Source organism: Lithobates pipiens, unplaced genomic scaffold, assembly GCF_037356315.1.
Source record: "Lithobates pipiens isolate NorthernLeopardFrog02 unplaced genomic scaffold, aLitPip1_a1.2 Scaffold_27, whole genome shotgun sequence".
NCBI classification, from domain to species: domain Eukaryota; kingdom Metazoa; phylum Chordata; class Amphibia; order Anura; family Ranidae; genus Lithobates; species Lithobates pipiens.
Window position 1 is genome coordinate 46,226,340 of NW_027507788.1, and position 288,358 is coordinate 46,514,697.

The 288,358-nt window shown below is 43.4% G+C and overlaps 1 protein-coding gene and 1 pseudogene across 1 annotated transcript; both read right to left on the reverse strand.

The window, feature by feature from the left end:
* Window positions 1-10,552: 10,552 nt before the first annotated feature.
* LOC143932952 (uncharacterized) lies at window positions 10,553-167,160 on the reverse strand. The gene is made up of 28 exons (XM_077455884.1): window positions 167,092-167,160; window positions 157,161-157,322; window positions 154,817-154,999; window positions 150,351-150,462; window positions 132,881-133,157; window positions 131,422-131,515; window positions 130,960-131,110; window positions 121,720-121,812; window positions 117,887-118,007; window positions 109,215-109,377; window positions 88,393-88,581; window positions 84,385-84,583; window positions 77,577-77,713; window positions 76,591-76,728; window positions 75,512-75,732; window positions 60,514-60,671; window positions 46,333-46,557; window positions 45,217-45,546; window positions 42,500-42,910; window positions 33,867-34,037; window positions 25,719-25,870; window positions 25,492-25,632; window positions 22,837-22,975; window positions 22,308-22,495; window positions 17,300-17,425; window positions 16,168-16,348; window positions 13,330-13,483; window positions 10,553-10,817 (listed from the first exon to the last, which is right to left on the reverse strand). The coding sequence occupies exons 1-28, from the start codon at window positions 167,158-167,160 to the stop codon at window positions 10,553-10,555; spliced, it is 4,950 nt and encodes a 1,649-aa protein (XP_077312010.1).
* LOC143933856 (barrier-to-autointegration factor A pseudogene) lies at window positions 153,365-153,663 on the reverse strand (annotated as a pseudogene).
* Window positions 167,161-288,358: the final 121,198 nt, after the last annotated feature.

Below are 288,358 nucleotides of genomic sequence, written 5' to 3' on the forward strand. Positions count from 1 at the left end.
ATGTAATTCACAGTGTGAGTGAATTCTCCCATGTTAGCTTCAATGTGGGAGACTCTATTCTCTAGCACCTCTATGTTGTGGCCAAATTTGTGCATGAGAGATAACATGTCAGCTTGCAGGGAGCTTCTTAGAGACATTAACATGTCTATCAGTGTATTGTCCATCACAGGTTGCCCCACAGAGGGAAATGTAGCTATAGAATCGTGCTGAGGTGTTTGCAGTGGCAATGTAGTGGTTAATGAGGAAGTGTGGCTAATCTCATGGTGGTTTGCATAGGCTTCCAAGCAAATTTTTGCCTTTGCAGGGCTGCTGGAGGTTGGAGTGCCTGGTGGGGATAGTGGGTGCTCCATTCCAGTATGCAGGGAGGCATCATGGTTCTCCTGGGAGCAATCGAGATGCTCTAAATACAGCATCAGCGGCTCTCCTCTTCTACATCCAGTGTTCATTTTGGCTGTACCTCACAGTTGGCTGGAACATGTAGTCCATCAGCTTGTAGGGGGAGCCGATATTCCTTCATTTTTGACATGGCCGCTCTAGTGCAGCGGTGATGAGAAGCAGGCTCGGGTCTGCTGTGATAGACAGCGGGAAGCTGGCGGACACTCGTGATAGCAGGCCGGTGTATGGAGCTCTGTCCTTATGTGGCCATCTTGCTTGAAAGCCAGTCACGCCCCCTCCGTGTTGGATTATTATTATTATTTTTATTTTTTACTATATGATTTAAACATTTTTCAATAAAAGTACAAACAGTGTGGATATATATTAAAAAGTAGGAAACGATAGGTGTAATCCACATAAATACTCACCTGTTATAAGAGTCAGTATGAAATATTTAATTAAGAATTTTTATCAGTTTGCTGGAACAAGCTAAATCCCCAGGTGAACTGGGACAGGAATTATACTGTAGCAGGAAGCGCTTACTGTTAAAATATTCAGTAACTATAACTAGCCTGGGTTGACTAAGCTTACTAGGTTCCAGCTATAAAATAAAATACCATCTTTGGGTTGCCTGACGACATAAATAGCATTAATATGGGTGTAAAATCTGGTTGACTACATCACTGACACAAAATTACATGAAAAAAATCTCCCACAAACATTTGTCAATTCAGAGCTAGACAGTTAATTCTGTTAAATACATTCACCTGAACCGCAGCGTAGGCGTCGAGGATATTATACATGTGAATCTGGATGAGCAGCTCTTGCCTTACAAACTTTGCAGATATGGTCTGTAGAAGTACATTCTGGCAATCTTTATTATCTGTAAACAATTTACTTTCTGTTGAAGACATTCCCTGGCAAGCACAAAAGGTTAAAATGAGCTTATGACACCAAAATCTATTTTAATACTTAAAATATCAAATAACTCTATTACTTTGTAAATTAAAATGTAAAAACCTTTTGAAACACAGGCTTCACAATCTAAAGAACGATGGGTGAATTTAAAAAAAGTGGAATAGGTATAAAGTCTGTGCCAAATTTCTAAATTGAGAAAATTGTGCAGCTCTTGCTCCTAATGCCCCGTACACACGTTCCGATTATCGGACCACAAAAGTCGCTTTCGGACAGATCGTTCGATAATCTGATCGTTAGTACGCAGCTTTCGACAGCCGATCACGACAGTCCGTCCAACCAAATCCGAAGGGACAAACAGGAAAACTTTGATCGGATGACAGCCCATCGTACGACAATCGTGTAGTCAGTACAGTATGCATCCGATAAATGTAGTTCAATAAACACCACGCATGATCACAAACACAAAAATAAACCAGAAGCACACACGGGTCACACGTATTTGACATCATTTAAAATACGTAGCTACGCACAACGGAAGATTTTTCCAGAATCGTACGACAAAAATCTTACACACATTTTGCACTGTTGTATTCGATCTTAGTTGTATGCAACAAAATGTGAACGATCTGTCGTACGATAATCGGAACGTGTGTACGAGGCATTAGTAACAAGGCTGCAAGTCTGTTAGTTAATTATAAGCAATCTGTTCCGTTTTATTTGCTGTGTATGTCCCAGACATGGCTTAGAGAGTGGAAGAGCTCCCTATTCCCTACTCCCCCTGTTAAGCAGAGAGTGGAAGGAGGAAGGCTGTTATACCTATGTATGCCAGGGTTAACATCCAGGCATATAGGTAGTTTGCCCATGTAGTGTGTTCACTGCATGGGCAGAGAGAGGCAATGTGCGCTAGCTGCAAGGTAACCTGCGACAGTTCACATTCCAAGTCCAATCTGTTAGGGATATGTGTCAGTTTTCTATATTCTATATTCAGTTTTCTATAGTCAACTCTGACACAGGTCTATCTGCTTTGTAAACACACACCCTACTCACACCAGTTTCCAGTGACATTAAAAGCTTTGTCAATTCACTGCAAATTTTTTGTAAAGAAGTCATATTGGCTTAATAGTCTCCCATATTTTGGACTGTCACCATATCCCAAAATAATTAAATACATTTTTATGAATCTAAAAAATAATGATTTATTAATATCAAGCTCCATTTTTCTTATCATTTTACAATCAAACTGTTTTTCTGCTGCTGAATAATCAGTACCTGAGATTTTTCAGAAAGAAGCTGTTGATAAGTGGTGAGTATTTCCATAGCCAACTGTGAAATAGCAGACTTAACATCTCTGTTAAAGTAGTCCCCGGGTATCACTGTGTTTGGATTAAGTGCCATCATTTTTACTTCCTCTTGATGCTTCTCATATAGAGCTTTGAGAGCTGTTTTATGTGCCTCCATTAATTCCTCAATCAGTTTTTCCCATTCTACATTCATAATAATTTCTGTGTCATTTTTTGGGTGCTTAATTGAAAAAAAAAACAAAAAACATATGTGATGTTTCTTGTAAAAAAAAAGTATTACAATAAACTTATTAGCTTTTATATATATTACAATATCTCACAAAAGTGAGTACACCCCTCACATTTTTGTAAATGTTTTATTATATCTTTTCATGTGACAACACTGAAGAAATTACACTTTGCTACAATGTAAAGTAGTGATTGTACAGCTTGTATAACAGTGTACATTTGCTGTCCCCTCAAAATAACTCAACACACAGCCATTAATGTCTAAACCACTGGCAACAAAAGTGAGTACACCCCTAAGTGAAATTGTCCAAATTGGGCCCAATTAGCCATTTTCCCTCCCCGGTGTCGTGACGTGTTAGTGTTACAAGGTCTCAGGTGTGAATGGGAAGCAGGATTGTTAAATTTGGTGTTATGGTTCTCACTCTCTCATACTGGTCACTGGAAGTTCAACATGACGCCTCATGGCAAAGAACTCTCTGAGGATCTGAAAAAAAGAATTGTTGCTCTACATAAAGATGCCTAGGCTATAAGAAGATTGGCAAGACCCTGAAACTGAGCTGCAGCACGGTGGCCAAGATCATACAGCAGTTTAACAGGACAGGTTCCACTAAGAACAGGCCTCGCCATGATCGACCAAAGAGGTTGAGTGCAAGTGCTTAGCGTCATATCCAGAGGTTGTCTTTGGAAAATAGATGTATGAGTGTGGCCAGCATTGCTGCACAGGTTGAAGGGGTGGGAGGACAGCCTGTCAATGATCAGATCATACACTGCACACTGCATCAAATTGGTCTGCATGGCTGTCGTCCCAGAAGGAAGCCTCTTCTAAAGATGATGCACAAGAAAGCCCACAGTTTTCTGTAGACAAGCAGACAAATGACATTTATTACTGGACCCATGTCCTGTGGTCTGGTGAGTCCACGATAAACTTATTTGGTTCAGATGGTGTCAAGCGTGTGTGGCGGCAACCAGGTGAGGAGTACAAAGACAAGTGTCATGGTAACCAGGTAAGGAGTACCAAGACAAGTGTCATGGTCTGGGGCTACATGAGTGCTGCTGGCACTAGGGAGCTACAGTTCATTGAGGGAACCATGAATGCCAACATGTACTGTGACATACTGAAGCCAAGCATTAACCCCTGCCTTTGGAGACTGGCCTGCAGGGCAGTATTCCAACATGATAACGACCCCAAACACGCTCCAAGATGACCACTGCCTGGCTAAAGAAGCTGAAGGTAAAGGTGATGGGCTGGCCAAGCATGTCTCCAGACCTAAACCCTTATGAGCACCTGTGGGGCATCCTCAAATGGAAGGTGGAGGAGCGCAAGGTCTCTAACATTCACCAACTCCGTGATGTCGTCATGGAGTAGAGAAAGACTCCAGTAGCAACCTGTGAAGCTCTGGTGAACTCCATGCCCAAGAGGGTTGTGAACAAGCACCAGTTATCCATGTGAAACCAGTCTACCAATGTTCCTGTAACATCCTGTCTACGTCCTTTGGCACTTTGACAATAAAGCAACTATTCTACAGAAGTTCTACCTTCCATGGTGTGTGACCAATTTTTCTTTTTCTTCAAGGATTACATCAGTGCTGGAAAATAATGGTGGCCACACAAAATACTGACACTTTGGGCCCAGTTTGGACATTTTCACTCACTTTTGTTGCCAGCGCTTTAGACGTCAATGGCTGTGTGTTGATTTATTTTGATGGGACAAGCTGTACAAGCTGTACACTCACTACTTTACATTGTAGCAAAGTGTTGTCACATGAAAAGATATAATAAAATATTTACAAAAATGTGAGGTGTGTACTCACTTTTGTGAGTTATTGTATGCAGGCTATTTGGTGGAAGTGATGCCAGCTAGTAGAGGAGTGTGTACATTTCTCATTAATAAGGTTTCAAGAAAAGTATAGGATATCAAGATTATCTGGAGTGTATTTCCACTTTTGCAGTCAAATTGAGATAGCACATACCTTATATTTGTTACATGTCCCCATTCACATAGCATAACTTAAAAAAAAAAAAAGGTTGCAGCTTACCTTACATACTTTGGACCCTTTAGTGAGAAAAATCCTAGGCAGTTCTCTTTGTTTATGAGGGGGCTGAGCAGCTGTGTTTGCCATTATTAGCCCAAAAATGATCCCTTGCAGTGGGGCTGTGCCCACACTGCAAGAATTAATAGCTCATTTTACTTAGAGGAAAGGAGAAACAGTTTTTACTACCTTATCCTCTGCTCCCCCTGAAAATGGCATTCCCCATGCTCCAACAGTGGACTGTCTCTAGGTGTCATACCTCCACTGCAGGGGTTATGGACTCTGATTTGGTCTTGATGATGTCAGAACCCTATACTGCTGGAGCATGGCGGAGAAGAAGCTGCGGGGTCTGGTCCAGCTGCGGGGTGGAGCAGAGAATTGGGTAAGTAAATCTTTTTTTTGCTCAGCTAAACCAAAACACGCAATTAACCCTTACCGCACAAGCACATCCAAACTCAAGGGATAATTTTTTGGTTGTCTAGAGTTTGGCTTTAACCCTGTCTATACTGTGCAGGCAGATCTTCAATATCAGTTGTAACTAGAAAGTGTTAAAGTTGTAGAGGCTGGGCTTCTTGCATGTTAGAGAGGACAGACTTGGGACAGGCTTACTTTAACATATCACGTTATAACAGCCATGACATGGAAATAGGATAGTGATTTTGTGATTTTCAAGTTGTATCTAGTACAACATGCACATCTATAGAGTTGTATTTCTGTCATCCTTAACCACTTTCAGACCGGACCATTTTGCTGGTAAATGACCAGAGGTCTTTTTACACTTTGGCACTGCGCTGCTTTAACTGGTAATTGCGCGGTCATGCAATGTTGTACCCAAACAAAATTTGCGTCCTTTTCTTCCCACAAATAGAGCTTTCTTTTGATGGTATTTGATTGCCTCTGCGATTTTTATTTTTTGCGATATAAACGTAAAAAGACCGCAAATTTTGAAAAAAAATGATATTTTCTACTTTTTGTTATTAGAAAAATCCAATAAACTCAATTTTAGTCATACATTTAGGCCAAAATGTATTCAGCCACATGTCTTTGGTAAAAAAAAAGTCAATAATTGTATATTTATTGGTTTGCGCAAAAGTTGTCACATCTACAAACTAAGGTACGTTTTCTGGAATTTACGCAGCTTTTAGTTTACGACTGCCTATCTCATTTCTTGAGGTGCTAAAATGGCAGGGCAGTACAAAACCCCCCCAAATGACCCCATTTTGGAAAGTAGACCCCCTAAGGAAATTGATAAGAGGCATGTTGAGCCCATTGAATATTTTATTTTTTTGCCTCAAGCGATTGAATAATGACAAAAAAAAAAATTTTTTTTTTTTTTTACACAAAGTTGTCACTAAATGATATATTGCTCACACATGCTATGGGCGTATGTAAAATGACACCCCAAAATAAATTCTGCTGCTTCTCCTGAGTATGGGGATACCACATATGTGGGACTTTTTGGGAGCCTAGCCGCGTACGGGGCCCCGAAAACCAAGCACCGCCTTCAGGCTTTCTAAGGGCGTAAATTTTTGAGTTCACTTCTCACTACCTATTACAGTTTTGAAGGCCATAAAATGCCAAGATGGCACAAAACCCCCACAAATGACCCCATTTTAGAAAGTAGACACCCCAAGCTATTTGCTGAGAGGCATGTTGAGTTCATGGAATATTTTATATTTTGCCACAAGTTGCGGGAAAATTACAAACTTTTTTTTTTTTTTTTTTTTTTTAACAAAGTTGTCACTAAATGATATATTGCTCATGCATGCCATGGGCATATGTGAAATGACACCCCAAAATAAATTCTGCTGCTTCTCCTGAGTACGGGGATACCACATATGTGGGACTTTTTGGGAGCCTAGCCGCGTACGGGGCCCCGAAAACCAAGCACCGCCTTCAGGCTTTCTAAGGGCGTAATTTTTTGATTTCACTCCTCACTACCTATTACAGTTTTGAAGGCCATAAAATGCCAAGATGGCACAAAACCCCCACAAATGACCCCATTTTAGAAAGTAGACACCCCAAGCTATTTGCTGAGAGGCATGTTGAGTCCATGGAATATTTTATATTTTGCCACAAGTTGCGGGAAAATTACAAACTTTTTTTTTTTTTTTTTTTTTTTCACAAAGTTGTCACTAAATGATATATTGCTCACGCATGCCATGGGCATATGTGAAATGACACCCCAAAATAAATTCTGCTGCTTCTCCTGAGTATGGGGATACCACATATGTGGGACTTTTTGGGAGCCTAGCCGCGTACGGGGCCCCGAAAACCAAGCACCGCCTTCAGGCTTTCTAAGGGCGTTACAGTTTTGAAGGCCATAAAATGCCAAGATGGCACAAACCCCCCCCAAATGACCCCATTTTGGAAAGTAGACACCCCTAAATTTAGGGGTACACTAGTGAGACTAGGTAATAAATGGCGGGTGCCCTGAAACTATAAAAAAATAACTAACCAACCAGCGTCACCTGTAACAGTTATATGGTGATCACTGGTGAAAGGGTTAACTAGGGGGCAATTAGGGGGCTTTATGCGGTAGTATATGGGGGTCCCTGGCGCTATAAAAAGCTGCAGCGAACCTAAATACCTACCTGCCTAACTAGCGTCACCTGTGACACTAATACAGCGATCAGAAAAACGATCGCTTATTAGGCTGGGTTCACACTGGAGCGATGCGGGAACGCCACGAATGCGCGTCGGGTTCCCGCATCGCATGCCTCCCGGCGGCAGTTCACACTGCCCTATGCGAACTGCTGGGAGTGTCAGTGAAATGTTACTGACACCCCCAGATCAGTTCGCATATCGCAGTGCGATCTGCAAACTCGGATCGCATGGTGTGAACACCCATGCGATCCGATTCTGCTGCGGGCCAAAAAAAGGGTCCCGTGCGAATTTGCGGCGGGTGCGGCGGGTGCGGCGAATGGCTGAACTCGAATCGCACAGAGATCGGATGTGATTTGCACTGCAGTGCGGTGCGAATCACATCCGTTCTCATAAACCGCTGCAATGTGAACCCAGCCTTAGTGACACTGGCGACGGGGGGTGATCACGGGGTTAAACCTTTATTGGGGGGGTTAGGGGGGTACCTTAGAACTAAAGGGGGCTAACCCTAACTGCCCTAACAGTTATTAGTCACAAATGACACCCGCCGGGTGATCAGGGGGTTAAACCTTTATTAGGTAATAAATGGCGGGTGCCCTGAAACTATAAAAAAATAACTAACCAACCAGCGTCACCTGTAACAGTTATATGGTGATCACTGGTGAAAGGGTTAACTAGGGGGCAATCAGGGGGCTTTATGCGGTAGTATATGGGGGTCCCTGGCGCTATAAAAAGCTGCGGCGAACCTAAATACCTACCTGCCTAACTAGCGTCACCTGTGACACTAATACGGCGATCAGAAAAATGATCGCTTATTAGGCTGGGTTCACACTGGAGCGATGCGGAAACGCCGCGAATGCGCGGCGGGTTCCCGCATCGCATGCCTCCCGGCGGCAGTTCACACTGCCCTATGCGAACTGCTGGGAGTGTCAGTGAAATGTTACTGACACCCCCAGATCAGTTCGCATATCGCAGTGCGATCTGCAAACTCGGATCGCATGGTGTGAACACCCATGCGATCCGATTCTGCTGCGGGCCAAAAAAAGGGTCCCGTGCGAATTTGCGGCGGGTGCGGCGGGTGTGGCGGGTGCGGCGAATGGCTGAACTCGAATCGCACAGAGATCGGATGTGATTTGCACTGCAGTGCGGTGCGAATCACATTCGTTCTCATAAACCGCTGCAATGTGAACCCAGCCTTAGTGACACTGGCGACGGGGGGTGATCACGGGGTTAAACCTTTATTGGGGGGGTTAGGGGGGTACATTAGAACTAAAGGGGGCTAACTCTAACTGCCCTAACAGTTATTACAGTCACAAATGACACCAATGCAAAAAAAAAAAAAAAAAAAAAAATGACATTGGTGTCACTGTGACTGGGGGGCAGGGGTAATTGGGGGGGTGATCGGGGGGTAAAGGGGGGGTGTGAGTGTGCCTGGCATGTTCTACTGTGTGTGTGAGTGTTGGTGCAACTTAATGATCCGCTCTCCTCCGTGTCGGAACGAAAAATACCGACACGGAGGAGAGAATACATCACTTCCTCTCCTGTGTTTACATTACAGGAGAGGAAGTGATGTCACCGGGGATTTCTATTCGTCGGGAGCGATCGCGAGGGGGTGGCCATGAATGAATGGCCGTCCCCTCGTCCGGGATCGCTCCCGCACGAATACCGACCGCCGCAGGCACCGGGCGGGGGCCCGATCGGGCCCCCGACCCGCGGGAGGCAAGGGACGTACATGTATGTCCTTATGCCTGCCCGTGCCATTGTACCGACGTACATCGGCGTGCGGCGGTCGGCAACTGGTTAAAGTGGCATTAAAAAAAGCAAACATTTAGAATACTGCAGCTTACAAATTTGTAGATGTGATGGCTGCATTCATTTTCTTTTTTAGGTTTTTCTTCCCTTATTTGAACCTGGTGATCTGGCTAGTAAGTTTATTGTTTTTCAACAGAATAAGTGCTCCTGCAAATGTATCCATTAAAGAGGAAGTAAACCCTAATGGGTTTTACTTCCTCTCTTGCTTGCTGCAAAGCCTGCAAATGAAAAGCATAATGGGCTAGTATGCATCACATACTAGCCCATTATGTGCCACTTACCTGCAAAAGAATCCAGTGATGTCCCCTGTGTAGGCAGCGTCCATCTTCTGGCCCCTCTCCCTTCTGAGGCGGGGACTCCGGCTCTGCCATTCGCCAGAGCCGTGTGACGTCTCTCAAACGCATGCGCACGGGAGCCGTGATTAACGGCACAGGCTAGGGAAGAAACGACACTTCGTTTTGTTTCTTCCCCGGGCATGTGTGGTTGGAATTTTTAGCAGACTACAAGTGAAATATCTCCTGTGCACATTTAGGAGATATTTCCACTACCTATAGGTAAGCCTTATTCTAGGCCTACTCATAGATAGAAGTCCAAAAAGTGGGTTTACAACCACTTTAAAAGTGTTGAGACAAACCTCAAACCTTAAACTACGTAGAGGGTTCTTTACTGTAAGAGTGGCAAGGATGTGGAATTCCCTTCCACAGGCGGTGGTCTCAGCAGGGGTCATCGATAGTTTCAAGAAACTATTAGATAAGCACCTGAATGACCGCAACATACAGGGATATACTATGTAACACTGACAAATAATCACACACATAGGTTGGACTTGATGGACTTGTGTATTTTTTCGACCTCACCTACTATGTAATTATGTAACAAACTATTTACCACTGATGGGATGCTTACAATGATCAGCTTTTATTTATTCATGTAAAACCTTTATCCCAAAAGAAAACAACTGTTGCTTCTGTAAATGCAGTGGGAGCTGTAGTTTGGCTTCAATTTGGTAGTGTATTTTTAATGTGTTAGTACACCCAACACTCCTCTTCCCCCCAGAATAAAAATGCCATTGTCTGCTCTGTGCCTGTGCTCATTCATCCAGAGTAGGGGCACTCTAATTCAGGAGGTGTGCTACTGGCCAGATCACCAGGTGAAACCAGAGGGAAAAATTAAAATAGAAAATGAATGCAGCCACACCATCTAATGATTGGTAAGCTGCAATATATTACATTTTTGGATTTGGGTATAAGTATTGTTGTTATTTAAAATTACTGCAAAGTCTGCTTAAAGGTGGCAAATACAGTGTACTATATCTGATGTTCTATACCAGTGTAAATCGTCTCTTTGGTGTTCAAGATACATTTTTTGATTATAATGCATAATGTATTGCTGTATGATAACCTGGTTATCTATATCTTGAGGAGCCAAGGTCCAAGAGTTTGTTTTTACTTTGTAAAATTCATAAAAACTCCAGATTCTGCTCATCTCTTCACTCAACAGTATGCACTCCAGATGGACAAGTTCACTTGCTTGCTTCTCAGTAAGAAACCTAAACACATAAAACAACGAGCTTCAACATGTATAACTTTAGAAGCATCAGTAGAAGATTATTATTATTCAGGATTTATATAGCGGCAACAATTTACGCAGCGCTTTACAATATAAAAAGGAGACAATACAGTTACAATACAATAAAATACAAGAGGATTAAGAGGGCCCTGCTCAGAAGAGTTTACAATCTAATAGGGTGGGGCAGGTGGTACAAAAGGTTATAACTGTCGTGAATGAGCTGATGGAAGTGGTAGGAGATTAGTTTGAGATGTGATAGGCTTCCCTGAATAGATGAGTTTTCAGGGATTGCCTGAAGGTAGCAAGAGTAGGGGATAGCCGGACCAGTGGAGGAAGCGAGTTCCAGAGGATGGGAGAGGCTCTGGAGAAATCCTGGAGACGAGTGTGGGAGGAGGAGACGAGAGAGCTTGAGAGTAGGAGGTCTTGAGAAGAACGGAGGGGATGATTTGGGTGATATTTGGAGACAAGATTGGTGATGTAGCTCGGGGCAGAATTGTGAATGGCTTTGTATGTTGTGGTTAGTATTTTGAATTTAATTCGCTGGGGGATTGGGAGCCAGTGTAGGGATTAATGGTGTATATGGTGTAAGATACTGTATTAAAGACTAATTCTGGGCACAGATAATGTGTTTCTCAATAGCTAGACACTACACCTATACTAATATATATATATATATATATATATATATATATATATATATATATATATATATATATATATAGTATGTATAGGGTCTTCAAAAAGTTTTTGCACTTTTTTATATTTAATAGACTTAAAAAAATGTGGAAACTTTTTGAAGAACCCTTGACTATATATATCAGTGGTCAGTGCCTGACCTTGTTATGGATTGATTAATGCTTTGATAAAATGACTATTTTCTATTATGTACATATACATGCTGAATATTCTTACTCAGTGAGGTAACTAGAGACCCCCTTCCATCGAGTGAGACCAGTAGTCCACAAGCCTTCACATCAGCAGAAAACCTGGATAAAACTGGCCAGGAGAGCCTTAGATAAGGGTCCTCTAATCCACAGAAGACAGCACAGATTGCAGTTGTGATGCTGCTTTGCAAATAATGACTCATTCTTACTATAAAGCAGGGATATGCAATTAGCAGACCTCCAGCTGTTGTAGCACTACAACTCCCATGAGGCATAGCAAGACTCTGACAGCCACAAGCATGACACCCAGAGGCAGAGGCATGATGGGACTTGTAGTTTTGCAACAGCTGGAGGTCCGCTAATTGCATATTCCTGCTATAAAGGGTGCTATACGTCCAAAAGCAATAAAGGATGTTTTTCACTGAACATTGTGTGTCAGTGTACTGCTTCTAAACGTGCACGTTTTACATCTGAAAATCAGACCGGGTGCAGATAACTCGGTAAGACATTTGTCTGGATCCAAAACAACCTCACAAATGCTCTTCTGGAAAAATGGCCAAACATTCCCATAGAATTTCACCTTGTGAAAAGCCTCCCCAGAAGAGTTGAAGCTGTTATAGCTGCAAAGGGTGGACCAACTCAATATTGAACCCTACGGACTACGACTAGGATACCATTAAAGGTCATGCACGTGTAAAGGCAGGTGTTTCAATACTTTTGGTAATATAGTGTAATTCTCCAATACAGTTGTCAGGAGAAGTGTATTCTCTTGTCAGATAACAGAATACTAAGATTTAATTCTCAAATGCCTTCATAATAAAGTGTCTGTGCCTCCCATAGCACATGATAATCTCCCTTTCACTCTTGCACTGAAAGAATGAGAGAGATAAATCTGAATACTATGGCCAATAAGAGCACAATTACCTTCTGACACTTTGAGCATTGAGGCCCATAGTACTATTTTTGCAGATCACATTTAAATAAATATATTAATAAAGATAGAGTGCGTCAAAACAAGGGTATTACACAATGGGGGTTATTTACGAAAGGCAAATCCACTTTGTACTACAAGTGCAAACTACAACTGCAAAGTGCACTTGAAATTGCACTGAAGGTGCACTTGGAAGTGCAGTCGCTGTAAATCTGAGGGGTCGATCTGAAATGAGGGGAAGCTCTGCTGATTTTATCATCCAATCATGTGCAAGCTGTTTTTTTTTATTTCCCTTGCATGTCCCCTCGGATCTACAGCGACGGCACCTCCAAGTGCACTTTGCACTTGCAGTGCACTTTTAGTGCAAATTGGATTTGCCTTTAGTAAATAACCCCCATGGAGTTTGACGAGAAGGGGAGTGCAAATAAAGTTCCAGACCTGTTTCCTTAGCTCTAGGAATCATGAGTAGTGTTGAAAGAATGTTAAAAGCTGAGGTTTAAAAAGGTTATGCTACTACTGTATGATCATCTCCAGAATATTAAACTTGTACAAAGCTTTTTAAATCCCAGAAGAAACCTTTCTGTGTATGATAACTTAATGACCACAGCATGGAACTGAAGCACAATGCAATTTAAATTTAAAAAAAATATTAATTTCCTTACAAATTATTCACTTACCTTAACAAATAGCTTTGATGTTTGTGACTAATTTCTGTGCTGTCAAACATAGGAATGTTTGTTGTATGTTTAGGCTTTTTGGCAGCACTGGATAACATCTGAAGTTTGTCTGAATTGGCAGCTGATGCTTTTAGAGTGCTCCTTGATGAATAACCTGGAATAATATGGTATGTAAGTTTTTTTTAGTTCCTTTGCAGTGTTAAAGTTGTATCAATAGAATCCTAAGAAAATACAGGCTAATACACCACATAAACTGCTGCTCATACGACATCAGAGTACTAAAGGAGAACTCCACTCACTACAAAACTGCCAGTAACTTTAAGTAGCACCCTCAAGCTAATGTGCTAAGTGTAAATAGGTTAGTTGTTAGTGTAGGCAAATTGGCTTGGCTGAGAGCCAGACCTGCGTTGTGAATCTGGGTCAGGGATCAGTGACCCAGGGGGGCTGGATGATTATCCCCCGATAGCTCTTCTGGTACCTCCCCCTGTTCTCTGGAACATTGGAGAATGTTTTAGATACAGTGGGTGGAAGCTAGGAGGGGCTGTCATGCATATTTATGAGGGGGCTCAGCTAATTCACACCAAATGGGCTTGCAGGGGGCAAACTCCCCTTATTAATCAGCATGAGTCATGCCAGAAGGGGCAGTCAAGTTAAAATGGGTATTGGAGTGCTGAGGAGGCTGTCGGTGACCCTTGAGAACACCCCCTAGTCTGGGGGGGGGTGACTTAGGGCCTTGGGCTCGGGTGCTGGAGGGACTGTCTACAACACAAAGAGGAATCCTTTTCTGAAAACATGGGAGCAAGTGAGAGGACAGCAGGTCAGCATGTCTATGAAATTTCCTGAGCAGTCAGACGGGTGGGCTGGTGAGCGATCAGGCTGGGAGGACTGTGGAGAGATTGTCAGTCTGGAGGACTGTGGGAAATGTTAGCTTGGAGGGCTAGTGAAAGGAGCTGCTGTAGCTAGGAGGGCTGGCAGGGCTTGAAGAGGTGGTGCTGGGAGCAGTTACCACAGAGAGAAAGTGCTGGGAAAGTGTGAGCTGTGTCATCGTATCTGTTCTCCAAGTATAGGGGCTGTGAGTCCCTGCCTGTAATGGGCCTTTAATACAAAACCACAACAGGGTGACATAGCTGAGTTCTGCAAGAAAGAGTGTGCTGGAGGAAGAAGAGGAGCTGTACATAGAGACTGTATAAAATAGTTTTCCTTGAGGTTTGTTTGAAGTCAAGTTGACATCCCATGAACTCCCATCCCTATCCAAGTTTATTACCCTCAATAAAACAAAAACAAAGACTGTTCTCTGACTCTGGAGTGACTGTGCAAGTTTGGTGTGCCTGGCTGTGTAAGGTGGGGGATCCTGTATTTTTCAGACTATAAGACACACTTTTTTCCCCGCAGAAATATGGGGGAAAATGTGCCTGCATCTTATGGTGCGAATATATGATTGACAACCCGCCCCCGCCACGATCCGGAGCGATCCGTGGCCTCGGCCTTAGGAAAGGCTGTGGCTTCGGCCTAGCTCCGGTGCGGCGGCCATCTTGGTGCACCCGCCGTTTGCAATGTGATCGCTCCGTCATGATGACACCGGTTCCTCTCTCCCCTCTGTGTACAGATCTGTACAGTGGAGGGGAGAGATCAGATGGCAGCAGCGCTGTGGGCTGCATCTGTAGTGCCCACAGTGCTGCTCTGTGACAAGTGCAGTCACAGCCATCACTCCATAGCCTGCCAATACTCTGCAATACTCTGCCATACCCTGCCAATACTCTGCAATACCTTGCCAATACTCTGCAATACCTTGCCAATACTTTGCAATACCCTGCCAATAATCTGCCATACGCAGCCAATACTCTGCCATACCCAGCCAATACCCTGCAAATACTTTCTATGGTAATGGTCACTCTGCATTTTCTATGGTAATGGTCACTCTGCATTTTCTATGGTAATGGTCACGCTGCATTTCTTGGGCACTGGAAAATATTTTAGTACACCATTTGGTTCAGAATATTTTTTTTCTTGTTTTCAACCTCTAAAACCTAGATGCGTCTTATGGTCAGGTGCCTCTTATGGAGCGAAAAATATGGTACTTTCGGCTCCTTAGGGGGTGCGCTACATTTAATAAATGGTTACATGTAGTCAAACGTTCTTCTTACATAATTAACCATTTACTGCCTGACATATAGCAAAATGAGGAGGCAAAGTGGTTTCCATATCCTGACCGGACGTCATATGACATCGCCAGGTTATCATTGCGGCGATCGTTGTTCCGGTTTGTCAGTCTGACACACCATAACACCAATCTAGGTAAAGAGTCTCTGACAGATACTCTTTACCATGTGATCAGCCGTGTCCAATGATGGCTGATCGCAGTGTAAACAGGAAGAGCTGTTGATCGGCTTTTCCTCACTCGAGAGTAGAGGAGAGTGAATCGGCTACTCCTCTGACAAGGGGGGTCTGCGCTGATTGATTATCAGGGCAGCCCCCCCCAGGATGCCCACACTGCAACACTAGTGTAAGCATGGTCCTAGTGTTAAACTGATATCATTAAGCAGAAATAAAGCCCTGACTGGCTCAGAGAGGTGAATCTTATGTTCTTAGTCTGAATATTTCTGTTCAAGAGATTTGCTCTCAAACCAGATTTATGTTTTTTATGTGCTTCTATGCAATAATAAATTTAAGGAATTTATTAAACACATACGGTAACTCAAATAAATTGCATTTTCAATAATATGGTGCCTGGAACAACTTTAATAATAGAGCATCATCAAATTTGGTCAAAGCATATCAACTTTTCTGCAGCAACTGGTGTGGGATTACTATCTGGGAACATCAAAGTACTTGGCATACCTGATACAGGCGGCTGTCTCTCTGTCAGTGATGTAGACTTTTTACTTCCTTCCATTGCTTCCATTAGGTGTTTCAACATAGGAATCAACATTTGTCCAATATGTCTGTGGTCTTTCCTGCTCACATCCCAGTATGATCTTTGTGGGTTTGTATAATGAGGGGATGTCCCTAACAAATTTGACTAAAACAAAAATGACTTTATTGCAAATGATAACCTTCCACTATTTGTTATGTTTTGTTTCATTTAGAGTCATTCATTTCTTTATTTAGTTTCATTAAATGCGGTTGATTCACTCAATTTGTATTCAGGATTTGTATTCCGAATTCGTATTCAGAATTCGTTTTGTCTTTTTTAGAATTTTCTTTGAATTTACCGATTCTTTTCGTTTCGAAGCGTTCAAATCGATAAATTGCAAACAGGTTGAAACTAATTTGTTATATTAATTTTTTTGTTCAAATACGTGAACAAACAAAAGTCAAATCTGCACCAAATGATTACAATGACTCTTTAAATCACCTTTGGCTTAACAAAAACAGCAATATTTTGAATTGGTACTCTAATACCACACAGAAATATGATTTCAGAAATATGTTTACAGTTGGAAATTGAACTATACATATAGCAAATGGAATTTGATATACAATTTGATTCAAATTTCAATTTGAATTTAGAAAATTCAGACAAGTTTCGTCCCGTTATTTGGAGCATTCGGTAAACTTCATTCATTCTGTAATTCGGATATTTTCAAATCTCAGAATAACAAAAAATTCATCCGAACATCAATTTGGAATGAAACAAACTACACATGTCTACCCTCCACTGAGTATATCATTTAACTAGGCTAAACATAGCTGAAACAGTTTCTCTTCTATTTGATAGGTCCGAAATTTATTTTCAGTGGAACTTCAATGTCATTGGTAATACACTCTTCTATAATAAATGGTCTCAATTGCATCAAATGTAAAGCACATACATTCATATCAAAGCTGCTTTCTTTGGATAAGTGATGTTGTATACATGAAATGAAAGCTCCAAACAGTAAACCCAATAATAATTTACCTTCATGACATAATTACTTTTTACATAATCCAACCACTAAAATATTTAGTAGTTTCTGTAAATGGTCTATACCTTAGCCAGAAGCCCTTGAATTTTATTCTGTTCCCTCACATATTCCAGTCTACAATAGGCAGAGTCTACTCCTGACAGTGTTTTCATGATGTGATCTTCAAACTCATCAATGTATTTCATCATGATCTGCAAGAACACAATTAAACCATTATATGTATTAAAACTAAATGTATGCTTAGGTTTAGAAGTACGCAAAGTAAAAAAAATTGAAGCTAAAAACTTATGTAGTAAATATATTATTTATGCACTCCCTGCCCTTGGTTGTTGGCTTGGAAGCCCCAGAAGGAGGAAGTGGAGAGAGAAAGAAAGTCTCAGCCACATGTCCAGTCCATGCTCCTAAATCCTGTACCAGGAGAGACTAGGAGAGGGGGGGGGGGGAGACTAAAGCACAGAGTAAATCAGCTGATTCTGAGTTCCAGTGCCACACCATAGTCCCTGGCAGTGAGAGGCCCCATTGCAGGCTGATCGGACTACAGTTGGAGGATACCTCCGTGTCTGCTGATTTTGCCTTCAGGTCTCCGACACAAAAACAGATGCTGAATCATCCTCAGGGTTCTCTGCAAATGGACTTTGTTGCAACATTCATAAGGATGCAGCTCTATGAATAACTACATATACATGGGTATACTGTATATGCACAATTCCACCAATCCTCCTATTGGGCCATTTTCTGATAATGCATGTTTGTACATTGAATATATGTACTGCTATTAATCTCTTCTTATATAAAGCTTGTAATATTTCTATGCTTGTGTGCATCTATATGCTTATGGTTAATGGTATACGCTGGTTGTAGTAGTTCATCTGCACTCAATTAATTTGTTTAGATTACTAATTCATTTCCCAGGAATGGAATCCGCTCTGTTCACAGAGGCTCTGTCCTGGGTGGAGGCACAACCAACTTTATTATCAAACCCACTCCTCCACTTAACAAAAATTCTAGTTCTCTTACAACGCATTTACCTATAGGTTTAGAGCACTATCATGTTTGGGGAGGGACATTTCTCATAACCCCTCCCAAAAGAGGGCTACATTTGCATTTCTTATCACTTTATTAAGGCATCTATGTACCTACCAATTTTTACCCCCCCCCCCCCCCCAAAAAAAAGCAAAATGCGTACTATTGTTTTTGGTCTGTACTATGTGTGCAAACAACAAATAACATACTCATATGTGGTATAACTGCAATTGTCAGAAGCAGGAGAATTTTTATTTGGATTGTTCTTTTGTCCTTTGGAAGGTTATGGTATCAGCAAGAAATATACATATTTTATTTTTTTACTATTTTGGGGCAGTGTTCCTTTGATAATAAAAAAAAAAATCAGGAGATATCCATTACTATTTACCACCAAATGAAAGCCCAATTTGTCCTGAAACAAATGTGGTATAATCCACCTGGATGCACAAAGTAGTTGTGATGATATGTACAGTTTTACTAACATATGTCAAAGTTGCAAAATTGTGCTTAGGCATTAAGATTTGTTTTACTTTTAGGAGCAAAGGGGTTAAAAGGGGCAGTGGGCTGAATAAGGTAGAATAGCTCGTCTACTAAGGGCAGAGTACTGAGGGTACTAAATTCTAGAGAAAAGATTATAGAACAGTAAAGTAAAAATTGTAATAATTTTATGCCAGAAATGGGAGACTTAAAGTGGTATTAAGTCCCAAAACAAAAATGTATTATTAAAAAACTGTCTTATATTGCAGCTTACTAATCCTTTAATCATAATAAATGCCACTTTTTTTCATTTAATGAGCCCCCAGGAGTGGTTAGCCATAATGTGCTAATATGCACCACATATTAGCACACTATGGCAGACTTACCTGTCAAGCGATGCCCTCCAGTCCTCCGCTGTTAGTGCTCCTGCTGGTTATGGGTGCTTCCATCTTTTCCTGGTCTTCCTTCTGGGTTGAGTCTGTGCAGCTGTTTGAATGGTCATGCTATGATGACGTAACTCACGCTCAGTGTACATTGGCAGTTAACATCAGTGAGAAGCACATATGACATTAGAGACGAACAGGATCTCTTGTGTCATACAAATTTTACCTGCACGCTTTTTTTATTTAAATTTTGAGTTCAATTCCACTTTAAATGTTGGGGCTACAAGTATTTTCTTTTCTTAGGTTTTTTTAGCCTGGTTATTTTATCTGTTTTCAATCAGTGTGTGGCATTCCCCGCTCAACAGAAGTCGTTCATTTGATCAAATTCAGTCGAAGGGATATGGTACAGCCACTGATTAGTGTATTTTGACAGCTTAAGGTGCTGCTGTCAAAATACAATATACCGGGTTAAACTCGTTTGTGTGGATGGAGGAATCTGTACTAATTGTTTTCTGTTCATCTCACTGGCTAACAATGACAGTGTATGGCCAGATTTAATTTGGTATTTCTCAACTTTTTTAATAGGCTAAGCTGTCAAGCAAATGTGCAGGTAGAGGGTGGAGACAAATCATTTAACACTGACAGAGGTGCTTACAATTGTCAGATTGTATTCACTGGTGTTAAGCCTTTATCCCACAAGTAAAAAAAAAAAAACTGTTGCTGAAGCTGCCTAAAAAAAGTCTTAACTGGAGTTCAGAAATGTGCTAGTCAAGTCCATCTAAATATATTGGTGCATCAAACACTACCCTCTCTCCAGACTGACAATGCTGCTGTCCAAAGGTGTCTCCATTGTTCCTCCATCCAGAGTGGAGATAACATAAGACAGGAGGTGTGTTACTGGCAGGAAAATAAAGAAAAAGTCTAAAAAAGAAAATGAATGCAGACATTGCATTTAACTACTTCAACCGCGGAACAATTTACCCACTTCCTGACTAGGTAATTTTTTGTGATACGGCATGGCGTCGCTTTAACTGACGATAGCATGTTCGTGCGACGTTGTAAACAAACAAAATGTATGTCCCTTTTTCCCACAAATAGAGCTTTCTTTTGGTGGTACTTGATCACCTTTGCGCTTTTTATTTTTTGCACTATAAACAAAAAAAGGCAAAGAATTTTGAAAAAAAATACAAAATTTTTGCTATAATAAATATCCCCTCCAAAAAATAAAAAATGTCTTCATCAGTTTAGACCAACATATATTCTTCTACATATTTTTGGTAAAAAAAATTATATTGATTGGTTTGCGCAAAAGTTATAGCGTCTACAAAATAGGGGATGGATTTATGGCATTTTTATTATTATTATTTTTTTTTACTAGTAATGGAGGTGATTAGTGACTTTTAGCAAGACTGCAACATTGCGGCAGACAGATCAGACACTTTTGACATTTTTTTGGGACCATTGACATTTATACAGTGATCAGTGCTATAAAAATGCACTGATTACTGTGTAAATGTGACTGGCAGGAAAGGGGTTAACACTAGGGGCAATCAAGGGGTTAAATGTGTTGCACTAATATACGAATACTAAAGAAAAGCCGCTGACACAATATTGTTGGGTGCAATAATATAAATACGGGGTAAAGGTGTAGTGCTAGTCAAAGGGTGGTAATAAACATATAATCAATGATGAAGAAAATTTCAGGTTATGATTTGATTGAAAGTCTGTCAAAATGGAAGATTTGTGATGAGATGAAAGGCAGAGGATCCGTCACCAACACCCTAAAAAACTGACCCTTACCATCAGCAAATGGGTCATACAGCAATTGCTTTAACTGCTTAAGGACCGTGCTTCCTACTGAGCCTGTCACTGATCGTCGTCAATGTTCCCTGTTATAGGGAAAGACAATCAGTGACGTCAGACGCCAAGCCACGCCCCCTACAGTTAAAAAAAAAACTACACACACGCTTAACCCCTCCCCGCCCCCTAGTAGTTAACTCCTTCACTACCAGTGTCATTTACACAGGAATCAGTGCATTTAAATAGCACTAATTGCTGTATAAATGACAATGGTCCCAAAAATGTGTCAAAAATGTCCAATGTGTCCTCAGTCCACAGACCTGGAAGTACATGAGCCTATTCCCAAGATGGCTTTTGCATGGAAGCAAACTCCAGGGGCATAGCCCAGTAATCACATATGCAGGAGAATGAAAAAAAAAAAACAACCTCATTGCGCAGATAACCCAGGAAAAAGTGACTTTAATCTTTTAAAAGCTCACAAATAAAAACTCACAAGAAGTAAGTATAATTCAGACAGAAAGGAAAGTGACCAGCGCTTCCTATCAGTAAGATCCTCTGTTCCCTCCAATGCGTCACTCGTCCCTTTCTCTGTCTTTCATCTCATCACAAATATTCCATTTTGACAGACTTTCAATCAAATCAAAACCTGGAATTTTCTTCATCATTGATTATGTGTTATATGAACTTTTGTTTATTACCACCCTTTGAGTAGCGCTACACCTTTACCCCGTATAAACATTTTCTGATATACCGAGCTGCAAAAAAGGAATTTTAGCTTTTTTGCTAGAGAACAGCAAATTAAAGGATAAGTTCACCTTTGTAAAAATATAATAAAAGCACATCTTGTTTGCAGGTAAAAAAATGCGCATGCATTATTTTTTTACTATGAGCCTGCTAAGCATTGCACCCACAATCAGTGGATCATGGGTGCAATGCAGAGTTCTCTGCAGACAGTCTGTATAAGTTGTCTGTTTGTACCTCCAATGGGCAGGCAGTTAAACATTGACAGGAAGAATCAATGAACTAGCTAGAGCACTTACAGTAACAGCGTCCTGATAGTCCACTGGAAATTACAATACGACAGTCGCAAAGGATGTCAGTACTTGTAGCTTTCGCTTTCACAGAACTCTGTAAATGAATGACGCGGCTGGGCAGGCTGATACTTAAATTGTGACAGCAAGCAGGTGGGAGAAGATCCCCTGCTCACTGTCAAAATAGGAGATCAGGAATGGGGTGCAGGGGCTGCTGAATCTGTAATATGTTACATGTTACACCAGGAATATCATAAACTTATCCTTTACATTCTTAAACAGCTGAGGGTCCTGTGTGGCTAAAAAAAAAACTGCAGAAATGTAGTCTGAAAATCAGTATCTGTGTTAATATCACTTACAGTGGTTTGCCTTGCTTTAACTATAGCTTCACTAGCTGGTTCTCTACTCTTCATCCACTCCCTCAATTGGTTGACCTGTCTCTCAGACTCCTGCTCAATTTTCTTAGCGAATTCCATTAATTTTTCTGTTGTTTTCTTAATAACTTGTGAAAATGTTTGCTGTTTTTCCTTCTCTTCAGTGCTGCCTTCTGCCAAAAAAGAGAAAATAGACACGTTTTGACAGTTTTGCATACAAGATCCCAAAAGTAAAATTTTGGAAGGTGAATAGTGTTCAAACCTGACATAAACAACTGTTTTCACTAAACCTCTCAATATCTTTATAAACCAAGGCTATCATCCATAAATAGCTAATGGTTAGATTCACAGATCCACATATACACCCAAGGCCAAGTTGTAGTTAGTAGTTACCTATAATCCACAAAATAAACACCCTCAGAACAGTCAAGAACTTGCAACCCACACTTCATAGGGACAATAAGGGGAACGCATGTATAGAAGGCTTAGTTCTAAAAAAGTGATACCCACTTACCTCCAATTGGCAGTTGGCACATCTTGATAACTAAACTGTTTAGGTTGGAGCATGCTCTTCTCTGGACTTCTCTCAAAGAATCTTCTTCCAAAGACTGGCACGATTCGTCCATTAATGCTATTCTTTCTTTAAGCTTGATCTAAATAAAAAATATAATTTGCAGAAAAAAAGAAAGATACAATAATCCACATATTTGAAAAAAAAGTCCAGTCTTTCATGAAAATAAATAAACCAGAATAAAAATAATTAAATAAACACTTTTATTTATATTAAGGAATGGTAATAGAGGTGACTCTAGATGGCATACCTGCGTTTGAGACCATACAAAAATGAACCCAGGACTAGAACATCTCTGCACCTTTCCCACCTTTGCATCATTTACATTAATATGCCTGTGGGTGGGGGTGGGTAGATGAGTGACATTTTCTCCCCCCTCGTTGGGAGCCAAGTAAGGCTCACATAAGAGACCTGGGGTGGGTTCTTCTGGACTACGCTAGGGTCACTGCCTTACACATGGGGAACCTTTACTTGAACAGACAACTGAAATCTAGTAAACACTCTCAATGTAATATACACCACCATGGTCTCTGATGCATTTAGGAGGGATAAGCAGAGTCAATGCCCTCTCCACCTGACCAGCGTGTCTCTGCTACCTCACTCTCAGTAACAAAATAGAGCCCTGTCATGCATCTAGTGCTGACTCCATGCGGGCACTCACTTAACTCTTCCTCTCCTGTACCTGTGCACCAGCTGAGGACTCCTATTGCGCTGATCTGCTCCTGTTGCTGTGGGAGATGGACGTGCCCATGAGGAGAGAGCAGACAACAACTCCCCTGCAAGAAGCTATCTCACCTGTCACATGTACACACTAATGACAGAGTGCTGGAGAAACCTTTGTTACCCTTGGTAGCAACCCTGCATTAACTCTTACACTGCTGTCTTCATGCCCCAATGTGTTTAGCTGACCCATACTGTGGGTTATGCATTCTGGTTACTTGCATTACACCCCTTGAGTAACTTCAGACCAGGCAAAGGCAAAGTTTCAAAAGCTTTACCTAATAAACATGGCATGACAGTCAAACAGAGCCAACAGTCTTTCCCTAAAATAATACTTAATTCAGGCTTGTGGCTTCCCCAGTGTATCTGCACAGGATAGAGTTAATAACCGGTTGAGTCCATGATGGTGTTATCCAGGATTGGCATCTGCAGGGTGGACCACAGGTCCCAGCAATCCAGTTTCGGCATATTTCAGCAGTCTATCAGGACGCAGCAACTGCTCTCATTACTCAAGTGCTTGAGTCCAGACCCCTGTCCTTTTTATAATTCACAGAACCACTGGGTCAGACTCAAAAAGCCCAACAAGAAAAAAATCGGGAAACACAGTTAACATTAACCCCCCTGACTGGGGCAGCAAAAAAAACTCTACCTGCCTACATGCCTAAAACCACCAGTCACTAACAGCAGCTTCCAATGTATACCAACAAAAAAGTTTTTTTGTAATCCCCTTTGTGCTGCTGGGTTTTAGTGCAAAGCGCTTTCTTTGGGTAGTGTGACTGCTTAATGCTAGATTCTAATTGGACCACATCTACAGCTAGTCAAAGTTCAGAATTAGGCAATCACCCCCTACCTGCACCTTAAGCTCAAGAAGGACCCTAATCTAGAGTGCTTTGTATGCAAAGGTATAGTTATTGAGTTATTTAATTTAAGGTCATCACAGAGGACAGGGGGGCACTCTTTAGGCTTGGAGGAAAAGAGATTTAATCTCCAAATATGGAAAGGCTTCTTCACAGTAAGAATCCCTCAAGAGGTAGTTCTGGCCAACTCAGTATATTGTTTTAAGAAAGGCCTGGATTCTTTCCTAGATACACATACTATAATTTCACATTTTTTTTTACCAAGCGCAGATTTTATAATTTATTTTATAACTGGATATTATATGTATTTTTTTTTCCCCTGCTGGAGCAAATTTGATCATGCATTATTTGGGTTTTTGCCCTCCTCTTGATCAACTGTGGATATAGCATTGTACAGTATATATAGGATTGTTTATACATATATATTTTTTTCCTTCTATTGGTTGAACTAGATGGACTTGTGTCGTTTTTCAACTAGACTAAGTAACTATGTAACAATAGTAAAGTCCAAGCTCTGCCATCACCTTGGCCTGTGTCCCTTTCTGACTTATCCAAATATGTGTATCATAAGCATTTACTTCAGCAATAGTAAAAGTTCCTAACATTGAGAGCCATCTGTATCTTTAATAACTGTGGTGAATGAGACCTGCTATGTTTTTACTCAGTACAACAAAAGAAAATACATACATGACATTCATGCCCTGCTGAAGTTTATTGGCGAACAGCCATAAACAGTACAATGAAATCTAGTAGTGGAACCTTTGCACCCAAGTAGCAATATATTGTTGCTGACCAGCTGTTTTGGTTCATAAGCCTGAAAAAAGTCTAGAGGTTGAAAACATTTATACCTTTGGTGATGGTGAGCTGGAATGAAATATTCGTTTGATCATGCTGGTGCATTTTCCATACATTAGTTTACGTAACAATGCCTTATAAATGTCAAATAATATAAAACCACATATAGCTCTGCATACCAGTCAAATGTATGATAGTACACACAGTATGATAGAGTACACAGTACCTTGTGTAGTTTCCCTTCTCTGGCTACATCAAGAACATAGAGAGCAAAAGCGCTTAAATCTTTTAGAAGTTCTTCTTCCTTTGTATATTGACCTTGCCAAAATCTCTCTCTCATAAACAACTCATTCTGTAGGGCTTCCAACTAAAACAATCAGACATTTATTTTGTTAGAATTCAGATGACTAGTCCAGTGTTCAGTCAGTCACAATTTTCATTCTATAAACTTACCGGGTAAGCATCTTTATCTTTCAATGGCCCCATGAGTTGCATAACTGGAGTTATAATTCCTGTCACCAGGCTAGTTTGGACACCTACTACTGTACAACGGCTCCCCGTGATTGGATCAATTGCTCTGGCTCCAATTTTAATTGGAATAAGTCCTTATAGAAATAAAATAAATTAAATTGAATACTGTACTGTTTAACAAACACAGCATTTGGAATGCAAAATGCCCTCCTAAACCCAGGTGCTTTCTGCAACAACCTGAGGGACTTTTAAGTATATCTGAACCCAATAACAAACATGTAACGTACAGTACTGCAGCTTATTCATCCTCAGATGTGGTGACTACATTAGGTTAATTTTTTAGGCTAAGTACATTTTCAAAAGTACAGAAAAATACATGTTGATTGTTCTAGAAAGACAGTGTTCTTGCAACTTCATGTTCATTAACCACTTCAATACAGGGCATTTATACACCTTTCCTTACCAGACCAATTTTTAGCTTTCAGCACTCTCATACAAATAGAGCTTTCTTTTGGTAGTATTTAATCTCCACTGGGTTTTTAATTTTTTGTGACATAAGTGAAAAAAGAGTGAAGATTTTGATAAATAAGTCATTTTTGTTCATAAATTTGGGCCAAAATGTATACTGCTACATCTATTTGATAAAAATAACCCAAATTAGTGGATATTATTTAGTCTCTTTGAAAGTTATAGAGTCTACAAGCTATGGTGTAAATCATTGAAAATTGATCACATCTGATCACACCTGATGCACTGACAGCCTATCTCATTTCTTGAGGCTCTGAAATGTCAGGAAAGTACAAATACCCCCCAAATGACCCCTTTTTGAAAAGTAGACAGTCCAAGGTATTTAGTAAGAGGCATGGTGAGTTTTTTGAAGGTGTAATTTTTTCCCACAATTCTTGGGAAAAAGAACAATTTTTTTTTTTTTCAAAATTGTCATAATAACAAGTTATTTCTCATACACAGCATATGCATAATTCCAATTACACCCCAAAATACATTCTGCAACTCTTCCTGAGTATGGCGATACCACATGTGTGGGACTTTTACACAGGCTGGCCACACAGAGAGGTCCAACATGCAGGGAGCACAGTCAGGGGTTCTAGGAGCATAAATGACACCTCTAATTTCCTAACGACCTATTACATTTATGAAGGCCCTGGAGCACCAGGACAGTAGAATTACCCACAAAATGACCCCATTTTGGAAAGCAAACACCCCAACGTATATTCTATGAGGCATAATGAGTCTTTTGAACAGTTAATTTTTTTCTACAAGTCTTCAGAAAACGTGGAAAGAAAATGAAAACATATTTTTTTTTACACAAAGTGGTCAGTTTATAAGATATTTCTAACTCAAAGCATGTACATAGCAAAAATTACACCCCAAAATACATTCTGCTACACATCCTGAGTATCCTGAGCACCAGGACAGTAGAATTACCCACAATTTTGGAAATTTTGGAAAACAAACACCCCAAAGTATATTCTATGAAGCATTATGAGTCTTTTGAACAGATAATTTTTTACACATGTCTTCAGAAAACGTGGAAAGAAAATGAAAACCTTTTTTTTTTTTTTTTTACACAAAGTTGTCCATTTATAAGATATTTCTAACACATAGCATGTATATAGCAAAAATTACACCCCAAAACACATTCTGCTACTTCTCCTGAGTATGGCGATACCACATGTGTGAGACTTTTACATAGCCTGACCATATACAGAGGTCCAACATGGAAGTGTTACCTTCAGGCGTTCTAGGAGCATAAATTACACATCTCATTTCGTTCCTACCTATCACACTTTTGAAGGTCCTGGAGCACCAGGACAATGGAATTACCCACAAAATGACCCCATTTTGGAAAGCAAACACCCCAACGTATATTCTATGAGGCATGGTCTGCAAATAGGTTCTCGGGTACTCTGAGGGGCTGGTGACAGGTACTCCGTTACTCCGACGGGCTGGTGACAGGTACTCCGTTACTCCGACGGGCTGGCGACAGGTAATTGGGTACTCCGACGGGCTGGTGACAAGTACTTGGGTACTCAGACAGGTTGGTGACAGGTATTCGGGTACTCAGATGAACTGTGACAGGTACTCAGATAGACTGTGTCAAGTACTCAGGTACTCAGATGAACTGTGACATGTACTCCGGTACTCAGATGGGCTGTGACAGGTACTCAGGTACTCGGGTACTCAGATGGATTGTGGGAGGTACTCAGATGGACTGTGACAGGTACTCAGGTACTCAGATGGGCTGTGACAGGTACTCAGGTACTCGGGTACTCAGGTGGGTTGTGACAGGTACTCGGGTACTCAGATGGGCTGTGACAGGTACTCAGGTACTCGGGTATTCAGATGGGCTGGGACAGGTACTCGGGTACTCAGATGGGCTGGGACAGGTACTCAGGTACTCGGGTACTCAGATGGGCTGGGAGAGGTACTCGGGTACTCAGATGGGCTGACAGGTGCTCAGGTACTCGGGTACTCAGATGGGCTGACAGGTGCTCTGGTACTCGGATACTCAGATGGACTGTGACAGGTACTCGGGTACTCAGATGGGCTGACAGGTACTCAGGTACTTCCGGTACTCAGATGGGCTGATAGGTACTCAGGTACTCGGGTACTCAGATGGGCTAACAGGTACTTAGGTACTCAGATGGGCTGACAGGTACTCAGGTACTTGGGTACTCAGATGGGCTGGGACAGGTACTCGGGCACTCAGATGGGCTGGGACAGGTACTCGGGTACTCAGATGGGCTGGGACAGGTACTCGGGTACTCAGATGGGCTGGGACAGGTACTTGGGTACTCAGATGGGCTGACAGGTACTCAGGTACTCGGGTACTCAGATGGGCTGACAGGTACTCAGGTACTCAGATAGGCTGTGATGGGTGATGACAGGTACTTTGATGGGTGATGAAGGTACTTTGATGGGTGATGACAGGTACTTTGATGGGTGGTGACAGGTCCTCTTTATTGGGGGGGTAATCAGTGTGTGATTGGTGTACACTAGGCGGTAACGAGATGTTACCGCAATCTACTTCTCACACACTATCAGTGTGTGAGGAGGAGAATCCGGTAACATCTTGTTACAGTGGTTTGTTTATGTTCTGTGACCGGCTGTGATTGGGCTCTTTACTGTGATCGGGGTTGGGCTGTGTCAGGGTGACAAACGGCATCCCCGATCGCCGTTCTGCACGCGCCCTAGGCACGTGCATGAGCGCTGTGAATGCACAGTACATGTGACCGGCTGTGATTGGACACAGCTGGTCATGTGTATCGGGGGGGTGGATGGGGATGAAAGATCGGGGGTGGGCTGTGTCCAAGGGACACACCTCATCCACGATCGCCGTGCTGCGGGCCCCCGGGGGCCCGCAGGAGCGGCAAAATACCGAGGCTGTCATATGATGTCCACCCAGGATGAGAGATCCCATCTGTGGGAGCGTCATTTGACTATGGCCCGGTATTGAAGTGGTTAAACTGCAATCCTAAATTATGTTATTTACTTTCACAACTACTTTCTGTAAACTATAACAACTGCTCTCTATGTAATGGAGACAAGCAAAGGGGAAGATGTTTGCAATTCAAGTTAGGAAAACAACATAGAGTGACAATGCACTTTTTAAGAGATACAATGGTGAGCATTGTTACTCTAGGGCACTGTCTCAATCACCAGGTGTAAATAAAGGAAAAAAGAATGCTGATGCAGTCACCACATCTAAGGTCTAGTAAGCTGCAAAATATAACATTTTTGTTTTTAGGCTTAGATAAGCTATATTTTTTACCATTTCCACATTTCAGATATTGGGGTTTTCGGCACAAAAAAATAGCAGAAACAGATATAATGGCAGGATCAACTGGTAATACATCTTTGTTACAAGGAGCACTCAGAAAGCTATAAACTGGTGTCTTAGTGCTATTGACATACTGCACCATGTATGCAATTTTTTATTTTGACCATGGTTAAGCTTTGAATAATGACCCAGTGGCATAAGTGTAGCCCTAGCAGTTCACATAGCTGTTATGGAACCTGGGGTAGGAGGGGGTCCCATTAGAAGTGTTGTTAAGGAAAACGAAACTTTGAAGTTTTCTTTATAGAAGGACTAAAGTCAGAGCTCAGGATCAACTTTGCTCTTCACAGATTACCCTCTGTGTGTAGGCTGCTTTTCCTGAGGAACAATGGTGCCACTCCATTGGCCAGTTCCACAATTCTGTGATAAAAAATGACTACCGTCTCTACTCTTAGTAGTAAACAAAGCTGACACATGATTGCTACTTATTACTGGCGCAAAAAAGAGCCTGACATATAACTAATGTGTGCCCTGACATGACCTCCAGATATCATCTCCAGAGAGACTGTGTCTATATTTGAGCAGCCACTTTGAGACACAGGCAGTGGTGAAGCTAGACATTCTTTCAACCAGGGCAAAGATTCAGTTCAGTACCCCCCTTCCTGTAAAAAGGACAGTAACAGTAGGGCATTGTCATTGGCTTCCACTGCTTTCAATCAAAGCCAGTGACAAGGGACAGGGGGCAAGGGTCCCGCTATCTGTGTCAATGGATGCAGCAGTGGGACTCGGGTGCAAGCACGCATGTGTGCCCCCCATGGGAAGGGGCTTCCCATGTGGGAACTGGGCAGAGAGGAGGGGCCAGGAGCGCCATCAGAGGACCTGAATAGAGGAGATTTGTGGCCACTCTGTGCGATTTCATTACACAGAGCAGGTAAGTCTACATAGTTACATAGTTAGTCAGGTTGAAAAAAGACACAAGTCCATCCAGTTCAACCACAAAAAAAAAATATAATAAATATCATACCAGCCCATATACCCAATTCTATACCCACAGTTGATCCAGAGGAAGGCAAAAAACCCCAGCAGAGCATGATCCAATTTGCTAAAGCAGGGGAAAAAATTCCTTCCTGATCCCCCCAGAGGCAATCGGATTTTCCCCGGATCAACCTTACCTACCTAGACATTTAAAAAAAAAAAAAACTTTTACAATCACTTTAAGAGGAGTGGTTGGGATGCAGTACAAACATGGCTCAGTCACATGTTTTTACACCCCCCTTTCCCCACCACAATTGTTGAGGAGCCCAAAAAGTGAAAGCACATAAAGTACAGTGCCTCCTGAATAATCTATAAAATAGCCAGAGAGTCATTTTAAGAATTTTTACAATGATCCACTGAGCATATGCAAGCAAATCCTTAAAGCAGAGTTATACTCAAAAGGGAAACTGCCGCTTATCTGATTCCTCCCCTCCTCTGGTGCCACATTTGGCACTTTGGGGGGGGGGGAGTGGGTACCTGTTTTCGACACCCTTACCCACTTCCGGCAGATGCCCCTGCGGTGGAGTCTGTCAGAAGTTAGGCCCCACTCCTCCCCCTGCTGTTGGGATATTCAAATGCACAGTGTACTTCAGGCATGAGCAGTGGGGACCTGGCTGTGCTGTATTCCCTTGCTGGCAATGGCAGTGGCAGCACTCAAGACCCGATGGAATTATCAGCTGAGTTGCTGACATCACTGGACTCCAGGACAGTGTCCTAACAATAAAAGTCAGCAGCTACAGTATTTGTAGCTGCTGACTTTTAGACCCCTTTCACATTGAGGCAGTTTTCAGGCACTTTAGCGCTAAAAATAGCGCATATAAAGCACCTGAAAACTGCCTCCCTTGCCGTCTGAATGTGAAAGCCTGAGTGCTTTCACACTGTGGTGGTGCAATTGCGATTTTTTACCAAAGATATGTAGAAGAATACGTATCGGCCTAAACTGTGTAAAAAATATGTTTTTTTTTAAATATTTTTTGGGGATATTTATTATAGCAAAAAGTAAAAATAATGTGTTTTTTTCAAAATTGTCTCTCGTTTTTTGTTTATAGCACAAAAAATAAAAACCTCAGGAGGTGATCTAATACCACCAAAAGAAAGCTCTATTTGTGGGAAAACAAGGACATCAATTTTGTTTGGGAGCCACGTCGCACGACCGCGCAATTGTCAGTTAAAGCGACGTAGTGCAGAATCGCAAAAAGTTGTCTGGTCTTTGGGCAACCAAATGGTCCGGGGCTTAAACAGTTAACTGAGTATAGTAGAAGATCACTGCACTGTACCTGTTACTCTGTGTGCTTCAGCAGTAGGACATCCGTATGGGTCAAGTCCTGGCATCTTCTGCCTGCTTCTGTCCCCGCCCATTGTTCCACCCACTCACCTATCAGACTTGTTCCACAGAGCTCAGGAAGTGCTCTAAAACCTCCTTAGTGCTGTGTATAGGTTGTGAGCAGCTAGAAGACACATAATCTGAACGGGGCGGCACCAGTACAAGTCCTCTGCATGTCACAGTATGGAGCAGGAGAAGCCAGAAGCTCAGAGTGTGCCCCCTCCCTCCTTTTTCCCGACCCTGGCTGGGAGCAAGAATGCTCAGCTGAGCTCCCTCCTCCTGTGTAGTGAAGTCTCACACCAATTCCCCCAAGCATCAGTATTGTTTGCTTGTGTTTCCTTGTTCTGCAATCACAGGAGCGCAGCGTTGCCCTGGCAGGTAGTGGGGATGGCACACTCGGAGCCTCCCCCCCGCCTCCCCCTAGTTTCGGCCCTGGACACAGGTGTGTTATAAATGGCATATTCTGTGTCAAAAAGGGGTCCTAATAGTTGGTAGGTGTTAGATAGTGACAGGACCCTGTTGGTGAGGGATAGATTGTTTAGTGCTGAATTTCTGCAAATTGAATTGGAGATTTGGTCAGCATTGATGTTTTTCTCAATGCTAAGAAATACAGGCAGATACTTATCCATCAAGCCATAGCATCAGGGAAGGTTGTGATTGGCCCCAAATTTATTCTGCAGCAGGACAATGACCCCAAACATGCAGCCAATGTCATTAAGAATGATCTTCAGTGTAAAGAAGAAGGAGTCCAGGAAGTGATGGTCAAGTCTGTCTTGGATAACATTAAAACATATATTTTTTAAAGCATTCTTACCATGTTTTTTTTTTTTTTACCCCAGCTTACAAAGTTTGCACAGTACTATATATATATATATATATATATATATATATATATATATATATATATATATATATATATATATATATATATATATATATATTTATTTATTTATTTTTATACATTTATTTATTTTTTTCGTGTTTGATTAATTGATTTATTTTGATTAATTATAACGCGCATACAGATCCAACTACTTTTAGCTGATCTCCTTGCATTGCAACTCTGCATTAGTCAGTGGTAAATGTGGTATACACTATATACAATCACCCGACACTAGTTAGTTTCAACAATCTATGGCTTCATGGATTTCACAGTTCACACAAATACATTTTAAATTGAAACTGTAGTACTGACATAAGTATTTTTTTTTCCACAGTAGCATGACAATCCCTCCACCTCTGGTCTAACTAATTACTCTCACCTTATGGCATGGACCCCTGTGCAAACAGGTGGTCATGCAAGAGGGTATCAAAAGGGTTAACACGGACCATAAACTTCTCTCACGTCTCCTTAGATCTCAGTAAGGATGCCAGGTCATGGGTAGAAAGAAAAGATCTAAGTGCTCGCCGCTTAAGTATAATATTTAATTTTTGTGTTCAAACACAAACTACTCACATAAAGATGGTAAAAACACAGCATGTAAAACCGACAATCGTGTTAGTTCTGTAAGGCAGCAGCGGGTGACGTCATTTGTAGCTCCTCCTCCATATGCGTTCAATCAGAATTTTGACATCACTGGACTCCTCCCCCCTTCCCTTCATTAGCAGACGGAGGCACTTGGGGAAGGGGGGGAGGAGTCTAGTGACATTGATGTCTGTGACATCACTGTATCTCCGACTGAACTCCCTGAAGACCCGGAAGATGGCAGAGAGGTGAGTACCGGTCAGAAGAATTTTGATTGATCAAAAAAATAAATCAATTAATTGAGGGATTAATCTTTAATGTTCACAGCCCTAATATATATATATATATATATATATATATATATATATATATATATATATATATATATATATACACAGTACATAAGATGGTTGTCACAGGTACAGTACAAGTTGGACGATATGTTCTAAACAGTCTTGACAAAGATATAGACATACTATATGCTTGATTGTGGTTTTGTCATTTTACCTCGACCATCTGAATCCTCCATTGTTCCTGCCAATGGAATTAAGTGGCCTTTAATATAATCATGCTCAACTCCAAGGATCGGAACCATCAAATCTGAAGGTCCAGGATCTGGGATTTCCATACCAATAACCGCAGGAATCCACAGCTCTGTCTTGTGATACTTTATCATTCCTGAAACATTCAATGAGAAATTAAGTGTAATTCACTAAACAAAATTGCTTTAATGTCAAACAGTGTTTACTGGATTGGTGTTCCATAAAGAAATACATTTACTGATTTATACAAAAGTTATGTCATGAAGCTGTTTTGCCTATCCATACACGGGGCTGCTTTTCTAATTGGAAGTATTCAAATGCTGCACAGCAAAATGACTATTCCTCTGTCAATGATCTAAAGCACCATGCATAAGCACAAACTTATGAAAATATATAGCATAAGATAAAATCCTCAGGTAGTTATGTTACAGTCTGATTGTATATGAGCGCAGGTAATGAGAGATGAGTGGTAACTATTAGAGTGTTAATGGGTATGTTACGTCTCTGCATGGGGCTTCAGTGCAGATAACAGTCAGATAAATGGGCAATACTGTATAAGCATAGTAAGTAGTTTTCAATCTAGTTAGCAGGTGTCCCCCTCATTTCTGTTTCCCATTGCTATGCTTCCTTTTTTGAGAAGATCAGTAGCTCAAGATAAAATTTAAACACAAAAAGAATACATCAAAACAGACAACTGTGGTGTCTCTTTAGCTAACTCATAACTCTGGGAATCATTTGTCATGTTATAAATGTTTATTTGTAAGGCTAAAAGTATAATAGTCATCAACACTAAATCTGTAATGTCAAGGGCTAGAAAACTGACAAATATTATTTGTGCCCAGGTAATTAAACATAATTGTACCAGCACCCCACACGCTCCTATATGGAGTGCTCACCATTAGGGATGAGCTTCGTGTTCGAGTCGAACATATGTTCGACTCGAACATCGGCTGTTCGCCCGTTCGGCGAATTCCGAACGTTATGGGCCGTTCGCGCCAAATTCGTGTGGCGCTCGCGGCCCACAATGCACTGCGATGGCGCAGTGCATTGCTGGCTCATGATTGGCCAAGCATGCACTGTGACCCCGCATGCTTGGCCAATCACAGCGCCGGCAGCGAGGAGAGCCATGATTGGCCACAGGCAGGATGCCTGTGGCCAATCATAGCTCAGGCTGTGTAGTACACGCCCCACACTATATAAGGCCGCCAGCATGGCGGCCTTGTGTAGTGTGTTGGCGTCTGTAGCAGTTAGTGGGTGTTCTGTGTACCTTCAACACAGTATACACCGATCGTGATCGGCCGATTTTTTGTTCTTGCTCTTCTGTAGTGGTTGTTGTCTGCGTGCCCTGACCGCAGTATACACCGCTATATTCACCTATATAGCTAGCGATATATCTATCTTTTAAAAATAGAGCTTGCAGTCAGTGTTAGGAGATTGTGCGTGCTGTCTGCGTGCTCTGAACGCAGTATACACCGCTATATCCACCTATATAGCTAACTATCTTGCTCGTTTTAAATAGAGCTTTCAGTCAGTGTTAGGAGATTGTGCGTGCTGTCTGCGTGCTCTGAACGCAGTATACACCGCTATATCCACCTATATAGCTAACTATCTTGCTCGTTTTAAATAGAGCTTTCAGTCAGTGTTAGGAGATTGTGCGTGCTGTCTGCGTGCTCTGAACGCAGTATACACCCCTATATCCACCTATATAGCTAACTATCTTGCTCATTTTAAATAGAGCTTGCAGTCAGCGGTAGGCGCTTGTGCGTGCTGTCTGCGTGCTCTGAACCCAGTATACACCTCTATATCCACCTGTATAGCAAACTATCTTGCTCGTTTTAAATAGAGCTTGCAGTCAGCGGTAGGAGCTTGTGCGTGCTGTCTGTGTGCTCTGAACCCAGTATACATCGCTATATCCACCTATATAGCAAACTATCTTGCTTGTTTTAAATAGAGCTTGCAGTCAGCGGTAGGAGCTTGTGCGTGCTGTCTGCGTGCTCTGAACCCAGTATACACCGCTATATCCACCTATATAGCAAACTATCTTGCTCGTTTTAAATAGAGCTTGCAGTCAGCAGTAGGAGATTGTGCGTGCTGTCTGCGTGCTCTGAACCCAGTATACACCGCTATATCCACCTACATAGCTCTTCTCTATTTGAGCCATCTGCCATCTGCAGGAGTTAGTGGATGTTGTGTGTGCCTCCAGCACAATATACACTACCCAATTGCTGGTTTTCCCAACTCCCTTCAGGCCATTACCATGTCTGAAAGGCCAGCAAGGAGAGGCAGACAGGCGCGAGCCGATAAAAGAGGGCAAGCAGGCTCTGTGTCTAGAGACAACAGTGCTGGTCGTGGACGCATGCATCGTCATAATCAGCACGTGGCCATGGGACACGCTTGTCCTTCTTTTCGGCAGTTGGACATGTTGAGCCGCAACATGCCAATGACTTGGTAGAGTGGATGACCAAGCCCTCTTCATCCTCCTCATCCTCTCTCACTCAGTCTCAGGGTACTAGCAAAGCAGCTGCCAACGCATCGTCTTCCCTCTTCTCAATGTCATCATCAGTGACTCCTTCCCTAGACCCACCACGTCCTCCTGAGGAGTCTCCTGAACTCTTTGATCACAGTGTTGGGTACATGCTCCAGGAGGATGCCCAGTGTTTTGTAGGCTCTGATGATGATACTCAGCTAGAGGAAGGCAGTAGCGTGAATGCAGAGAGAGGGGATGCTCAAGAAGGACAGCAATCTGGCAGTCATGTTCCACAAGCTGCAGCATACTGCCAGGTTTGCTACAGCGATGAAGAGGGAGCGGATGATGAGGGCACTGACTCCACGTGGGTGCCTGGTAGGAGAAAGGAGGAGGAGGAGGAGGCACATGTCCAACGAGGCAGGATGCCCTCCGGGGGCCAGCTTAGGGGCAGCACACTGACTGAATCACACCGCAGAGCTCCGCCTGTGCAGGGCGCGGCCTCTGCACGTTATTCTAAAAGTTCTTTGGTGTGGGCCTTTTTTGAGACGAGTGCATCAGATCGCACCGCTGCCATTTGCAACATATGTCTCAAGCGTATCTCGCGTGGCCAAAACATCAGCCGCTTGGGCACCACATGCTTGACCAGACATATGTTGACCTCGCTGGCAAGCGTACCTCAAAGACCCACACCAAGAACAAAGCGGACCTCTCCTTGCTCCTCATCAGCTGGGATCTCCAACCCCACTAGACCTTCAGTCCTCTCTGAAACCTGCTCTGAGAGGAATGAAGGTGTAGAATTAGGTGTGTCACAGCCAAGTGCTTCTGGGCACTCTGCTAGCAGTACACCCACGTCCGATTATAGCAGGCAAATGTCCCTGCCCCAGCTGCTGGACCGGCGAAAGAAGTTCACTTTCAGCCATCCACATGCCCAGCGGTTGAATGCTAGCTTGGCTAAATTGCTAGCACTTCAACTGCTGCCTTTTCAGTTGGTAGACTCGGCCCCCTTCCGTGAGTTTGTACAATGTGTGGTTCCTCAGTGGCAGGTCCCCAAACGCCACTTTTTCTCACGGAAGGCGATTCCGGCTCTCTACCGGCATGTGGAAGGCAATGTCCTTGCCTCGCTGGACAGGGCAGTCAGTGGTAAGGTGCATATTACCGCTGACTCATGGTCCAGCAGGCATGGACAGGGACGTTACCTGTCTTTCACGGCCCATTGGGTTACTCTTCTGGCAGCTGGGAAGGATGCAGGACAAGGTGCAGTAGTGTTGGAGGTTGTTCCGCCACCACGCCTCCAAAATGCTACTATTGGTTGTGACACACCTCTCTCCTCCACCCCCTCCTCTTCTTCTTCCTCCATGGCCTCTTCCAGTGCTCTGTCCTCAGAACCAGCGGTGCTCCGTAGGCGTTCCAGGGGCTAAGCAAGTACGCAGGCAAAACGATGCCATGCCTTGCTTACGCTGGTTTGTTTGGGGGACAGGAGCCACACTGGGGCAGATGTTTTGTCAGCTCTGCAGGGGCAGGCCGAGAGGTGGTTGACGCCACGCCAGCTTAAGCCAGGAATGGTGGTTTGCGACAATGGCACCAACCTCCTCTCCGCCCTCCGACAGGGACAACTGACCCATGTGCCCTGTGTAGCTCACGTCCTTAACCTGGTGGTGCAGTGGTTCTTGGGCAGGTACCCAGGCTTACAGGATGTCCTGAAGCAGGCCAGGAAAGTCTGTGTGCATTTCTGCCGATCATTTAATGCCTGTGCTCGGCTGGCTGAGCTCCAAAAGGAGTTGAACCTCCCCAAGAACCGCCTTATATGTGACATGCCCACCAGGTGGAACTCAACTTTGGCCATGCTGCAGCGGCTGCACACGCAGCAGAGGGCCATCAATGAGTACTTGTGCGACTACGGCACCAGGACAGGGTCAGGGGAGCTCAGTTTTTTCTCACCACGCCAGTGGGGCATGATCAGGGATGCATGCACTGTCCTGTCACCATTTGAGGAGGCCACAAGGAGGTGAGCAGTGACAGTGCATGCATCAGTGACACTGTACCTCTTGTCCACCTCTTGGAGCATATGCTATGTGGAATAATGGACAGGGCACTTGAGGCAGAACAGAGGCAGGAAGAGGAGGACTTCCTTGCCTCTCAAGGCCCCCTTTATCCAGACAGTGTTCCTGCTGTGCCACCCATCACACAGGAAGAGGATGAGGAGGAGGAGGAGGATGATTGTGTCAGCATGGAGGTGGAGTCTGGCACTCAGCATCATCAGCAGCAGCAGTCTTGTAGGGATGATTTACAGTCCCAAGAAACACGTGGACTTGTACGTGGCCGGGAGGAGGTAGCTGCGGATCATGTTGTCCTTAGTGACCCAGAGGACTCCGGAACGAATGCCTCAGCTAACCTACGCTGCATGGCCTCCCTGATCCTGCAAAGCCTGCGGAAGGATCCTCGTATTCTTCGGATCAAGGAGAGGGACCATTACTGGCTGGCCACTCTCCTTGATCCACGGTACAAGGGTAAGGTTGCCGACCTTATCTTGCCGTCGCAGAGGAAGCAGAGGATGAGACATCTCCGGGAGGCCTTGCAGAAAGGTCTGTGCAACGCGTTCCCAGAGACTGGGAAGTTATAAACTCCTGGTCCTGGACAACGTGTTGCTGAGGCATCGGTCAGAAGGAGCGGTGGAGAAGGTGGCCGCCTGACTGATGCTTTCAGACAATTTTTTAGTCCGCAGCCCCAAGGTATGATCGGTTCCAGCAACCATCGCCAGCGTCTGATTTACATGGTGCAGGAATACCTAGGGGCAAGGTCAGACTTGGACACCTTTCCCACCGAAAATCTTCTGGCTTACTGGGTCTTGAGGATGGATCACTGGCCAGAGCTTGCACAGTATGCAATTGAGCTACTGGCCTGTCCTGCATCCAGCGTTCTTTCGGAACGCACCTTCAGTGCTGCTGGTGGCTTTGTTACCGATCACAGGGTGCGCCTGTCCACCGAATCAGTTGATCGACTGACCTTCATCAAGATGAATCAGTCTTGGATCACCCACAGCTACCAAGCACCTGAAGCTGATGTAACCAAATAATTTTTTTTGAAATATCACATCCCTTCAAGACTGCCTATGCTGATGCTGAGTGACTGTCCTGTTATGTTGATTGTCTATCCTCTTCCTCCTCCGCTGATATGTTGGAAGAACATTTCTGGTTCTGGGTGATGCCATCAGCCCAATTTTTCTGCCCCTGTTTAACAGGGGCATTTAATTACAATTTTTGATGCAATGCTTTGCAGCAGGGCTAATTCCTGCACTACAACTAGAGTATATGGGAGAGGTTGCAGTGTAGTGGCACCAGCACCAGTGCCTAAGGCCCAATTTTTCTGCCCCTGTCTAACAGGGGCGTTTAATTACAATTTTTGATGCAATGCTTTGCAGCAGGGCTAATTCCTGCACTAAAACTAGAGTATATGGGAGAGGTTGCAGTGTCGTGGCACCAGCACCAGTGCCTAAGGCCCAATTTTTCTGCCCCTGTTTAACAGGGACATGTAATTACAATTCTTGATATAATATTTCACAGGAGGGCCCGTTCCTGTGCCCACCCAGAGTAACTGTGAGGACTTATAGTGTTGTGGCACCAGCACCACAACCACCAAAGGTCAATTTTTCTACCACTGTTCAACAATGGCATGTAATTACAATTCTTGATATAATCGTTCACAGCAGGGCGCTCCAGTGCCCACCAAGAGTCACTTTCAGGGCTTACAATGTTGTGGCAAAACCAACACCTTGTTCCGCCATTTCTGCAGAGCATATAGGGCAGGCCCCTACTTTCAAACATCCAACTTACAAACATCTCCTACTTGCAAACGGTAGGGGACAACAGCAAGTGAGATGAAAAAAGATGGACGACAAAACAAATTATACAAGGGTGATAACCCTTCCCTATGTTTTCCAAAAAGCTTAAAAATAGATTTTTTGATTGGATCTACACTTTAAAAATGTACCAGTTGAAAATTACAAACAGATTCAACTTAACATAACAAACCTACACAGTCCCTGTCTTGTTTGCACCGCCTGCTGTTCTGAGTATATAAGGCCTGGGGGCCACACGTATTTCCTTTTTTTATTATGGGTACGGGGTTTCCCTTAATATGCGTACAAGACCCAAAGGGGCTGGTAATGGGCAGGGAGGGCTACCCATGCCATTTTTCTCAATGATTTTCAATCATATTGCAGGAACCAGATATAACATTAAAACCGCAAGCAGTTTTAAATGATGTTATTTCCATTAAATGTCATTTTGTGCAGGGACTGTTCTAAACACGGGAAACATGTGACACTTCACAGGCATACTACAGACACCCCCCAGGCACGATATTTAAAGGAATATTTCACTTTTTTTTCACTTTAATCGTCATTAAAATCAGTGCTCCCGCCAAAACGGCCATTTTTAAAAACATTTTAGGCATTGACCCATGTCCCCTGGGGCAGGAGCCAGGTCCCCAAACCCTTTTTAGGACAGCATCTTGCATATTAGCCGTTAAAATTAGCACTTTTAATTTCGAACGTTCGAGTCCCATAGACTTCAATGGGGTTCTAAAGTTCGTACGAATTTGGGGTCCGTTCGAAAGTTCTGGTGCGAACCGAACCGGGGGGTGTTCAGCTCATCCCGCCTCACCATTACCCAGTAGACATGTGCATTCGTTTTCGTCCGAATGCATTTTGTCCGAATTTCAGGTATTTTCGTTATTGTATTAACAAACGATAACGAAAGATCCGACATAAACAAATGCTTTATTTTCGTTTTTGTTGTGACAACAGTTCGATATAGATAGGAGATTCGACATGACGTTGACAATAACAATCTGTGTCTATCGAACCTGTGGTCGAATGTGCCTAACCTTAACTCTATTAGTCCAGGATTATTTGACATAGAGAGAAAAGATTTGACATAGAGAGAAAAGATCACTGCTGGAATTGGGTGGGGCAAGTAAAATAAAAATAATGATGATGATGAATGTTATTGGCTGATTGTAACCAAGGGGGAGGACCAGTAAAATAGCTAGAACTAAGTACACATGTACAGCCAACTTACTTTCACTTACGAATGCTAGCAGAGAGAGACACACACTGAATCACTTCAGAAGACAGTAAATCTTAGCTGGTCCGTTTGTCAGAGAACCTAAATTATTTAGCAATTAAGCATAAGCACAGCAGCCGAACAATAGTGAAGCAAGCTACAGCTCAACTTAACTTTTTCATAATAATCTTCTGCTATTGTATTAGTGTTGTGAACCTGATAGTGATACTAGTGTTGCTAGTGTTGTGATAGCCTCAGAGGCTGCCCATGTTGTGGGGAGGGGGGGGGGGATTTATTATTATAGATTCTATATTATAGATTGAGATTCTATATACCCTATCTTGTTACCTGTCTGATCAGTGATCACTATCACCAGTCCATTTTCAGTTTGAACTATATACATTCAACATGAACGACAAAGATTTGACAAAGCAGCGAAAAACATACAAACGTTGAATCTTTGTCTTATGGTGTCTGTCGAAAGTTCTAAGAAGTTTTGACGGAGCAGCTAAACTATACTGAGTCATACAGTTTAGCTGCTCTGTCAAATCTTCTTCGAACATCCAACAGACACCATAAGCCTTCAATGACAGATTCGACCTTAATTAATTTGGATTTTCGGACAAATGCAATTTTTTATGAAAAATTAAATAAATAAAAATGTATTTCAGGAGTAACTAAATAAATGTAATTTTTGGATGAAAATGAAATTCCAAGACAAAATATTTCAGTGTGCACCTGTCTATTACCCAGTAGATGTGAACATTGAACAGAAAAGCATTCATTCCAGGGTCTGACCACTCGTCCTAGTTATCGTGCACAACCCCAGTCCATGTATATACTACATGGATCTACATGATATTTAATTTTCTCTACTGATATAGAATGATAATTTTTCTGAAATTTTTTTTAAACTACTACACCACACTTGTAACAATAGGAAATATCTCTGCTTAAAGTTTAAGCTCCATGTTAATCTTAAAAAAGGACACTTACTGTTTCTGAGAACTAGAACATAAAGTGGGATTACAGAATAATTAATTTGATCAATGCAGGAATATAACTCACCTAAATTTCCCCCATATTGTTTAATGTCTTCTGCCATTTTTAGCTGACTAGTAACGTTGTAAACTCGAGACATCACATACTGGTTCCTTATTGTAAGGGCTTTCTTCATTGTTTCTAAAACCTCAGTAAAAACTGCATGAGTATGCTCAAAATCTTCTTTCACAAAAGGCAGCTCTTCTGAGAATAATTCCCTGTGTGACTTCAGAGCATCAATGACAGCAATCTGAGCCATCATCAGATTGGAGTCTAAAAGAGCCTGATACCCCCCTCCATGGGGCATCACTCTGTCCTGCTGGAGAACAGCTCCTTGTGTTCTGGATTTTTTTCCACTCAGAGGTTCACAGAAAATATCACCCAGAACAGATACTGCACCCGAAGCAGACACCAGACCACCCAGTGGAATGACATCACCTATCAATGAATAAATAAAACAATTAAAGATAAAATGTTTAATTTTTTTTTTTTTTTACATCTCCAATAATAAGTTAGTACACACGATTGGAAATTCCCCCAGCAAAAGCCCAATGTGAGCTTTTGGTCAGAAATTCCGACCGTGTGTATGCTCCATCGGACTTTTGCTGGTGGAATTCCCGAGTTTTTTTCCGACGGAAAATCCGCTCAGGTGTACGAGGCATCAGAGCACAAATATTGGAACAACTGGGTTTTAATAATATTTTGCTCTCCTGTTGGTCACTACCACATTACAGACGACCCACCTATTTTCTAACGCATGCATGGGTATTCTCATTAGGTTCTCAAGCATGCTTTCCTCCTAGAAGGGATTGGCCAAACACACCCATGCCATGGGGGTTGATTAGTTACACTGGCATGTTTAGAAAGGCTACTGGTTGAAAGGCAGAAGGATAGGTAATATCTACTCTGGACCATACACCCCAGACAGAAATTTGTTTCCCAAAACAATTTTTTTTAAATATACGCTACATGGTGTTTTTAAACAAGTGTTAACCCCTTTTAAGCACAAAAAAACTGCTGTATTGACCAACGCACAAAAAGGTGATGCACTTCTTGACCTTTTCACAAAAGCATAAATGGTACTTACAAACAACTATAAATAAGAACAAACACATGACTAACTAGGATGGTGGTTCTCAACTCATGTCCTCGGGACCCACTAACAGGGTATTTTGAGTAGCAAATGATATCACCTGTGATGTATTTCACTTATCTTGCAAACCTGGCCTGTTAGTGGGCCCCGAGGACAGGATTGAGAACCACTGAACTAGACGATCTCTCCAGCAAATCCAATCTGTGGCCAGCTGCCAGATAGATATTAACAGCAACATGTGTGCTTGACATGGATCCATCAGTGTCGTTGCCCCAGATCAACTAATATTTCAGTATATCAAGCTGTGCTAAAAGGAAACTATCAAAGTTCCAAATGCGTATATATATTTAATAGTCAAATGTGCAAAATATACATATGAAAAAGCAGATGTGCTGAATAAGATACATATGAAAAAAACTCAAACATTTGAAAAATATCATTTATTTTAAAATAAAAGTCCATGTGACAAAAAGTCCTCTTATTGAGTGCTCATATCAGAATCAAAGCGATGGAGGATCTGTGCATAAAAACCGCCAACTCAATGGTAAAAATGCAAGCTTACCAGCTAGAAATGACCTTCTGATTAAAGAAAGGTCACAAAGAGCTCATGGTTAACAGCTGTGTAGAGGGTCACCACATGATTGTTAGCACTTTCAAAGGGAAACAAGAATTTATACAGAGGTCCTCCGCATCTCACCATCCCAACAGCACTTTTATAACAGTATGGAAAAAAACACTTCAGATAGTATAATACCTTCTTACATAATTTATTAAAATGAGAAACTTACATCGGAATATTAAGCACTGTGCAATACAAATATCCCCTCACCGCCGATTACAGCAAAGTGCACGCACTAACAGGAGTGCAGAAATGTGATGACCTCAGCACATAGCTCCTCCCTACGTGATTCGTCATACATGACGTTGTCTGGGCCTCAGATCAACTGTAAGGCTAGCCATACATCATACAATTTTCTTGTACAATTTTAATTTAGATTTACCAAAACCATATATTATGAGATCAATCCTAAACACTTAAAATTTTTACGCAATCAGGTAGGCCCCTGCACTACATAGTTGAAGGTAAATCTAAAGGAAATTGAACAAAAAAAATTGTATAATGTATGGCCATTTTAAAGCTGATCCATCACCTATTATTCTACAAATATACAAGGCTGAACTGTTACCTGTAGCTGTGTTGGTAGACTAATTGTTGCAATCAGCTGTGCATTCAGGCCCATTGTTAAATGAGATCCTCACGTCTCCTTGTGTTTCCTGCATCCCAGGGCTACACAAGCTTCCTACCCCTGCATTCCCAGCAATCCAGTGCTGCAAGAGATCTTCAGTCTGTTTCCTTCTGTTCCTATCTGCCTTGTTTTTCAAGAAACCATTGTACTTATGTCTTGCTCAGAGCCCAGCACAATCTCCATTCATCTATGACAATCAGTAACCATGCATGACAGTTGTTAAAAAGTAGTTTGTCTGATGATTGTTGTGTTTGGCCAGCACTAACCCCTACAGATTCATCAGCTGGTCGATACTTTAAACTAGTGGTGGTCAACTTTCATGGCATAGCCAGACTTAATTGTGTTTATTATACTAGGTAATATCAATTACTTTAGATTTTACTCCAAAAAGGAAATTTGTTTACCTGTGCTGCTGTCCAGCCCAACACCCAGAATTGGGAAAATCCTCTCTCTGGAACCTATCATAGGACCTCCAATTTCTATTGGTGAGAGTGTGTTTGTTAGAGGATGGAGGTACGCGCCTCCTACAGCCAACCATTGGTGTGTTTTGGGGTGTCTTGTTACAGCAAGAAGGGGGACTTCCAAGCCAGATACTGGATCAACCATTACTGAGAAGTTTTGATACTGAGCTTGATGTATATCAGGAAGTTTGCAATCCAATGGTTGACCTGTACTTGAACTTAGAGGGTATGTAATATATGGCAGTACTGGTACACCTGTTTTCCAAATTTCTCCTGTAAAATAACAGAATATAACAAATAGTTGTTAATCCTAAATGTATAACAAATAGACATGTGCAGAAGGAAAAAATTTGTTTCGTTTCGTTTCGTTTTAATTCGTTAATTAATTAATTTCGTTCAGTTATATTCGTTAAATTTGTTTTCGTATTTCGTTTAGTTTTCTGCCGAATTCGAAAAATCGGTCACATTCAAAAATATTTCAACCAAATTCGAAAATATTTCTACCGAATTCGAAATGATTTCAACATGATTCGAAATTATTTCAACATGATTCGAAATTATTTCAACCGCATTTGAAAATATTTTGCGACCCGAATTTAGGGCCATGTATCTCGGGGTCACTTGGTGCTAGAAACCCCAAATTTGGATATGTTGTAGTGCTAGTTCTACTTTGATGTAGGAATTTGATCTGAGCATGCGTGGCACTTTGTCCGATCGAAATTCTCTACACATGATCGGAGTATGTCCTATCGGACCAGTTTGTCTGAAAATATTTCCAGCAAGTTTGAAAATTTGGTCCGACGGATATTCCGACGGAAACAGTCCGATGCCTACCACACACAGTCGGATTATCCGACAACACCGTCCGATAGGACACATTGCGATGGATTCTCTGACCGTGTGTACGGGGGCTAAGAGTGTTTATGATGTGCAAAGGGCTAAATGCTGGAGATTATGAGGCAATCAAAGTTTAGCATTCAGAAAAAGGGAAGGATTTTTCACTTCAATGTCGTATCGTGCATAGTTTAGGATTTATCTATATGTGTTTTTCATATTTACCATAGGCTGAATCTGCAGTTGAAATCAGTTGAGAGGTAGTAGGATCATAACCAACATTTCCAGCTATAGGAAGGGCCTTTCCCGTGTCACTATGTACAAAGTAGTTGTCTGGAACTGGTGTCAGATAATGACTAGAAAGCAGCATAACAGAATGTGGTGTTGGAGTGATTAGTCCAATTACTGGATCCATACACACAATGTCACTCTGCAAAGATCCATCTAAAGCTTAGAGATGAAAACAGTATTTAAATGATCACTATTCCAACGTTATAAATGCAATTATTTACAGGCAAAATGACTCGCTAAAAAACTTTAAACAATTAATATATATATGCACTGAGCAAAATTATAAATGCAAGCTGAACTTAAATATCTACGTCTTTTTCTTTGTACACAAAAGGCCTATTTCTCTCAAATATAGTTCACAAATCTGTCTAAATCTGTGTTAGTGAGCACTTCTCCTTTGCCGAGATAATCCATCCACCTCACAGGTGTGGCATATCAAGATGCTTAATTAAACAGTAAGATTATTTCACAGGTGTGTCTTAGGCTGGCCACAATAAAAAGACTAGAGAACAAAAAGGAAGCGCCACCTAAGTGCAATAAGTTAATTAGGATTTTAATGACACAACAATTAATGCACTTACAGGAAGGTGAATAAAATCAGGCTCATCTGTGTGTCAGTGGTCCGTAAGGAAGCCTCATATCCGGATCCGGTTTTCTATGCAGAGATGGGAAACTGCAGTGGTTGTTGCTGCTCATCCTGGAGAAGATCTTGTGGCCATCAGGAAGAAGCTGGGGCTGAGGTCATGGGTCGCGGGATCACTTCCGGGGGAGGAGCACTCCACAGAGTGAGAAGGGTTGAATAGGCAGGCTATGAGCTTGGGGTCAACTGCTCCTTCTACAGGCCTATGGGAGTACTGCTAATGAGGCGATATTTATGTGCCAAGCTGCCTTCTCACTCTGTGGAGTCCTCCCCCAGAAGTGATCCTGTGACTCGTGGCCTCAGCCTCAGCTTCTTCCTGATGGCCACAGGATCTGCTCCAGGCTGAGCAGCAACAGCCACTGCAATTTCCCAACTCTACATAGAAAACCGGATTCAGATCTGAGGCTTCCCTACGAACCACTGACACACAGATGAGCCTGAGTTTATTCACCTTCCTGTAAATGCATTAGTTGTTGTGTCATTAAAATCCTACTTAACATATTGCACTTAGGTCGCGCTTCCTTTTTGTTCCCTTGTCTTTCTATTACAGAGCTGGCTTCTCTCTAAGGATAGCTGCCACCCACCACCATTTATTTTAGGACTCGCTATCTGTTCAGTCTATCATATGGACTAATGAACTGTAACTGTGCTCTTTACAGACATTGTCTGTTTCATGTATAGAGGTACACGTATCTTTGCGCTCACAGTCTTCTTTTTTCATTGACCACAATAAAAGGCCATTATAAAATGTGCAGTTTTATCACACAGCACAATGCCACAGATGATGCAAGTTTTGAGGGAGCATGCAATTGGAATGCTGACTGCAAGAATGTCCACCAGAGCTGTTGCCCTTGAATTGAATGTTAATTTCTGTACCATAAGCCATCTCCAAAGGCATTTCAGAGAATTTGGCAGTACGATCAACCGACCTCACAACTGCAGACCACGTGTAACCACACCAGCCCAAGACCTCCACATCCAGCATCTTCACCTCCAAGAGCATCTGAGACCAGCCACCTGGACAGCTTCTGCAACTATCGGTTTTCATAACCAAAGAATTTCTGCACAAACTGTCAGAAACCATCTCAGTGAACTCATCTACATGCTCATCATCCTCATTGGGGCCTCGACCTGACTGCAATTCGTCATTGTAACCGGCTCGAGTGGGCAAATGCTCACATTCAATGGCATCTGGCACTTTAGAGAGGTGTTCTCTTCATGGATAAATCCCGGTTTCCACTGTACAGGACAGATGGCAGACAGTGTGTATGGCATCGTGTGGGTGAGCGGTTTTCTGATGTCAACGTTATGGATTGAGTGGCCCATGGTGGCGGTGGGGTTATGGTATGGGCAGGCATATGCTATGGACAACGAACACAGGTGCATTCATTTCGAATGCACAGAGATACCGTGACAAGATCCTGAGGCCTATTGTTGCACCATTCATCCACGACCATCACTACATGTTGCAGCATGATAATGCAATGCCACATGCCATTATGGTCCAGTTTATTGAGGCCCCAACTTGGAATGAAGCTCTGTTGGACCTGGTAATCTCAAACCATGCAGAGCTTATTACTAATGTCCAGATAAAGGAACACCTGGGTAGCAGTGATCATAACATGATTTCCTTTGATGTTAGTGCTAAACAAGAAATACATACGGGTAAGATAAAAACACTTAAATTCAAGAGAGCAAATTTTCCAAGGATGAGGGCTGCTCTCCAGGATTTAGACTGGGAGAGAATATTCACTTCAATGGGCACAGAACAGAAATGGGAATTCTTCAAAAAGACTGTTTTGGACCTCACTGCAAAGTATATTCCCATGGGCAATAAGTTTAAAAGGCTAAAAACAAAACCTATGTGGCTCACAACCAAAGTTAAAAAAGCTATAAACTATAAGAGAAGAGCTTTTAAAAAATATAAAAATGAAGGAACACTAGTGTCATTTAAATGTTACAAAGAATTTAACAGAATATGTAAAAAGGAAATCAAGGATGCAAAAATTCAAAACGAACGACAGATTGCAAAAGATAGGACAAACCCCAAAAAATTCTTCAAATATATTAATAGTAAAAAGGTTAAGTCTGAGCATGTAGGCCCTTTACAAAATAATCTAGAGTGGGTGACTGGGGACAAAGAGAAGGCTAATTTATTAAATAATTTCTTCAGCTCTGTGTACACAAAAGAGCATGGGGGAGCGCATGTCCATAATGGGGGTGATAGTGACACAGCCCCAAATGATCCACAATGGCTCAAAAGTGATATGGTCCAGAAATATTTAGACAGAATAAAGGTGGATAAAGCACCTGGCCCTGATGGCATCCACCCACGGATCCTAAAAGAATTGAGCTCTGTAATTTCAGAGCCATTGTATCTAATTTTTAGGGACTCATTAATGACAGGAATAGTCCCACTGGATTGGCGCAGGGCGAACGTGGTGCCTATATTTAAAAAGGGATCAAAGTCTTTACCAAGTAACTATAGACCTGTTAGCTTAACTTCTATAGCTGGGAAGATACTGGAGCGTTTAATAAAAGACCATATTGACGAGTTCTTGCTGAACAAAAACACTTTAAGCAACAGACAACATGGATTCATGAAAGACAGAAGTTGTCAGACAAATCTGATTTCTTTTTATGAGGAGGTAAGTAAAAACTTGGACAGAGGGGTGGCGGTGGACGTGGTATACTTGGATTTTGCAAAAGCGTTCGATACAGTTTCCCACACACGGCTCATGTGTAAGGTAAAGTCTACAGGTTTGGAAATATCAGTTTGTAAATGGATAGAAAATTGGCTAAAGACAGAATTCAGAGAGTAGTGATTAATGATTCTTACTCTGAATGGTCTAAGGTTATCAGTGGTGTACCCCAAGGTTCAGTGCTGGGACCCTTACTTTTTAACATCTTTATAAATGATATTGGGTCTGGGATTAAAAGTAACATTTCTGTCTTTGCAGATGACACCAAGATATGCAGTGGAATAACGTCCTTACAGGATGTCTCCAATTTACAAGCCGACCTCAATAAACTATCTAATTGGGCGACTATGTGGCAGATGAGGTTTAATGTTGATAAATGTAAAGTTATGCACTTGGGGGCTAAGAATATGCATGCATCATACATGCTAGGGGGAGTACAACTGGGGGAATCCATAGTTGAGAAGGATCTGGGGGTTTTGGTAGATCATAAGCTCAATAACAACATGCAATGCCAAGCTGCTGTTTCCAAAGCAAGCAAAGTCCTTTCTTGTATTAAGAGAGGTATGGACTCCAGAGAGAGAGATATAATTTTGCCCCTGTTTAAATCATTAGTAAGACCTCACCTGAAATATGCAGTTCAGGTTTGGGCACCAGTTCTCAAAAAGGACATCGGGGAACGAACTGGAGAAAGTGCAGAGAAGGGCAACCAAATTAATAAGAGGCATGTAGGAGCTCAGCTATGAGGAAAGATTAGAGGAACTAAATTTATTCACTCTTGAGAAGAGGAGAATAAGGGGGGATATGATCAACATGTTCAAATATATTAGGGGTCCATATAGTGAACTTGGTCTTGAGTTATTCTCTGTACGGTCAACCCAGAGAACAAGGGGGTACTCTTTACGTCTAGAGGAAAAGAGATTTCATCTTCAAGTACGGAAAGGTTTCTTCACAGTTAGAGCTGTGAAAATGTGGAATAGACTCCCTGCAGAGGTGGTTCTGGCCAGCTCAGTAGATTGCTTTAAGAAAGGCCTGGATACTTTCCTGAATGTACATACAGTGGTGTGAAAAAGTGTTTGCCCCCTTCCTCATTTCCTGTTCCTTTGCATGTTTGTCACACTTAAGTGTTTCGGAACATCAAACCAATTTAAACAATAGTCAAGGACAACACAAGTAAACACAAAATGCAATTTGTAAATGAAGGTGTTTATTATTAAAGGTGAAAAAAAATCCAAACCATCATGGCCCTGTGTGAAAAAGTGATTGCCCCCTAAACCTAATAACTGGTTGGGCCACCCTTAGCAGCAACAACTGCAACCAAGCGTTTGCGATAACGTGCAATGAGGCTTTTACAGCGTCCTGGAGGAATTTTGACCCACTCATCTTTGCAGAATTGTCCTAATTTAGTTACATTAGAGGGTTTTCGAGCATGAACGGCCTTTTTAAGGTCATACCACAACATCTCAATAGGATTCAGGTCAGGACTTTGGCTAGGCCACTCCAAAGTCTTCATTTTGTTTTTCTTCAGCCATTCGGTGGTGGACTTGCTGGTGTGTTTAGGATCATTGTCCTGCTGCAGAACCCAAGTTCGTTTCAGCTTGAGTACACGAACAGATGGTCGGACATTCTCCTTCAGGATCTCTTGGTAGACAGCAGAATTCATAGTTCCTTTTATCACGGCAAGTCTTCCAGGTCCTGAAGCAGCAAAACAGCCCCAGACCATCACACTACCACCACCATATTTTACTGTTGGTATAATGTTCTTTTTATGAAATGCAGTGTTCCTTCTACGCCAGATATACTTGGACACACACCTTCCAAAGAGTTCCACTTTTGTCTCATCCGTCCACAGAATGTTGTCCCAAAAGTCTTGGGGATCATCAAGATGTGTTGTGGAGAAATTGAGACGAGCTTTGATGTTCTTTTTGCTCAGCAGTGGTTTTCTCCTTGGAACTCTGCCATGCAGGCCATTTTTGCCCAGTCTTTTCCTGATGGTGGAGGCATGAATGCTGACCTTAACTGAGGCAAGTGAGGCCTGCAGTTCCTTGGACGTTGTTGTGGGGTCTTTTGTGACCTCTTGGATGAGTCGTCGCTGCACTCTTGGGGTAATTTTGGGCGGCCGGCCACTCCTGGGAAGGTTCACCACTGTTCCATGTCTTCGCCATTTGTGGATAATGGCTCTCACTGTGGTTCGCTGGATTCCCAAAGCTTTGGAAATGGCTTTATAACCCTTTCCAGACTGATAGATCTCAATTACTTTCTTTCTCAATTGTTCCTGAATTTCTTTGGGTCTCGGCATGATGTGTAGCTTTTAAGGATCTTCTGGTGGACCTTACTGTGTCAAGCAGCTCCTATTTAAGTGATGCCTTGATTGTGAACAGGTGTGGCAATAATCAGGCCTGGGTGTGGCTAGAGAAATTGAACTCAGGTGTGGACAACCACAGTTATAGTATGTTTTAACAAGGGGGGCAATCACTTTTTCACACAGGGCCATGATGGTTTGGATTTTTTTTCACCTTTAATAATAAACACCTTCATTTACAAATTGCATTTTGTGTTTACTTGTGTTGTCCTTGACTATTGTTTAAATTGGTTTGATGTTCCGAAACACTTAAGTGTGACAAACATGCAAAGGAACAGGAAATGAGGAAGGGGGCAAACACTTTTTCACACCACTGTAATATAACTGGATACTAACATAGGTAAAGTTGATCCAGGGAAAATCCGATTGCCTCTTGGGGGATCAGGAAGGAATTTTTTCCCCTCCTGTAGCAAATTGAGCATGCTCTGCTGGGTTTTTTTTTTGCCTTCCTCTGGATCAATTGTGGGCACAAAATTGGGTATTTGGATTGTACGATTATTTTTTATTTTATTTATTTGTTTTTAAGGTTGAACTGGATGGACTTGTGTCTTTTTTCAACTTGACTAACTATGTATTTAACTATGTTGCAAGGATCTGTACACAATTCCTGGAAGCTGAAAACATCCCAGTTCTTGCACGGCCAGCATACTCACTGAAAAAGTTGTAGATCTTTAAGTTCAGCTCATGATAAACAGGGGCAAACACAAAAGTGTTGCATTTATAGTTTTGTAAGTAAGTCATTACAGATTGCGAAATATCTTATTTGCAAATGTTGTTGGTCTGCTCTACAAATACTTTAATTGAACAAAAACCGATGATTATCAAGTTCAACTCTCCCACACTTGAAGTACCACCACTGCGCCTCGGAAAACATAATTTCAAATTGTTAGAGCTTCTACTTTAAAAAATATCTAATGTGAATGGTATTTTTACCCCTTAAAGTGAGAAAAATAGTGGCGCTTAAATCACAGCAATAAACTCATACATACATGCTCAATGCAGCAACAAAAAATTTGAAAAGCATATGAAAAAAAAGTATATAATTTATCATTACCAGTGACGTGTCTGGGGGGCAGTGTGACTCTCAGAAATAAATGCACACAAGTACAAATCATTTTACAGATAAAATAGCTCTCATATAATGTATTTGATATGTGTATTTACCTTTTTGGTTGAAGTTCAGAATGGACTTACTGCAGTATGGCAAACAATGTGTAGTGCAGACCACTAGAACGTTTAAAGAACATATAAACTATATAGTGGAAAACAGTCTGATGTCCAACAATGTGTAACATTTTGAAGATAATGGAGTTCCTTTAAATAACTGTATTTCATGTTTGGGCATTGACAGGGCTTTTGCTACATGGTGAGAATTTAAAAGCAAGTACTTGCAGCGTTCACCCTTCTATACTGGGCCATTTGTTGAGAGGTTATTTTATCTCCACAAAGTACAGATATTTGTGTTCCTCTCTACAAAACACTACCTAGAAGAATTTTTAAGAAACATCACATCTCTGTACCTTTCAAGCCCAGCAATACACTAGGGTATGTTAACATCACACTTAACTCTTTATACAACAAATAGTGAGGCCCGGAGTGCATGACTGCAAGGAAACTAACGGAGGGCCGGGCATGACAGGGATGTATAAGGGCAGCAGGGGGTTAATTGGGAGGTAGGCAGAGGCCGGTAGGAGGAGCTGGGAGAGTCTGCTGTATGGAGGGGGCGGAGCCGTATAAAAGGTGGAGGGGGCGGAGCTGAATTCAGTCCGACGGAGGAGAACCAGAGAGGAGGCAGTTGTTTCGCTGCTCCTCTGAAGATGTCTGAAGTGGACCGGCTGTTGGCGGACCTGCGGCGTCAGGCGGAGGAGCGTGGACTGGACTGGCTGCGGGCTCGGCTCGGTGGACTGGCGGGATCGGTCGGATCGGACGGAGCAGACGTTCGGAGGGGTGAGGTGCTGCCGCGCGCGTGGAGGTCTAGGCCTCCGGCGCGTTTTTCTCCCGGGCCTGACCCTCGGCCGCCTCGTTTAGTACGCAGCCCTGGGGAGGATCGTTCCCTCCCACCGGCGAAGAGGTCCCAGGGGACTTTGGGGGGTGCTGAGCGGTCTTCACGCCGCGTACCCGGGGGGGAGGGGCGGGCGGGCCTCGTGGACTGCGGGCGGCCATCTTGCCTGCGGGGGGGTGATGTTGTTATTGCTGCTGGACGCTCTGCTGTGGGGGGGAGGGCGGCTCGGGATGGCTCAGCTGTGGCTTCAGATGCTCGGGACAGGGGGGGGGGGGGTTGCTGGGCCCGGGCAGGTACGAGGATCGCCTGCGGGCTGCTCTTCCCAGCTTGGATCAGGGAGCGCCCCGGGGGTCTGCTGCTCAGGGGGCTGGCAGGGCTGGTCCGCATCGCCAGGCTGCCGTGGATGGATCGGCCGTGAGTACGGCTGCTCCCCTGCGGGCTACTACGTCGGCCTCCGGGGTCTCTTCCCCCGGGGGGCTTACACCCCCGCCTACGTGGGGACCGGATGATCGCTCGGAAGGGGAGGTCTCGGACGAGGACGAACTGCCGGGTCCTAGCGGTGCTGTCGCCGGTCCGGCTGTGAGGAACGCCCCTGGGCCGCCAGGTGAGTCCCCTGATGCGTTGTCCTTGTCGCATGCATTGCAGGGCTTGTTGGGGGTGGTACAGGCGGGCACGGGGTGGCCAGGGCCGCCGGTGGGGGGGAGCCGGGGGGGCGGGCGTCTCGGGAGGGGGGGTGCCGGGGGGGGAACTCTGCCGGGGCTTTGCAGGAACTGATGGATGGTCTGCGGGCGTTGGTTGGTCGCTTCGACCGGGGGCAGGCCGCGCCGCCTGTGGCCCCGTGGGTGGCTCCCCCGGCGGCCCCTGTGGTGCCCGCGTCGGCGGTGGTGGCAGCTGCGGACGGAGGGAAGAAGGACGCGGTTGTGCGGGAGGACATCGTGCGGTTGGCCGACGCGGCGCGGTGCGAGGTTAACGTGTGTTTTGAGGGCCCGCTGGGGGCCCATTTGAAACAAGAGGTCCGGGATAAGATTTGGAAGGGGGAGTTTGTGGAGATTTTCTCGCTTCTCCCGTTGGAGAAGTTCAACTTGGATAGGGTCAAGCCCGACGATTCCAAGAAGGAGGACGAGGAGAAGCGGCGGTATCGGCTGATTCCGCGCACGTTCTCCAACTGGCTCCAGGCGTTTGCCATCTTGGCGAGTGTCATCGGCAAACGCCCCGTAAGGGGAAGCGGGCCGGGGATGCCGCTCAGAAGAGGGAGGACGCCGGTGATGCTGGCAAGGATGCTCCCTTTTCTAAGTAGGTATCCGGATAGGGCGGCGGCTCGGTTGTTGGAGGCGGGGTTTCGGGATGGCTTTCCGATTCCGTGCTCGTTGCCGGGGGTGCCGTGGGTTGCCAAGAATTTGAAGTCGGCGTTGGAGCGTCCGGGGGTGGTGCACGAGAAGCTGCGGAAGGAGGTGGCGCTGGGGCGCATGGGGGGGCCGTTTGCGGACAAACCATGGCCCGACTTGGTGGTTTCCCCGTTGGGGGTGGTCCCCAAGAAGGAGCCGGGGAAGTTTCAGCTCATTCATCACCTGTCCTTTCCGAAGGGGGGCTCGGTGAATGATTTCATCGACCCTGAGGTGTGCACTGTTTCTTACACGTCGTTTGACGCCGCTGTTTGGTGGGTGCGGCGGTATGGGCGTGGGGCACTGATGGCCAAGGCCGATGTGGAGTCGGCTTTTCGGCTGCTTCCGGTTCATCCTGATAGCTTTCGGCTGTTGGGGTGCTGCTGGCGCGACGAGTATTTTGTCGACATGTGCCTGCCGATGGGTTGTTCGATCTCCTGTGCGTACTTCGAAACGTTTAGCTCCTTTTTGGAATGGGTGGTGCGTGATGCGGCGGGTCTGGAGTCGGTCATTCATTATTTGGATGATTTTCTCTGCGTGGGCCCCCCTGCCTCCGCTGTGTGTGCGATTTTGTTGTCCACGTTGCAGCACATCGCGGGCAGGTTTGGGGTTCCCCTGGCGGCTGATAAGACGGAGGGTCCGACGTCTGAGCTGAGTTTCCTGGGGATCGTGATTGATTCCCAGGCTATGGAGTGCCGGCTGCCAGAGGCCAAGCTGTTGGATTTACAGCGGGAGATTCGGGGTCGGCGTAAGGTCCAGTTGCGGACCTTGCAGTCGCTTTTGGGTAAACTGAATTTCGCCTGCAGAATTATTCCCATGGGGCGGATTTTTTGCCGGCGGCTGTCGGCGGCGATGGCGGGTGTCAGCGTTCCCACTCATTTCGTACGGCTGGGGGGTGAGCACCGTGCGGATTTACGGGTCTGGCACGAGTTTTTGGCTTCTTACAATCGCCGGGCCATGTGGATGGCGGGCCCGGTCAGTAATTTTGATTTGGATTTGGTTACGGACGCGGCGGGTTCCTCGGGTTACGGGGCGTTTTTCCGGGGACGGTGGAGTGCGGAGCCTTGGCCGGAGGCTTGGCGGGCGGCGGGGTTCCTGGGCAACCTGGTCCTGTTGGAACTGTTTCCGATCATGTTGGCTATGGAGCTGTGGGGTGAGGAGTGTCGGAATCTGAAGTTGCGCATTAATTGCGACAACATGGGGGTGGTGCAGGTGGTGAACCGGGTGTCGGCTTCTTCCCCTCCTGTTATTCGTTTGATGCGGCAGTTGGTCCTGCGTTGTTTGCAGCTTAATGTCTTTATTTACGCTGTTCATATCCCGGGCGTGGAAAACGGGTTGGCTGACTCCTTGTCTCGTTTTCAGTGGGACCGGTTCCGGGAGCTGGCGCCGGGCACGGAGGCGGACGGGGTGCCTTGCCCGGAGTGGATCTGGAAGCTGCCCTTGGAGTCGCTGCCTGATGGATTCGGCGGTCAGTGAGTGGGCCCACCTGGTTGGCCTATTCCAAGGTTTGGTCGGAATGGTCTGGTCTGGTTCGGGAGGCGGGGGTGGTTGATCGGGGCTCTGATTGGCGGTTGCTGGTGATCTATTTTGTGGCTCGGAATATGGAGTGTGGGGCGTCGGTGTCTGCGATCGGTCGGAAGTTGGCGGGTTTGGCGTTTCTGTTTAAGCTGTTGCGGGTGGAAGACTGGACGAAGGATTTTTGGGTGCGTCAGGCGTTGAAGGGTTATCGCAGGCGCTGCAGGGCTCAGGATACGAGGAGGCCTGTGACGTTTGCTACTTTGCAGGCGATCTGTGCTCAGTTGGGGGGGTGTGTTCTTCGGATTATGAGGTGCGTTTGTTTAGGGCGGCTTTTTCCTTGGCGTTCTATGGGGCTTTTCGCGTTGGGGAGTTGGTTAGCCCGTCCAAGCGTGGGGCCGGAGGGTTGTTTGACGGGGAGGTTCGCTTGGGGGCGGACAGGGTTGGCCTCTGGCTGCGCAGGTCCAAAACGGATCAGCTGGGGAAAGGGGTGCTGGTGTCGCTGTTTGCTTTACCGGGATCCGGGGTGTGCCCGATGTCGGCGGTGCGGGACTTTTGCGCTGTCCGTTGTGGGGGGGAGGGTCCATTCCTGTGTCACGCAGAGGGGTCCTTCTTGTCAAGATACCAGTTTGTTTCAGTTTTCCGTAAGTGTTTGCAGGCGGTGGGGTTGGATGGGAGAGAATTTGCGTCCCATTCGTTCCGGATCGGGGCGGCCACGGAGGCGGCCCGGTGTGGTCTGGATGAGGTGGCGGTTCGCAGGATTGGGAGGTGGGAGTCGCGGCGTTTCCGTTCTTACGTCAGGCCGCACTTGGTATTACTTTAATTGTAGCGTTATAGGCTCTTTCAAAAAAAAAAAAAAAAAACAACATGCAAACCGCCATGGGAGATGCTAAGCGCTCTGTTGGTAATTTTACTGCGCTCCCTGTGCTGGGGTTGCAGGCGTTGTTCTGTTTTCCTATATGTCTGTTAATGTGTGGGGTTTTTGTTCTGCTCGCTGTGTTCGTTCCTTCCCCGAGGGTTTCTCTTTGTGGGTTGTTTGGGGTGGTTGAGGTGGTGTCGATTTCGCTGGGGCGACGCTGTTCCTGGGGTTGGGGTGTTTTTTACGCTGTTGGTTTTTCTTTCAGATGGAGGTCCGGCTCGCCTCGTCTGGATCGTGGGCCACTCCTACGTGTGTTGGGGGGCCAGGAGAGGAGATCAGCGTCCGGAGGGCAGGCAACTGGGGATTTCTCGGGGGAGGCGTGTTTGCGGTGGTTGGGTGTCCCTGGGCTGCGCTGGGGTAGTTTGGTGGAGGAGGTGGAGAGACATGTGTCTCGGGGGGGTCCTCCAGCGGTGCTGGTGATTCACGCGGGGGGGAATGACCTGGGGGTCAGGAAGATCCGGGACTTGCTTGCGGACATCAAGTCTGACTTTCTGCGGCTGCGTTTCCGCTTTCCGGGTACGGTACTGGTGTGGTCGGACATCGTGGCGCGGACGGCATGGCGTTGGGCCCATTCGGTGTCAAGCATTCAGAAGACCCGTATTAGGGTTAACAAGGTTATTGGGCGATTCGTGGCTAATCAGGGCTGGGATTGTGGTTCGCCACCGGGAACTGGAGTGCAATGTGGGCATGTACCTTAGGCGGGATGGGGTGCATTTGTCCGATGTGGGGATTGATTTGTGGTCCTTGGGTTTGCAGGAGGGCATCCGAAGGGCGCTGCGGGTGTGGGGTGGCCCGCAAGGGTAAGGTAGTCACCCTTTTGGGCTGTGGCGGTGTGTGTCTGGTGGTCTTTGACGGTTGGCGGTAAAATCAGAAGTCATCTGCTATGGGGTGGGGGGCCCATTGCTAAGATGGGTCCCTCCGGTGTATTCCTGAACGTTGGAGGGAATACCGGTATGGTTGTCACTGCGGAGGTTGTCTCCGAGCGGTCACAGCTGGAGGCCTGGAGAAGTGGGAAGTGGGTACCGCAGTGACTTGTTGGGTTGGTAAAGTTATGGGTCACCGTCAGAGATCACCAGACTGGGCATGTTAGCTATATGCTATTTCGTTACCAGATGTGTGTTATTGGTTATATGTTTATGTTTATTAAGTATATTTTATATTGTACATTCTTTTGATTATATATATATTTATGGAGATATATATTTATATATTTTTGGTTGGAGTATTTGAGGATTGTAATAAAGGCTGTTATGGCCATTTTACTCCAAAGCAAGGTGTGGTCTCTTACTTATGGGTAAAAAATGGGGGGTAGAGGTTGGAGTGGAATGGGTAACAGGTAATAGTGGGGGCCTTTAGACTACCCTGGTCAAGTGAGGCCCGGAGTGCATGACTGCAAGGAAACTAACGGAGGGCCGGGCATGACAGGGATGTATAAGGGCAGCAGGGGGTTAATTGGGAGGTAGGCAGAGGCCGGTAGGAGGAGCTGGGAGAGTCTGCTGTATGGAGGGGGCGGAGCCGTATAAAAGGTGGAGGGGGCGGAGCTGAATTCAGTCCGACGGAGGAGAACCAGAGAGGAGGCAGTTGTCCCACCCTCCCTCCCTACTTTTCTGAGTTTGAGGTGTTTGGTTGTTGTTGTGTTTTTCTTCCAGGTGCCGTGGATCGGATGTCATGACAGCTGTGCAGTCGGAGTTGGACGTTGGCGGTGTGTGTCTGGTGGTCTTTGACGGTTGGCGGTAAAATCAGAAGTCATCTGCTATGGGGTGGGGGGCCCATTGCTAAGATGGGTCCCTCCGGTGTATTCCTGAACGTTGGAGGGAATACCGGTATGGTTGTCACTGCGGAGGTTGTCTCCGAGCGGTCACAGCTGGAGGCCTGGAGAAGTGGGAAGTGGGTACCGCAGTGACTTGTTGGGTTGGTAAAGTTATGGGTCACCGTCAGAGATCACCAGACCGGGCATGTTAGCTATATGCTATTTCGTTACCAGATGTGTGTTATTGGTTATATGTTTATGTTTATTAAGTATATTTTATATCATACATTCTTTCGGTTATATATATATTTATGGAGATATATATTTATATATTTTTGGTTGGAGTATTTGAGGATTGTAATAAAGGCTGTTATGGCCATTTTACTCCAAAGCAAAGTGTGGTCTCTTACTTATGGGTAAGAAATGGGGGGTAGAGGTTGGAGTGGAATGGGTAACAGGTAATAGTGGGGGCCTTTAGACTACCCTGGTCAAGTAACTGCCACAATGTGTGCACACACCCCTGTACATGCTGACATGCCAGACAGGGATATGACAGAGAGGATTGCCCAGCTGCATCTTTTCATTAGTAAATTGCCACTCTTAACAATTGAAAACGTGTGCAAATCTTTAAATGATCAGATTCTGTATATATCTTTTAACTCTATGTAGTATAGGTATGTTCCAATGTTGTTCTCTGATCAGATATTCTGAGTGATTTATAAGAGACAGCTGATTTTAAAATGTTTCACTACTGTTTGTACTGACATGAAGCCACGTGTCAAAATGATGTGCTTAACAGTATCATACATTTAAAAGATAAGAAATAACACACGGAGATAAGCTTACCTATAAGATCTCTTTTGGAGAGCAGTCTAGTTCTGTCCTTATTGACAAGGTATGCTCCGGTCCCTTCACCCAACACACCCCACAGTTTGAGCCTGTTGCTTTCCTTCATCACAGTTGTGTACGTTGTATTGCAGGATGTGTCAAATTGTGCAAGATACCTACAGAACAAGTATGCTGAAAATTGCAACATGAATTCCATTTAAACATTAGGAATATACATATTCCTATTAAGTCCCATTTCAAATGCATATCTTCTTGGAAATTGAGTACAGTTCCCAAACCTCTCATTTATTTTCAGGGTCAAGCAAACAGACTCCCTAAAGCAACATGTGCTGGACATTGCAAACAGAAATGATGCACAGACATTGGGGTAGATTTACTAAAGGCAAATATTCTGTTCCCGTTGCAAGGGGATTACCCCCCCAAGTTTAGTGAATGTGGTACTTTAATTTTACAAGAAATAGCCAATTATGTGCAAAATAAATGAATAAAAAAAAATACATATTTTTTCTTGCATGTGATTGGATGCTGGAAGTCAGCAGAGCTTCACCTTATTCACTGCACCATGGGGCAAATTCACTTGCAAAGTGAAAGGCCTATTTACCTTTTGTAAATCAATCACAATCAAATCAAGCTACAAATACCCTGTCAGTGCCCAGACAGCCCAACAAACTTAGTGCTTTCCTGTGTTACAGAGATAAGTATGTCCCTTAACTGCACCCTGCCATGCAATGTTCACATCCCACAATGTGGATCAAATACTGAATAATATGCAACTATGTTTCCAAAAATATATGGAACTGGATGGGACTTTAAATGTCCCTCTGAGATGGCATATCTGGATAATTAACAGCATGCAATTGACTCCCTTTGTTTAACTCCCTGTGTGAAAAGCATCGCTATATAACCCCAATTAGTTGAAAATGTAACTGCATTTGTTTGTTCAATGCTTTACAAATATTTTTATTGATAAATATTTATAATAACATGCTATTAATATATATCTAACAGAAAAAAATTACTGCGCTCCTAATCTAAAAGATTAAAAAACAAAAACCCAGTTACAGCAGCAGCTACCAGGATTTGATACACATCCAAAATACAATGCATATAGAGACCAAAATTACCTGCGCTACCTACCCCCACTGAGGCTATTACTGTTTGTGCAAGGAAATTCAACTTAATCAGATAATTCCAATAGATTAAGTGAAATCAGCTAGAACAATTCATATACAATCAAAATTAAGTGATACATGCTCAAAAAATTAAATAGGATTAAATTAATATAGTGATTAATAACAGTTGATTATATTCAAAAAGTGAATAAATAATTATAAATGAATAAATAAATTCATGAATTATTGACTATAAGTAAACTAATTTAAATGAATTATAATCAATAAATAATTATAAATAAATACAGTGATTATTAATTATAATTAAATAAGATAAAAAAACAATGACAAATTAATAAAAAATTATATCCATAAAGAAGGTGAACCAGTGAACCACAACCAATGAGAAAAAGTCCAAACAAAAAGTCTTTATAATGGAAGAGTTATCTCTTTAAGAGGGTGCCAGTCAGCCGTGCGATCCACCTTTACCAAGCCAGAAACCCGTGAGTCAACAGTGGGAATGCACGCTTACCAGAAAGCCGTATGTAAACGCTCATTGAATTTGTCACCCGAACTGCACCAATCCTGACTCCTATTGCGGAAACACTTTCGAATGGACCATGGAGATTTCCACATAAGCAGGCAATGGTTTAGATGGTAACTCAGAAAACACAAAGAAAGCCTCCCATAGCGTAAACCAGGCAGGATATTTTTATTTAAATAAACAAAATATACTCACAAACAGCAATAAAAAAGCATGAAATGCCGGCCGGCATGCGAAAGCCCGTTCAGAAGGTCAACGTAATTGTGTCAGCACATCTGGACCACCCGATGTACGTTTCGTCATAAGGTGACTTCGTCTGGGGTACTACTGAATAATATGCAACTATGTTTCAAAAAATATATGGAACTGGATGGGACTTTAAATGTGCCTCTGAGATGGCATATCTGGATAATTAACAGCATGCAATTGACTCCCTATGTTTAACTCCCTGTGTGAAAAGCATCGCTATATAACCCCAATTAGTTGAAAATGTAACTGCATTTGTTTGTTCAATGCTTTACAAATATTTTCATTTTATTGATAAATATTTATAATATATATCTATGTAAGGATTCATACATTAACGTCTGCATACAGTGTGTATTCAATTATTATCTATATAAATTATCTATAGAATTCACACAACGTCATACTGTGCTATTTTCAAGGCCCTGACGAAGCGGCACTGTCCACGAAACGCGTAGGCTTGAATTCAGACTGTAATGTACTTTTTTCAACTGGTTTTATAGTAAATACAATTGTCTATTTTTTAATTAGTTTATTATTGTATTTCATTTGTTTACACTTCACAGAGGCACAATTAAAGTCCCATCCAGTTCCATATATTTTTTGAAACATTGTTGCATGGTGCCTCTGTAGAAGTATTAGTATTCCACGTTCACCCCACCCCAACATACAAATACTGAATAAGCTGCATGTACACTTCAAGCTGGATTGGTACTCAAGCAAAAATATTATAATTCCCAATGTTGAATTGCTATCTGAAAATAAAATATACAAATTTAGTTTTAAAGTGGTTCAGAAGTTTTTTTTTATCTTAATGCATTCTATGCATTAGGATAAAAAAAAACGTCTGCGTGCAGCAGCTCCCCTCAGCCCCCCTAATACTTACCATCTTGATCCAGTGATGTTGCACGGGAGCCTTGGCTGTCCGGGACTCTCCCTCCTGCTGTCAATCAAAATCAGGGAGCCAATGAGGAGATAGAGGGGACAGGGCCGGGCCACTGCTCTATGTCTGAATTGAAACACAGAGCAGCGGCTCGGCTCAGGTGCCCCCATTGCAAGCTGCTTGCTGTTGGGGCACTCGGCAGGAAGGAGGGGCCAGGAGTGCCGGAAAGGGACCTGAGAAGAAGACTGCATAGAGCAGGTAAATTTAACATGTTTATTTTTTAAATATAAAGAAAACTAAGACTTTAATATCACTTTAAGGGGCTGTTACAATATCAAGGTGCCTCTTGTGATCTACATGTATCATTTCTGTTTGTAATGTTCAGCTACAGGCACACTTTGAGTCCATTTAGCCATTTACAGGCATATCCCACTTTTAAGTACACAATGGGGTTTATTTACTAAAGCTGGAAAGTGCAAAATCAGGCTCACTTCTGCATAGAAACCAATGAGTTTCCAAGTTATATTACCAAAGCTTAATTGAACAAGCTGGGGTTAGAAGCTCATTGATTTCTATACAGAAGGGAGCCTGATTTTGCACTTTCCAGCTTTAGTAAACAAATCCCATTGTGTACTTAAAAGTGGGGTATGCCTGCAATGAGGTTTGGTAAATAAAAATGACTATGCATTGCAATGGTTGTAAACCTGTTCTTGTAAATGAAACATGAACAATGCATATCCTCATAGTGTGTACTTGCATTAGTACATAGGACCTAGTGGGGATCCTGTCTACTGTCAGGAACCATGAAACAGACAGAAAATGCTGTAAAAATCACACATTTTAATAAAATGGTAAAAATGGTACAACTGGTAAAAGTAGTCAAAGCATAGCCAGGGTTTGGTAAACAAATCGGGTAGTCAGAGGCAACAGACAGGATCAGGAACCAGAAGGGACGTCAGTCAGGCAACTCTTCAACAGGAGCACAACAGCTAGTCTCTAGATAAGTTTGACTTAGGGCCGGTTCACACTGCGGGCGATGCGAGGCGACACGACTTGCCTCGCCGCAATCTGACAAGTCGCCCCCGTTCTGTACAATGGAACCGTTCTGAGAGGAGCGACTCGAGTCGCTCCGACTCAGAAAAAAGGTTCCTGTACTACTTCTGGGCGACCTCGGGGCGACTTGCATTGACTTCTATACAGAAGTCATTTGCAAATCGCCGCTGAGGTCGCGGCAGGTCGCGGCGAGGCAAGTCGGTGTCGCCTCACATCGCCCGCAGTGTGAACCGGCCCTAAGGTGAAGGCAAGTGATGAAATGAACCAGGAAGTTTTCATAGACAGGAAGGGCTGGCTGTTAGCTTGACTGACGAGCAGGAGATGAACAACAGGTGAGCCACTGTGGAATGATGAGTTCTGGCAATTAACCGACAGCTGAGCAACCTGGGCACAGAGAGGGAAGGGCTGAGAGCCCAGCCCTGACATCTGCTTTCTCCTTCCTCTCCAATCAACATGAGTCACTTCAGACATTTTTACCTGACACAATGCAACACCATGTGAGTTGCTGCAGGCGATACTACTTCACCGCCACAAAAACATGTGCAAACTCATTTGACTGAGGTCAAATGAGTTTGCCCTACAACATAGGGAAACTGGAAACAGGCAATGAATTCCCCCCAAACATAGACTCTCTGTTCTTCAAATTTGCTCCAGGCTATCCACATGGCACATAACCCAGTCAGGAATAATAAACATAGCATAATACCAAAAAAGATGATCCAAGTTGATTTAATAAGTCCTTCACTCACAAACACTAAAGTGCAAAAAAAAACTCTCACCGACACCTAGATAGCAGTGTACAAATGAAATAGTGAAACAAACTGTATTGCGCTGCCTCAATGTGTTCACAAAATGGTCCTATCCCTTTAAGGTAAAAAAAATAAAAATCATGCCACAAATACTGCTCAGGAAAAACAAAAATATTTAAAATTGTGAAACAAAAAATCCAACCAAAGTGAATAAAGTCCCACAGGTGAATAAATAATCACACAAAACAACCGAGTCCTTTTTGCTCAGAAGTCATAACTACTACTCAACTGCACAGTACTTATGAATGTTTGTTTGCATCAAGCAAAGGCCGTCTACTCTCAACACAAGTAGAGTGGTCCAAATGGTCCATTTGGTACAAAGAAATGTTTGAGAAGACTAATCAATAAGGTTAATGTATGTTATATAGATGCTCACGCTGTTCTGATCAATTATCAATTATTCTTTGCACCTCCGTTACATCAACATAGTGAACACACTGGTATATGTAGACAACCTACATTGCTACAGAAATGGCGGCAACATCTGTTACCCCTGTCCTCAATTCACTGTCGTTCGTGTTAGAGTATCCCCCACATACGGCAATAGATAATTAGACCTTCGTCTTTAATCTTCCTATTTTTGTTGGTATATGTACGAGAAGCAGTGTCTCTTTCCCTCCCCGTCACAGCTTGCACCCATATGGGGTGGCGAGGGAAAAGGAGGATCGCTTCTCATTCATAGCCATGTTTTGATACTGTTCATATGCTTCACATGCTTTATGACTAGTGATGGACGAACTTCCGACGGGACGTTTCGCGAACGCGGACCGCGAACGCGGACCGCGAACGCGGCCGATAGTCCGCGAACCGTAACGTTTGCGGCGGGCCCCATTGACTTCAATGGGAGGCGAACTTTGCAAACCTACAGGTCAAATTTGCAGCCACAAAATAATTAATAGCTGTGCAAACATAGTCCCACCACATGGCCAATGACATAACACATGTATGAGGTGAATCTGGAATCGACAACTACAAGCATTCTTTTTTTATATGGGAAATTGTTGTGACAATTCAGGACTGTGGAGCGCATGAAGGCAATGAAGGAGAGGGAAGGTCAGGGACCAGGGTAGGCAAAGAAGAGGGTGCAGGAGATGATCACCAGCAGCGTGACATACAGCAATGACACCTGCACCGTGATAGAGTCATCTGACACCAGCACCGTGATAGAGAGCACTGACATCGGCAGCGTGACATACAGCAATGACACCTGCACCGTGATAGAGTGATCTGACAACAGCACCGTGATAGAGAGCACTGACATCAGCAGCGTGACATAAAGCACTAACACCAGCACCGTGATATACAGCACTGACACTAGCACCGTGATAGAGAGCACTGACATCAGCAGTGTGACATACAGCAATGACACCTGCACTGTGATAGAGTCATCTGACACCAGCACCGTGATAGAGAGCACTGACATCAGCAGCGTGACATAAAGCACTAACACCAGCACCGTGATATACAGCACTGACAGCAGCACCGTGATAGAGAGTACTGACATCAACAACGTGATATACAGCACTGACACCTGCCCCGTAAGCAACCCCAGGAGGAAGTCAGCATAGCACAGGGATGGTGGGAGCCCCTCATAATGAGCATAGCACAGGGATGGTGGGAGCCCCTCATAATGAGCATAGCACAGGGATGGTGGGAGCCCCTCATAATGAGCATAGCACAGAGATGGTGGGAGCCCCTCATAATATGCACAGCAGAGGTACAGCCCCAGGAGGAAGTCATCACAGCACAGGGATGGTGGGAGCCCCTCATAATAAGCAGCCCCAGGAGGAAGTCAGCATAGCACAGGGATGGTGGGAGCCCCTCATAATATGCACAGCAGAGGTACAGCCCCAAGAGGAAGTCAGCACAGCACAGGGATGGTGGGAGCCCCTCATAATAAGCAGCCCCAGTAGAAATATGACACCGCTCAACCTTTTTAAACAGGAGGGTACGGGCATATAGTTTGGACAAGGAAGTGAGCCAAATGAAGAAAGAAGGTCTGTGTGCTCGATTTAAAAAATAGTTTATAGACATATACATGGTCTACTGGTCACATGTATTGAATTCCTCAGAGATCCATGCCTCATTCATTTTTAGAAATGTGAGGTAGTTAACACTGTCGTGAGCTAGGCGAGTACGCTTATCGGTCACGATCCCCCCTGCTGCGCTGAACGTCCTTTCGGACAGGACACTGGACAAGGGGCAAGCCAACAGTTCGATTGCAAATTGGGCAAGCTCTGGCCAGAGGTCAAGCCTGCCCACCCAGTAGTCCAGGGGTTCATCACTCCTCAGAGCGTTCACATCGGGCGTTAACCCGATGTAGTCGGACACCTGACGGTCTAGGCGTTCCCTGATGCTGGATCCAGATGACACCTGTCGATGGGGCGGCTGAAAGAATGACCTCATATCCGAAGTCACCAACACATCTTCAAACCGGCCTCTTCTTGCAGGCGCTGTTGGATTGGTACCCGCAACTCCTTCTCTGGGAGTGGGAATCGCTCCTCTGCCAGCGCACGCAAAAGCAGAATGCAGCATTTCTCGAAGCAAGGTCTGGAAGTGCTGCATTTCCGCCATTTTGTGTTTGTACCAGGGGTCTAAGTACGTTGCCACCCAGTACTGGTCCTTGACCCTTATGCTTTTTATACGGGGGTCCCTGTTAAAACACTGGAGCATGAAGGCCCCCATTTGCACTAAACTGGAAGCGGTGTGGTGGCCTGGCTCCTGCTCATCATCCAGGATAATGTCGTCCTCTTCATTCTCCTCTCCCCATCCACGCACAACAACAGGGGTCCCAGAAAGGTTTAAAGCATGCTCTTCTTGCTCCTCCTCATCCGCCCCGGCACCATCCTCCTCTGACTCCTCTTCAGACTCCTGTTGTTGACTTGTCTCAGATAGAGTAGCCCCCCTGGGAATTCATCCAGCATTGCGACCTCCTCATCTTCCCACTCCTGCTCCTCCACAGCTTGATCAATGACACGCCGCAATGCACGCTCCATAAAGAAGGCATAAGGTACCATGTCACTGATGGCGCCATGGCTGCGACTGATCAGTTTGGTGATCTCCTGAAATGGCCGCAGAAGTCTGCATGTGTCGCGCATGAGCAGCCACTGGCGCGGTGAAAAAAAAAACAGCTCCCCAGAACCTGTTCTGCCGCAGAGTTCATACAGGTAGACGTTAACTACACGTTTCTGCTGGAGCAGCCTATCAAGCATATAGAAGGTTGAGTTCCATCGCGTCGGGCAATCGCAAATAAGACGTCTGACCGGCAGATTGTGTCGCCGCTGAATGTCAGCAAGGCGAGCCATGGCCGTGTAAGATCTTCTGAAATGGGCTGAGATTTTCCTTGCCTGCCAAGATGTCCTGGACCCCAGGGTATTTGACAACGAATTGCTGCACGACCAAGTTTAAGACATGTGCCATGCATGGCACGTGCGTGATCTTGCCCTGTTTCAATGCGCTAAGCAGATTGGCACCGTTGTCACACACCACTTTACCAACTGTCAAATTGAGCGGTGTTAGCCACTGATCTGCCTAAAAACGCAAAGCTGAAAGGAGTGCCGGGCCAGTGTGGCTCTTGGCTTCCAGGCACAACAGACGCAGCACGGCATGGCAATGTCTCACCTGGCATGTCGAATAGGTTCTGGGGAGCTTGGGCGGCGTAGCGGAAGAGACACTAGCAGCGGAAAAGGAGGAGTCAGCCGAGGAGGAGAGGGAGGAGGATGGAGTAGGAGGAGGAGGAGGAGAAGAAGAGCCAGGCCTGCATGCAATCCGTGGCGGTAAAACCAAATCTACACGGGTGCCACGGGTTACATGCTTGACGGCCGTCTGAAGGTTCACCCAGTGGGCAGTAAAAGTGATATACCTTCCCTGCCCGTGTTTGCTAGACCACGTGTCTGTGGTCAGATGTATCTTGGCACCGACACTGTGTGCCAGAGATACATTCACTTGCCGCTGAACATGGCCATATAGCTCTGGGATGCCTTTCTGTGAGAAATACTTCCTTCCTGGGACCTTCCATTGTGGTGTTCCAATGGCCACAAATTTTCGAAAGGCCTCTGAGTCCACCAGTTTATATGGCAGTAGTTGGTGGGCTATCAGTTCTGACAAGCCAGCCGTCAACCATTGGGCAAGAGGGTTATCCGGCGTCATCATTTTTTTACGCTCGAACATTAGGCCCACGGAAGCCTGCCTTTTTGCAGAAAAACGTGAGCTTGCAGTGATGGAAGGTGGAGTGGAGGACAATTGTGAGGAGAGAGGAGAAGGAGAAGTAGAAGACGAGGCTGGACGGTGAGAGCCTGGAGTGTGGCTTTGTGTGTTCCGTTGCTCCCACTGGGCTCGGTGATGGCTGCTCATGTGCCTTCTTAAGGCGGTCGTCCCTAGGTGAGTGTTGGGCTTACCGCGACTAATGCGTTGACTGCAAAGATTGCAGATGGCAACACTATTGTCAGCAGCGGACACGTTAAAAAAAGCCCACACTGCAGAGCCATGTGCCGGTGTCCTAGGAGCGCCAGATGTGACCGTACATGGTCGATGACTCGCTCCTGATACATTTGCAGTCTGCTTTGTCCCTCCTGTGCAATGTAAGTTATTCCTGCTTCTCCTCCTTATCTGCTGGTCCATATCTCCCTCTGAACTCCCCTCCTCTTCCTCTCTTGTGGGCACCCACGTGACATCACTAGACACGTCATCATCGACGTCACCTTCCCCACCGCTATAAGTAGAGATCTTGGAGTAGGCAGCAACACCGGGGACCAACCTCCTCCTTGGGCTGATCTGGGTACTGTCGTCAGACTGCTGAGTGGCGGTTGTTGCTACCTCCTCTTCCTGATCCAATACCAAGAGTGGCTGCGCATCAGAAATGTCTTGATATGGATCGGAAAATAATTCCTGTGACTCAAGCGGAAGGTATGTGGTGGTGGTGGTGTTGTTGGTGGTAGTGTCTTTGGGGGTGCACATAGCAGAGAATGAAGAAGAGGGTGCAGATCGAGAGGATGAGGAGGGTGCAGAAGAGTAAGGCTGAGTGAGCCACTCAACCAAGTCTGGTGCGTCCTTTAAAGTAATTGAACGCACCTTCTGCAACTTCCCACTTTGGCTCAAGCCTGTTGCTCCTGCCCTACCCCTACCACCCCTGCGGAAGGGCCTGCCTCTTCCTCTGCCTGTCATTTTTTAAATGACCCTGTGACAAAACTCTCAGTCCCTATACTGATGAAGGACTGCTGCAGTATAGGGCAGCGGTCAGCAGTAGTGCACCTCAACCCTATGTATTGTGGACCTATACCAGTCCTTACAGAATAGCAGACTGTACCTCACTCAACCCTATGTACTGTAGCACCCTACACCAGGTTACCAGTCCTTATAAGGACCTTTGTGGAACAGGTAGGTTGTGTGTGACTGATTAGCAGACTGTAAGTCAGTCCCTATACTGATAAAGGACTGCTGCAGTATAGGGCAGCGGTCAGCAGTAGTGCACCTCAACCCTATGTATTGTGGACCTATACCAGTCCTTACAGAATAGCAGACTGTACCTCACTCAACCCTATGTACTGTAGTACCCTATACCTTACCAGTCCCTATAAGGACCTTTGGGGAACAAGTAGGTTGTGTGTGACTGATTAGCAGACTGTACGTCAGTCCCTATACTGATAAAGGACTGCTGCAGTATAGGGCAGCGGTAAGCAGTAGTGCACCTCAACCCTATGTATTGTGGACCTATACCAGTCCTTATAGAATAGCAGACTGTACCTCACTCAACCCTATGTACTGTAGTACCCTACACCAGGTTACCAGTCCTTATAAGGACCTTTGTGGAACAAGTAGGTTGTGTGTGACTGATTAGCAGACTGTAAGTCAGTCCCTATACTGATAAAGGACTGCTGCAGTATAGGGCAGCGGTCAGCAGTAGTGCACCTCAACCCTATGTATTGTGGACCTATACCAGTCCTTATAGAATTGCAGACTGTACCTCACTAAACCCTATGTACTGTAGTACCCTATACCTTACCAGTCCTTATAAGGACCTTTGTGAAACAAGTAGGTTGTGTGTGACTGATTAGCAGACTGTACGTCAGTCCCTATACTGATGAAGGACTGCTGCAGTATAGGGCAGCGGTCAGCAGTAGTGCACCTCAATCCTATGTATTGTGGACCTATACCAGTCCTTATAAGGACCTTTGTGGAACAAGTAGGTTGTGACTGATTAGCAGACTGCAGCAGAAGGGCAGCAGTCAAGTATAATATTCTTTCTATATTTGGAAGAAAGAATATTATACGTGTCGTGTACAAGCCTATTACCATACCACTGATACCAGTCCTGAAAAGAACCTTTGTGGACCTAATATAGTAACAGCTACTGATTAAACTGACCCTCACTGCCTCACACACAGCTTCCTGCCTGTCCCTATATAAACTGACAAAACAGAGGCTGCTGGAACAATAACTGGAATAGCACTTTTGTGGACCTGATAGTAACAGCTAATGACTAAACTGACTGTCCCTGCAGCACACACCATCCTGTCCCTTTCTCTAAACTGACAAAAGACACTCAGGCTGCTGCAACAGGCTGCTGCAACAATCACTCACTAGCACAGCAGTGCCTCAAACCTATATCCTGAACTACACCTAACACCTATACCAGTCCTGAAAATAACTTTTGTGTACCAAATAGCTAGCGATTTGGGTCACTGCAATCTCTCCCTGCTCCACACAGCATCCTCTCCCTATAGTGACAGAAGAAAGAATGTAAAATGGCCGCCGGATCGGGTGTATTTATAAGTTAGGGGGAATGTCCAAGTGTCCATGTGCTGTAATGTCTCAATTGGCTGTCCTGTACCCCATGATGGATGTGTCATCATAGGTCAAAGTTCTTTTACACAGAAAACACGGAAGTCCGCCGGGTGAACGGCGGCAATAGTCCGCCGATTGGGCGGACGGCAAACAGCCGAAATTCGCTGCGAAACGACCGCCGGGCGAACCGTTCGGCCATCACTATTTATGACTGTTAATTAACTTAGTACGAGTTGTTAGTACTATGATCACTTTATACTGCCTAATGTATGACACATTTTACATATTTGTTCTTTATGAAAACCTCAATAAAAAACATTGAAAATAAATAATCACACAAAACAATGTTCCATCAATGTGCAACCTTGCAGATCTTCAGTGTTGTCATAGTGAATCCAGAATATCAAACTTTTGCCTTTGCTTGAGTCTATTCCCACTCAATGCCCCTGGAAGACATTCATTAGAATGAAAATGGCATAGAGCAGAGCTTAGCAGTGACACCATCACATCTGATGGAATGAGTGGAGTGGTGGTTTGAAGCCTGTAAACCTACACTGTCTTGTGAGTAGTCTAAAGGCCCGTACACACGGTCGGACTTTTTGACAACAAACATGCAAATTAGCTGTTTTGGAGCAACATCCGACTGTGTGTACGCTCCATTGGACAAACTTTTTCTGTTTTCATCGGACTTTTGTTGGCTCTGCGAACGAACAAACTTTTTGACAACAGAAGTCCGATGGAGCAAAGTCCGACCGTGTGTATGCAAAAGCATCGGACTTTTGTACAAGGTACAAACACGCATGCTCAGAACCATTGCAAACGATCAGACTACAATACAGAAGTTGACCAAAGGTGGCGCTGGAGTCATTGAACGTCCTCTTTTGAAGCGGCGTCAGTACGTTGTGACGTCATTACGTTCGTGTTTGTTGTCAAAAAGTCCGACCGTGTGTATGCAATACAAACTTGTGGACAACACACTTTGTACAAAAGTCCACGGAAAAGTTTGTACAAGTCCGACCGTGTGTATGGGGCTTTACCCTGCTTTTAAAATAAAGAGGCACAAAGTTTGCCACACTATGGTGTTTTTCATGTGCTTTCTTTTAATGAGTGCTGCTGAAGCTGTTGACGTTGGAAACCATTGTCTGAGGAAGTGCTGAGCACATAGAAGGTCGTATTTGTTCTCCTTGACTGGGCTGAGGAATGCTGAGCTTGCTTAGACCTCCATGGCATTGCGATCTGGGAGTCTTATTATTTTTCCAGTGGAGGTACGCCAGATTAACTATTACATCACAAAAGGTCTACATGGTTGTACATCCATGGGTGATTATTTTGTGTGATTATTTATTCACCTGTGGGACATTTACATTTGTCGGATTTACTGTTTCACAATCTTAAATATTTGCTTCACATATGAAGTGTTATTGTTTTTTGTGTGCACTATTTATGGCATAATAATTTGACCTTAAAGGGATAGGATAATTTTTTTGAACACAATGAGGCAGTGTGACACAGTTTGTTTTTATAATATACTCACATCTTATCGTGCCGCTCCATACATGTGCGTGGTGATGTCAGATCACAAGCCCTGTCCTACGCGATTTGTTAAAACTGATATCTTCAGGGGACCCAGAACACAGGTTCTGACCACAGTGAGTTGCAGTATATTGGTAGAACTAGTTTAGGAACCAGGATAGGTGAACTTTCGCAAATATAAGAAAATGTTTTCAAGGCCATAGTAAGTTCTGGTATTATGCCTTAACGCATAATAAAGGACAGGACTTAAGGTCAATTGTCAAATTTATTCCCCATTGGTGAGGGAGTAATTGCAAAAGGGAGATACTGTATCTAAGATGTAGACCAAATAGATTTGCAGTATGAAAACATATAGCCCATTTGGTTTAATCTAGATTTTTTATTTTCATATACAGAGAGCAAAATTATAAATGTAACGCTTTTGTGTTTTTCCCTATTTATCATGAGCTGAACTCAAAGATCTATGACTTTTTTTATGTACACAAAAGACCTATTTCTCTAACTTGTGTTAGTGAGCACTTCTCCTTTGCCGAGATAATCCGTCCACCTCACAGATTTGGCATATCAAGATGCTGATTAGACAGCATAATTATTGCACAGGTGTGCCTTAGGCTGGCAACAATACAAGGCCACTCTAAAATGCACAGTTTTATCACACAGCACAATGCCACAGATGTCGCAAATTTTTAAGGAGTGTGCAATTGGCATTATGACTGCAAGAATGTCCACCAGAGTTGTTGTCCCTGAATTAAATGTTAATTTCTCTACCATAAGCCATCTCCAAAGGCATTTTAGAGAATTTGACAGTACATCCAACCTGCCTCAAAATCACAGACCATGTGTAACCACACCAGCCCAGAACCTCCACATCCAACATCTTCACCTCCAAGATCATCTGAGACCAGCCACCTGGAGATCTGCTGCAACAATCGGTTTGCCTAACCAAAGAATTTCTACATAAACTCTCAGAAACCATCTCAGCTAAGCTCATCTGCACGCTTGTCAGCTTCACTGGGGTCTCGACCTGATTGCAGTTTGTTGTTGAAACCGGTGTACTTTTCACTGTACAGGGCAGATGGCAGATAGGGTGTATGGCATTGTGTGGGTGAGCGGTTTGCTGATGACAATGTTGTGGATCGAGTGGCCTATGGGGGCAGTGGTGTTATGGTATGGGCTCACTAATACAGATTTAGACAGATTTGTGAATAATATTTGAGAGAAATAGGCCTTTTGTGTACATAGAAAAAGTCAAAGATCTTTGAGTTCAGCTCATGATAAATAGGGGCAAACACAAAAGTGTTGCGTTTATAATTTTTCTCAGTGTATAATGAACTGGATAGAACTCAGATTATGGTAAACTGAACTTATTTGACTTTTACACAGTTATAAGGTTTCCTGGATGTGATTAGCAATTCTGAATATTTTAATTCTTGCTTAAAAATTCATGTTTACAATTGCACAAAAAAATATTTGAAATTCAGTCTCTCCAGTCTTCTGATGGAGAAGCTATTACTAGACAACATAGCTAAGTTGGTGACCTCTCCTTTCTCCTGTGCAGTAAAGCAATTCAGCTTTGTCCTTATCCTACTGATTGCACAGTGAAGGAACATATCTTCACCAATGAACTCATTACATTGCTTTCTCTTCTTATCGGTAAGTTCCCAGTGTTAGATTGTCAGTATTGTGCAGTAGAATCTCAAAGCCCTATCCCTCCATCTTCCAGTGTAGGCCCTACTGTACATGGGTATACAGGAGGCTAACAAAATAACTGTTCAGGTACTAACACTAGCTGCATTAAAATATCATTATTGATTATGTAACTGTATTAATATGGTGATTATTTTTTTTATCAGACCAGGCAAATTATAAGCTAACTCAACAAAACATTGCAGTTATGGATTTCTACAAATTCTGTCCTGAAGTGTAATGAGTAAGTTGTAAAATCTTATTATTGGAAGCCCAGGTAAATGTGGTCATATGCAGGGCTTCTATGATGATGTTTAATAAGGTGAAATATTATCTCTTTACTCACCTTTGCCATCTAATTGTACATTGTGTGTCCCTAGAGACTGAACTCCCAGTTTTATCTTTCATCACCTCCAGTAGTCTGACAGATTCTCTCAGTGCTGCATTAAACATGACACAATGTTCCTCGTGAGATTTCATGTCCTCCTGTAAAACTCGCAGCTGTTTTTTCAGGATTTCTTTGTATTCAGCAGCCAGCTTCTTTCTTTTGACTATCTCTAAATCCACCTGATTCCAGAATGAAAGGAGAGATGTTCATGAGATGTAAGATGTTACCAATAAAGTGGGTGAGCAATGCTCCTTAGGCTCTACTCACACCTAGGCAGAATCGTCGCGATTCTGGCCGTGATTCTAAATTGCAGAAAAACGTGGGACACGGTTGCCTTTGAATTACATCTTTATGGCACCTCAATCACAGTGCGGTTTTGCTTGTCGCTCAAAAAAAAAGCAGAAGCTTCTTTTGGGCGACAGTGTCGGGTGTTGTGATTTGCCACAATTGCAGCGTGATTTAATTGCACTGCGATTGGTGTGCTATTAAGAAGTAATGGCATCACAAGCTCATCCTGCGTTTTTCTGCGATCTGGAATCATGGGCAGAATCGCAGCAATTCCACCCACAATTCAAATTAACTAGGTGTAAATGGAGCCTTAGTGATGCTATGAGATCAAGATCTTTCATTCTGTTTCTCTGGCTATGTGAACTCATTGTTAGGTAGCAGTTTACCAAAACCACAGTAAATTGTTTACATGCAAAACATGTAACAAATAACAATATGTAATAGTAAGCGAATTTCGGCTGGTTCATCGGCAGGCATGCATGCACTATTTTTTAACATGCAATTGGAAAGTGCTTGCATTATGAAAAAAAAAATTATATTTCAAATTGTATATTTAACATATTTAATTGCAGTATCATTCATGGGACTGTGGTAAGTAAATGCAAAGGATCTTTGTCATACATGTATAATCTTCAGCGCACAGCCTATGGTCAAAACCACTTCTGTCCCCTGCCTTTGCAGTGTTTAAATAAAGAATGGAAAATTTTGGACCTCTCTATAGAATTCTAAGGTAAAGACATGTATTATACCTCCTGTTTTTTCTGAATATAGCTTTCCACTATTGAACTGCTGTATCGGGTTGGGTGACCAGTCATGCTCAGCCGCTTCACAAAAGTCTCTTTTAAGGTACTCACTTCGTATACAAGTTTTTCATAGAAATCCTTTACCTACAAAACAGTACATAGATTCATTTACATCTGAAGTAGGTAGAACTCACAGGAGAAAGCATGTTGTAGAAAAAACAAAATTACATATAGGGGTTAATTTACTAAAGGCAAATAGGCTGTTCACTTTGCAATGGAATTTTCACTTTGTAGGGAATTTTTCAATTAGCTTAATAAAAAGGGTGAAGCTTTGCTGACTTTTATCATCATGCAAACAAAATTTTTTTTTTTCTTGCACATTATTGGATGTTTTTGGGTAAGTGTTCACCACATCCACAGAGCTAAGAGAACATTTCCTTGCAAAGTGAATAGCTTTTAGTAAATCAATGCCATAAACTCATAAACACACAGACCCTCACAGATTATTTGTATGTTTACAATATACTGTGTATGCATTTCACAGAACAATTTTATGAATTATTTTATGAATTATGCCATTGTCGTCAATAAAGATCACATTATAATAATAATAATACATTATTTTATATATCGCCTTTAAAGGTAGCTTTTCAAAGTGCTTTACAAAGAAGACACAAGAAAGACACAGGATAACATAAAGGAAAATGGGACAATTAAGTGAAAGCTTGTCTAAAGGAAAACATTTTTAGATTTGATTTGAATGAGTTTAGAGAGGATGACTCTCTGATGTTGTTTGGAAGTGAATTCCAGAGTCTTGGAGCATGGCAGGAGAAGGCTCTGTTTCCCATTGAGTGTAGGTGAGTAGGGAGGACACACAGCAAACCAGAATTTGAGGATTGGAGGTTACGAGGGAGGAGTAAGTTAATAAAGTTTAAACCTATTGTGAGCTAATCTTTGTAATATCAGCATTTGTTTTTCTGCTGATTACACACCTCATCTTTAAGTTGACCAAGCTTGAATGTGACCAGATAGGATTGCTTCAGTAAGATATCATAGAATTTGTGTGTGTCAAAACTTTCCATATCCACCTGTTGTTCATAGTCCCAAAATTCTTCATCTTCAAGGAATTCTAAAAATGGAAATTTGACATATGAAATTATTATTCAGTATAAAATAAATTCAGTGGTAACTCACTTTCCCCATTTACCTGATATAAGGCTTGCCATGAAGGATACACTATGTAAATATTCACTTCAGTTATCCAGTCGTGTTAAAGCAATTCTTGTTTACTTATTTCATCACATAATTGGGTTTTCAAATTGAACAGGAATTCGCTTTCCACAGGATTATATAACCGAAGTGAATATTTACACAATTTATTCTGTGAAGATTCTTAATTTAGCAAATCAGTGAAGATGTGTCTTTTCATGTCTGATCATTAAAATCTGTAAGAAGGATGGAGCCAGACATGTCAACCCATTTGTTGAAGTACAGAATAAAATTGTATTTGTAATTAACAAAACAATATATGTTTCAGGGGTTACAAGGGTCCCCCTTTTATAAGGCTGAAGAAAACAGAAAACTGGGATGCTGTCTGGTCTGAAATGTCTAGTCCATACCCCAATTTTCTGGGGTTTTCTAAGCCTTTTAAAAGAGGGTCCCTTGCAATCTCTGAAATGCATCGGCATGTCTTGTTGATTACAAGAACATTTTTATTCTGAACCTTTACAAGTGGAGTGTCACTTCCATCCTGCACCCTTTCAACATGTTTCCATAAGGACCTTGTATATTATTACTACTACTACTACTATTACTACTACTACTACTACTATAAGAGTCCTAGGCCTACAGCTTCCTACTAATCTTCCCATAGTACTTATGAGAAAATATAGCATGCTTAGCAGTTCAGTGCTCCTCACTAGGGATGAGCTGAACACGCCCTGGTTCGGTACGCACCAGAACATGCGAACAGGCAAAAAATTCAAAAGTGCTCCTTTTAACCACTTCGGCCTCGGAAGGTTTTACCACCTTCCTAACTAGAACATTTTTTTACAATTTGGCACTGTGTCTCTTTAACTAGTAATTGCGCAGCCATGCAATGCTTTACTCAACCGAAATTTGTGTCCTTTTTTTCCAACAAATAGAGTTTTCTTTTGGGGCTATTTGATCACCTCTACGGTTTTTATTTTTTGCACTATACACAAAAACAGAGCGACAATTTTGAAAAAAAACAAAACAATATTTTTTACTTTTTGCTATAATAAATACCCACAAAAATGTTTAAAAAAAAAAATAATTTCTTCATCAGTTTAGGCCAATATATAGCCTTCTACATATTTTTGGTAAACAAAAATCGCAATAAGCGTATATTGATTGGTTTGCACAAAATTTATATCGTCTATAAACTATGAGTTTAATGGCATTTTATGTCATTTTTTTTAAATGAATTTTTAGTGGTAATGCGACAGACAGATCGGACACTTTTGACAGTTTTTTGGGACCATTGACATTTATACAGCGATCAGTGATATAAAAATGCCCTGTTACTGTGTATATGACACTGGCAGAGAAGGGGTTAACACTATGGGGCAATCAAGGGGTTAAATATATGTTCCCTCAGTGTGTTCTAACTGTATGGAGATAGGACTATGTAGGAGAGGAGACATTTAGCTGTTCCTACCTACTAGGAACAAACGACGTGTCTCCTCTCCTCTGACAGCACAGGGATTTGTGTGTTTCCACACACAAATCTCTGCTCTGGTGCTCATGCACGCGATCACACGTAGCCGGCGGCTAACGCACCTGCCAGGCACGCGCACCGGGTCCCCCGCCATGCAGCTCGGACATGCGAGTCATGTGCCCTCTTCCTTAAAGGAACCCCGTTCCTGTCCATGATTTCGCACAGGGGAGCCATTATGCCACCGTAAATACACATGAGCCGCTCGGGAACCAGTTAAAGGCTTATATACAAGATATCGAAAAAATGGAACAAGTTCCCCCACCAACGGGGTTTTTAGGCAGCAAAAAACAATGATAATGACATGTCAGAAATAATATGAAAAAATATTTTATTGTATGGTAAAAACATGAGCTCCACCTAGATAATTATAACAAAAGGAAGAGCAAGCTCTTATGTTCAAAATACATTGATATCAATGGGCATACACTAAACAGACTTAACTATAAATACACTGTATAAAATAGTAACAGTAAAAATAGTTCTAACGCATTTCAACCACTAGGGTCTTCTTCAGAGATAGTCTGTTGGTAGAAAACAAAATTAAACTTAATGAATCTATCAGGTAATGTTTGTATTAGGAATATCTTAAATTTGTTAGTATGGTTTACCCAATGGTGTATTTCCAAAAGATTAACGTAAGTTGTAATTCTCGTTATTTGTTTATTTATTTATTTTTAGTGTTGAATAATATTTAGTCACAGGATATTATTTTTTTCAACAGATCGTATAAATTATCACTATTCATCTGGTGACATGCACTATATAATAATTTGTGTTAATTAATTTTGATACAAATTATTAATTAATTTTCTGTATGCTCGGGGCAGGGTTTGCACAGTGTAGTAACATTTAGTAATTCATGTTCACTGGACTGGGTCTATAATCTTTAATACTTTTGAATTCACTGGTGTGGATTTATATTTAGCGCTGCTTATCCTACTGTTTAGATAAGGAATATTGCACATATACAAGATATTGCCATAAAAATTGTATGGGGGCCCAGGTACTGCCCCAGGGGACATGTATCCATGCAAAAAAAAGTTTTAAAAATAACAATTTTTTCAGGAGCAGTGATTTTAATAATGCTTAAAGTGAAACAATAAAAATTAAATGTTCCTTTTAATATTGTGCCTGGGAGGTTCCCATTAGTCTGCCTGTAAAGTAGCACATCTTTCTGATGTTTATTACAGTCCCAAAATGACATTTCTAAGGAAAAAATGTCATTTAAAATTACTTGCGGCTATAATGTGTCAGCTCCCGGCAAAACAGATTCAAATCAAACGTTTGATCATCCCCAGTCCATACCAGGCCCTTCGGGTCTGGTATGGATATTGAAGGGATCTCCAAGCCAATTTTTTTTTAAAATGCCGTGGGGGTCCCCCCCGAAAATCCATACCAGGCCCTTCAGGTCTGGTATGGGTTTTAAGGGGAACCCCGTGCCAAAATAAAATAAAATAAAATGGTGTGGCAAGCAGCCTGGCAAGCCAGGAAAGGGGAGATGAGCGAGTGCCCCCCCTTCTGAACCGTACCAGGCCACATGCGGTCACAAAGCACCTTGTCCCCATGTTGATGGGGACAAGGGCCTCATCCCCACAACCCTTGCCCAGTGGACCCCCAGATCCTGCCCCCCACATGGGAATGGGTATCGGGTACCTTGTGCCCCTACCCATTCATCTAAAAAATTCTAAAAAAGTTAAAACGAAAGTTTTGACAATTCCTTTATTAAAAAAAAAAAGTGTCCCGTGATGTCCATCCTTCTTCATCCATTCTATCACGGCACCTATGGACCCGAAAAATAGAAAAAAAATCTCCACCTCGATGGGAGGTGTGCCACTGACTGCTGTCTCTTGCCTTTGACAGCTGTTATATAGGCAAGGGCGAGGCCACCTGGTGATGTAAACGGGTGATGAATACTAGACTATATATATATATATATACAGTGGTGTGAAAAAGTGTTTGCCCCCTTCCTCATTTCCTGTTCCTTTGCATGTTTGTCACACTTAAGTGTTTCGGAACATCAAACCAATTTAAACAATAGTCAAGGACAACACAAGTAAACACAAAATGCAATTTGTAAATGAAGGTGTTTATTATTAAAGGTGAAAAAAAATCCAAACCATCATGGCCCTGTGTGAAAAAGTGATTGCCCCCCTTGTTAAAACATACTATAACTGTGGTTGTCCACACCTGAGTTCAATTTCTCTAGCCACACCCAGGCCTGATTATTGCCACACCTGTTCACAATCAAGGCATCACTTAAATAGGAGCTGCTTGACACAGTAAGGTCCACCAGAAGATCCTTAAAAGCTACACATCATGCCGAGAAAGAAATTCAGGAACAATTGAGAAAGAAAGTAATTGAGATCTATCAGTCTGGAAAGGGTTATAAAGCCATTTCCAAAGCTTTGGGAATCCAGCGAACCACAGTGAGAGCCATTATCCACAAATGGCGAAGACATGGAACAGTGGTGAACCTTCCCAGGAGTGGCCGGCCGCTCAAAATTACCCCAAGAGCGCAGCGACGACTCATCCAAGAGGTCACAAAAGACCCCACAACAACGTCCAAGGAACTGCAGGCCTCACTTGCCTCAGTTAAGGTCAGCGTTCATGCCTCCACCATCAGGAAAAGACTGGGCAAAAATGGCCTGCATGGCAGAGTTCCAAGGAGAAAACCACTGCTGAGCAAAAAGAACATCAAAGCTCGTCTCAATTTCTCCACAACACATCTTGATGATCCCCAAGACTTTTGGGACAACATTCTGTGGACCGATGAGACAAAAGTGGAACTCTTTGGAAGGTGTGTGTCCAAGTATATCTGGCGTAGAAGGAACACTGCATTTCATAAAAAGAACATTATACCAACAGTAAAATATGGTGGTGGTAGTGTGATGGTCTGGGGCTGTTTTGCTGCTTCAGGACCTGGAAGACTTGCCGTGATAAAAGGAACTATGAATTCTGCTGTCTACCAAGAGATCCTGAAGGAGAATGTCTGACCATCTGTTCGTGTACTCAAGCTGAAACGAACTTGGGTTCTGCAGCAGGACAATGATCCTAAACACACCAGCAAGTCCACCACCGAATGGCTGAAGAAAAACAAAATGAAGACTTTGGAGTGGCCTAGCCAAAGTCCTGACCTGAATCCTATTGAGATGTTGTGGTATGACCTTAAAAAGGCCGTTCAGGCTCGAAAACCCTCTAATGTAACTGAATTAGGACAATTCTGCAAAGATGAGTGGGCCAAAATTCCTCCAGGACGCTGTAAAAGCCTCATTGCAAGTTATCGCAAACGCTTGGTTGCAGTTGTTGCTGCTAAGGGTGGCCCAACCAGTTATTAGGTTTAGGGGGCAATCACTTTTTCACACAGGGCCATGATGGTTTGGATTTTTTTTCACCTTTAATAATAAACACCTTCATTTACAAATTGCATTTTGTGTTTACTTGTGTTGTCCTTGACTATTGTTTAAATTGGTTTGATGTTCCGAAACACTTAAGTGTGACAAACATGCAAAGGAACAGGAAATGAGGAAGGGGGCAAACACTTTTTCACACCACTGTATATATTGATATATATATATATATATATATATATATATATATATATATAAATATATATATATATATATATATATAAAAAATATAACGCCACTAACTAACCTGCCTGCCTAATCTAGCTCAATCTATCTCCGTCCACACACTATACATGGCTGCTTACGTTTTACTCGAACCATGGGCTCATCCCTACTCCTCATTTTTACTATTATGTGAAACATAGAAATCTGTGACTGTCTGTAACAGCCATCTATCTTTCTAAAGTAATGCAGTGCTTTAATTCAGTTAACACTAATACTTTTTGATATCTAATTTTTTTCTAACTTTTTAATGTCAATCTAATAGCCCTATGTATGTTGTAATATCTAGAGAAGTGTAAAGCCTGTTAAATGACATGGTGGGACACTTATGTCTGGAATGGTGGATACCAGTTAATCTAGCACAAGAATTCTAAAACAAAGATTACCACAGAGTCCATATTTTTGACTTAGTAGGAAAAAGCCAGACACTAGGGTGGAAATGTATTAATAACATTAGTTAATATCTGTTCCTGTAGATATAACATATTCTACAAGGTACTGGTGGAGAGCCTCCACACTCATGGATGGGATATTCATCATATAGTAGGTAGTGAAATTATATTTTATTCTTTTTTCCACCACGTCTGCAATGAGTAAACAATTTAGTGCAAATTTAGAAGAATATGTTTAAATCATGTTTTTAGTAAGTCCATTTAGAATCAATTCTTTTTTCATTTATTGTTAAAAACTTACCAATAAAGTAAGGAAAAATTTAGGAGAGCACATTTAAATGTGCCACAGTAAACAATAATATATTTAGTAAGCCCTTTTAGAACTTTTTATTCAGATTTTATTTAAATATAATATTGGTATAAATGTATATATTTAGACAAAAAAAAATAGACATACAATGCTGTGTTTTTGGGAGATATCTTTCTCCACCAGAAGTTTTTTTATGTCCTGGACCAGATTATTTTTGCAAGTAAATGTGTATTCCCCTGATAAAAATGTCACTTCAAAATGCATCACTGACCATAAATTGTATATCACATTGGTAGCCATGCGTCTAATACGATCACAGCTAATAATGGCAAACCTTTGGAGATGAAGTGGGGGCATCCACAGGCAGACTCTACAGTAGCTGCTTTTTAAATGACTAAGCAATCCTTGTCAGCACACTATATAATGTGTTTAATTTACTTTTATAGTTTATTGCTTTTAATTTGGGCATACTAAACACAGTAATGCTATATTTTGCACTATAGCTTATCTATTATCTGTGTTTATTATTGTTTTTTTTTTCTTGTAGCAATCAACAGTATTATAACAGAAAAAGCATAGCCAAACACAAACTCTACAAAATCCCAAAGCCATATAGCAAAGTAAAGCAAGTATTTTTTTCTAAAAATAACAATTAAATTATATAGAAAAATTGTGTAAGCTATGATAATGTTTTTAATGCACCACAAAGCCTTTACAAATTGAACTTACTCTGGCATTTCTGTTTGCTGGCCTCTTCCCATTTTTTGTCCACATGACCTTTTATTTTTGTCTTTGGGTGAAGTTTTTTTGCAGTCATTACTGTTGATCCTTTTGATGAATAACTGTCTAAATTATATTTGAGCTGCAGTTTTCTAAAGCGAGGGATGGTAATAACCTTTTCTGTCCAACCCAAGTCTTGAAACCAAACCTATCAAATACAACAGATGTGAACAAGTAGTATGAAAAAAGCGATAGAATCCAACAAAGAAAAGATAAAAATGATATTTCATAACTGAATTTTCTAAGCCAAAGAAAGATAAAACTAAAGATTCTACATATCAAATTTTCTATCACAACATTCTATCGCTTGTTTGAAAGGACACTTGTGCCTTTTCAGAAAGCATCACATACAAAGATCTTCTAGAAATAAGATGGAAACAATCTATATAATTGCAGGGGAAGTTACCACGCTCAGCAATTTTTGGAATTTTCATGTTTTCACCTTGTCATCATAACTTACACAAAATATCGTATAATTGTACTTTTTTTTTTTAGGGACAATGATGAGAACAAATAAAAATAAAAGTGTTGCAGCCAACTCGGTAGCAATTGTCAGAGAATAGAATTCTGGCTAGCTGATGGCATAAGTTTTTATAATCATAAGTAATTGTATTCATGTATAATTCAACATGTAAGCACAAATAGTTTTTGTATTTGATTAACACGGACAAGCAGTTTTAGCCTACAAATCATGTATTGGTAAGAGAACACAAAAAATCACCCTAAGTAGAAGTCTATCCAAAATCTATAATTGCACTGCATAAGGATTGTATTTGGAAGGGTAAACCTCATAAAGAAGACTTCCCTTCACTTCCTGACTTACAGACACAAAAGGAAGTAAGTTTAATTCTAGTCATTCTAGCTCTTTGGCCCAGGTTGAGTCATTGACAAGCCATTGACAAGTACACAGAAAGGGGCTTCTGAATTTTTTCTAGCTTCCTGATTTCCATGCTTATTCCAGGTCACTGACTCTGGAAGTACTGAAGCAAGGCAACTATAATTCTCAGAGAGAGGTCTTCAAGAAGAGCCCCCCCCCCAAGAATCTTCTCGGATACTGGTTGACAGCAGCAAGAACTGTGATACCGCGGCACTGGCGATCAACTCAGTCTCCTTCGATAAACGAATGGGCCCTAGAAATGGATAACATAGAGAGAATGGAGATACTTTTAGCACAAGAATTAGATACGTATGAAAGGTGCCTCCTGGTTTGGACTCCCTGGAGACAGCATAGGAAATTGGTAAAAAATTGAGGAAGAAGGAGGGAAGAAATGGAAGGAAAGATTTCACAGAGGGGAGGAGAGAGGAGAGAGGGAAGGGAGAGAAAAATGGGGGGGGGGGGGGGGTTGGATGTGTATTTTTTCCTTTTTTCTTTTTTTTTTCTCTTTCTTTTTTATATGTTAAAATATTCAAGATATGTTTGGGAGGGGGGAAAAGAGGAAATAAAATAATAAATGTGATTATTATGTATGTAAGTAATATATATGTTCGAAATTGTTTAATCATGTGTAATACTTTATAATTATTAAAAATAAAATTAGAATTTAAAAAAAGAAGAGCCCCCATAATTCTCTGATGACAGATTAAATCAATTAAATCAATTAAATTATATTAAAGTTGAATTACAGGTATAGATTATAATGCATAGTTATATTGGTCCAGCTTGAACTAATGTATATATGCATATGCCCTACCTGTGGGATCCCTGTGGAAGTGGATAATCACTGTAGTAATCACTGCTGCTACAGTCACTATCTTCCAGGTCCTGTGTCAAATGACTGCCCTGCTGTATGGTAAACTCCTGTAGTCATTCGCTCAGCATGGGCGCCATTCACAAAATGCAATGTATTTTCCTTAATGAATGCAAAGCATTCTTTATTTGGAGAAGATGGAGATTGTGACAACACAACACAGCCTCTCCACCTCGTCCAATAAGAGAACACTCTTAATTATATATTAAATATTAAATATCTTTTGCATTTTCACTTTCTGCACCAGTTCCATAAATACGGCCTAAACATATGCATCAGCTTTACAAAGGTAACTCCACTTTTATTGAAATAAAAATCCCCTCTGGGTGATCAATATGAAATGCAAGAATTGAAAAAAAAATACTTTGTTTCAAATTCCTATCTGCTTCTGTTCTGAGGTGATCGTGTCTTTTTTTTTTTTTTTTTTTGTGCACAGTAAATCTGAATGGGAGTGATTTTTCATTATTTCATTATTATTATCAGCTCATGTGCTCTCAGTGTTCTAATGAGGAGAGTCGCAGTGTCTTCAGCCCCTTAGAAGTATTGTATTTAACCCTAAAAAAAAATTTTTGTTATAGAGGATGCCTGAAATCTGACTTGTGCGGAGTTCTAGGAAAATCATTGAGCCAACCACACAAATAGGAAATAACATTTCTTCGGAGGTTCTGTACTCCAACTGTGTACAGATGGCTCCCAGGTTGCCAAATTGCACTGACAAAAAAAAAAAGAAGAAAATTACAACACTTCAGACTGAAAAGAAAAGTCATTTTTAATAACAATACAATACAATATGGCTTGTGTAGAAACTGTAAATGCTATTTTTTTTTGTTTTTTTGTTATATATTTTCAAACAAAAGTGGAGTTACCTATATAGGTCGCAAAAACAGATTTAGCTCAAGAAAATATAACAGCAAATTATGAAACAAATGCACTACCATGCTACACACGTACACAGATTTTCTGCTGATTTTTGTCTTCAGATTTACCAAAACCATGTAGTGCAAAGGCCTGCCCGATTGCATACAAATTGAAACTCCTAAGATTTGATCACATATTATATGGTTTTGGTAAATCTGGAGGAAAAAATTAGCAGAAAATCTGATAGTGTGTATGGGGCTTTAGAATGAATGAACAACAAAAAACTTATATGTGTTGTGCCGCACTAATCATAAAAACAGTGACATAATATAAATACAAAACTAAAGTTCAATAAAATAAACAAATGAAAATAAAAAGTGGAAATGAGTCCAAATAAATATTCAAAAAGTGAAGTGCAAATGTTCTTCTTAAAAGTTCAAAGGTGCTTAAAAAAACAGCTCCCCACACCACTGTGATCAAGCTGCTTACCAGATATTAATGACCAAAGATAATAATGGTCATACAAGCATATTGCACCTCTAATGATTCCATATCATTACCAGCAGACAGGATTTCACACCTTGTTTTCAATATTTTCATTTGTTTATTTTATTGAACTTTTGTTTGTATTTACCGTATTTATTGGCATATAACATGCACTTTTTTCCCTCTAAAATCAGGGGGAAATCGGGGGTGCGTGTTATAAGCCAATCCCCCGTTTTTCTAAGACTTTTTGCCGTTCTCGGTGGCTTCCAGGTTTTTTCAGCCGTTCTCGGCTATCTTCGGTCATTCTCGGCTATTTTCGGCTGCCGAGAACTACTGAGCGCCGCCGAGATACAAAGGACATCCGCTCTGTATTTCGGCGGCGCCATTTTTAAATGGAAAACACACAGACAACGCTGAAAACACACAGACAACACTGACAAGGCTAAATGGATGGCTGCAAATGACACTGACAAGGCTAAATGGATGGCTGCAAATGATAATGACAAGGCTAAATACAAGGCTGCAAATGACACGGACAAGGCTGCATTAATGGGCATTTAAATGTACGTTTTTTTCCTTAAACTTCCCTCCTAAAAGTTTTTTTCTTTTAAATTCCCTCCTAAACTTGGGGTGCGTGTTATACGCCGATGCGTGTTATATGCCGGCACGTGTTATACGGCGATAAATACGGTATATCATGTCACTGTTTTTGTGTTTAGCATGGCAGAACACATATAAATATAAAAATCAATAAAAAACGTGAGAAAGAAAACTCATGAATAAGCCAATAACATACCATAATAAAATCCTCATTGTTTGATCATAATTAAAGAGCAGAAAACAGGAGAATATTCAATCTACTTACGAGTAATACAATACAGGTTATCAGAATCAGCATTAGGCCAGTTATGATGCCAGCTATAGCAGGCCAGTCAGGCTTTAAAATAAGTGGAGGTGCCTGTGCAATCCCATTGCGGATGACATGCCTGGGGGCTGTGGGGAAAAACGGTCCTTCTTCGTAGCACTGGCCTCCAGCAATCATGACTCTAATGTACTAGAAAATAAATGCCAACATATTAGCAGAAGTGTATAGTAGAGTTCTTTAGAATGGAAGTCTAATCTTGTAAAAAATCAAATAAAATACCCCCACCCTCAACATATGAAGAATGTAATGCTTGTTGCCAGCACTGTAGAGCTGGAACGTGGGGGGACCCTCTATGTCATTATTTACAATGCATGGCAAGCAGTGGCCATAGGTTCTGCATTGTAAATGCCTTTGGTGTCAAGAGGGGATGAAACGTGACTGGCCAGAGACTGTCAAAAAGGGAGGTTTTTGGGGAACAGTGTCACAAGCTGGAGTCTGTTCTGGCTAGGGGTAGACTGGCCACCACAAATAGTTATAGCAACTGGGGCTTGGCAGTGGCATTAGCCACATAGATAACATATAGAACTGTGAGGAATGTTAGGAAAAATAGGAAGGTAAAAGAGGGCAAATCCTCATGCTTGCCCATCCAGTGATGATGAGAGTCATTAGAATGGGTGAGGCCATAATCTAAGAAACCACCTTGTCTTCATCGGAGATCCTGAAGGAGGAGATGGGTTTTGCTGCAGGCTCTTCCCAAGTTGTGGGCCCCTGGCTCACTTGAGCAGTAGTTAATAAAAACTGAGAGCAGGTATGAAGATGCTGAGATGCTGAGATCACAAGTCTGAAGGTAACACAGTCCAAATCTAAGTAGTGCATGGTACAGATACACAGAGAAGGAAAACAGACTAGTAGTGCACAGCTGCTGGTAACAAGATGTTGGCTGGAACCCAAAGAAAATCACACTAGTGCAGAAGAGAAGGTAGTTGATAGAAAGAAGTCCTGGTGGCAAAGGAAGACTTGATGTTGACAAGAGTGCACAAATTCACTGCAGCATGATGTAGACTGGAGAACATGAGGGTCACAGAAGCAGGGTCAGGGACACAGACACAAACTAAAAGTTAGAATACTCAAGAATCACAAGGTTGTGTGCAGGCTGGAATACACAAGGATCACAAGAAAGACAGAGGGCAGTGTGGAAAGCTAGGATCACAGAAGCAATGCGAGAAGTCACTGTGAATCACAGGAGAGATCACTAGAGAATGCAGGGGGTCCAGCTGCTAGTGTATGGATCTAGTGCTCAAACAGAAAGCAGGAAGCTACCCTCAACAGGAAGATACGGCTTTTCGAGAGTGGTGGGTGTAATAATCGATCTTCAAAACTGGAACCAGTGAGGAGGGAGACTGCAGGACCATGGATTAAGTGAAGCACTGTAATATTTTATAGATACACAGAGATATTTTGGGGAGATTTTTTGCATGGCCAAATATTGTAAACAAAGAACTTATATATAAAAATATATTTTATTGGTAAAATATAAAAATGTATTGGTACAAAAATAGACAATGAAAAAGTTGATAAACCGTAAATGAATATAAAGATCAAAAGCAACTTGTCTTAATGGTATGCCATCAAAGAGGAAGTTATCTTGTTACATAGGAGGTGACATGTCATGTAGTTATCCCGACATGTTTCGCCACCATGGGCTTCCTCAGGGGATATATTTATAGACCGAAAAGAAAACATAGTTTGATACACCACATTAACATATTAGAACAAGATATAAAACCAAAAGTGGCTCAAAAAAGAATTGTGGATATTGCTCACCATGTTAACCACTAGCCAACCAGATGCACACACACACAACCCCCCTTCCTCTTATTTACCCTTTTCCATTTATGCCTTGTAATCACTCAGTTGTTCAGTAGACAATAACGTAGTACTATTACATTATAGTTTGGTATATCTGGGCCCTTGATGGCCATCCTGTGCACCCCCTGGTGTCCATCACAGCATCCTTTGCTCTTGTTCGGAGGAAATGGGAAGTTGAGCCGGGTGAGTGGTGATATGATTTAACATGGCAAACACTATCTATAATTCTCTTTTATTTTTTGAACCACTTTTGGTTTTATATCTTGTTATAATATGTTAATGTGGTGTCTCAAACTAGATTTTATTTTCTATGTAGTGATATACATCGGTCTATAAATATATCCCCCGAGGAAGCCTGTGGTGGCGAAACATGTCAGGATAACTACATAACATGTCACCTCCTATGTAACAAGATAACTTCCTCTTTGATAGCATACCATTAAGTTGTTTTATAACCAACTTTTTGTTTTGTTTATTGTCCATTGTAATTGTCTATTTTTGTACCAATAAAATATATTTGTATATATAAGTTCTTTGTTGCCAATATCTTGGCACCCAAAAAATTCCCCCCAAAAATCTCTCTGTATCTATGAGTATTCAGGAATGTTGTTGCCTCTTTTGAATTTGTCACAAATCCATATCACCACCCTTTCCCTACTGTAATATTTTCTTTAAAATTGGCCGCTAGAAAAACAAGCATTACATTTTTAATTTGCTGGGGAAAGAAGCACATTTAGTTTTTTCCTAATATTAGCCCGGCATTAAACTTTAAAGGGAATCTGCAACAAGCTAAACACCTATCTGAAAAAGCTCTGATGGAATTAACCATTTTCTCATTCATGCCTTATGCTATTTCTAGAAAACATTCTGCTTTACTTCCAGTGAATTATTTGATCTGTTACCACCATTGTTACACTGGTAACCAGGTTTAAAGTGGTTGTAAACCCCTTACAACCACTTTAACCTACAGGTAAGCCTAAATTAAGGCTTACCTGTAGGTGCAAGAAATATCTCCCAAACCTAAAAGGTTTAGGAGATATTTGCAAGAATAGCGGCACTGATGTCTAAGTAGACATCGGGCACAAGCACACTGAATGTCCCGTTTCTAATGGCGATCATTCCGTTAGTGGTGGCACCAGTGCACATACGCGGGAGTGATGTCATCGTGGCTCCGGCCAGTCACAGCGCCGGAGCAGCGAAACCCGGATGTCACTCTGGGATCCATGGCAGCGGCGGACATGAAGACTGAGGACCTCCTCGGTGGCTTCGTTCTCAGGCATACTAGCTCATTATGCCTTTGCCTTGCAGGTTGCTTTTTTTTTCACCCATGGGTTTACAACCACTTTAAGATAATGCATTAAGACTGCATTAAGATAAAAAAAACCTTCTAACTTTACAATCCCTTTAACTTGCCTCCATGTCCAAACTTCTTCTTAGTTATTCTTGGTGCATGATGTCTAAAACATATTTAAGTTGCAGTGTTTAAAGTGATTTTTGCTAATCTTATACCTGTGTCACAGGTTTGTATCCCAGTTTATTCATGGCTTCCAAATGCTGCTCAACTTACTGTTACCTTGTAGCTCTAGGGTCATTGGTTCAAATCTCAACCACAACACCTTCCACGCTCCAAAGACATGCTGGTAGGATAATGGGCTCCTGTCTATGATAGACATTGTATGTGTATGAGTTAAGGACCCTAGAATGTAAGCACCTTGAGGTCAGGGACTGATGTGAATGTACAATTTATGCAAATTTTCAGCTCTGTATTAATACCTGTAATAAAAAATATACAGTGTTTCTACATCCATGCCCATCTATTTACCACGATTTAGAATGTGAACATACAAGTGAAGTTTACAGAGGCTGTTCCATACCTGCATGACATAATCTATATCTCTTTTGTAGATATTCATTTATTAGCAATTGCAACTTGAGAATAATGACTGCTCAACTTAGCAGTCTTTCTCCCGGACTGTATTTCCTTTAATACACAGAGCAATTTACTTTCTAGGAGTCATGACATAGGTGTTTTAAAAAATCTTGAATTTAAGTGGTTAAAACAATGGCAACAGCTACAGCCATGAGCTTAGTATCATTCTTTCCAGCTGGCAATTGTCTATTGAGTAAAAGTGATCTGAATGGCTCTACAGCTGCCGGATCTTTTTGATTTTTATGGTAGTAAGAAGGCCTGCCTCGCCGCAGCGGTCTAGCGCTTCTGCTTGTTTGGAAAGTCCGGGCGTGCAGTAAACGGTCCCAATTGTATGAACAGGAGGAGACTTAGGAGCATCCATTACCCAATCTCCTCTGCTGGTAATAAAGCCGAAAGCAATCAGCATTTCATCACTTCCAGTTTTAGTTCTTTTATTCTCCATATACTGTAGCTGGGGAAGTAGCTAATCCAGCACCCTATGTGCTAGATTAGCTTCAGTGGAGGGCAGGAAGACATTGGGGGTCTAACAGACTCCTAATGTCTAAATAAAGATAACCTGTCACCTGCCCATGATATCACATAGGGGCTTTTTAGCCCTTTTACAATAGCAATAAAATGAAATGAAATAAATAAAAAGGCGTTAACAAAAGTTTTACTAAAATAAAATAAGTAAAAATAATATAAAAAATATTAAAAGCACCCGTCACCCCACGCATATATGCAAATAAAAACGCAAGCACAGGCCATGCATGTATATGTAACAGCCATTGTGCAATACATCACCAGCGACTTCAGAGCGAGAGCAATAATTCTAATTTATGGTTAACTCTAAACTGATAACCTGTAAAAGCTTTTTATGAGCAGACATAGTTTTTAATATGCTATTAATGTATTTAAATGCAATCCCAGGATGAAGTTGTGATGACGAAATGCATCGGACTGTGGCTGTATGGCAACTGGAAGTAACGTGTTTGGAATACCAGAAGTGGCGTTCCGGCGAGGTCCACAGTACAGTGAGATGTTACCTGCTGATGCATGGCCCATCGCTGATCATTTGTTGGACATTTTTTCCATGCTTGTTTTCTATTGTCTTATGTAAGCAAAATGATTGAGGTTTATAATAAATTGTGTACGGCTTTTCGAGATATACTTCACTAGTGGAGCTTTCCTTCCTTCTCCCTATATATGAGCTCATTGCAGAGGCTGGGACCGCATTGTTGGATTTCATTACCCTGCTGGGCCATACTGCTTGTTTGCCAAACATGAGTGTGTGAGGCATATAGCTCTGGTGAGTTTAAATCTTATGGGTAAGGTATATGGAGCACTAATGGTGTGGTGTAAAGAGCTCTACTTCTATCTGTGTATCACATCACATTCATTAACTATTTTTGTATTTAGTCATTTTTTTCTTTTTTCACTTGGGTGATTTCAATGATTATCACTAGTGTTTTTGTTGTTATCACTGTGTATTTACATATGTCATGTATTACAGTTAATACTGTTAATTTATTTTCTCACATTATGTTAACAAATTTTTATTGAGCGCCGCTGCTTACCTACATTCAAATTGTGTATTTTAGGTTTAGGTGGTTTTCCCTTATATATTTGTAATTTAAAGTTTTTGTGGGATTCATACTCCTACATTATTTATTATTTTTCATTTTTGTATATACTTTTCACTTGATACATTTAATGTCTGTGGCGCAGAGGTAGATGAGGGTAGTGAACACTTTTTTTGATTACTCATTCATAATTTGTATAGTTTTTAATATATTTTAAAAAAAAAAGGGTATTATACTGCATTTGTGTGCATTAAAATACATTTTAGTGTATTTTTCCTAAAAATATGTGTTTGATAAACAACTGCGCAAATATTGGTCATCATAAAAAATTACAACTGCCACCATATTATTCTCCAGGGTGTCTGCTTTAAGAAAATATATACTTATTTACAAGTTCTAAGTAAATTTACAACAAAAAATGCTGATTTTAACATGTTCATGAAACAAAAAAAATAATTATCTGGGCACAAAGTTAACCTGCTGCTACAGATCTCTGTTGTTTCTCAGTAGTAGTGTTCTGCATCATTAGAATTCAATTTCCCACCACTATACGTAAAGCAACAGCCTGCTGTTTGTAGAGCTGTACAGCTATGCCATCTTGTGGTTATTTGAGATCATTAAAGAGTAAGTGAGAACCATACATTTGCTGCCAATATACTGTATATATTATTCTGTTTTCCATGCATGTTTATATCTTTTTATGGAAAGCTCTCCAGCTTACTTTGTAGCTGTTTACAGCATTCATGCTGTAGCAATATACAGATTGACATAACATTTTATGTGATAAGAAATACATTTTTTGTTTTTCTTGAATTCGTCATGTAAATGTCTTCTTATTTTCGAAAAAGCATCTAACATTATATCGAAAGAACGGCTATGTGGTTTAACAAGTCTGAAACATGTGTATGCACATTGGACCAAATGTGTTTGTAATTTACCATCAATTCTATCACGTTTGGCCCCTGACACATAACAAAATTGTTTCCAAGGCTCTGCCAGCTAAAAAAGAAATGAACCCTTGTTTTTTTCTGGTTTTGTGATTTAAATAATGCTATGTATATAACTTCTTATTAAAGCAAATGTTTATTTTCGATGCAAAACTTTATAGAGCTTTTATACTGTTAATGCTACCTTTATTTTTTATTTAGCCCACAGCCTTTTTTTTTTTAAACTGACCAATAATTCATACAGATAGCAATAAAAACTTTACAAACATTTTATCTATTCCCCACTCTATGTAAAAAAATAAAATAAATGCATTGTATTTGTCATTATTGAATTTAAAACCCAACTACAGTTTTTTTTTTTTTTTCAATTAAAATTGGCCCTAGAACAGGGTGCAAAATAAAAAAACAACCTAAGCTGAATTAATGACTTTCATTCAGGAGCTTCCATCTTCCTTCTGTACTTCTTTTTCGCCTCAAGTTGTCCCCTGCCTTCCAGGTTGAATGATATTTTATTTAACAACAAATAAAAGCTGGTCATACACTATACATTCTGATTGTATCATTTCTGTACAAACTATTTAAGCTTTAGTAACACTATACAGTATAATATATGGACAAGCCTGAAAGACCCCACGTACATCTTATCAGACAGGCCTTCATACAACATAGTTATTGGTAGATGTAAAGGAGATTGCAACATCAGATTGTATAGTGTATGGTCACTCTTAGCCCCTGTACACACGGTCGGACATTCCCACAACAAAATACGTTGGATTTTGTCCAACAGATTTTGTCCGAAACTTGTGTTGCATACACGCGGTCAGACAAAGTCGTCGGAAAATCCGATCATACGTAACCTGATGATGTTATTTCATTACGACAGGACTACGTTGAGGCTAGTAGCCAATAGCTTTGGTCTAGGAATTTGATCTGAGCATGCGTGGCACTTTGTCCAATTGGAATTGTCTACACACAATCGGACAAAGTCCGATCGGATCATGTTGTCATAAAGTTTTAAAGCCCAGCTCTAAAACTTTGTCCGTCAGATATTCCAATGGAAACAGTCCGATTGGAGCCCACACACCGTCGGATTATCCGACAACACGGTCTGATCGCACATTTTCCGTCGGAATGTCCGACCATGTGTACAAGGGCTAAGACATACTATGAATGCAGGGAATCATGATTCTGCTCTCTTAGGGGTTACCGTTACACTCTTTATTCATAGGGGGTTATTTACAAAAGGCAAATCCACTTTGCACTGCAAGTACACTTGAAAGTACAGTCGCTCTAAATCTAAGGGGTAGATCTGAAATGAGTGGAAGCTCTGCTGAATTTATCATACAATCGTGTGCAAGCTAAAATGCTGTTTTTTATTTTCCTTGCATGTCCCCCTTGGATCTACAGTGACTTTACTTCCAAGTGCACTTGCAGTGCAAAGTAGATTTTCCTTTAGTAAATAACTCCCATAGTGTATTGAAGAATATTCAAACAGTTCAAACAGAGAGCAGCACTGATGTCACCATATCAGTGCACCTTCCTGCATCATTTAGGATTCCCAAGGCCTAAGAGGAGGCAAAGAAAAAGAGGCCCCTAAAGCCCCTTTCACACTGACGGACAATTCAGGTCCGCCTGTCAGTTTTGACGGCGGACCTGAACGGCACTCCATGCTGGTCTATGGAGCGACGGATGTCAGCGGAGACATGTCCGCTGACATCCGACCTGGTCCGATTCACCAAAAGCAGATGGATGGCCCTATGTCCGGATCCGTCGCTGGCAGATCGGATCGGGTGAGATCTGATGAAAAACGGACAGCATGTCTGTTTTCATCTGATCTCTCCATAGAGACCAGCGCTGGACAAGCCCCTCCCTGCTCAGTGAGCAGAGAGGGACCTGTCATCCGCCGGCTCAGCGGAGATCAACGGAGTGATCTCCCACTGAGCCGGCATACAGAAAGGGGCCTTAGTCAGAGGCGTAACTAGAAACCTCAGGGCCCCGATGCAAGAAATCAGGAAGCCCCCCCCCCCCCCCCCCGAAAAGCATGATTTTGATACTATATTTTTTTCCACTGTAGAACAAAGTAAAACATTTCTGTGCAGCCTGTGTCCCGAGTGAAACCTGTGTCACCAGTGCAGTAGTGGTACTGGAGGGGGGTGGCAGTGGTACTGGAGGGGGATGGTGGTCCTGGAGGTGGGTGGCGGTGGTGGTCCTGGAGAGGGGTGGCAGTGGTACTGGAGGTGGTGGCAGTGGTACTGGAGGTGGGTGGTGGTGGTGGTACTGGAGGGGGGCTGATGGTGGTACTGGAGGTGGGTGGCGGTGGTGGTACTGAAGGTGGTAGCGGTCCTGGAGAGGGGTGGCGGTGGTACCGGAGGTGGGTGGCGGTGGTACTGGAGGCTGGGTGGTGGTACTGGAGGAGGGTGGTGATGGTACTGGAGAGGCATGATGGTCCTGGAGAGGGGTGGCGGTGGTACTGGAGGTGGGTGGCATGGTGGTGGTACTGGAGAGGGGGTGGCGGTGGTACTGGAGGTGGGTGGCGGTGGTGGTACTGAAGGGGGGTGGCGGTCCTGGAGAGGGGTGGCGGTGGTACCGGATGGTGGGTGGTGGTACTGGAGGAGGGTGGCGATGGTACTGGAGAGGCATGGTTGTCCTGGAGGTGGGTGGCGGTGGTACTGGAGGTGGGTGGCGGTGGTACTGGAGGTGGGTGGCATGGTGGTGGTACTGGAGAGGGGGTGGCGGTGGTACTGGAGTGGGTGGTGGTGGCACAGTCTGGAGGGGTGGTGGCAGTCTGGAGGGAGGGTGGTGGGCTGGTGGTACTGGAGGGGGGGTGGTGGCACTGGAGAGGGGATGGTGGCATTGGAGGGAGGGGTGGCACTGAAGGGCGGTGGTGGAACAGTCTGGAGGGGGGTGGTGGAACAGTCTGGGGGGGGGTGGTGGTGGTGGCACAGTCTGGAGGAGTGGTGGTGGTGGCACAGTCTGGAGGAGTGGTGGTGGTGGCACAGTCTGGAGGAGTGGTGGTGGTGGCACAGTCTGGAGGAGTGGTGGTGGTGGCACAGTCTGGAGGGGGGGATGGTGGCATTGGAGGGAGGGGTGGCGGCAGTCTGGAGGGGTGGTGGTGGTGGCACAGTCTGGAGGGATGGTGGTGGTGGCACAGTCTGGAAGGGTGGTGGTGGTGGCACAGTCTGGAAGGGTGGTGGCACAGTCTGGAGGGGTCTGGAGGGGTGGTGGTGGCACTAGAGGGGTGGTGGTGGCACTAGAGGGGGCTAGTGGCAGTCTGGAGGGGTGGTGGAGGCACTAGAGGGGGGGTGGTGGTGGCACAGTCTGGAGGGGTGGTGTTGGCAGTCTGGAGGGGGGGTGGTGGGCTGGTGGTACTGGAGGGGGGGTGGTGGCACTGGAGGGGGGATGGTGGCATTGGAGGGAGGGGTGGCACTGGAGGGCGGTGGTGGCAGTCTGGAGGGGGGGTGGTGGAACAGTCTGGAGGGGTGGTGGTGGTGTCACAGTCTGGAGGGGGGTGGTGGTGTCACAGTCTGGAGGGGGGTGGTGGTGTCACAGTCTGGAGGGGGGGTGGAGGGCTGGTGGCACTGGAGGGCGGGTGGTGGCACTGGAGGGGTGGTGGCACAGTCTGGAGGGGTGGTGGCACTGGAAGGGGGTGGTGGGCTAGTGGCACTCGAGGGGTGGTGGTGGCACAGTCTGGAGGGGGGGTGGTGGCACTGGAGGGAGGTGGGGGTAGCGGCACTGGAGGGGGGTGGTGGTGGCACTGGAGGGGGGTGGCACAGTCTGGAGGGGTGGTGGTGGCACAGGAGGGGGGGGGGGTGGTGGGCTGGTGGCACTATGGTAGCACTGGAGGGGTGGTGGTGGCATTGGAGGGAGGGGTGGCACAGTCTGGAGGGGTGGTGATGGCACTGGAGGGCGGGGGGCACAGTCTGGAGGGGTGGTGGTGGCACTGGAGGAGGTTGTGGGCTGTTGGCACTGGAGGGGGGTGGTGGCACTGGAGAGGGGGTGGTGGGCTGGTGGCACTGGAGGGGGGGTGGTGGTGGCACAGTCTGGAGGGGGGGTGGTGGTGGCACAGTCTGGAGGGGGGGTGGAGGGCTGGTGGCACTGGAGGGCGGGTGGTGGCACTGGAGGGCGGGTGGTGGCACTGGAGGGGTGGTGGCACAGTCTGGAGGGGTGGTGGCACTGGAAGGGGGTGGTGGTGGCACTGGAAGGGGGTGGTGGGCTAGTGGCACTCGAGGGGTGGTGGTGGCACAGTCTGGAGGGGGGGTGGTGGCACTGGAGGGAGGTGGGGGTAGCGGCACTGGAGGGGGGTGGTGGTGGCACAGGAGGGGGGTGGCACAGTCTGGAGGGGTGGTGGTGGCACAGGAGGGGGGGTGGTGGGCTGGTGGCACTATGGTGGCACTGGAGGGGTGGTGGTGGCATTGGAGGGAGGGGTGGCACTGCAGGGAGGTGGTGGCACAGTCTGGAGGGGCGGTGGTGGCAGTCTGGAGGGGGGGTGGTGGAACAGTCTGGAGGGGGGGTGGTGGTGGAACAGTCTGGAGGGGGGGTGGTGGTGGCACAGTCTGGAGGGGGGGTGGTGGTGGCACAGTCTGGAGGGGGGGTGGAGGGCTGGTGGCACTGGAGGGCGGGTGGTGGCACTGGAGGGGTGGTGGCACAGTCTGGAGGGGTGGTGGCACTGGAAGGGGGTGGTGGTGGCACTGGAAGGGGGTGGTGGGCTAGTGGCACTCGAGGGGTGGTGGTGGCACAGTCTGGAGGGGGGGTGGTGGCACTGGAGGGAGGTGGGGGTAGCGGCACTGGAGGGGGGTGGTGGTGGCACAGGAGGGGGGGTGGTGGGCTGGTGGCACTATGGTGGCACTGGAGGGGTGGTGGTGGCATTGGAGGGAGGGGTGGCACTGCAGGGAGGTGGTGGCACAGTCTGGAGGGGCGGTGGTGGCAGTCTGGAGGGGGGTGGTGAAACAGTCTGGAGGGGTGGTGGTGGCACCGAAGGAGGTTGTGGGCTGGTGGCACTGGAGGGGGGTGGTGGCACTGGAGAGGGGGTGGTGGGCTGGTGGCACTGGAGGGGGGGTGGTGGCACTGGAGGGAGGTGGTGGCACAGTCTGGAGGGGTGGTGGTGGCACTGGAGGGGGTTGTGGGCTGGTGGCACTGGAGGGGGGTGGTGGCACTGGAGAGGGGGTGGTGGGCTGGTGGCACTGGAGGGGGGGTGGTGGCACTGGAGGGAGGTGGTGGCACAGTCTGGAGGGGCGGTGGTGGCGAACAGTCTGGAGGGGGATGGGGTGGAACAGTCTGGAGGAGGGGATGGGGTGGAACAGTCTGGAGGAGGGGATGGGGTGGAACAGTCTGGAGGAGGGGATGGGGTGGGACAGTCGGGGGGGGGGGGGATGGGGTGGAACAGTCTGGAGGAGGGGATGGGGTGGAACAGTCTGGAGTTGGGGATGGGGTGGGACAGTCGGGGGGGGGGGGGGTGGGGTGGAACAGTCTGGGGGGTGTGGTAGAACAGTCTGGAGGGGGGGTGGTGGTGGCACAGTCTGGAGGGGGGGTGGAGGGCTGGTGGCACTGGAGGGCGGGTGGTGGCACTGGAGGGGTGGTGGCACAGTCTGGAGGGGTGGTGGCACTGGAAGGGGGTGGTGGTGGCACTGGAAGGGGGTGGTGGGCTAGTGGCACTCGAGGGGTGGTGGTGGCACAGTCTGGAGGGGGGGTGGTGGCACTGGAGGGAGGTGGGGGTAGCGGCACTGGAGGGGGGTGGTGGTGGCACTGGAGGGGGGTGGTGGCAGAGGAGGGGGGTGGTGGCAGAGGAGGGGGGGTGGTGGGCTGGTGGCACTATGGTGGCACTGCAGGGAGGTGGTGGCACAGTCTGGAGGGGCGGTGGTGGCAGTCTGGAGGGGGGTGGTGAAACAGTCTGGAGGGGTGGTGATGGCACTGGAGGGCGGGTGGCACAGTCTGGAGGGGTGGTGGTGGCACTGGAGAGGGGGTGGTGGGCTGGTGGCACTGGAGGGGGGGTGGTGGCACTGGAGGGAGGGGGTGGCACAGTCTGGAGGGGGGTGGTGGCGAACAGTCTGGAGGGGGATGGGGTGGAACAGTCTGGAGGAGGGGATGGGGTGGAACAGTCTGGAGGGGGGGATGGGGTGGGACAGTCGGGGGGGGGTGGAACAGTCTGGAGGAGGGGATGGGGTGGAACAGTCTGGAGGGGGGGATGGGGTGGAACAGTCTGGGGGGGGGATGGGGTGGAACAGTCTGGGGGGGGGGGGATGGGGTGGAACAGTCTGGGGGGTGTGGTAGAACAGTCTGGAGGGGGGGGCTGGTGACACTGGAGGGGGGGGTAGTGGGCTGGTGGCACTGGAGGGCAGGGGGTGGCACAGTCTGGAGGGGTGGTACTGGAGGGGCGATGGTGGGCTGGTGGCAATGGAGGGCAGGTGGTGGCACTGGAGGGGGGTGGCGGGCTGGCACAATCTGGAGGGGGGGTGGTGACTTACCGCCAATCAGTCGATGATGATGATCGATTCCCCCTCCTCAGAATCCTGCAGAGTGAATCCTGCAGAGTGACGTAAAGTTCCTCCACGAAGCGTGCCTCCGCTGCTCCTTGCTTCAGAGAGTGCCTTCACTGCATTGGCTGAAGGTTTTTTTGTGTCGCAGAGTCGCAAGTGCGACTGGGCCCTGTAATTTTCGCCCACTTCAGGGGGCCCACCGGCAGCCCGCCCGCCGCCCGAGGGGCCCACCTGACTGTCCGGCCGGGGGTGTGCGTGTGCGGTGTTATTAATGTCAGGTTCATGCCGTCCTTCACCAGCGTGAGAGAAGTGCTCGGTTGGCTCCGCCCCCGCCTATCCAGAGCGACTGTAAGGGAGGCGGGGGCGGAGCCAACCGAGCACTTCTCTCACGCTGGTGAAGGACGGCATGAACCTGACATTAATAACACCGCACACGCACAGCCCCGGCCGGACAGTCAGGTGGGCCCCTCGGGCGGCGGGCGGGCTGCCGGTGGGCCCCCTGAAGTGGCCGAGAATTCCAGGGCCCAGTCGCACTTGCGACTGTTGCGACCCTGATAATTCCGCCACTGGCCTTAGTGTTATTGTCTTACTGGCCTAGGGACATCTAAAACATGGAAATGCAAACCATACAGCATGGGGGGGGGGGGGGGGGTCTTGGGAAAAATCTATGTACATTAGGTACCTTTCAAATGCCTTCAATGTTTAATCCAGAGGAAGGCAAATTAACCCCTCTTCGCACCCCCTGCTAATTGCTGCCAGTTTAACCACACTGGTGAGAAAAATGTTCTTGGTCCCAAAAAAAGATAAAGTACCTGGATAAAAATAAAATGTTATAATGATGTACTTTAGTAATTCTAGTTTGCATCTTTAGTTGTAAAAAATAAAAATAAAAATCAGCTGCTTTTTAAAAATTCTATTAGGGCTCATTTACATTTGGTGGGGGGATAAAATTCTGTGGCTAAACTGCATTTTTCTTCGACTGCCTACCATTTATACTCCCTGTCACACTCTGCGGGTGGTTCTGACCACTGAGCATGACCCATTCAAGTGAAAAGGGCCACTCTGCAACCACTCCTGTCAGGGCTGGGCTCAGCCCTTCCTTCTCAAAGCTGGCTGTTTAGCTGTCAGCTAATTGCCAGCTCTTTCTCGCCACAGTGACTCACCTGTTGATGATATCCTGCTCGTCAGTGCTGCTGACTTAAGCTGTCCAGCCCAGATGATCTCTGCCTTCAACATGATCACATCTCTAGAGAAGCTCTCCTGTGTTCCTGTTAAAGATTTGCTTAGCTGACATTCCTTCTGGCTCCAGATACTGCTTGCTGTTCTACTACACTCATCTCTGGCTCCCTGACGTTTTGGCTTGTCTGACTATCCGTTCTAGTTTCTGAACTCTGGCTATGTTTTGACTATGTTTACTCTGTTTACCTTGTTATTATTATTAATAAACAAGTGTGCTTTAACTGTACTTCTGTTTCAGTCTGATTTATGATGTCTAACAGTAGGCGATGGCAATGAATACAGAAGATGCAGACAATCCACTTGCTGGTAATATTTTTTCCAGATTGGATGAGCAGGATCACCGCATGGATCAGTTTGCCATGGCGACACAAACACTCCTGAGTCTCACGGTTCACCTGGAATCTCCCACTGTGGCTGCTCTGGTACAACCTTGTTGCAGGCCATCCCTGCTGCTGCTCCAGTCTCTCTGCAGGCACCTGCCTTGAGTATTGCCTCTATAAGAGGTATATATGGTTTCGCTCCACTTCACCAGCAATTTGGGGGTGATTCAGTCCAATGCAGAGGGTTTCTCAACCAGGTTGAGATATACTTTGAGATGCTGCCCCAGGCGTTTCCCACAGGCAGAAGCAAAGTAGGTTCCGTGATAACTATGCTTTCTCAGAAAGCCTTGGCCATTGCAAGCCCTCTATGGGAGATGCAAAAACCTGTTGTCTTGAGTTACCCAGAGTTTGTGGCTTCTTTTAAAAGGGTATTTGATGTTCCAGCATGCTCTGCTTTTGCTGTAAAGTGCCTCATGTCCATCAAACAGAGTACGAGAACTGGTTATTGGTTATCCTTGGTTACAGAGGCACAACCCCTCTTTTGATTGGCTCCATGCTGAGGTTCTCTCCTGGTTGCCACAATGCAGTAAGACATGCTTCCAGAAAGTAGCCAAGATCCTGTGCACCTCTTCACTCTCCTTCCTGCCAGAGGAGTTTCGCAATTTTAGCATTGTATTTGACAAAGGTCAAGCTGATAGCTTGCCTCCACACCGGTCGTATTATTGACCTTCAACCTGGTGTCATACCGCCACGTGGACAGGTTTACCCTTTGTCGGCCTTGGAGGATACGGCCATGGAGGTGTATGTTGCAGACGCACTTTCTCAAGGTTTCATCCGCAAATTTTTGTCTCCTGCTGGTGCTGGTTTCTTCTTTGTGAAGAAGAAGAGCAGTGAACTGAGACCTTGTATTGATTGTAGGGGTCTCATTTGTTTCATGATTAAGGATACCTATCTGATTCCGTTGATTACGGAGTTATTTGACCTCCTCAAGGGAGCAACAGTTTTCACAAAGCTTGATTTGAGAGGGGCATACAATCTCGTGAGCATTAAGGAGGGTGATGAGTGGAAAACTGCATTTAATACCAGAACAGGCCATTATGAGTACCACATAATGCCTTTTGACCTTTGTAATGCCCCAGCAGTTTTCCAGGAATATATTAACGATGTCTGAGATTTGTTGCAGTTATGTGTGGTGGTTTATCTTGATGATATCCTGATATTATTCACGTCCCTGGAGAGCCACCACACAGATGTCTCTCGTGTGCTTCAGAAACTAAGAGAGAAGAATCTCTATTGAATATTGGAGAAGTGCAAATTCCATTGTGAACAGGTTCAATTCCTGGGTTATGTCATTTCCACTGCTGGAAAATAAATAAACGCCCAGCTGCTTTTTTATCCCATCTTTTTCAAATTGTTGATGCACATAAATTTGGAACGGTCGTCCTTTGTGGGGATTCGACCCCTACTACAAGCTTACAGCGCTTAGTCTAGTAGATACCTGGTGAGAACTTAATCCTACCAGCAGGCGTTTCACACATTATTCATATCCGCATAACTCTTTCTCACGCATAGATCATATCCTTGTCCCATCTAGTATGTTACCAGAAACTTTTTCTTCTAAAATTATCCCTTTTCCATGGACTGACCATTGCGCTGTTCTCACCACTATAGCTTCCAATATACCCAGATCACATGATACCACTTGGTGTATTAAAGTGGTTGTATACTCGATTTTTTAACATTTACCTACAGGAAAGCCTATAATAAGGCTTACCTGTAGGTAAAAAAAATATCTCCTAAACCTGTACGGTTTAGGAGATATTCCCCTCGGTATGCGCCGCTGACTGCAGCGGCGCATGCGCACAAGGGGATTCTCGGCCTGAAAATCCGGCAGCGGCCGGCCGGCCGGAATGATATCGCCGCTCACATGGCCCGAGGCGCGATACCCGGAAGAAACGCAGAGGGAGCATGTCAGCTCCCTCGGCGTGGATCGGGCCAGATGTCGGGGCCTCGTTCTAAGGTAAGTATTTCATAATGAGCTAGTGTGCGGTGCATACTAGCTCATAATGCCTTTTGCTTTGCAGGTTTAAAAAAAAAAAATGTGGGGGTTTACTACCGCTTTAATGATTCCATACTAACCCATCCATCTCATAGAATTGAAATTGAGAAAACACTTTCTGAATACCTCTGATTTAATGACATGGAGGATGTTTCCTCCCTCACATTGTGGGAGGCCCATAAAGCTGTCATTCGGGGCAGATTGATTCAACAAGCATCAGCAATTAAAAAAGAGCGCAAACTTATGTTCGCAAAGCTTGAAGCTGCTTTTAATAAATGCCATATGGCCTTTCAATCTTCACCGAATGCCACCAACAACACAAAACTAGATAAAGCCTGTCTTGATCTAGACCTCTTTTTAACTGATTCTGCAGATAAATTATTGTGAAAATGCCAACATATCCAATACCTCAAAGCTAATAAGCCAGACACCCCCAAGGTGCGTAGTTTAAAGGCAACACAACATATACAGACATCTTTTAGATTGAAAACTACCTGTGATGGATATACCAGCAACCCAGTTAAAATTCTGGAGGTGTTTTGCTCTAATTTATCTAAATTGTATTCTCCTACCCAAGACTTTGACAGGATAAAAGCAGACACCTTGTTTTCCAACATTATGCTCCCTACCTTAGATCAGAAACAGCGTGATACTCTTGAGAATCCTATAACAACCCCTTAAGTTCTGCATGCCATAAAAATATTAAAACCTCATAAGAGACCAGGTCCTGATGGGTTCTCAGCATTATACTACAAACAGTTTGCACATATCTTAGCACCAATCCTGAACAGAGCCTTTAACTCTATCCTGAATGGTCACTCATTTAGGACCGAAACACTGACCTCCATTATAGTAATGATTCCCAAACCCCATTCAGACTCTACTTCTTGGACCAATTACCTCCCCATATCTCTCCTTAATCTGGACATTAAATTACTATCCAAGATCTTGGTGACTCGATTGAATAACATTATAGGTCAACTAATCCACCGGGACCAAACAAGTTTTATACCAAAGCATCAAGCAGGAGACAATATCAGGCGAGCTCTCTTACTTATTCATGCTGCTAAGGTCAGACAAATCCCGATATGCCTCCTATCCTTAGACATTAGAAAGGCATTTGATTCTGTCACTTGGCCATATATGCAGTACATGCTCCAAAAATGGGGATTTGGGAATCATGTTCCAAAATGGATCTCCTCTTTGTATGACAACCCAAAGGCATACATTAAATATGCTGGTTATAAATCTGCAATGATGGATATTAGAAGAGGTACAAGACAAGGTTGCCCTTTATCCCCGTTACATTTTTTAGCCCTCCTTATTGAACCACTAGTACAATTAATTAGGTCCAATCCTGATATTAAAGGTATTGAATTAGGCAGATATCAACACAAATTATGTCTTTTTGCTGTTGATATTCTTATTTATCTATCTCACCCTCACATATCGGCTACAAATTTGCTAAATACTTTAGATAAATTTGCCAAAGTCTCTGGACTTTTAGTTAACCCCACAAAATCAAACATGCTAAATATTTCTTTATCACAAACAGAACTTCGACACATCCAAACCTCCTTACCTTTCAACTGGGTTTCCCATCAAATTCCATACTTAGGAGTACAACTCACAACCTCAATTAAAGATTTATTTGTGGCTAATTATCTTCCCTTGCTGAAACAAACTACAGGTTATATAAAACAATGGATATCTCTCCCATTATCATGGCTGGGATGGATCAACGTGATAAAAATGTAGATTTTGCCGAAATTTTTATATTTGTTGAGGGTTTTAACCATCTCATTACCTACGTATTTTTTAAGACTCACACAACGTAGACTCATGTCCTTTATTTGGGGAAAAACCAAACCCCGAATACCAAAAGCTACGCTTTATTTCAATAAATTGAAGGGCGGACTAGGTTTACCAAACTTCACTTCCCACTATTATGCTGCACAACTGTCACCCCTTCCTAAATATCATTCTACGGTGGAAACACCCCTTTGGGTTCTAACTGAATCTGTAGACAGCGACCCTATTTCTGTGGCCAACATGTTATGGCTCTGACCAAAAGATAGATCACACCTTTCTAATCCCATCACGAAACATTCTTTGGCTACTTGGGATAAATTTAGTTGAACTTGTTATCTCCAATCCCCACACAATCCCCTTAATTCGTTCCCTAGGAACCCGGTCTTTTATCCGGCCTGGAGATTTCTGAAGTCATTCTCTGCATGGTCCGCCTCAAATTTAATTAGATTTCCCCAATTAAGCACTAATTCCACTATTCTTGCATTTCCAATGCTTTGTGAAACTTACGGGCTTCCCAAATCTGAAATCTTTTTCGCTATCTACAAGTCAAAAATTTCTACACCCCTCTCCTTACTACAGGATCAACACTTAATCAAATGTCACAATTTGAGCGTATTTGTAAAAATGACCCACATGTAAGAGGATTAATTTCTTTGTTATACCAACAACTTAATGCAATTCCTAACAAAGTATTATTCTCTTACACAGATAAATGGGCTATGGACATGGACCGTGCGTTTGACACTGATGACTTCCCAAATTTCTTTGCTTTGGAAACAAATTTTAAAGTCTTAGCACGTTGGTATCTGGTACCAGCCAGAATTGCAAAATATATCCCGACATATCCAATTAACTGTTTTAGAGGCTGTTCTTCACCAGGTACCCACTTCCATAGCTGGTGGCAATGTCCAGTGGACCAAGAATTCTGGAAAAATATTTTTGCGATGGCCTCTACAGCTTTGGAAATCTCTATTCCTCTAGACCCAGCCTTGGCACTTCTAAACTTGAAACCTGCAACACCAACCCATGCTCAATTTCAGCTATTTATCTATCTTAGCACTGAAGCCATGCAAACTATTGCAAAGGCTTGGAAGTCACAAACTTTGATAGTTGCGGAAGCTAAATACAGAATGATAAGAGCTCTCATATATGCTAAGATGACAGCCATTGAGGACAATAATATTAATACATTTTGCAAGATCTGGCAACCATGGGTTAAACATTAGTTATCTGATTTTGACCAGTCATTACTGTTACCCTACTAGAATACTTGATTTCCTACTAACTAACCACATGTTTCTATTTGTAGTCGGATTACCACCTGGAGAGAGTCTTCTTATTCTTTTTTCTTTCTCTCTTTTCTTTTTGATTTACTGTTTATACCCTTATTTCTTATAACTTAATATATTAGTGTCATATACTATGAGATGATTTATATTTCGTGATTATGTGATCCACACCTATGGGATACGCTCTCATTATCCCTTCATTTTCTATTACTTACAATTAATATGTAATATTTATCTGACTGTTTATTATTAGCAAACAAACACTGGAATAAGTATTATATGACCCTGTTCTAAATATATATATTTTTTTCTCACTTAATTCAACCCTGGTTATCGCAATAGCTGCTATATCTAAATGCCCCCACTCTTCCACAGATTGTACCCATTTGGGGGGGAGGAGTGGTCTGGAGGCATAATATTTAGGACCTACAAATTGGCCAGAAACTCTCTGCTCGATCTTCTATTGTTCTTTATACATAGATTGCACATGTTGTTTGCTTCTATTTTTATTTTATTTTTCTCTCCCCTTCATTCACTCTATATTGTAAGTTACAATATATTTATGTATATAACTAAAAACTTGTTTGACATTGAGAGTATTCCATATATTATTGTATACACTCCACTGTTTTTCTTTTTTCTTCAATAAAATTAAATAAAAACATTGAACGAGGAAATAGTGCTGATCATTTACGCAGCAATTTCCATATATATTGTACTTTCACATCAGTCCCTTCCCTCAGGAAGCTTACAATCTAAGGTCCCTAACTAACTTTCATACATACTAGGGCCAATTTAGACAGGATCCAATAAACCTACAAGCATGTCTTTGGAGTGTAGGGGGAAACCAGAGTTCCCTGGAGGAAACCCATGCAGGTACAGGGAGAACATGCAAACTCCAGGCAGTAATATGATTGGCATTTGAACTGACAACCCTAGTGCTGCAATTTGGAAGATCCAAGCCCACAGCACAGTGGCTAAGTGGAACTATATATAGAACTGCAAATACAGAAAATAAGCAAATATGAAATATAACTGCAAATATTTTGTAAAATCTTTCACATTAGCATTGTTAGCATTCAGTTTTGAAATCATGTTTTAAAAATGATCATGACAGGTAAATAGAACCTTTTCTCAAACACATACTGAACAGTGATTACTCTGTTATTCGATTTTTTCTACTATATACAGTATATTTATGTCTGATCTCTTAGATTACCTTCATTACTTTTTAAAAAAATATAATGCTTTTAAATATCTTATAAGAAATAAAATAAGGCCTTGCACACTATACTTATATCTAAATTCCAGACATAACTTACCATCTTTTTATAATGATTACTGCTTAGTTTTAGAACATAGACTCCTGGCTCTTGAAACTGGAATAAGAATGCAGAGGGGGGATTTGAAGACAGCCATGCTTCCTCTGCTAGTGTTCTGAATGGACCCCAGTCAAAACCAGGATTAGTGTTGTATAAATTATTTCTGAAGCAAAAAACAATACAGGTTACATGTATAGCCCTTTATATATATATATATATATATATATATATATATATATATATATATAAACAGCACTTAAAGATGAATTGTGGGCACAAAAGCATTCATATAAATATATCTGGCAATGGCCCCAACATAAACATATCTACTTTGGAGGAGATGCCTTTGCAAAACAAGATATTACCTTGTTAAAGTAGCAATGACATTATCACAGATCTGCACATAGCCTGTGCTGAGAGCAGATCTACTTTTAAAAAGCATGCTGTAATGTTTTTCCAAAATAGGACCAACTAGACAAGCCGAATGAATAAATTGTATACCCTACATTTAGCAATACTTTAGCAGCACTGTTCATTTGATTATGTATTAAAAATGAATTACATGGTGGATTAAATAGTGACAGATTTAAATAGGATGACTACCATAAGGTGCTTGTTTATACCTTGTCCAAGCTCTATTACTACCTAATTTACCACTTCAGCACCCTCATAGTATATAGTAAGCAGGCCCAGGCAAGGAATATATAGCCAACTCAGGAGAAACCACCAAAAAGTCACATAAACACTGAATTTATCTTCTATTGATTTTAACACAATTACAGCAGTATTAGAAATGCACTGAAGAGAGAGGCACAATAGAATAGCTATCATAGAATGCCCACTTTGCTTGGATTTTTCAACAATTACCAGAGGAGTGCTTCCCGCGGAGGGGTGGTCATATAGTATTATTTAGTTGGTGACACAGCTCTCTGCTGTATGAGGCTGTCCGCTTGTACTGTCTCTGTAGTATACACAATAAGAAGGCCCTGCCCTGTTCCTTATCATCTGGAAGCTCTCCCTTCTCTATCAATCCTGATCCTGGGCAGTGAGGAACTATCCTTACTCATGCTTCAGGAATGCCCTAACGATGTGGGGCACCCCTGTTATTAGATTTTCCTGGCTTCTGACGATCTTGTGGGATTTCAGCATCCAATAAAACAACCTTCCTCCCCAAAATGGCTGCTAGAGCCCACAAGGGAGAGACTCTACACCTAGAAAAGCTGTGCAATGCCACCTACAGGCTTGAAGGATATATAGCCTGCACCTGCCTACATGTATGTCCACATTTGCAGCCAAATAGGGATAACAACTATTTTATATTTGTTGTTACATGTCCACATTCACATAGTATAACTTTGTGGAATTTTCTAGAATTTTCACCATGGAAGAATCCTGTTGAACTTCATTTATGAAGGGTTTGAAGAGCTAAGTTTGCCATAATTCGCCCTGTCTGTACCGCATAGGAATATATTCTTTTACTAGTTGTACTAGATCTGAACACTGTCTGTCCTAAGGAAAAGGTTTAGTAGCTGGGTTTTACCATTGTAAGGTAACCAGGGCAATCTTTAATATTGATTGGACCCTGGGCAAAAAATTTCTTGAGCCCCCCCCCCCCCCCCCCCATGCCATAACTAGCAGCTAGACTTAAAATCAGTTTACTGTATCAGATCAGGCAATAAATATTAATTTATTTATTTTAGGTAAGCTATGTGAAAAGTTAACACATACCAAACATATAGTGGGGTTTACTCAGATATGACTGCTAAAGTGGAAATACGTTTTAAAGAATAATTCCAGGCATGAGTATTCTATATATAGTTACATACATTGGTCCAGCTCTGTATATATCATACCTGGCTGATGCCCCTGGAAGCTGAAGTAGACACCACTAACACAGTGATTTCTACTTGCTTTTAGGTCCTGCGCTGAGCAACTGACCCTCTGCACGCAGTAGATCAGCCACTCGGCCCTGGGCTTTATTCATTATAATTAATATAACTAATGAAGAAACTATGCCATGTTATATATAACTAGTTTAATTCTTTTACAATATGAATTCATTAATTACCAAGTAATAACCCTATAACTGCCAAGCACTTCTATATACTCCCTCTAATATTTAATGATGACCTACAAAAAGTTTTTTGCATGTCCATCTGCAGGTGTTTTACCCCCCATCCTCCTCTCTGGGTCCCATAACGTGGCCCCCTGTAAGCTCAGTGGACTATGCACCCACCCGGAGGGTGCGAGGGGAACATGTGGCAGCGATGGGATCATTGGATGGCTATAATCCTGCAATGCCGGTTCATGCGACACGTCCTCATGTCCTCATACACCCATTGGTAACTATATCTCTATATGCATGGAGACATATTTTTGCTTAATTTGAAATATTATACCTATATATATTTCTATATTGTCCAAAGTCTTTAATTAGATATTTTGACATTCCCCTAGAATATAAATCCCCCTGAAGAGACCGGAAATCGCAAGGGTCGAAATGCATCGGGGTTTTTCATGTGGATACATATGTTACGAATACAATTGGCAAACCATGCTTGTACATAGAGTTTTTTGCTATGAGTGATGTTCCATGTTTGTATTTGTCGTACTACCATGATGTATTATTGTTCATTTGGAATTACTATTGTCTGTCAAATAAATTATTTTTTTTACATCAACTATTTTCACACCAACCCTCTGCTGCTAAAAAACCCCTGGGGAAATGTTCCTGTGTTTTTGTTGTATACTTATGGGTTATGCAGCTTTGGGGGCTCCCTTATTGTGTTATATTTTTCCTTTTTACATATACCAATTGGGTGGCTAAACACCCGCTTCTTCCCCCTTTTAACACATGTGAGCCCTAATACGAGCCAAGACATACTGCCAATTTTTGGAGAAATCATAATGCAGGTATTTTTCCTTTAGCCACCCTTGAGGTGACAAAGGGACGCATACAAAGCGCAATAGCCTATAATGAAAGGCACCTGCATTTGAGCTCAGACAAGTGGAATCACTGTTTGAGCATAGGAGTATATCCTTTTCCTTGGGGTGCAAAAAGTTATCCTCTTTTCTTCCCCCCTCCATCTTTTTATGTAATTGATGGCATTGTATATGCCTTTGGCTCCTTCTACCAAAAATATACATATATTAACATATGCTCACCTGTAAATTATTTTATTTGTACTACTTTGCATGCATTGCAGTGTTTTATTTTTCTCCATCCCCTTGGTGCAAACCGCTCTGTTCAGCCCCGCGCCACTGGGTGGGGTGCCTCTTTTCCGCCCCGCTTCCCGGCGCGGTGGGGAGACGCAGATGTCATCTGCGATTCTCCCCAATGTTTGCTTCCCTACAGTTGAGTCCTTTTTGGGCCACTGTGGGGGGCTTTCTCCGTGCCGGCGGCGTTCCGTGATCGCCACCGGACTGTCAGTGACGTCACGCTTTTGCGTCGGAGGCGATGGCTTAGGCCAGGGCTTATGCCTTCCAGAACGCCGAGGGGGCCATGCGGACGACGCCCTTTTGGTGTTGTAGACCTGTGGGAGGGTGGATTGGGTGGGGTCCTACACCTGCAGACAATGGACAAATCATGCAGATACTTTAAAATCCCACAGCTCCCAGGAGATCCTGAGGTGTTCCCTGGTAGTGCTGTCATACACCAATACAAGACTGATGGAGTGCTTGGTAAGTGTAGCTTTTGGAATGATTATGACTGAGTAATCCTTGTACTTATGTGATACCCATTCATTTATTAACATTACTACTTAACCTACACAATATTATTTCTTAGTAATATAATCATAATCCTACTCCCTCACTTTATGCAGTTAGCATTCAGTGTCATATCTCTCATGTTTGGCACCTTGATCCATCTCACTTTCACCATCTTATTCAATTGTCCACCTTTTTCTTTTCTTTCTCACTCACACACATACACGCATGCATCATTCTTTTCACACTTCCATTTGTGTTGTTTCAGTTTTCTTTTTCAGTAGTTTGGTTTTGTTTTCACTTTCACACCCCCCCTGCCCCGTCATCAGTGTACCTCACATCATGCATTTTCACTTCACCCATCACATCTCCACACCCTATCCCTCACCCACCTTTTCTCACTGTCAGCTAATCCCTCTTATAATTAATATAACTAACTAATGAAGAAACTACGCCATGTTGTATATAACTAGTTTAATTCTTTTACAATATGAATTCATTAATTACCAAGTAATAAGCCTATAACTGCCAAGCACTTCTATATACTACCTCTAATATTTAATGATGACCTACAAAAAGTTTTTTGCATGTCCATCTGCAGGTGTTTTACTCCCCATCCTCCTCTCTGGGTCCCATAACGTGGCCCCCTGTAAGCTCAGTGGACTATGCACCCACCCAGAGGGCGCGAGGGGAACATGTGGCAGCGATGGGATCACTGGATGGTTATAATCCTGCAATGCCGGTTCATGCGACACGTCCTCATGTCTTCATACACCCATTGGTAACTATATCTCTATGAGCATGGAGACATATTTTTGCTTAATTTGAAATATTATACCTATATATATTTCTATATTGTCCAAAGTCTTTAATTAGATATTTTGACATTCCCCTAGAATATAAATCCCCCTGAAGAGACCGGAAATCGTAAGGGTTGAAATGCATCGGGGTTTTTCATGTGGATACATATGTTACGAATACAATTGGCAAACCATGCTTGTACATAGAGTTTTTTGCTATGAGTGATGTTCCATGTTTGTATTTGTCGCACTACTATTACTAAATTACTATTGTCTGTCAAATAAATTATAATTTTTTTTACATCAACTATTTTCACACCAACTCTCTGCTGCTAAAAAAAACCCCTGTGGAAATGTTCCTGTGTTTTTGTTGTATACTTATGGGTTATGCAGCTTTGGGGGCTCCCTTATTGTGTTATATTTTGACTTTTTACATATTCAGAGAATGATTCCCATCTCCTTGATGAATGGAAAGTGTTCTATGATTGGAGAAGGTGGAGAGGTGGGGCAGTGACATTACACGTATTTTACTTCCCCCTCTCTATTCCTATATGACAGTGCCCAGACCTGGTGATTGGTTACAGAATGTGGGGAGGGTCTCTGAAAGTGTTTCCAGTTTCATTTTGATTTGCTTTTTTCCCTACTGCAATTTCTGTAAAAAAAGTCATAAGGCTGATCTTTTTGTCTGCACTTACAATCAGATCACCTCCTGGATATGGCAACAAGTTCACCTGGATAAATCATCCTTAGATGTTGCATCAATAGTCTGCACATCTTTGTATGATACATCTCAGCATATTGGTTGTTCGTTTTTGCATTTGTGACATGGCCATTTAAAGGACAACTTTTTCATGTACCGTATGTGATCTCCGACATTTCCCACAGATGTTTGTGTTTTTTCTGCATTTGATTTTGATTGCCTGTGAATAGCTGATGTCATGCAATTTGATTCAGCAACTAGCTGCTTTGTTGATACTTGCAATATTAATTTACTTTTAAATAAGGAGTAAAGGAGCACATTGTATTAACTTCTTTGGAGTGGGGGGGGGGGATTTTTCTAAATACAATTTTGTTACAAAAGAGTTCCATTAATATTCATGAATGTACTGTATAGCTTCCGGATGAAAGTCTGAGGTCTGTCACAAACTGTTCAATTGCTTTACATACTTGGGGAAATTCATAAAGAAACCCTTTAGGAAGCCATTTGGGCACAGAATGGAAAGTGTCTGTGCTTGCTCCCAATGTTTGTTCCAATGTTTGTGCTTGCTCCTTTTTACGCTGGAAACTCCTTTCTCAGTGGACTTACTCCTGCACTCCCTCCCCGGCCACTGCATCCATCACGCTGACAGGTGAATGGCCAAGGATTTTTGTATGAGGGGTAGGTGCAGCTTGATGAAGAAATTAGAGACTAGATCCCCATCAGGTCTGCAGCACATTTAATTGACATAGAATGGCAGGGGGTAGATCCATAGCCGCTATTTAGTCCAATAGCGGCTTTCAAATCCATCCATTCCTGTGCACTATCATTCAAAAGTGATTGGAACCCATGGGCAACTAGTCTCTCAGTTCCCTTTTAGACCCACCCGCTCTGTGACAAGTTATTTCCAAAATATGGGCATTGCCATGACATTAGCTGTGTTCAGTAAGTGAGATCAGCTGTATCCAGTAGGTAAGGCAGTAACCCAGATAGCATACAATTTAGCTGCAAGTTTGAACATTACTTGCTAAGATATTGCTAGACTTGCCAGGCTTTACAAGTTTGTTGCACAATTGTAGCAAGTCTGCATTGCATAACTCCAGATCAACTTTCTTTGCAAAGGTTCTGCAAGTATGCTGCAAGTTCTGGTTCAGTTTTTGTTGTGCGATAGTCATCCCAGCACAGGGGTCACTGTGACTTGCAGAGCTCTTGCTGTAGACTTACCACTGCAACTTTGCTCTTGCTAGAGACTTGCTATGCAAATTTGCTACAAATTGGAAAAGTGTCAGTTCAAACTTGTGCTTCAAGTGCTCTGCAAGTTTACAACTTGCCAGTGAAATTGTGCATTAAGTTAACAAGACTTACAATTCAACACTACCACAAATTTGTGGCGAGTTATCCTTGCTATCTTGGAAATATTCCAAAATGTCTTGTCATAATACTTGAATTTGTATGGCTTTTAAATGTATGTCAGTATTTTTTATAATGAGTAAAAAAGAAAAACTATGATGGAAGGCAATTTTAAGATTTGAATTACTTTTTTTTGTGGTGCCTTAAAAATCCATCAGATTTTTTACTTTTGTGTTTGTGGTAGTAAGAATTTGCTGAACCTGTTGGTAATTTTACTAACACTAGTGCAATTACTTGCCTGAATTAGGCACAGATAGTTCTTAACTGCTTGCCGACCGCCTCATGCCGATATACGATATACGAAGGGCTCGCATAGGCAAACTAACGTACCTGTATGTTTAAGAGGCGGCCTGAGGGCGTGCACCCACAGCAAGCTCCATGAGTTGGGTCGTGGGTCGACTCATGGGGACTCGATTGCCACGGGGATACCCGCGATCATCTCACGGAGGAGAAGAATGGGGAGATGCTAATGTAAACAAGCATCTCCCCCTTCTGCCTAGTAACAGTGTCACTGATTTTTTGCTCCCTGTGATCGGTGACATGTCACATGTAGCCATGCCCCCACAGTTATAAACACTCCCCAGGACACACTTAACCCCTTAACTGCCCCCTAGTGGTTAACCTCTTCACTGCTAGTGTCATTTACACAGGAATCAGTGCATTTGTATAGACCTGGTCAGGAAGAGGGTAAATTCTTCCAGGGCTGAAGTGGTTAAAGTAGTTGTAAAGGGGGGTGCAGCAACTCCCCTAGCCCCCTAATACTTACCTCTTGATCCAGTGGTGTCCACAAGAGCCTTGCCTTTCCAGGGACTCGCACTCCCGATTGGCACTGCTGTCAATCACAGCCAGTGAGCCAATCAGGAGATGGAGGGAGCGGATCGAACTACGGCTCTATCTGTGAATGGACACACAGAGCCGCGGCTCAGGAGCGCACCTGCTTGGAAGCCCTCAGAGCAAGCTGTTTGCTGTGGGGGCAGAAGGGAGGAGCCAGGAGTGCTGGTGTAGGACTGGAGAAGAGGAGGATCTGGGCTGCTCTGCGTAAAACCCCTGCACAGAGCAGGTATGGTGCTATGGTCATTTTGAATTCCCCTGACTGTGTGTGCAATTTGTAATTCTGTGTGAATTTGTACCAAGCAAAAATGCTTTTGGGGTCACATAATGTTTCTTTTGTAAAAAGTGTTGAGCTGCATGATTTTTTATAGACATGTTTCCCTAGGTGTTTTAAATGCCCCTTCTCAAACCCCCTCTCATAACCATATTTATATTATTTCAATGTTTTTTTGCTCTAGGTGGACCTTTGAAGATGGGATCGGCATATTGATTAAGCCTTTGCTATTCCTCTGAAAGGCGTTTAGTGTCTCAGCTCATGCTAGAATGTTGTATGCCAGCAAACTGTATGTTGTTTTTTACGGCAGTAGACTTTAAAGTGGGTTGTAAACCCTTACAACACACTTTGACCTACAGGTAAGCCTAGATTAAGGCTTACCTGTAGGTTCAAGAAATATCTCCTAAACCTACACGGTTTAGGAGATATTTACCGAAAGACAGGCACCGCTGTCTATGGCGCAGATTTCACCTGAGACAAGATACATAGTTAGTTGGGTTGAAAAAAGACACATCCATCTAGTTCAACCAATAAAAATAAAAAAAAATCATACAATCTTATATACAGAATCCTTCACCCACAGAAAGGTGGAAAACCCTAGCAAGGCATTATCCAATTTGCTACAGCAGGGAAATAAAATTCCTTCCTGATGCCCCAAGAAGCAATTGGATATTCCCTGAATCAACTTTACCTATAAATATCAGTATCCAGTTAAAATATGCACATTAAGGAAAGAATCCAGGTCTTTCATAGTATTTGAAATCTGTAAATGTGGCTTCCAGACCTGGTAAAATCCAGATGCCGCAGAAGAGGGGACTACTGTATGGGATGTCATTAAGAAATGTGCTTTCCAATTTTCTTGAAAAGTCACTTAAATAGTTTTAAAATTGCAGTAAACATTAATTTTCAAAAGCACAGCACATGAAATAGACATATTGAAAAGTTTACTTACACATCATACATGGGAAAGCTGTGTTTGGAGGCTATAAACATAATGAAGTTATTGACATGTATACAAGTGGTAGGGTTCAAGATACCAGGAGTCTTATCCAATCTGTATGTTAAATGTCCTCCTGTGAAGGAACAGTTAATGTTAAATATTTACAAACTGCACATAAAAAAATAAAGGCAATGTCAGGTTTCCCCACATCGAATTCGCATTACAGGAGAGTGTGACCGGCTCTCAATGGAGCAGCTCCGGGGCAGCTGTAGTCTGCATTTCAAAAGGAATGCATCAGACCCCATGCTGTGAACCGCGTCCGCAGCATATGTTACATAGTTACATAGTAGGTGAGGTTTAAAAAAGACACAAGTCCATCAAGTCCAACCTATGTGTGTGATAATATGTCAGTATAACATTGTATATCCCTGTATGTTGTGGTTGTTCAGGTGCTTATTCAATCGTTTTTGAAACTATTGATGCCCCCCACTGAAACCGCCGCCTGTGGAAGGGAATTCCGCATCCTTGCCGCTCTAAGCCCTTGTACATATGGTCGGAAATTCCGACGGAAAATGTCCGATCTGACCGTGTTGTCGGATAATCCGTATATCCCTGTATGTGGCGGTTGTTCAGGTGCTTATCCAATTGTTTTTTGAAACTATCGATGCCCCCCCCCCCCCCCGCTGAAACCACCGCCTGTGGAAGGGAATTCCGCATCCTTGCCGCTCTTAGCCCTTGTACATACGGTTGGAAATTCCGACGGAAAATGTCCGATCGGACCATGTTGTTGGATAATCCGACCGTGTGTGGGCTCCATCGAACATTTTCCATCGGAATGTCCGACCAACAAATTTTGAAAGCTGGATATAAAATTTTCCGACAACATGAGCCGATCGGACTTTGTCTGATCGTTTGTAGAGAATTCTGATCGGAAAAAGTGCCAAGCATGCTCAGATCAAATTACAAGACCAAAGCTATTGGCTACTAGCCTGAACGTAGTCCCGTCGTAACGAACGAACGTCATCAGGTTCCAAACGATCGGATTTTCCGACAAATTTGTCCGACCGTGTGTATGCAACACCAATTTTGGACAAAATCAGTCGGAAAAAATCCAACAGATTTTGTTGTCGGAATGTCCGATCATGTGTACAAGGGCTTACAGTAAAGAAATCTCTATTCAGTTTAAGGTTAAACCTCTTTTCTTCTAATTTTAGTGAGTGGCCACATGCCTTATTAAACTCCCTTCTGCGAAAAAGTTTTATCCCTATTGAGGGGTCACCAGTATGGTATTTGTAAATTTAAAGCATATGACCTCTCAAGCGCCTCTTCTCCAGAGAGAATAAGTTCAGTGCTCGCAACCTTTCCTCATAATCAATATCCTCCAGACCCTTTAATAGCTTTGTTGCTCTTCTTTGTACTCACTCCATTTCCAGTACATCCTTCCTGAGGACTGGTGCCCAGAACTGGACAGCATACTCTAGGTGAAGTCATGAGGCCGGACCAAAGTCTTGTAGAGCGGGAGAATTATCACTTTACCTCTGGAGTTGATCCCCTTTTTAATGCATGCCAATATTCTGTTTGCTTTGTTAGAAGCAGCTTGGCATTGCATGCCATTGCTGAGCCTATCATTTACTAGGACCCTCAGATCCTTTTCCATCCTAGATTCCCCCAGAGGTTCACCCCCTAGTGAGTAGGTTGCATTTATATTTTTGTTGCATTCATATTTTTGCCACCCAAATTAATTATTTTAAATTTTTCTACATTAAACCTCATTTACCATGTAGTTGCCCACCCCATTCCTTTGCTCAGATCTTCTTGAAAGGTTTCCACTAGGGATGGGTAAACGGTTTGGTGCTAGCAATGAGTTTGGGCCGAACTTTGGTTGTTTGGGTGTTCTGCAGAACACCGAACAATATGCGGTGTTTGGGGCAAATTCGAAAGCTGCCAGAACACCGTTAAAGTCTATGGAACATTAACATGAAAAATTAAAATTGTTCACTTTAAAGGCTTATATTCAAGTTATTGTCATAAAAATTATTTGAGTCCTGCCCCAGGGGACATGTATCAATGCAAAAAAAAAGTTTTAAAAATGGAAGTTTTTTTCGGGGGCAGTGATTTTAATAATGCTTAAAGTGAAACAATGAAAGTGAAATATTACTTTTAATTTCAAACCTGGGGGGTGTCTATAGTATGCCTGTAAAGTGGCGCATTTTTCCCGTGTTTAGAACAGTCCCTACACAAAATGACATTTCTAAAGGAAAAAAGTAATTTAAAAGTACTGGTGGCTATAATGAATTGTCGGGTCTCGGGAAAACAGATAAAAGTCATTGAAAAACGGCATGGGATTCCCCCACAGTCCATTACCAGGCCCTTTGGGTCTGGTATGAATATTCAGGGGAACCCTGAACCAAAAAAAAAAAAATTGCCTGGGGATCCCCCCAAATTCTATATGAGGCCCTTCGGGTCTGGTATGGGTTAAGGGGAACCCCGCGCCAAAATTTAAAAAAATGGCGTGGGTGTCCCCCTCAAAATCCATACCAGGCCCTTCAGGTCTGGTATGAATTTTAAGGGGAACCCCACGCCTAAAGTTTTGAAAAAAATTGCGTGGGGGTCCCCCTAAAAATCCACAATAGACCCTTATCCAAGCACGCAACCTGGCAGGCTGCAGGAAAAGAGGGGGGATGAGAGAGCAACCCCCCTCCTGAACTGTACCAGGCCACATGCCCTCAACACATGGAGGGTGCTTTGGGGTAGCCCCCCAAATCACCAAATTCCAATCCAAATTGTGACAGGATTCCAATCTAAATTAGGATAGGATTCCAATCCAAATTGTGATAGGAGCACTTAGGCTTTCACACTGGAGTGAGAGGAGAGGCTCTTTACAGGCGCTATGCAGGCACTATTTTTAGCGCTATATCGACTGTAAAGAGAAAGCAGCCTTATTAATCGGACACGGTCCAGCGATGCGGGCGTACAAAGCCTCGCAAGGTGAACTTGCTTCAGGCTCCGCTGTCCCCCGAGAGGAAGTGGGAGCTGGATCCCTCTAAAAAGAGGGTGTCTGCCCCCCGCAAAAGAAATTACATACCAAATGTGGCACTTCAGGGGGTCACCTTCACTTAAAGCAGAAGTTCCATTTTTGGGTGGAACACCACTTTAAAGTGGTTGTTACCTTACAAAACCCTTTCACTGGCAGCCCCTCTCCTTTATTCTGCGATAACTAATAGTATAAGTCTTTAAATCTATGCCTCTTATACCCCTTTCACACTTGGTCGCTTTGCAGGTGCTATTGTGCTAAAAATAGCGCCTGCAAAGCACCCTGAAACAGCCGCTGCTGTGTCTCCAGTGTGAAAAACCGCAGGGCTTTAACACTGGAGCGGTGCACTAGCAGGGCGGTAAAAAAAGTCCTGCTAGCAGCATCTTTGGAGCAGTGAAGGAGCGCTGTATACACCACTCCTTCACTGCTCCTGCCCATTGAAATCATACAGCCGGCAAAGCACTGCTGCAGCAGTGCTTTGTGGTGGTTTTAACCCTGTCTTGGCCGCTAGCAGGCGGCACTAAAAAATTGTGGTGTCTCGGTGTGAAAGGGGTCTAAATATCTTTTTTTCAGGTATCTGGCAGGATCAGCCAGATTATTTACAGTTTAGAAAGAAGCAGATTAGACAGGACAAGCACTGTGCTGCTTATTCTGCTATAGGGGAACAGGATGACTCATTTTTTTTTTTTTTTTTTTTTTTTAGGGTTACAAACACTTTAACTAAGGTATCCAGCAACCACAACAGTAACCAGCAATCCACAATTTATATTTGTCACACAGAATAAGAGTAATGTTAAAAACATATTCTTACCTGAGATGTTAAACAATGAAAGATTGTACTGATTGTTCAAAATATTATTCATATCTCTAGGGTTGGAATTATACAGTCCCCAGAATCCCTGTTCTGTAACAAAAGTGGATACATTTGACTCAGTATTAATATAATTGCACTGTATGAAAAAAGTATCTGTTGTGGCAATGTTTCCTAACTATGTATGCATGCCATGCTTTAGACCCCATACACACTATTAGATTTTCTGTAGATTTTTTGTCTTCAGATTTACCAAAACCATATAATATCAAACCTAAAAGGCAAACCTAAAGGCTTCATGCACACGGGATGTTTTTACAACCTCTCCTGAATGATTTAACTTGACCGATTTTTGTCGCTTTTGCATTTAGAAGTATTTAAAAAAAATATATCTATATATATATATATATATATATATATATATATATATATATATATATACACACACACAGTATCTCACAAAAGTGAGTACACCCCTCACATTTCTGTAAATATTTTATTATATCCACCTCGTCATGGAGAAGGGGAAGCAGACTCCAGTGGCAACCTGTGAATCTCTGGTGAACTCCATGCCAAAAAGGGTTAAGGCAGTGCTGGAAAATAATGGTGGCCACACAAAATATTGACACTTTGGGCCCAATTTGGACATTTTCCACTACTCACTTTTGTTTCCAGCGGTTTAGACATTAATGGCTGTGTGTTGAGTTATTTTGTGGGTTATACAAGCTGTACACTCACTACTTTACATTGTAGCATTTCTTGTCACATGAAAAGATATTATATATATATATATATATATATATATATATATATATATATATATATATATATATATATATATTTATTTATTTATTTTCAAAATAGCCAAAACTGAAAACGCCTGGATTTATTTACGATGGATGTTGGCTGAAACTTGTCTTGCATACACACGGTCACAAATGTTTTCGGAAATTCTGATCAGCAAGAAAGCACACTGGCGTACAACACATACAATGGGACTAAAAAAAAAGGAAGCTCAATAGCCAGTACGCCACCCTTTGGGCTCATACTGCTAATCTCGTGTTACTAGAAGTTTGGTGAGAGACGATTTGTGATTTTCAACCTTGTGTTTATCAGATCACTACCGCTCTTCAGTTTGTATTTGTGGGTTCGTATCCGTTTTTCAGCACGTGTAGTCAGTTCGTATCTGTTTTTTCAGTGCGTTCTTTTATAGTTCGTATCTGTTTTTCAGTGTGTTCTTGTTCGCTTGTTTCTGATTTTCAGGTCCCTCTTCTCAGGCCTTTCTGATTTTCAGTGCATTCTGTTAGTTCGTTCTGACCATCCGACCGTTTTATAGCCATTTTGCGGGTATGTACTCATCATAGAGTTCGTGCTAGGCGGGGGCTTGGTGAAATGCTTGGTGAAAATACAGTCCCATCTCCAACCAGGCCACCAAAAAGAATGGGAGATCAATTCAGAAGACTTTTGCATTCCGAAATGACCTGCCAATTTGTGGTTATGAAACATTTTCAAAGTTAGGGGTCTTACTTCCAGTGGACCAAAATTTTGTTCTGGGCCCAGAACAGATCATTGTGTTTCTTCAAGGAGAGAACCTCTGCGTCGGTACAGTGACTGGATGCCAATTGGAGGTTATCAGATCTGTCTACGTTTTTTGCGAGGATAGAATGGTACTAGGTTCTATCGACTGAGGAGATTCAGGGAACATCCGGGAGAGTGCGTCCGCTTTCCCATTTTTGGAAATGTATGAAATGTGGAAATTAAATCTGGAAAAAAAAGTGCCCATGTGTCTGGATCTTAAGCGCTTAGCTGTCTTGAGATACTCCAGATTCTTGTGGTCAGTGAAAATGATGATAGAATGGGATGCACCCTCCAGCAGATATCTCCACTCTTACAGAGTGAACTTAAAGGCAAATAACTCCCAGTCTCCTACATCCTAGTTCCTCTCTGGGGGACTTAGTTTCTGGGATGCAAAGGCTACGGGATGAAGGAGGGCCTTGGGACCTCGTCTTTGGGAGAGGATGGCTCTAGTAGCTGTTTCTGATTCATCAACCTCCAATAGGAATGGCAGAGCTAGATCCGGATGCTGCAAGATTGGTGCAGAGATAAATGGGGACTTCAATTTGACAAAGGCTTCCTGCTCCTCTTGGAACCACTGGAAATGGTTGTGTTGACGGGTTAGTTGGGTGATGGGTGAGACAATGGAGGAGAAGAAAATGATAAATCTTTGGTAAAACTTAGCAAAACCGATGAATTGCTGAACTCCTTTCTTACTTTCAATCGTTTTTATTTGAATTTTTTGTTGCATAGAAAACAAACGTGTATACACAAGAAATATCCTCTTAAATGTGTTACAGGTTAAGACACGGAGAAATAAACAACAATATGAAAGCAAGGTTTGGATCACATATGGTATCTGACATTGAAAAATTTGGGGAGCAATAGGATTGAGATATATCCCCCATTCCCAGCCACCCCCTTTGGGATCAAGCTGTGTCCAAGATCCAGGGCCCATCCCCACTCCACCTAGCAATAGCAGGCATCAATGTATTTAAATTCTCAATGAGAAATATAATCCAATGTACAACAGGATTGTAATCAATACGGGCAGTTGATTGTAGAGAAACATCCGCGTAGGTTAAAGAAAGATAGATAGGAAAGAAATAGATAAAGAAGAAGAGGGGGGAGTGAGAGGGGGTAGAAGGTCTATTGTATCCCGACAGAACCCCTGAATGGGGCTGGAACACCCTATGGGAGACTTAAAGGTGTATGGATATAGTCAGCCCATGGTTCCCAAGTGGCTTCAAACTTCCCAACTGTATCCTGCAGCATGCTGACCATTTTCTCCTGGGCCATGATCCAGGAAATCTTTTGTTTCATCATAGCAACAGAGACAAAGGGTCGCTTCCAAGCCCTGGCGATAGTCAATTTAGCCCCAAGAAAGATGAAATGTATTAACTCGCCCTTTATTCTTAGATGCCTTTTCAATAGGTAAATTCAATAAGGCTACATGTGGCTCTTTTGTGAATGAAATACCTGTAATTTTGCGTATCAAGGCAAATGTTTTATTCCAAAAGCCTCTTATTTTGGGACATTCCCACCAAATGTGGATCATGGAGCCCATATGTGAACAGTTTCAAAAGCAAAGTGGAGAGGCTGTAGGACAGAATTTGGAGAATCTCTCAGGAACCAAGTACCATCGAGTTAGTACTTTAAGGCCTGCTTCAACCAGTGAGATATTCAGTATTTCACGGTAGACCCTAAAGGTCCCGGCATACCAGTCTTTAATATCCCACTCACGTGAGAGGTCCTTCTCCCATTGTGTCATGTACCTAGGTTTAGAGTGGCACCTGGCAAGTGACTCATAGGTCACCGATATTCCTCCTCTCTGCTCCATGGTCTGAGTGCACCATTGTTCGTAAGGAGTTATAGAGGGAGGTGAAGGTGTAGACTTCCACAATGTTTGGAGAAAGTTGGAGATTTGTAGGAATCTAAATCTCTCAGAGATCGGCATATCCAGTTTGCTAGTACAGTAGTTAAGGTTGATAGGGCCAGAGTGATTGAGGAAGTGTCCAATGGTGTACAACCCTTTGTTCAACCACCAATGGAAATCTTTAATGTTCATTCCCGGAATGAATTGGGGATTATGGAATAATAGGGCAAGGGGACGGATTCTAGATATCAATTCTGTGTGACTTTTTAGGCTGTCCCATAAGGCGTACGAGTGAGACAAAGTTGGGGCCATAATTGCCGGGCTGTTTTTAGGAGGACACCACATAAGGTAGTCAAGAGTGAATTGAGGTACTGCCTGACGTTCTAAGTGGAGCCAGTCTGGTTTGATTGCTCTCTAGTATATTATGGAGATTTGTGCTAATTGAGCTGCCTGGTAGTATTAAAAGAAGTTGGCTAAACCAAGTCCTCCCTTTTTATGGGTTCAGAAGAGGGCCCCTTTGTCGCATTGATGATCTTTCGAACCCCATACAAAGGAAATACATTTTGCTTGAAATCGTCTCAAGTGGTCCTTGTTGATGGGTATGGGGAGTGAACGAAACAGATAAAGGATACGTGGAAGCAAAGTCATTTTGACGGAATGAATACGTCCTAGCCAAGAGAGGTTAAGCATAGGCCAGCGGCTGAGATCAGATTCCAATTTCTTGAACAATGGAGGGTAATTAGCAGAATATAGTTGGTCCACTGTTTTAGTAAGGGAAATTCCCAGGTAGGGTATCATGGAGTCGCTCCATTTAAATTCAAAGTGATCTTTCAAGCGAGAAACTAAAGAATCCGGGACAGTGATGTTAAGGACTTGAGATTTGGTCATGTTGACTTTAAGACCCGATATGCGTCCAAATTTAGTAAGTATGTGACAGATATTTGGTAAGGAAATAAGTAGGGAAGTGATGAATAGGAGGAGATCGTCAGCAAAGAGGGTGCACTTCTGTGTCTGGGAGCCACAGAAAACACTGTGAATATCTGGGTTGGTCCTTAGAGCTAATGCCAGCGTTTCAATTGCCATAGCAAAAATCAGTGGGGACAAGGGGCAACCCTGTCTAGTGCCTTTTGAAATTGTAAAAGGTTCCGAATAGAGGCCTTGAAATCATATCCTGGCTGTAGGGGATGAGTAGAGAGTCTTGATAGTATTAGTGAATGTCGGACCCACCCCCTATTTCTTCAGGATGGAGAATAGGTAGGGCCAGGAGATCAAATCGAAGGCCTTTTGTAGATTGAGAGACAGAAGGAAACCTTCTTGTGGTCCCCTCCGTCCCAACCTGATCGTAGTATTGAAATAATGTCTATAGCCCTTCTGGTCTGGTCTGGCCCCTGTCTCCTTGGAATAAACCCGACTTGGTCCTTATGTATATATAAACTAATGAAGGAAGAAATCCGATTAGCAAGTATTTTGGTCAGGATTTTCAGGCCATTGTTTATCAAAGAGATAGAGAGATAATTGCTGACTTCACTAGAGTCTTTCCCAGGTTTCGGGAGTACGGTGATATATGCTGAATTAAGAGAGCTTTCTAAAGGGGTTCCTTGTTTGAGGGAGTTAAAGAATCGAGCTAGGTAAGGGAAAAGGGCAGTTGCAAAAGCTTTATAATAAGGGACCAAAAAGCCATCCGGCCCTGGGGCAGAGCCCCGTTTTAGATGCGTAATGACTTGTGTGACCTCCTCAGTAGACATGTGCAGAGTAAAATATTTCGTTTCGGAATTTCGTTTTCGTCCGAAAACTTAATTTATTTAGTTACTCCCGAAATTCGTTTTTATTTATTTCGTTTTTCGTTCAAAAATTGCATTCGTCCAAAAATCCACATGAATTACAGTCGAATCTGTCTTGGAAGGCTTATGGTGTCTGTCGAATGTATAAAGAAGATTCGACGGAGCTAACTATATAGCATACTTTAGAACCCTATTAAAGTCTATGGGACTCCAACGTTCAAAATCTAAAGTGCTAATTTTAAAGGCTAATTTGCAAGTTACTGTCCTAAAAAGTGTTTGGGGACTTGGGTCCTGCCCCAGGGGACATGTATCAATGCAAAAAAAAGTTTTAAAAACGGCCGTTTTTTCGGGAGTAGTGATTTTAATGATTAAAGTGAAACAATAAAAGTGTAATATTCCTTTAAATTTCATAGGGGGGGTTGACTATAGTATGCCTGTGAAGGGGCGCATGTTTCCCGTGCTTAGAATTGTCCCTGCACAAAGTGTCATTTATGCAGGAAAAAAAGTCCTTTAAAATCACTCGCAGCTATTATGAATTGTCGGCTCCGTAATACAGAGAACACTCATTGAAAGTCATTGATAAAAAAAATAAATAAATAAATAAATAAAAAAGCGTGGGGGTCCCCCAAATTCAATTACCAGGCCCTTCAGGTCTGGTATGGATATTAAGGGGAACCCTGCCTCAAATTTAAGAAAAAATTTGACGTGGGGTTCCCCCTAAATATCCATAACCAGACCCTTCAGGTCTGGTATGGATATTAAGGGGAACCCCGCATCAAATTTAAAAAAAAAATTGACGTGGGGTTCCCCCTAAAAATCCATACCAGACCCTTTATCCGAGCACGCAACCTGGCAGGCCGCAGGAAAAGAGGGGGGGACGAGAGAGCGCCCCCCCCTCCATCCTGTACCAGGCCACATGCCCTCAACATTGGGAGGATGCTTTGGGGGTCCGTGACCCCTCAAAGCACCTTGTCCCCATGTTGATGAGGACAAGGGCCTCATCCCCACAACCCTGGCCGGTGGTTGTGGAGGTCTGCGGGCGGGGGGCTTATCAGAATCTGGAAGCCCCCTTTAACAAGGGGACCCCCAGATCCCGGCCCCCCCCTGTTTGAAATGATAAGGGGGTACAAAAGTACCCCTACCATTTCACAAAGAAAGTGTAAAAAATGGTTAAATAAAACAAACACACTTTTGAAAAATTCCTTTATTAAAAATAAAAAAATCAAAAAAAGATTCCAGCGGCGGTAATCCACTCTTGCTATCCAGCGACGGACGGTCATCTCTCCAGCGATGTCTCGTCTCATCCAGCGCAGCGAATACATCCTTCTTCTGTCTCCTCCACGGAGACACTGCAGGCATTCCGGCGGCTGACGTTTCTTATATACGGAGGGCGGGGCCACCCGTCACCTGACCCCGCCCCCCTCTGACGCAAGGGGAAACCCGGGGTTCCCCGTGACGTATGGGTGACCCCGCCCCCCTCTGATGTAACGGAAACCTGCCTGTGTTACATCAGAGGGGTGCGGGTCACCCCTACGTCACAGGGAACCCCGGGTTTCCCCTTGCGTCAGAGGGGGGCGGGGTCAGGTGACGGGTGGCCCCGCCCTCCGTATATAAGAAACGTCAGCCGCCGGAATGCCTGCAGTGTCTCCGTGGAGGAGACAGAAGAAGGATGTATTCGCTGCGCTGGATGAGATGAGACATCGCTGGAGAGATGACCGTCCGTCGCTGGATAGCAAGAGTGGATTACCGCCGCTGGAATCTTTTTTTTATTTTTTTATTTTTAATAAAGGAATTTTTCAAAAGTGTGTTTGTTTTATTTAACCATTTTTTACACTTTCTTTGTGAAATGGTAGGGGTACTTTTGTACCCCCTTACCATTTCAAACAGGGGGGGGGGCCGGGATCTGGGGGTCCCCTTGTTAAAGGGGGCTTCCAGATTCTGATAAGCCCCCCGCCCGCAGACCTCCACAACCACCGGCCAGGGTTGTGGGGATGAGGCCTTGTCCTCATCAAGATGGGGACAAGGTGCTTTGAGGGGTCACAGACCCCCAAAGCATCCTCCCAATGTTGAGGGCATGTGGCCTGGTACGGTTCAGGAGGGAGGGGGGGCCGCTCTCTCGTCCCCCCCCCTCTTTTCCTGCGGCCTGCCAGGTTGCGTGCTCGGATAAAGGGTCTGGTATGGATTTTTAGGGGGAACCCCACGTCAATTTTTTTTTTCAATTTGACGCGGGGTTCCCCTTAATATCCATACCAGACCTGAAGGGTCTGGTTATGGATATTTAGGGGGAACCCCACGTCAAATTTTTTCTTAAATTTGAGGCAGGGTTCCCCTTAATATCCATACCAGACCTGAAGGGCCTGGTAATTGAATTTGGGGGACCCCCACGCTTTTTATTTATTTTTTTTTTATTTTTTTTTATCAATGACTTTCAATGAGTGTTCTCTGTATTACGGAGCCGACAATTCATAATAGCTGCGAGTGATTTTAAAGGACTTTTTTTCCTGCATAAATGACACTTTGTGCAGGGACAATTCTAAGCACGGGAAACATGTGCCCCCTCACAGGCATACTATAGACAACCCCCCCCCTACGAAATTTAAAGGAATATTACACTTTTATTGTTTCACTTTAATCATTATTAAAATCACTGCTCCCGAAAAAACAGGCATTTTTAAAACTTTTTTTTGCATTGATACATGTCCCCTGGGGCAGGACCCGGGTCCCCAAACACTTTTTAGGACAGTAACTTGCAGAATCTTTTCTCTCTGTCAAATCTTTTTTCTCTGTCGAATATTTTCTCTATAATATATAATCTTGGACTAATAGAGGTAAGGTTAAGCACATTCGACCACAGGTTCTTTAGACACAGATTGTTGTCAGAGTCATGTCGAATCTCCTATTCTATATCGAACTGTTGTAACAATGAAAACGAAAATAAAGCATTTATTTATGTCGGATCTTTCGTTTTTCGGATTTTGTGCTTTCGTTATCGTTTGTCAAAACGAAAACGAAAATAGCTGAAATTCGGACGAAAATGCATTCGGACGAAAAAACTAATGCACATATCTACTCCTCAGCTGTTATTGGAGCCTGCAAAACATCTCAGTGTTGATCTACTAGCTTGGGGATAGGTAGAGAATCTAAGAATGAGTCCACCTGAGCCTGATTGACCTTGTTCCCCTTGTTGTATAGTTTTGTGTAGAAATCATGGAAAGCTCCCATGATCTTGTGCGGATTGTGTGTTAATGCTCCTCCTGGGAGGCGTATAGCTGGGGGGGGGGGGGGGGGCGTGGAGACCTATTTTGGGGGATAGTCCAGTCGCTAACATTGAGCCCATTCTATCCCTGTTTTGTTAAAACCTGGCTCCAGACCATCTCAGACTCTTCTCAGCTTTAGACGTGAGTGCAAGGTTTAAGGCAGTTCTAGCTGCATCTAGGGAAGACATGGGTGTGTTTTTAGGATCACTGTAGGAAATCCTTTTCCAGTTGCTCTATATTCTCTCTGCATGCTCGGTTAAGTCTGCAGGAAAGCTAAATCAATTTCCCTCTAATGGTAGCTTTGTGTGCGGCCCAGAGGGTTGTGGGAGAGACCTCATCTATGTCATTGTTGTGAAAGTAATCAGTTATAGCCTGTTCTAGTTCAATGGTTCTAATTGGGTTGCTGAGAATGGATTCATTCAGTTTCCATTGTCTGGAATTGGTCTGGCCTGTTGTCTATTTAAAATTAGGAAGACCATTAAATGGTCAGACCAAACTGTGTCTCTAATGAAGGATTTTAGAGCCATTGTGGTTGAGGACACTAGGATATGATCTATTCTGGCGAAAGATTGGTGAGGGTGGGAGTAGTGTGTAAAGTCTCGTTTTGAGGGATTTAGTTCCCTCCATATGTCAATTAACTTATGTTGGAATATCAGCCTAGCAACGTGCATACTTTGGTTAGTGGGTTTGACAGTTTGCGCACCCAGTGGTCGTCGTTTATCTAGTTCAGGGTCAAAGGCTATATTTGAATCACCTCCAAAAATCACTGTACCTGCGATTAAAGGGCCCAGAGTCAGCATCATGGAGTGAAAAAACATGGCCTGGTTTCTATTGGGAGCATAATACGAGATAAAAGAATAAAGTTGGTCATCGATAACACCCTTAACGAGGAGGAATCTACCTGCCTGATCCTTATGTTCTGACTGAAGGGAGAATTTACAGTTATGTGAGAAACATATCGCTACCCCTTTTGGTTTGTCCTCAGCATTGGCCAAGAAGAAGTTAGGAAAAATAGTGGATCATTTTGGGGTTATACAGTCTTGGAAAGTGTGTTTCTTGGAGAAGCACGACATATATTTTCAGGCTGTGATAATATTGAAATATTTTCCTGCACTTAACAGGAGAATTTAGACCATGTCTGTTGTGCGTAACAACTCTCAGTAAAGGTGGTGATCTGTTAGTAGTAGCCATTGAGAGAGAGGAGGATGTGCACCGGGTGTTTTGAGTCACTTACCAGAGAGCGTTTAGGGTGGTCAGAGGTGATGAATCCCCCAAGAGCATTGGTCCCCTTGAGCACTCCAGTGGGATGTGGTGTTCCATCAGGATCACTAGAAAAGAGGGTAATGTTAGAGAGGCAGGTGAAAGAAAAGATTAGAAAAGAAGATGGAATAAGAAAGAAAAAATCCCAAGGGTGGTAAGGCAAGATCCCTCCACACCCTCAAGTAAACAAAATCTTCCTACTTCTGTAAGAGAGTAAGAAGTCCTTGCCAGACGAAATGGAAAAAGCATATCCCCTGGTCAGGTTGAGGCACACAGGGCTGCTCCGGTCGCAGCGCCCCAAGTTATGAAAAAAAAAAGTAACCGTTATGAACAAACTAAAATGACAGCACATCTTACATGTATGCATTATCTATAACTCCAATGGAGGAACCCAGGCAGTAAACCAGCATATGGGGAGGAAGTTAAGGGGACAAAAAAAGGGGGGTATCGGAGACAAGTCCCACAGGTGAAGGCCAGAATGAAGGTAGAGGTAAGGATTGTCATGTCAAGGAAGGTTCAGGGCCTTGAAGATTCAGGTATTTGAAATCCGTGTTCCAAACAAAGATGAGGTGACGTGAGCACCCAAATGTTGCAGTCTTGTAGATGATGATTTTCGGCCGACCGTCAGGTATAGCAGAAGAGGCAGGTAGTTATCCGACTGCAGTGAAGATGGATGAACACAGTATAAAGGTACAGTCATTATACCATGAAAGATAGGAAAGTCCAGAGGTAGGTACAAGAATAAGGTCCTAAAGATCCACATCAGCGACCATGGATGGGGTCAGGACCCCAGTGTGGGTAAAGGAAGAGAGCAGAAGGCCTTCTGCAGGAAACCACTTTATCAGACGGGGTTGAAATCCTTAGATCTTTTGTATTTTTGCCTGTGCCACAAAGACAATCAGAATCATGTGGTGTTGGCGTTTCGTTGTGCCAGAAAGCGATCCGGACGGGGGGAGGTAGGGACCTGTGAGATAATGCCCAGGCAGAGAAGCGTTTTTTACCCATCCTAGAAGTTGGAGAACGTATAGGTTTTGTTCTTGTAATGGAACTTGAGGCCAAAGGGAAACAGCCACCAGTATTTTATTTCCTTCTGGTTTAAGGCCGACAGTAGGGGTTTTAGAGTCCTCCATTTTTGAATGGTGGTTGGCGATATGTATCCGCAAAAATTTGGATAGGGTGAGACTAATACTGTAGTTGGGGTCTTGAACGGGCTCGTTGCATAACCTCCTCTTTATTTAACCACATAGAAGTGTGGCTTCACTACTATGTCTCTGGGCAGTCCATCAGCTCTAAGCAGTCCTAGGGCTCTGTGTGCACGGTCTAATTCCAGCCTGTGTTGCGGTATGTCCGGGATGAGCTCTTGACTGAGGGAGTCGACTGCAGCAGGTACGTCAGTGATAGTTTCGGGGATTCCCCTGATCTGAAAGTTGTACTGTCTGGATCTATTTTCAAGATCATCTATTTTAGCAAGTGCAATCTCAAGTTGGTCTTGGATGTCTTGTATCCGCTCCATATTTTGGTTAGCCCTGGCTACAGTAGCATCCTTTTGGCTTTCTATCACCTCCCTGTGGGAACCCAGATTCTGAAGGTTCGCTTTAATTTCCCCAGTTATTTTAACTGCTATGGAAGATAAGTCCCGGTCTAGCATCTGAGAGAACTGGTGGAACATGGAAGCTCGATATGCTTCCCTAGTACTAGGGGAATTGGGGTCTGCAGCCATGGGAGACAATAAAAGGTCATCTATGGTATGCCCAATAAGAGATTCTGTGGATTCTGAGGAGGCTGGTATCTGCATGTGGGTACCCATGTGTGTCCCACAAAGTGAGCTGAGGGGTGGAGGGTCTGTGGGAGCATCTGCTGAGCCTGTTACCTGCTCCGTTGTCCCGTGAGGAGAAGACACGGCCACCATCTTAGATCAGTAGGCTGCAACCGCAGCCTGTATTATCGGGGCTTCTCGGCGACCATGAATGTTCCGTCAGTCTCTATGGGTCCCGCCTGTGTTCCTCTGAGCCTGTAGAGGGTTGGTGGAGGGCTGCTGATGTGCTGTCCACTGGATGGGGCACAAAAACGAACGGAGCAGGGCGGAGCTCCCGGTCCAAGCGGCCATTTTAGAACTCCTTTCTTATCCCCCAGGGCAGGCCACTCCTGGATCGCCTTGACTTTTTGTGGGTCCATTGTGACCCTTTTGGTGGAAAATATGAACCCCAAGAATTGATTAACAGTTTTTTCAAATTCACATTTGTCAGCTTTAAGGTATAGCTTGTGTTTTCTGAGAACTTTTTTCACATGAACCTGGTGCAATTTGATTGTGGCAGAGAAGATAAGAATGTCATCCAATTAGACCACTAAAAAGTCGTCCAGATATTCTCGGAGATAACGTTGACTAGGTGTTGAAAGGTGGCCAGGGCATTGCATAACCCAAATGGCATCACTAAATACTCAGTGTCCAAACCTGGGTCAGAAGGCAGTCTTCCATTCATCCCCAGCCTGAATTTGGATGAGGTTGTAGGTCTAATTTGATCCAGGCAGTGCGGAAACGTTGAAATAATTCTGCGATAAGTGGAAGTGGATACCGGTTTTAATGGTTATTTTGTTAAGTTCTCTGTAATCGATGCAAAGCCTTAGGGAACAATCTTTCTTTTCCACAAAGAAGATACCGGCTCTGGCCGGTGAAGAAGATGGATAAATAAAACCTCTCCAGGTTTTCATCAATGTATGCTTTGAGGGCCTTCAATTCAGTTTCGGACAGGGGAAATATGCGGCCATAAGGAATCTCAGAGCCGGGCAACAGATTGACGGGGCAATCATAAGACCAGTGAGAAGGTAAGCAGTCAGATCTTTTTTGTCAAAGATGTCTTTGAACTGAAGGTAAACTGGAGGAACGTGCTGAAGGTTATCAGGTACCGGTGCTACAGTCAAGCAAGGGGCTGGAACTGGAACTAGGCAGTGCTGGGAACAATATATGGAGGAGAAGGAGATCTCTTTCTTACTCCAATTGATTTGAGGGTCATGTGCCTGCAGCCAAGGGAGCCCCAAGATGATGGGAAACATATGGGAACAGATGATGTCGAAGCATAGGAACTCCTAGTAGCCAGAGTCCGTGATGGTAAGAATGGGTCCTGTTTCTTGTGTAACAGGTCTGGAACAAGGAAGGGACACATCAGCCAAATGGATCTGAAGACTTTGTTTTTGAGGCAGGAGTGGAATGTGTAGTCTTTGAGCTAATGCAGCATCCAGAAAACAACTACAGGCCCCGGAGTCAATTATGGTTGGTCGGCAGATTTCCTTTTCCGCTAACTGTAGGGAGACGAAGAGTGACATAGGTCTTAGGAAAACCTGTGAGTTGATAGTTCATAACAAACCATGAACAAGACTTACTGGGCCTCATGGGGCAGTTGCGGAGGTAATGTCCTGTTCCCCTATAGTATAGGCATAGATTGCCTCTCTTCAGAGGTGAGAGGAGAATGGACTAGTCCAAGCTGCTTCTTGAGAGGGGATGACTGAAGGAGTTGGAAATGATGGATGGATGGGGGAAGGCTTTGGGAGCATCCAACTGGGTCAGGAAGCCTGGAAGCATTCGGATTGTCACTCCCACATGCATCTGTCCAGCTTAGTGGTGGTTTGAATTAAGTCCTCCAAGGTAGCAGGGGTCTCAACCTGAGCCAGCTTGTCTTTAAGGGCATCCGAAAGACCCTGGTGGTACTGATATTTAAGAGCAGGTTCGTTCCAACCAGTGTCAGCTGACCACTTGCGAAATTCAACTGTATAGTCTACCGGCCTTCTCCCTTGGGACCAGGTATGAAGAATGGCTTTGGGTGTGGCGGTGCACTGTGGGTCATTATATAATTGAACCATGGATTCAAAAAAGGTATCCACAGAGTTTAGTAAAGGACTTCTCTGCTCCATTAAGCCATGGGCCCAGGCCTGCGGTTCATAGGCCAGTAAGGAGATTATGAATCCAACCTTTACAATTTCAGAAGAAAAAGTTCTAGGTTGAAGAGCCAAGTACAAAGAACAGGCATTCTTGAATGCCCTGAATTTCTTGCGGTTGCCATAAAAATGGTCAGATGTGGGGACCCTGGGTTCAGGAAGGGACATCACCATGGTAGGATTTGACTGAGAGTGGCAGGAGCAGGCCCCACTGGTGGGTGTAAGTGCTGCAGCTGCTGGCACTGATGCCCTGGAGAGTTGCTGGAGGCTGCAATCAATTTGGATGTAGCCTTCCTGTAGTTTCTGGACAGCTCCTGTGAGACCTGTAACCTGCTGGCACAGGACCTCAAGAGGAGAACACACTCCATCTGCCTCTGACATGGCTGGTTTGAACTTTCAGACGGGGGTACTCACCAAGGCCGAGAGGCAGAGAGCGGTTCACTCTTGCGACTAAGCGCACTCCACCCTCCTGGAGATGGTACAGAGGGTGAACGGCACAAAGAGGCACAAGCTACCAGCAGGCAGGGCAGGGCTTGCGTGAAAGTCAGCATAGGGCTTGGCAGCCATGCAGGAGCAGGTAAGCATGAGCCCAAACAGAGACTGAAGAAAAGTAGTGTCTAGAACAGGCAGTGGATCTAGCACCAGGCGGAAGTTCGTGGATAGGCTGGGAGCCAAGATACTGTGGACTGGAGGCTAGTTCAAGAACTGGCTGAGGGTCTAGGCACAGGAGACTGATGGTAATCCGGATCACAAGCTGAAGGCCAAACACCAGAGGAATAAGCAGAGTCCGTAAAGCAAGCCAGAGGTCAGGTCAAAGAGAAGATTAAGGCAGGTCAGGGTCAATCCGGGTCACAACAGGCAATCAGTAAACAAGAAACAGGAACACGTTCACAGGAAGCTGAAGACAAGCCAGCGATTTGTTTGAGAGAGGAGGCAGATTTTATAGGCAGCAAGGAAGTCACATTATGCGTGCGCTAGTGCCATTCTGCAAGTGCCTTGAACGTGTGTGCACATAAGCGCCATTCCGCCACAAACGTGTGTGCGCCGTTCCACCATGCATGCTGGCAAGGTTGATTGCGATTTCTCCTCTGACATTCGGTTTGGTCTGACAAAAGACACAGGCTGTTGTATGATCACAGCCTCAGGACATATATGTCTTCTGCTGCTGTTCCTGATCTCTGAGTCCTGGACCAGATTACACTCCCTATTAAATGGCCTCCTCAGGCTCCCAATTTTGCCTGTCAAATAGTTGATGTGTGCCCTGGGGTACAAAGGCTTTGCCAACTTCACCAGTCAACGTCTCTTCTCCTCGGCTCAAATACAATACAACACCCTTCTAACTGAGTTCCCAGGAATGCACTTTGCCAGTAATTCATCCTCCGGCACAAAATTTATTAGCTGATTGGACTATAAGATTTACTTTGAGCTGACCTTTTGTTTCATTAGATCTTTAAATAATTACCGAATCATGTTGAATTCATTCGAATTCATTCGTTATAATTCTTTAGTATTCGTTGTTATTCATTATTTTTTTATTCGGACATTCGGATACATCCGAATGTCCGAAAGATGCAAAATTCGGCCGAATTTCGATATGTTACGAAACAAATTGCACAAGCCTATTCAGGAGATCACGAGAAATAATAAAGAAATCAGTTTGTCAGAACTGTGTGAATATCAGCAGCAAAAACAACTTCATTATACTAGAATTATAAAGAAGAAGAAAATGTTGCTGCATTAAAAGATGAAAAACTTTGCAGCGTGACGAATGTCTCCATTATGAAAGCTAGTTTTACCAGACCAAGCGCTTCCATCTCGTAATTGATTAAGAGCATGCATTTAATTTTGTGCATTGGAAATGTCAACACACACTCGGAATTTACGACAACAGATTTTTTGTCAGAAAATTTGAGATCCAGCTCTCAAATTTTTGTTGGCGGAAAATGTCTGATGGAGCATACACACGGTCGTAATTACAACAAGCTCACATCGAACATTTGTTGTCGGAAATTCCGATCGTGTGTACGCGGAATAAGAGTTTCAATTTGTTTGCAATCAGGCAGGCCCTTGCACTACATGCTTTTGGTAAATCTGAAAGACAAAAATCTGCAGAAAAACAATGAGATATATGGCGCACTCAGAATACAACAGAAAATCTACTCAAGGGAAGGGGGAGGGGGAAAAGGGGGGGACAAGGGGGTGTAAAAATATATATAAATAATCTATTGATAGTAGTCCATGTGAGGAACAAAAGTCAATTAATAAAAGCAATAGAAAAACTGTCCATGGAGGGCTGCCAGTTTCGAGTTGAGAATGCACAAAAACTCTGAAATGGATAAAGAACATGAGAACAGCTCCCTCTAAATGCGGTAACCAAACAAATGTAATAAAAGTAATAGGGTTAAAAACCACTCACAAAAGTGAAATACAGTACAGCATGTATTATCATCCACTCCAACATCCGGGTTAAAAGGGAGAAAGGTCCGATCAGGATGTAACTGCTGTGGCTCCGTGGTGCTGCCCTTTGTCTGGTAACAGAGCTGGTTTACACTGCCTTCTGGGTGGTAGAGACTGCAATCAGCAGCGTGTATTGGTCACAGGGACGAACGTCACTTCCGGGTCGGGTCAGCGAGAGTAGCATCGCGTTCAGGACATGCGTGTCCCTTCCTCAGGCTTTGATGGTAGGGCTAAATGACATATTTGGTAGGGCTAAATATACCCCCATAATCACAAGATTCATTACTATGTCAACATTATAGTACATAGAGGAAAGCAGAAGTGGAAAAGAATAGAGAACAGGATACTCTAACTGTATGCAATGCAAGATGACAACTTAATGATTGGTGTAAGTAATAAGTATAGAAGGAATTGGATGGGGGGAGAAATTAAAAAGAAGAAGCATTCCAGCAGTACCTCCATAGAGATGTCAATGTCGATAAAGAAGTCAAAACCACAGACAATCCCCAATCCATCCGGTTTGTCACGCAGTTTCACAATAAGTTCAAGAAGACCGAAAAGATTTTCCAAAGACATTGGCCAATCTTAAAAGAAGACCCCATCTCAAAATTACAGTGAGCATCTGCCCTTTGATTACTTATAGACACGCCAAAAACATCAAGGCAATAATAGCACCAAGCAAGATAAAATCCTCCTGCTATCCCTCACTTTTTTTTTTTAACATCAAAGGCATGTAACAGTGCAAGAAACCTTTATGCCTTTAACATGTGCTCATGCTACACATAGACAAAAGGATTTCTTCCACAAAGGCAAACAGTACCTAATATCCGATTTCTATACATGCTCTCCGGAATATGTAATCTACTGCTTCACCTGCCCATGTGGCCTCCTGTATGATCAGAACTTTGCGTAAACGTTTTGGAGAGCACCGAAATCTGATTGAACAAGGAGATTACAATCATAGTGTCCCGAGACACTTCCTAGAATTCCATGACCAATCGTCTGAAGGACTACGGGTTTGGATATTGGAGTCCATTCCAAAATCCGTGCCCCCTGCTGAATGATATAAAAGACTCTGTGAAAGAGAGAATTATTGGATCTATTCTGTGGACGGTTTATCACTGGAGGTCTAAATGAAACCATAGAAATTAATACCTTGCTATAATTATGAACCCACACATATTGTCTAGTATCTTTTAGCTATCCCATATTTCATCATAATCACCATTAATGATTCCCTTTGACTGATACATGGGCCTATTGCACATTAAACAAGTTTTTATCACCAGATGCACGTGGGCATGCACACGTCAGTGTTCGTGAACCGCTTGACATACGCACATATGTGCGTTTATTGCCAGTGCAGTATTACAAATATTCATCAACATTAATATTATATCTATCACCATAATCCCCCAATTTTCTTTATTCATACTACATATTTTTACGTACAGTCACATATATTATTCCATTTCACATTTAGCCTCCTTTGCAAGATTGTTCACCCATGTTTATGGTACCTTATTCGGCATAATTTGTGGGATGGACATATCATAGTATATTCTTACCACTATAAAAGCTTTGAAAAAATATAATTTTTAAAAATAACTAATGTGTGTAAAATTCATTTCCACTTTTTTTCCCAGTAGTTATTATATATTCTTTTTTTTACATTTTTGTATTTATATAATTTTAAGTATTTTTATACGATTACTCCATTTACCAATTTCATATTCACACTATGGTCACCAGCAGCCAGCGTGTTACATTCCATAATCATATAAAATTCCACCATTCATTGTTCACTTCATTTGCTGCATTTTTTAATTTCTCCCCCCATCCAATTCCTTCTATACTGACACCGATCATTAAGTTGTCATCTTGCATTGCATACAGTTAGAGTATCCCGTTCTCTACTCTTTTCCACTTCCGCTTTCCTCTATGTATAATGTTGCCATAGTAATGAATCATGTGATCGTGGAGGTATATTTAGCCCTACCAAATATGGCTGCCATCGAAAGCCTGAGGAAGAGAACGCGATGCACCTCCCGCTGACCCGACCCGGAAGTGACTTCCGTCCCTGTGACCAATACACGTCTCTGATTGCAGTCTCAGCCACCCAGAAGGCAGTGTAAACCAGTTCTGTTACTGGACATAGGACAGCACCGGGGAACCACCACATTTACATCCTGATCGGACCTTTCTTCCTTTTCACCCAGATGTCAGAGCGAATGATAATACATGCTCTACTGTATTTCACTTTTGTGAGTGTTTTTTAACCCTATTACTTTTATTAAATTTGTTTGGTTACTGCACTTAGAGGGCGCTGTTCTTTTGTTCTTTAAAAATCTGCAGGAAGCCTAATAGTGTGTATGGGGCTATTTCACCTAAAGGCATTGTTTGATATCTTTTATTCTGTACACAATGGGGTTGATTTACTAAAACCGGAGAGTGCAAAATCTGTACATCTGTGCATGGTAGCCAATCAGCGTCTAACTTTAGCATGTTCAATTTATACCTGGTACAAACGGCTAGGTTTTTTTTTGTTCAACCCAGCAGGGCTAAACGAAAACATACTGACAGCTCAGGACGAGCCATAACACTTCCGTCAGTGCTCTCAGCCATTGGCTGGCTTCTGTCTGACCGGCTGCAATACACATGGACCAAACATCAGCCGGTTTCTATAACCAGCCAATGCCGCCTGACAATCGGTCCATGTATTAAAGAAAAAAAATCTGGAAACTGATTGGTTACTAAGCTGAATCAGATTTTACACTCTCCAGTATTGGTAAAATAACCCCAGAGCCTTATTTACATTTTTGGTATTGTTTATTTATAGTATTTATTATAGACATTTACAATAAAACTCATATGTGCCTTTTTAAAGATAGAGCTACGTTCTTGTCTTTGGTTAAATAAAATTTCTGTTCGATTGTGTATTTATTTTATAGTGTATGTTTTCTAAAAACCTTCACTGTGATGCTCTCCCACCATAAGGACTCCATAACGATTGCCTGACTGTTTGACTTCCCTAACTATTCTGATTATGATTTTTGAGAACAAGACCGTCTGGTTACATTTTGAAGCCAACAGGACATAATTAAGTTGTGAGATCAGAATTCAAAAAGCAATTTGCTAGTTACTTCTGCATGATATTTGCACATAATTTATTGATGTCAGACTGGATTATGGGTTAATAGATAAATACTGTAGTGTATGCATTAAAATCAGCACACTATTTTATACATATAAAGTTGATCACCTAGCATTAATGACTATTGATTTGGAAAAGCCTTGAAACTAATGTAGATTTATATTTTGGAACTAATTGTATTTACCATTATTGCCTGACACTCATTTGCAGACCCATTTTCATTAAGGCTATTGTGTGCGCCTGCCATTTGCAGTGCTGATTGTCTAGGGTGAGGCTTTGAGAATTTAAATTTTTTCTCTAGAATTTTTTTTTGTTCATGTGATCTAATGTGTGGCAGATTGCATAATTTCCAAAATGTTAACCAGAAAAGAACACTGGACTTCATTTGATGACAAATGTGTATTGCCATATGATGTTAAACATAATTAATTAATACTTAACAGTAGGGATGAGCCGAACACCCCCCCCGGTTCGGTTCGCACCAGAACTTTCGAACGGACCCCAAATTCGAATAAACTTTAGAACCCCATTGAAGTCTATGGGACTCGAACGTTCGAAATGAAAAGTGCTAATTTTAACGGCTAATATGCAAGATACTGTCCTAAAAAGGATTTGGGGACCTGGCTCCTGCCCCAGGGGACATGGGTCAATGCCTAAAATGTTTTTAAAAATGGCCGTTTTGGCGGGAGCACTGATTTTAATGACGATTAAAGTGAAAAAAAAGTGAAATATTCCTTTAAATATGGTGCCTGGGGGGTGTCTGTAGTATGCCTGTGAAGTGCCATGTGTTTCCTGTGTTTAGAACAGTCCCTGCACAAAATGACATTAAACGGAAATAACACCATTTAAAATTGCTTGCGGTTTTAATCTTATATCTGGTTCCTGCAATATGGTTGAAAATCATTGAGAAAAATGTCATGGGTAGCCCTCCCTACCCATTACCAGCCTATTTGGGTCTTGTACACATATTAAGGGGAACCCTGTACCCATATTAAAAAAAGGAAATGCGTGTGGCCCCCAGGCCCTATATACTGTTGTGTTAAGTTGAATCTGTTTGTAATTTTCAACTGGTACATTTTTAAAGTGTAGCTCCAGTCAAAAAAACAATTTTTAAGCTTTTTGGAAAACATAGGGAAGGGTTATCACCCCTGTATAATTTGTTTTGTCGTTTATCTTTTTTCATCTCACTTGCTGTTGTCTCCTTCCGTTTGCAAGTAGGAGATGTTTTCTAAATTGGATGTTTGAAAGTAGGGGCCTGCCCTATATGCTCTGCAGAAATGGCGGAACAAGGTGTTGGTTTTGCCACAACATTGTAAGCCCTCAAAGTGACTCTTGGTGGGCGCTGGAGCGCCCTGCTGTGAACGATTATATCAAGAATTGTAATTACATGCCATTGTTGAACAGTGGTAGACAAATTGACCTTTGGTGGTTGTGGTGCTGGCGCCACAACACTATAAGTCCTCACCGTTACTCTGGGTGGGCACAGGAAGGGGCCCTCCTGTGAAATATTATATCAAGAATTGTAATTACATGTCCCTGTTAAACAGGGGCAGAAAAATTTGGCCTTAGGCACTGCTGCTGGTGCCACCACACTGCAACCTCTTCCATATACTCTAGTTTTATTGCAGGAATTAGCCCTGCTGCAAAGCATTGCATCAAAAATTGTACTTAAACGCCCCTGTTAAACAGGGGCAGAAAAATTGGGCTGATGGCATCAACCAGAACCAGAAATGTTCTTCCAACATATCAGCGGAGGAGGAAGAGGATAGACAATCAACATAACAGGACACTCACTCAGCATCAGCATAGGCAGTCTTGAAGGGATGTGATATTTCAAAAAAAAATATTCTGTTACATCAGCTTCAGGTGCTTGGTAGCTGTGGGTGATCAAAGACTGATTCATCTTGATGAAGGTCAGTCGATCAACTGATTCGGTGGACAGGCGCACCCTGTGATCGGTAACAAAGCCACCAGCAGCACTGAAGGTGCATTCCGAAAGAACGCTGGATGCAGGACAGGCCAGTAGCTCAATTGCATACTGTGCAAGCTCTGGCCAGTGATCCATCCTCAAGACCCAGTAAGCCAGAGGATTTTCGGTGGGAAAGGTGTCCAAGTCTGACCTTGCCCCTAGGTATTCCTGCACCATGTAAATCAGACGCTGGCGATGGGTGCTGGAACCGATCATACCTTGGGGCTGAGGACTAAAAAATTGTCTGAAAGCATCAGTCAGACGGCCACCTTCTCCACCGCTCCTTCTGACCGATGCCTCAGCAACACGTTGTCCAGGACCAGGAGTTTGTAACCTCCCAGTCTCTGGGAACGCGTTGCACAGACCTTTCTGCAAGGCCTCCCGGAGATGTCTCATCCTCTGCTCCCTCTGCGATGGCAAGATAAGGTCGGCAACCTTACCCTTGTACCGTGGATCAAGGAGAGTGGCCAGCCAGTAATGGTCCCTCTCCTTGATCCGAAGAATACGAGGATCCTTCCGCAGGCTTTGCAGGATCAGGGAGGCCATGCAGCGTAGGTTAGCTGAGGCATTTGGTCCGGAGTCCTCTGGGTCACTAAGGACAACATGATCCGCAGCTACCTCCTCCCAGCCACGTACAAGTCCACGTGTTTCTTGGGACTGTAAATCATCCCTACAAGACTGCTGCTGCTGCTGCTGCTGCTGATGCTGATGCTGATGCTTAGTGCCAGCCTCCACCTCCATGCTGACACAATCATCCTCCTCCTCTTCCTCCTCCTCATCCTGTGTGATGGGTGGCACAGCAGGAACACTGTCTGGATAAAGGGAGCCTTGAGAGGCAAGGAAGTCCTCCTCTTCCTGCCTCTGTTCTGCCTCAAGTGCCCTGTCCATTATTCCACGCAGCGTATGCTCCAAGAGGTGGACAAGAGGTACAGTGTCACTGATGCATGCACTGTCACTGCTCACCATCCTTGTGGCCTCCTCAAACGGTGACAGGACAGTGCATGCATCCCTGATCATGCCCCACTGGCGTGGTGAGAAAAAAACATGCTCCCCTGACCCTGTCCTGGTGCCGTAGTCGCACAGGTACTCATTGATGGCCCTCTTCTTCGTGTGCAGCCGCTGCAGCATGGCCAATGTTGAGTTCCATCTGGTGGGCATGTCACATATAAGGCGGTTCTTGGGCAGGTTCAACTCCTTTTGGAGCTCAGCCAGCCGAGCACAGGCATTAAATGATCGGCGGAAATGCACACAGACTTTCCTGGCCTGCTTCAGGACATCCTGTAAGCCGGGGTACCTGCCCAAGAACCGCTGCACCACCAGGTTAAGGACGTGAGCTACACAGGGCACATGGGTCAGTTGTCCCTGTCGGAGGGCGGAGAGGAGGTTGGTGCCATTGTCGCAAACCACCATTCCTGGCTTAAGCTGGCGTGGCGTCAACCACCTCTCGGCCTGCCCCTGCAGAGCTGACAAAACATCCGCCCCAGTGTGGCTCTTGTCCCCCAAACAAACCAGCGCAAGCACGGCATGGCATCGTTTTGCCTGCGTACTTGCGTAGCCCCTGGAACGCCTACGGAGCACCGCTGGTTCTGAGGACAGAGCACTGGAAGAGGCCATGGAGGAAGAAGAAGAGGAGGGGGTGGAGGAGAGAGGTGTGTCACAACCAATAGTAGCATTTTGGAGGCGTGGTGGCGGAACAACCTCCAACACTACTGCACCTTGTCCTGCATCCTTCCCAGCTGCCAGAAGAGTGACCCAATGGGCCGTGAAAGACAGGTAACGTCCCTGTCCATGCCTGCTGGACCATGAGTCAGCGGTAATATGCACCTTACCGCTGACCGCCCTGTCCAGCGAGGCAAGGACATTGCCTTCCACATGCCGGTAGAGAGCCGGAATCGCCTTCCGTGAGAAAAAGTGGCATTTGGGGACCTGCCACTGAGGAACCGCACATTGTACAAACTCACGGAAGGGGGCCGAGTCTACTAACTGAAAAGGCAGCAGTTGAAGTGCTAGCAATTTAGCCAAGCTAGCATTCAACCGCTGGGCACGTGGATGGCTGGGAGTGAACTTCTTTCGCCGGTCCAGCAGCTGGGGCAGGGACATTTGCCTGCTATAATCGGACGTGGGTGTACCGCTAGCAGAGTTCCCGGAAGCACTTGGCTGTGACACACCTAATTCTACACCTTCATTCCTCTCAGAGCAGGTTTCAGAGAGGACTGAAGGTCTAGTGGGGTTGGAGATGCCAGCTGATGAGGAGCAAGGAGAGGTCCGCTTTGTTCTTTGGTGTGGGTCTTTGAGGTACGCTTGCCAACGAGCTGCATGGCAGGTCAACATATGTCTGGTCAAGCATGTGGTGCCCAAGCGGCTGATGTTTTGGCCACGTGAGATACGCTTGAGACATATGTTGCAAATAGCAGCGGTGCGATCTGATGCACTCGTCTCAAAAAAGGCCCACACCAAAAATTTTAGAATAACGCGCAGAGGCAGCGCTCTGCACAGGCGGAGCTCTGCGGTGTGATTCAGTCAGTGTGCTGCCCCTAAGCTGGCCCCCGGAGGGCATCCTGCCTCGTTGGACATGTGCCTCCTCCTCCTCCTCCTCCTCTCTCCTTCCAGGCACCCACGTGGAGTCAGTGCCCTCATCATCCCCTCCCTCTTCATCGCTGTAGCAAATCTGGCAGTATGCTGCAGCTTGTGGAACAAGACTGCCAGATTGCTGTCCTTCTTGAGCATCCCCTCTCTCTGCGCTCACGCTACTTCCTTCCTCTAGCTGAGTGTCATCATCAGAGCCCACAAAACACTGGGCATCCTCCTGGAGCATGTACCCAACACTGTGCTCAAAGAGTTCAGGAGACTCCTCAGGAGGACGTGGTGGGTCTAGGGAAGGAGTCACTGATGATGACATTGAGAGGAGGGAAGGCGATGCGTTGGCAGCTGCTTTGCTAGTACCCTGAGACTGGGTGAGAGAGGATGAGGAGGATGAAGAGGGCTTTGTCATCCACTCTACCAAGTCGTTGGCATGTTGCGGTTCAACATGTCCAGCTGCCGAAAAGAAGGACAAGCGTGTCCCATGGCCACGTGCTGATGACAATGCACCGCGTCCACGACCAGCACTGTTGTCTCTAGACACAGAGCCTGCTTGCCCTCTTTTATCGGCTCGCGCCTGTCTGCCTCTCCTTGCTGGCCTTCCAGACATGGTAATGGCCTGAAGGGAGTTGGGTAAAAAAGCAGTTGGGTAGTGTATATTGTGCTAGAGGCACACAACACCCACTAACTCCTGCAGATGCCTTTATTATAGAACACCAGAAATAAAGGGGTATATACAGATTTATACTGTGCTGTGCTGGAGGCACACACAACTTCCAATAACTCCTGCAGATGGCAAGTGGTCTCAAATAGAGAAGAGCTATGTAGGTGGATATAGCGGTATGTACTGGGTACAGAGCACGCAGACAGCACGCACTATCTCCTAACACTACTGACTGCAAGCTGTATTATAAAAGATAGATCACTAGCTATATAGGTGAGGTGAATATAGCGGTGTATACTGCGGTCAGGGCACGCAGACAACAACCACTACACAACAGCAAGATCAAAAATCGTCCGAAAACGATGGGTGTGTACTGTGTTGAAGGTACACAGAACACCCACTAACTCCTGCAGATGACTTTATTATAGAACACCAGAGATAAAGGGGTATATACAGATGTATACTGTGCTGTGCTGGAAGCACACATAACTTCCAATAACTCCTGCAGATGGCAAGTGGGCTCAAATAGAGAACAACCATGTAGGTGGATATAGCGGTATGTACTGGGTACAGAGCACGCAGACAGCACACACTATCTCCTAACACTACTGACTGCAAGCTCTATTATAAAAGATAGATCACTAGCTATATAGGTGAGGTGAATATAGCGGTGTATACTGCGGTCAGGGCACGCAGACAATAACCACTACACAACAGCAAGATCGAAAATCGGCCGGAAACGATCGGTGTGTACTGTGTTGAAGGTACACAGAACACCCACTGCTTCAGACGCCAACACACTACACAAGGCCGCCGCGCTGGCGGCCTTATGTAGTGTGGGGCGTGCACTACACAGCCTGAGCTATGATTGGCCACAGGCATCCTGCCTGTGGTCAATCATGGCTCTCCTCGCTGCTGGCGCTGCGATTGGCCAGGCATGCGGGGTCACAGTGCATGCTTGGCCAATCATGAGCCAGCAATGCACTGCGCCATCGCAGTGCATTGTGGGCCGTGAGCGCCACACGAATTTGATGCGAACGGACCAAAATGTTCGGACTTCGCCGAACGGACGAACAGCCAATGTTCGAGTCGAACGTATGTTCGACTCGAACACGAAGCTCATCCCTACTTAACAGTATAAAGGGCATAATTCATTTATTTTATGGGTTATATACTGAATATCTAACTCTCTTTTCATGCTTTTTTTCAGTTGTTTCCATTGACATTTAACATGGCCAATAAAGCTTGAAGCTTGTAGCTGAAGAGAAGCTTGTATACATGTAGTAAGGTCCCGGGCCTCCAGAAGCCTAATGGTGACCTCAAGAGTTAGGGAGAGCTGACATTCTTCCTTGTAGAGTAGGATAACAGGTGGGTGTAATGCAAGATGAAATGATGGGCGCCTGTCACTTTTTGAATCCGAACAAGAGATTTATTGTTTCTTAACAAGAACTGTGGGGGAGCGGGTTAGGGCCAGGACACCCTTGAGTAGATGCAATGATAATTGACAGACTCTGAAACTCTATAGGTAGACAGTTATAGAGGGAAGGGCCTCCAGGCAGATGCCACATCTGTATAGATAGGACCGCTGTCACCTATGGCAACTGAATTTGTACCATTCACTAAAGGTATCTGCACACAACTATTGGTAACACAGAATAGTGCTTCTCTTATCTCACAGTATTCCACTGTAGATCTTCACTCACTGAGCTCCCAGTCTCTCACTAGACTTCCAGATCCAATCATCACTGAATATTCTGAGCTCTTCCACAGCTATCCCGCTGTATACTCCTCAAGTATCACCCCCCGCTAACCTGCTGGGTCCCTAGCTTGGCATTCACTGAAGCTTTCCCACTTCTTCACCGTCCCCGGCTGGTGAGAAGACTGCTCTGGTACTTGCTTGAGCTTACTCACAGTGGTCTCTGGTAACAAGGTGGATGCTTCCTTAGTGGTCACTGCTTCCCTTTTACCTCTGGTGACAACTGGTTCCCCATCCGGCTTAACCTTTGCAACTCGGTTGGACTCCAATCTTGCAGTCCCAACCCTACGCTACTTCTCCTGCTCCTGGATAGGCCTCAGGCAGTCTAGCAGCCAGGTGTCCTGGGATAGGCCTCAGACATCCAGCCTAGCAGCCCGGGGCAACATAACACACGTCCACCCAGACAGCCATCCAGGTGGCATAGAACCCAGATCACCTGACTCCATCATTAAATAGGCTCTCCCAGCAGTCCAAGGGACTAAAGAAAACCCTGACAATTGACTCATCCATTTATAATCTGACCTTTTGGAGCCCTTGTCACCAGCCACAGTGCCACCTAGTGCAGTGGTGACTGGTGAAGTTTTAGGATGAGGGGCTCCAGACCCTCCCCTCCTTTTTTGCCCTTCCCACTTATAAGCCTCACCCCTTATAGCATTCACCCACTTTGTCCCCTGTATTCCACTTGCTTCCACCCATAGTGTCAGGAGTATACAGCTCAGCATCACAGGACAGAGTATATAGCCCCAGAATCACAGGACAGAGTATACAGCCCAGATTCACAGCAGAGTATACAGCCCCAGAAATCACAGCAGAGTATACAGTCCAGAATCACAGCAGAGTATACAGTTCAGAACGCTTTTGTGGATCAGAATTTTGTGATGGTGGGAAAAGGAAATCTATAGAGAAAGGAGAGGACTTAAAGGAGAAACTTACCAATGTGGGCGGCCGATTCTAGGAAAAAAAAAGCTCCACTCGGGCCCTGCATTCCACTGATGTCACTTCTAGTTTATCATTGGCACAGATAAACCGGAAATGACACCGTAACTCTGAGGGAAAGCACCGCCCATGTCCTGGGCCAGTGCCAGTCAAAAACCAGGCATCCATAACAACACTATGGATGGGAGCAATACGGCGAAATGGATTGCGCCACAAGGCATAGCTAAACAGGGCAAATAAAGCCTCTCGTCTGCAATCATGGGATTGCACAGATGTCGCGCTTCCCATGGTGCACTGTGTCCGTAGCTCAAACACAGTGCACTTAAAGAACCTTTATTATTATGTTTAAAGGGCCCATTTTTTTTGTGACTGCCTTGGACGGGCCGCCACTGAACTAGTGACAGAAGCAAAAAGGTGCAGCAATTCCAGAATTAGAGAGGAATCAGTGGATCTACTAACAATTGTCCAGAACAATTACTACCTGGAAACTAAGTTTGTTAGCAACCCTACCTAAACAACAGGGTGCTACATACATTTTTATATAAGCTTCAAGTGCCACGATGGTCAGGAGTGAACAACAGGCACAATTGAAAACCATGGGATTTTGGATGTTGAGCTCAGGTATGAATGGGACCACCCCCACCACAAAAAATTTTGTCAGCAGGTACAAATACTGCAGGTGCTGACTTTTAATTTATGGACACTTACCTGTCCAGGGAGCCCGCGATTTTGGCACCCCAGCCGATCTTCGGATTGGCTGACGGGTGCAGCAGCCACTATTCCTGGTAATTGGTCTGACGGTGGAGGAAGGAGGTGGGGACCGAACTTCCGAGAGACGGGGCCACGGCAGTGGAAGTGGGAACAGTACCTGTCAAGATTGAGTACCCGTTCCCCCCCCCACCCCTGAAAGGTGCCTCATGTGGCACCGGAGGGAGGAGGGGGGAGGGGGAGGAGACGGATAAGCGGAAGTTCCACTTTTGCGTGGAACTCTGCTTTAAGTTTTTATAACAAATGCTGAATTTAACAGAAAGCAGTCAGTTGTTGTTTTGGAGGAAGAAATTGTTCCATTTATGATTCTATGTGCAGGATAAACAGCAAATCATAAATCCATTTATTACATTTGAGTTCATTATTTTAAGCACTAAAAATAGCGGCGCTTTACCACCGATGCCCACCAGCCCCAGTGTGAAAGTAACTTTAATTGGTTAAGCTTCTCCAGGTGTTATTGATCATCCTCAAGATATTAGTTAAGTTAGTAGAAGGCATTGTACTGTAACACATGCATAGGAGTTTAACTTCAGATATCACTTTAATAAAACAAAGCCTCTCTACAAATTTCAGCCCTTTACCACTCAATTAACAATCTGTACAAACATTGCATTTTGCTGTCACCATCAGAAACAAAAATCAGAATCAATGATGGTATTATTGGTGGTAAGGAAAGTAGGAAAACATACCTGTGGTCTTGACTATATACACTGAGTTAGGATTGCTTGGCTGTGAAGAACAGATCTCCCCATGCTTGTTATTGGAAATAAGTGTTCTTATATCGTCTGTTCTTATAATTACCTTAAATAAACAAGACATTATTAAAATATATAATACTTTAAAATTAAACTTCAGGCAAGAAGGGAAACCATTCTATTAACCAATCAGTTCTACTTAAGAAACTCAACAACTTAAACTGGAGATTTACTAAAACTGGTTCGCTCAGAATCTGGTGCAGCTTTGCATAGTAGCCAATCAGCTTCTAACTTCAGATTGGTCAATTAAGCTTTGACAATAAAGCCTCATTTCACTCTTTCACCTCACATGGGACAGCTCATTCTGCTGCTGCAAGCCATTGATTCTGCACAGCCATTACTGACATCCCTTTTCACATATCTGCAGTATTGCACACATTGTCCCTTGGCCTTATTCATCTTACCATCGCAACAGAGAGTCGCATTGAGGAGTCCAGGTCCAGGTGACACCATAGCATGATAGAACCACCTTTTTGAATTGCTTGATTTATATGGATTTTCTACACTGTGATCATTAATGACACATTTGGATACCACTTGTATATGCATGAGCATTGTGATTTGTGAACAAATTCTCTCAGTTTGAGAATTATGGACTTTTACTGGCAGGATCACCATTGACATAATTGTTGATCACATATGCACACGGGCACTTTTTTCAGGATTAATTCACATATTTTTATTTTTTTGCACATTACTTTGCAGGAGCACTTTGGATCAAATTGTGTACTGTAGAAGTAATTTACAGCGCCACTTTGCTTAGGAGCACTTTGGATTCAGTTGTGTATTTAATATTTTTTATAACACTTTTTATCCATTTAATTAGTAACACTTGTCACCTTTTTAGTCATTCAGTACATATTTATTGATTATTTAAGGAATTTTTATATAATAGTCATGTATGCTTTTTGCTCTCTACACTGATAGAGTGTGTATCACACTAATTACAGGTAGTGCAGCATATATATTGTATCTATTTATCCTTGCGCGATTTATGCGACGTGTTTAACGCTAGCGGCTTCTCTGTCATCTATTTATTTACTTTTTTTTGTATCTCGTTATTGGTGGCTCACAGGGTCCTTTATTATCAAGTTGACAATTAAACCTGGAAGCCGGTTTCTATGTAGAGCTGCACCAGATTTGCACCATGCAATTTTAGTAAATAACCCCCATGGGGTCTTTATTTGCTGCTTCTCTTGACTTTTGTAATTATTATCTAAGCAAAGGAGGTAAGCATATGAAATACTTGTGGGCAAATGCATTAACTGTTACTTACAAGCCCCCTGTAACTATCATTGGACCCTTTCCTCCTTCCACCACATCTCATTCTAATTGTTTCAGCAGAGTAACACTATTCTGAAATTTCCTGGACTTACAGTAATTTTCTTTTCCTTTTTATTGTTTTGTAGAAGATGTAAATATTCTGTATATGACCGAATGTAAATACCACACAACTAATCCTGGTTTCAGATATTGTCTTTAATGCCAAGTTCTTGGTCCCCCCCGTGGTGACCAGTTCGGAAGGCATGTCAGAAAAACAGGCCCCTTGACTCATTCTACAGAGTTCTCAGGCTAGGATTAATTCTGTATCCTCCTAAAGGCTGATCATTCAGTAAAATAGGATGTGATTAAGGTTTATATTAACAAGACTTGGGTTAGAGTCTTCAGCAAAGATGCACAGCCGGGTCAAATATATTACTTGGCTAAACATTCAACATGCCTTCAATTTTACTTACGTGTAATTGGTTTTTCCAAAGTTTATTTTGATTTTACATTGCTAGAAAGCCGCTCTCTTGACTTGACCTTGTGTATGGTCTCATATAAAGTAGTCAAAAGTCTATGATGGTATTACCATGGACTTGACCATTTTCTTCAAACCCTATTGGATAGAAGAGCTTAGATGGCCCTAAAAGATCTCAAGTTCTTTTGGGGTCACTTACTCTCTTTTGGCCAATACTGTTTACTCTTTAGAAGCTATTTTCTTTTGACATTTTTTTCTACAGTAGTTTCCAACCCCCTGAGTAAGATACTGGATCTTCTGCTTGGCATTCTTTTCTTCATAAATGTACATGTAAGAGGGTAGATGATCCGGGTGACAGAAATATTACTGTATGAAAAATACTAACAAAAAAGTGACACTAAACAATGTTTTTATTGCCCAAGAAAAATGCATACAAATCCATTATTTACTGGCCCTGTAATTTCTAAATTTTTCATGAAATTGTTGCTTACATCGTTTTTCTGCCTTCTAATCCTCTGTGATTTCCCAAACCTCTCCTTTTCCACCTCTCTTATGTTTGTTTGAAATGACCAGTGCAGGTTAGTTGTGGTCGTTGTACTGCTCACTAGTCTATAATCCTCAGTCCCTCATTCATTTTAGCCCTTGTACACATGGTCAGAGATTCCGACGGAATGTGTCCTATTGGACCGTTTTGTCAGATAATCCGACAGTGTGTGGTCTCCATCGGACTGTTTCCGTCGGAGTATCCGACGGACCAAGTTTTTCCAACTTGTCCGTAAAATTTTCTGACAAAATGCTCCGATCGGACATACTCCGATCATGTGTAGCCTACTCCAACGGACAAAGTGCCACGCATGCTCAGATCAAATTCCTAGACCAAAGCTATTGGCTACTAGCCTGAACGTAGTCCCGTCATAACAAAATAACGTCATCACGTTATGTACAATCGGATTTTCCGACAACTTTGTCCAACCGTGTGTATGCAATAGAATATTATTATTATAATATATAAAATGATTTACAATAGCATATTAATATTGGTTAAAATATTCATCTATCACAAGTGCGTGAGCCAAATTACTGATGCAGGACAAAAAGTGAACAAGTCATTTCAAACTGAATGTAATTTGAGAAGTAGCAATCCAATTTGTCAAAATGTCCATATAAAACACCCATATAAATGAATGATAGACTTCAGTAGCTGGGTTAGAGAGGACACCAAGGCAAACAGGTTTACAAGAAGGCATCACACCATTCTTTAAGGCAGCCAAAGCAATCTCTTCCTTGTTTTGCATTTGCTCCACATGTATCTTTTAGCCAATCCTTAAAAAGTTCTTCATCCTTCTTCAGCACAAGGAACTGACCCAAGAAAACATAAGCCTTATCAAAGCCTTTTTCATCGAGCCTCTGTCCTAGCACTTCGCCAATACCAGCAACGCACTGAACAGACTTCTCTCCTATAGGCTCAGCCACGAAATCCCGATGCTTTTGCAATGTTGAAGACATCTTTAATGGTTTTATTCAACTTTAAGACTGATGTAGCTCCCTTCCCGCCAAGCCTTTCCACAACACGAAGATCTAACATGGGTGCTTTTAACCTTTTCTACAGCTGTTAGCGAGGAGCTATAACATCGCTAAAGCGCCGCTAAAGCTAGCGGCGATTTACCGCTAACCCAGAAAAGTTCCTATAAGACCGCTTTCACACTGGGTGCCACCCCAGTGTGAAAGAGGTCTTATAGGAACTTTTCTAAGTTAAAGCATTTGTTAACCCAAAACTTCACGTTCCTTATATGTGCCTGCTGTACCATGTACTTGTATGAAAAAGTATCCTGTTCTCTCTGTATTGCTTCCTTTATGTGAAATCTCTGGTGTTCCTGCTAGCCCCCTTGCTTTCCTATTAAAAACTGACCACACTAAGCAGGCGAGCATATCAGGGTAAGATCTCTAGCTATGCTGAGGACTCAGTGTACTCTCCTCTAATGCTCCTGATGTGCCACCACTGCATAGCCATTCACTGGAAAGTTCAGTGTTCTGCTGTTGCTCTTCCCCCCAGCTCCTATGCAGCTGAGAACAGAGGAATTTCATCACTTATAAAAAAAGGGAAAAAAGCTATTCATAATTTTTTTATACCTATACAAAAATGTCTTGTAAAGGTATATGTTTGTATAATAAAGACTTTGGAATGTTTTAATGTCTCCACATCGTGGCCATTATAGTCCGCCATTGTAGGGTACGGGGGACTTTCCCCGGTACCTACCTAACTTTTTTACTGTATTCTATTGGATGAGGCCCTAGTCCCAATCTACTTCCCTTATCTGCAATAATTACATTTTTGTTGTTGAGTTTAGATGTGCTGTAAGTTTATTTCTAATAGCTACAATTATGTCTGACCCATAGTATATAATTTTATTGTGCTCTTTTCACCATATTCTACTGAGAACAAGCAAGCAAGTCCTGATTAATTTTCTGATGCAATTTGACCCTCCTGTGCTTTTGAATGGTATGTGCTGTCAATTGGCCCTAGCACATTGGGGGAGGAGGACACTAATGCATAATAAATAAGATGTGAAAGTCTCATTTTAAAATTAGTAATACTTTGAGAAATAAATAATTAAAATAGTATATTCTGCCATAATAAAAAAATAAAAATAAAAAATACCTTATTTCCAGAGGAGTCAACAGAAATAAGCTGAGGAGAATTGTCCTTGCAGATAATCTGAAGAAAATACTTTTGCTTTCTTCTACAATCAGTGTCACAGATGCTATCGAGATCTTCTGTCTGACAAATACAAAGTCCTAAAAACTTGTCATATCCTTGATAATATTCAGAATTAGCGCAGACCTGCACAACCAAATGTCCAGTCAATAAATTGAGGATGATAACAGCTCACAAAGAATGCACACTTATCACATCTTTTAATAGGCTTCTTCCTATGCCTTAATTCCTCAGACCTTGTATTATTTTTTAGTACCTGTATATAGTATAAGCGATTACATAACCAACCTCTCAAATGCCTTGTAATTATGTTCACATACGAAATTGGAAATTTTTCCCATATTATTACATAAACTGCATTAGGAGTATATACGTTTATTTAATCCTTTGTAAACTCCAGGAAGCTATAAAAACATTATTTAAAGCAGCTATGTATTTTTAAAAATCACCAAATATAATTTAAATACCTGACTATTACTTGATCCTCGGTACAGTAAAGCTCCGACGGAAAAAGTTTGAGAGCTGGATCTAAAATTTTCTGACAACAAAATCCGATCTGACTTTTTCCGATCGTGTGTAGAGAATTCCAACGCACAAAGTGGCAGGCAGGGATTTGAATTTGATTGTGTGACCGTGTATGCAACACAAGTTTTGGCCAAAATCCGTCTGAAAAAATCAGACGGATTTTGCAGTCGGAATGTCCAACCGTGTGTATGGGGCATAAGCCAGGTTCTGTTATATACACAGAGAAGTAACATGCTGGCAAAAGGAGAAATATTACTTTACCGGTGACTTTTATTTATTTTGTTCTTATTCTCCATATCTTCCAATCACAGCCTGGGAACATGCTGACCAAGTTGTATTGTTTTACTGTGGTTAATAAAAGTAAGGAGACCAACTCAACTTTGCTATCTGAGCCCTTGTACACACAGTCGGACATTCTGACAACCAAATCCGTTGGATTTTGTCCGACGGATTTTGTCCGACGGATTTTGTCCGAAACTGTTGCATACACACGGTCGGACAAAGTTGTCGGAAAATCCGATTGTGCATAACGTGATGACGTTATTTCGTTAAGACGGGACTATGTTCAGGCTAGTAGCCAATAGCTTTGGTCTAGGAATTTGATCTGAGCATGCGTGGCACTTTGTCCGTTGGAGTAGGCTACACATGATCGGAGTATGTCCGATCGGAGCATTTTGTCAGAAAATGCTACCGGCAAGTTGGAAAAGTTGTTCCGTTGGATATTCCAACGGAAACAGTCCGATGGAGACCACACACAGTCTAAATATCCGACAAAATGGTCCGATAGGGCACATTCCGTCGGAATCTCCGACCATGTGTACAAGGGCTCACAGTAGTGCAGAATTCTGGACTGGTTGAATTAAATCACAAATCCTTTTGCTGGTAAAAACAAATAATAAAAAAAAACAAAAAAAATAAAAACAGAAACAAAAAATACCTACTGTATATTTGTTTATGCATGTTTAGCACTATGTAGGATGCTCTGAGATATGGCTCAATGGTTTAAGCTTTAATTTCTGCCATATTTTGTTTAAAACAGACAAAATCGATAAAAATTTAGAACAACTGAGTAATTGATGTTTCCGAAACAGAAATTCGGCCCTGGACTTCATCCAGAACGGCCCACTTACATTTTGAGTGTCCCATCACCAGCCACTTACATCAGAGTGTCCCATCAGCACCCCCTTACATCAGAGTGTCCCATGAGCAGCCCCCTTACATCAGAGTGTCCCATTAGCACCCCCTTACATCAGAGTGTCCCATCACCAGCCCCCTTACATCAGAGTGTCCCATAAGCACCCCCTTACATCAGAGTGTCCCATAAGCACCCCCTTACATCAGAGTGTCCCATCAGCACCCCCTTACATCAGAGTTTCCCATCAGCACCCCCTTACATCAGAGTGTCCCATCAGCAGCCCCCTTACATCAGAGTGTCCCATCACCAGCCCCCTTACATCAAAGTGTCCCATCACCAGCCCCCTTACATCAAAGTGTCCCATCACCAGCCCCCTTACATCAGAGTGGCCCACTGAGCCATCGGCCCACCGGGAAACTCCCTGTAGTCCCTATGGCCAGTACATGCCTGCTTATGGTGAAGATATAAAGTATGCTGTGCCCATAACCAAATACAACATAGATGGAAGAATCAGATGTTTGCAGCTGAGAAGAGTATGACTTCAACTAAATATATATATACAAAACATAACATTTTGCAAATGCTCTGGAAAAGACTGCAGGATATGTTTGCACTCAGAAAAACTACCTGATTTGAACAATAGTCATCCCACTCTTTTCTGGTCAAGCATTTTCCTTCGTGGTTGCGGGTTGCTCCATCTCTACATATATCATACACAATCCTCACACAGTTGATTCCATCATCAGCAGGATGATATCCGGGACTACAGGGACACCGACTATCACTAGGCTGAAGCAGGACAAGTTAATTTAAAATAATGATGAATATCAACATCCAAAGTAATGACTGATGTATTTTTTTCAGATAAGGCTAGTTGTATCTCATCATGTGTGGCAGCACACATACATAGAGGAAATTCCTCTTCAAAGTCACACAAAGCAGAGGGCTTGGTCAATCAGACCAGTCAACAAACAACATAACATACACTCACCAACCATTTTATTAGGTATACCTGTTTAATTGCTTGGTAACACACATTGCTAATCATCCAATCACTTGGCAGCAACTCAATGCATTTAGGTATCTAGACTTGGTGAAGATGACTGTATGGTCCTCCTGGTCCTCCTGACCAGCCCCCAGGAAGGCTATGGCCTGAGGTGCGGTTCCACCTGACTTTAATGCCTCGGGGCTGGCTAGCCGAAGGCAGAGGAACTAAGGAAGGATCCTGAGGTGAATGGGTGCTGTCTTCCAGTCCGGGAGAAACCCAGTGTGCCAAGAATGCCATGCGTAAGGTTGGTTTTTCTTAACAAGAGCCTGGAAGGGCTGAAGTAACTGAGAGAATCTGGTCTTGGGGGATATTGCCAAGTGGGCTGAAAGATTCAGGTATCCTGCAAGTGTTCTACATCTTAGTTTCCTACGTGTTCTGCAACAACTACAGTGATAAAATACTTTGCTTTTGAGTAAGCACCTTGTTGGCTGCTAGGCCTTGTGAGAGAGGGACTGTCCAATCTGTGTGCTCATCCAGCTGCGAATGGCTATTCTCTAGATGCAGTCAAAGTAAGCAAGTTCCTTAATGTTTATAGACTTTGGCATTGAGAGTACCTGAACTTTCCTTTCCAACCCTCTGATCCCAAGTTAAAAAGACTGTTGACATTTGCAAGTAAACATCCATTCAACCAGATCTATTGTCAGTCTCAAGTTACCGGGCCATCTACCACGGGACATCCCCTAGATGTGTTACAAGGAGAACTAAAGGTAACGGTAAGCCCAAAAATAACCAGCAGCTCCTTCGGGGGTTAGTGCTACAGAAGATTGGAAAAACATTGCCTGGTCTGATAAGTCTCGATTTCAGTTGCAACATTCAGATGATTGGGTCAGAATTTGGTGTAATCAACCTGCCTTGCTTCAATGGTTCAGGCTGATGGTAGTGGTGTAATGGTGTTGAGGATATATTCTTACCACACTTGGGGCCCCTTAGTACCAATTAAGCATTTTTTTAAATGCTACGGCCTATCTAAGCATTGTTGCTGACCATGTCCATGCCTTTACAACTACAGTGTACCCATCTTCTGATGGCTACTTCCAGCAGGATAACGCACCATGTCACAAATCTCAACTCATCTCACCACTAGTTTCTTGAACTTGACAATGAGGTCACTGTACTCCAATGGCCTCCACAGTCACCAGCTCTCAATAGAACACCTTTGGGAAGTGCTGCGTGATGCTAACATATCACTATGGACCAAAATCTCTGAGGAATGTTTCCAACACCTTGTTGAATCCACCAAGAAGAATCAAGAAAGTTCCAAAGGCAAAAGGGGTCCAACCCGGTACTAACAAGGTGTACGTAATAAAGGGGCCGGTGAGTTTATATTAAACAGGATGTTTTGCAGCTACAGATGTTTTTTTCTTTTATAGCCATCCTTATTTCACAACTGAAAATAAATTAGGAAATAAATCTCACCTCATTTTTGTCCAACCTTTTTTTGTGAGAAGAGAAAAGCTTTTGCTACATGTTAGATGTCTTTGGGTTATTAAAGATTACCTAAAGGCAAAACTTCTTTTAAGATTTGGATAGAGTAGTGATATGTTTTTATTGATGTCTGTGCCCCTGTTAAGGATATTCACCCTCTAATTGCCCTGATCACCAGTGCCACTGAGAGTGAAAGTGAGCGTAAATCCTCAATTTATATGGATAAAATTGTATGGATAGTTTTGGTAGGTTCTCCTATTGTTAATTCTAAAGTTGACCGTACAAGGATTGCACATCAAACTGTAATGTGAATGAAGACTATAAGACCCAGTTGAAACACTGTAGTTGATTTACCAAAACTGTAGAGTGCACAATCTGGTGCAGCTCTTCATAGGAACCAATCAGCTTCCAGGTTTTAGTGTCAAAGTTTAACGGAACAAGTTGAAGTTGGAAGCTGATTGGCTACCATGCACAGCTGCACCATATTTTGCACTCTCTGGTTTTAGTAAATCAACCCCAGTGTGTATATGATTTTTTTTAACCTGAAATATTCTTCCTTCACCAAGACAGATGCAGGTGGTCTGCCCTTCCGCAGGTTGTATTGCTTCAGATCCACAAGGGAAGCAGGACTCTCTTCCCACCATGGGGTTATAGAAATTCACTGGACATTTTAAACATTGGTCGGATGCTTTCAGGTCTGTTCCAGAGATGAAAAAACCTGTCAATGAATAAATAGTTTCATACAGAATTAGCAGGTGTGTAATAAAGTTCAAACACAATTCACCAAAATAGAGTAATTTCTAATTGTCTTTGTGTTAATACACATAACTATGATAAGTGTATCAATGCATATATATTTTATGATACAAATAATAATATGATTTTACTGAAATATCCAAACAAAAATTATTTAAAGCAGAGTTCCACCCAAAAGTGGAACCTCCGCTTATCTGCATCCTCCCCCCATCTGGTGCCACATTTACCACCTTTTGGGGGGGAATGGGTAACAGGTACCTGTTTTTGACAGGTACCCTTCCCCACCTCCGGGAGAAAGTTTGGCCCCCCTCCTCCTTCCTTCACCACCGGACTAGTTAGCTTTGTGCATGTGCAATAGGGAACCGGCTGTGAACCCGAAAGGCTTCACTGCCGGTTTCCCCTACCAGGAATGGCAGTGGCAGCACCCGGAAATTGATCTGAAAATTGGCTGGGGTGCAGACATTGCACATTCCCTGGACACGTAAGTGTCCATATATTAAAAGTCAGCAGCTACAGTATTTGTAGCTGCTGACTTTTATTTTTTTTTTCCCAGGTGGAACTCCTCTTCAAGAAAGAGAAATTCAAACATGTGTTTGAAGACTGTTGAAGGCGATTTCAACTCTTGGATGACTAGCTTCAGTAAGCAGAAACACTGGTTTGACAATATACTGGAAATAATAGGCAAGGGAATAGCAATAAATGTTAGAAAATTCTGTCCTATTTTATAAGGTTCACAGCATCAGCAATCTCATGGACAATGTGGAGCTTACCAGGCAGCCAAGTAGTATTAATGGGTATAATCAAGTGAAAATGTGGGCAATCAATTCAGGGGAAGGTTAGGTGTCTCCCAAGAGAAGTGGGACCCGAGAAAATGCTCAAACACATCATCTTTTTAAGGCCAAGTATAACCTGTGTGAATCATATTCAAGCAACACATCCTGGAAACACTTTAATAAGCTGAGACATATTCAAATTATTATTTTGAAGTAAAAGGAAAGAAGACCTTTAAAATATTTATAAAGCAAAAAAAGAAAAAAAATTAAGGAAGAGAACACTTTCATTTCCTTAACCACTTAAGCCCCGGACCAATTTGCAGCCAAAGGACCAGGCCCCTTTTTGCGATTCGCCACTACGTCGCTTTAACTGACAATTGCGCGGCCGTGCAACACGGCTCCCAAACAAAATTGGCGTCCTTTTTCCCCCACAAATGGAGCTTTCTTTTGGTGGTATTTGATCACCTCTGCGTTTTAAATTTTTTGCGCAATAAACAAAAATAGTGACAATTTTGAAAAAAATGCAATATTTTTTACTTTTTGCTATAATAAATATCCCCAAAAAATATATATTATCATTTTTTTCCTCAGTTTAAGCTGATACGTATTCTTCTACATATTTTTGGTTAAAAAAAATCGCAATTAGCGATTATTGATTGGTTTGCGCAAAAGTTATAGCGTTTACAAAATAGCGGATAGTTTTATAGCATTTTTTTTTTTTACTAGTAATGGCGGCGATCAGCGATTTTATTATTGTGACTGCGACATTATGGCAGACACATCGGACATTTTTGACACATTTTTGGGACCATTGTCATTTATACAGAAATCAATGCTATTTAAATGCATTAAGTCCTGTGTAAATGACACTGGCAGTGAAGGAGTTAACCACTAGGGGACAGTGTAGTGTTATGTATGACGCTATGTGTTTTTTTTATTGTAGGGGGGCGTGGCCTGGCATGTGACGTCACTGATCATCCTTCCCTATAAAAGGGAAGAGACGATCGGTGACAGCCACACAGGGAAGCACAGGGAGAGTTTTGTTTACACAGACCTCTCCTCATTCTTCAGCTCTGTGACCCGATCGCGGGACACCAGCGGCGATCGGGTCCGCTGGTCCCGCGGCCACAGTCACGGAGCTCAGGTCCGGGTCGGGAGCGCGCCACCGGCGTTGCGCTCCCAACCCACGGCTGCGCACTTAAAGAATCATGTACCGGTACGTGATTGTGCCCAGCCGTGCCATTCTGCCGATGTGTATCGGCGTGAGGCGGTCCTTAAGTGGTTAAACTATAACTCCACTTTTGATAAAAACATATTTTTCAAAAAGTAAAACAAAATATCTGCTCTACAAATGCAATAAAAAAAGAGTATATGATGACCACAAGTCAGCATATCTTGTAGGTAAAACACAGAGTACAAGGGGGAAAGCACCAGGAACCAGTGTATAAAGTTCAGAAAGTTCACATTAGATGAATACTAAAGCATTTTGGTGCTTCTAAAGGTCCTTTCTTATCAGGGCTACAAGAATAACAGCACAAAGTACGGTGTATAAAAAGTAAAATTGGTACATGCATAAAAGCTACACAAAATATTTTGATGTTTGGTGTGGATTTTTGGGGGGATCCCATGCTATTTTTTATATTTGTTTAGGATTCCGAATTAACATTTGTAACAGACTATATCTAGGAAAAGGGTCTTGCATAAAAAAGGGAATTTGAGAATTGAAGGAAAGTGGCCAAAGCTGACTTTTGCTGGCAATTTAGAAAGTATTAATTTAAGCTTTGTTTATTATCAGTTTTGCTATAGTAGGTTTTAAACATCGTTCAGATGCACAAATTCGCAGGCATGTTAAGGCCTTGTGCCAGGCATGTTATTTAAAAAAAAAAAAACTTTTTCACTTTTAGCTTTGTTAAAATTGCTCCCCACACCAAAGGGAATTAAATAAAAAACATTTGTTTGCTTTGGTACATGATCCACAGGGTAGATCCTATCCCCCCAAGCTATTTCTTTGACAATCCCTTGTCAATGTCTATTAGCTAGAAAGAGTCCAAAAAAGATTTTTAACTTTTGTCTCTCATTGACGCCAATGGATTTGGCACCCAAATTTCAGTAATATTTGCTGAGCTTACCTTGAGCCAAATACACATACGTTTGACTCATCCCTAGTTACGAAGTATCAAGAATTTCAATTCAATATTTACCATATCTTTTCTGATTGTTATTGTTAATCAAAACATTTGTAATGCCAGCTATTGCATTTAAGCATACTGTTTTATCCCATCTATTGAAAACTCATTTAATATTGTAAAAGAAATTAGAACAAGAAACAGGCTAGGGTCACGGCGGCACATCAGACCTGGAGAGACAGTAACTGCAGCACATCCACAGATATAGCATTTAAATTCTAACATGGATAATGAGCAGGTTGATATACTGTATTTTTTGTTCCTTAGTGCAAAGTTAACTAAATTAAAATTTAACATTAAAAGGACAACTTTACTTTTCAAGGAAAGTCCTCTAACTTTCTAACTTACACCCCAACCCTCCTGAGCTAATCTGCACTATCATCACCTCCCACCCTTATTTCCTCTTACTGACATCTGTAGCAGAGCCATGTCCTGTGCAATGTTAAAGAGGGTAGACTTGTATGGACATGTATCAGAAGCAGCTAAAACTGGACTTTTTTTCCACTAAATATGACCTTAGCTAGCTGTCTCAGTACATCAACAAATCCTATATTTGCATTTAATTTCCAACACATATGCTATTATCTACCCTGCCAAGTGTATCCTTAATTCCTGTTAGGGATGGGCAGATTTGCTTCAGTTTAGTTCAGTTTCATGGAATAGCTTTGTGACTCTTGCTAGAAGTTTGCAAACTTTGTGGCAAAATCTATTAAAGTCTTTGGGGGTCGAATATTGTTATTCAATTCTGGCTATAGGTAGGACTAGCAAGCAAACTATTGTCAAACAAAAAGGCATGGAAAACCAGGCCCTGCCATGGAGGGCATTTGCCAACACCAAGAATTACAACAGAAATTCCCAATGATAGTGCAACTTCACTTGCAAAGTACAACTTCTCTTGCAAAGTCTATTTGCTTTTAGTAAATCAACCCCATAATGTACACCATGCACATTGATGTTGCCACAGTTTTTTTTTTCAAAGTATATGACACTTCTGCATCTTGCTATTGAGTTTGACAGATGAGTAAAACTCCAGATGAGTAAAACTCCTTAGCCCCTGTACACACGGTCGGACATTCTGCCAACCAAATCTGTTGGATTTTGTCTGACGGATTTTGTCCGATGGATTGTGCCCGAAACTGTTGCATACACACGGTCGGACCAAGTTGTCGGAAAATCCGATCGTTCAGAACGTGATGACGTAATTTCGTTACGACGGGACTACGTTCAGGCTAGTAGCCAATAGCTTTGGTGTAGGAATTTGATCTGAGCATACGTGGCACTTTGTCCGATCGGAATTCTCTACACATGATCGGAGTATGTCCGATCAGACCAGTTTGTCGGAAAATATGTCCAACAAGTTGGAAAATTGGGTCCGACGGATATTCCGATGGAATCAGTCCGATGCATACCACACACAGTCGGATTATCCGACAACACGGTCCAATAGGACACATTCCGACGGATTCTCCAACCGTGTGTACAAGGGCTTATTCTTAATTTAGAATAAGTTTCAGACGTCAAGCAGTTTGAATAAAACAGCAATTGAAACAGGATACTACATATCAACATTACTTTAATCTAGTGATAATTTCACAAATTGAAAACACCAAATATTGTAATGCTTGTACAGTTCTTCCCCGACAAACACTGGAAAACCTTGGGATAAAAGAAACTGAAGTATGCAGTGTGTACATATCCTTTGTGTACATTTCTATGTATTTGATCATGCTGAACAAAGGCTTATTTCCATTATCTCCATCATAGGTTTACCCGTACTTATATACATTCAATATAAAAATTACCATTCATAACACTAAACACTAAGTAACTACTCTTCCTTTTAACACTACTTTGTTTACTAATGTGAATAAAACATTTTCAGTACATACCTGGAGGACATTTTGCCTGTCTTTCTTGAGCTTTAGCACAATTAGCTCCATACCCACATCTTAGATTCTCATGCAGAGATTGTACTTGGCAGATTAGTAAAGTCAAATCAACAGATAATAATTGAAGCAGCAGAGTCATTTTCAGATGCTCCAAGGGGAGAATAAAATGGTTTGAGCTCTGCAGACAAATTCCACTCAATAATTAATTGGAAGTGAAAGGAAAGCAAACCTGTAAAATATTTATGAATCCAACAGTGAAAAGAAACTTCAGCAAAACGATCTTCTAATGCTTGCATTCCCTTAAAATATGACCCGACTTCTGATAAAAACTTCTATTTCTAGAATAGACTAATATCTGCGCTGCAAAAGCAATTCATTTAAATAGATAATAGAATGTGGATCAATAAAGTCTACTCTGTATCTATCAGCATCTTTCACATCACCTCAAGTGGAGCAAGATTTGGAAAGTGTCTGAACAATAATAAACATTTATATGAATTAATTCACAGATCAACATTATAATGTTTTACAAATCTCATTTAACAACCAAGCACATTTTTGATTTGTCGATTCATTACACTTCTTGTATTATTTTGGTTAGCTATCTGCACCACAAATATTTGTTCTAAAAGTGTATCAAGCATGAGCAAAAATTGTGCACATATACAGTAATACACATAAATGGGTGCACAGCAAAATACCTAATTCTGCTACAGGCATATTACCCCTTTACTCCTCTGACATTATGTAAAGGTGTCCAGCGGTTGCTGGACTGCGTCATAAAGTCTACTTCCAAGCAAAAAAATAAAGGAAGCTGAGGTACAATATATTGCTTAGAAATTTTCAGACCTCCATACTTTTCCTAGTTCATCTTATTAATGCTCCATATTGCCACATATTATTAACACAGCACGGAGCTGTATCCTAGACCTTTAAAAGCATCCTCCACTGTCATGTGACTGCTGAAATTAACAATATTTACGAGCTGGAGGATCTGATAGCAACTGAAAAGGGCTCTTGTGCTTTCAAACAAAACCAAAGAAAAATCCCAGCTTGACTTACCGACCAGCCTGCATCCTGGCATAAGCTGCAGAGCTGCAGAGCTACTTCACGGCACCCCAATATTATCTTCAGTCCTAACTTTAAATTTGAGAGCCACCATAGTAAAAGCACATGCATTATAATGGATAGGCAGAGGGCAGTGAGCCTCTGCAGCTTACGCATGTAGTTGAAAATGTGTGCAAAATAAACCCCTGTTTTAAACGCAAACTGTTAGACAGGATAATTTGGTTGGTTGCAGGCTGGTTGCTAAGTTGAGCTGGGAATTTTCTTTGGTTTTGTTTGACATACATCACCCTTCCATGTGCTCCTTGCTGCAAAGGCCAGATAAAGGTGTGGGCAGTGGCTATTTGTTTGGACACCTTTGCTGCCATTGTGCTATATGCTGGGTTTCCAGTGTGCTCATGTGCTTTTAAGAAAGGGTGGGTCTACCTGTCCTCTGCCTATCCATTATAATGAATTTACTTCTACTATAGAGGCTCTCAAATTTAGAGTTAGGACTGTAGATAATACTGGGCTGCCGTGAAGTTGCTCTACAACTTACACATGTATTTGCAAATGTGTACACACGAAACCCCTGTTTTTAATGCATACTGTTAGACAGCATAATCTGGTTGGTTGCGGACTGGTCTGTAAGTTGAGTTGGGAATTTTCTTTGGTTTTGTTTAACATGCGTCTCCCTTCCATGCCCTCCTTGCTGTAAAGGCCAGTTATAGGTGGAGGCAGTGGCCATTTTTGTTTGTACTCTTCTGCTTTCAGAATTATTGGAGGCCTCAAAACCTTGTGTACTATTTAAATAGATTGCAGTGGACTTTCTGGCCTGGACTGGAGGGGTGCAGATACCACCTTTCTTTCTTTTACATCTACTTTTTGGTAATAATCCCCCCCTACCCCTTTTATTACTTAGTTTTCTTATCCTCTGTCCCTTTGTTTGGAGTTCTACACCCATTTATTCCCTATCTCCTTCACAAATTCTGTTTAGAAAAAGAACATTTTTGCAGAAGCAATACATACAAAAGTCTCAGTAGCTTTGTGTGGATCATTGTGGTTATGTTGAGCACTTAAAAAAGTTTTGCCTGCAGAAGTTAATTGGACCACTGCTGGATAGATTTTGTTGTCACTTTACATGTACTGTATTATCAAATATATGGATTCCATAGATCTTGAATTCTTATTGTTTTGTATACGTTTGCATTGATAAATATTTATAAGTAAATAATTGGAAAAAAAAACTTGTGTATATTTATTGAGGCATTACATGAACACGCTAGCCCACCTGCTTGTGAAACATGCTTCAATCAGTGGCGGCCAGTGCTGTATATTTTGGCAAACAAGACATCCCGTTGCCAATACCCCATCCCCCAGTCAGTCGGTCACGCACTTACACCAACACCCCCCCTGGTCGGTTGGCCCCGCACTTACCCCATCTAGGTCGTGAGTAGCTTTGGTTCCTTCCCGCATCTCCTCCTCCTCTGCGTCTTGGGCTTTCATGGCAGCTTCCTCCTCCCTCCTCCTTCCCTCAGTGCGGCCAATATGATCACTTCTCCTCTCAGCCAATTGGGTCTCACCCGCTTCCTGATTGGCCGGGAGGAAAATCATGAAGACAATAGCGAATATTAATTTGCTGTTGTCTGTGCTCCGAGCCCACCCTTTTTTGAAGCCAATTAGAGCCTCTTGCTTTAATCATGTGCTTCTAAAAACAAAAACACATTGGAATCCATGCGTCCAGCACCCCGCACATGGATTAGGGGGGCGGTGCCCCTGCATTCCTAATGGACAGGCCACCACCGGCTTCAATAATTATACCCAAAGTTTTTAATGGAGAGTAGATTCCCTTCTTTTTTTGCTTGGAAGTAAATGCATAAATGAATGTTAAAATCCAGTATAAATATAGAAAAATATATTAAAAAATGATTGCTTCATGTGTACTGTGTATGTGTAAACAAGCTATGGGTATAGCAGATGCAAGGAACTGAAGTATTGGGAATCTATACCAACTGATCGCTGAGTAAAATCAAATACAATTGTAATTGGTAACATAAATTAAATTATTAAATGAATGCTGACGGCATAGGAAGTTTTATTAAGAAAGACTTCAGTTTCAACAGCTAGAATTTTACTGATCCAAATGTGCTAAGGAGTTTAAGTTCTACAAGCTAGTGCTTACTATTTCAGATTTGCCTGAATCGAACCTTGTAACATTTACAAATCAATAATATAGTAAAGTAATAGGGTGACAGGTCTGTTTTACTTACTGACATGCTATAGCTGAATCTTCGGGGACATCACTGCAGCTGTGGAAAGCTCTCTATGTGGGATTGCTAGTAAACTTCTCTGGGAAGATATAAAGGGCCAGACAAAATAGTAGAGATGCAGAGTTATTGAGATTAATAATGTGCCAGGATCCAGATCTAAACCTGCGACCTCTGCTATATTTGGCAGGGTATCTTCTTGCTGAGCCACCTGAGATGCTGGAGAGATTCCTGCCTGTGTATTTATACAACTTTGCCTTATGTCTTGTTCCCTTTGAACCTTGAACCCTTTGTTCCTCCCATGAACTTCCTAATAAAGCCACGCCTTTGCACTTCCTGTTAGCCATATTATTGTGCTCTTTCCGGCCAATATCTTGCTCCTTTGTATACCTACATTTGTCCTTATCTCCACTACTACTCGTAACCAACCTTGGCATTTTCCTCGACTATACTTCTGCTTTATCCCAACCTGCAACCACTTGTTACCTTTGGCTTGTTTACTGACTATGGTTCTGCATGATCTCTATCTGCTATATCTGCTACTGGGCCCCTGGTTTCTCACCTCCTGGAGGGGGGGGGGGGTGAGTTCTGATACTAACACACAGCAAACCCATCTCCAACATCAGGAGCTTGGGTGAATGCCAGTTAGTTATTATACCCTTAGGACTTTGGGTGAGCCTGCATCATCTGCCAGGGTGACCTGCTTGTTCATCCAGTTGGTCAGTGGAAGCCCCTCTATGGCTACAGCTGCTAGTCTCAAAGCCTGAACGCTGACCATAACAATCAGTTTGTTTGCAAAGAGACAGAAACTATTAACAGAACCTTTGTGGTATACTACTGAGAGTAAGAACATGCCATGCTACATTGCAGGTGTCAGTAGTTGAAGGGCTGAAAGGAGAACTGCTGAACAAATTTCCTGGTGGTGGCAGGAGGTCTTGTTAGTCAGGTTTTGGCAGGACTGAGTCATCACAGAGCAACTAACAGTCACATGATCCCCACTATAGATGCTAACACACAAACAATTCCAATTTCCCATGTCTATGGTTGAACACATCCATTAAACATTTACTTCAATAAAACAAAATCAGAGGCACCTGGAGCCCAATTAATTAAATTTGGAGGCGTGGTTTAGAGCTACTTTGATTGATAAAGATACAATTGATTGATTAAGATTGCTGTAAAAGGCCAAGCATACAATCACGTGTAGTTCATCTGCATGAGGCTGGAAAGGAATACAAAGCATTTTTAAAGTGTTTAGGCATCCATCAGTCGACACTTAGACAAACTGCCTATAAATGGAGACTGTTTAATTCTGTAGGTACTCTTCTAGAAGTGGACTCCCCGTCAAGATGACTCCCAAGGCACAGTGCAGAATCCTTAATCAGGTAAATGATTAGTAAAGTAAAATCTAAAGGCTTGAAGACATCACTGGAACTGGCAAACATCCCTGTTTATGAGTAACATATGTAAGTCTTTGAACAATGCAGGGTGTCTATGGCAGAACACCACAGAGGAAACCGCTGCTCTCCAAATAAAGAGAGCACCATAACAAACCCCAACGCTAGCATAAAAATATTTGTTGACTGATGAAAAAAATTATTGAATTATTCGGGAAGAATAGACAGCACTATGTATGGACAAAAAAAAGAGCACAGATTACCAACATCAAAACATCATCCCAAAAGAAAGTTGGTGGAGTGGAAATCATTGTGCTTGCTTTTTTTGCTATTGTCTCTATAATGTCGAATCTTTTCTCTCTATGTCGAATCTTTTCTCTCTCTGTAGAATACTCTTGAACTAATGGAGCTAAGGTTAGGCACATTCAACCATTGGTTCGATGGACACAGATCGCTATTGTCAGCATCATGTCGAATCTCCTATCTATATCGAAGTGTTGTCGCAATAAAAACGAAAATAGAGCATTTGTTTATGTCGGATCTTTCGGTTTTCGGATTCTGCACGTTTATTATCGTTTGTTAAAACAATAGCGAAAATACCTGAAATTCAGGTGAAAATGCATTCGGATGAAAACGAATGCACATGTCTACTAAATACGTACCCTACACATGATAACATTAAGGACATGAATCATGTAAGGTCTAAATATAAAATTTTCATTATTATCATCTAGGAAGGATGCACTGGCCAGATTTCAGACAATATTAACCTCTCTCTCTTATGCATAAAGCTGAAGAATGAGGGGCTTGTGGAGTAATACAAATCCAATAGTTTAGTAATTGTTTAGTAAATTGAATATTAAATGGGGCTGAAACATACCTAGATTTTATAATATCCTTGTTTTTAACCATACAATGAAAAAATATTGATGTACCTTGATTACTTGCTTTTTTACTTCAAATAGAATTGACTTCCTGGCCAGTCCTGACTATCCTTTTAGAAAGGAAGAAATGCCAGAGTAGCAGAGAATGAATTTTTTTTTTTTTTTTGGAAATCTGCCAACCCTTAGTGAAGTGTGCACACCTGCAGCGTTCTTGGGAAAACTTACAAACTGACTTTATTTTGCCTTGGGTGTGATTCCAGACATTCTGCATCAGTTTGCCAGAACAATGTGATCTTCTCTATGCATTGCTGTTTGGTAGAAGGTCCACTTTATCCTCAAGTGTGCTTATTCTTAAAATCCTTACCTTTGTAAGGTACATACATTTACTATTACAGGTAGTCTTTCCTGAATGTGTGTACTAGGCATAAGGTATGACTAGAAAATGCATATATAACACAAACAGACAAACCTGAGAGCTGAACAATCAAAGAGAGAAATAATTAATGGACCCTGACAGCATAGCCATCGTAGTCTGGAGCAACAAACTTCACAAAATGCTGCACTTACAAAGAAGTGAAACTGGGCAACTAGACAATGACTTCACGCTGCTGCACATGCTTTCCAGGGAGCATTCCTAGGGGACTTGACTCTCTGTTCTGCTACTTGGGACACAGTGGTCAGCAGTATTTGATTATTGCATATGCAGGATCTTACATAGTTACATACATTGCCTTGCAAAAGTATTCACCCACCTTGGCATTTATCATGTTTTCTTGCCTCACAACCTGGAATTAACATGGATTGTTTGAAGATTTGCATCATTTAATTTACAGAACATGCCCACAACTTTGAAGATTTTTTTTTAATTATTATTATTGTGGAGCAAACAACAAATAGGACAAAATAACAGAAAAGGTCAATGTGCATAGCTATTCACCCCCTTAAACTCAATAATTTGTAGAGCTACCTTTTTGCGGCTATCACAGCTCCAAGTTGTTTTGGATAAGTCTCTATGACTTGCCACATCTTAGCACTGGGATTTTTGCCCATTCCTCCTTGCAAAACTGCTCCAGCTCCTACAAGTTGGATGCTTTGCGCTTGTGAACAGCAATCTTTAAGTCGAACCACAGATTTTCTATTGGATTGAGGTCTGTGCTTTGGCTAGGCCATTCCAACACATTTACATGTTTCCCCTTAAACCACTCAAGTGTTGCTTTAGCAGTGTGTTTGGGGTCATTGTCCTGCTGGAAGGCGAACATCTGTCCTAGCCCCAAATCATACACAGAGTGGTACAGGTTTTGCTCAAGAATATCCCTGTATTTAGCACCATCCATCTTTCCCTCAACTCTGACCAGTTTCCCAGTCCCAACCACTGAAAAATATCCCCACAGCATGATGCTGCCACCACCATGTTTCACTGTGGGAATGGTGTTTTTTTGGGTTATGTGATGTGTTGGGTTTGCGTCAGACATAGCATTTTCTTTAATGGCCAAAAATTTCAATTTTAGTCTCATCAGACCAGAGCACCTCTCTCTATACATTTTGGGAGTCTCCCACATGCCTTTTCGCAAACTCAAATGTGCCATTTTGTTTGCTTTCTTCTGGCCACTCTGCCATAAAGCCCAACTCTATGGAGCGTACAGCTTATTGTCGTCCTATGTACAGATACTCCAGTCTCTGCTGTGGAACTCTGCAGCTCCTCCAGAGTTACCTTAGGTCCCTGTGCTGACTCTCTAATTAATGCCCTCCTTGCCTGGTCCACTAGCTTTGGTGTACGGTCGTCTCTTGGCAAGTTTGCTGTTGTGCCATGTTCTTTCCATTTGGTTATGATAGATTTGATAATGCTCCTAGGGATCATCAAAGATCTGGATATTTTTTTTTATAAACTAACCCTGACTTGCACTTCACATTGTCCCTTACTTGTTTGGAAAGTTCCTTGGTCTTCATGGCAGTGTTTGGTTAGTGGTGCCTCTTGCTTAGGTGTTGCAGCCTCTGGGGCCTTTCAAAAAGGTGTGTATATGTAATGACAGATCATGTGACTTAGAGGTGGACATCATTTCTCTAAGTATGTGACTTCTAAAGGTAATTGGTTGCACCATAGCTTTTTATGGGCTTCATAACAAAGGTGTTGACTACATACGCACATGCCAATTATCAGTTTTTTATTTCTGAAAAATAGTTTTATGCATATATTTCTCTAATTTTACTTCACCAACTTAGACTATTGTGTTCTGATCCATCACATATAATTCAGATTAAAAAAAACATTGAACTAAAGGCTGTAATGTAACAAAATAGATAAAATGCCAATGGGGCTGAATACGTCTGCAAGGCACTGTAGTTACATAGTAGGGGAGGTTGAAAAAAGGCTGTAATGTAACAAAATAGGTAAAATGCCAACGGGGGGGTGAATACTTCTGCAAGGCACTGTAGTTACATAGTAGGTGAGGTTGAAAAACAACACAAGTCCATCAAGTCCAACCTATGTGTGTGAATATATGAGAGTATTACATTGTATATCCCTGTATGTTGCGGTTGTTCAGGTGCTTATGTAATAGGTTTTGATACTATTGATGCCTCCCCCACTCACACCACCGCTTGTGGAAGGGAATTGCACATCCTTGCTGCTCTTACAGTAAAGAACCCTCTGCGTAGTTTAAGGTTAAACCTCTTTTCTTCTAATTTTAATGAGTGACCACTTGTGTTGTTTAACCAGTACGGTATTAAATCCAAATGCAAACATTCATTATATTGCAGATTACCAATTCTTAGATGTGATGGTTGCATTATTTTTATTTTTTTAGGCTTTCTTTTATATTTTCCAAAGGTCTTTTTTTAACAAATAGCATAGTCATACAGAGCCAAATGACTAAGACAATAATCCAGAGTGTACAACATAACTTAAAGTACAGCATAATTATGGAATAAGGGGGAAACCCAATGAGTAAATTATTGCAATAAACAAAGTGATCCACAGTATGAAAGTGAGGTTCAGATGGTCTTAAGGCTCGACTCACATTATTGCGAATTGGATACAGGTTTCTCACATCCAATTCGCATGACAGGAGAGTGTGCCCGGCCCACAATGGAGCCAGTTCACACAGCTCCAAGGGGGCATGGTCCGCATTTGGAAAGGGTCTTGCACGTCTTTGGGTTTGTTTCAGGTGCGAATTCAGGCAAAAATTCACACCTGATTCACACCTGAATTGGTGAACAGGGAAAGCCTGGACACCCTGCTGTGAGCCACAGCATATGTGAACCCAGCCTAAAGGTTAGAACATATTTGTGACAAGGAAAAACGTGATAATTACTGTGCTAAAATTGCGGTGAAAAATTACGTACAGTAGCTACATACAAATGTGCCGAAAATTCCTAAAAACTAAAAGGGACAAATACAGCGCTAAATAAAATAGAATATATATAGTGAAATATAGAAAAAAAGTCCACTAGAGTTCATCAAAATGAATAATGGATTCTCGGAGCTGGAAGATCAATCCTGCATGGGGGAGAACGGCAAACAGCTGTGCATAGATGAATGGTAAGATCTGGATAAACTGGTATGATGAAATACTCTTACCGGAAAAGATGGACCTGTGTGTCAGTGACACCAGATCATACGAGCATGTAGCGATAATCGCTTGGAGCGGCCGACTCTGTGAGATCCTTCACCATCCACAAGCCTCCAAGGGGATAGGTGGACCAAAACATTAACAGCCAGGGCATCCAAAAAGTGTTTCTCAAATCGATCAGTAAGCATAAGGAGCGAGTAGCATGTAAAAAAAAAAAAAAAAAGGCTCCCAATGGTGTAGAATCAAGGGTATCAATTGACATTTTTATTTCGAAAAATGGCAAATACATAAAATGGGTATCAAAAAAATATGTGATCACATGGTTAAAAAGCAATATAGGAAGCGTAAGAAGCACCCCTACGCGTTTTGTCCAAAATAGGACTTCAACTGGGGCATCAAAAACGCAAATGAGCAGACCTGCCCAAACACAACCTTTTTTTTCCGTCGGACTAGGCTCTTGTCCTCATCAACATGGGGACAAGGTGCTTTGGGGTGGGGGGGCCGCAGGGCCCCCCTTCCCCAAAGCATCTCCCATGTTGAGGGCACGCGGCCTGGTACGGCTCAGGAGGGGGGCACTCGCTCATCCCCACGCTCTTTCCTGACCGGCCGGGCTGTGTGCTCGGATAAGGGTTTGATATGGACTTTGAGGGGGACCCCATGCTGTTTTTTCAGAGTAGGGCTTCCCCTTTAAGTCCATAACAGGTGACTGGGCCAGTGGCGTGTCAATCTCGCAGATGGAGGTGGCAACATTGACCTCCTTCGCTAGTCTACCTGGAGCCGCATTCAAAATGAACGGACTTTCCTCCGTGTGCGGGAAAGTCCATTCATTTCAAAAGTCTGGCCGTCTAGCACACAGACGGCCGGATTGTCCGCTGGACTGCCGAGTCTGGCAGACAATTTGGAGTCAAAACTTCTTTGTAAGTCTGCCAGACTTTTGGCAAAAAAAAAGTCCGCCGGAGCCCACACACAGGCAGATTGTCCGGCGTACTCTGGTCCACCGGACCAAGTCCTCCAGATAGTCCGATCGTGTGTACGGGCCATTAGTCTTCAAATGGGGTTGCCTTCTACAGTTGCTGTTTTTTTAACTACATGATATGGACGTTCATAAGCAAAATTAATTGTTTTCTTGTCATTATTCCTCTTGTGACTGTTTATATGCTATTTTAATTTGCCCTTTTTCCCCTCCTCCCCCCTTCCCCTCATCTCCCCCCCCCCCCCTGCTCTGAAATATACAGTGTAGTAGTTAGCGCTCACTCTACCCACCTGTATACCAGCACATTATAACTTATGATTGATTTCAAAAGCTTCTCCCTCTCCCAGTCTAAATTCTGTTGTACAGGAACTGCAAAAATCTGCTACCGAGTAGCATTCAAATGAACTGCTTGAATTAAACATATTTATAATGTAATAATGATCACAGAAATGTATTCATTTGTCTATTTTAATCTTACTGCAGTTTAGCTTCAAACATTCCATGCAGAAATTAAAGTGTTTCTTGGAAAAAAAGCTGGGAATACATTCCATTCAATCTGGGCTACACTTCATTAAATCAGGTACATATTTAGAGAATGGATTACTGATCCGCATGAAACACCATCTGACAAGCTTGTAATGGTAGGCCAATTTTTACGTTATCTTAAATTGATAATGTCTTTGCCAAAAGACAATTTTTTTATGTCTAATACCTGAAATATATGTTGCATGAGTCTGGGTGAGGGAGAGGGAGCATTTTTGAGAAAGTGTAAAATCAATGCTGAAGTTTATAATGACAGTCTTGCTGTAGAACCAGCTGTAACATTCCATAGTTTATAGCTATGTCACCACCTATTATAGCATTTAGTCTGCCAGAAGATAAAATAGAGTACATCTGCTAGATATATCTGCTGGTATTCTAGGTTATACATATAACAAGTGCAGACAAGGGCATGGCTGCAAAATTCCTTAAGCACTTAACCACTTAAGAACCGAGCCTCTTTTTTTACAATTGTTGTTTACAAGTTAAAATCGTTTTTTTTTTTTGCTAGAAAATTACTTAGAACCCCCAAACATTATATATAAATATTTTCTAGCACCTTGGAGAATAAAACGGTTGTTGCAATACTTTCTGTCACACCGTATTTGTGCAGTGGTCTTACAAGCGCACTTTTTTCGTAAAAAAATATTTAATTTAACCACTAGGGATCCGCGGTATAGCCGAATGATGGCTACAGAGCGGACCTCCTTAGCCGGGACGACGTCTATTGACGTCGTCCCGTGCACGAGCGGCCTGCGCGCTCTGTTTTCAGCGAGTCTATGAGACTCGCCTGATCACGGATCGAAGCAAGGGGTCGATCCCGACCGCTTACCACGTGATCAGCTGTCAGGCAATGACAGCTGATCATGTGATCACAACAGAGCCGGTAATCGGCTATTTTCCTCCTCGCACTGACAGCGCGAGGAGAAAAAAAAAAGCCGATCACCGGCGGCCGTGAGAGGGACTTCAGTCCCGATCACGGCCAGGCCATCAGTGCCCACCTGCCCCCTGCCAGTGCAACATATATATAGTAAATGTGCCACCCATCAGTACCACCCCTTAGTGCCCATAGTGCCACCCATTAGTGCCCATAGTGCCACCCATCAGTGCCCACAGTGCCACCTATCAGTGCCCACAATCTGCCTCAACAACAGTGCTGCACCTCATATGCCACATATCCGTGCCCATAAGTGTCATCTACCAGTGCCCATCAGTGCCCACCAGTGCCGCCCATCAGTGCCACCTATCAGAGCCACCTATCAGTGCCACCTATCAGTGCCCATCTATCAGTGGTACCTATCCGTGCCCATCCATGCCCATCTGTGCCACCCATCTGTGCCACCTATCTGTGCCACCCATCCGTGCCATCTTATCTGTGCCCATCTTTGCCCATCAGTGCCGCCTTATCTGTGACCATCAGTGCTGCCTTATCTGTGCCTATCAGTGCCACCTTAACCATGCCTATCAGTGCCCACCAGTGCAGCCTATCAGTGCCCACCAGTGCCGCCTCATCAGCGCATTTAAATGAAGGAGAAAAATGACCTGTTTGCAAAATTTTATAACAAACTATGAAACATGATTTTTATTTTTTTTTGCACCTTTTTTTGTTTGTTTAGCAAAAAATAAAACTCCCAGCTGTAATTAAATACCACCAAAAGAAAGCTCTATTTGTGGGAGAAAAATGATAAAAATTTCATTTGGGTACAGTGTTGTATGGCCGCGCAATTGTCATTCAAAGTGCATCAGCACTGAAAGCTGAAAATTGGTCTGGGCAGGAGGGGGGTTTAAGTGCCCAGTAAGCAAGTGGTTAATTAAAAAATAAGACAAAAGTAATTTTTTTATATTGTAATAAGATTTTTATGTCAGGTAAATTTATATCCAACATGTCACACTTCAAAATTGCGCCCCCGCTTGTGGAATGGCGACAAACTTTTACCCTTAAAAATCTGCATAGGCGATGTTTAAAAATTTCTACAGGTTACCAGTTTTGAGTTACGGAAGAGGTCTAGATGTAGAATTATTGCTCTCTCTCTATCAATCGCGGTGATACCTTACATTTATGGTTTGAATGTGCATATGCATATGCGTTCGTTTCTACACGCCAGCTCATCAGGACAGGGCACTTTTTATTTTGAGACTGTCTTTTAAAAAAAATAATTGGGTTACTTTTACTCCTATTATAAGGAATGTAAACATCCCTTGTAATAGAAAAAATGCATGACAGGACCTCAGATCTCCTATTTACACTAAAATGCAATAAACAACAAAAAAGTATCACTTGAAAAAAAAAAAAATCTCCTTTAAGCGCTATTGGCGGAATTGATGTTTGACGTCGCTTCCGCCCTTCCATGCTATGGAGCCAATCCAGCGACTATCTTCCCTTCAGTCGGCAGTCAGGCATCCACGGGAGAAGACGCGATTGTCTCCGCCGCTACCGGTGGCCCAGTAAGCTGCGGAGATGACCGAAACACGGCGGAAGAGGCTTTGATTACACCTCTCCTGTCGACGAAAAAATCTCGTGGCAAATCCTCCGCAGAGACAGCTTTTATCTTAAACAGAAACACACCCCATTCCCGAAAATACTGGGGTTATGGTAGCAGCTATTTAGCGTCAAAGCACCTATTTAGCGTCAATGTACCGACGCAAAGGACCAACCCTCTTTTTGACACTTGTTTACAAGTTAACATAAGTTTAAATGGTTACTTAGAGCCCCCAAACATGATATATATATTTTTTTCAGACAACCTAGAGAATAAAATGGCGGTCATTGCAATACTTTATGTGACACCGTATTTGCGCAGCAGTCTTACAAGCTTAATTTTTTGGGAAAAAATACACTTTTTTAAATAAAAAAAATAAGACGACAGTAAAGTTAGCCCAATTTTTATCTATAATGTCAAAGATAATGTTGATACCCAACATATCATGCTTCAAAATTGCGCCCACTCGTGGAATGGCGACAAACTTTGGCACTTAAAAATCTCCATTGGCGACGTTTAAAAATTTCTGCAGGTCACCAGTTTTGAGTTACAGAGGAGGTCTACAGATAGAATTTTTGCTCTCGCTCTAATGGCAATACCTCCCATTTGTGGTTTGAACACTGTTTTCATATGCGGGTGCGACTTACGTATGTGTTCACTTCTGCGCGTGAGCTCCGTGGGGCGGGCAGTTTAAAAAAAAAAAACATTTCTTATTTATCTTACATTTTATTTTTTTTTGTAATTGTTTATTTTAAATTTTCAACATCATACAGAAGAAAATATACATGAGATATGAATATTAACGTATCAAAAATGCAGGTATACTTTGATTACAAGGCATACAAAATCTAAACATATAGAGGCATAGCGATGTGATCTTCCACCGTATCTTTAAGGGGGTTATAGACAGAATCTGTAAACAGACTATGTAACATCAAAGAGAGCTTTAAGGAAAAAAAATAAAAATAAAAAATAGATTTCAGACCTTCTCTCGGGGACATGTATGTATCCAGGTTTATCTAAGTAGGAGCAATCCCATCAGAACCATATGTAGACTCATCCCATGTTGACCAAATTTTAGAAAATTTCTGCATCTTATCCTCCACTACGGCCGTCAAGTGTTCCATTCTGCGTATGTCAGCTACAGTGGTGATCAATTGCGGAAGTGTAGGTGGAGAGGTGGACAACCATAACCTGGGTATGACCCTTTTAGCAGCCAATAAGATAAAGGACAACAATCTGCGCAAGGCCTTAGAAATACCAGAGAAAGGGAGGCCTAGCAGATAATGCATGGGCGTCAGGGGAATAGGAGTGCCAGCCAGTGTTTCTAACAGATTTTGGACTTGGAGCCAGAACTGGTGGACTAGGGGGCAGTCCCAAAAAATATGGTAGTGAGAGCCGACTTCCCCACCACATCTCCAGCATTGTTTCGAAATTAACCTGTTACGGGCATGTAGAATATCTGGAGTCCTATACCAGTGCATTAGAACTTTGTAAGCAGTTTCCTTGTGGGTCACACATCGAGATATTCTGGAAGTGTGCTCCCATATGTTCCCCCAGTCCACCAGGGAAATATCGTGTTGTAGAATCTGAGACCATTTCCTCATGTAGTGGTGGGTGTTCACCGTCATAGGTATGGCGTCATGTAATATCGTGTAAATAGTAGAGATCAGTCTGGGTTCGTAAGGACCCTTAGCACATAGGCTCTCAAAGTCTGTGGGTTTGTCCAGAGTCAGAGAGGGGGACCTGATAGAGAAAAAGTGTCTGATCTGTAAGTATGAATGTAGAAGCCTTTGGGGGATCTGGTGTTGCTTTTGCAAGGTGGGAAAAGTCAATAAATGGCGTGTCGCCGGGTTAACAAAGTGTCGGAGTTGAAAGAGTCCCGCTTGGGTCCATGGTAGCATACGATCATAGGACAGGCTATCTGGGATGTCTGGGTTAAATAGGATATTTAAAAGCGGTGGACACGGTGAGGATAGGGAAAAGCGGTCATTGCACCTTTTCCAGATATTCAACGTGAACAACATGGGAGCTAGGCATATGCGCCGTAATTGGGGCATATGAAGGGCAGTAGAAGGCCAAAGCATATAGCAAGGATGTACCGGGGCTGTAACACTCATTTCTATTTCTGACCATCTATTTGGGGCCTTCCGGGAGGTCCAGGAGGTAAGAACTCTCAGGTGTGTGGCATAATAGTATTTAATGAAATCTGGGCCTCCGAGCCCCCCCCTATTCCTCCGAGCCAGGACCACTGTCCCCGCTAACCTGTGGGAAGCGTTATTCCAAACAAAACGGAGGCTTCTCCTTTGAAGGGATTTCAACTGTGACATAGGGATAGCCACAGCTAGAGTTTCAAACAAATATAATAACTTAGGGAGGATAGACATTTTAAGGACATTGATTCGGCCCAACAGGGATAGGGGGAGAGATGTCCAGTATGTCAGCAAACGATTAATTTCTGAGAACAGGGGGGGGAAATTGGCCTTATATAAAGTATCATAGGAAGCAGTAATGCGAACCCCCAGGTATTTAAGTGAGTGAGGACACCAGTGGTAATTATACTTACTTTGAAGCGAGGATAAGAGGGACGGGGTTATGTTTACAGGTAATGCTTCGGTTTTAGTATCATTAATTTTGAAACCCGAGAGGCTACCAAAAGTGGATAGTAGGTGGTGAAGGTGTGGTAGGGATGTGTGCGGGTGGGTGAGAGTTAGGAGGACATCGTCCGCGAATAAGGATATTTTATATTCTGCGTTGCGGAGGCAGACTCCTTTAATATCTGAACATTCCCGTATAGCCGCAGCTAGGGGTTCCAGACTGAGGATAAAGAGCAATGGCGATAGAGGGCAACCCTGTCTCGTACCGTTGCTAAGGGAAAACGGACGGGACAGATGGGAGGAGAGTTGTACCTGGGAGGTGGGCTTCGAGTATAGGGCTTGGAGGGCGTGAATAAAGGGGCCTGAAAATCCAAAGTGGTTTAGTATCGCAAACATAAATGGCCAGCTAAGGCGGTCAAATGCCTTTTGGGCATCTAAACTGAGTATCAAAGCGGGGTTTTTAGTTTTAGTAAGCAGGTCTATAAGGTCAATTGTGCGGCGGGTATTGTCCCCCGCATGTCTTGTGGGAACGAAACCCACCTGATCTCTATGGATCAACGCTGGCAGCAGTAGAGAGAGCCTGTTCGCTAGAATCTTGGTAAAGATTTTGTAATCAGAGTTCAATAAGGCTATGGGACGATAATTGTCAGGGAGGGAAGGATCCTTATCTGGTTTAGGGATAGTGGTTATGACTGCATGTAGGAACGAGGGGTGTGGTATTGTGCCCTGGAGCAGTGAGGAGAATAGGGTCAGCAGGTGTGGGGACAGGGATTCTAGGAACGTCTTATAATAGGAGTATGGAAGGCCATCTGGTCCTGGGGCCTTATGTGTGGGGAGATGTTTAATTACGTCAACTAGTTCGTCATTGGAGATAGGTTGGTTTAAGGAGGAGCGTTGCTCTGGTGAGAGTTTTGGGAGGTGAATAGATGATAGGAAGGAGTCCAACCTGTCTTGTGGGAACTGATCCTGTGTGCCCGTGTTCAGGCAGTTGTAAAGTTTGTTATAATATTCTCTGAATACTCCGGACATGGTCTGAGGGCAGTGCGTTGGTGTACCGTCTGATTGCATTATACAATCAGGAATGGATAAAAAGGGCCGGGGCTTAAGTTTGTGGACAAGCATCCTATGTGGTTTGTCTGCAAACTCATAGAACTTTCGCTTAGACCATAACATTGATTTTGAAATGTCTTTTGCGTCTATAGCCTTAATGTGGTTGCGAATAGTAGTCACTGCACGCAAGCGATCCACCGTAGGGGAGCGGAGTAACCACGCCTCCGCGACCTGCAGCTGGGTCACAAGCTCCACCCTCAGCCTAACAGAGTCCCGCTTCAGACGTGAGCCAGCTGAGATGCACTCCCCCCTAAAAACTGCCTTGTGGGCCTCCCACACGGTAGATATATCTGAAATGGAGCCTACATTGAGATGGAAAAACTCCTCCAGTCTCTTGAGCAGTCTATCTTTGGTTTCAGCATGTCGCAATAGAGACTCATTCAGTCTCCAGTGGCAAGTTTTAGGTGATGCGTTATGGAGCGTCACATTGAGAGTGATGGGAGCGTGATCAGACCACGTGATAGGCTCTATTTCAGAAGATACCACATTGGGTAGCAAGGGTGCAGTTATTAGAAAGTGGTCCAGTCGGGAATACAATTTATGTGGGGGGGAGAAAAAGGTGTATTGGCGATGGGTGGGATGTTTCACTCTCCATGCATCAAAGAGATTGTGGGAGCGGATTAGTTTGCGAAAGGAGGTGGACAGTTTAAGAGTTTGGAGGGACGGGGTTTGTTGAGAGAGTGCTAATCTATCCCTACCAGGGGACATACACATGTTGAAATCCCCACCTATGATTGCGAAAGGCTGAGAGAAGGAGCGCAGCCGATCCAATACTCTAGTGAGGAAGCCAATTTGTCCCGTATTAGGGGCATAAATGTTAGTTAAGGTAAAGGAGGTGTTCAGATGAGAACAGTTCAGGAGTATAAACCGACCTTGGGGATCTAGGATCGAAGCAAGGATCCGTATAGGGCATGAACGTTTAATCAAAATGGCTACTCCAGCCTTCCCAGATGGGCTGGAGGCCATAAAAACAGTAGGGTACAGCTTGGAGGCAAATTTAAATGAGCCCTCTGGGCGGAAGTGCGTCTCCTGAACCATTATCACATCAGCCCCTGAGGATTTGAATTCCCGCAGGGCTAGCCAGCGTTTTCTTAAGGAATTCAAGCCCTTAACATTACAGGAAAATATTTTTAGAGCCATAATACATTCATGGAATAATTAGCAGATGATATTGGAATCTGGTACATGTGGTTGGAGTGCTCTGATCTAAGGAGGTCTGGAAGAGGCATATACACATCAGCATTTCCTAGTAACATAAAATTGTATGTCAAGTTTACAACCTGCAGCGACATATAAAAACCAGGACAGGTCAAAAAAGGACCTGGTAAAAACTTTGAAAAATTGAAAAAAATAACCTGAGTAAAATATAGAGAGACAAAAATGAAGAGACAAAAAACAAAAAACATAAAACATGTATCTTGAAAGCCTGAAGGATATAAAATCTTCAGGGAGCCAAGGCAGAATACCTTGGACCTATAAAGGGACATAACAAACATTTGGAGTGGTAAACTATGTACCGCTCCCGCAAAGAATGATTAACCTCGGACTCTTAACATTTGAACAGTGGTCAGACATACCACCATCGACTGGGAGTACAATACCAGCTGGAGGGGCCCCGCGGGGGGGGGGGGGGGAGGAGGCTCGTTGAGCACTACAGAAATGGGAGAGATTTAAAGTTAGGGGGATGTTCCCCGAAGAGTTCCTGAAGAGGCCCGATAGGTTCCTGGAAACCAAGGGTAAGGAGGTGCAATTCGGACAGGCGCCGGAACTTCAGGCAGGTTGTTTAGGCACGTTGGGGCGTTGCGGTGTGGAGAAGCCTCTCTGATGTCTCCGACGAACTGGGGTCCAAATTGCCGTAGGGGCTTGGAGAGGTTTGGGGGCCAGAGCGGGCGGGGGGAGTTGGAGGTCCTCTTCCGGGACAGGTGGGAGGCCCAAATTGCGAATGAAGGCCTCACATTCATGCAATTCTCTGATAGAGTATTGTGTGCCATCTTTGGATGCTGACAGCCGAAAAGGGAAACCCCATCTGTAGGGGATTTGGTGTAGTTGGAGGTGTGCAGTGATTGGTCGGAGGTTGCGCCTTTTGGCCAAGGTGATGGGAGAAAGGTCGCTGAAGATCTGGATCTTAGAGCCTTTGAAGTCGATGCGATTTTTATTGCGTGTGGCTGCAGTTAAAGCTTCCTTGCTGTCATAATAGTGGAAACGGACTATAATGTCCCTTGGATTGGATCCAGGAGGAGGTTTAGGGGCCAAAGATCTATGGGCTCTGTCTAGACGCCAATCGATATCTGGTATGTGCGGAGCCAGAGTGACAAACAGATCAAGCAAGTATACCCGCAACTCCTTATCACTGACTGTTTCAGGGACTCCACGAATCCTCACGTTTGAGCGACGTTCTCTATTTTCCAAATCTTCTTGTTGTAGTTGTATTTGGGAGACTGTGTGTTTAAGAAATGCGTTTTCGTCCTCCAATACGTGCATGTATTGCACATTCTCATCAAATTTAGATTCCAAAGTGGCAGTACGCTCTCCAAGCTGGTCGATCTCACCCCTAAGCTCCCGAGCAAGCTTTCCAACCTCTGTAGCTATATTGCGTGTCAAATCTTGTAGGAGTGTCTGTAGTTTCAGGTCCAGGACCGTTACCGTAATTGCTTCGGCAGGATTTGTTTGCTGGGTAGAGCCACCTTTGTGAAGAGAACTAGGTGTGGAGGGCAGGGAGTCGGTGGCCTCTAGTGGTTCTGCCAGCGTGTGTAAGGCTGGAGATTGCGATCTGTGTAGGTATCGCTCCATGACGTGTGCAGGACGGGAGGTCGATGGCGGGATAAAGCCTTGATATATATTCTTTTGAAAACCAACTTTGCCCATGTAGTATCCGGAGGGGTCCGGGGGGCAGCTGATAATGACCCTGTGTATGTGAGAGCTTATGAAGCGGTGCAGGGTCCCTTAGGAAAGGAGCGGTATATTAAGCCATACTAAGACATGGTGTCAGCGTTGTTAGTCGCCCATGAGTTCTGCTAGTTTGCGCTGATTCCAACAACTGAAATTATGAAAGTCTCAGGAGAAGGGGGGTATGTCTCTTTAGGGGCTTGTTGAAGAGGCTGTGTAGGGAGAGCTGACTGGTGAATAGATGACTCCCGTGAACTGACCGTAGCCGTCTGCCTTGATGGTCAAGCAATTTACCCAGACCAGGGGGGGGGCCACGGAGATTCCGAGCGGAGATGGCGGAGGCCAAGCCAGGTGTAGCCTGGAGAAGGGGCCTTAGCTGGAGCTCTAACCCACTAGGGCGGTAGTCAGGCTGTGAAGGGCCTGAACCCAGGAGGAGGCCGGGTCGGAGAGAGGGCCGTGGAGCCGTGGGGATGGGGAGAGTGTCCAGAACACAGTGGGACGAGGTCTGGGGAAAGCAAGGGCCCCCTGGGCTAAGACAGTGCCTCACCTGCGGACCGTGGAGCTCACAATCACCGCCTCTTCCTCAGCTGTCTTGGGATCTTGGAGCGTGGGGGGAGAGGATGGCAGCTGTAGTGTCCAGATTCCAGTGAGTGGGCCCCCTGCCAGGTGCTGGGGCAGAAAGGTGTGGTAGTTGGCAGGCTTCACTGGGCCTTGCTAGGCCTCACTAGGCCGCATCCGCGGCAGACAGTCCCGGGGGCCCCTCGGACCTCCAGAGGTCCCCCATTAGTGACTAGGGCCGACCAGGTGGCAAGGGGAGCCGTGCAGCCCACCAGGAGGGCCTCCGTTAGCGTGATTAAGGAGGGTGGAGGCCGGGAAGACGGCCGCGGCGTCCTCCCGCCGGGCGCTGTTGTAGGAAAGAGCGGGCCTTACATTTTATTTTTCATTTTTACTCAATGTCCTATAAAAAATAAAAATAAAAAAATGGGTCACTTTTATTCCTATTACAAGGAATGTACTGTAAACATCCCTTATAATAGAACAAAAGCATGACAGGTCCTCTTAAATGTGAGCTCTGGGGTTAAAAAGAACTTAGATCTCAAATTTACACAAAAATGCAATAAAAAAAATAAATAAATGAAATGTCATTTAATTAAAAAAAAATCCCCTTTAAGAGCATTGGGAGGAAGCGATGTTTGATGTTGCTTCTGCCCTCCAATGCTATGGAGCCGAGCAGGGGCCATCTTTCCCTCACTCAGCATCCAGGCAGTGAGGGGAGCGCATGCGATCGTCTCTGCCACTACCGACGGCTCCGGTCAAATCATGATATAACAATGGCATGATTCCTTCCCTAATTCGTTTGAAAAGTATAGGAAATAGAAATGGGAATTTAAATGAAGCATGTCATTGTGGGTAGTAATAATATGTATAAATGAATAAATGTCATTGAACCCTGAGGGTAGTCCATGATTTTTAAAGCATATCAAATAAAATATAATACAGATATAATCATAAAAGATTAAAATATATTTTTTAAAAATAATGCATTCAATGCAAATAAATCAATGAATTTAATTAATACAATTCTTACAAAAAGATACATAAATCAAAAAATGTACAAATCAAAATACATAACATGATACAGATACAGACAAGAAAGAGTAATATTGATGGAATTCATGATTGAACAAGCTTTAACTAGGCACCCTTAGTTGAAGACCCAATGCGTTTTTTGGCTTTCTGACAATCATCAGGGGTAAGATGCACATGTTTAGTAAAAAATAATAAGGTAGCTATTAATAAATAGAACCTTCTAATGAAAGGAAATTGTCAGAGACAGCCACTTACTAAAAAATACTTACAGAGTGAAACCCACAAGTTGTGCTCAATTCCAGCAATGGGATTGAATGCTGGTCTGGAACAAACTGTCTCAACCGAGGTTGAGGTAGGGTTATACCCACTTCCCCCGTCCCTCCCGAAAAGTCAGAGAAAGGGCCAGGGGAAACCATAGCCATGGACCAAGGGTGCCAAGGGTGCAAGTATGCAATAAATGCACTAAAAATTGTGTTTATATACAATAAAATCATAAATATGTCTGCCATTACCCATATGATAACAAATACTGCTCAGAGTGATCCCTTCCTTGTGAGATAAAGTGGAGGAGTGAACCACCAATCGATCCCAGCTGAAGTACTCCTGGTCCTGGGCAGATCCCCACCAATTACATGCACCAACGTTTGGCTGTCGTTTCCCCTGGCCCTTTCTCAGACTTTTTTGGGGGGTGGGTATTTCCCTGCCTCAACCCCGAGTGAGACAGCTTGTTTCAGATCACCATTCAATCCCATTGCTGGAATTGAGCATAACTTGCGGATTTCACTCGGTGAGTATTTTTTTGTAAGTGGCTGTCTCTGACAATTTCCTTTCATTAGAAGCTTCTATTTATTGTAAGAATTGTATTAATTATGTCCATTGATTTATTTGCATTAAATTCATTATTATTACAAATTATATATTAATCTTTTATGATTATATCTGTATTATATTTTATTTTATATGTTCTAAAAATCATGGACTACCTTCAGGGGTCAATTTCCCAGACACTAAGCATCGTCCCTGACAGATGGATGATTTGTCCCCACTCGAGCCACTCATAAAATGCGTGCCAAACCCACGAGCCAGTGTCTTAAATAGACTCTGCCTGACTCAGGATGGCTGGATGGCTGCTAAAGTCACATAGGGTACCATGGGACACCAATCGAGTAAAGGGGAGGGTCTCTCTCTCTCCCCATGAGGAATGGCATTCCTGGAGGCATTCAAGTAAGTGACTGTCTGACGATTCGAATTGCAGTGCACTGTGCAATCGATCCATCCCAGGTCCCCCACCACCTCTGCTTCTAATGCCACATACACACGATCGGACTATCCGGTGGACCAGAGTCCACCAGAAAATTTGTCCGTGTGTTGGCTCCGGCGGGCTTTTTGTTCCCAAAAGTCCAACGGACTTAGAAAGAAGTCTTGACTCAAAATTGCCGGCTGGCCTCGGCAGTCTGGCGGACAATCCGCCTGTCTGTGTGCTAATCTGCTGGACTTTTAAAATGAATGGACTTACCCACACATGGAGTAAAGTCCGTTCATTTTGAACATGACTCCGGGTAGACAGGACTAGTGAAGGAAGTGAATGTCACCGCCTCCATCGGCGAGATTGACACCTCGCGAGCCCCGTCGCCTGGTATGGATTTAAAGGGGAACCCCTACGCCAAAAAAACGGCGTGGGGGTCCCCACAAAGTCCATAGCAGACCCTTATCCGAGCACGCAGACGGCCGGTCAGGAAAGGGGGTGGGGACGAGCGAGCGCCCCCCTTCCTGAACCGTACCAGGCTGCGTGCCCTCAACATGGGGGGGTGTTTTGGGGAAGGGGGGGCCTGTGTTGTGTTTTTTTTAATCAACGCTTTTTTTCCCAGGTGAATGGGTAGGGGTACATCGTACCCCATACTCCTTCACATAGGGTAGGGGCTGAAATCTGGGGGCCCCCTTAATAAAGGGGGCTCCCGGATTCTGATAAGCCCCCCGCCCGCAGACCCCGACAACCAACCGCTCGCTCGTCCCCACCCCCTTTCCTGAACGGCCGAGCTGCGTGCTCGGATAAGGGTCTGCTATGGACTTGGGGGGGACCACCGAGCCGTTTTTTTGGTGTAGGGGATCCCCTTTAAATACATACCAGGCGACGGGGCTCGCGAGGTGTCAATCTCGCTGATGGAGGCGGCGACATTCACTTCCTTCGCTAGTCCCATCTATAGAATATTAAAAAAAGAAAAAAACTTTGCTGAGTAACTTTTCCAATGTAGTAACCGAGTTACTAACGCAATTACTTTTTGGGAGAGGTCATTTGTAACTTAACAAATTACTTTTTTAAAGTAGGATGACCAACACTGCTTATAAGTAATAAAAGTTGCAAGTACAATGATACATTTTTTGCCCATGGAAACTGATTAAGGCGTTTTTGAAGGTCACTTCATTCCAACAGGAATTATGGAACATACATAAAGTTTTGATTTGGGAGTTTAGTTTTAGGCCGAAAACTAGATTGACATATGTGTATTGTTCCACCAAACCATCGACGTATTCAGATTATTTTAAAGACCCTGGGCTAGGTACTGTTTATGATTTTTCTGCATTATAATAAAAAACTAAATAAGTGCAGCAATATTCAAAAATTCTCTCAATAAATAAAGTGTAAATAGCAAAGATTAATAATAATTTCAATTACAGAGAGAACATACCAAACAATTGTGCCATGCAACAATCAAATAAGAAAAAACAATGTGAGAAAAACATAAAGTGCAATTCAAGAAAAATGCAGTGTACACACGACCGGACTTTTCGACAGCAAAGGTCAGACGGAACGAAACCGCCGGAGAATTTGATCGTGTGTGGGCTTCATCGGACCTTTGCTGTCTAAAAATCAGATGGACTTTAGATTTAAAACATGTTTGAAAAATCCATTCGTCTGTATGCTAGTCCAACAAGAAAAACCGATGCTAGGGCAGCTATTGGCTACTGGCTATGAACTTCCTTATTCTAGTCCGGTTGTACGTCATCACGTTCGAATCCGTCGGACTTTGGTGTGATTGTGTGTGGCCAAGTCCGTTCGTTAGGAAAGTCCACCGGAACTCCCCTGAAAAGTCCGTCGGTGAAGACCGTCGGACCTAGTCTGATGGAAAGTCCAGTCGTGTGTACGCGGCATAAGACCAAATTCCCGCATTGTGTATAAATATATTGACAAACCAAACAAACACCAAACACCAAACAGTGATCTTCTTATTAAACTTTTTTAGTGTCAGAAACACGGGATCTTTTTAAAACACTCTTGCTGTGCTCAATGCTCAAAACAGGTACTCTCTATCTTGAGCCAATCAAACTGTTCACCTTAAAGTGTAAGTTCACCTTTACAGAAAATCTGTAAGGTGAACTTACATTGGACCCTCTTACCATACCCCCCGATCCCACTAACTTGGAGTTTGTCAATCCCCCACACTGAACAATCGCATCACCACTGTACCGTTCCAGGGATTTGAAATCCCCATGGTTTTCTCAACTCTTCACCTGGGGTGGCAGGATGGGCTACATGGGTTCTGATTGGTCGTGCCACCCATGTTACGGTGCCGACCAGTTAGAATGCTCCTGAATGTACCTCCTGATGAGGCATGTTTTGGAGAGCTGTGGATGATTTCTAAGCCTTGGACTGGTGAGGATGTGACCCGTTGTGTCAGTGCGGGCGATTGCTGCGCTCCAGGTCAGTGGGACTGGGGGGGGGGGGGGGGGTGAGTGATTAAAGTGATTGTAAAGTTTCACTTAAAAAAATTAAAATAAAATAACAAACATGTTATACTTACCTCCTCTGTGCAGTTGGTTTTGCACAGGACAGCCTGGATCCTCCTCTTCTCTGGAACCGCAATGCTGCTCCTGTCCCCTATCTCCTGTCAAGTGCCCCCACATCAAGCAGCTTGCTATGGGGCACCCGAGCTGCAACTCTGTGTGTCCATTCAGACACGAAGCTGCCATTTGGGCTGACCCCTCTCTCTCCTGATTAGCTAACTGATTTTGATTGAGAGTCATGGTAGCCAATGTCACCACTGCTGTGTCTCAGCCAATCAGGGGGAGAGTCCTGGAAGGCCGAGGGACTCGTGAACATCGCTGGATAGAGATAGGGCTCAGGTAAGTAATTAGGGGATGTTGGGGAGGCTGCTACACACAGAAGGTTTTTTTATCTTAATGCATAGAATGGTTGATCTCACAATACTCCCAGTAGTAAGCTGTTTATGGAAGAGAGCAAAAGCCACATAATAGTACTCATTGCTAGTATTTATTACAGCCACCTAGGCTCCGTTCACATCTCAGTGTTCCGAATCGCAGGTGGCGGTATCGCGATTCTGCCATTCGCAATAGCCAGTCTCTCAAATCATGGCCACCTAGTGGTGAAAATTAACAATAACAGATATGTATTCCTATAGCGACATCTCATGATAACTGCCTCACCCAGCATCTACAGCTTGACCTCCAAAATCTAGGCTCCAGGATGGAAGCAATTGAAAACAAACTGGATAAGACCACAGTGGTATCTAACCAGAACTCTGATCTTATCCAAACCCTCCATGAGCCTAGAAAATAGATCAAGAAGTTACAATTTCAGGATAAGGGGTCTAACAGAGACAATCACAGATGTCATGGCGGCAACCTAAGACCTAATAAAAACCCTTATACTGAATGCCCTGCAACACCGTCTGGAGCTGGACAGAGCCCACAGAGCCCTGGGACCCTCCAGGAAGGATGGCTCCCCCAGGGACCTCTTAGCCAAACCCCACTTCTACACAGTTAAGGAAGTGGTCATGAAGCAATCCCGTACACTGACCCAGGTGACATGTCAGGGCCACCCGTTGCAGATTTTCATGGATCTATCACCATCCAGCGCAGACGGACCCTGAAACCGCTACTATCTGCTCTAGCCCAGAAGGACATAAAATACTAATAGTCTTTCCCTTTTGCAGTGAAGTTCCCCAAAATCAGGCCTTCTCTAGCTTCCCAACAGGATAAAAACTCCTACTGAGCCTGAAAATAAACCCCCAAGAAATGGATACGGTTATGTCAACCTCCACTTTAGGATCCACCATTTGGGCTCGGTTAAACCCATTGACAGAAGTCATCTCTCCTTTGTTCCTCCTAAGTTACTACATCAGTTTCATATATGTTGGAAGTTTATATTTTGCTCCATGAAGCTGGTATCTTTGCAGTCCACTCTCCACTACTTAGGAGAAAGGATCATCTTATGTAACTGGCTAAAGGTGTTCACACTGTAGACCTATTTGTTCAACTTATTGGCTTACCCTTAACCTATTTAGTTTGGATATTTTTTTCCTTGTAAGATTGTTCCCAGGGATCTTTTCTCCCCCCTGGGACCAGATACATATCTAAGGAGAACCCCCCTATCTTACTGTCTTTCTTCCTCTTTCTCGCTCCCATCCTCTTTCCTATCTTGCATTTCCTAATTATCTTGTCTCCTAAAGAAAATCACCTCACCTGGCCTGTAAAGTATGATAGATTTTGAATACCCCAACAGAGAATTCTTTCCACACACCTCTACTGGAAAATACTCTGAAGTAAGTGACAGTAGATTCATCTGCTCTCCCAACTTCTGGTTTCATGGCTTCATGGCTAACTCCACACAGAACATTCTAAGGGTAGCCACTTACAATGTTCAGGGCATAAACTCACCTCTCAAATGCAAGAAAGTTTTTGATAGCTTTAAGTCTCTGAACCTAGACATAGTCATGCTTCAAGAAACTAATTTTCCAGCTCTGAACAGTCCCAAGTTCATACACTCTCAATTTCTACCTAGCGGAGGAAATGTGGAAAACAAAAGCAAGGGGGTAGCCATGATAATTTCAAAATTATGCTAATTTAACTGGCTCTCAGACACTAGGGACATTGTGGTGGCACAATAATGTAAAGCCTCACAGATACTCTTGTTGAGCGCAGGAACAGGCCCTGCTGTGAAATATTAGAGCAAAAATTGTAATTACATGCCCCTGTTAAACAGGGGCAGAAAAATTGGGCCTTAGGCAGTAGTGGTGGTGGTGGCACAACACTGTAAAGCCTCACAGATACTCTTGTTTAGCGCAGGAATGGGCCCTGCTGTGAAATATTTGATCAAAAATTTTAATTACGCGCCCCTGTTAAACAGGGGCAGAATAATTGGGCCTTAAGCGGTGGTCGTGGTGCCACAACACTGCAAACCCTCACAGATACTCTTTCTGAGTGCAGGAACAAGCCCTGCTGTGAAATATTTGATCAAAAATTTACATTTTTTAAACAGGGGCAGAAAAATTGGGCCTTAGGCAGTGGTGATGGTCCTCAAACATCAAACATATTCTTATAAGCTATCATCATGAAGATTGAGGAGGAATAGGATAGTCACTCAGCATAATAGGATAGTCACGATGTGTGAGTATGGCACAATCCGTGTGTTTGTGACCCTGTCCTGGTGCCATACTCACACTCGGATGTTGGTGTACTGCTAGCAGATTGGCCACAAGTACTTGGGACACCTATTTCTATACCTTTATTCCTCTCATTGCAGGTTTCTGAGAGGACTGGAGGTATAGTGGGGTTGGAGATCCCAGCGGATGAGGAGCAAGGAGAGGTCCGCCTTGTTTTTGATGTGGGTCTTTTAAGTGCTGTTGCCAACGGACTGCATGGGAGGTCCTCATATGTCTGGTCAAGCATGTGGTGCTCAAGTGGCTGCTGTTTTGGCCAGGCTTGATACGCTTCAGACATATGTTGTAAACAGCAATGGTGCAATCTGCTGCACATGTGTCAAAAAAGGCCCACACCAAAGAATTTCTCAAAATATCCGTGGAGTCAGCAGTGCCCTGCACCTGCTTAGCTCTGCGGTGTGATGCAATAGGGGGGCAGCCTTTAAACTGCCCCCTGGAGGGCATCCTGCCTCGTTGGAGATGTGCCTACTCCTCTCTTCTATTAGGCACCCAAGTAGAGATAGTGACTTCATCATACCCTCCCCCCTCGTCACTGAAGCAAACTTGGCAGTATGCTGCAGCTGGGAGAAAATTATTGCCAGTTTATTGACCTTCTTTGGCACCCCCTCTCTCTAGGCTCATGTTACTCCATTCTACAACCTGAGTACCATCATAGGAGCCTTCAAATCGCTGCGCATCCTCCTGCAGCATGTACCCAACACTGTGGTTGAATAGTTCGGGGGACTCGTCCATGCATGATGGTGGGGCTAGGGAAGGAGTGACTGTTGACATGGAGCCGATGGAATAAACCCCTTTGGTAGCTTCATTGGCAAGCAAACTACTCTGAGCCTGGGTGACAGAGTATGAGCAGGATGAGGACAGCTTTGTTATCCATTCCACTGTCAGAAACCATGAACCAAACCGAGACAGAAGTACAATTAAATCACACTTGTTTATTAATAAAAAATAAAAAGGTAAATAGAGTGAGGCCGCGTACACACGGGCGGACTGTTCGCTCAACTTTGTCCGCTGAACAGTGTTTCAGCGGACAGTCCACTCATGTGTGGGGCTTCAGCGGACAGTTTCAGCGGACAGTTTGACGAACAAAGTTTTTCGGAAATTCCGAAAAACTGTCCGCTGAAACTTGGTTTGAGCGGACAGTCCGCCCGTGTGTAGGCCACTTTCGAAATGAGCAAACTGTTCCCGCTCGGAGGAAAGTCCGCTCATTTCGAGCGTGTCTCCAGGTAGGTGGGGCCCGCGAAGGAGACGTCGTGGGCCCCGCCGCCTGGTATGGACTTAAAGGGGAACCCCAACGCCGAAAAAAATCGGCGTGGGGGTCCCCCCAAAGTCCACAACAGACCCTTGTCCGAGCACGCTACCCGGCCGGCCAGGAAAGGGGGCGAGCGAGCGCGCCCCCCCTCCCGAGCCGTACCAGGCCGCGTGCCCTCAACATGGGGGGTGCCTTGGGGAAGGGGGGGCCGCGCGGCCCCCCCACCCCAAAGCACCTTGTCCCCATGTTGATGAGGACAAGGGCCTCTTCCCGACAACCCTGGCCGTTGGTTGTCGGGGTCTGCGGGCAGGGGGCTTATCGGAATCCGGGAGCCCCCTTTAATAAGGGGGCCCCCGGATACCGGCCCCCCACCCTATGTGAATGAGTATGGGGTACAATGTACACCTACCCATTCACCTGTAAAATAAAAGTACCCCAAAAAAAAACACAACACACGAGATAAAATATTTTATTGCACAGCTCCGGGGGTCTTCCGTCTTCGGGGGTCTTCGCGCCGGACTCCTCCGCTATCTTCTTGTAGCTCTTTTGCTAGAGGAGGAGTCCGGCTTTCTTCCTCCCCGCCGCCGGCCTCTTCTCCCGACTTCTGGGGTCTTGTCCCCCTCTTCGGTTCTTCTGTCGGGCCACCGCGCCTTCTTATAGCTCTTTTGCAGGCGGTGGCCCGGTCTTCTGTCGCCGCCGCCTTCCGTTCTTCTGCCGGGCCACCGCGCCTTCTTATAGCTCTTTTAGAGGCGGTGGCCCGGTCTTCTGTCGCCGCTGTCGCCTTCCGGTCGCCTTCCGTTCTTCTTCTTGTTCTTCTTCTTCTTCTCCAGGAGATGTTGACACGTCGCTCTCTCCGGCCGGAATGCCAGAGCCACGCTGTGCGGCCACTTATATAGTGACAATGGGGCGGTGTCACATGGTATATGTCACATGGGTTGGTCACATGGTGACCCCGCCCCCTTACGATGTCATAGTCCCCATGTGACATCAACCCATGTGACCAACCCATGTGACATATCTTGCATTTCGGAGATACACAAGCAGAAACACAAACAGCGCCAACCTAAGTGCGGTATTAAAATCCACAATTGTTTATTTGGAAGGTAGTACACTCACTCTGTATAGTAGAAATTCAGGCACATCGTGTATGTAAAGGAATGTTCCAAAGTTCATCACAGGACTCCCAGGAGAAGGTGTTCCTCTTGTGCTGGAGCGTCCCGTCCGGTGGCGCCGGTGGTTTCCAGCGTCTCTGGCTCGGTTTCGCACAGCGTCACGGAGGTCAGCTGGTGGGGTGTCCGGGGTCGAACTGTGGTGATGCGTTCGGAGCATGCGTGCTCCTTCATCAGGCAAAGGCAGTAATGAGGCCCAATGAAGCGACGTAGGTACTGCTCCAATGCTTGATTAGTACGTTCAGGCCGCCCGTTGGTCTGGGGGTGATAGGCTGAGGAAAAGCGGAGTTTGATGCCTAGTGCTTCACATAATGATTTACAAAATTTTGATGTGAACTGTACTCCACGATCAGAAACATGTCACTGGGGATTCCATGGAACCTAACAATTTCTTTAATAAATATCTTGGCAGTCTCGGTTGCTGACGGGGTCCCTTTCATGGGGATAAAATGTGCCATTTTAGAAAAGCGATCAACTACCACAAAGATGGATGAACAATGAAGTCCATTGCATTCTTATCCCATGGTCTCTCAGGGATAGGCAGTGGTCTCAATAGTCCCCATGCTTTATTTTTACTGTTCTTATTCCTGAGGCAGGTCAGGCAAGAATTAACGTAGTTCCTGCAGTCCTTTGCAAGATTGGGCCACCAGAAGTGCCTCTGAACTAGGTTCATAGTCTTGTGACCCCCAAAGTGACCAGTGGTGCGCAGATTTTGAGGGCCAAAAATTTTATTTCCTCGCCAGAAGAGCCCATCCTTTTCTTGGAGGTTTGTACCTGGGGGTAGCGATGTTCTTATGGATGCCTGACGGATTTGTGACGCAAAACTAGATTGGGTTAGTAAGAAATTCCCAGCTTGCAGGATAGTATCTGGTGGGGATGAAACCTCAGCCTCCGTGAACATGCGGGTTAACGCATCGGGTTTGATGTTCTTAGACCCTGGCCAGTAGGTAATATGGAAATTAAAAAGAGAAAAGAAAAGAGCCCATCTTGCCTGTCTAGGTCTGAGGCGCTTGGCAGTCCTGAGATATTCTAAATTTTTATGATCTGTGAAGATCAATATTGGGTGTGCTGCTCACTCCAAGAGGTACCGCCATCATTCCAAGGCTGATTTTATTGCCAAGAGTTCTCAGTCCCCTACGTCATAATTTCTTTTTGATAAACCTAATTTTTTTTTAAAGAAAGCCACAAGGTTGATTAACTACTTCCCACCCGGCTAATGTACATATACGGCCGGGTGGGAGCTCTCTACTTCTGAGTGGACGTTCCTGAACGTCCATCAGAAGTAGGGGGATCGCCCGCGTCACCCGGACACGGAGCATCACGGATTGGCAGGAGGGCTCTGTGATTGGCCCTCCTGATCACATGACGGCCGTGTCTAATCACGGCCGTCATGTAATGTAAACAAACAGCCGGTTGCTAGGCAATCGGCTTCTCCTCTCCTCACACGAAAGTCATCGCTGAGGAGAGGAGAGCAGATCGCTGCAGCCGGCTGATGATCAGTGAGTATGAGCTGTTTTTTATAGCTTTTTACTCACTGATCACCAGTCTAGTGTAAACACACAACACACTACACAGTATAAACACAATGTCCCCACATATGTCCCCAAAACACACATGTCCCCAAAACATACATGTCCCCAAATAATAAAAACACATATCCCTAATAATAAAAACATGACCACCATATATGTCCCACTAAAATCACATGGCCCAATGATTTATTTGTACACGTATGTCCGTGATCACCTGCACACATATGTACATGATCATTTGCGTACATATGTCCGTGATCACACAAACCAATTATTATACAATTAACCACATTTTTTTTAACCAAAGACATGTAGCAGATTACATTTTGGCTTAAATTTATGACAACATTCGATTTTATTGGATTTCTTTTAAAATAGAAAGAAGAAAATTGTGTTTTTTTTCCAAATTTACGCTCTTTTTTCGCTTATATCACAAAAAATAAAAAACTGAGTCGTTAATAAATTACACCAAAATAAAGCTCTATTTGTGCAAACAAAATGATAACAATTTAATCTGGGTACAGCGTAGCATGACCGCGCAATTGTCATTGAAATTGCGAGAGCGATGAAAGCTGAAAATTGGGCTGGGAAGGAAGGGGGCGAAAGTGCCCTGTATTGTAGTGGTTAAGGACTTAGGTCCTTGGCGTTGGGACAGGATGGCCCCTACAGCACTTTCCAATGCATCCACCTCCAGGGTATAAGGCAAGGCAGGATTAGGATGTTTTAGCACTTGGGCGGAGGTAAATAACCCTTTTCTGTTTCAATATGTTTATTAAGTTTTGGGTAAACAAGAAAATATAACACACTTGTTGAACGCCCTCGCAGGGGCTAAAAAACATGTATAGAATTCCAAAGAGCAGTATACTTCACAATTATCACATAACATAGTGAAAGCAGGGGATGGTATAAAAAAATAACTACTGTATAAAGTGCCCTATCCCCAAATTCGTCGCCTTAGGCGAAGCCCTTCTCCAGCATCCCCCCTCCATGGGAGGCAGCAGTACGAGTCAGAATAGTGAGAGATTAGAAAGAAAAGCGGTAAGAACTAAAAGGCAGAAAGAAGGAGGTCAGATATAGGAGAGAGGGGAGAAGAAATCTCGGAGTAAGTAACCCTTTTAATTTGTCAAATGCAGCTTGAGCTGCGTCCATTGAAAACGGCTTTGCTTCCTTGTGAGCTGTGTGATAGGTGCTATGATACTGGAGACGTTTTTGATAAATTTTCTGTAGAAATTGGAGAACCCAATAAAACGTTGTACTCCTTTTTTTATCGGTTGGGGTTGTCCAGGACATAATGACTGAGACCTTCTGAGGATTCATTGCCACTAGTTGATATTACCAGGCCAAGAAAGTGAATGGTCTGGCGCTCAAACTCACATTTCTCGGCTTTAGCATAAAGTCCGTTTTGTCTCAATCTGTGAAGAACTTGTTTCACATGGTTACGATGAAGCTTCTAGGGAGATCGAGAATATCAAAATATCATCCAAGTAGACAATCACTAATAAGTCCAAAAAGTCTCTGAAAATATCGTTTACAACATTTTGGAAAGTAGCCAGTGCGTTACAGAGTCCGAATGGAATAACCAGGAACTCGAAGTGGCCAAAGCGTGTCCGGAAAGCTGTCTTCCACTCATCCCCCTCACAGATTCTGAATAAATTGTAGGCACCCCATAAATCCAGTTTTGTAAATATCTTTGCCAAACAAAGTCTCTGGAACAGTTCTGGGATCAGTGGGAGAGGTTTGCGGTTTTTAACTGTTATTTTATTCAATTCCCTGTAGTCCACACATGGGCGAAGGAAATGATTCTTCTTCTCGACGAAGAATATTCCGGCACCAGCTGGAGAAGAGGAGTGTCGGATGAACCCCTTTCTGAGGTTCTCGTCATTGTACTCCTTAAGGACCAAGAGTTCGGGTTCCAACAGAGGAAAGATCCTTCCAAAAGGAATTTCTGCCCCTGGTAATAGTTTGATTGGGCAATCATAAGCCCGGTGGGGGGGGGGGGGGGAGTGTCCGCCTTCTGTTTATCAAATACATCTAGGAAGTTGTGGTATACAGATGGGACAAGTTTTTGGGATTCAGATTCAGATTTTAAGCAGCCGATGACTGGGACCATATGGTGGAAGACCTTGAGGCAGTTCTGGAGACAGTAGGTAGACTGGAAGACCACCTCACCGGTAACCCAATTAATTTGAGGGTTATGGGCTTGCAGCCATGATAATTGGTAGTTAAATAAAGTAGTTCCTGATGGTCAGGTAGTATGTTGGCGGATAATGGTTGGGTTTCATGAGTAATGGGCCCAGGCATGATGTTTGACCCATCTGCTAGTCGGTATGGAGAGTCGTTGCTTGGGTGTTAATGGAATGTTGTGTTGCAGGATGAAGGCATGGTCAACGAAGCAGCTGCAGGCACCAGAATCAATTATAGCCTGGATCCGGAGTGTTCCTTCGGGAAGCTGTAGTGAGACAGGGACAGCAATGTGAGTGGATTTAGTTAAAGTTAATGCAATGCACAAGATTCATGAGGCAAAGAGTTAAACTTACGGGTCTTATTTGAGCACATATTTGCATAGTGGCTGGCTTCCCCACAATAGAGGCAGAGGTTGTTCTGGCGGCGACACTGCTTTTCTTCTGGTGACAGTGCTGAACGGAGCAGGCCTATCTGCATTGGCTCCGGAGCCTCAGAGGTGGCAGCAGGTACATGTGAAGCAGGAATAAGAGGATGGCTTGGAACTTTAGGCAGCATCCACGTTGGATGAATTTGGCTGGTTCTCCCAGATCTCTGCTCTCTTAGAAGGCGATCTATCTGGATGGACAATTGGATCAGTTCCTCCAAAGAACTGGGAATTCCAACACGGGATAACTAATCTTTTCGTGCCTCAGAGAGTCCAATGCGGAACTGATAACGGAGGGGGGCTTCGTTCCACAGTGTATCGGAACTCCACCGCCTAAAGTCTGTTACGTAGTCCTCCACTGGCCTACGACCCTGCTGGAGAGCATGGAGACTGGCCTCCGCGATTGTGGCATGCTGAGGGTCATCATACAATTTGGCCATTTCATTCAGAAAAGAGTCCATAGTGTTCAACAGAGGGCTGGCCTGTTCCAACAAGCTGTGAGCCAAAGATTGGGGCTCCCCTTGGAGTAGTGAGACAATGAACCCCACCTTAGTGCTCTCCAAAGAGAAGGTACGGGGTTGTAGCAGGAAGTACAGCTGGCAGGCATTCCTGAAGGCACGGAACTAGCTACGATCCCCTGAAAACCTCTTTGGAGTGGAAACTCGAGGCTTTGGGGGTGGCACCACTACTGCGGGTGCTGATACTGAGGCTGCTGGGCCGGAGGGCTGAGATGATGTGGCCGTCTGATGAGTTGAGGTGCTTGGAGACAATGACTCCACTCTTTGTTCAAGTTAGCCATCTTGCAGGCCCTGGACTGCCTGGGTAAGGGCCGAGATCTGCTGGCACAGAGATTCCAAAGGTGAAGACCCCCTTTTGGACTCCATTTTGGCTGGATCGTACTGTCACGTACCTTACAGCGGAGTCCGAAATGCTGAGGGTGGCCTCTTGCACGGTTCTGGTCCCAACACCCCTGGTAGTGAGGACAGGGAGTGCTGGGGCAACAAAAGGGTGCAGGTGCATCCTCAGGCATCTGAGGAAGGAGCACGCATGCTCTGAACGCGTGCAACGACGTCATCACAGCGCGACCCTGAACAACCCATCAGCTGACCTCCGTGACGCTGCGACACCGAGCCGGAGACACTGGGAACCACCGGCGCCACCGGACGGGAACCCACAGCTTAAAGAGGACCGCTTCTCCCCGGGAGCCCTGTGATGTCCCCCACAAACTTCTCTTCCACGTAAACGTGATGTGCCTGAACTATTCTAACAGAGAGTGAGTCTATTACTTTATGAATAAATACCTGTGATCTGAAATACTGCTCTTAGGTTGGCGCTGTTTTTTGTCTTCTGTTTGTATAAGTTCATAGTCAAGGACAGGCAGAGGTTGGCAACGGGCTTGCAGTGAGGATGCACTCCACCATCCAATATTTCTTGCATGCAATTAAACATCTTAGAGCCAGCTAAAGATTGACCAGACGGCCACACAGCAACACAGGACTACTTTTACCTCTCTCCACATTTCAGGCAGCTACAGTTCACCAAGAACGCTCTGTAAGAGCAGGTTGAATTGTAATACAGTTCTTGTTTGCTAAAAGTTGTACTTGTTTATCTGCTGTTCTGCATTGATATGTGAAGGAGCAATAGTGAGGGGTCTGACACCGATGAGAGCCATTCCTCTGCTCTCCTATAATCCATTCACATAGGCATTATATGTACTTATCGAAGCACCAAGATTATAGTGTTAACTGTTGACTATTTTAATCTTTGAAGTGATAGTTGTTCTGCTATTAATAAAAAAATGTTGAAGACAATATTATAAAGTGTAAACTTAGGTGGACTCTTTGATTCCTTTTACTATCATCCCATTGAGTAACCTATTTCTGATTTAATCAGTTCTGGTGTATTTCCTGTTGTCATTTAACTGCTGGCGGACCACCCACCGCAGTTTTACTGCAGCAGGTTGGCTCCACTGCACGAAATCACGTTATTGTATGTGATCTTGCGAAGTCCAGATAGCAGGTGCGTGACCGCCACAAGCTCGTCTAGTCCGACCACGAGTCCTGCAGATTTGATGTCCACGGGGATACCCACGATCGTCTCATGGAGAGGCAGAACTAGGCAGAATGTGGAAATGCCTGTTTACATCAGCATTTCCCCATTCTGCCTAGTGACACTGATACAGCTCCCTTTAATCGGGAGTGGTGATCAGTGTCGTGTCACACATGGACCATCCCCCCACAGTTAGAACACATCCCTAGGAAACACTTAACCCATACAACGCCCCCTAGTGGCTAACCCCTTTACTGGCAGTCACATTTACACAGTAATCAGTGCATTTTTAATCACACTGATTGCTGTATAAATGTGAATGGTCCCAAAATAGCGCCGAAAGTGTCCAATGTGTCCACTATAATATCACAGTCATGATAAAAATTGCTGATCGCCGCCATTACTAGTAAACAAAAAGTTATTAATAAAATGCCATAAAACTATCCCCTATTTTGTAGATGATTTTTTTTACCAAAAATATGTAGAAGAATACGTAGGAAAAAAATGTTTTTTGTATATTTTTTGGGGATATTGTAGAATCCGATATAATAATTACTATTATATCTGTGTATTAATTTGTCTAGTCCCTATAGATTAGTTAGTCTATTAAAAGCCTGATAAGCACAACAATATAACAAACACCTCTGCTTAGTAAACAAGTTACATTTATTTCCCAAGAAATTAGGAAAGCTAACATAAAGTATTAAAATGCATTACAATATCACAAAGCTTACAATCAGAACATATAATACAAGTATATCAAAGACACTTATCACAAGGCCCTCAATGAGGCTTTGTAGCATTGGCTAGGCTCAGATGACCAAGAGAGAGCCATTCGCTATGAAGCTTAGGCTCAAGCCAAGATCCAAAGGGGAAGGCCTCAAGATGGCTACCGAGCCATGAGGCTTGCACAGACCACCATCAGCTGAGAGAGAAAATGGGCAGAGAGAGATAATGCCTGAGTATGTGCTCTTTTCATTCAAACATACACGCTTACTCGTAGCCACCCCCATTTACCTTCCATCCAATAGATATAGCCAAGGGTAGTTCTTTAAATGTTTGCCCATTCTTCATGGATCATCTCTATTAGCCCTGTGTCAAATTTTCATACACATCTTGGCAGTAGTGGTCTCTTTGAAGCTTGTAATCACACATATGCTACAAGGTTTTGATTTGTCTTCCAACCTTGCTGTATCAACCAGGAAGTGAAATACCCGAAATATGATACTAAACCATATTTCGTATCCAACAGATATCTATTATAGCAACAAGTAAAAAATATTGCTTTTTTTTCAAAATTGTTGCTATTTTTTTGTTTATAGTGCAAAAAAAAAAAAAAAAAATCGCAAAGGTGATCAAATACCACCAAAAGAAAGCTCTATTTGTGGGGAAAAAAGGACGTCAATTTTGTCTGGGAGCCAGGTCGTACGACCACTCAATTGTCAGTTAAAGCGATGCAGTGCCGAATCGCAAAAAGTGCTCTGGTCTTTGGCCAGCCAAATGGTCCGGGGCTGAAGCAGTTAAAGGAGAAAATGTTTGAACCCAGGGTGTCAGAGGTGGCAGAGGACACACAGGGTCAATGTAACCAGAGGGGTATTGATTTATCTTGTGACCCTCAGGAAGGCAACGCTACACTTATATATGGTCCTGGAACTCTTGTATGGCCTTGATGATATGTCTGGCACAAGGAGGACATTAATATTAATTGTTTGTATGTTCTTCATAATGGTATTTTTCTCATGCAGGTAGTCATCATGAAGATAGATTGAAACTTTGTGGTAGTTGACATAATAGCAATAATTTGACTTTCTGGGAAAGCTTTGTATATGTGAAGAATCAATAATAATGTTTTAAAGATTTGCTGCCAAAGAGAAAGTGCAATCCCTGTTGAACAACACTGTCACCTGAAAGTGATATAGTAATTTACTAAAACTCCCTAGGGCAACTTCAAATAGTAAATACAAAGTCATTCTTTTTTAACAGCTGTTCTTCAGTTTGTGAATGGCAGAAGATAATAAAGTTTATTGCCAACAATATCTTCCTGTGTCCTGACATGTCATCCATTTCTATAGACAGTATCCTTTGTTTCATTTTCATAATTATTATGTTCTCTTTGCAGCTTAGCTTTATTAGTAAAACCACAATTTATAATTAATAGTCCTTTATAGCGAACCTGTAGCTGACATAAAAATTCTAAACAAAAAGCTTTTGCAAAAGAAAATACTTTATAGTTACCATTCCTGACACCCGCTCAAAAAATCATCAATCTGTTGCTGGACAAAGTTATCTGTAGGATTTTTACATCCAACGCTGATTTTTACATCCAATCTGACACTACAGGTCACAGTAGTGTGTGGGGGAAGCACTTCTGGTTACTTTGGATGTGAAGTTTCTCTAAAGCCAATGGCGATCTAAACCATTGTTTTCTGTATGATAGCAGCAATCCAGTTTGTAATCCACAGCACTAACATAAAAAAACAAAAACAAAAAACTTCACGTGCATAATTTTTGAGGCAATTAGACTATCCAGAAAATGTTGCCTACGTCCCGGAACAAGGTTTTCACATTGGACAGCTGATGATTATTACATATAGTGGATAGCTAGGCCGTTTACCTAATAGCTTCTTGTCTGTACTTCATGCTACAACAGGTCACTTAAAAATCTCCATTACTCATGACATCTCTCTGTGTTTCATTGCTTACCTGATTCTAGATTTTTCTGTTGGGTTGTATAAAGTAATGCCGTATTTTGGGGCAATTGCAATTGGATACAAAAAATATAAAATTAACAAGTCTGTCTCAGTTAAGACTGTGGCTTATATGTTATTGTTTTAGAAGGAATCCTACCCAGAAAGCAACTATGCTACTTACTGAAAATTCATTGAGGAAATAGCATTAAAGTGGTTGGTTTAAATAAATAAAAATAATAAACATCTCATACTTACCTCTGCTGTGCAGCTGGTTTTGCACAGAGTGGCTCTGATCCTCCTCTTCTGGGGTCCCTCCATGGCACTCTTGGCTCCTCCTCTTCTCCAATGCCCATCGGCGAAGCGCTCTCCTTCATGGACACCCATTCAGGTGCGCCACCCTGTCCTGCTGCTGCGTCCATAGACATAGACAGCAGCACTCAGCTCCACCCCTGGCGCACGCGTCATTGGATTTGATTGAAAGCAGCGGGAGCCAATGGCTGCGCTGTTATTAATTTATCCAATCAGGACACGGGACGGAGCTGGTGGGCTCATTCCCATTGTGGGAATTATGGGGATCAGGTAAGTATAAGGGGTGCTCGGGTACACTGCTGCAGCAAAGGAGGTTTTCCAACTTAATGCATAGAATGCATTAAGGTGAAAAACGGCAACGGTTGACAACCCCTTTAAACATCCTATCCAGGACACCCTCCAAGTGTTCTTAGAAGATGGGAAAGTGATTCTTATCTTTTTCAATGAACATTACATCTAATTTTAATTAAAGTGAGAGTAAACCTATCCATAAAACTGTTTAATTTCATTTGCACTTGCTGGAAAGGTAACACTTCCATTGGTTGTGCTCTCAACCAAACTGTCAAACCATCCAATAGCTGGTGTCATAATTGATCACATGTGCAGCATCATGGCAGTTCTAGATTAAACAGGGGCAAAGATGGCAGTTTCCTTGGCTGAAAATGATAGGTGTGTTTACTTACACTTTAAGTATGGGGCAATTTAAGTCTACTTTGATGGAGCAAATACAATAAATGCATTTCCTTTTTCAGGATATACTTATTCACTGCTGAAAGTCTTTTTTTTTATATCCCAGGTGGGCCTATGTGTTGGCATAAAACTATTATGATTGGGATGTGGTATTGGGTACACAATCGCCCCAACCTGTCCATGAAGAGCATACAAGCCAGATTTAAAATAAGTAGAAGATTGTACAAGTAGTTTCTAGCGTGAACTCATTCTTCAGCTTGTTTTGCTCTTTTGCTATTCTTCTTTATCTGTCTTAACTGGAACTCACCCAACTGATTAGAAAAATTCATGAACAGGCTTGCTAATGTTGTAATGTGCTTCTGGCTGAAAAGGTGCTCACAAAATATATGTTCATAGCATCATTTTCAAAGACCTCCACCTGTAATTACTTACCATTTTCCTTGCTCTTTTGCATAACCCATAAAACATATTACATACAACATAATTAGCATCATAATTCCCAACCTGAAATTATACAATATTGTCAAAAAATACACATGTAGGGAGTAAGCCTGCTATTGGCAAATAAATCTAAGATGTGCTTTAAAGATATTTTTTTTTTTACTAAGCTTTAGCAATTTGAGTAATAGGTTTAATAACTAGGAAAGCTGTGCCACATTTTATATATTATATATCATTAACTAAAGGGCCTATATATGGTGACCTGCTGTGTTTCCTCTTTACCCACTGCAGGACATAGATGTTAATTTATAAAATATAGTGCAGAGTGTAGAAATTCTCATTTCCTGCAGTGTGTTTTGTGCATACTGCTGCAAAGAACACTCGTATATAGAAGGAAAGCACTGTCATATGACCTTAAACATTTTGAGATTTTTCAGATGTCCGGAGTTAACCAAATCAAACTTAGAAACCACCTTCTTCCTAGAATTTCCTAGCATTCACTTGACTTAAAGAGGAAGTAAACTCTCCCACTCTAATGCTTCTTTTCATTTAGTCCATTATAATAAGTCATTATCAGACTATAGCCACTGTAATCCAGCCCAAATTGCATATTACTTACTGTTTAAAGAAACTTTAAAAAAGAAACTTGTTTCCAGGGGTTAGGCAACACCATCTTAAGTATTGTTTTCTGAGTCCACAGTGGAGAGTATTTCTGCCCTTACATTGAGCACTTCCTGTACTGTTAACCAAGCCTCCTTCTCAATCCAACGTGTCTATGGCAACCCTGTTTCCCTGTTCATAACTTACTTGTTTATTTCATAGTATTTACTTGTGCTGATGTCTAATGACCATTACTGCAGTATTATCAGCTGAAGCTGATAAGCCTGACAAAGGGAAACAAGTTTAGATTGTATGTGAGGTCACATGGTCACATGGTGTGTAGGAGGAAGCTCTGAGTGATTAGCAGAGTTCAGTGTTGTGCAGTAGGAAGTCCCGATAACAGATAGATAAGACATAGAGAGTGTGCCTTAAATCAGGGGAGATCTGGGCATGCTCAGTGACTTCATTCTACAGAACAACAAGGATTACAACAATACTAAGCAAGTAAGGAGATATCTACAAGCAGTGTTCATTAGGGTTTTTTATGCTGATTTACATGGGACAAAGTTGTGGGGGAGGGTTTACAACCACTTTAATATATTTGCATGTTTACATACTTATTGATTGTATATTTTATAATATATTTGGATTATATAGTGAAATTTGTTCTACAACCAAATTACATACAACTTTAAATCATTTTACTTTCCTCCCAGCACCGAGTATTGCATGGCAGACACTTAAAGGACAAGTAGGGCCAAAGCTCTTAAAGGAGACAGCAGGCTAAAATACGCTGTTAGCTGATGTCACTCAGGCTCTGGAGAGATCCCAACTTTAATGTTAGGATCCATCCAGATGCCTGACCAGCAGCTGGCTTAGTCTCTCGCCACATCACTGAGAGCTTGAGTAAGTCTTCAACATCCCCTCCACAGCCTGGCGCTCCAGTGAGAGCTGGACGGGCAGAGCAGAGTGTTAGTGACTGACAGTTATGCTCTCCGCTCACTGAAGACTGAGAACTGAGCAATCAGCTGTGTTTGATCACTCAGTTCTCTGTCTTAACCCCCCTAGCGGTAATCCTGAGTCTGGCTCGGGTTGGGATTTTACTGACAGGAGCGGTAACCCCGAGCCAGACTCGGGATCGCATCGCTGGATGCAGGGGAGGACACAGGAAGAGTTACTTACCTTGTCCCCTGGATCCAGCGATGTCCTCTGCGCTGTGTGATCGAGCTGTTGTCCGCTCGATTCACAGTGCCGAATGCCGCCGAGCTCCGTTCCCTGCGACGTTACACACCCTTTGTCCCTAGTGGTCTGTGCAATGCCCTGCATGCACTTTTATATTATAAATACTGTTTTTTCTGCCTGAGATTTGGAGATTGTCCATAGCAACCAAAAAGTGTCACTTTTCAGTGTTTTAGGATTTGATTACATTATTGAATCATTTTTATTATTATTTATTATATAATAAACTTTATCATACCTGGGATGTCTGCTAGACTCTGGTTTGAACAGATTTAAGAGAGTTATTCCTAAGAATTACAGGACTACAATATAAAACGCCAAATTTAAATGCAAAATAATTGTACCACTTTCAGCACCTAAAACCAGTGTCAAAGTGTGTGATATCTCGGGTTCAGCTGTGATTATACAATGTTATTTAAAGATGATCCACATTAACCACTTAAGCCCCGGACCATTTTGCTGACTTAAGACCATACCACTTTTTGTGATTTGGCACTGCGTTGCTTTAACTGACAATTGCGCGGTCGTGCGACGTGGCTCCCAAACAAAATTGACGTCCTTTTTTTCCCATAAATAGAGCTTTCTTTTGGTGGTATTTGATCTCCGCTGCAGTTTTTATTTTTTGGGCTATAAACAAAAATAGAGCGATAATTTTGAAAAAAATGCATTATTTTTTACTTTTTGTTATAATAAATATCCCTCAAAAATATATAAAAAAACATTTTTTTTCCCTCAGTTTAGGCCGATACGTATTCTAAAAAATTAGCAATAAGCGATTATTGATTGGTTTGCGCAAAAGTTATAGTGTTTACAAAATAGGGGATAGTTTTATGGCATTTTTATTAATCTTTTTTTTTTTTTACTACTAATGGCGGTGATCAGCGAGTTTTATTGTGACTGCGACATTATGGCGGACACATCTGACACATTTTTGGGACCATTGTCATTTATACAGCAATCACTGCTATACAAATGCAGTGATTCCTGTGTAAATGACACTGGCAGTGAAGGGGTTAATCAGTGGGTGGCAGTGTAGGGGTTAAGTGTTCCTAGGGACGTGTTACTAACTGTTGGGGGCTGGGCTTTCTTTTAGTGAACACTGATCTCTGCTCCAATCACATGGAGCAGAGATCAGCGTCACTTGTTGCTAGGCAGAACTGGGAGATGCTGTTTACAACCGCATCTCCTCGTTCAGCCGCCCCGTGAGATGATCACGGGTATGCCCGCGGCGATCGAGTCTGCGGGACCCGTGACCGGACTCATGGGGGTCCCGACCGGCACGCGATGGCAGGGCGGAAAATTTAAAAGGATGTACAGGTACGCCCATTTGCCTGCCTGTGCCATTCTGCCGATGTACATCGGCGTGCGCCGGTCGGGAAGTGCTTAATATTACATTCCCCTCTGCAATACATCTTTGTGGACATTCGATCTTGTATTGCATTCTGATGCACCACATCAACAAAAGACGAAATGATGCGTTGCAGGTTGGACAGGAATGTGGTAGGTTACTAATCCTCCACTGGACACATTTTTACAATCATGTTGATTTTTATAATAATTCTAACAGTTTATATCATTCATGCCCCCCCACCACACTGCTCCATCTGCCAGTCCCCTCTTCACTAAAGGACGAAGAGTTCCACACACCCAGAAGTGGGTTGGATGTGACCATTTTGCAGGAGGTTGTAGCTCTATTTTTATTCCTATTTCGCAGTTTTTTTTTTAGAATTTGGAGTGACTTTGAACGTTTTTTTTCAATGTGTTTGAATTCTGGGTGTCATTTTTCAACTTGATTATGTAACTGTAAAACTATTCATTATCATTTTAAATAGAAGCAACTAGCAAGATTTATAACGGAATATAAATATTTTCTTTGTTTTCCCAGAAAGATAACATATCTTGCTAAAATATGTAAAAGCTCTATTTCATGGTTTAAAAGATTAGACTTGTGTTTATTAAAGTGTGCAGATTGATACATTCCACTTCTAGATATAAAGTGATACTAAACTGAGGGGTTGATTTACTAAAACTGGAGAGTGCAACATCTGGTGCAGCTTTGCATCACCAATCAGCTCCCGTTTTTTTTTTTTTTAAAGCTTTTTCGAACAAGCTGAAGTTAGAAGCTGATTGGCTTTCATGGACAGCTGCGCCAGATTTTGCACTCTCCAGTTTAAGTAAATCAACCCCAAATTGTTTAGTTTACAATATCTATTCTCTTTATATATATGGATGATTGCACTGTATTTGTTAAAAATTATAAAAATTGAAGTCCCTTTTAATAATTGATGTTCAGCTTTCACGCGGCCCAGCTTTTTCCCAAACATTTCCCAGAAGGAAATAAACAGCTTAGAAGGGATCTGAAACTGGAGCATGCTCAGCTCATGTGGCAATGGCTGGTATACAGATTCTCAGTCTGCAGTGGGGGCACAGACAAAGAGAGAGGGGCAATGAACAGTGGAATCAACCAGGGTTGTTTTAAAAAACAGAAAATTAATCCCACAGTGACGGAGTATGAATGGAATGTAATACAGCATGTACAGTACTGTAATTTTTTTTAACAATGAGGGTTTATTGACACTTCAACTGAACCTTATGTTACTACATTGGCTAGATGAAATAAAATAAATATGTAAGAAATGTTACTTGATTTTCTAAATGATTAAAATGATTTGAAATAGTGTGGAAAGAACGGAAAAAATAGATTGGATACCTGGATCAACCATGTAAAGTATACTAGTTGACAAATTCAATAATTTTATCAATCATTCATTTCTGGGAGCCCCCCAGAGTTGCAGTCATAGCGACCCTAAAATTGCATATACCAATTATATACCAATTGTATACCAATTATTGTTGTGTGTTTTCTCCACCAAATAAATCCTAATTGGCCCTAATTGGAGAACTTTCTTCTCTCGTTTTTGGTAGGGTGGAAAGAAGACCTCTCATATAAATATGTAAACGAGATACAGTGAGGGCCACCTTCTGCTCTGTAGTTTATTACAGACTTTATTTTCCATTAAAAGAATAAACTTTTTTGACACATGGTCAATGTGCAGGAATACCTTGTGTGTAGAAAAGGAAAACTTACTTTACCAACATGTAGAATAAAGCTCATGTAAGGAAAGACCACCTCTTAAAAAAAAAAAAGAAAAATTGATTAGGCAGAAGCTTATTCTATGATATTGGCATGCCCTTAGTGCAGGGATGAAAGAAGGTGCATAAGACTTACATCATACTGCACCAGCAAATCAGGAAGAGGACCAGGTGTAGATGTTAATGGTGGCACTGAAGGAGTTCTCAAACATTACATCCCGGATGATTGGTAAGTGTGGCCGATTTTAGTTTTGCTTTAAAATGGACATACACAAAGTAATTTGTGATTGAAGTAGGTATATGTAATTGCTAACAAGTGATTAATCATTGATTAAAATATCAAACAATGCAGCATACAAATTATTGTTCTACTGTTCTATTTTGCGATTGTTATTATTTTGTGGTCCAAAAGGACAAAAATATAGGAATGTCTTGGAAAGGAACTCATTTTAATGGCAGTAAGCTACTTCTTTACTCAAATGAATCATGGATAATTCTTAAAGCGGTTCTCCACCCTAAATCGGAAGTTCGGCTAATCTGATCCCTCCTCCCTCCGGTGCCACAATCGGCACCTTTCAGAGGGGAGGGGGTGCAGTTACCTGGATAATCCAGGTATCTGCACCCACTTCCGGGACAGACCCCCGCAGATGCCCCACCCCCCATTGTGTTCTGGGAAACACACAGTTCCCAGGACACAGCGGGGACCAGAAGAGACGCGCCGCAATGCTTCACTTTCCGATTCCCTGGCAGAGGATGGAGGCGAGGGCAGCAGAGAGACGAGCGATCGCTCGTCATGTGCCGCCGACATCGCTGGACCCTGGGACAGGTAAGTGTGATTTTATTAAAAGTCAGCAGCTGCAATATTTGTAGCTGCTGGCTTTTAATATTTTTATTTTAGGTGCAGAACCACTTTAAGCACTGGTGTGTTTTGCAATCACAACTCATCTTATTTATCACACATCTATAAAACTGTGGGTATCATTTCACCTCTCAATGTCCATTGTATTAGCCTCCATTATGAAAAATTCAATTTTAATAAATGGCTCTACAATTTTAAGCTGCCCATGTGCTTTTAATCACTACATTTACATTTGGCCAAAAGGGAACAATTAGGATTTTTGCACCTGCTGTCTAATCCATTTTCAAGGGATTCTAAAGCCTGACAATAGGGCCACATCTAAATGATGGTGCACACATGCAGACATTGAACCACACAGCAAAACACTTTAATATTTTATTAATAAATACATTTTGCCTCTAATGAAATGCTGGTCATGTGACTTTTTCTTACTTTGTCTCTCTTCAGCATGACTCAGGCTGGGTTCTAGGTTAAGCCAGAGTGGGTCATGTATCTTGTAACATCACCTCCTATTTTTCAGGTCCTCCCCCCAGTCCATGCAACTAAGAGTGGAGCTGTCAGTCAGGATCTGATGAACCCATCAAACACCTTCCTAATTCACTTTGCACAGCCTGGGGAGAGGGATTGAAGAAGTTGAGAATAGTGCAGAGGCTTTCTGAGTCTGCAGATCATTTCCACCACAGTATTGGTGACTACAGGGTGTGCAAGTAATTTTTATTTTAGCTTTTTGTTTAGTGGCTTTCTAAGGGAAACAGGACATATGGGCAATTTGCTTATACTACCACCTATAGGAGGAATTTGAACACAAAAAAGTAACCAGTTTGGTATAACTCCTCCAATTCTAGCATGCCTCAATTTGTAAAGAAGCAGTGATAACAATAAGATCACAAAACAAATTGGTGTGTCCGTAAATTAACTCTTATAAGGGATCTTATGGTAAGTAACTATCTTATGTTTAACTGTTTATTAAGAGACACATGATTCAGAGACAACTGGAACATACATGAGCAGTCCAACTAAAGGGTGGACAACAGTAACAAAACACTCACAGGCCCACATAACAAAAAATAACTAGGGGATACTGTACCTGATTCACATACATTCAATAGTGGTATCAAATGAGGTCTGAACATCCATCTGATAAAATTTTATACTGATCTCTCATATTTTTCTTTTCCTGGTGCATCTTCGTGGCAGCATAAACTGAGTTGTGGCTCAGCCCCAACAACCTGATAGGACTGGTGAACTATACATTTTGAGCTAGGCCCCAGCACGGCATTCTCTGGAACTATCACCTCAAGGATTTGGATCTGTACACTGCCATGAAGATGCACCAGGAAAGAAAAATTAAAGAAAGTTAAGTATACAATTTTCTGTTTTCTTGGCACATCATAGAAGCCTACACTGGGAAATAACTTGCCAGTCTTGTCGGTGAAAGAGAAAAAATCTAAATGTATTAACTGGAATTGACCTTGGATGACGGATCTGCCAAACTCTACTGTTATAAGCTGTGCTGGATCCACACTGCAGTGCGAAATTAATCTATTCCTAGAAGACCATATTGCAGCCTTACAAATCATTTCCAGATAGACTCTGCAATATGCTGCCCAGGAGGTTGCCACTGCCCTCATGGAATGTGCCCTCAAGCACTCTAGGGTTGGACCTTTTTGGATTTTTTGATATGTGCTGTGTATGGCTCTTTTTCTAGCCTGAAGAAGGGTTGCTACCACATGGTTAGAGCAACCGGACTCCATGAACCTTTGCCTCTAAGTTTTCAGGCCATCAGGTGCAGCCTCTTCAGAGCTGGGTTCAGAAATTGCCCCTGGGACAGAAGGTCCAGGGTTACTAGAAGTATCGAATCTTCCACGCTGAGTTACAGCAACCAGTGAACCATGGCCAAAATCGAATTACTGCTACGACTGTGTTTGAGCACCTTCTGAGCCTCATCAAAAACCTTGAAATTAGAGGAATTGGAGGGAATATGTAACCCGGGCTGAATCTCCAAGGGTGGTAAAGCAAGTCTATGCCCTCTGCCGAGGGACACAGAGCCCTTGACAGAAACTTTGAGCATTTGGTGTTTGCTGGAGTTGTCGCCAAGTCTATTTCTGGGACGCCCCAACTCTGGGTTAGAAAGAAAAAGGCCTGGGGGCTCAAAGATCACTTGTCGTTGGACAATAAAATCCAATTCAATTAATTGGTTAGATGGTTTTCTGCTGCTGGAACATATACAAAATTTCGATCTATTAGGTGTGTCTGGATGGGGCCAGTAAAGTGCAGCTCCTAGTATTCCCATGTCTCTGAATGTAGGCTACCGTGACCTTGTTGTTCACTCATAGGAGTACCCTCTTGCCTTCCAGTGCAGCACCAAAAGTTAGTAGGGCTTGCATAGCTGCCCAGAGTTCCAGGGCATTCTAAACTATCTCCTGGGGGTTGAATGCCCAGCACCCCTGGGCTGCCTGCTGTTGTTAATGTGCATCCCATTCTACCAGACTGCCATGCAAAGTCACTACCTCTGGGTATGTGAGAATAATTGGGCAATGTTATAGAAGGTTGTGGACCCGAGTGCACCACCAAAGAGATTGTTTCCCTCATCCTATTGCACAAGAAAGGAACTCTGGAAGGTTCTAGTTTGGCATTGGGCCCAGTGAATCATAGGGAATGGGAAGATCAATGACCCAGGGATGCCGAGACAGGATCTGACTGGCAGTATTACTGCCGACAATGCTGTTTTTACTTTGCAGATTAAAAGGACTATCTTCTGCCTGGGAAGTTGGACTATGTTGGCTTGCATGTCCAGTTATGTGCCCAGAAAGACCATCATTTGTGTAGGGTGTAAGTTGCTTTTCATCCAGTTTATTATCCACCGAAAGGTCTGAAGGGTATAGACTAGGAGTCTCTGAAGTTGCACTAGAATATCATCCAAATAATTCCCCTCGGCTCGTTTTCCTCATGAGCATGGCAACTGGAAGCAGTTTTTTTTTTCTCTTAAAACTGTATATCTGTATTTTTGTATCTATCTATTTATTCATTTTTGTGAACAACACTTGATGCGGTCAACACATGTTTACAAGAGGACTTACCTTTTGATAGGATCTGCGGTCACTGCACTCCCGGCACAGGCAAGCCCACCTGTATGGCCCCAATTGAGAGGGGTTTGTTGGGGTTTCAGTTTACCCTTTTTTTTTCTCCTTTCCAGATTTTGGGGTCTTTCACGTGGGCACTGGTTCCACTTTTGGCCGCCATTTTATGTGGCTGTCATGGGTTTTTCCAAGTTATTCCTGTGTCGTTGATTTTAGTTCTTGCCTTTAATGGCATATCCCATTTGATAAATCCAATTGGGGTTTGTCTGTGAATAAACTGCTATTTCTGTGGATTAAATTTCCACATGCCCATTTAAAAGAGTTGATTGGGATAGGCCCCCTTGAGTATTGTAGTCAACTATATTATAAGTCTGATTAGAATTGCAATACATTCAGCGATTCATAATCTATTATTTGGTTTTTGCCTCTTTAGATACAGCTTTATGTGCATATAAATAGAGATGGACGGCGCTGTCCCTTTGGTAACTATGCCGACATCTCTATATTTGCTCTTCCGGGGTATATGCTCAAGCTATCTATTGTTCAATATAGTTACTTCCTGTTGTGGAAAAGTCGTTACATCTAGAAGTTCCTGAGAAGCGGCACGTCCGGTTCCGGGTGAAAATTATGTCACTTCCGGTTCCGGTTGGGGATGACGTACTGGAAGTGACGTCATTTCCGGTTCCGGTTGATGATGACGCACCGGAAGTGCAACGGACGGCGACAATGACGCCGCTGTCCGGGTAACAATAGGCTCTGCAATTGGAGGAGTCTCCAAGTGAGACCTCCTATTAAAGAAGTAGTTTAATGGTGAGGAGGCGTGCATTGTAGAAACCCCCTATCAAAAAAAGTTTGAGGATAGCTAGGGGGAGCCTTCATTCCCATTGGAGGATTCTTTGGCGCCAATCAATTGAATGTGGGTATTTAAGGCAGACGCCAGAAGTCCCATCAGATGGGAACTCTCTATATGTCCTTTGGATTCTCAAGATCTGACTATACTGGCAGGATAACCGGGAAACACAGGTCTATGAATATGGAACCCTGATACGGCAGTAAGCTAAGATTCAGTAACCTCTCTCTTTATGAAAAGTGCAAGGATAGGGGTTGGACTAAATATTCCTTGGTTCTCCTTTTTGCCTTAGGTTTTCCAGATAAGATTGGGGTTCACACAATGTGTCGTTTCCTCATTTGTTGAGCCATTGGACATATTATTAAAGGAGTCCTTTATTCCCATCTACTATCGAGTCTTTCTGACTCCGGGGCTTCGCAGTGTGGTGGCAACATAGCAGACCATCTCTATCATTGATTTAATTTTTTCTTCTCTGGCCCGTCTTTGTTGCTTTTGGGCGGAGCCAAACAGAGAGAAAAATGTCCTCCAGTTATTAAAAACAAACATGTGAGTATTCAAGTGTTGGGATTTAAGTCTATTATGTTAAGTTAAGTTTGTAAATGTATTTTTTGATATATTTATTGCTTGTTATGTGTTCACAGAAAGTGGCTTCCCTGAAGAAGAAACTATTTACACATATTTTTGAAACGCGTAGGAAAAATAGCCGCTTGCTTTGCCACATAAATTTATGCATGTGGTATCGTCTTATGCTTCACATATATGTCAGCAAAACAATGTTATTTTATGGAATTTTTTTCTTTTGTTGTATTTTGTTTTTGCATTTGGAATAAAAATTAGTTTTTTATATATATTTAGTATATTTTTCATTGCCTTAAAAATCCCAATCAAATTTGAGGTTTGATCAATTGTATGGCAACTGGAAGCAGAACCTTTCAAAAGATCTTGGGGGATGGAGAAACTTCGGAAGGTAGACTTGGAAACTGAAAGTGCTGGTGATTGTTGGTGAAGCGCAAGTTCCTCTAAAAGGCTGGATGAATCGGCACATGGAGATGTGCATCAGATAAGTCTACGGACAGCATCCAGTCCCCAAAAATTATTGCCAGCAGTATTGATTGAAGGCTCTCCATCTTGAAGGAATGAAAATAATTGCAATACAATACAATAGGAATGAAAGGGAGAAGAATCCTCTGCCCTGCTGAGATATTGGCACTTCCAAGATTTCTGAAGTAGCGTGTTTCTGAAGAAGATCCATGATATATTTGACCATTATCTTTCTTCTCCTCCGATCTGAGGGAAGCCTGGGTGACTGGAAATGATTGCTTGGGGGTTTCCCCTTGAACTGCAACTGATGGCTGAAGAAAACGGTGGACACCACCCAAAGATCCTCTTCCCTTTAAAACAAAAGGGATGAGGTTGCAGCCCTAGTCCCAGGCTCTGTGAAGCAAAAACTCTAGTGCAGCAAAGTCATAAAGACAGGAATTGCTTTTAAAATTGGAGCCGGCAGGGCAGAAGGGATGTCATTGGTGAGCATGCTTAGATGTGACCTGCAGACTCTAGCACCATCTTGGAAAATGGCAAAGGAGATCCCCACTGTTGTCACTTCCTGCCAGCATGCTCAGATGCCCCAAAGCATGTCCACCATCCTGGAAAAGAGCAGAGGAACACAGGAGGTCTACAGGGCTCTGGAGAACAACAGCAGTAAAAAGGAAAGTGAAGGAAAAAAAATCAGCTTCAGAGAACCAGGCTTGTTTAAAGCGATTTGCAGTGCTGGCCAGCACACCCCAGAGACTACCAGGATGGCGTTCCCTTCATAGAACTCATTTAGAGACTGTACAGGACGGGGACTTCCACCCAGGAGAGGCTGAACATAGCTGGTGGCGAATGTAGTTAGGGGTAGTATGTGATCCATCCAGACCCAATCAGGGGAGGACAAAAAGGAGAATGCTGTGCTGGGGCCTAGCTGAAAACATATAATTAACCAGTCAAATAAAAGAAGTTTAAAGGGAACAGATGAGAACCTGTCCCTTAATAGTAATTGGGACTTTTAAAGATGCATATGTCTGTCATGAGGCAAGCAAAACCATATTGGATATTTGAAAATTAATTTATTACAAAAAATCTACACGTTAAAACAATGTTAGTCATGAAACAAATGACGGAGGTTAATACTCATTTTGAGAAGATTGAACAGATGCTTTGATGTACTGGGCAGCTGACACGTTTCACAGTTAGAACTGCTGCTTCTTCAGGGCTGTTTCCCATGCATCTGTATAGTTCAAGTAACAAAATCATTTGACATTAGTTTCAACAAAAATTATTTTACAAACAATATAGCAATGTATATAGTGCTCACCTAACATGACATTGATTGTGTCACTGCATCTAGGAGAGCGAACACCATTCCGTGACAAAAAGGAGATGTCAGAGTCACCTAGATGGTCTTGTGGATGTTGAGCCATGTGTGAGTAAGAAAAATCTAAAATATAGTAGTACATATATACATTAATATATGATTAACCACTTAAGCCCCAGACCATTTGGCTGGCCAAAGACCAGAGTACATTTTGCAATTCGGCACTGCTTCGGTTTAACTGACAATTACGCGGTCGTGCAACGTGGCTCCCAAACAAAATTGACGTCCTTTTTTTACCACAAATAGACCTTTATTTTGGTGGTATTTGATCACCTCTGCTGTTTTTATTTTTTGCGCTATAAACAAAAATACAGCGTAAATTTTGAAAAAAAAGCATTATTTTTTACTTTTTGCTATAATAAATATCCCCCAAAAATCTATAAAAAAACATTTTTTCCTTAGTTTAGGCTGATACATATTATTCTACATATTTTTGGTAAAAAAGTTGCAATAAGCGTTTATTGATTGGTTTGCGCAAAAGTTATAGCGTCTACAAAATAGGGGTTTGTTTTATGGCATTTTTTATTAATAGTTTTTTTTTAACTAGTAATGGCGGCGATCTGCAATTTTTATCGTGACTTCGACATTATGGCGGACACATCAGACAATTTTGATACATTTTTGGGACCATTGTCATTTTTACAGCGATCAATGCCATAAAATTGCACTGATTACTGTAAAAATTACACTGGAAGTGAAAGGGTTAACCATTAGCTGGCTAGGAAGGGGTTAAGTGTGTTCGCATCACTGATCATAGCTCTCAATCACAGGGAGCTATGATTAGTGACAATATCACTAGGCAGAATGGGGAGATGCTTGTTTACATTAGCATATCCCCGTTCTTCAGGTCCGTGAGATGATTGTGGGTATCCCCACAGACATCAAGTCCACGGGACCCGTGATCCTACTCTAGCAGCTCGCGGCACACAGCGGCAAATTCAAAGGGATGTACCTGTATGCCCATTTGCCCAGCTGTGCCATTCTGTTGACATAAATGTACATGCGGTGGTTGGCAAGTGGTTAAAACTAGGGCTGTTACTGATTAAAATTTTCATGTTCGAGTAATTGATATTTTTTTTAATCGATTAATCGACTAATTTGGATTAATTATAATGCACATACAGATCCAACTACTTTTAGCTGATCTTCTTGCATTGCAACTCTGCATTAGTCAGTGGTAAATGTAGTATACACTACATACAATCACCCGACATTAGTTAGTTTCCACAATCCATGACTCAACTTCACAGTTCACACAAAAACTTTTTAAATTCAAACTGTAGCACTGACGTAAGCAATTTTTTTTTTACACAGTAGCGTGACAATCCGTCCACCTCCGTTCTAACTAATCACTCTCACCTTATGGCATGGACCCCTGTGCAAACAGGTGGTCATGCAAGCGGGTAACAAAAGGGTTAACACGGACCATAAACTTCTCTCACGTCTCCTTAGATCTCAGCAAGGACGCCAGGTCATGGGTAGAAAGAAAAGATCTAAGTGCTCACCGCTTAAGTATAAGATTTAATTTTTGTGTTCAAACACAAACTACATAAAGATGGTAAAAACACAGCATGTAAAGCCGACAATCGCGTTAGTTCCATAGGGAAGCAGCGGGTGACGTCATGGATAGCTCCTCCCCCGTACCCGTTACGCTCAATCAGAACTTTAGCGTCACTGGACTCCTTCTCCCTTCCCTTCGTTAGCAGACGGAGGCACTTGGGGAAGGGGGAGGAGTCCAGTGACATCGATGACATCGATGTCGGTGACGTCACCGGATCTCTGACGGAACTCCCTGAAGACCCAGAAGCCAGCGGAGAGGTTAGTACCAATCAAAAGAATTTTGATTGATCAAAAAAATGTATCGATTAATTTAGGAATTAATCTTTAATTCCCACAGCCCTAGTTAAAACATATAAATAGTTGAATGTATATCTCACAAGTGTAGTGATATATATATTAGGTTATTTAAGCATCCCACAAGTGGGTTTACGCAGTGATAAAGTTCACATGTATAGCAAAGAGAGATGTAAATGTAATAATCAAGAGAGAGGTAAAACTTGCTCTTACATAGGGTATTAATTATTATTATATAAGTCTATTGACCAAGCCTACTTATACCTTAATTTTAGAGACTGGTTAGGTCCATATATTAGTAGAAATGTAAAACATACATGGGCATTGGGCAATGGTAAGCATTAATTGGAGAAAGGCCATATATAGGATAACAAGTCCTAAGTCCTCAGAGTAGTCCCTCAACAAATAATAATAACCGAATGCTGGGCACAGAGTTATAACAATTATAAAGAGTATAAATTTTAAGAGAGAGAGAAGACAACCGAAGAAATAATAGTAAGTATATCTATTTACCTTGAGTTTTACAACTTCAGAAAAGCAGATAGCCAGTACAGCAAGTACTGGCAATGAAAAAGATAAAGCTATCCAAGGCCAGGATCGGTTGGTGTCCTTCCCGGACGTCCCGGCTAGAGATATAAGTTGAGTCCTCAGCTGATCTCTCTGGTGCGTGCTCCTCAGCTGCCGTGATGTGAGTCACAGCAGCTGAGTGGTTCCGGCTTCCTATTTACACAAGGTTCCAACCAGAAGTGAAACGAGTGGGGTCAGCTCCCTGACATCACTTCGGGTGCCGGTCTCCCCTGAATCACGCATGCGCAGTAGCCTCCCGATCACCACAGAGCAAGCTCCATCCAGCTGCCAAACAGAAAAAGGTAGCCGGTATTTGAGGATACCAAGCCTCCTCCTTACCAGGGGTCACCACCTCTTTCATGTTGTGGTATGACCTCAAGTGCAAAAAAATTGATAAAAGAAGTGTCATAGCCATGGTTGAAACCCACGTGTTTACATATGGGTGTATAGAGTGGTCCTGCATTGAGGTAGTATAGGTGATCACGTATATGCGTCTCACAAAGGTGCGCATTGTTTTTCCGATCTAAGATGCACCGCATGTGCAAATGGCCAGATATACTACTCCGATCGTAGTACAGTCAGCATTTGACCTGGACTTTGTGAAGCCACCCCTAGGCAAAAGACAGCCACCCTCCTCTTATCCAGGGGCACTGATCGCATTTGCCACATTTAAAAGGTACCATTTCCTCCCATAGCTGCTTTCATTTTAGATGGAGATGAAAGGTGGCTATTTACGAGGCTATCTCTAACAGACCGTGATCTTTTGTAAACCAGTCCTATCAGGTCCTATCAGGTTTCAGGGGTGGAGCCACAACCCAGTGTATGATGTCATGATGCACCAGGAAATAGATTTTCCAGCTCATTGGATGAAATTGAATAGTATATATTTTTATTACAGTTATGTTTTATATAGTGCCAACATTGTACCTGTGATCTGCTAATAGCCGGTGCATTGCTCTGAAAAAAATAAAAACACTTTTTTTAACCTGCAAAACTATGTGCATTTATAATTATTTTTTTAAGGTGAAATTAGCCTTTAAGTATATTGTAGGTGTTTAATGGGAATTTTTTTTTCCCCTAAGCATTGTCTGTACAATTTCATACCATACTGCAGCCATCTATATATTTTTTATATATCTTAGGTGGAGCTACTATCAATCTTTCATCTTTTTGAAGGTTTGTGGAATTTTTTATACCCAAGTGTGTTCTCAATTTTTTTCTACACATGGTTTGGGTTTGAGCACCCTATTTTCATTGGTAGCTGGTTGAATTCAAAATGTTAATTCAAAATGAATTAGTGAGCAAGAAAAGGACAGTCTCTTAGCTTAACTTCTGAAGGATTTTGGAAAATGCTGGCAGATTGAATAACAGGTTGCTGTACCTGTTTCCCAAGATGTCCCACCTTTCCATTAGCAAAAATTCTCACTTTGATGAATTCCCTAATTATTTTATCCTTTGACATTATATATGTGTCATTGAAACCTCAAAAAGTGATTTCACTGCTGGGAGACTTTGGGGGCTAGCATTTGGGTTTTTCGGGGTCCTGGATTTTGTGTTTACCAGCTTTGGTTATTTATTGGTCTGCGTGTTTTAATCTGGATACACATATTGCTTTTACAATCTCATATGCTGTACATCATAATGGAGAGAAAAAGTTTGGTATACCATGAATTGATTAACTGTATTCAATAAAAACATTTTAACTTCCATGTGTGTTAAAAATGTTGCATACAAAGATGGGTAATCAGTAATGTGATTTAAACCAAGCCAGATTTGAAATGAAATATTTATTATTCATGCTGTAAAGACTTATGCAGGTATTTTGGACTCTTCTGTGTTATGGTTGGCATGAGCTCTGAGTGCAGTTGGCCGGCTGGATGGAATAGATTGCTAGGTAGGAAAGCTGAAGAATGGGCGGTGGTAGATAGGAGTGATTAGGAGAACATCCTACTTGGAAAGAAGAATACGTGAAGTAGAAGAATAAATAATGAATTAGAGAGATATACAGTTGTGTTGAAGAGCGTTAGAACACAAGAAAAAAAGAGGCACAGAATTACTGTAATGATACACATGAAAGAGAAAAAGCTAGAAAGCTAGTCTGTGTACTAATTCTGTAACCAGAGTAATTTTATTCTATTTTCTTAAATGTCATTTTTAAAATGTATGGAGTACTGCAGCCCTTGGATTTTTTCTTCAATATATATTGTGACATGTTGGGGATTTCAACACAAACAAAAACAAAATAAACATGTAAAAATTACAAAAAAAACATCCAGAGCTCATCTGTTCAATTTAATGACAGTCCATGGATAAACACATTGAGTGTCTGTGGTATAACATCCATTATAGCAATAGTAAATCAATGGTAGAGGTGAGGTGGATAAAAAATGGATGGATGAATGAAGAGTGGATGGATGGATGGATTGATAGATGGATGAAAGATAGATAGATGATAGATGGATTTTGGAATGTGGTACCCCTCTATAGCTCTGGATAGGATCACCTCAAAGCTGAAAATAGCAAAAAGCAGGGCATTCAGGTTAATACCAAGCAAACATCCTGCTACATCCTTCACAGGCTTGGGCCTTTGTCTGTCCTCACCTGGACAGTATGGTGCCACATGCACACACTAACCCCCTTGGGAGGGTAGGGCTCTGAGCTCTAACCCTGGCTCTAAAATGAATGCAACACACACCTGCATCATTAGTGTTCCTGCTTCCAAGGAAACCTGGCCCAGACTGCCATATTAAACAGTGGCATGGGCTCACCTTGCCACAGTATATATTGACTAGATGGGGCAGTCCAGTTGCACAGCAGCAGTAATGGAGTCCAGGTGTGGTAAAGGGTGCTAGATAGCTCAAGACATTTAACCAATAGAGATATCTAATTATGGATAATAGGGTTGTATTCATAAAATGGAAGAGTCTGCACTTAATCAGGGCTCCTATGTAAGGCATTGCTGCTGAGGCAGCGCTTTGAGGAAGACATACTGGCAGTCATATCTAGGTTTAGGGCTTTAGGACCTTCTGTGCCTGGAATAAACATGAAGCTGTATCAGATCATCATCTGATCTAAGCCACTGTTGAATGGCAAAGGTATGGCAAGCGTCTGAACAAGACTGAAAGAACCAGTCTAAGCCCCTGTACACACGGTCGGAGATTTCCACAACCAAATCCGTCGGATTTTGTCCATCAGATTTAGTCTGATGGATTGTGTCCGAAACTGTTGCATACACACGGTCAGACTAAGTTGTCGAAAAATCCGATCTTTCAGAACGTGATGACGTAATTTCGTTACGATGGGACTAGATTCAGGCTAGTAGCCAATAGCTTTGATGTAGGAATTTGATCTGAGCATGCATGGCACTTGGTCCGATCAAAATTCTCTACACATGATCGGAGGGAGCAAAGGGTGGGGTCAAGTCCCACTGTCAGTGTCAATGGATGCAGCAGCGGGGTTTGGAAACGGCTTCCTATGGGGGCATTGTGCATAGAGGAGGAGCCAGGAGCGCTGGCGGGGGATCCAAGAAGAGGAGGTTCAGGGCTGCTCTTTGCAATTGCATTGCTGTTTGTTTTTAAAAAAAATAGTACCTTTACAACCACTTCAACACTCCAGTTCAATACTCCACAGTCTAATTTTTGGAAGATTTTTGGTCTGGTGATCTGAAAACCCATGACTATAAGGTCAGAGAGGAATTCCAAATGTTCTAAATGCAGGCTCCTGCTGACTTTAATTTATAGAAAATTTAGATGTAAAATGATGCTATCGGTAAAAAGGTTTTCACAATCACTGATGGGATGTAAGCCGACCTTCGAAAAGTGAATGAGATTGGTGATACAGGAAGCAGAGAGGGAAGTTACACAGAAGAACATTCAGGAGTTAGCTTCCTCATAATTTTATGGGGTACACGTTGGATTCTGCTGTGGTGGATAGCTAGAGAATTCAGACTAAGGTTAAGTTAAACTTTCTGAATTTAGTACACATTGTCACGGTACCTGCACCTTTTCCAAAAGTGCATGAAAACTGCATAGTATACTGTGTTTCCCAGCACAAGAAATTGCACTGTGGGTTTCAGTGCATCGGGGTGCCATCTGCTAAACAGCAGCATGTTTTTTCTGCGGGTGCCCAAAGGTGTGATTATACGCCTTCTTGCACCCACTCAGATGTGAACCTAGCTCTATGGCGTGAATATGCCCTAAATATGTCTAACTGAAGATAAACAAGTAAATATTTGCACAGAATTTGAAAATAAATATATAAAATGAATGCTATTATTTTACACATCATCTGTATGAATAAAAGCAGTAATATCAACACACCACAAGGTGGTAGCAATATACATTTAAAGCAGAGACAAAGTGCAATTGAGGAAATGTATATACCGTACCTGTATTTTATTTAATAACTGGCATCTAATTTGCCATAAGAAAAGTAGTAAAAGATATAGCTTACAAGAAGTATTTCAAATAAACATGTTAATCAATTGTAAATGGAAAAGCCTTTCTGTTTCTGCTAAAACAAAAAAAAAAAAAGGAAAAGCCTGCACCATAATAGTATTAATCACAATATGCAAACTGGAAGGAGAAGTACATTGTCACTGGGAATTTAAACGCATTTATTTATGGAATAAATTATTTCTAAAAATGTATCCATATTTTCCTTTAGTGATCAGTAAAGATACCAATTATAAGAAAATGATCCAATCCTTTTGTTAAATTCGTTTTTTTAATTCTTCCATTAAAGTTTACACTTATGAGTTTTTTTTCTGTTGTCTGTGACACTTTTAGGGCCAGTTCACACCACATGCAGTCCAGTGCATTTTTGTTCTGCATCAAAAATGCATGTAAAGTAGGTTATATGTTTTCCAATGGCATAGTTCACACCAATGCAGTCAGTCCCATGGCTTTTCAGTTCCAGAAGAAAAAGTAGAACATACTGCATTTTTCCTGCACTAAACTGTACTGGGACGCGGTAAAATGCATCAAAAATGCACTGGACCACATCAAAAATGCACTGGACCGCATCAAAAATGCATAAAAATGCACTGGACCCTAGTATAGTGGGAAAAAAAACTGGAAAAAAAGAAGAAAAAAACACCTGGAATGCATCTGGAAACACACCAAAATGAAGTTGAAGTGAATTAACCGGAAATAACAATACCACATCAAAACAAATAGGACGTAACAAATGTATAATAAATAATAATAATAATAATAATAATAATACATTTTATTATTATTATAATTTTTTTATTATAACTGTTTATAATTATTAATTTGCTGCATTATTCATTCGATGCAGCATTTGTTATTTTGGGTTAATTCGTAACATCAGATAAATTTGTTACGTTCATAAACAGCCAAATTTTAAAGTAAATTCCAATATCTATAATTTAATAGTTCATTATTATTAGTTAGTTATTATTTAGGATTTTTTTATTTTTAATTTATGAATACTTCATCTAAACAAATGACACATAACAAATTAGAATTTTTCTGAAGTTATGAATTTATTTGAAATAACAAATTTAGATCATGACGAATGATCCATAAAAAAAACAATAGAATGGGGGGGTGGTTTGGGACTTTAACTACTTCCCGACCACCGGCCGTCAAATGACGGGCAAGCGGCACACCTATTGTGGTGGGAGGGCGTCATATGACTTGCTCCTGTTTAAACAGGGAATGCGTGCGATTGTGCACGTGCATCCCTGTTTCTTTGGTGGCAGTGTGTCACGGAGACACCGCTCGCCACCGAAGGGGGTGAACAGCCATTGGGTATGGCTGTTTACCACGTGATCAGCTGTGATGAAGTCACGGCCGATCACAGATGGTCACACCCCCACTGTGCACGCTGCGTGCGCCGCGACCTTGAGCATGCTGCGCGTGCACGTCGGTGGCGGCGTGTTCCCAAGAACACTGCTCGTCACCGACACTGGTAAACAGCCATTGGCCGGCTGTTTACCCATGTAATCGGCTGTGATCATTTCACAGCCAATCACTAAAATGTAAACAAACCGCAGTAATGAGATGTTACCGGGTTCTCCTCCTCACACACCGATCGTGTGTGAGGAGGAGATTGCGGTAACATCTCGTTACCGCTAACAGTGTACACCAATCACACTGATTGACCCCCCCAATAAAGAGGACCTGTCACCACCCCTCATAGTACCTGTCACTCACAGTCCATCAGAGTACCTGTCATAGTCCATCAGAGTACCTGAGTACCTGTCACAGTCCATCAGAGTACCCGAGTACCTGTCACAGACCATCTGAGTACCCAAGTTCCTGTCCCAGTCCATCTGAGTACCAGAGTACCTGTCACAGACGATCTGAGTACCAGAGTACCTGTCACAGTCCATCAAGTACCCGAGTACCTGTCACGGCCCATCAGAGTACCCAAGTACCTGTGACGGTCCATCCGAGTACCCGAGTACCTGTCACGGCCCATCAGAGTACCCGAGTACCTGTCACGGCCCATCAGAGTACCCGAGTACCTGTCACAGCCCATCAGAGTACCCTTAGTACCTGTTCCAGTACATCAGAGTACTTGAGTACCTGTCACGGCCCATCAGAGTACCCGAGTACCTGTCACAGCCCATCTGAGTACCCGAGTACCTGTCACAGTTCATCTGAGTACCTGAGTACCTGTCCCTCCCAGTCCATCTGAGTACCCAAGTACCTGTCACAGTTCATCTGAGTACCTGTCACAGTTCATCTAAGTACCTGAGTACCTGTCACAGTTCATCTGAGTACCTGAGTACCTGTCACAGTCCATATGAGTACCTGAGTACCTATGAACGCCCTTCAGAGTACCCAAATACTAGTCACCAGGCCATCAGATAACCTGTCACCAGGCCATCAGAGTACCCGAGTACCTGTCACCAGGCCATCAGAGTACCCGAGTACCTGTCACCAGGCCATCAGAGTACCCGAGTACCTGTCACCAGGCCATCAGAGTACCCGAGTACCTGTCACCAGGCCATCAGAGTACCCGAGTACCTGTCACCAGGCCATCAGAGTACTCAAGTACCTGTCCCCAGGCCATCAGAGTACCAGAGTACATATCTGCAGCCCATCAGAGTACCCGAGTACCTATTTGCAGCCCATGCCTCATAGAATATATACGTTGGGGTATTTGCTTTCGAAAATGGGGTCATTTTGTGGGTAATTGCACTGTTCTGGTGCTCCAGGACCTTCAAAAGTCTGATAGGTAGGAATGAAATGAGATGTGTCATTTATGCTCCTAGAACGCCTGAAGATACTACTTCAATGTTCGGCCTCTCTATGTGACCAGGCTGTGTAAAAGTCCTACACATGTGGTATCGCCATACTCGGGAGAAGTAGCAGAATGTGTTTTGGGGTGCAATTTTTGCTATATACATGCTATGTGTTAGAAATATCTTATAAATTGACAACTTTGTGTAAAAAAAATGCATTTTCATTTTTTTACACATATTCCAAAAACTTCTGGAAAAAAATGAACCGTTCAAGAGACTCACAGATTATACGTTGGGGTGTTTGCTTTCCAAAATGGGGTCATTTTATGGGAAATTCCATTGTCCTGGTACTCCAGGGCCTTCAAAAGTGGAATAGGTGGTTGTGAAATGAGATACGTTATTTTTGCTCGTAGAACGTCTGAAGGTACTACTTCAAAGTTGGTGCTCTGTATGTGGCCAGGCTGTGTAAAAGTCTCACACATGTGGTATTGCCATACTCAGTAAGAGTAGCAGAATGTATTTTGGGGTGTAATTTGTTGTTTGCATATGCTGTGTGTGAGACCTAACCTTATAATATGACAATTTTGTAAAAAAATATAATAATAAAAATAAATCTTCATTTTGCAAAGAATTGTGGGAAAAAATGAAAACTTAGAAAAACTCACCATGCTACTTAATACCTTGGAATGTCTACTTTCTAAAAAGGGGTCATGGGGGGGGGGGGTATTTGTACATTCCTGACTTGTTAGGCCGTGTACACACGCGGGGACTGTTCGCTCAACTTTGTTCGTCAAACAGTTTCAGCGGACAGTCCGCTCAAAATTAGCATGGACGGACATGGCCACACACGACGAACGAACAGTCCGCTGAAACCGTGCGCGATGACGTACGTCACGTACGACGGGACTAGAAACAGGAAGTACAAGACACAGCAAAGCACCCTTTGGGCTCCTTCTGCTGACTTTGCGTTAGTAGAAGTTTGGTTAGAGACGATTCGCGATTTTTAGACTTCAGCTTAATTTGTCCGTTCACTGCGGCGCAGTCTACCTGTGAGGTTTATATCTGCCTTTCGGTACGTGTGGATCAGTTGTACCTGTTATTAGGCGCTTCTGGTCCGCTCGTTTCTGTGTTTCAGGTCGTTCTTCATAGGTCTGGCTGTTCTTCAGTGCGTTCAGTTGAGCTTGTCTGTCCAGCCGACCGTTTCAAAGCCATGGAGAGTGGACGTACTCGGGAACGAGTTCGTGCTATATTGGGGCTTGGTGTTTTAGTTGTTATGAATTGTTTTTATTTAATGACTATTTTTCTTTTTTTTTTTTTTTTCCCTGTGTTTGACTCCCCAGTGTCCTTCCACGCCACAGGAATGGCAGACTGTGGCTTCCCAATTCGCTGCCCGTTGGGACTTCCCCAACTGCGGAGGGGCGATCGACGGGAAACATGTAAGGATTGTGCCCCCACCCCATTCGGGGTCCTACTATTGGAATTATAAGGGATTCCATAGTGTGGTGCTAATGGCGGTGGTGTCGGCACAATGTGACTTTCTTTATGTGGATGTGGGGAAGAACGGCCGGATGTCTGACGGAGGAGTCTTTAGGCAGACCGAGTTCTGCCACCGTCTCATCACTGGTGGCCTGGACTTGCCACCAGATGCCGAGAATGTGGAGGGTCTACCGTTTGTGTTTCTGGCTGATGAAGCGTTCGGTCTGAGTGAACATCTTATGAAACCCTTCCCCCAAAGGACCCTCACCCCGGAGAGGAGGGTTTTTAATTACCGGCTGGCCAGAGCAAGAAGGGTTGTGGAGAGTGCCTTTGGCATTATGGCCAGCCGGTTCCGTCTGTTACTGACAGCGATCAACCTTGCAGAATATAAACTGAACTATGTGATTCTGTGCTGCTGCATTCTGCACAATTTTCTACGTAAATTTTCAGGTAACCAGTACCTGCAGCCTATTGGGCCTGAGGCCGGACTCATATTTCCAGAACTGACAGGGCTGGATCATGCCCTTCCTGGCTTAGCCCCCCAAACAGCACGTGAGGTGTGTGACCGCTATGTCAGCTATTTTAATGGTAGGGGGGCTATTCCAATGCCAGCTGAGCAATAAAAATGTATTTTTCTTGAAATATGTCTTGTCTGTTCAAATTTTTAAGTTTGGTTCTTGTTTGCTTTTCACGTTGCTTGTCTCCTACATTGTCCTAATTCAGGGATATGCAATTGGCCAACCTCCAGCTGGTGCAAAACTACAAGTCAATCATGCCTCTGGGTCTCATGCTTGTGGCTGTCAGTCTTGCTATGCTTCATGGGACTTGTAGTTCTGCAACAGCTGGATTTCCACTAATTGCATATTCCTGTCCTAGTGCATTTGTATTGCAAAGTGGTTTTTGACAATAGGAAATAAGGCCCTTTGTGACAGAAAACACAAAATGACTTCCCAAACTGGTATTGAGTATTGAAAGAAGTAGACACACACACACATCTTTTTTTTGATTTTTTTAATAGTGCACATGCCAACTAGTGCCTCTGTTTTAGATATTTTTTTTGTGTTTTTTTTTTTTTTGAAATTGTTTGGTTTTTTTTTTTTTTTTTGGGGGGAATTTTTTTTTTTCTTTTTTTTTTTTTTCTTCTTTTTTTTGTAAACATAGAATATATATAGAAATATCTAAAATACAATTATCACAAAAATAAAAAAATAAAATCAGATTTTTAACTATTTACATAAAACAAGGGGTAAAGCCAAATTTTGAAGATGCACACCAAAAAATGGTAATGTCAACATGTGCTATGTACCATCATGAGTGATCAATGGACGTGTTTGGTGTGTGCAATCCCTTCCTCTCACATACTAGAATGAGGAAGGGTTTGCAAACACCAAATGCGTCCATTGCGATCCTCTGATGGCACATAGCACATGTTGACACATCGTGTGCATCTTCAAAATTTGGCCTCTAAAAACAAGGATGTAAAAACATTAAAAACTTTTTTCAAAGGGAATGAAGAACATGATCGATTGGGTTTTAGGGAAAGGGGGCTTAGATTCTCCCTAAAACATCGATCATGTTCTTCATTCCCTGCCTCATAGTGACCAGTTCTCTTTGGATGTTTAGAATCTGGTTCTCCATCTGATCAATCTGGCCATTCCAGGCCATGATGTCACCAATCATCCTCTGGGCACTATCACTGGTAAATGGGTCCGCGACTTGTTCTACCACAACCAGATCACCTAAAAACATGTGTAGATAAAAAATTGGTTAAAATATACAGCCATTAATTGTTTACCTTAAGCTGGGTTGTCAGACACTCACTTTGTGGGGTGTGTAACTCCACCTGCTCTTCCTCCTCCACATCTAGCCCTGGGCTCGGCTCATCCAGTGGAGCTACGGAGCTTGGTCCAGCGGAGGATACCGAGCTTGGCTGCTCCCTCGCAGACACAGGACTGGGCAGCTCCAATACCGACGCAGGGCTGGGGCTAAGCGCCCAATCAGGCTGGCGAGGTCGGGGGGTCATGGGCTGCTCCGCCTCTTGTCTGAGTCTTTGTTCCCCTATGAGAATGAAAAGAAAAAAAAAAAAAAAAATAAAAGATACTTTTAAGCATAGTGATATTTGAGTTCCGAAATGTGAATATGAAACATTGGTTTGAAGTGGTGTACAATTATTAGCTGGTTATTATAAGATCCTAGTTTAATACATCCTTAAAATGACTTTTTTTTTTGTTAGGCTGTGTTCAGACTGGTGCGATGTGCGAACGCAGCAAATCTACTGTGGTTTCACGCATCGCATGTGCAGTTCGACTGCCCTATGTGACCTGCTGGGAGTATCAGTGTAAAGTTTTATTGACACCTCCGAATTAGTTCTCATTTCACAGTGCAATCTTTAAACTCGGACAGGAATCGGACCACATGGTGTGAATACCCATGTGATCCGATTCGGCTGTGGACTAAAAAAAGGGCCATGTACAAGTTTGGGCCGGATGCGATGCAAATTCAGCCATACTATATGTATGGCTGAAATCGCATCACACAGAGATCACATGTGATTTGCACTGCAGTGCGGTGCAAATCACATTTGATCTCGTACATTGCAGCAATGTGAACCTAGCCTTTAACCAAACTGTGATACTTTATATCTTTTGTCCAAGTTTCACAGACGGACACACTCGAATCATCCCCTGGAGTACCTGTGTGTGATTATGTCAAAAAATGTTCTATGATGTCCCAAACTACACTTAAATGTTTCCCAGTCCAGATGTTGAACCAGCATTCTATCTATCTATCTATCTATCTATCTATCTATCTATCTATCTTTTTTTTTTTTTTTTATTGAGTCTACATTGCACTGAATAAATTTAGGAAACTTTAGTAAAAATTCATTTCCTATAAACTGAGCGTGACAATTCAGTTTATCATGAACAATACCAAAAAAATAATAACGAATTAAAATCTAATCCAACACCAGATAAATTTACACCATATACAAATTCATGCTATTTACGCCCACATATACGAACAACCATATGCGCTCATTACATGAACTATTAACTACACGAACGATCAAATCCGCCGGATTCACATACGGTACCTACACGAAAGATTAGAATCAAATCCGCCAGATTCACATACGGTATGTACACGAACAATTAGGATCAAATCCGCCAGTTTCACAAACGGTACCTACACGAACGATTGAGATCAAATCCGCCAGATGCACATACGGTATGAACACGAACGATTAGGATAAAACCCGCCGGATTCACATAAGGTACCTACACGAACGATTAGGATCAAATCCGCCGGATTCAGATACGGTATGTACACGAACGATTATGTCCGACAGTCACGGTAAACGCGGAGTTTACTCACTTTTTTTCAGGGCCTTCATGATCCGATGATATTGCTCCGGCTCCCTGGACTTGATGTCTGACCATCATTTACGAAGCTGGTCCTTGCTTCTTCGTATCCCAAATTTGTGGAATAAAGTTGTGACAACCTCATCCAAGATGCCGCTTTTCCTGACATTGGGTTGGGGTACGGGCCATTTTCCCCATCATAGTCCTCCCTTCTTAATATAGCCACCATCTCCACCATCTCTTCAAAGGCCATATTGGTGGCCTTGTATCTCCTCCTTGCTCCTGAAGCATGGGGTCCATGGCTTTCCTCTGCGCTGCTCACGCTGCTAATTGAATTTGCGTCCGCCATCTTCTCCTATCATTCACCCACAGCGGAACGAGGGTAAAAGGGGCGGGGAAATACGGTCACAAGGAACGTCAGGGGTGGGCGACGCAGGCGGAGCCTGAGCGCATGTACTGTATATAAAGCATTACCGCGAGGCCGTACGCTTATCCGAACGGAATCAGCGAGTGCTACACGCGACGGTAAGATAGTTGTCGTTTTATTTTCGTTTAATTTAAAGTCTGCATTAGGAATGTGTATATTGAAATTTAGTCTTATTGATGTTTAATTGATTTTTATGTGGGTTGGTGGTTGAGTGGGATTGGTGTTTTGTGTGGTAGTGTGGGGGTGGAGGTGGGTGTATAGGGTGGGTGGGGGGTAGTGTGTGTTTGGGGGGGTAGCGTGTGTGGTAGTGTGTGTCTTGCCTACATTGTCACAATATAGTGTGCATTTGGTCTGACTTTTTTTTTTTGTGCAGAAAATGCAAAGGTATACCCCAGACCCCTTTAAGGAGGAGGCCTTCCTCTCAACATTTCTGGACTTAATTGAGTAGCACAGTAGTCTTTGGGATTCAAAACACCCCCAATATTCAAGCCGTGCTGCCCGGAAGAAGACACTGGAGACAGTTTTGGCGTTTGTGAAAACCCAACTCCCCCAGGCAGACACTGACTTTGTGAACGCCAAAATTAAGAACCTGCGTAGCGTGTATAGGCGGGAGCGCAGAAAGATCCTAGAGTCTCAAACATCAGGATCAGCAGCAGGTCAGGTCTATGTACCTAAGCTGTGGTATTATGACAGGCTGCGTTTTCTGGATGACACGTCAGAAGCCAGGCCGTCACTTTCGACTCTTCCGTCTACCCGTCCCTCCACCCTTCCCTCCGCCTCAGGTGAGCCATCCCTGGAAGATCCAGACCCTTCCTTGCTGGACGAAGTTGATGCACCCAGCTGGAGCCAGGTATATTTTCGTTTCTAAAGTTTGGATTGCTCAAATATTAATGCTGTAAAGTTCAATGTTTGAATTGCTTCCAAATCTAGGATTTCATCACAAATTAAATTAGATAGAAGGATACAGCAGTTTACACAAATGTGGCTCAAATCTTGGTGAACTGATGGAAAATGGTGGTGTCAAAATGATAGCCTTTTGTATTTCAAGACAAATGTATTTGCAAGTGAGAACTGTAAAATTGTTAGTGATTGATGATTTCAAAATATAGACATATTTTATTTATTGATTTCTTTGTTTTTTACACAGGATGAGCTCACCCAGGAGGAAGCCGGGACCAGTGGTATGGAGGAGGAGGCCGGGACCAGCCACACACAAGAGCTAGCTGGGCCCAGCAGGAGTCGGACTGAAAGCCAGGTCCCTCCCCTCCGCCTAGCCAGCAAAAGGCCCAGGAGGATGACCCGTATAGAGGAGGAGTCCTTGGCGCTTATACACCAAGCCACACAAGTTCTGTCCAAACCCCCCAATCCGGAGGAGGCCTATGCCACTTATCTGGCTAGTAAGCTACTTAAAATGGACAAACCACAGCAAAACTTGTGTGAAGCAATATTTTTTGATGCCATCCAACGGGGTCTGAAGGGTGAGCTCACACCCACCACCAAGCTTTATAACGCAGACCCTACTGCTCCTCCTCCTCCTCCTCCTCCTCCTACCACATGTCCACCACCAGAGACACAGCATCCAGCGACGCGTGGAGGGAAGGCTGGACGGAAGAGTCGCAAGTGACTGCCTGGCTTCAGTCTGCTCTGAAAGAAGACGCAGGCTGTTGTAGTACCACAGTCTGGGGACATAGATCTCATCTGCTGCTGTTCCTGGTCTTTGGGATTCTAGGACCTGGTTGTGCTCCCTATTTATATGCTACACAGGTTCGGAATTTTGGTGGCCACTCACTTGATGTGTGCCTGGGGGACAAAAGGCTTCACAAACGTCAAAATTGTCTCCAGTGTTGCCTCCCTCTTGATTTATTTTTGTTCTGAGGAAAAATAAAAATTTATTATTTTAAAAAAATATTGTATGTTTTTTTTTTTTTTTTAATTTTGGCTTAAAAAACAAAGTTTATTTGTGAGTAGGCAGATACACGTCAAAAGACTCTGGGGGTTATTTACAAAACACACGTTCATGTTAATATAAATATGCTAACTTCAAGTGCAATTTTTAAAGCACTGCAAGTGCACTTGGAAGTGCAGTCGCTGTAAATTTGAGGCTTAACATTTGAAATGAGGGGAAGCTCTGCTGATTTTGAACATGCAATCATGTGTAAGCTAAAATGCTGGTTTGGGTATCTATCTATCTATCTATCTATCTATCTATCTATCTATCTATCTATCTATCTCTACTTGCATAGTCCTGCTTGGCCCAAAAAAAATGCAAGTCCATCTTGTTTCAAACCCCCCACAAAAAAAAAAAAAATATATGACAATAGTAGTTCCAAAAATATATAGTAATATATATAGTTATAGATAAATTCTATATTTTTTTTTTTCAGAAATAAAAATATATATATAAATTTTTTTTTTTTTTTTTTTTATATATTTTTTTTTTTTTTAAGATAGACACACACACACATATATATATATATATATATATATATATATATATATATATATATATATATATATATAATTTTTTTTATCTTTTTTTTTTTTGGAGGGTTTTTTTATGTTTTGTTTTTTAATTTGGAATATATTTTTTCTATAATTGGAAGATTAATCATAGGATGAGGATGAATAAAAACATGTAGTATAACTCTGTGTGAATATAAGCAGCAATGCTACTTCACTTTTCTTGCATTACGAAGAAGAAAAGAACGGGCTATATTAAAAAAACACAAAATTAGCAGCATGACGAATATGCTAGCTTCAATGCGAACACTAGTTTTACAAGACCGACCGCTTCCGCCCTGTAAATTCTTTCTGAGTATGCGCGGAACTTAGTTTGACGAACAAGCCTACACACGGGCGGACTGTCAGCTCAAACAAAGTTTCAGCGGACAGTTTTTCGGAAATTCCGAAAAACTTTGTTCAGCAGACTGTTCACTGAAACTGTCCGCTGAAAGCCCACACACGAGCGGACTGTCCGCCGAAACACTGTTCAGCGGACAAAGTTGAGCGAACAGTCCCCGCGTGTGTACGCGGCCTAAGTGTCTCAAGAAATGAGATGCACCTGATGTACTGAAGGCCTGATCAGATGTGATCAATATTTTCAGTGATTGGCACCATAGTTTGTAGACTCTATAACTTTCACAAAGACCAAATAATATACACTAATGTGGGTTATTTTTACCAAAGATATATAGCAGTATAAATTTTGGCCAAAATTTATGAAGAAAAATTACTAATTAGCAAAAATTTATGACAAACAAATAAAAGGGCATTTTTTTCACCAAATTTACGTTTTATTTTATTTGTAGCACAAAAAATAAAAAACCCACTAGTGATTAAATACCACTAAAAGAAAGTTCTATTTGTGTGGGAAAAAAGGACGCAAGTTTCATATGGGTACAGTGTTGCATGAGTGTCATTCAAACAGTGAGAGTGCTGAAAGCTGAAAATTGGTCTGGTCAGGAAGAGGGTGTAAGTGCACTGTATTGAGGTGGTTAAATTAGACGTGCAGACTGAAATATTTCGTTTCAGAATTTCGTTTTCATCCGAAAAATTAATTTAGTTACTCCAAAATTAGTTTTTATTTTTAATTTCTTCATTAAAAAATTGCATTTGTTCGAAAATCCAAATGAATTACGGTCGCATCTTTCATTGAAGGCTTATTGTGGCTGTCGAATGTTTAAAGAAGATTCTACGGAGCAGCGAAACTCACTTATGATGCTGCAATCATACATTCCCAGTCGAATATTTCGACTACAAGCTATAGTAGGATTCTAATGTTGTATGTCTTCTATGGGTTTTTTTTAAAGGCTATTTGCATTGCACACAGGTCATTAGCATTAAGAAAAAAAAATTAATAAAAAAAAATGTGTAGGGTCCCACGAAATTCCATACCAGGCCCGGGTCTGGTATGGATATTAAGGGGAACCCCCTTGCCAACAAAAAAAAGATGGCATGGGGGTCCCCCTCAAAGTCCATACCAGGCCCTTCAGGTCTGGCATGGATTTTAAGGGGAACTCTGCCCCCCCAAAAAATCGTGAGGGGCCCCCCTCAAAATCCACACCAGGCCCTTCAGGTCTGCCATGGATTTTAAGGGGAACCCCATGCCAAAAAAAAAATGGCGTGGGGGTCCCCCTCAAAATCCATACCAGACCCTTATCCGAGCACGCAACCTGGTAGGCCGCAGGAAAAGCAAGGGAGGACGAGAGAGCACCCCCCCTCCTGAACAGTACCAGGCCACATGCCCTCAGCATTGGAAGGGTGCTTTGAGATAGCCCCTCAAAGCACCTTGTCCCCTTCTTCCTCCGATCTGCTTCTTCCTCCGATACGCTTCTTCTTGGTCCACCGTGGAGGAAGATGGCAGACGAGAACAACGGACTGAGAAGAAGCGGATTGGAGGAAGAAGAAGATGGAGGAAGTAACCAAAGGATGAAGAAAGGAAGAAGGAAGAAGACCAGAAGAAAGAAGATGAAAGAAGTCTTTAATAAAGGAATTGTCAAAGACCGTCTCCTGTCATTTTAAACACTTTTTTGTTACTTTTTTGGTGAAATGGTAGGGGTACTTTTGTACCCCCTTACCATTTCACACGGGGGGAGGCCGGAATCTGGGGGTCCTCTTGTTAAAGGGGGCTTCCAGATCCCGATAAGCCCCACGCCCGCAGACCCCCACAACCACCGGCCAGGGTTGTCGGGATGAGGCCCTTGTCCTCATCAACATGGGGTCAAGGTGCTTTGAGGGGCTACCTCAAAGCACCCTCCCAATGTTGAGGGCATGTGGCCTGGTGCGGTTCAGGAGGGGGGAGGCGCGCTCTCATCCCCCCTCCTTTCCTGCAGCCTGCCAGGTTGTGTGCTTGGATAGGGGTCTTGTATGGATTTTGAGGAGGACCCCCACGCCATTTTTTTGGCGCGGGGTTCCCCTTAAAATCCATGCCAGACCTGAAGGGCCTGGTATTCTCTTGAAGGGGAACCCATGCCGTTTTTTTTGTTGTGTTGTAAGTCGTTTCTTCTCAAATGAAGAGCAATGCCGCGTGCACACGATCAAACTATCCGGTGGACTTGGTCCAGCAGATCAGAGTCCGCTGGACAATCTGCCTGTGTGTGGGCTCCGGCAGACTTTTTTTCCCCAAAAGTCCGGTGGACTTAGAAAGTAGTTTTGACTCAAAAATTGTCCGCCGGACTGCGAGTCAATCCGGCCGTGTGTGTGCTCGTTAACCAGACTTTTGAAATGAACGGACTTTCCCACACATGGAGGAAAGTCCGTTCATTTTAAACGCGACTCCAGGTAGCCGGTACTAGCGAAGGAAGTCAATGTCGCCACCTTCGGTGGTGAGATTGACACGTCGCTGGCCCCGTCACCTGGTATTGACTTAAAGGGGAAGCCCTACGCCAAAAAAATGTCGAGGCCCCCCCAGGCCCATATAAGACCCTTATCTGAGCATGCAGCCTGGCCGGTCAGGAAAGGGGGTGGGGACGAGCGAGCTTCCCCCCTCCTGAGCCGTACCAGGCCACGTGCCCTCAACATGGGGGGTGCTTTGGGGAAGGGGGGGCCGAGAGCCCCCCACCCCAAAGCACCTTGTCCCCATGTTGATCAGGACAAGGGCCTCTTCCCGACAACCCTGGTCGTTGGTTGTCGGGGGCTGCGGGCGGGGGGCTTATCGGAATCCGGGAGCCCAATTCAATAAGGGGGCCCCCAGATAGACAGCCCCCCACCCTATGTGAATGAGTATGGGGTACAATGTACCCCTACCCATTCGCTGTGAACATTTTCTTTAAATAAAACACAACACGCAAGGGTTTAAAATAATTTATTGCACAGTTCCTGGAGTCTTCTTCCGTCTTGGGGGGTATTTTCGCTGGACTCCACGTCATATGACGGCCTCCCGTTTAAACAGGGAATGCGCGCGATCGTGCGCGCGCATCCCTGTTTCTTCGATGGCGGCGTGTCACGGAGACACCGCTCGCCACCGAAGGGGGTGAACAGCCATTCGTTATGGCTGTTTACCACGTGATCGGCCGTGATGAAGTCACGGCCGATCACAGATGATCACACCCCGAACGTGCACGGCGCATGCGCGTGATCGCAAGCGCGCTGCGCGTGCACGTCGGTGGCGGCGTGTTCCCCGGGAACACTGCTCGTCACCGACGCTGGTAAACAGCCATTGGCCGGCTGTTTACCCACGTGATCGGCTGTGATCCTTTCACAGCCGATCACAAAAATGTAAACAAACTGCGGCAACGGGATGTTACCGGGTTCTCCTCCTCACACACCGATCGTGTGTGAGGAGGAGATTGCGGTAACATCTCGTTACCGCATACAGTGTACACCAATCATACTGATTGCCCCCCCCCCCAATAAAGAGGACCTGTCACCACCCCTCATAGTACCTGTCAATCACAGTCCATCAGAGTACCTGTCACAGTCCATCAGAGTATTTGAGTACCTGTCACAGCACATCAGAGTACCCGAGTACCTGTCACAGCACATCAGAGTACCCGAGTACCTGTCACAGCCCATCAGAGTACCCGAGTACCTGTCACAGCCCATCAGAGTATCCGAGTACCTGTCAGCCCATCAGAGTACCCGAGTACCTGTCACAGTTCATCAGAGTACCCGAGTACCTGTCACAGTTCATCAGAGTACCCGAGTACCTGTCACGGCCCATCAGAGTACCCGAGTACCTGTCACGGCCCATCAGGGTACCCGAGTACCTGTCACGGCCCATCAGGGTACCCGAGTACCTGTCACGGACCATCAGGGTACCCGAGTACCTGTCACGGCCCATCAGGGTACCCGAGTACCTGTCACGGCCCATCAGGGTACCCGAGTACCTGTCACGGCCCATCAGGGTACCCGAGTACCTGTCACGGCCCATCAGGGTACCCGAGTACCTGTCACGGCCCATCAGGGTACCCGAGTACCTGTCACGGCCCATCAGGGTACCCGAGTACCTGTCACGGCCCATCAGAGTACCCGAGTACCTGTCACGGCCCATCAGAGTACCCGAGTACCTGTCACGGCCCATCAGGGTACCCGAGTACCTGTCACGGCCCATCAGGGTACCCGAGTACCTGTCACGGCCCATCAGGGTACCCGAGTACCTGTCACGGCCCATCAGGGTACCCGAGTACCTGTCACGGCCCATCAGGGTACCCGAATACCTGTCACGGCCCATCAGGGTACCCGAGTACCTGTCACGGCCCATCAGGGTACCCGAGTACCTGTCACAGTCCATTAGAGTACCGAGTACCTGTCACAGTCCATCTGAGTACCCGAGTACCTGTCACAGCCCATCTGAGTACCCGAGTACCTGTTCCAGTCCATCTGTGTACCAGAGTACATGTCACAGTCCATATGAGTACCTGTCACCGCCCTTCAGAGTACCCAAATACCAGTCACCAAACCATCAGAGTACCTGTCACCAGGCCATCAGAGTACCCGAGTACCTGTCACCAGGCCATCAGAGTACCCGAGTACCTGTCACCAGGCCATCAGAGTACCCGAGTACCTGTCACCAGGCCATCAGAGTACCCGAGTACCTGTCACCAGGCCATCAGAGTACCCGAGTACCTGTCACCAGGCCATCAGAGTACCCGAGTACCTGCCACCAGGCCATCAGACTACCCGAGTACCTGCCACCAGACCAGAGTACCCGAGTACCTGCCAACAGACCATCAGAGTACCCGAGTACCTGTCACCAGACCATCAGAGTACCCGAGTACCTGTCACCAGACCATCAGAGTACCCGAGTACCTGTCACCAGACCATCAGAGTACCCGAGTACCTGTCACCAGGCCATCAGAGTACCCGAGTACCAGTCACCAGGCCATCAGAGTACCCGAGTACCTATCTCCAGCCCATGTCTCATAGAATATACGTTGGGGTGTTTGCTTTCCAAAATGGGGTCATTTTGTGGGTAATTTCACTGTCCTGGTGGTCCAGGACCTTCAAAAGTGTGATGGGTAGGAATGAAATGAGATGTGTCATTTATGCTCCTAGAACGCCTGAACGTACTACTTCAATGTTCGGCCTCTCTATGTAGCCAGGTTGTGTAAAAGTCCTACACATGTGGTATCGCCATACTCGGGAGGAGTAGCAAAATGTATTTTGGGGTGTAATTTTTGCTATATACATGCTATGTGTTAGAAATATCTTATAAATTGACAATTTTGTGTAAAAAAAAAAATGCGTTTTAATTTTTTTCCACATATTCCAAAAACTTCTGGAAAAAAATGAACCGTTCAAAAGACTCATTATGCCTCACAGATTATACGTTGGGGTGTTTGCTTTCCAAAATGGGGTAATTTTATGGGAAATTCCATTGTCCTGGTACTCCAGGGCCTTCAAAAGTGTAATAGGTGGTTGAGAAATGAGATGCGTAATTTTTGCTCGTAGAACGTCTGAAGGTACTACATCAATGTTAGTGCTCTGTATGTGGCCAGGTTGTGTAAAAGTCCTACACATGTGGTATTGCCATACTCGGGAAGAGTAGCAGAATGTATTTTGGGGTGTAATTTGTTGTATGCATATGCTGTGTGTGAGAAATAACCTGATAATATGACAATTTAGTAAAAAAAAAAAAAAAAAAAAATCTTCATTTTGCAAAGAATTGTGGGAAAAAATGACAACTTAAAAAAACTCACCATGCTACTTACTTAATACCTTGGGATGTCTACTTTGTAAAAAGGGGTCATTTGGGGGGTATTTGTACTTTCCTGACTTGTTAGTGTCTCAGGAAATGAGGTACACCTGATGTACTGAAGGCCTGATCAGAAGTGATCAATTTTCAGTGATTGGCACCATAGTTTGTAGACTCTATAACTTTCACAAAGACCAAATAATATATACTAATGTGGGTTATTTTTACCAAAGATATGTAGCAGTATAAATTTTGGCCAAAATTTATGAAGAAAAATTACTAATTAGCAAAAATTTATGACAGAAACGAAGAAAAAGGCATTTTTTTCACAAAATTTACGTTTTATTTTATTTATAGCACAAAAAATAAAAAACCCACTAGTGATTAAATACCACTAAAAGAAAGCTCTATTTGTGTGGAAAAAAGGACGCAAGTTTAATATGGATACAGTGTAGGATGACTGAGTAATTGTCATTCAAACTGTGAGAGCGCTGAAAGCTGAAAATTGGTCTGGTCAGGAAGGGGGTGTAACTGCACTGTATTCAGGTGGTTAACAGAACAGCAAACACTGCTTTACAGATAGGGTTGCCACCTGTCCAGGATTCACCCAGACAGTCTGGGTTTTAAATCATGTGCCTGGGTTTCAGACCTCCTGAAACCTGGACACATTATTCAGACATGAATGTAGCTCGGAACAGGGACTGACCGGAGGTGAGGGGGCACAATGTGTGCTGCATTACTATTCTCTTTGAAGCACCTAAAAGTGTCCAAAGTCTGTTATCCTATATGAGTATATACTAAATTCTATTATAATCAGAACCCCAAATGCAGATCGCAAATGCTGGGCATTTGCAGGCACCAGATCGCATAGGACCACAGTACTATGTCATTTGGTGTAGCACATTTTTCAAAAGTACTGCATGCACTACTTTGCTGTAGCTTGCTGGTGCAATTTGCAGTCTATTTAAATAAATGGGCTACAAAATCACACTGTAGGGGAAAACACATTAATCAGAATAAGCCAGCCCTTAAAACAACTTGATTAAAAAAAAATCCTACGGGTTTTCTGCTCCATGTATAGTAACATGCAATAAACCCATACCCAAGACATCAACCTCAATTTTGACCTTGCTTGAAGAGCTGCAAAGTATGCTATAGTATATCTGAAGCCAAAACTTTTTATTAATTTATTTTATTTATTTCAGGTACTTATACAGCTCAGTGAGACACAGCGCTTTACATATACAGTGCCTTGAAATTTTCCAAATTTTTTTCATGTTACAACCAAAAAAACTTAAATGTATTTTATAGGGATTTTATGTGATAGACCAACACAAAGTGGCACATAATTATGAAGTGGAAGTAAAATTATAAATGGTTTCCAAAATATTTTACAAATACAGTAAATATGTGAATAGTGTGGTGTGCATTTGTATTCAGCCCCCCTGAGTCAATACCTTTTTGCCCATTCTTCTTTGCAAAAGAGATCAAGCTGTCAGATTGGATGGAGAGTGTCTGTAAACAGCAATTTTCAAGTCTTGCCATAGATTTTTGGGGATTTAGGTCTGGGCCATTGTAACACACGAATATGTCTTGATCTAAACAATTTCATTGTAGCTCTGGCTGTATGTTTAGGCCATTGTCCTGCTGGAAGGGGAACCTCCGCCCCAGTCTCAAGTTTGTTGCAGACTCTAAGCCCTTGTACACACGGTCGGTGATTCTGACAACAAAATCCGTCAAATTTTGTCCGTCGGATTTTGTCCGAAACTGTTGCATACACATGGTCGGACAAAGTTGATGGAAAATCCGACGTGATTACGTTATTTTGGGACTACGTTCACGCTAGTAGCCAATAGCTTTGGTGTAGGAATTTTATCTGAGCATGCGTGGCACTTTGTCCGATTGGAATTCTCTACACATGATCGGAGTATGTCCGATCTGAGCATTTTGTCGGAAAAGGTTTTCTTCTAAGCTTGCCCTGTAGTTGGCTCCATCCATCTTCCTGTCAACTCTGATCGGCTTCCTTGTCCCTGCTGAAGAATATCATCCCGGCAATATGATGCTGCCACCACCATGTTTCATGGTGGGGATGGTGTGTTCAGGTTGATGTGCAATGCTAGTTTTCTGACACATATAGCTTTTTGCTTTTTGACCAAAAAGTTTCATTTTGATCTCATCTGACCAGAGCACCATCTTCCACATGTTTGCTGTGTCCCCCACATGGCTTCTCACAAACTGAAACCGGACTTCTTATGACTTTCTTTCAACAGTGGCTTTCTTCTTGCCACTCTTCCATAAAGGCCAGATTTGTGAAGTGCACGACTAATACTTTGGACAGATTCTCCACCTGAGCAGCTCCTCCAGAGTTACCATGGGCCTCTTGGCTGCTTCTTTGATGAATTCTCTCCTTGAACGGCCTGTCAGTTTATGTGTACGGCAATGTCTTGGTAGTTTTGAAATTGTACCATACTCTTGCATTTTCGGATAATGGATTAAACAGTGCTCTGTGAGATGTTTAAAGCTTGGGATTTTTTTTTATTGTTTATTTATAAGTTTTTACAAGTCATACAAAAGAAAATACATGTGAAACATTAACATTTAGTAGTAATGTAGGTATATACTGACTTAACTACAAAGCCCATATAATCTGTACAAGTAGAGGAATAGCGATGTGATTTGGCTGTTAACTTAAGTGGGAGAGAGATAGTCAAGCCCAAGAAAAAAAAAATAGAAAAAAAAAGAGAGAAGGAGTTGAGACAACCTCCTACTCTATCTATAAAGGGGTTATAGAGGTAATATAAACATACTATTTAACCTCATAAAGAGATCTGTTCAAAAAGAAAAATAGTTCGCATACGATCTCACAAAAATATGTAAGCAACTGAAGTTACCTAACTAGGTCAATTTCCTTCAAAACCATATACAGAATCATCCCATGTTGACCATGTTTCAGAAAATTTCCGCTCCGTACCCTCCACTACATCCATCAGATGTTCCCTTCTACGTATGTCAGCCACAGTGGTGATCAATTGTGGGAGTCTTGGGGGTGAGGTGGACAACCATAACCTAGGAATGACCCATTTGGCAGCCAATAAAATAAAAGACATCAGTTGGCGCATAGCCTTAGAAACACTAGGGAGAGGGAGACCTATCAAGTAGTACCAACCAGTGTTTCTAACAATTTCTGGACTCAGAGCCAAAATTGATGGACAGGAGAACATTCCCAAAAAATATGGTAGTGAGAGCCTACAGCATTATTACATATGTCTACATTATTACGTGTGTCTGCGGTCCTGTAACAATGCATCTGGACTTTGTATGCAGTTTTCTTATGGGTCACAGATCAAGAGATTCTGGAAGTGTGCTCCCATATGCTCCCCCAAACCAACAAGGAGATGTCATGCTGCAAGATCTGAAACCATTTTCTCATGTAGTGGTGATTATTTACCGTCATAGGGACAGCCTTATGCAATATTTTGTATATGAGATCATTTGGGGCTCATAAGGACCATTGGTGCATAGGGTCTCAAAGTCTGTTGGCTTCTCCAGAGTTAAAGAAGGGGATCTGGTGGAGAAAAAGTGACTAATCTGTAAGTATGTATGTAAAAGCTTTTGGGGGATCTGATGTTGTCTTTGCAAGTTAGGAAAAGTCAGTATATGTCGTATCACTGGGTTAACAAAGTGGCGTAGTTGGAAAAGTCCTGCCTGCATCCATGGTAGCATACGGTCATAAGAAAGGCTATCTGGGATGTCTGGGTTGAATAGGATATTCAAGAGTGGTGGGCAGGGTGAGGACAGGGAATAGCACTCGGAGCATCTTTTCCAAATAGATAATGTGAACAACATTGGAGCAAAACAGATTTTCCGTAATTGGGGCATATGAAGGGAAGTAGAGGGCCAGAGCATATAGCAAGGATGGATCGGGGCTGTGGCACTCATTTCTATTTCCGCCCACCTATTTGGGGCCTTCCGGGAGGTCCATAAGGTAAGAAGTCTCAGGTGTGAGGCATAATAATATTTGATGAAGTCTGGGCCTCCTAATCCCCCCCTATTCTTCCGGCCCAGGACCACCATCCCTGCCATCCTCTGGGAGGCGTTATTCCAAATAAAGTGGAGGCTTCTCCTTTGAAGGGATTTAAGCTGTGTCAGTGGGACTGCCACCGACAATGTTTCAAACAAATATAATAATTTCGGAAGGATGGACATTTTAAGGACATTAATTGGTTCCAACGGGGATAGGGGAAGGGTGGTTCATTGAGTCAGCTTACGGTTAATTTCCAAAAACAGGGGAGGGAAGTTAGCCCGGTATAGAGTGTCATAAGAGGCAGTGAGTTGAACCTCCAAATATTTAAGTGATTGAGAACACCAATGATAATTATACTTGCTTTGGAGGGAAGATAGGAGAGAAGGGGGGATGCTTATGGGTAATGCTTCCATTTTAGTATCATTAATTTTAAAACCTGAGAGGCCACTAAAGGTAGATAATATGTTATGTAGGTGTGGCAGGGAGTTGTGTGGGTGGGTGAGAGTTAAAAGGACATCGCCCGCGAATAGGGATAATTTATACTCTGTGTGTCGAAGATGTATGCCTTTAATATCCGGACATTCCCGTATAGCCGCAGCTAAGGGTTCCAAACTAAGAATAAAGAGCAGTGGCGATAAAGGGCACCCCTGTCTCATATCATTGCTAAGGGAAAAAGGACGTGATAGTTGGGAGGAGAGTTGTACTTGTGATGTGGGCTTTGAATATAGGGCCCGAAGAGCATGAATAAAGGGGCCTGAGAATCCATAACGAGTTAGTATTGCAAACATAAATGGCCAGCAAAGGCGATCAAATGCTTTTTGGGCGTCTAAACTGAGTATCAAAGGATTTTTGTTTTTTGTGAGTAGGTCAATTGTGCGACGTGTATTGTCACCCGCATGTCTCGTGGGAACGAATCCCACCTGGTCTCTATGAATTAATGCTGGTAGTAGTAGAGAGAGTCTGTTCGCTAAGATCTTGGTGAAAATTTTGTAATCCGAATTTAATAGGTCAATGGAACGGTAATTATTGGGAAGGGATGGATCTTTGCCCGGTTTAGGGATAACGGTTACAAACGCATGTAAAAACGAAGAGTGCGATGGTGTGCCCTGGAGTAATGTGGAGAACATGGTTAACATATGCGGGGTTAAGGTTGATAAAAACGTCTTATAATAGGAGTATGGAAGACCGTCTGGACCTGGGGCTTTATGTGAGGGAAGGTGTTTAATTACTTCAGTTAATTCTTCTGAAATAGATTGGTTCAAGGAGGAGCGTTGGTCTAGTGTGAGTTTTGGGAGGTGTACAGATGACAGAAGGAGTCTAGTCTATCTTGTGAGAACTGGGTCTGTGAATCTGTGCTTAAGCAATTGTAAAGTTTATTATAATATTCTCCAAATACTTCGGACATGTTCTGGGGACAGTGTGTAGGTGTGCCGTCTGATTGTACTATATGATCAGGGATGGAAAGAAAAGGGCGGGGCTTAAGTCTGTGGATAAGCATCCTGTGCAGTTTGTTAGCATACTCATAACATTTTTGCTTAGACCATAACATTGACTTTGAAATTTTATTTGTATCTACAGACATAATACAATTGCGTATAGCAATCCCAATACACGAGCAATCTACCGTGGGGGAGCGGAGTAGCCGCGCCTCCGCTATCCGCAGCTGGGTCACAAGCTCTGACCTCAGCCTAACAGAGTTACGTTTCAGGTGTGAGCCGGCTGAGATGCACTCACCCCTAAAAACTGTCTTATGGGCTTCCCACATGCATCAGAGACTGAGCCTACATTTAAATGAAAAAACTCCTCCAATTTCCTGAGAAGTCTGTCCTTAGTTTCAGCATGTCGCAACAGGGACTCGTTGAGTCTCCAATGGCAGGTTTTGGGTGATGTGGCTTGGAGCGCCAAGCTCAGAGTAATGGGGGCATGATCAGACCATGTGATAGGATCTATTTCCGAAGAGACTGTGTTGGGTAGCAAGGGAGCCGATATTAGAAAGTGGTCTAATCGAGAATATAGTTTGTGTGGAGGGGAGAAAAAGGTATATTGGCGATGGGTGGGATGCTTCACTCTCCACGCATCAAAAAGATTCTTAGAGTGAATTCATTTGCGAAAGGAGGTAGAAAATCTAAGAATTTGCAGAGATGGAGTTTGTTGAAATAAAGTAAATCTGCTAGGATACATATATTGAAATCCCCACCTACGATAGTGAAAGGCTGAGAGAAAGAACGCATCCTATCAAGAACTCCAGTGAGAAAACCAATCTGTCCCGTATTAGGTGAATAAACATTAGCTAAAGTGAAGGAGGTATTCAGGAGGGTACAGCTCAGGAGCACAAACCGACCCCGGGGGTCCAGAGTCGAAGCTGGGATCCATATAGGGCATGAACGTTTAATCAATATGGCCACTCTAGCCTTACCAGATTGATCTGAGGCCATAAAGACTGTGGGCAATAATTTGGAAGCAAATTTAAAGCGGGGTTCCACCCTAAAGTGGAACTTCCGCTGATCGGAACCCCCCCCCCTTCGGTGTCACAATTTGCACCTTTCAGAGGGGAGGGGGGTGCAGATACCTGTCAAAGACAGGTATTTACACCCACTTCCGGGCATAGACTCCCACGGGAGTCTATGCCTCTTCCTGTCCCTGCGCGCTGTCTGCTGGGACACACACGGGTCCCAGAGACAGCGCGGACAATTCCTATTGCGCTGCACGACTCGCGCATGCGCAGTAGGGAACCGGGAAGTGAAGCCGCAGCGCTTCACTTCCTGATTCCCTCACCTAGAATGGTGGCGGCAACAGCCGAGAGCTGAGCGATCGATCTGCCTCGGCTGCCGGCATTGCTGGACCCCGGGACAGGTGAGTGTCCATTTATTAAAAGTCAGCAGCTGCAGTATTTGTAGCTGCTGGCTTTTAATATTTTTTTCCACTGTGCAATCCCGCTTTAAAGGCGCCCCCCTGGGCGGAAATGCGTCTCCTGAACCATTACCACATCAGCTCCAGAGGACTTGAATTCCTTCCATGCCAGCCAGCATTTTTGTAAGGAATTCAAGCCCTTAACATTACAAGAAAATATCTTTAAAGCCATAATACAATCATGAAGTGATAAGCAGATGGCATTTTAACAAAACTAAGGGGTAAGAAATATTCCAACCCAAGGAGGTCTGGGAGAAATTATACAAATCAGCATTTCTAAGCAACAAGACAGTGTGTGGTGAATGTATAACCTGCAGAAAAATAAAAGAACAACAACAGGTCAAAAAAGGACCGGGTAAAAAAATCGAGAGGTTTGACAAGAGTAACAAAATAAAAGAGCAAAAAACTAAAAAAATAAAACAAGTGTTTTCAAAGCCTGAAGGAAAAATGACCTTCAGGGAACCAAGGTGGAACACCTTGGACATGTAAAGGAACATGATGGTAAGCTAGAGCGACAAACTGTGGTCCGCTCCTATAGGAAATAACTGGCCTTGGACAGTTAATAGTTAACAATGTTCAGAACATAACACCACTGACTGGAACTACAATGGGGAAAAAATTGAGACGAGGCTCACTGAGCACATCAGAAAAGGGAAGGAGTATAGGGGAGTACCTGAAGATACCTGAAGAAATCGGCCGAGATCGTGGGTATCTGGGAACCAAAAACAAAGAGATGCAAATCAGGAAAGCCTTGGGGTCTCAGGTGGGGGGTCTAGGCCAATTGGAGCGTTGCGGTGTAGAGAAAGCCTTCTGTTGTCTCCGACGTACTGGGGTCCAAATTGCTGCAGGAGCCTGCAGAGGCTTGGGGGCCAGAGCAGGCAGAGGAAGCTGGAGATCTTCTTCTGGGACAGGTGGAAGTCTCAAATTGCGAGTGAAGGCCTCCCATTCATGTAGATCTCTGATGGAGTATTGTGTGCCATCTTTGGATGCTGAGAGCCAAAATGAGAAACCCCTTCTGTAGGGGACCTGATGGAGTTGGAGGTGAGCTGTGATTGGGCGAAGATTGCGTCTTTTGGCCAGTGTGATGGGGGAGAGATCGCTGAAGATATGGATTTTGGAGCCCTTGAAGTCAATGCGATTTTTGTTGCGTGTAGCTGCTGTTAGAGCTTCCTTACTGTCATAATAGTGGAAACGGACTATTATGTGCTTTGCTTTGGTGTGGGCCTTTTTTGAGACGTGTGCAGCACATTGCACTGCTGTTTGCAATATATGTCTGAAGCATATCAAGTGTGGTCAAAACAGCAGCTGCTTGGGCACCACATGCTTGACCAGACATATGTCGAACATCCATGCAGTCCATTGGCAACAGTACTTAAAAGACCCACACCAAAGAACAAGGCGGACCTCTCCTTGCTCATCAGCTGGGATGTCCAACCCCACTATAACTTCAGCCCTCTCAGAGACCTGCACTGAGAGGAATGAAGGTGTAGAATTAGGTGTCCCAAGTATTTCCGGGCAAACTGCTAATGGTACACCAACATCTGATTGTAGCAGGCTAATTTCCCTACCCCAGTTGCTAAACTGGAAAAATAAATTTGTCCCAGCCATCCACATGCTCACTGGCTGACTGCTAGTTTGGCTAAATTGCTAGCACTCCAACTGCTGTCTTTTCAGCTGATAGACTCTGCCCCCTTTTGAGAATTGTGGAATTGGTGGAATGTGCGGTACCTCACTGGCAGGTTCCCAAACACCAATTTTTTTCTCGGACGGCCATTCTGTCTCTCTACTGACATGTGGAAGGAAATGTCTTGGCCTCCTTGGACAGGGCAGTCAGTGATAAGGTGCATATTACCACTGACTCATGGTCCAGCAGGCATGGACAGGGACATTACCTTTCTTTCACAGCGCACTTTTTTTTGCCACGCCAGTGGCTCATGATCAAGGATGCATGCACTGTTCTGTCACCATTTGAGGAGGCCACGAGGATGGTGAGCAGTGACAGTGCATGCATCAGTGATACTGTCCCTCTTGTCTACCTGTTGGAGCACACGCTTCGTGGAATAATGGACAGGGCACTTGAGGCAGAACAGAGGAAAGAAGAGGACTTCCTTACCTCTCAAGGCACCCTTTATCCAGACAGTATTCCTGCAAGCCTGCTGATCTCACAGGAAGAGGAGGAGGAGGAGGATTGTGTCAGCATGGAGATGGAGCCTAGCACTCAGCATCAGCAGCAGTCTTCAAGGGATCGTTTCCAGTTCCCAAAAACCCATGGACTTCAAGAGGTAGATGACATATCTCATGTCACAAGTGATGAACTGACAAATATCATATTTACCCCCGTGACCACTTATGTAAAACTGGTGGCCTTTCTAGTTTTATCCCAAGTGGTTCTGCATGCTTTACATCTCCTGCACTTAAAGAATCCTGTGCGATCCGAAAAGGTAAGAGGTCTCTTGGGGGGGCCGGATAACATTTTTGGACCCGCCCATTTCCATCTACTTCTGGGACCGGTCCCCACCTGGGGAATTTTAAATTGTCTTGTCCAAATTGATTGATAAAGGTTTGATATTGGTTATACTTAACAAAAAAGAAGCCAAATACCTATTACCTAAAGTCCCTAAAATTCCAGTTATTTATTATATTCCGAAGATACCTAAGAATGGACAAACTTCTCCAGGCAGACCCATTGTTAGTGGGATAGATTCCCTATTCTCGAAGCTAGGTGAATATATTGATATTTTTTGCAACCTATAGCCATGAATAGGGATGAGCTTCAAGTTCGAGTCGAACTCATGTTTGACTCGAACATTGCCTGTTCGCCTGTTCGCTGAACAGCGAACAATTTGGGGTGTTCGCATCAAATTCGAAAAAGCCGTGGAACGCCCAGTAAAAGTCTATGGGAGAAATCTAAAGTGCTAATTTTAAAGGCTTATATGCAAGTTATTGTCATAAAAAGTGTTTGGGGACCTGGGTCCTGCCCCAGGGGACATGCATCTATGCAAAAAAAAGTTTTAAAATTGGCCGTTTTTTCGGGAGCAGTGATTTTAATAAGTGAAGCAATAAAAGTGTAATATTCCTTTAAATTTCGTACCCGGGGGTGGGGGGTGTGTATAGTATTCCTGTAAAGGGATGCATGTTTCCTGTGCTTAGAACTGTCCCTGCACAAAGTGTCATTTCTGCAGGAAAAAAGGTCATTTAAAAGCATTCACGGCTATAATGAATTGTCGGCTCATTGTAATACAGAAAACAGTCATTGAAAGTCATTGACAAAAAAAAAAAAAGCATGGGGTTCCCCCAAATTCAATTACCAGGCCCTTCAGGTCTGGTATGGATATTAAGGGGAACCCCGCGTCAAATTAAAAAAAAAATGACGTGGGGTTCCCCCCAAATATCCATACCAGGCCCTTCAAGTCTGATATGGATTTTAAGGGGAACTCAACTCCAAATTTTAAAAAAATGGCGTGGAGTTCCCCCCAAAAATCCATACCAGACCCTTTATCTGAGCATGCAACCTGGCAGGCCGCAGGAAAAGAGGGGGGGGGGGAGAGAGCGGCCCCCCCCCTCCTGAATCATACCAGACCACATGCCATCAACATTGGGAGGATGCTTTGGGGGTCTGTGACCCCTTAAAGCACCATGTCCCCATGTTGATGGCGACAAGCGCCTCATCCCCACAACCCTGGCTGGCGGTCTGTGGGCGCGGGCTTATCAGAATATGGAAGCCCCCTTTAACAAGGGGACCCCTAGATCCCAGCTCCCATTTGAAATGGTAAGGGGGTACAATGTACCCCTACCATTTCACAAAGAAAGTGTAAAAAAGTATTAAAAAACACACACACACACACCCTTGGGAAAAGTCCTTTATTAAAAAAAATAAAATAAAAAGATTCCAGCGGTGGTAATCCACTCTTGCTATCCAGTGATGGCTGATCTCTTCTCCGGGGGTCCAGCGATGGGTTATCTGATCCAGCAATGGGTGGTCCTCCTCAGCTAAGACGTGTCAGGCTGCCGGGATTCCTGCAGTGTCCCCGGTGGAGACAGGATGGATGCACTGCGCTGGACCATCGGGAGAGATCATCTATAGCTGGATCAGATCACCCATCGCTGCACCCGGAGAAGAGATCAGCCATCGCTGGATAACAAGAGTGGATTACCACCGCTGTAATCTTTTTTTTTTATAAAGGACTTTTCCCAACGGTGTGTGTTTGTTTAAGAATAAAAAAAATGGTCCCACCATGTCCATCCTTCTTCGATACCAGTGTCCAAAAACCCAAGAAAAAAAAACGCAACAATTCCGCCTTCATGGGAGACTGCTGCTGACTGAAACCTCTTTGTGATGACAACTGTTATATACTGTAGCTGAAGGCGGGGGGCCATCAGGTGATGTAAATGGGTGACCCCACCCTTCTGATGTCACGTGACATCATATGATTTCAGAAGGGGCAGGGTCACCGGGCCCGACCCCGCCCTCATCTATATAAAAGCTGTCATCACAAAGAGGATATAGTCAGTGGGAGCCTCCCATGGAGGCAGAGTTGCATTTTTTCTCTCTTGGTCCATCGGCACTGTGATTGAAGATGAATGGACATTGTGGGATCGTTTTTAGTTTTTTTTTTTTTTTATAAAAGGACTTGTCCCAAATTGTCTGCTGTAATTTTTTACATTTCGACATTTTTTTTTGTGTGAGTGAATGAATGAGTAGGGGTATAATGTACCCAATACCCATTCACATAGGGGGACTGGGATCTGGGGGTTCCCTTATTAAAGGGGGCTTCCAGATTCTGATAAGCCCCCTGCCTGCAGACCCCCACAACCACCGGCCAGGGTTGTGGGGGATGAGGCCCTTGTCCCCATCAACATGGGGACATGGTGCTTTAAGGGGTCATAGACCCCCAAAGCATCCTCCCAATGTTGAGGGCATGTGGCCTGGTACGGTTCAGGAGGGGGGGCGCCCTCTCATCCTAACCTCTTTTCTTGCGGCCTGCCAGGTTGCGTGCTCGGATAAAGGGTCTGGTATGGATTTTTGGGGGGAACTCCATGCCATTTTGTTTTTTAAATTTGGCGTGGAGTTCCCCTTAAAATCCATACCAGAACTGAAGGGCCTAGTAATTGAATTTGGGGGAACCCCGCACTTTTTTTTTATCAACGACTTTCAATGACTGTTCTCTGTATTACAGGGAGCCGACAATTCATTATAGCTGTGAGTGCTTTTAAATGACTTTTTCCCGCAGAAATTACACTTCGTGCAGGGACAGTTCTAAGCATGGGAAACAATCGTCCCTTTACAGGCATACTATATACACCCCCCAGGTACGAAATTTAAGGGAATATTATACGTTTATTGTTTCACTTTAAGCATTATTAAAATTACTGCTCCCAAAAAATGCCCCCTGGGGCAAGACCCAGGTCCCCAAACACTTTTTATGACAATAAATTGCATATTTGCCTTTAAAATTAGCCCTTTTGATTTTGAATGTTCGAGTCCCATAGACTAAAGTTCACACGAAGTTTAGGTCTGTTCGCAGGTTCTGGTGCGAACCAAACAGGGGGGTGTTCGGGTGAGTCTTAGCCATGAAGGGTAAAGCATACCTCAAGGATAGCAGGGATCTTATCAACATGACTAAGACAATTTTGGTGGGAGACCATATGTTGCTGGTAACAGTGGACGTTGAGTCCCTATATACCAACATTGTGCAACAGAATGCTCTTGATGCTGCCCTATGGGCGTTCCAAAAATGCTCCCACCTTAAAAAGCCAAAGTTCTTGCAGAGGTTCTCAACCTGACAATGAATAATAATTATTTTTGGCACATGGGAGAGTTCTACAACCAAATCAAGGGGGTGGCTATGGAGGCTAGGTATGCAAATATATTTCTAAACAAGGAATGTATCTTTACAAACTGGTGGCCACAAATACAAATGTACCAACAATTAGGGGTGCAATGGATCAAAAAACTCACGGATCGGATCATTTCCTGGATCAGAGTCAAGGATCGGATCATTTTTCGGATCAGCAAATAATAATTGAATTTGCAAAAACCTGTGAAAAGTCCACCACAATATAATCCCCACTGTAATATCCACAAGCTCCCCCACTGTAATATCCACATCTCCCCCACTGTAATGGACATCTCCCCCACTGTAATATTGGCTGAGTATGGCTGGGTACGGCTGAGCATGGCTGGGTACTGTTGAGTATCGCTGAGTATCGCTGAGTATTGCCGAGTATTGCCGAGTATTGCAGAGTATTGCAGAGTATTGCCGGGTATGGCAGAGTATTGCCGGGTATGGCAGAGTATTGGCAGGTTGTTGCACAGTATTGCCGGGTATGGCAAAGTATTGGCAGGTTGTTGCACAGTATTGGCAGGTTGTAGCACAGTATTGGCAGTTTGTAGCACAGTATTGGCAGGTTGTAGCACAGTATTGGCAGGTTGTAGCACAGTATTGGCAGGTTGTAGCACAGTATTGGCAGGTTGTTGCACAGTATTGGCAGGTTGTTGCACAGTATTGGCAGGTTGTTGCACAGTATTGGCAGGTTGTTGCACAGTATTGGCAGGTTGTTGCACAGTATTGCCGGGTGTGGCAAAGTATTGGCAGGTTGTTGCACAGTATTGGCAGGTTGTAGCACAGTATTGGCAGGTTGTAGCACAGTATTGGCAGGTTGTAGCACAGTATTGGCAGGTTGTAGCACAGTATTGGCAGGTTGTTGCACAGTATTGGCAGGTTGTTGCACAGTATTGGCAGGTTGTTGCACAGTATTGGCAATTGTATTGCAGAGTATTGCCAATTGTATTGCAGAGTATTGGCAGGGTATGGCAGAGTATTGGCAGGGTATGGCAGAGTATTGGCAGGGTATGACACAGTATTGGTAGGGTATGGCAGAGTATTGGCAGGTTGTATTGCAGAGTATTGGCGGGTTGTATTGCAGAGTATTGGCGGGTTGTATTGCAGAGTATTGGCGGGTTGTATTGCAGAGTATTAGCAGGGTATGGAGGGATGGCTGTGACTGCAATTGTCACAGAGCAGTGCTGTGGGCACTACAGATGTAGCCCACAGCACTGCTTCCATCCGATCTCTCCCCTCCCCTGTACAGGTCAGTACAGAGGGGAGAGAGAAACCAGCATCATGACGACGCTGGTTTGTTTACAAGTGATCGCTCCATCAAATCCCATTGTAAACGGCCTGGGTATACAAAGATGGGCACCGCTCCGGAGCTAGGCCAATCATTTGCACCCCTACCAACAATACATAGATGATATTTTCATTGTGTGAAATTGAAATTGGAAAGGTCCTTATCATACATAAATTGTAATAATTATCATAGCAAGTTCACTAGCATTTGGCATCAGTCAAGTATACAGTTCCTGGATCTTGACATCTTTAAGGTGTGTTCCTGTCTAGAGACACAAACCCACTTCAAAGAGTCTGATTGGAATGGCTACATTTCCACTCGGAGAGCCCACCACCCAAACTGGGTGTGTACAATCCAAAAGGCCAGTTTCTCTGAATCAAGAGAAACTGTGTGAGTGAAAGAGACTTCATGGTTCAGACTGATATGCTCATTGGCAGGTTTGTGGGAAAGGGATATAATAAAGGGCAATTAGAAGCTACGAGGGAACAAGTCAGATTAATTGATCATTCAACCCTTTTGGAGCCTAAAGTAAAAAAATGCAGGGCAAGATCAGTTTGATTTTGCTTTTGTATCTGGTTTTAATCTTCAGTATAAGGAAGTTGAGAGAATTATCAATACACATTGGCCATTTATGTGTAAGGACCCTACCTTAAAAAAGATTCTTCCTAGAAAACCAAAGTTAATATATAGGAGGGCTCCAGGGTTGCGCAATATGTTGGCCAAAAATGTCATTCTGCCCCCCAAGAGACCTCCTACCTTTTTGGATTGCACATGATTCTTTAAGTGCAGGAGATGTAAAGCATGCACAACTACTAGGGATAAAACTAGAAAGGTCATCAGTTTTTCATCTGCGGTCTGTGGTCTATTGAAGACTGTTGTACTATGGGCCATCCATCACATTTTTGGTGGGATGAGTGTAGCATTTTTCTTTTAAAATCTATTGATATGGGGTGACTCTTTCTGGGTTTTCTTCTCCTTTTTCGGTAGTTTTTTCATTATAGGCTATGTTGCATGCATCTAGGATCCACATTTATTATGCCTGGCCACTAGATGGTGCCAGTTTACATGGTTCCTGTTTATTATATTTATTTTAATTATGTCACTATTTTCATTGTGTGATTCAGCGTTATTTTATCAATTTGCAATGTTTTTAATGTGTCTTTCGAGTTTTTACATGTTGACATCAGATTGGTTCATGCTGTATGGTGGGAACAGTGTGTGTAAGTCGGCAACCCCTAGAGCAGTGATGGCGAACTTTGGCACCCCAGATGTTTTGGAACTACATTTCCCATGATGCTCAAGCACTCTGCAGCATAGCTGAGCATTATGGGAAATCTAGTTCCAAAACATCTGGGGTGCCAAGGTTCGCCATCACTGCCCTAGAGGGAAATTTTGCATTGCATTTTTGTCTTCTCCTCCATTTTGGAGGAGTCCCACCGATAGCACCCGTCCCATTTACTTTTAAGCAAGCTAGGAGTGGTGTGACATCTAAAGACACTAATATGGCAAAACATATGTCAAAGCAAAGAAGCCACCATTCCAGGTTCTGATCCCACATCCTATCTAGGCTTGGCCTTAGTAGAGACGTGGACTTCACACTATCCCTTTAGGACTAGCCAACTTGCACATGCCGATTACACCTGATGCATGGATCAGCACTGTAACATGTGAGTGTAATCGCCATTTTTTGTTGTCATTTGCTTTTATCTATTAAAAATACTACACTATGAGACCTCCCTCTATGTCTCTTGTGGAGTCATTTTTCCCATCCTAGTTTCATCTCGAGGGACCAATGGAGGGGAACTGTGCTGTCAGTGGAATCAATTGGTATTCCAGAAGTGCTGGTTGACCTTCCTGTAAAAAGGGGTCATAATTCTCTAGTGAGTGGCCACCCATCTCTTGAGCACTTGTGGTGAAGAACTAGGAATCTGATTTTGAGCATTACAATTTGGTGTTGGGATTTATCACATATGGACTTTTAGCTTGCTATTTATTTGTATTTGCATTTTTGATTCATTGAACATCACTAGTGCCTCATCCTTTAATATAATTTCCCCACATACCAACATGTGTGTATACACCCACATATGTGGCTTTAAACTCACATAGGCTGCACAGGTAAGAAAAAGGAGGAAATGAATAAAGAAGACGGGAACTGAAATATGAGCATGCTCAGAAGAGGACACCAGCTGGTCTACACAATCTCAGCCTGGAATGGGGACAGCTGAGGGCAGGATCAAGATCAACCAGGTATATTTCACTCTAGACAAAGCGGATGTTTTACTGGCTTTGTGAGTATCCACATTCTGTTATATAGCTTGTAATCAGAGTTTTTCATAGAGTGGGTTTCATTACACTTTGAGGCAGCCCATTTATTTGAATAGACACTGGAAGATTATGGTAGGGAGGGTTAATAGAGCTGAGCGAGCTTTGACAGGCACTCAATAAGACTGCCTGACTATGGCTGCCCTTTCTCCTCCTCCAATCATAGAGGATGTGCTACTGCTGCTAAGAATGGAAAGTGATCTATGAATAGAGGACATTAAAAGTTTCCTCCCTCCAGTCATAGATCCTGTGTCATTCATAAAAGCTATAGTACAGCTTTTATGAATGGTGCAGCTGGGAGGAAGAGCTCCTATCACAGCTCCCTCAGTTCTTTTAACCCCAGTTGCAATAGTATATTATTTCATTGGGGGTAGGGGCAGGATCAGAGGAATAAGATTTCTATTAAATCAGGAGACAGCAGTGCAAGGAGCACATCACAATCATAGTAAGTAATGTCCCTTGTGCTGTTTTTAAAAGTAATTTGATAATATACTTAATCTTTTTGCCTCCTTTAGACCTATGTGTTGAGTTAACCTGTTTTTCCTTTGTCATTCTAAGCTGTATTTTGTGGTGCTATTTACTTAGAATGGCGCCCTGATTCATAAGTACAGTAGGTGGCAACAGACTCATACTGCACCACACCACAAGGCATGTGTGCCAATGTCAGGTTGCAGAGAAAACTGGAGCAGGCACTGATCAAGAGTATGCTGACTATGCCTGTCCTTTCTTCCCACCTCCTCCAGACATAAAGGCTGTACTATAACTTCAATGAATGAAGCAAAATCTATGAACGAATGATGGATAGATGGTGAAAGGTCTGCCTCCTCCATTCATAGATTGTGTTTCATTCATACTTTTATTTAATTCAACTTGTTTTATTCAACTTGTAGACAGGGTTATCTAGGGGTCACTTTCTCTATACTCTTACTGCTCCAAAGCCCACACAGACCTCCATGTCTGTACATATGTGCATGCATAGTGTTTTTTTTTTTTTTGCTCCATCCTGCTGCAGGTGGATTAAGAAATAAGGTAAATATTTATGCTTAGTCCTCTTCTCCTAGACAAGCAAGCATTTAACCTCTAGAGTGGAGGGGGGGGCAGTGTAAGGGTTAGTGTTTATTTTTCTTTGCGTTCTCCTGAAAGTTCAGGCAAAAGCTAACTAATGCTTAAAGAGGACGTAAACCCTGATGGGTTTACTTCCTTTTTGATTCCCTGCAAAGGTAAAGCATAATGGACTACTATGCATCGCATAGCAGTCCATTATGTGTCACTTACTTGACACAGGAGCCAGCGAAGTCACCGCTGTCCCCTGTAGTTCCGAGTATCCATCTTCTTGGTGGGTCTCGCTGCTCCTGCGATACGATTCGCCGGAGCAGCGATGACGTCACTCCCACACATGCGCGCAGGAGCCGACACTCGCGGCATATCGCCGCGATCTGCGGCTTACCCAGTGTGCCTGCGTGCCGCTGTCTATAGCGCATGCGCCGTAGACAGCAGTGGCTGTCTTCAGGTAAATATCTCCTAAACCGCATAGGTTTAGGAGATATTTCTTGGACCTACAGGTAAGCCTTAATCTAGGCTTACCTGTAGGTCAAAGTGGTTTGTAAGGGTTTGCAACCACTTTAACCTGCTTTCTGCCACATTCTAAACCTAATCTTTCGGTAGCGCTACCCCCGAAGGAGGCGCTTGAGTATGTTTGGTTCTGTACTCTGCCTCTCAACTCCAAGAACAAATCTCAGATCCTCTGGCACACAGTAATGTTGGTGCAGGGGTAGGCAACCTTTTGAGCACAATGTGCCGAAAAATGTTTTCAAAGAAATTGAGTGTGCTGATTTTGTAACAAAAAAGTGTCAACTTCACACTCTCAATCACAAAAAGCATTTTCTATAAAGTAAATGCTGAAAAACTACTTGAGTAATAGTGACAAATTAACATTCTGCACTCTCATGCCTCAGATCGACCCCAATTCCTGCATCTTCACACCTCAGATCACTGTACCCCTCTGCTCAACTGTCTCACTACTGTACCCCCCTGCAAATCTGTTCCATCACTGTATCCCTTGCTCATCTGTCACACCACTGTAACCCCTGCACATCTGTCCCACCACTGTTACCCCCTGCACATCTGCTCCATTTCTGTAACTCCCTGCTCATCTATCCCACCACTGTAACCCCTGCACATCTGCCCCACCACAGTACCACTCTGCTTATCTGTCTGACTACTGTAACTTCCCTGCTCATCTGTCCCACCAGTGTACCCCCTTTCTCATCTGCCCCTCCACTGTACCTCCCTGCACATTTGATCCGCCGCCATACCCCCATGCTCTTCTGTCTCACTGCTGAACCACCTTCTCATCTGTCCTAACACTGAACCCATCTGCTCATCTGCCCCACCACTGTAACCCCTTTCTCATCTGCCCCACCAGTGTACCTCCTGCACATCCATTTCACTTCTGTACCCCCCTGAACATCTGCCCCACCTCTGTACCCCCTACTCTTCTGCTCTACCACTGTAAACCCCTGCTCATCTGTCCTACCACTTTCACATTTGCCCCACCGCTGTACCCCCTTCTCATCTGCCCCAAAACTGAACCCCCCCTGCTAATCTGTCCTACCACTGTAACCAACTTCTCATCTGTCTGAACACTGAACAATCCCTGCTCATCTGTCCCATCACTGTACCCACTGCTCTTCTGTCTGACTGCTGAACCCCCTTCTCATCTCTTTCATCACTCTACCCCCCTGCACACCTGCCCCCCTGCTGTACCCTTCTGCTCTTCTGTCTCACCGCTGAACCCTCTTCTCATCTCTTCCACCCCTGTGCCCCCCTTTACATCTGTCCCACCGCTGTACCTTCCCGCCCTTCTGTCACACTGCTGTACCTTCCTCCTAATCTGCTCCACTACCCTCTTCTCATCCATGATATTCGCAATATGCAGAGTGCTTCAAGGAAGCAGAGATGAGACCCATCTACCTGTCCTGGCACACTATTCCCCGTTGTGTAATGTCACATACAAGCATCTGGAATGGATGTGCAATAATCAGCTCAGGTTATGGGCATTTTCTAAAAAAACTGTGGGCATGTGTGCAAGATTATAAGTTGAGCCCCCACAGCCAAGAAAAATGTGCAGTGCAGAGTACCACAGCAAAAGTTGGGTGTGATTTTCATTGCGCTGATTCAGTAGTAAGTGATGCAAAGGTTCAGGAAATAAGTGATGCAAAATTCAGAGGTCAGGAGTAAGTGATGGAGAATTTAGAGGTTGGGAGTAAGTGATGCAGAGGCTGGTAGCAATAGATGATGCAGAGCTGAGGGGTCAGTAGTGCACCCGCTACATATCTACAGTATCCCTTTAAAGCAAAAATGGCTTTACTTACCTATTCTGCAGCTGATCTGGTCCAGTCCCAGGCTGAGCTGTCAGTGGCAGCTTCAGTGTGGAGGCAGGTGCAGGAGAGGCAGCCGACAACGGAAGCCCCATAGTAAATCTATGGGTGACGTCACTTTCCAGACATTTTACAGCCGTTGTCAGTCCTCTCCTGCACACAGCTTCTGCTGCTGGAAACCCGGAACGGCTACAGAATAGGTAAGTACAGCGATTTTTGCTTTACAGGGTTAGATAGAATAGGTTTAGAATGTGGGAGAGAGCAGGTTCAGAGTTAGTTAATTTTTGCCTGGAGTTACACTTTAAGAAAAAAAAAAACACAACTAAAGTTTATTAGCCTTTTTTTTACAAGAGTATGTATTAACTGTGCAAATAACCATCGCACTTTGGGTACACTTGGATTAAGTTGGCAGACATAGTCTGCGCTGAAATACCTAACTGCCTCTTCACCTTCTAAGATGATCTTAGATAAGAATTGCTGCATTCTTGAAATGCTTCCATTAAATAAAGAACAGCCACACGGAACAAGTTGTATATTATTTGGACATGTGTTGAAAGAAAATTGCCAAATATTAACTGTTTCATTTTACTTTGCTAACGATAACTGAAATGATTAATTTAGAGATACTGTACATTCACCTCCAGTGTAGACCTAGTCAGCACTATTGTAGCACCATGTACATAGGTAGGTGCTAGAGGTGAGGATTTTTGTAGTGCGGGTAAATTTAGGCAGGCCTAGCTGATCTGTGTGGGCTGGGAGTGGCTCAGTTTAGCAGCTGTGACTCACAGACAGCATCACTCCATGGTTACCTCCCTCTTGCTTCTAGAGGATTCTAGAAGAAGAGGAGTGGAAGAGAGATGAAGCTGTCTGTGGTGTCGCAGGGAGCCCTGACCAATCCCCAACTAGGATTGGCAGGGAGAGACAGAGACATAGGAACCGCCAACCTGAATGTAGTTTATTAGGTATGATTTATTAGCAAAGAAAGTTATGCACTTACAGGAAATAATAAAAACAGGCTCATCTGTAAATGGTGGTGTCTGCAGGTGTAGATCAGCATCCAAAATGAGCATCCACGGATCTAGAAGATGACTTGGGGAGCCTCAATCCATCCTGTGGCCACCAGGAAGTCAGTCTGGGCCACCATGGAGTGCAGGGAGATGATGTCATCAGGAAGCAGAGACACACTCGGGGAGAAACAACTGAATAAAAGAGACTACGCAATAGGAGCATCAGCTCCTTCTACAGGCCTAGGGGGAAGTGCGAGAATGGTGGTATTTACAGTGGTGTGAAAAAGTGTTTGCCCCCTTCCTCATTTCCTGTTCCTTTGCATGTTTGTCACACTTAAGTGTTTCGGAACATCAAACCAATTTAAACAATAGTCAAGGACAACACAAGTAAACACAAAATGCAATTTGTAAATGAAGGTGTTTATTATTAAAGGTGAAAAAAAATCCAAACCATCATGGCCCTGTGTGAAAAAGTGATTGCCCCCCTTGTTAAAACATACTATAACTGTGGTTGTCCACACCTGAGTTCAATTTCTCTAGCCACACCCAGGCCTGATTATTGCCACACCTGTTCACAATCAAGGCATCACTTAAATAGGAGCTGCTTGACACAGTAAGGTCCACCAGAAGATCCTTAAAAGCTACACATCATGCCGAGAAAGAAATTCGGGAACAATTGAGAAAGAAAGTAATTGAGATCTATCAGTCTGGAAAGGGTTATAAAGCCATTTCCAAAGCTTTGGGAATCCAGCGAACCACAGTGAGAGCCATTATCCACAAATGGCGAAGACATGGAACAGTGGTGAACCTTCCCAGGAGTGGCCGGCCGCTCAAAATTACCCCAAGAGCGCAGCGACGACTCATCCAAGAGGTCACAAAAGACCCCACAACAACGTCCAAGGAACTGCAGGCCTCACTTGCCTCAGTTAAGGTCAGCGTTCATGCCTCCACCATCAGGAAAAGACTGGGCAAAAATGGCCTGCATGGCAGAGTTCCAAGGAGAAAACCACTGCTGAGCAAAAAGAACATCAAAGCTCGTCTCAATTTCTCCACAACACATCTTGATGATCCCCAAGACTTTTGGGACAACATTCTGTGGACCGATGAGACAAAAGTGGAACTCTTTGGAAGGTGTGTGTCCAAGTATATCTGGCGTAGAAGGAACACTGCATTTCATAAAAAGAACATTATACCAACAGTAAAATATGGTGGTGGTAGTGTGATGGTCTGGGGCTGTTTTGCTGCTTCAGGACCTGGAAGACTTGCCGTGATAAAAGGAACTATGAATTCTGCTGTCTACCAAGAGATCCTGAAGGAGAATGTCTGACCATCTGTTCGTGTACTCAAGCTGAAACGAACTTGGGTTCTGCAGCAGGACAATGATCCTAAACACACCAGCAAGTCCACCACCGAATGGCTGAAGAAAAACAAAATGAAGACTTTGGAGTGGCCTAGCCAAAGTCCTGACCTGAATCCTATTGAGATGTTGTGGTATGACCTTAAAAAGGCCGTTCAGGCTCGAAAACCCTCTAATGTAACTGAATTAGGACAATTCTGCAAAGATGAGTGGGCCAAAATTCCTCCAGGACGCTGTAAAAGCCTCATTGCAAGTTATCGCAAACGCTTGGTTGCAGTTGTTGCTGCTAAGGGTGGCCCAACCAGTTATTAGGTTTAGGGGGCAATCACTTTTTCACACAGGGCCATGATGGTTTGGATTTTTTTTCACCTTTAATAATAAACACCTTCATTTACAAATTGCATTTTGTGTTTACTTGTGTTGTCCTTGACTATTGTTTAAATTGGTTTGATGTTCCGAAACACTTAAGTGTGACAAACATGCAAAGGAACAGGAAATGAGGAAGGGGGCAAACACTTTTTCACACCACTGTATATGTCTGGGCTGGTCATATGACAACAGGCTCCAGCACACCTAGTGATCATGTGATTGCTAATCACAAAGTGGATCAGCCAGACACTGAATATTAAACCTACCCAGGGATGTTTAAGAGCACAGCAATAAATAAATGAGTTTAAATGGAAACTAAAATGTCCATAAATAAAAAAGAGGCGAGAGATGGAGCCCACAAAGTTCATACAGACATATAAAAATATATAAAAATATATATACAAATATATCTCTCTCATAGTCACAACATGTATACATGTATAAATAGCATATACACGCCCCTGTATTGAATTATAAAATAATAATAATAAAAATTATTAATAAAAGCTTTCACAAGATAATTTAAGAAATCATACACAAATACAGATCTAGTGCCTCCAGCACCTATTCTCCTCAAAGAACCCACCATGCCTATCACAGTTAACCCCAATATTCCCATTCTATCGCAACCTCCTACTGACGAGATGGCCCTTGCTGATGAACCATCATTCAACTCCCCCTCAGTCCCCAATACCACATCTGTCTGCCCACATTTGCCCCCAAATACCATTTTTTTTGTAGCAGACCCCCCTCCAAGTGACCAATTCTCGCACATATCTCTGCTTCATGAGATGCAGGAGAATAATCCTAATGATTTCAGGAATTATCTCAGGATGACGGACCCCATCTGTTGGCTTTGCTCACCCCTTATATCAGCAGGCAGGATACCTGCATGCGGCAAGCCATCACTCCGGAGCAGAGGCTAGTCGCCACCTTGCGGTACTTGGCAACTGGGAGAAGCCTGCAGGACCTCAAATTCTCAACAGGCATCTCCCCCCAGGCTCTGGGGATCATTATTCCAGAGACCTGTTCTGCCATCATTCAGGTCCTGCAGAATGACTATATTAGGGTACATTTTATCCCTTATCATCACATTATATGTATTTAATGTTTGCTAATATATTGTATTTATTCCATCATTCCCTAATTACCATGATTGGAATATGCTGTGAATGTCCCCTTTATCCTCATGCATGCTGGAAGCTTTTTTAATACTCCTTTTTTGGCCTACATGCATATTTGCCTTCACTAACCTCCCCAGCATGCTATCCTGGGCCCATATACACCTATAGCCTAGTCCCTTTAACATTGTATATTATGTCCATTATATTGTTTTCCCGGAAACACCCCCTAAAATGTGTCCAAATGTTACGTGTGTCCTTAAATTCATTTATAACCCTCCCCCACCCCCTAAAATGTGTCCAAATGTTATGTGTGTCCTTAAACTCAGGCAGAGTGCTGGAGGCTTTTTTTTGGTCTCCCAAAGCCACCTCCAACCCCACCCCCCATACAATTTTATCAATGGGCCATCAGAGGGGGTGAGGAATCTGATAAGAGGGCCTTAAATATTTGTCTTTTTAAATACTCCTTAAAATAAATGTTATACTGATGTTGTGCAAGAATGTTTTTGTGTAATCTGCTTGCAATGTTATGTACAAAAGTACTTAATTTTTTTTCCTTGTTTGACTCCACAGTTCCATTCAATGCCACAGGAATGGCAGACTGTGGCCTCCCATTTTGCTGACTGTTGGGATTTTACCAACTGTGGAGGGGCTATAGATGGGAAGCATGACCACATTGTACCATCACCCCATTACAAAGTTCAACATATAAAAACTGAAGGCAATGTCAGACATTATAGTGTCAAAAATGTCTTGATATTGCCTTAAATCTGATGAGGTAATGTCACTCCTGTAAAAGCCAAATTTTGAAGATGCACACAAATTGGGAGTCCAAATGGGTAATGTCAACATGTGCTATCTCCCATAATGGAGGATCAATGGATGTGTTTTGGGGGTGCAATCCCTTCCTCTCACCTACTAGAATTATGAGGAAGGGGTTGCACCCACAAAACACGTACCTTGGGATCCCCTGATGACAGATAGCACATGTTGGCACACTGTGTGTATCTTCAAAATTTGGCTTTTAAAATGTACAAATCCCAAAAAACTTTTTGGGATAGTAATATAAAAGAACAATAAAACATGATCAGATTCGAGGGAAAAGGGATTATATTCTCCCCAAAACATTGATCATGTTCTTCATTTCCTGATGCATAATGTTAAGGCAATTTTGCATTGCGTCTATTTCCACACCACCTAAAATTGTTGAAAAAAATATTTATTTAGAAATATGCAGGCGTACACAGATCACCTGAAGCTGGAGTTGCAGACACTCACCTGGTGCGTGCCCATCTTGCCCACCTCCTCTGGATCTCCTTCCTCCAGATCCTTGGGGGGTGCTCGGGCTAATTTTCCAATCAGGCTGGTGAGGTCGGGAGTCCCCGTGATCCTCTGACTGTTGTCTGAATCTTTTCTCCCCTATGAGAATGAAAGAAAAGGTATACTTAGCACACAGATGTTTGAGTCCAGAAATAGGAATATGAAACATTGGTTTGAAGTGGTGTACAATTGTCCGTTTGGGAAGGGATCCAAGTTGAAGACATGATTAAAATTCCCTTTTTACCAAGCTGGAATACTTACCTTTTTTGGCCAAGTTTCACAGATGGAGACACCCCATCCACTGGAGAACCTGTGTGTGTTAACCTAAAAAATTTGCTCTGGTGTCCAACACTAGTGCTTCTGAGTCCAGATGTGTAAATAGCTGCTGTGTGTCCTCTCCTTACATTCCACTGAATCAAGTTTGCAATTCATTCTAGTTTCAAAAACATCTAGACTAGAGATGGACGAACTTCCGAACGCGAACCGTGAAAGTGGCCAAAAGTTTGCAAACCGCAAAGTTTGCGGCGGGCCTCATCGACTTCAATGGCAGGCGAACTTTAAAAACCTACAGGTCATATTTTCAGCCACAAAATACTTACTAGCTGTGCACACATAGTCCCACCACATGGCCACTGACATAACACATGTATGAAGGGAATCTGGGATCGACAACTACAAGCATTCTTTTTTTATCTGTGAAATTTTGACAATTCAGGACTCGGGAGCGCATGAAGGCAATGAAGGAGAGGAAAGGTCAGGGTAGGCTATGAAGAGGGTGCAGGAGATGATCACCAGCACCATGATATAAAGAACTGACACCAGCACCGTGATAGAGTGCACTGACACCAGCACCGTGATCTAGAGCACTGACACCAGCACAGTGATCTAGAGCACTGACACCAGCACCGTGATAGAGTGCACTGACACCAGCACCGTGATAGAGTGTACTGACACCAGCATCGTGATATAGAGCACTGACACCGGCACCGTGATAGAGAGCACTGACACCAGCACCGTGATAGAGTGCATTGACACCAGCACTGTGATATAGAGCAGTAACACCAGCACCATGATATAGAGCAGTGACACCAGCACCGTGATAGAGTGCACAGACACCAGCACCATGATATAGAGCACTGACACCAGCAACATGATAGAGTGCACTGACACCAGCACCGTGATAGAGTGCACGGACACCAGCACAGAGATAGAGAGCACTGATAGCAGCACTGATACCAGCAACTCGCTGCTGGGCCCCAAAAATATGACACCGCTCAACCTCTTCAAACGGGAGTGTACGGGCATATAGTACGATGTGCTTTTTTTGTACAAGTAAGTGAGCCAAATGCAAATGGTAAGCCAACAGTTCTATTGCAAATTGGGCAAGCTCTGGCCAGAGGTCAAGCCTGCCCACCCAGTAGTCCAGGGGTTCATCACTCCTCAGGGCGTCCACATCTGCCGGTCTAGGCGTTCCCTGATGCTGGATCCGGATGAGACCTGTCGATGGGTCGGCTGAAAGAATGACCTCATATCAGAAGTCACCAACACATCTTCATACTGCCCTCTTCTTGCAGACATTGTTGGATTGGCACCCGCAACTCTTTCTCTGGGAGTGGGAATTCCTCCTCTGCCAGCGCACACAAAAGCAGAATGCAGCATTTCTTGAAGCAAGGCCTGGAAGTGCTCCATTCTGCCCTCTGCGACGGTGGTAACATTTCCGCCATTTTGTGTTTGTACCGGGGGTCTAAGTACGTTGCCACCCAGTACTGGTCCTTGACCCTTATGCTTTTTATACGGGGGTCCCTGTTAAAACACTGGAGCATGAAGGCCCCCATTTGCACTAAACTGGAAGCGGTGTGGTGGCCTGGCTCCTGCTCATCATCCAGGATAATGTCGTCCTCCTCATTCTCCTCTCCCCATCCACGCACAACAACAGGGATCCCAGAAAGGTTTAAAGCATGCTCTTCTTGCTCCTCTTCATCCGCCTCGGCACCATCCTCCTATGACTCCTCTTCAGACTCCTGTTGACTTGTCTCAGATATAGTAGCCCCCCTGGGAATTCATCCAGCATTGCAACTTCCTCATCTTCCCGCTCCTGCTCCTCCATGGCTTGATCAATGACACGACGCAATGCACGCTCCATAAAGAAGGCATAAGGTACCATGTCACTGATGGCGCCATGGCTGCGCCTGACCAGTTTGGTGATCTCATCAAATGGATGCAGAAGTATGCATGCGTTGCGCATGAGCAGCCACTGGCGCTGTGAAAAAAAAACAGCTCCCAGAACTTGTTCTGCCGCAGAGTTCGTACAGGTAGACGTTAACTGCACGTTTCTGCTGGAGCAGCCTATCAAGCATATAGAAGGTTGAGTTCCATCGCGTCAGGCAATCACAAATAAGACATCTGACCGGCAGATTGTGTCGCCACTGAATGTCAGCAAGACAAGCCATGGCCGTGTAAGATCTTCTGAAATGGGCTGAGATTTTCCTTGCCTGACGCAAGATGTCCTGGGTATTTGACAACGAATCACTGCACGACCAATTTTAAGACGAGTGCCATGCATGGCACGTGCGTAATTTTGTTTCAATGCGCTAAGCAGATTGGCACCGTTGTCACACACCACTTTACCAACTGTCAGCCACTGATCTGCCTGTGAACGCAAAGCTGAAAGGAGTGCAGGGCCAGTGTGGCTCTTGGCTTCATGGCACAACAGACACAGCACAGCATGGCAACGTCTCACATGGCATGTTGAATAGATTCTGGGGAGCTTGGGCGGCACAGCAGAAGAGGCACTAGCAGTGAAAAAGGAGGAGTCAGCCGAGGAGGAGAGGGAGGAGGATGGAATAGGAGGAGGAGAAGAGCCAGGCCAGTATGCAATACATGGCGGTAAAACCAAATCTACAGGGGTGCCACGGGTTACATGCTTGACAGCCGTCAGAAGGTTCACCCAGTGGGCATTAAAAGTAATATACCTTCCCTGCCCGTGTTTACTAGACCACGTGTCTGTGGTCAGATGTATCTTGGAACCCACACTGTGTGCCAGAGATACATTCACTTGCCGCTGAACATGGCCATATAGCTCTGGGATGCCCTTCTCTGAGAAATACTTCCTTCCTGGGACCTTCCATTGTGGTGTTCCAATGGCCACAAATTTTCGAAAGGCCTCCGAGTCCACCAGTTTATATGGCAGTAGTTGGCGGGCTATCAGTTCTGACAAGCCAGCCGTAAACCGTTGGGCAAGAGGGTTATCCGGCGTCATCATTTTTTTACGCTCGAACATTTGGCCCACGGAAGCCTGCCTTTTTGCAGAAAAATGTGAGGAAGGTGGAGTGGAGGACAATTGTGAGGAGAGAGGAGAAGGAGAAGTAGAAGACGAGGCTGGACGGTGAGAGCCTGGAGTGTGGCTTTGTGTGTTCCATTGCTCCCACTGGGCTCGGTGATGGCAGCTCATGTGCCTTCTTAAGGCAGTTGTCCCTAGATGAGTGTTGGGCTTACCACGACTTATGCGTTGACTGCAAAGATTGCAGATGGCAACACTATTGTCAGCAGCGGACACGTTAAAAAAAGCCCACACTGCGGAGCCATGTGCCAGCTTCCTGGGAGCGCCAGATGTGACCGTACATGGTTGATGCCTCGCTCCTGATACATTCGCAGTCTGCTTTGTCCCTCCTGTGCAATCTAAGTTCTTCCTGCTTCTCCTCCCTATCTGCTGGTCCATATGTCCCTCTGAACTCCCCTCCTCTTCCTCTCGTGGGCACCCACGTGACATCACTAGACACGTCATCATCGATGTCACCTTCCCCACCGCTATAATTAGAGATCTCGGAGTAGGCAGCAACAGCGGGACCAACCTCCTCCTTGGGGTGATCTGGGTACTGTCGTCAGACTCCTGAGTGGCGGTTGTTGCTACCTCCTCTTTCTGATCCAATGCCAAGAGTGGCTGCACATCGGAAATGTCTTGATATGGATCGGAAAATAATTCCTGTGACTCAAGCGGAAGGTATATGGTGGTGGTGGTGTTGGTGGTAGTGTCTTTGGGGGTGCACATAGCAGAGAGTGAAGAAGATGGTGCAGATCGAGAGGATGAGGAGGTTTTAGAAGAGTAAGGCTGAGTGAGGCACTCAACCAAGTCTGGTGCGTCCTTTGACGTAATCGCACGCACCTTCTGCAATTTGCCACTTTGGCTCAAGCCTGTTGCTCCTGCCCTACCCCTACCACCCCTGCGGAAGGGCCTGCCTCTTCCTCTGCCTGTCATTTTTTAAATGACCCTGTGACAAAAGTCTCTAGAGAAGTGCAGTATGTATGTGGAAGAAGGTATATAACACCCCGCTTCAATCTGTCGTTTTTGAGGGCCACTGGTCTATCACACCAGTTATAATACTTTTTTTTATTGCATTTGTCACTTTGTAGTATCGCTGCAGAACCGCTCAGCAGTCACAATGCTGCACAGTGGAAATGCACTAGACTATGCTTTCTATACGTGCAAGTATTTTATATGTGTATTACACACCTATATACTGCACACCAAATAGTACACCTATACCAGTCCTTAAAAGGGCCTTTGTGGACCTAGCAGCTAGTGATTTGCAGACTGCCCCTCAGTACCTACACTTATAAAAGACTGCTACAGAATAGAGCAGCAGTCGGCAGCAGTCAGCAGCAGTGCACCACAACCCTATATATTGTACACCTATACCAGTCCTTACAAGGACCTTTGTGGACCTAGTAGCTAGTGATTTGCAGATTGTCCCTCAGTCCCTAAACTGATAAAGGACTTCTGCAGAATAGGGCAGTAATCTGCAGCACAGCCCTGCACCAGAACCCTATATATTGTACACCTATACCAGTCCTTAAAAGGACCTTTGTGGACCTAGTAGCTAGTGATTTGCAGACTGTCCCTCAGTCCCTACACTGATAAAAGACAGCTGCAGAATCGGGCAGCAGTCAAGTATAATATTCTTTCTATATTTGGAAGAAAGTATATTATACGTGTACAACCCTATATACTGTACACCTATACCAGTCCTTAAAAGGACCTTTGTGGACCTAATAGTAATAGCTAGTGATTAAACTGACTGTCCCTGCTCCACACAGTGTCCTGTCCCTACACTGACAAAAGACAGCTGCAGAATCAGTCAGCAGTGCACTCAGCAATCACCAGCACAGCAGTGCACCGAACCCTATATACTGTACTACACCTATACCAGTCCTTAAAAAGGACTTTTGCGGACCTAATAGCTAGAGATTTGTGTCACTACAGTGTCTCCCTGCTCCACACAGCGTCCTGTCCCTACACTGACATAAGACGGAATCTAAAATGGCTGCCAGATCAGGTCCATTTATAAGGTAGGGGGAATGTCCAATTGTCTATGTGCTGAAATGTCTCAATTGGCTGTCCTGTACCCCATGATGGATGTGTCATCATGGGTCAAAGTTCTTTCACACTGGAAACACATATGTCCGCCAGGTGAACAGCGGCAATAGTCCGCCGATCGGGCGAATCGCGAACTAGCAAAATTCGCTGTGAACCGACCGCCGGGCGAACAGTTCGGCCATCCCTGATCTAGACAACAATGCCCTCAAATTCTTTTACTAGGACACATTAGCATGACCAAAATGTAGGTATAACCCTGTACCAGCTAAATACATCGTATTTATTGGCAAACAAGCAATGTTTCCGACGACTGATGTTTCCTACAAACGATTACTTTGCCCATGAACATGAAAGTAGCCATTTCAAACTGTACAGCAGTAAAGAAAAGCACATGGAGCAGCATGCAATTTAATAATCATAATAGGAACACATGACAAGTACTTACTTTTTTAAAGCACCTTCTTTATTTTGCAATACTGTTCCGGCTGCCTCAGTTTTATGTTGGACCAGTGCTTCCTTAATTGGTCTTTGGACCGTCGTACCCCAAACTTGTGCTCTAGAGTGCTCACAACAATCGTCATGATCTGGTCCTTTCGCAAATTGGGATGGGTGTACGGACCATGTTTCCCATCATAATCTTCCCTGTGCAAAATCTCAACCATCTCCACCATCAAAGGCCATGTTGGTGGCCTTCAATCTCCTCCTCCTGGATCCGGACGTTTGGGGCTTCGGGCTTTCCTCCTCACTAGTGGAATAATTTGTCTCCGCCATGTTGCTCCTAATGCTCCTACTGCACACCGAAGAGAGAAGGGGAGGGGAATATTCATGAAAAAGAACGTCAGGGGCGGGCAACACGGGCAGAGTTTGACACATGCGCAGTGTATATAAAGCTAACGCTGTCATACGTATGATCTGTGTGTGTACAACGAACGAACAGAAGTGATGAGCCTGCTAAACGGAGGTAAAATGTGAACTTGGCCCATCACAGTGGCCTATACTGCTTCAAGTTGGAGGCCTATATTGGGATAAGAATATGAGAGTTTAGACTGACATTAGTGTTTTTGTCTTATGTATTGTCTTACAGAAAAAATGATTCTCTACGCGGATGATCTACTGCTTTTTTAAACAACGCTGGTGACTCTCTGCGGGGCGCACTCGGAATCATGGACGCCTTCTCTGCCTTCACCGGGTTGAAGGTGAATTGGCATAAGCCTTAACTCTTTCCGGTGGATGAGGAGGGCAGTTAGTCCTCACCCTCCTCTACCCCGCTTCAATGGGTTGATAAGTTTACTTACTTAGGTATCATCATCTCAAGAGGGGACAGGGACTTTGCCTGGCTCAATCTCGAACCTGTCCTGGTAGGAATCAAGTCCAAACTGAGGGCATGGGGCAATCTTCCCCTCTCCCTCATTGGGCGCATCAACCTTCTTAAAATGAAAGTCCTCCCCAAGCTTGCTTATATATTTAGGAATTCCCCACAATGGCTTACTAAAACCTTCTTTAATTATCTTAACCACTTAACCCCCGGACCAATTTGCAGCCAAAGGACTAGGCCCCTTTTTGCGATTCGGCACTGCGTCGCTTTAACTGACAATTACGCGGACGTGCGACGTGGCTCCCAAACAAAATTGGCGTCCTTTTTTTCCCACAAATAGAGCTTTCTTTTGGTGGTATTTGATCACCTCTGCAGTTTTTATTTTTTGCGCTATAAACAAAAATAGAGCGACAATTTTGAAAAAAATGCAATATTTTTTACTATAATAAATATCCCCAAAAAATATATAAAAAATTAGCGAATATTGATTGGATGTGCAAAAGTTATAGCGATAATTATCGCGGGACACCAGCAGCGATCGGGTCTGCTGGTCCCGCGGCCACGGTCACGGAGCACAGGACCGGGTCGGGAGCGCTCCCGACCCACGGCTGGACACTTAAAGAATCACGTACCGGTACGTGATTGTGCCCAGCCGTTCCTTAAGTGGTTAAACAACTCTTCCTCTCTTTTATTTGGGGGCCTAAATCGTCGAGATTCAAATACACCACTCTGGCCAGGCCAGTGGGTAGCGGGGGTTTGGCTCTCCCTGATTGCCACAAATATTTTTTGGCCACTCAGCTTGTAACCGCACATTGGTGGTTGCAGCCAGACCTGACCAATTCTGCAACGGTGTTGGAGGCGGCTATAGTGGGGTCTCTGGAGGCCCTTAAGGGGTTGATCTTCAGGGGGCCAAAAACTCCTCATTGCCTCACCTCTTCTATGTGCACCACTATGAGTGCAAGGAAGGTGGAGGATGCATTGAGGGCTCCCCAGCCAAACTCCTGGTCTCCTCACACCCCCCTGTGGCTGAATCCTAACTTACCACAATTCAGTACAATCCCGGATCCACAGGCCTGGGCCAAACACAAAATACTCATTCTTGAGCATATTATCACTAACGGAGAGCTCACTCCCTTTTGTGTATTGTGTACCAAATTTAATACACCCGCACGGGCCTATTTTAGGTATCTCCAGATAGCACATGCTTATAGATGTCAGTTCTTCCAACTGTACTGGCATATTCGGAGCTTGAATCCACCCTTCGGGTAAAAGATTTGGAGAAACCCATGTCTCAGATATACGGGTCCCTGCTGGTTGCTGCCATCCCCGAGCTGTCCTCCCTCTGTAGGAAATAGGTGGGGGACATACTGGGGCTGGATGAAGATGATTGGAGGGAGATTTGGCATTTTCCATTCTCCCTTCTGGTCTCAGCCAGGGACAAACTGGTCCAATACAAAATTGTACACAGAGCTCACTACACACCCCATAGGCTGCACCAGATGTCGTTGACACATTCCCTAACGTGTTGGCGCTGCTCTTATCAGCCAGGGGACCTTTTTCAAATTTTCTGGGCTTGCTCAGCAATTGTACTTTATTGGAAGGAAGTTCTCCATGTGATAGCTAGGACCTCTGGGACTAGTGTCCCTTATGACCCTAAATATTGTCTGCTGGGGCTAGTGGAACAAATGTCAATCCTTAGAGCTAGGAAAATACTCATATCCCTATTGCTGTATTATGCACGTATGGCCATCACGATGAACTGGAAACAATCATCTCTCCCCTCTGTCAGGTTCTGGAAAAACCTGGCGAATGCCAGTTCGCCTCTTTATAGAGCCACCTACTTGGGCAGGGGTTGCCCACGAAAATTTGAAAAGGTGTGGACCTGTTGGTTGGAAGATAATACTGCAGCAACTGATGTGATAACCAACCCTTAGATTAACATTATGGGTTTAGTATGATGGTATGCTGACCCAAGTATTCTTGTATCATAATATCCTGCCAGTATAATATTGAGCACAGTTTCTCCTGAACTAAACCGCTCCCCACATTGGGGTATAGATAAGTAAGGCTGTGTTTGTTGTTGGTCTGCCCTGTTGCGGTTTCAGAGGCAGTATGTTCTAGTTATATGATGTGTCTGGTTGTGGTCTGCTGTTGCATCAGAAGTTCTGCCCCTGCGTGGGTAATGTTTGGCCCCTGTGTGGGTAATGTCTGTATGTTAACTAAAAACTCAATAAAAAAAGATTTTGCAAAAAGAAAAGTGCGAGAGCGCTGAAAGCTGAAAATTGGGCTGGGAAGGAAGGGGACGAAAGTGCTCTGTATTGTAGTGGTTAAACTCACATTTATTTATTGCTGTGCTCTTAAACATCCCAGGGTAGGTGTAATATTCAGTGTCTGGCTGACCCACTTTGTGATTAGCAATCACATGACCACTAGGTGTGTTGGAGCTTGTTGGCCTATGACCAGCTCAGAAATACCACCATTCCTGCACTTCCCCTAGGCCTGTAGAAAAAGCTGATGCTCCGAACACGTAACCTCTTTTATGCATTTGTTCCTCCCCTGGTGTCTCTCTGCTTCCCGATGACGTCATCTCCCTGCGCTCCACAGCGACTCAGATCCTGGTGGTCACAGGATGGATTGAGGGTTCCCTAGTCATCTGCCAGATCCGTGGATGCTCATTTTGGATGCCGATCTACACCTGAAGAGACCACCATTTACACATGAGCCTGTTTTTATGATATTTCCTGTAAGTTACATAGTTACATATAGTTACATAGTTAGCCAGGTTGAAAAAAGACACAAGTCCATCCAGTTCAACCTTAAAAACAAATAAATAAAATAAAAAATAATCGTACAATCCAGATACCCAATTTTATGCCCACAATTGATCCAGAGGAAGGCGAAAAAAAAACCCAGCAGAGCATGCTCCAATTTACTACAGCAGGGGAAAAAAAATTCCTTCCTGATCCCCCAATAGGCGATCGGATTTTCCCTGGATCAACTTTACCTATGTTAGTACCTAGTTATATTATGTACCATCAGGAAAGTATCCAAGCCTTTCTTAAAGCAATCTACTGAACTGGCCAGAACCACCTCTGGTGGGAGTCTATTCCACATTTTCACTGCTCTAACTGTGAAGAAACCTTTCCGTACTTGAAGCTGAAATCTCTTTTCCTCTAGACGTAAAGAGTGCCCCCGTGTCCTCTGGGTTGACCGTACAGAGAACAACTCAACACCAAGTTCACTATATGGACCCCTAATATATTTGAACATGTTAATCATATCCCCCCTTAATCTCCTCTTCTCAAGAGTGAATAAATTTAGTTCCTCTAATCTCTCCTCATAGCTGAGTTCCTCCATGCCTCTTATCAGTTTGGTTGCCCTTCTCTGCACTTTCTCCAGTTCCCCGATATCCTTTTTGAGAACTGGTGCCCAAAACTGAACGGCATATTCCAGGTGAGGTCTTACTAATGATTTGAACAGGGGCAAAATGATATCTCTTTCTCTGGAGTCCATACCTCTCTTAATACAAGAAAGGACTTTGCTCGCTTTGCAAACAGCAGCTTGGCATTGCATGTTGTTATTGAGCTTATGGTCTACCAAAACCCCCAGATCCTTCTCCACTATGGATTCCCCCAGTTGTACTCCCCCTAGCATGTATGATGCATGCATATTCTTAGGCCCCAAGTGCATAACTTTACATTTATCAACATTAAACCTCATCTGCCACATAGTCGCCCAATTAGACAGAGCATTGAGGTCGGCTTGTAAATTGGAGACATCCTGTAAAGACGTTATTCCACTGCATATCTTGGTGTCATCTGCAAAGACAGAAATATTACTTTTGATGCCAGACCCAATGTCATTTATAAAGATGTTAAAAAGTAAGGGTCCCAACACTGAACCTTGGGGTACACCACTGATAACCTTAGACCATTCAGAGTAAGAGTCATTAACCACGACTCTTTGAATTCTGTCTTCTAGCCAATTTTCTATCCATTTACAAACTGATATTTCCAAACCTGTAGACTTTACCTTACACATGAGCCGTGTGTGCGGAACTGTATCGAATGCTTTTGCAAAATCCAAGTATACCACATCCACCGCCACCCCTCTGTCCAAGGTTTTACTTACCTCCTCATAAAAAGAAATCAGATTTGTCTGACAACTTCTGTCTTTCATGAATCCATGCTGTCTGTTGCTTAAAGTGTTATTGTTCAGCAAGAACTCGTCGATGTGGTCTTTTATTAAACGCTCCAGTATCTTCCCAGCTATAGAAGTTAAGCTAACAGGTCTATAGTTACTTGGTAAAGACTTTGATCCCTTTTTAAATATAGGCACCACGTTCGCCCTGCGCCAATCCAGTGGGACTATTCCCGTCATTAATGAGTCCCTAAAAATTAGATACAATGGCTCTGAAATTACAGAGCTCAATTCTTTTAGGATCCGTGGGTGGGTGCATTACTTTCTTTGCTAATAAATCGTATCTAATATACTACACTCAGGTTGATGCTTCCTATGTCTCTCCCTCTTCCTCAATCTGCTTACACAGCTGGCTTTTCTCTGAGGATAGCTACCTCCTGCCACCTCACCCTAAGAACTTTTGTATGGACTATTCAGCTGTTATTGCTCTCATATTGCCTGCCATATTACTTCTAATATTTTCGCTTACAGATTTTTCTTTTAATCAATAGGATTTGCAGGGGGCAGGTCTCTTTTAAATACCCAGGGTTAGCCCAGGTGGGGAAGAGTTGTCGGGTGGAAGAACTGAGGATGGAGTACTAGGCTGTTGGGGCCTCTGAGGAAGCTCCCCAGTCTGGGGGGGGGGGGGGGGTGGGGGTGACCAGGGGCCTGGGACTTGGGTGCAGAACGGATCCCTTCAATATCATGGAGGATCTGAACAGGGGGCACAGAGAGGAGTCAGGGAGGACAGCAGGAGCTAGTAATGCCAGGCAAGTCTTCAGGAGGGAACCACCGGTTTGCAGCCAGGTGGGCTGGTGAGTGACATGTGCTATCGGAAGGACTGGAGAGGCATGCCAGAGAGGACTGAGAGGAAACAGTCAGAACTGGGTGTGGAGCCAGTGAGGATTGCAATGTCACGGGCAGTGAAGATATGCAGCTGCAGCCAGGAGGGCTGGTAGGGCCTGAAGAGGGCTTACTGGGAGCAATAGTCCACCTAGGGCAGCTAGCACAAATTCTGCTATTGGCAAACTTTCACTTTATTGGAAACCCTTAATTTTGCTAATTTTTGCAGAAAGTTCAGAGAAATTAACCACTTAAGCCCCGGACCAATTCTCAGCCTAAGGACCAGAGGTCTTTTTACAATTTCGCACTGCACTGCTTTAACCACTTAACAACCGCCCATTGCCGATTAACGGCTTCAGGGCGGTTGTTTAACTCTGAGAGGCCGTTAATTAACGGCCTCCCAGAATTCTGCTCTCGCGCGCCCCCTGGGGTGCGCACACAAGATCATCCGTGACCGCCGGGTCCAGTGGACCCGGCGCATCACGGATCACGGTAAACGGCCGCTCGTCGCGGCTGTTTACCACGTGATCGCTCCGTCAAATGACGGAGTGATCACTTGTAAACAAACCGCCGTCATGTTATGACGCCGGCTCCTCCCTCCCCCTCTCTGTACCGATCGGTACAGCGGAGGGGAAAGAGATCGGTGTTAGCAGCGCTGTGGGCTGCATCTGCAGTGCCCACATCGCTGCTCACCGAATTTAACCCCTCAATTCCCTGCCAATACTCTGCAATACCCTGCAATACTCTGCAGTACCCTGCCATTACTCTGCAGTACCCTGCCATTACTCTGCAGTACCCCCCATTACTCTGCAATACCCTGCCATTACTCTGCAGTACCCCCCATTACTCTGCAGTACCCTGCCATTACTCTGCAGTACCCTGCCATTACTCTGCAGTACCCCCCAATACTCTGCAGTACCCGCCATTACTCTGCAGTACCCTGCCATTACTCTGCAGTACCCCCCAATACTCTGCAGTACCCCCCCAATACTCTGCAGTACCCCCCAATACTCTGCAATACCCCCTAATACTCTGCAATACCCCCCAATACCCCGCCAATACCCGCCAATAACCGCCAATACCCCGCCAATACTCTGCAATACCCTGCCATAAATTACCATACCCAGCCATACTCGGAGATACCCAGCCATACTCGGTGATACCCTGCAATACCCAGCCATAGATGCCCCCCCACCCCTCACCGCCCTCCGGTGCTTCTACCAACTCGCCAGTACGATCAAAGGCAGAATCTTTTTTTTTTTGTTTTTTTTATTTCAGGATTCCCAGCCTAGAGGTGAGATGTGGGGTCATATTGACCCCCAGATTTTACTGTAAAGAGGACCTGTCACCCCATATTCCTATTACAAGGGATGTTTACATTCCTTGTAATAGGAATAAAAGTGATCAAAAATTTATTTTTGGGGAAAAAAATGTCAAACTAAAATAAATAAAGTAAAATGAACAATAAACAACAAAAATTTTTTTTTAAAGCGCCCCTGTCCCCATGTGCTTGCATGCAGAAGCGAACGCATACATAAGCCCCGCCCACATATGAAAACGGTGTTCAAACCACACATGTCAGGTATCGCCACGAACTTTAGAGCGAGAGCATTAATTCTAGCCCTAGACCTCCTCTGCAACTCGAAACATGTAACCAGTAAAAAAAAATTAAAGCGTTGCCTATGGGGATTTTTTAAGTAGCGACGTTTGGCGCCATTCCACGGGCATGTGCAATTTTGAAGAGTGACATGTTCGATATCTATTTACTCAGCATAACTTCATCTTTCACTTTATGCAAAAATTGGGCTAACTTTACTGTTTTTTTGTTTTTTTTAAGCACAAAACTTTTTTCCCCCCAAAAAACGCGTTAGAAAAATTGCTGCGCAAATACTGTGTGAGATAAAAATTTGCAACAACCACCATTGTATTCTCCAGGGTCTTTGCTAAAAAAAAATATATAATGTTTTGGGGTTCTCTGTAATTTTCTAGCAAATAAATGATGATTTTTACATGTAGGAGAGAAATGTCAGAATTGTCCTGGGTGCTCCAGAACGCCTGATGGCGCTCCCTGCATGTTGGGCCTCTGTATGTGGCCAGACTGTGTAAAAGTCTCACACATGTGGTATCGCCGTACTCGGGAGTAATAGCAGAATGGGTTTTGGGGTGTAATTTGTGGTATGCATATGCTGTGTGTGAGAAATAACCTGATAATATGACAATTTTGTGGAAAAAAAAAAGGAAAAAAAATCTTGATTTTGCAAAGAATTGTGGGAAAAAATGACAACTTCAAAAAACTCATCATGCCTCTTACTAAATACATTGGAATGTCTTCTTTCCAAAAAGGGGTCATTTGGGGGGTATTTGTACTTTTCTGGCATGTTAGGGTCTCAAGAATTGAAATAGGCCGTCAGTCCTTCAGGTGTGATCAATTTTCAGATATTGGCACCATAGCTTGTGGACTCTATAACTTTAACAAAGACCAAATAATATCCACAAATTTGTACTTATTTTTACCAAAGATATGTAGTAGTATACATTTTGGCCAAAATTTATGAAGAAAAAATTACTAATCTGCTAAATTTTATAACAGAAACTAAGAAAAATTAATTTTTTCGCAGAATTTTCGGTCTTTTTTCTTTTATAGCACAAAAAGTAAAAAACTGAGAGGTGATTAAATACCACCAAAAGAAAGCTCTATTTGTGTGAAAAAAAGGACAAAAATTTCATATAGGTCCAGTGTTGCATGACTGAGTAATTGTCATTCAAAATGTGAGAGCACCAAAAGCTGAAAATTGGTCTGGTTATTAAGGGTGTTTAAGTGCCCAGTGGTCAAGTGGTTAACTGATAATTGCGCTGTCATGCAATGTTGTACCCAAACGAAATTTGCATCCTTTTCTTCCCACAAATAGAGCTTAATTTTGATGGTATTTGATTGCCTCTGCGATTTTTATTTCTTGCGATATAAACGGAAAAAGACCGAAAATTTAGAAAAGATATTTTCTACTTTTTGTTATAAGAAAAATCGAATAAACTCAATTTTAGTCATACATTTAGGCCAAAATGTATTCAGCCACATGTATTTAGTAAAAAAAATGTCAATAAGTGTATAGTTATTGATTTGCTAAAAGTTATAGCGTCTACAAACTAGAGTACATTTTCTGGAAACTACACAGCTTTTAATTTATGACTGCCTATCTCATTTCTTGAGGTGCTAAAATGGCAGGGCAGTACAAACCCCCCCCCCCCCCAAATGACCCCATTTTGGAAAGTAGACAACCCAAGGAAATTGCTGAGGGGCATGTTGAGCCCATGGAATGTTTTATTTTTTTGTCCCAAGTGATTGAATAATGACAAAAAAAAGGTTTACAAAAAGTTGTCACAAGTTGTCAAATGATATATTGCTCACATATGCCATGGTTATATGTGGAATTGCACCCCAAAATACATTTTGCTGCTTCTCCTGAGTACGGGAATACACCATGTGTGGGACTTTTTGGGAGCCTAGCCACGTACGGCACCCCGAAAACCAATCACCGCCTTCAGGATTTCTAAGGGCATTCATTTTTGATTTCACTCCTCACTACCTATCACAGTTTTGAAGGCCAGAAAAATGCCAAGATGGAGCAAACCCCCCCCAAATGACCCCATTTTGGAAAGTAGACACCCCAAGGAAATTGCGGAGGGGCATGTTGAGCCCATTGAATATTTTTTTTTGTCCCAAGTGATTGAATAATGACAACAACAAAAAATAAAAAAATATTTTTTTACAAAAAGTTGTCACTAAATAATATATTGCTCACACATGCCATGGTTATATGTGAAATTGCACCCCAAAATACATTTTGCTGCTTCTCCTGAGTACGACGATAGCACATGTGTGGGACTTTTTGGGAGCCTAGCCGCGTACGCCCCCCCCCCGAAAACCAATCACTGCCTTCAGCATTTCTAAGGGTGAAAATTTTTGATTTCACTCACTACCTATCACAGTTTCGAAGACCATAAAATGGCAAAATAGCACAGAACCCCCCCAAATGACCCAATTTTAGAAAGTAGACACCCCAAGCTATTTGCTGAGAGGCATGTTGAGTCCATGGAATATTTTATATTTTGCCATAAATTGCTGGAATATTTATTTTTTTGCACAAAGTTGTCACTAAATGATATATTGCTCACACATGCCATGGGCATATGTGAAATTATATCCCAAAATACATTCTGCTGCTTCTCCTGAGTACAGAGATACCACATGTGTGGGACTTTTTGGGAGCCTAGCTGCGTACTGGACCCTGAAAACCGAGCACTGCCTTCAAGATTTCTAAGGGCATACATTTTAGATTTCACTCCTCACTATCTATCACAGTTTTGAAGACCATAAAATGCCAAGATGGCACAAACCCCCCCAAATGACCCATTTTGGAAAGTAGACACTCCAAGCTATTTGCTGAGGGGCATGTTGAGTCCATGGAATATTTTATATTTTTTTGGGGTCCCGTACGTGGCTAGTGACAACTTTGTGCAAAAAAAAAAAAAAAAATATATATATATATATATTTTTTTTTCCTGCAACTTGTGCTAAAATATAAAATATTCCATGGACTCGACATGCCTCTCAGCAAATTTTGAACTGTCCTGGCATTTTATGCACAACATTTAGAAGCTTATGTCACACATCACCCACTCTTCTAACCACTTGAATACAAAGCCCTTTCTGACACTTTTTATTTACATGAACATTTTTTATTTTTTTTTGCAAAAAAATTACGTTGAACCCCCAAACATTATATATTTTTTTAAAGCAAGGGCCCTACAGATTAAAATGGTGGGTATTGCATTTTTTTCCACACATTATTTTATGCAGCGATTTTTCAAACGCATTTTTTTTGTGAAAAAAAAACTTTTTTACTTTTAATGCACTAAAACACACAACATTTTTGATTAGTACATACTCAGGTACATGATGAGTACATACTCAGGATACCAAACATGACACGCTTTAAAATTGTGTACAAACGCACAGTGGCATCTTGGGAGACCCTGTGTAAGTGTGTCCTAGCCTGTGAAATGCTGTACCCTACGGTAAAACCTCAATAGTGTGTGGTAGCATTCAAAACATTCACTGATGCAAAGACCAGGATTGCCAGGACAACGTGGACAATAATAACGGGGTCATGCCTATATCCGCGCTTGGTACAGACACAACATCTTCTTGGGGGGCTCGTTGGGTAGGGGTACCCGGGATGACATATGGAAAATGCCTCTCATGCAGCCGGCTTACTGCATTTGGTTGGGAATGGTGAGGCACAGAACCGTCTGGATACAGAAGGTCTGTACCAATCTCTTTCTGGAATAAAAGAAAGGATAAAGTCCCGCCTGAAGCTCTGTATAGCACATGAGAGCTCAGCAAAGCTAATTGAAATAAGTAAACAGACACTTTTTTGTACCAGCGTCTGGCCTTACGGGCAACTAGATGCTTTGCCAACAATTGGTCATTGAGGTCCACCCCTCCCATATTTGGTTATATTCATGGATACGAAGGGATTTCCCCACAACACCAGTCGCCGTGGTAATTTGGACTGTCATGTCTGCATGAAGGGAGGTAAGAACGAAAACATTCTTATTATCCCTCCACTTCATAGCGAGCACGTTATTATTAGTGATTAGAATCTACAAGCCCCTGGGAAAAGCCCCGCCGATTAGGTTGCACGGTGCCACAAGCTCCAATCTGCTGATCAAACAAATGACTAAACAGTGGCACGCTCGTGTAATAATTGTCCACGTTCAAGTGGTACCCCTTTCCAAATAAGGGTGACACCAAGTTCCACACTATCTTGCCAGCACTCCCTATGTAATCTGGGCAGTCCTCCCGCTCTACGTAACTATCTTTTCCCTCATAAACCGTAAAGCTCCATGTATAGTCTGCTGCCCTGTCACAGAACTTATCCACTTGCAGACCGGACCATTTTGCTGGTCAAAGACCAGACCACTTTTTGCGATTCGGCACTGCTTCGCTTTAACTGACAATTGCGCGGCCGTGCAACATGGCTCCAAAAAAAAAAATTGACGTCCTTTTTTTCCCACAAATAGAGCTTTCTTTTGATGGTATTTGATCACCCCTGCGGTTTTTATTTTTTGCGCTATAAACAAAAATAGAGCGACAATTTTGAAAAAAACGCATTATTTTTTACTTTTTGTTATAATAAATATCCCCCAAAAATATATAAAAAAACATTTTTTTCCCTCAGTTTAGGCCGATACGTATTCTTCTACATATTTTTGGTAAAAAAAATCACAATAAGCGATTATTGATTGGTTTGCGCAAAAGTTATAGCGTTTACAAAATAGGGATAGTTTTATAGCATTTTTATTAATAATTTTTTATTATTTTTTTTTACAAGTAATGGCGGCGATCTGCGATTTTTATTGTGACTGCGACATTGTGGGGGACCCATCGGACATTTGACACATTTTTGGGACCATTGTCATTTATACAGTAATCACTGCTATATAAATGCAGTGATTCCTGTGTAAATGACACTGGCAGTGAAAGGGTTAACCAGTGGGTGGCAGTGTAGGGGTTAAGTGTTCCTAGGGGTGTGTTACTAACTGTGGGGGGGTTGGGCTTTCATTTAGTGAACACTGATCTCTGCTCCAATCACATGGAGCAGAGATCAGCGTCACTAGTTGCTAGGCAGAATGGAGAAATGTTGTTTACGCAGCATTTCCTCCATTCGGGCGCTCCGTGAGACGATCGCGGGGATGCCCGCGGCGATCGAGTCCGCGGGTCCCGCGACCGGACTCACGGGGGTCCCGACCAGCGCGGGAGCGCGCCGCCGGCGGCGTGCTCCCGATGGCAGGGCGGCATCAAATATTGGACGTACCTGTACGCCAATATGCCTGCCCGTGCCATTCTGTCGACGTACATCGTCGTGCGCTGGTCGGGAAGTGGTTATAGAGCTTGACTCCATATCTGGCACACTTGTTGGGAATGTACTGTTTGAATGACAAGCGGCCAGAAAATTTATTCAGGGACTCATCAACGCAGAAAACTTGATGGGGAATAAACAAGGCTGCAAAACGTTGGTTGAAGTGGTTTATGAGGGGCCAAATTTTCTAGAGCCGATCATATTCAGGGTCTCCACGAGGACGACAAAGTTCATTGTCGTTGAAATGCAAGAACCGCAAGATCTGCTCGTATCGTTTCCTGGACATGGAGTTAGACAACATGGGCATATGGTCAATCGGATGCGTGGACCAATACATCCACAACATCATGAATTTATGTATGCCCATGTTGAGGGAAAGGCCCAGAAAGGTCTTCAATTCGGAAACCATAATTGGTTTCCAATCTCTGGCAAGGGAAGGCAACTGGGGATGTGTTGACCAGCATATAAATTAGTTTGGTCCACAATAGATCTATAGAGATCTTCCATGAAAAACAACAAATAAAATTCAAGTGGCGTAAAATCAGCTGTTTCCACCTGAATACCGGGTTGGTCAGTGAATAGGGGAAGTACAGGTTCTGCAGAAGTGGTGGGCACCCAATCAGGATTGGCAAATTCTGCAGGAAGGGCACTATGGGAACGACGGGCCTGCCTTTGTCTTTTTCTTGGTGGCAGCAGGACACTACTTGTACTTGCCACCTCGCCAGCTTGAACTGCACTTATGGGAGTTCACCAGAAGGATGAGCGGCGCTAGTACTGGCTCTCTGCTCCATACGAGGGACCTGCGGTTCTTGCACCTCAAAAACATCAGAAGATCGGGTCTGGTACGCCTGACCTTAGCAGGGATCACACCTTCGTTGTCAGAGCTATCTGTCATGGAGTTGCTGTCCTCTGCAGGATCGTATTCTGAGCCTGAATCTGACAGATGAGTGACGTCCTCTTCACTATCTGTCATGCTCAGAAACATGTAGGCCTCTTCACTAGTGTACCTTCAATTTGCCATTTTGGGCTCTAAATTTAGTGGTACACTAGTGAGATTCACAGGTAAAAAAGCACCTAGGCTGTCAGCGACTGTATAAAACGCTATAAAAAAAACTGTTAGCTATCGCAGGGATCAGGTCTGACTCTGTGAACGCTGCAGTTATGTGTGATGTGTTTTGTAAGTGACAGTGATCGATCAATACTGCACTTGGGGGGGCTGGGCAGAGGGCCAAAACGCAGGTGCTAGCAGGTATCTGGGCTGATCCCGCTAACAATGCATTTTTTGGAACCCTAAACTGTTGGGGACGCTAGTATAGATCTGATCAGATCAGATATTGATATGTTTAGATACTATACCACTAAGGGAGGTGTATGCTTTGCGAGTGGGTGTTAGCGGTACTGGCACTAACCTGGCGCTGCCTGGAGCGACACAGACCCTATCTGACCCTAAAATCTAATTGATATCACCCGCCGGGTGATCAGGGGGTTAAACCTTTATTGGGTAATAAATGGCGGGTGCCTGATGCTATAAAAAGCAAACTAACTAACCAGTGTCACCCGTAACACTTATCACTGGTGAAAGGGTTAACTCTAGGAGCAATCAGGGAGTTAAAACCTTTATTAGGTAATATATGGGGGTACCTGACACTATATAAAAACCTGACAGGGAACCTAAATAACTAAATAACTAACTGGCTAACCAGCATCACCAGTGACACTTATACGGTGATCACTGGTGAAAGTGTTAACTCTAGGGGCAATCAGGGGGTTAAAACCTTTATTAGGTTGTATATGGGGGTACCTAACGCTATAAAAATCTGGCGGTGAACCTAAAAAATAACTGGCTACCTAGCGGCACCAGTGACACTAATGCAGCAATTAGAAAAATGATCGCTTAGTGACACTGGCAACAGGGGGTGAAAGGGTTACCTGGGGGGGCAATCAAGGGGTTAAACCTATATTGGGGGTAGGGGGCTACCTTGGACCTAAAGGGGCCTAAAGCTAACTGCCCTGACACTTTTTACAGTCACAACTGACACTAAATGCAGTGATCAGTAAATAGATGACCACTGCAATCAGTGACACTGTGACTGGGGGGGGCAGAGGGTGATCTGGGGGGTGATCGGGGAGTGACTGGAGGTGAAAGTGTGCCTATATGTACCTATGTGTCGTGTGTAGTGTAGTGTAGTGTTGGTGCACTTACTATGATGTCTTCTCTCCTTGCCGTCCGGTCAAAAAGACCGCCACGAGGAGAGTGACATCACTTCCTCCTGCCTGTGTTTACACTACATAGGCAGGGGAAGCTTCTCATTCGCCAGGAGCAATTGGAAGGGGGTGGCCAGAAACCAACGGCTGCCCCCTCATCCCGGATTGCTCCGATCGGACCCCCCACCCGCTGGAAGGCAGGCACATACAGGTACATGGTTGTGCCTCTCCGTGCCATTGTGCAGACGTAAATGTACAGGCGGCGGTCCTTAACTGGTTAAAACACAATTTTCCTCATCTCTACTCAATAGTTAGCAGATAACTTAAAACAGTACCTAGCTTATGATACTGATTTCACATGAATTAATTTACATTTACAGAAAAATGTAAAGGTGAACTAACACCGTATAGGCTTCACACCCCTCCCAGTTCCCTCTGTATTTACCTCATCTGTCAGTGCCCATACAGCCAGTCCAATGGTCCAGGGATTTGAAATGCCCACTTCTCCCTCTGTGCAGCACTCTCTGTAAAGGTGTTATCAAATAGTTGGAAGTGATTGATATCTGCTTGAATAGGCCAACGTCCCTCTAGTGAAATGCTATTATTTCCCCTAGGGGGTGGGACTTTAATGGCACAGGCGTGTAACACACTGTTGTAAAATTTAAAATTTTAATAGTATAGAAAAAGTAAATGGTAAAGATAATTTATGCTTAAAAATACTGAGCTAACACACAAAGGTAGCAAGAAACTAATCATGTATGTGGACATGAATCATGGAGACTGGTATTGATCTGCATTCGATGTTCAAACGCGTTTTAGAGTGACCTAGACTCCTTCTTCAGGGTCAAAATGTAATGCAGTTTATTATAGTTATGGTCTAGAAAATAAAGAACACATTATACATTGAATAGCAGGCCAAAGTGATGGTGAATAAAATGGTTGTTGAGATACTCACAGTGCCCACAGTTTCATAAATCTGTTGTTAACGCATCAATGCTTGATCCCAAAGACAGCTCTCAGTAGACGATGTCTCCTGTAAGGTCACAGGGGACTTTTCAAGGACTCATCCTCTTCTTTAGCTAACCCCCAGAGGCTACCAGCCCTCGTTTTTATAGACTCCCACAAGCTCCAAAGCTGGCATTTATGCTGGGTGGAAGGAAAACTTCTAATTTCAGCTTGTTCAATTAAAGAGGTTGTAAACCTTTGAGGTTTTTTCACCTTAATGCATTCTATATATTAGGGTGAAAAACCTTCTGCAGTGCAGCAGCCCCCAGAGCCCCCCTTTTATTTACCTGAACCCGATTGTTCCAGCAATGAGGATGAGCACAGCAGCTCCAGTCGCTGTCTCTGGTCCTCATTGGAAAGATTGATAGCAGTAGGAGCCATTGGTTCCTACTGTTGTCAAACAAATCCAGTGACACAGGAGTTGGGGGGCGGGGCTGAGTACTGCTGTCTGTGTCAATGGATGCAGCAGCAGGACTCGGGTTTGCACCCGTAAAAATTCCCTCAATGGAATTTGGCTCTCCATGGGGGCACTCAAGAAGAAAAGGAGCCAGGAGCACCACTGGGGGACCCCAGAAGAAGAGAATTGGAGAACTCTGTGCAAAACCCTTGGTAAATATAACATGTTTGTTATTAAAATAAAATAAAAATTGCAACCCCTTTTAAGCTTTGACAAAAAAACCTGGAAGCTGATTGGTTTCTATGCAGAGCTGCACCAGATGTTGCACTCTCCGGTTTTAGTAAATCAGCCCCAAGG

Excerpts from the sequence above, each read along its gene's own strand:
- LOC143932952 (XM_077455884.1), bottom strand. The coding sequence starts at position 167,160 with ATGAAAGCCCAAGACGCAGAGGAGGAGGAGATGCGGGAAGGAACCAAA. Across the intron at positions 45,547-46,332 it reads AACTGCAGATTCAGCCTATG|GAGAAATTTGGAAAACAGGT; the intron begins GTAAATATGAAA and ends GTTATTTTACAG. Across the intron at positions 13,484-16,167 it reads GAGACAGCCGCCTGTATCAG|GTTATTCATCAAGGAGCACT; the intron begins GTATGCCAAGTA and ends ATATTATTCCAG.